Raw genomic sequence first — 288,358 nt, 5'->3', positions numbered from 1 at the left:
GAGACATTAATATGTAGTTCCCAGTGCTGTCATACTGTTACTTTATATGTTGGTGTCAAAACAGTAGTTCCATGTAGTGTGGATGGAGAGAGTTTCTGATCTTTCTTTAATCTTTAACAGAAACTGAAGTATGGTTTGAAATCCGTGCCGAGCGCAGCTTTGTTGTCGCTGTACTACTATCTAACGCTGGTATCTGCACTAAGAGATGCGGTTTTGACTACTGTGAACAACTCGTCATGCAATGGTAAGAAATTTACTCAATGACAGAGATCTGTTCTCTGCCCTTTATACTGCCAGATATCTTCTGTAGATACAGAACTTCGTTCCTTTTCGTTTTTCGTCATATTTGTAATGCTGTATCTAATTAATTAAAGAAAAACACAATTTTTTCTATCCATTTAAAGAGATGTAAGCATATTAGATACACATTGCATTTGTTTTTTATTATCTCATGCCTTACTGTGTATGAAATGTAGATGAGATGTCGATACATTATTTAAAATAGAAATGGGAGCAATACCTCATTTGGTAATCAAGATATTCAACTTTATATTGAGTGGGGAATGACATGACACATACACAGCCACATCTCTGTGCAACTGTAAATGTGGTCGTAAAAATCCTCAAATTTCATAACCATTACATTATTTTGAGACTACGTTCCCTGCAAATGATAACACTCACGAAGATGTGCGTATTCCATAACAAATACTCGAAACATTTCTACTCTTAAGATATGAATGTAACACGTCCACACAGTGATATGGTGCATACAAAGATGTCGACATTCAGGTCATAAGTATGAAGGTATCCGAGAAGTTGAATGCTGTCATGGTCTAAGCATTTGTATGTGGTGAATCACAACCAGTTACACACGTCCAAGGCAATTGTACAATTCATAATGTCAACCCAAATAATGTTCAGATAAAGTTTCACATTTACATTACCACCTGGGATACCTAATAATGTGTACTAAATCTGTTCACACATATGTACCATTGTTGGTATATTTACTCTTCAGTGTCAGCAAATACCTTGAGCCATAGAGAGCGGCAATAAGCACCAGACACTGCAGAGAGTAGCATCTTGAACAAACTAGTCTATATCTTGATCACAAAGTTTTATATATTTGTGTATGACTGCCACATTGCAATTGCATTGAATGCATATCAGTATAAACAGTGAATATTTCCTCTGTTATTATATACCACAACAGATTAGAAAAGAAAAATGCTTGTAGTGATAAATTAGATTAGTTTACCTTGTGTGTCTGCCCTATAATGGAGACATAAAACCATTGCCACTCTTCCACTGTAACTTACAACTTGTCTCCAAAACAAGTGATTCAAAGCCAATTCTTAGTTCTATTGTTCCAATAATTTTTTTGTGGCTTACTAGTGATAGTTATTGCACATGTAGTACTTGATTACTCTCATTCAGATGAATTATGTGTACTGGGAGACACACTATGACAACTGTGTTGGATTAAGTGGATATCCTGAGTGTGAAATAGACACAGTCATTCCTATAACGTTGTTAGGAACGGACTATGTTAAATTAACAAGCAAACTATAATACACTTACTGCAATTCCGCTTCAAGTTTTTTGCATATATTGGGAACAACTAATCTATGTTGCTGTCTCCACGACTAAAATAATAGGAAATATCCATGGTTCATACACATGCAGACTTTTTATTTCAAGTTCATGCACTGTTCTAGCGTGCCCACTGAGAACATCTTGTGTGGCATTAATCGACAGTGCTAGAGCAAACCAGGAAATAAATTGCTTGCCTCATATGTCATTTTGTGCCACCAATTTGTTTCCTGACATTTAAATTCTGCACTAACTCAAACACAATGAGTAACATCCTAACAGTGTACAAGAGTGTTAATAAACTAGCGAAGCAAATATGTCTTTAATTGTATGAAATTAGACCATTTTTAGTGCAGTACCTCTCTTATAATAGGTACATTTCAGTTATTTGCGTATTTTAATATCTCATGCCCAAATACCTTAGTTCTCATTCCAGTTACATCACTGAAATATAGGTTAGTTCCAAATTGTAGTTCCATGTAAGGTCTTTGTGAATGTACAAAATTGTCTTCAGCAATGTCATCCACATGAGTTCTGTAGGTATAATTTCACTGTTCTGGGACCACCATGGATACTTATCAGTAGTAACCCGAACCTACTTCATTTATGTATCATTGTTGGTTTATTCAATCTTCAGTGTGAAATGCAGCATTGGAACCTTTCTCACTAGTTCAAGCATTAACATGTCAAGTATTACATGTGGTAGTATAAAACTTTTTAGATTAACTGAATGTCCTGAATTTTTTTGTAGGTGCAGTCGTTTGTGTAATGTTGTTAGGAATGAGGTATGCTATATTCACAAACATTCTGAGGTACTGTTACTACATTCCCTCTTCACAGTTGTTTCATATACTGTGTACTGTCATGGTTAGTGTCTTTGGCTCTGTCTGTAATGTAACTGGAGATATCCGCAACCTTTTTCCTGTAGGTATTGTATTATTGGTCCATCCGCTGTTCACGTTTACCCACAATTATCACCATGTGTGACATCATTCGACAGTCCATGTGAAGCCAACTAATAAGCGGCTGGCGACATATATTATTTTATGAATGCTCATTTACTTCCTGAGCGTAACGTAAATAATAGCCATAGATTATGAAGGTCACATAACACCAAATATTTATTAAAATGCCATTCTTAGGTACAGCAGCTTTTTTATGCTTCTAGAATCTAATTTCAGCTTACACTTTAATGCTTGAGACATTAATATGTAGTTCCCAGTGCTGTCATACTGTTACTTTATATGTTGGTGTCAAAACAGTAGTTCCATGTAGTGTGGATGGAGAGAGTTTCTGATCTTTCTTTAATCTTTAACAGAAACTGAAGTATGGTTTGAAATCCGTGCCGAGCGCAGCTTTGTTGTCGCTGTACTACTATCTAACGCTGGTATCTGCACTAAGAGATGCGGTTTTGACTACTGTGAACAACTCGTCATGCAATGGTAAGAAATTTACTCAATGACAGAGATCTGTTCTCTGCCCTTTATACTGCCAGATATCTTCTGTAGATACAGAACTTCGTTCCTTTTCGTTTTTCGTCATATTTGTAATGCTGTATCTAATTAATTAAAGAAAAACACAATTTTTTCTATCCATTTAAAGAGATGTAAGCATATTAGATACACATTGCATTTGTTTTTTATTATCTCATGCCTTACTGTGTATGAAATGTAGATGAGATGTCGATACATTATTTAAAATAGAAATGGGAGCAATACCTCATTTGGTAATCAAGATATTCAACTTTATATTGAGTGGGGAATGACATGACACATACACAGCCACATCTCTGTGCAACTGTAAATGTGGTCGTAAAAATCCTCAAATTTCATAACCATTACATTATTTTGAGACTACGTTCCCTGCAAATGATAACACTCACGAAGATGTGCGTATTCCATAACAAATACTCGAAACATTTCTACTCTTAAGATATGAATGTAACACGTCCACACAGTGATATGGTGCATACAAAGATGTCGACATTCAGGTCATAAGTATGAAGGTATCCGAGAAGTTGAATGCTGTCATGGTCTAAGCATTTGTATGTGGTGAATCACAACCAGTTACACACGTCCAAGGCAATTGTACAATTCATAATGTCAACCCAAATAATGTTCAGATAAAGTTTCACATTTACATTACCACCTGGGATACCTAATAATGTGTACTAAATCTGTTCACACATATGTACCATTGTTGGTATATTTACTCTTCAGTGTCAGCAAATACCTTGAGCCATAGAGAGCGGCAATAAGCACCAGACACTGCAGAGAGTAGCATCTTGAACAAACTAGTCTATATCTTGATCACAAAGTTTTATATATTTGTGTATGACTGCCACATTGCAATTGCATTGAATGCATATCAGTATAAACAGTGAATATTTCCTCTGTTATTATATACCACAACAGATTAGAAAAGAAAAATGCTTGTAGTGATAAATTAGATTAGTTTACCTTGTGTGTCTGCCCTATAATGGAGACATAAAACCATTGCCACTCTTCCACTGTAACTTACAACTTGTCTCCAAAACAAGTGATTCAAAGCCAATTCTTAGTTCTATTGTTCCAATAATTTTTTTGTGGCTTACTAGTGATAGTTATTGCACATGTAGTACTTGATTACTCTCATTCAGATGAATTATGTGTACTGGGAGACACACTATGACAACTGTGTTGGATTAAGTGGATATCCTGAGTGTGAAATAGACACAGTCATTCCTATAACATTGTTAGGAACGGACTATGTTAAATTAACAAGCAAACTATAATACACTTACTGCAATTCCGCTTCAAGTTTTTTGCATATATTCGGAACAACTAATCTATGTTGCTGTCTCCACGACTAAAATAATAGGAAATATCCATGGTTCATACACATGCAGACTTTTTATTTCAAGTTCATGCACTGTTCTAGCGTGCCCACTGAGAACATCTTGTGTGGCATTAATCGACAGTGCTAGAGCAAACCAGGAAATAAATTGCTTGCCTCATATGTCATTTTGTGCCACCAATTTGTTTCCTGACATTTAAATTCTGCACTAACTCAAACACAATGAGTAACATCCTAACAGTGTACAAGAGTGTTAATAAACTAGCGAAGCAAATATGTCTTTAATTGTATGAAATTAGACCATTTTTAGTGCAGTACCTCTCTTATAATAGGTACATTTCAGTTATTTGCGTATTTTAATATCTCATGCCCAAATACCTTAGTTCTCATTCCAGTTACATCACTGAAATATAGGTTAGTTCCAAATTGTAGTTCCATGTAAGGTCTTTGTGAATGTACAAAATTGTCTTCAGCAATGTCATCCACATGAATTGTGTAGGTATAATTTCACTGTTCTGGGACCACCATGGATACTTATCAGTAGTAACCCGAACCTACTTCATTTATGTATCATTGTTGGTTTATTCAATCTTCAGTGTGAAATGCAGCATTGGAACCTTTCTCACTAGTTCAAGCATTAACATGTCAAGTATTATATGTGGTAGTATAAAACTTTAGATTAACTGAATGTCCTGAATTTTTTTGTAGGTGCAGTCGTTTGTGTAATGTTGTTAGGAATGAGGTATGCTATATTCACAAACATTCTGAGGTACTGTTACTACATTCCCTCTTCACAGTTGTTTCATATACTGTGTACTGTCATGGTTAGTGTCTTTGGCTCTGTCTGTAATGTAATTGGAGATATCCGCAATTCTGTTTCCTGTAGGTATTGTATTTTTGGTCGATCCCCTGTTCACGTTTACCCACAATTATCACCATGTGTGACATCATTCGACAGTCAATGCGAAGCCAACTAATAAGCGGCTGGCGACATATATTATTTTATGAATGCTCATTTACTTCCTGAGCGTAACTTAAATAATAGCCATAGATTATGAAGGTCACATAACACCAAATATTTATTTAAATGCCATTCTTAGGTACAGCAGCTTTTTTATGCTTCTAGAATCTAATTTCAGCTTACACTTTAATGCTTGAGACATTAATATGTAGTTCCCAGTGCTGTCATACTGTTACTTTATATGTTGGTGTCAAAACAGTAGTTCCATGTAGTGTGGATGGAGATAGTTTCTGATCTTTCTTTAATCTTTAACAGAAACTGAAATATGGTTTGAAATCCGTGCCGAGCGTAGCTTTGTTGTCGCTGCACTACTATCTAACGCTGGTATCTGCACTAAGAGATGCGGTTTTGACTACTGTGAACAACTCGTCATGCAATGGTAAGAAATTTACTCAATGAGAAAGATCTGTTCTCTGCCCTTTATGCTGCCAGATATCTTCTGTAGATAAAGAACTTCGTTCCTTTTCGTTTTTCCTCATATTTGTAATGCTGTATCTAATTAATTAAAGAAAAACACAATTTTTTCTATCCGTTTAAAGAGATGTAAGCATATTAGATACACATTGCATTTGTTTTTTATTATCTCATGCCTTACTGTGTATGAAATGTAGATGAGATGTCGATACATTATTTAAAATAGAAATGGGAGCAATACCTCATTTGGTAATCAAGATATTCAACTTTATATTGAGTGGGGAATGACATGACACATACACAGCCTCATCTCTGTGCAACTGTAAATGTGGTCGTAAAAATCCTCAAATTTCATAACCATTACAATATTTTGAGACTACGTTTCCTGCAAATGATAACACTCACGAAGATGTGCGTATTCATAGCAAATACTCGAAACATTTCTACTCTTAAGAAATGAATGTAACACGTCCACACAGTGATATGGTGCATACAAAGATGTCGACAGACAGGTCATAAGTATGAAGGTATCCGAGAAGTTGAATGCTGTCATAGTCTAAGCATTTGTATGTGGTGAATCACAACCAGTTACACACGTCCAAGGCAATTGTGCAATTCATAATGTCAACCCAAATAATGTTCAGATAAAGTTTCACATTTACATTACCACCTGGGATACCTAATAATGTGTACTAAATCTGTTCACACATATGTACCATTGTTGGTATATTTACTCTTCAGTGCCAGCAAATACCTTGAGCCATCGAGAGCGGCAATAAGCACCAGACACTGCAGAGAGTAGCATCTTGAACAAACTAGTCTATATCTTGATCACAAAGTTTTATATATTTATGTATGACTGCCACATTGCAATTGCATTGAATGCATATCAGTATAAACAGTGAATATTTCCTCTGTTATTATCTACCACAACAGATTAGAAAAGAAAAATGCTTGTAGTGATAAATTAGATTAGTTTACCTTGTGTGTCTGCCCTATAATGGAGACATAAAACCATTGCCACTCTTCCACTGTAACTTACAACTTGTCTCCAAAACAAGTGATTCAAAGCCAATTCTTAGTTCTATTGTTCCAATAATATTTTTGTGGCTTACTAGTGATAGTTATTGCACATGTAGTACTTGATTACTCTCATTCAGATGAATTATGTGTACTGGGAGACACACTATGACAACTGTGTTGGATTAAGTGGATATCCTGAGTGTGAAATAGACACAGTCATTCCTATAACGTTGTTAGGAACGGACTATGTTAAATTAACAAGCAAACTATAATACACTTACTGCATTTCCGCTTCAACTTTTTTGCATATATTGGGAACAACTAATCTATGTTGCTGTCTCCACGACTAAAATAATAGGAAATATCCATGGTTCATACACATGTAGACTTTTTATTTCAAGTTCATGCACTGTTCTAGCGTGCCCACTGAGAACATCTTGTGTGGCATTAATCGACAGTGCTAGAGCAAACCAGGAAATAAATTGCTTGCCTCATATGTCATTTTGTGCCACCAATTTGTTTCCTGACATTTAAATTCTGCGCTAACTCAAACACAATGAGTGACATCCTAACAGTGTACAAGAGTGTTAATGAACTAGCGAAGCAAATATGTCTTTAATTGTATGAAATTAGACCATTTTTAGTGCAGTACCTCTCTTATAATAGGTACATTTCAGTTATTTGCGTATTTTAATATCTCATTCCCAAATACCTTAGTTCTCATTCCAGTTACATCACTGAAATATAGGTTAGTTCCAAATTGTAGTTCCATGTAAGGTCTTTGTGAATGTACAAAATTGTCTTCAGCAATGTCATCCACATGAGTTCTGTAGGTATAATTTCACTGTTCTGGGACCACCATGGATACTTATCACTAGTAACCCGAACCTACTTCATTTATGTATCATTGTTGGTTTATTCAATCTTCAGTGTGAAATGCAGCATTGGAACCTTTCTCACTAGTTCAAGCATTAACATGTCAAGTATTACATGTGGTAGTATAAAACGTTTTAGATTAACTGAATGTCCTGAATTTTTTTGTAGGTGCATCGTTTGTGTAATGTTGTTAGGAATGAGGTATGCTATATTCACAAACATTCTGAGGTACTGTTACTACATTCCCTCTTCACAGTTGTTTCATATACTGTGTACTGTCATGGTTAGTGTCTTTGGCTCTGTCTGTAATGTAATTGGAGATATCCGCAATTCTGTTTCCTGTAGGTATTGTATTTTTGGTTGATCCCCTGTTCACGTTTACCCACAATTATCACCATGTGTGACATCATTCGACAGTCCATGTGAAGCCAACTAATAAGCGGCTGGCGACATATATTATTTTATGAATGCTCATTTACTTCCTGAGCGTAACGTAAATAATAGCCATAGATTATGAAGGTCACATAACACCAAATATTTATTAAAATGCCATTCTTAGGTACAGCAGCTTTTTTATGCTTCTAGAATCTAATTTCAGCTTACACTTTAATGCTTGAGACATTAATATGTAGTTCCCAGTGCTGTCATACTGTTACTTTATATGTTGGTGTCAAAACAGTAGTTCCATGTAGTGTGGATGGAGAGAGTTTCTGATCTTTCTTTAATCTTTAACAGAAACTGAAGTATGGTTTGAAATCCGTGCCGAGCGCAGCTTTGTTGTCGCTGTACTACTATCTAACGCTGGTATCTGCACTAAGAGATGCGGTTTTGACTACTGTGAACAACTCGTCATGCAATGGTAAGAAATTTACTCAATGACAGAGATCTGTTCTCTGCCCTTTATACTGCCAGATATCTTCTGTAGATACAGAACTTCGTTCCTTTTCGTTTTTCGTCATATTTGTAATGCTGTATCTAATTAATTAAAGAAAAACACAATTTTTTCTATCCATTTAAAGAGATGTAAGCATATTAGATACACATTGCATTTGTTTTTTATTATCTCATGCCTTACTGTGTATGAAATGTAGATGAGATGTCGATACATTATTTAAAATAGAAATGGGAGCAATACCTCATTTGGTAATCAAGATATTCAACTTTATATTGAGTGGGGAATGACATGACACATACACAGCCACATCTCTGTGCAACTGTAAATGTGGTCGTAAAAATCCTCAAATTTCATAACCATTACATTATTTTGAGACTACGTTCCCTGCAAATGATAACACTCACGAAGATGTGCGTATTCCATAACAAATACTCGAAACATTTCTACTCTTAAGATATGAATGTAACACGTCCACACAGTGATATGGTGCATACAAAGATGTCGACATTCAGGTCATAAGTATGAAGGTATCCGAGAAGTTGAATGCTGTCATGGTCTAAGCATTTGTATGTGGTGAATCACAACCAGTTACACACGTCCAAGGCAATTGTACAATTCATAATGTCAACCCAAATAATGTTCAGATAAAGTTTCACATTTACATTACCACCTGGGATACCTAATAATGTGTACTAAATCTGTTCACACATATGTACCATTGTTGGTATATTTACTCTTCAGTGTCAGCAAATACCTTGAGCCATAGAGAGCGGCAATAAGCACCAGACACTGCAGAGAGTAGCATCTTGAACAAACTAGTCTATATCTTGATCACAAAGTTTTATATATTTGTGTATGACTGCCACATTGCAATTGCATTGAATGCATATCAGTATAAACAGTGAATATTTCCTCTGTTATTATATACCACAACAGATTAGAAAAGAAAAATGCTTGTAGTGATAAATTAGATTAGTTTACCTTGTGTGTCTGCCCTATAATGGAGACATAAAACCATTGCCACTCTTCCACTGTAACTTACAACTTGTCTCCAAAACAAGTGATTCAAAGCCAATTCTTAGTTCTATTGTTCCAATAATTTTTTTGTGGCTTACTAGTGATAGTTATTGCACATGTAGTACTTGATTACTCTCATTCAGATGAATTATGTGTACTGGGAGACACACTATGACAACTGTGTTGGATTAAGTGGATATCCTGAGTGTGAAATAGACACAGTCATTCCTATAACGTTGTTAGGAACGGACTATGTTAAATTAACAAGCAAACTATAATACACTTACTGCAATTCCGCTTCAAGTTTTTTGCATATATTGGGAACAACTAATCTATGTTGCTGTCTCCACGACTAAAATAATAGGAAATATCCATGGTTCATACACATGCAGACTTTTTATTTCAAGTTCATGCACTGTTCTAGCGTGCCCACTGAGAACATCTTGTGTGGCATTAATCGACAGTGCTAGAGCAAACCAGGAAATAAATTGCTTGCCTCATATGTCATTTTGTGCCACCAATTTGTTTCCTGACATTTAAATTCTGCACTAACTCAAACACAATGAGTAACATCCTAACAGTGTACAAGAGTGTTAATAAACTAGCGAAGCAAATATGTCTTTAATTGTATGAAATTAGACCATTTTTAGTGCAGTACCTCTCTTATAATAGGTACATTTCAGTTATTTGCGTATTTTAATATCTCATGCCCAAATACCTTAGTTCTCATTCCAGTTACATCACTGAAATATAGGTTAGTTCCAAATTGTAGTTCCATGTAAGGTCTTTGTGAATGTACAAAATTGTCTTCAGCAATGTCATCCACATGAGTTCTGTAGGTATAATTTCACTGTTCTGGGACCACCATGGATACTTATCAGTAGTAACCCGAACCTACTTCATTTATGTATCATTGTTGGTTTATTCAATCTTCAGTGTGAAATGCAGCATTGGAACCTTTCTCACTAGTTCAAGCATTAACATGTCAAGTATTACATGTGGTAGTATAAAACTTTTTAGATTAACTGAATGTCCTGAATTTTTTTGTAGGTGCAGTCGGTTGTGTAATGTTGTTAGGAATGAGGTATGCTATATTCACAAACATTCTGAGGTACTGTTACTACATTCCCTCTTCACAGTTGTTTCATATACTGTGTACTGTCATGGTTAGTGTCTTTGGCTCTGTCTGTAATGTAACTGGAGATATCCGCAACCTTTTTCCTGTAGGTATTGTATTATTGGTCCATCCGCTGTTCACGTTTACCCACAATTATCACCATGTGTGACATCATTCGACAGTCCATGTGAAGCCAACTAATAAGCGGCTGGCGACATATATTATTTTATGAATGCTCATTTACTTCCTGAGCGTAACGTAAATAATAGCCATAGATTATGAAGGTCACATAACACCAAATATTTATTAAAATGCCATTCTTAGGTACAGCAGCTTTTTTATGCTTCTAGAATCTAATTTCAGCTTACACTTTAATGCTTGAGACATTAATATGTAGTTCCCAGTGCTGTCATACTGTTACTTTATATGTTGGTGTCAAAACAGTAGTTCCATGTAGTGTGGATGGAGAGAGTTTCTGATCTTTCTTTAATCTTTAACAGAAACTGAAGTATGGTTTGAAATCCGTGCCGAGCGCAGCTTTGTTGTCGCTGTACTACTATCTAACGCTGGTATCTGCACTAAGAGATGCGGTTTTGACTACTGTGAACAACTCGTCATGCAATGGTAAGAAATTTACTCAATGAGAAAGATCTGTTCTCTGCCCTTTATACTGCCAGATATCTTCTGTAGATAAAGAACTTCGTTCCTTTTCGTTTTTCCTCATATTTGTAATGCTGTATCTAATTAATTAAAGAAAAACACAATTTTTTCTATCCGTTTAAAGAGATGTAAGCATATTAGATACACATTGCATTTGTTTTTTATTATCTCATGCCTTACTGTGTATGAAATGTAGATGAGATGTCGATACATTATTTAAAATAGAAATGGGAGCAATACCTCATTTGGTAATCAAGATATTCAACTTTATATTGAGTGGGGAATGACATGACACGTACACAGCCTTATCTCTGTGCAACTGTAAATGTGGTCGTAAAAATCCTCAAATTTCATAACCATTACATTATTTTGAGACTACGTTTCCTGCAAATGATAACACTCACGAAGATGTGCGTATTCCATAACAAATACTCGAAACATTTCTACTCTTAAGAAATGAATGTAACACGTCCACACAGTGATATGGTGCATACAAAGATGTCGACAGACAGGTCATAAGTATGAAGGTATCCGAGAAGTTGAATGCTGTCATAGTCTAAGCATTTGTATGTGGTGAATCACAACCAGTTACACACGTCCAAGGCAATTGTACAATTCATAATGTCAACCCAAATAATGTTCAGATAAAGTTTCACATTTACATTACCACCTGGGATACCTAATAATGTGTACTAAATCTGTTCACACATATGTACCATTGTTGGTATATTTAATCTTCGGTGTCAGCAAATACCTTGAGCCATCGACAGCGCCAATTAGCACCAGACACTGCAGAGAGTAGCATCTTGAACAAACTAGTCTATATCTTGATCACAAAGTTTTATATATTTATGTATAACTGCCACATTGCAATTGCATTGAATGCATATGAGTATAAACAGTGAATATTTCCTCTGTTGTTATCTACCACGACAGATTAGAAAAGAAAAATGCTTGTAGTGATAAATTAGATTAGTTTACCTTGTGTGTCTGCCCTATAATGGAGACATAAAACCATTGCCACTCTTCCACTGTAACTTACAACTTGTCTCCAAAACAAGTGATTCAAAGCCAATTCTTAGATCTATTGTTCCAATAATTTTTTTGTGGCTTACTAGTGATAGTTATTGCACATGTAGTACTTGATTACTCTCATTCAGATGAATTATGTGTACTGGGTGACACACTATGACAACTGTGTTGGATTAAGTGGATATCCTGAGTGTGAAATAGACACAGTCATTCCTATAACGTTGTTAGGAACGGACTATGTTAAATTAACAAGCAAACTATAATACACTTACTGCAATTCCGCTTCAAGTTTTTTGCATATATTCGGAACAACTAATCTATGTTGCTGTCTCCACGACTAAAATAATAGGAAATATCCATGGTTCATACACATGTAGACTTTTTATTTCAAGTTCATGCACTGTTCTAGCGTGCCCACTGAGAACATCTTGTGTGGCATTAATCGATAGTGCTAGAGCAAACCAGGAAATAAATTGCTTGCCTCATATGTCATTTTGTGCCACCTATTTGTTTCCTGACATTTAAATTCTGCACTAACTCAACCACAATGAGTGACATCCTAACAGTGTACAAGATTGTTAATAAACTAGCGAAGCAAATATGTCTTTAATTGTATGAAATTAGACCATTTTTAGTGCAGTACCTCTCTTATAATAGGTACATTTCAGTTATTTGCGTATTTTAATATCTCATGCCCAAATACCTTAGTTCTCATTCCAGTTACATCACTGAAATATAGGTTAGTTCCAAATTGTAGTTCCATGTAAGGTCTTTGTGAATGTACGAAATTGTCTTCAGCAATGTCATCCACATGAATTGTGTAGGTATAATTTCACTGTTCTGGGACCACCATGGATACTTATCACTAGTAACCCGAACCTACTTCATTTATGTATCATTGTTGGTTTATTCAATCTTCAGTGTGAAATGCAGCATTGGAACCTTTCTCACTAGTTCAAGCATTAACATGTCAAGTATTATATGTGGTAGTATAAAACTTTGGATTAACTGAATGTCCTGAATTTTTTTGTAGGTGCAGTCGTTTGTGTAATGTTGTTAGGAATGAGGTATGCTATATTCACAAACATTCTGAGGTACTGTTACTACATTCCCTCTTCACAGTTGTTTCATATACTGTGTACTGTCATGGTTAGTGTCTTTGGCTCTGTCTGTAATGTAATTGGAGATATCCGCAATTCTGTTTCCTGTAGGTATTGTATTTTTGGTCGATCCGCTGTTCACGTTTACCCACAATTATCACCATGTGTGACATCATTCGACAGTCCATGTGAAGCCAACTAATAAGCAGCTGGCGACATATATTATTTTATGAATGCTCATTTACTTCCTGAGCGTAACTTAATAATAGCCATAGATTATGAAGGTCACATAACACCAAATATTTATTAAAATGCCATTCTTAGGTACAGCAGCTTTTTTATCCTTCTAGAATCTAATTTCAGCTTACACTTTAATGCTTGAGACATTAATATGTAGTTCCCAGTGCTGTCATACTGTTACTTTATATGTTGGTGTCAAAACAGTAGTTCCATGTAGTGTGGATGGAGAGAGTTTCTGATCTTTCTTTAATCTTTAACAGAAACTGAAGTATGGTTTGAAATCCGTGCCGAGCGCAGCTTTGTTGTCGCTGTACTACTATCTAACGCTGGTATCTGCACTAAGAGATGCGGTTTTGACTACTGTGAACAACTCGTCATGCAATGGTAAGAAATTTACTCAATGAGAAAGATCTGTTCTCTGCCCTTTATACTGCCAGATATCTTCTGTAGATACAGAACTTCGTTCCTTTTCGTTTTTCCTCATATTTGTAATGCTGTATCTAATTAATTAAAGAAAAACACAATTTTTTCTATCCGTTTAAAGAGATGTAAGCATATTAGATACACATTGCATTTGTTTTTTATTATCTCATGCCTTACTGTGTATGAAATGTAGATGAGATGTCGATACATTATTTAAAATAGAAATGGGAGCAATACCTCATTTGGTAATCAAGATATTCAACTTTATATTGAGTGGGGAATGACATGACACATACACAGCCTCATCTCTGTGCAACTGTAAATGTGGTCGTAAAAATCCTCAAATTTCATAACCATTACATTATTTTGAGACTACGTTTCCTGCAAATGATAACACTCACGAAGATGTGCGTATTCCATAACAAATACTCGAAACATTTCTACTCTTAAGAAATGAATGTAACACGTCCACACAGTGATATGGTGCATACAAAGATGTCGACAGACAGGTCATAAGTATGAAGGTATCCGAGAAGTTGAATGCTGTCATAGTCTAAGCATTTGTATGTGGTGAATCACAACCAGTTACACACGTCCAAGGCAATTGTACAATTCATAATGTCAACCCAAATAATGTTCAGATAAAGTTTCACATTTACATTACCACCTGGGATACCTAATAATGTGTACTAAATCTGTTCACACATATGTACCATTGTTGGTATATTTAATCTTCGGTGCCAGCAAATACCTTGAGCCATCGACAGCGGCAATTAGCACCAGACACTGCAGAGAGTAGCATCTTGAACAAACTAGTCTATATCTTGATCACAAAGTTTTATATATTTATGTATAACTGCCACATTGCAATTGCATTGAATGCATATGAGTATAAACAGTGAATATTTCCTCTGTTGTTATCTACCACAACAGATTAGAAAAGAAAAATGCTTGTAGTGATAAATTAGATTAGTTTACCTTGTGTGTCTGCCCTATAATGGAGACATAAAACCATTGCCACTCTTCCACTGTAACTTACAACTTGTCTCCAAAACAAGTGATTCAAAGCCAATTCTTAGATCTATTGTTCCAATAATTTTTTTGTGGCTTACTAGTGATAGTTATTGCACATGTAGTACTTGATTACTCTCATTCAGATGAATTATGTGTACTGGGTGACACACTATGACAACTGTGTTGGATTAAGTGGATATCCTGAGTGTGAAATAGACACAGTCATTCCTATAACGTTGTTAGGAACGGACTATGTTAAATTAACAAGCAAACTATAATACACTTACTGCAATTCCGCTTCAACTTTTTTGCATATATTGGGAACAACTAATCTATGTTCCTGTCTCCACGACTAAAATAATAGGAAATATCCATGGTTCATACACATGTAGACTTTTTATTTCAAGTTCATGCACTGTTCTAGCGTGCCCACTGAGAACATCTTGTGTGGCATTAATCGATAGTGCTAGAGCAAACCAGGAAATAAATTGCTTGCCTCATATGTCATTTTGTGCCACCTATTTGTTTCCTGACATTTAAATTCTGCACTAACTCAAACACAATGAGTGACATCCTAACAGTGTACAAGATTGTTAATAAACTAGCGAAGCAAATATGTCTTTAATTGTATGAAATTAGACCATTTTTAGTGCAGTACCTCTCTTATAATAGGTACATTTCAGTTATTTGCGTATTTTAATATCTCATGCCCAAATACCTTAGTTCTCATTCCAGTTACATCACTGAAATATAGGTTAGTTCCAAATTGTAGTTCCATGTAAGGTCTTTGTGAATGTACAAAATTGTCTTCAGCAATGTCATCCACATGAGTTCTGTAGGTATAATTTCACTGTTCTGGGACCACCATGGATACTTATCACTAGTAACCTGAACCTACTTCATTTATGTATCATTGTTGGTTTATTCAATCTTCAGTGTGAAATGCAGCATTGGAACCTTTCTCACTAGTTCAAGCATTAACATGTCAAGTATTATATGTGGTAGTATAAAACTTTAGATTAACTGAATGTCTTGAATTTTTTTGTAGGTGCATCGTTTGTGTAATGTTGTTAGGAATGAGGTATGCTATATTCACAAACATTCTGAGGTACTGTTACTACATTCCCTCTTCACTGTTGTTTCATATACTGTGTACTGACATGGTTAGTGTCTTTGGCTCTGTCTGTAATGTAATTGGAGATATCCGCAATTCTGTTTCCTGTAGGTATTGTATTTTTGGTCGATCCGCTGTTCACGTTTACCCACAATTATCACCATGTGTGACATCATTCGACAGTCCATGTGAAGCCAACTAATAAGCAGCTGGCGACATATATTATTTTATGAATGCTCATTTACTTCCTGAGCGTAACGTAAATAATAGCCATAGATTATGAAGGTCACATAACACCAAATATTTATTAAAATGCCATTCTTAGGTACAGCAGCTTTTTTATGCTTCTAGAATCTAATTTCAGCTTACACTTTAATGCTTGAGACATTAATATGTAGTTCCCAGTGCTGTCATACTGTTACTTTATATGTTGGTGTCAAAACAGTAGTTCCATGTAGTGTGGATGGAGAGAGTTTCTGATCTTTCTTTAATCTTTAACAGAAACTGAAGTATGGTTTGAAATCCGTTCCGAGCGCAGCATTGTTGTCGCTGTACTACTATCTAACGCTGGTATCTGCACTAAGAGATGCGGTTTTGACTACTGTGAACAACTCGTCATGCAATGGTAAGAAATTTACTCAATGAGAAAGATCTGTTCTCTGCCCTTTATACTGCCAGATATCTTCTGTAGATACAGAACTTCGTTCCTTTTCGTTTTTCCTCATATTTGTAATGCTGTATCGAATTAATTAAAGAAAAACACAATTTTTTCTATCCGTTTAAAGAGATGTAAGCATATTAGATACACATTGCATTTGTTTTTTATTATCTCATGCCTTACTGTGTATGAAATGTAGATGAGATGTCGATACATTATTTAAAATAGAAATGGGAGCAATACCTCATTTGGTAATCAAGATATTCAACTTTATATTGAGTGGGGAATGAATTGACACATACACAGCCTCATCTCTGTGCAACTGTAAATGTGGTCGTAAAAATCCTCAAATTTCATAACCATTACATTATTTTGAGACTACGTTTCCTGCAAATGATAACACTCACGAAGATGTGCGTATTCCATAACAAATACTCGAAACATTTCTACTCTTAAGAAATGAATGTAACACGTCCACACAGTGATATGGTGCATACAAAGATGTCGACAGACAGGTCATAAGTATGAAGGTATCCGAGAAGTTGAATGCTGTCATAGTCTAAGCATTTGTATGTGGTGAATCACAACCAGTTACACACGTCCAAGGCAATTGTACAATTCATAATGTCAACCCAAATAATGTTCAGATAAAGTTTCACATTTACATTACCACCTGGGATACCTAATAATGTGTACTAAATCTGTTCACACATATGTACCATTGTTGGTATATTTAATCTTCGGTGCCAGCAAATACCTTGAGCCATCGACAGCGGCAATTAGCACCAGACACTGCAGAGAGTAGCATCTTGAACAAACTAGTCTATATCTTGATCACAAAGTTTTATATATTTATGTATAACTGCCACATTGCAATTGCATTGAATGCATATGAGTATAAACAGTGAATATTTCCTCTGTTGTTATCTACCACGACAGATTAGAAAAGAAAAATGCTTGTAGTGATAAATTAGATTAGTTTACCTTGTGTGTCTGCCCTATAATGGAGACATAAAACCATTGCCACTCTTCCACTGTAACTTACAACTTGTCTCCAAAACAAGTGATTCAAAGCCAATTCTTAGATCTATTGTTCCAATAATTTTTTTGTGGCTTACTAGTGATAGTTATTGCACATGTAGTACTTGATTACTCTCATTCAGATGAATTATGTGTACTGGGTGACACACTATGACAACTGTGTTGGATTAAGTGGATATCCTGAGTGTGAAATAGACACAGTCATTCCTATAACGTTGTTAGGAACGGACTATGTTAAATTAACAAGCAAACTATAACACACTTACTGCAATTCCGCTTCAACTTTTTTGCATATATTGGGAACAACTAATCTATGTTGCTGTCTCCACGACTAAAATAATAGGAAATATCCATGGTTCATACACATGTAGACTTTTTATTTCAAGTTCATGCACTGTTCTAGCGTGCCCACTGAGAACATCTTGTGTGGCATTAATCGATAGTGCTAGAGCAAACCAGGAAATAAATTGCTTGCCTCATATGTCATTTTGTGCCACCTATTTGTTTCCTGACATTTAAATTCTGCACTAACTCAAACACAATGAGTGACATCCTAACAGTGTACAAGATTGTTAATAAACTAGCGAAGCAAATATGTCTTTAATTGTATGAAATTAGACCATTTTTAGTGCAGTACCTCTCTTATAATAGGTACATTTCAGTTATTTGCGTATTTTAATATCTCATGCCCAAATACCTTAGTTCTCATTCCAGTTACATCACTGAAATATAGGTTAGTTCCAAATTGTAGTTCCATGTAAGGTCTTTGTGAATGTACAAAATTGTCTTCAGCAATGTCATCCACATGAATTGTGTAGATATAATTTCACTGTTCTGGGACCACCATGGATACTTATCACTAGTAACCCGAACCTACTTCATTTATGTATCATTGTTGGTTTATTCAATCTTCAGTGTGAAATGCAGCATTGGAACCTTTCTCACTAGTTCAAGCATTAACATGTCAAGTATTATATGTGGTAGTATAAAACTTTAGATTAACTGAATGTCTTGAATTTTTTTGTAGGTGCATCGTTTGTGTAATGTTGTTAGGAATGAGGTATGCTATATTCACAAACATTCTGAGGTACTGTTACTACATTCCCTCTTCACTGTTGTTTCATATACTGTGTACTGACATGGTTAGTGTCTTTGGCTCTGTCTGTAATGTAATTGGAGATATCCGCAATTCTGTTTCCTGTAGGTATTGTATTTTTGGTCGATCCGCTGTTCACGTTTACCCACAATTATCACCATGTGTGACATCATTCGACAGTCCATGTGAAGCCAACTAATAAGCGGCTGGCGACATATATTATTTTATGAATGCTCATTTACTTCCTGAGCGTAACGTAAATAATAGCCATAGATTATGAAGGTCACATAACACCAAATATTTATTAAAATGCCATTCTTAGGTACAGCAGCTTTTTTATGCTTCTAGAATCTAATTTCAGCTTACACTTTAATGCTTGAGACATTAATATGTAGTTCCCAGTGCTGTCATACTGTTACTTTATATGTTGGTGTCAAAACAGTAGTTCCATGTAGTGTGGATGGAGAGAGTTTCTGATCTTTCTTTAATCTTTAACAGAAACTGAAGTATGGTTTGAAATCCGTGCCGAGCGCAGCTTTGTTGTCGCTGTACTACTATCTAACGCTGGTATCTGCACTAAGAGATGCGGTTTTGACTACTGTGAACAACTCGTCATGCAATGGTAAGAAATTTACTCAATGAGAAAGATCTGTTCTCTGCCCTTTATACTGCCAGATATCTTCTGTAGATACAGAACTTCGTTCCTTTTCGTTTTTCCTCATATTTGTAATGCTGTATCTAATTAATTAAAGAAAAACACAATTTTTTCTATCCGTTTAAAGAGATGTAAGCATATTAGATACACATTGCATTTGTTTTTTATTATCTCATGCCTTACTGTGTATGAAATGTAGATGAGATGTCGATACATTATTTAAAATAGAAATGGGAGCAATACCTCATTTGGTAATCAAGATATTCAACTTTATATTGAGTGGGGAATGACATGACACATACACAGCCTCATCTCTGTGCAACTGTAAATGTGGTCGTAAAAATCCTCAAATTTCATAACCATTACATTATTTTGAGACTACGTTTCCTGCAAATGATAACACTCACGAAGATGTGCGTATTCCATAACAAATACTCGAAACATTTCTACTCTTAAGAAATAAATGTAACACGTCCACACAGTGATATGGTGCATACAAAGATGTCGACAGACAGGTCATAAGTATGAAGGTATCCGAGAAGTTGAATGCTGTCATAGTCTAAGCATTTGTATGTGGTGAATCACAACCAGTTACACACGTCCAAGGCAATTGTACAATTCATAATGTCAACCCAAATAATGTTCAGATAAAGTTTCACATTTACATTACCACCTGGGATACCTAATAATGTGTACTAAATCTGTTCACACATATGTACCATTGTTGGTATATTTACTCTTCAGTGCCAGCAAATACCTTGAGCCATCGAGAGCGGCAATAAGCACCAGACACTGCAGAGAGTAGCATCTTGAACAAACTAGTCTATATCTTGATCACAAAGTTTTATATATTTATGTATGACTGCCACATTGCAATTGCATTGAATGCATATGAGTATAAACAGTGAATATTTCCTCTGTTATTATCTACCACAACAGATTAGAAAAGAAAAATGCTTGTAGTGATAAATTAGATTAGTTTACCTTGTGTGTCTGCCCTATAATGGAGACATAAAACCTTTGCCACTCTTCCACTGTAACTTACAACTTGTCTCCAAAACAAGTGATTCAAAGCCAATTCTTAGATCTATTGTTCCAATAATTCTTTTGTGGCTTACTAGTGATAGTTATTGCACATGTAGTACTTGATTACTGTCATTCAGATGAATTATGTGTACTGGGTGACACACTATGACAACTGTGTTGGATTAAGTGGATATCCTGAGTGTGAAATAGACACAGTCATTCCTATAACGTTGTTAGGAACAGACTATGTTAAATTAACAAGCAAACTATAATACACTTACTGCAATTCCGCTTCAAGTTTTTTGCATATATTCGGAACAACTAATCTATGTTGCTGTCTCCACGACTAAAATAATAGGAAATATCCATGGTTCATACACATGTAGACTTTTTATTTCAAGTTCATGCACTGTTCTAGCGTGCCCACTGAGAACATCTTGTGTGGCATTAATCGACAGTGCTAGAGCAAACCAGGAAATAAATTGCTTGCCTCATATGTCATTTTGTGCCACCAATTTGTTTCCTGGCATTTAAATTCTGCACTAACTCAAACACAATGAGTGACATCCTAACAATGTACAAGAGTGTTAATAAACTAGCGAAGCAAATATGTCTTTAATTGTATGAAATTAGACCATTTTTAGTGCAGTACCTCTCTTATAATAGGTACATTTCAGTTATTTGCGTATTTTAATATCTCATGCCCAAATACTTTAGTTCTCATTCCAGTTACATCACTGAAATATAGGTTAGTTCCAAATTGTAGTTCCATGTAAGGTCTTTGTGAATGTACAAAATTGTCTTCAGCAATGTCATCCACATGAATTGTGTAGGTATAATTTCACTGTTCTGGGACCACCATGGATACTTATCACTAGTAACCCGAACCTACTTCATTTATGTATCATTGTTGGTTTATTCAATCTTCAGTGTGAAATGCAGCATTGGAACCTTTCTCAGTAGTTCAAGCATTAACATGTCAAGTATTACATGTGGTAGTATAAAACTTTTTAGATTAACTGAATGTCCTGAATTTTTTTGTAGGTGCAGTCGTTTGTGTAATGTTGTTAGGAATGAGGTATGCTATATTCACAAACATTCTGAGGTACTGTTACTACATTCCCTCTTCACAGTTGTTTCATATACTGTGTACTGTCATGGTTAGTGTCTTTGGCTCTGTCTGTAATGTAATTGGAGATATCCGCAATTCTGTTTCCTGTAGGTATTGTATTTTTGGTCGATCCGCTGTTCACGTTTACCCACAATTATCACCATGTGTGACATCATTCGACAGTCCATGTGAAGCCAACTAATAAACAGCTGGCGACATATATTATTTTATGGATGCTCATTTACTACCTGAGCCTAACGTAAATAATAGCCATAGATTATGAAGGTCACATAACACCAAATATTTACTAAAATGCCATTCTTAGGTAGAGCAGCTTTTTTATGCTAAAAGAATCTAATTTCAGCTTACACTTTAATGCTTGAGACATTAATATGTAGTTCCCAGTGCTGTCATACTGTTACTTTATATGTTGGTGTCAAAACAGTAGTTCCATGTAGTGTGGATGGAGAGAGTTTCTGATCTTTCTTTAATCTTTTGACAGCTTTGTTTTCGCTGTACTACTGTCTAACGCTGGTAGCTGCACTAAGAGATGCGGTTTTGACTACTGTGAAAAACTCGTCATGCAATGGTTAGAAATTTACTCAATGACAAAGATCTGTTCTCTGCCCTTTATACTGCCAGATATCTTCTGTAGATAGAGAACTTCGTTCCTTTTCGTTTTTCCTCATATTTGTAATGCTGTATCTAATTAATTAAAGAAAAACACAATTTTTTCTATCCGTTTAAAGAGATGTAAGCATATTAGATACACATTGCATTGGTTTTTTTATTATCTCATGCCTTACTGTGTATGAAATGTAGATGAGATGTCGATACATTATTTAAAATAGAAATGGGAGCAATACCTCATTTGGTAATCAAGATATTCAACTTTATATTGAGTGGGGAATGACATGACACATACACAGCCTCATCTCTGTGCAACTGTAAATGTGGTCGTAAAAATCCTCAAACTTCATAACCATTACATTATTTCGAGACTACGTTTCCTGCAAATGATAACACTCACGAAGATGTGCGTATTCCATAACAAATACTCGAAACACTTCTACCCTTAATAAATGAATGTAACACGTCCACACAGTGATAGGTGCATACAAAGATGTCGGCAGACAGATCATAAGTATGAAGGTATCCGAGAAGTTGAATGCTGTCATAGTCTAAGCATTTGTATGTGGTGAATCACAACCAGTTACACACGTCCACGGCAATTGTACAATTCATAATGTCAACCCAAATAATGTTCAGATAAAGTTTCACATTTACATTACCACCTGGGATACCTGATAATGTGTACTCAATCTGTTCACACATATGTACCATTGTTGGTATATTTAATCTTCAGTGCCTGCTAATACCTTGAGCCATCGACAGCGGCAATTAGCACCAGACACTGCAGAGAATACCATCTTGAACAAACTAGTCTATATCTTGATCACAAAGTTTTATATATTTATGTATGACTGCCACATTGCAATTCCATTGAATGCATATCAGTATAAACAGTGAATGTTTCCTCTGTTATTATCTACCAGAACAGATTAGAAAAGAAAAATGCTTGTAGTAGTAAATTAGATTAGTTTACCTTGTGTGTGTGTGCCCTGTAATGGAGACATAAACCCATTGCCTCTCTTCCACTGTAACTTACAACTTGTCTCCAAAACAAGTGATTCAAAGCCAATTCTTAGTTCTATTGTTCCAATAATTCTTTTGTGGCATACTAGTGATAGTTATTGCACATGTAGTTCCTGATTCCTTTTATTCAGAAGAATTATGTGTACTGAGTTGATACACTATGACAACTGTGTTGGAGAAAGTGGATATCCTGAGTGTGAAATAGACACAGTCATTCCTATAACGTTGTTAAGAACGCACTATATTAAATGAACAAGCAAACTGTAATCCAGTTACTGCAATCCAGCTTCAAGCTTTTTGCATATATTGTTAACAACTAATATATGTTGCTGTCTCCAGGACTAAAATAATAGGAAATATCCATGGTTCATAAACTTGTCGACTTTTTATTTCAAGTTCATGCACTGTTCTAGCGTGCCCACTGAGAACATCTTGTGTGGCATTAATCGACAGTGCTAGAGCAAACCAGGAAATAAATTGCTTGCCTTATATGTCATTTTGTGGCACCTATTTGTTTCCTGACATTTAAACTCTGCGCTAACTCAACCACAATGACCGACATCCTAACAGTGTACAAGATTGTTAATGAACTAGCGAAGCCAATACGTCTTTAATTGTATGAAATTGGACTATTTTTAGGGCAGCACTACTATTACAATAGGTACAGTTCAGTTATTTGCATATTTTAATATCTCATGCCCAAATTCCTTAGTTCTCATTCCAGTTACATCACTAAAATATATGTTAGTTCCAAATTCTAGGTCCATGTAAGGTCTTTGTAAATGTACAAAATTGTGGTCAGCAATGTCACCCACATGAGTTGTGTAGGTATAATTTCACTGTTCTGGGACCACCACGGATACTGAACACTAGTAAACCGAACCTACTTCATTTAAGTATCATTGATGGTTTATTTAATCTTCAGTGTGAAATGCAGCATTGTAAGCTTTCTCACTAGTTCAAGCATTAACATGTCAAGTATTACATGTGGTAGTATACAACTTTTTAGATTAACTGAATGTCCTGAATTTTTTTGTAGGTGCATCGTTTGTGTAATGTTGTTAGGAATGAGCTATGCTATATTCACAAACATTCTGAGGTACTGTTTCTACATTCCCTCTTCACAGTTGTTTCATTTACTGTGTACTGTCATGGTTAGCGTCTTTGGCTCTGTCTGTAAGGTAATTGGAGATATCCGAAATTCTGTTTCCTGTAGATATTTTATTTTTGGTAGATACGCTGTTCACGTTTGCCCACATTAATCACCATGTGTGACATCATTCGACAGTGCATGTGAAGCCAACTAATAAACAGTTGGCGACATAAATTATTTTATGTCTGCTCATTTGCTTCCTCAGCCTAACATTGATAGTAGGCTTAGATAATGAAGCTCATATTACACTAACTATTTATTTAAATGCTATTTTTAGGTACAGCAGCTTCCTGATGCTACGTTAATCTAATTTCAGTGCCTATTTTAATTAGTGAGACAGTTGCATGTAGTGCTGACAGAAAAGTTTATGACCTGTGTTTAACCTTTTTAATTGCAACAGGTGTGCACTTTGAAACCTATACTGCGAGTGGCTATGTTGTGGCTACACTGCTTGTCCATTGCTGGATTCCATGCTGCGAGATGGCGATGTGACTACTGTGAAAATCTCATCATGTGATGGTAAGAAATCTGTTCCCTCAAAAACGACTGTTCTTTGCCCTTTATATTACCTCATATTTTCTCTCGATAAAGGACATAAATTCTTTTTATTGTCCTTAATACTTACTGTGCTGCATAAATGTAACTGAACGATAAACAAATGTTTACAGATATAAGAGCACTTTCCAGACACTTTTCTTGTAGCTGATTTTATCATGTACATTACTGTGTATTAAATGAAGATAAATATGGAAATTTTAACTTAAAATTAAAAGAAGATTAATACCTCATTTCATACTCAAATTATTCATGTTGATATAGAGCGGGCAAATGTATCAAGATACACAATGTCACCCCTGTGCTATACTAAATGTGGGTATAACAATCCTCACATTTCTTATACTGATCAGTATATGGCATGAGATTCTATTTTAAATAAACTCACACAAGGAAGCATGTACAATCTATTACAATTACTCGGAACCTTTTCATTCATGAGACATAGAGGTAACTCGTCCATACAGCCATACATTGTGCTGGAGAAATTCCATAGACATGTCATATGTGTCAAGGAATCCCAGGAGCCGCTTTTAAACACGTCCTCAGCATCTGGAAGCGGTGAAGCACGACATATTACCTTATCAATAGCAGTTCTGGAATTCATAATGTCAGCCCAACAAAATCTGCAAATAACGCTTGATATTCGCATTACCTCCTGTGATAGCAGATAAAATGTACTAAATCTAAATCAACTATATACTATTTCTAGCTTTAGTTAGTCTTTAGTAGCTGCTCCAACCTTGTAACATGGGCAGCGGCAATTACCTGCAGTTCTAATAGAGAAAGTTTAGTGTATTTCACCAAAATATAAGAGCTATTAGAGGTAAAGATAGTGCATTATGGCGACATTTGCCGTCATATGCCATTTTGTGGCATCTCATTTGTTTCTTAACATTTAATCTCTGTGGAAAAGTATCCACAATGAGTGTAATGTTAACGATGTACAACATTAATAGTAGGCTTCAATAATGAAAGTCGTACTAGACAAATTATTTTCAATAATACCATTCTTTGGTACAACAGCTTTTTTATGGTACAAGAATCTAATTTCAGTTTACACTTTAACGCTTGAGACATTAATATGTAGTTCCCAGTGCTGTCATACTGTTACTTTATATGTTGGTGTCAAAACAGTAGTTCCATGTAGTGTTGTTGGAGACAATTTCTGATCTTTCTTTCATCCTTTGACAGCAACTGAAGTATGGTTTGAATTCAGTACAGAGCGTGATTTTGTTGTCGCTGTACTAGTATCTAACGCTGGTAGCTGCACTAAGAGATGCGGTTTTGACTACTGTGATAAACTCGTCATGCAATGGTAAGAAATTTACTCAACGAGAAAGTTCTGTTCTATGCCCTTTATACGGCCAGATATCTTCTGTAGATAAAGTACTTCGTTCCTTTACGTTTTTCCACATATTTCTAATGCTGTATTTAATTTATTAAAGAAAAACACAATTTTTTCTATCTGTTTATAGAGATGTAAACATATTAGATACACATTGCCTTTGTTTTTTATTATCTCATACCTTACTGTGAATGAAATGTAGATGAGATGTCGATCCATTATTTAAAAAAATAATGGGAGCAAAACCTCATTTGGTAATCAAGATATTCAACTTTATATAGAGTGGGGAATGACATGACACATACACAGTCTCATGCCTGTGCAACTGTAAATGTGCTCGTAAAAATCCTAAAATTTCATAACCCATACATTCTTTTGAGACTGTGTTTCCTGCAAATGATAAGACTCATGAAGATGTGCGTATTTTATAACAAATACTCGAAACGTTTATACTCTCAAGAAATGAATGTAACACGACCACACAGTGATATGGTGCATATAACGATATCTACAGACAGGTCATAAATCAGAAGGTATCCGAGAAGTTGAATGCTGTCATAGTCTAAGTATTTGTAAGTGGTGAATCACAACCAGTTACACACGTCCAAGGCAATTCTACAATTCATAATGTTAACCCAAATTATGTTCATATGAAATTTCACATTTACATTACCACCTAGGATGCGTGATAATGTGTACTAAATCTGTTTACTCATATGTACCATATGTTGGTATGATTAATCTTCAGTGCCACCAGATACCTTGTACCATCGACAGCGGCAATTAGCACCAGACACTAGTCTATATCTTGATCACAAAGTTTTATACATTTATGTATGACTGCCACATTGCAATTCCATTGAATGCATATCAGTATAAACAGTGAATGTTTCCTCTGTTATTATCTACCAGAACAGATTAGAAAAGAAAAATGCTTGTAGTAGTAAATTAGATTAGTTTACCTTGTGTGTGTGTGCCCTGTAATGGAGACATAAACCCATTGCCTCTCTTCCACTGTAACTTACAACTTGTCTCCAAAACAAGTGATTCAAAGCCAATTCTTAGTTCTATTGTTCCAATAATTCTTTTGTGGCATACTAGTGATAGTTATTGCACATGTAGTTCCTGATTCCTTTTATTCAGAAGAATTATGTGTACTGAGTTGATACACTATGACAACTGTGTTGGAGAAAGTGGATATCCTGAGTGTGAAATAGACACAGTCATTCCTATAACGTTGTTAAGAACGCACTATATTAAATGAACAAGCAAACTGTAATCCAGTTACTGCAATCCAGCTTCAAACTTTTTGCATATATTGTTAACAACTAATATATGTTGCTGTCTCCAGGACTAAAATAATAGGAAATATCCATGGTTCATAAACTTGTAGACTTTTTATTTCAAGTTCATGCACTGTTCTAGCGTGCCCACTGAGAACATCTTGTGTGGCATTAATCGACAGTGCTAGAGCAAACCAGGAAATAAATTGCTTGCCTTATATGTCATTTTGTGGCACCTATTTGTTTCCTGACATTTAAACTCTGCGCTAACTCAACCACAATGACCGACATCCTAACAGTGTACAAGATTGTTAATGAACTAGCGAAGCCAATACGTCTTTAATTGTATGAAATTGGACTATTTTTAGGGCAGCACTACTATTACAATAGGTACAGTTCAGTTATTTGCATATTTTAATATCTCATGCCCAAATTCCTTAGTTCTCATTCCAGTTACATCACTAAAATATATGTTAGTTCCAAATTCTAGGTCCATGTAAGGTCTTTGTAAATGTACAAAATTGTGGTCAGCAATGTCACCCACATGAGTTGTGTAGGTATAATTTCACTGTTCTGGGACCACCACGGATACTGAACACTAGTAAACCGAACCTACTTCATTTAAGTATCATTGATGGTTTATTTAATCTTCAGTGTGAAATGCAGCATTGTAAGCTTTCTCACTAGTTCAAGCATTAACATGTCAAGTATTACATGTGGTAGTATACAACTTTTTAGATTAATTGAATGTCCTGAATTTTTTTGTAGGTGCATCGTTTGTGTAATGTTGTTAGGAATGAGCTATGCTATATTCACAAACATTCTGAGGTACTGTTTCTACATTCCCTCTTCACAGTTGTTTCATTTACTGTGTACTGTCATGGTTAGCGTCTTTGGCTCTGTCTGTAAGGTAATTGGAGATATCCGAAATTCTGTTTCCTGTAGATATTTTATTTTTGGTAGATACGCTGTTCACGTTTGCCCACATTAATCACCATGTGTGACATCATTCGACAGTGCATGTGAAGCCAACTAATAAACAGTTGGCGACATAAATTATTTTATGTCTGCTCATTTGCTTCCTCAGCCTAACATTGATAGTAGGCTTAGATAATGAAGCTCATATTACACTAACTATTTATTTAAATGCTATTTTTAGGTACAGCAGCTTCCTGATGCTACGTTAATCTAATTTCAGTGCCTATTTTAATTAGTGAGACAGTTGCATGTAGTGCTGACAGAAAAGTTTATGACCTGTGTTTAACCCTTTTAATTGCAACAGGTGTGCACTTTGAAACCTATACTGCGAGTGGCTATGTTGTGGCTACACTGCTTGTCCATTGCTGGATTCCATGCTGCGAGATGGCGATGTGACTACTGTGAAAATCTCATCATGTGATGGTAAGAAATCTGTTCCCTCAAAAACGACTGTTCTTTGCCCTTTATATTACCTCATATCTTCTCTCGATAAAGGACATAAATTCTTTTTATTGTCCTTAATACTTACTGTGCTGCATAAATGTAACTGAACGATAAACAAATGTTTACAGATATAAGAGCACTTTCCAGACACTTTTCTTGTAGCTGATTTTATCATGTACATTACTGTGTATTAAATGAAGATAAATATGGAAATTTTAACTTAAAATTAAAAGAAGATTAATACCTCATTTCATACTCAAATTATTCATGTTGATATAGAGCGGGCAAATGTATCAAGATACACAATGTCACCCCTGTGCTATACTAAATGTGGGTATAACAATCCTCACATTTCTTATACTGATCAGTATATGGCATGAGATTCTATTTTAAATAAACTCACACAAGGAAGCATGTACAATCTATTACAATTACTCGGAACCTTTTCATTCATGAGACATAGAGGTAACTCGTCCATACAGCCATACATTGTGCTGGAGAAATTCCATAGACATGTCATATGTGTCAAGGAATCCCAGGAGCCGCTTTTAAACACGTCCTCAGCATCTGGAAGCGGTGAAGCACGACATATTACCTTATCAATAGCAGTTCTGGAATTCATAATGTCAGCCCAACAAAATCTGCAAATAACGCTTGATATTCGCATTACCTCCTGTGATAGCAGATAAAATGTACTAAATCTAAATCAACTATATACTATTTCTAGCTTTAGTTAGTCTTTAGTAGCTGCTCCAACCTTGTAACATGGGCAGCGGCAATTACCTGCAGTTCTAATAGAGAAAGTTTAGTGTATTTCACCAAAATATAAGAGCTATTAGAGGTAAAGATAGTGCATTATGGCGACATTTGCCGTCATATGCCATTTTGTGGCATCTCATTTGTTTCTTAACATTTAATCTCTGTGGAAAAGTATCCACATGAGTGTAATGTTAACGATGTACAACATTAATAGTAGGCTTCAATAATGAAAGTCGTACTAGACAAATTATTTTCAATAATACCATTCTTTGGTACAACAGCTTTTTTATGGTACAAGAATCTAATTTCAGTTTACACTTTAACGCTTGAGACATTAATATGTAGTTCCCAGTGCTGTCATACTGTTACTTTATATGTTGGTGTCAAAACAGTAGTTCCATGTAGTGTTGTTGGAGACAATTTCTGATCTTTCTTTCATCCTTTGACAGCAACTGAAGTATGGTTTGAATTCAGTACAGAGCGTGATTTTGTTGTCGCTGTACTAGTATCTAACGCTTGTAGCTGCACTAAGAGATGCGGTTTTGACTACTGTGATAAACTCGTCATGCAATGGTAAGAAATTTACTCAACGAGAAAGTTCTGTTCTATGCCCTTTATACGGCCAGATATCTTCTGTAGATAAAGTACTTCGTTCCTTTACGTTTTTCCACATATTTCTAATGCTGTATTTAATTTATTAAAGAAAAACACAATTTTTTCTATCTGTTTATAGAGATGTAAACATATTAGATACACATTGCCTTTATTTTTTATTATCTCATACCTTACTGTGAATGAAATGTAGATGAGATGTCGATCCATTATTTAAAAAAATAATGGGAGCAAAACCTCATTTGATAATCAAGATATTCAACTTTATATAGAGTGGGGAATGACATGACACATACACAGTCTCATGCCTGTGCAACTGTAAATGTGCTCGTAAAAATCCTAAAATTTCATAACCCATACATTCTTTTGAGACTGTGTTTCCTGCAAATGATAAGACTCATGAAGATGTGCGTATTCTATAACAAATACTCGAAACGTTTATACTCTCAAGAAATGAATGTAACACGACCACACAGTGATATGGTGCATATAACGATATCTACAGACAGGTCATAAATCAGAAGGTATCCGAGAAGTTAAATGCTGTCATAGTCTAAGTATTTGTAAGTGGTGAATCACAACCAGTTACACACGTCCAAGGCAATTCTACAATTCATAATGTTAACCCAAATTATGTTCATATAAAATTTCACATTTACATTACCACCTAGGATGCGTGATAATGTGTACTAAATCTGTTTACTCATATGTACCATATGTTGGTATATTTAATCTTCAGTGCCAGCAAATACCTTTTGCCATCGACAGTGGCAATTGCCACGAGACACTGCAGAGAATACCATCTGGAACAAACTAGTCTATATCTTGATCACAAAGTTTTATATATTTATGTATGACTGCCACATTGCAATTCCATTGAATGCATATCAGTATAAGCAGTGAATATTTCCTCTGTTATTATCTACCACAACAGATTAGAAAAGAAAAATGCTTGTAGTGGTAAATTAGATTAGTTTACCTTGTGTGTGTGCCGTATAATGGAGACATAAACCCATTGCCTCTCTTCCACTGTAACTTACAACTTGTCTCCAAAACAAGTGATTCAAAGCCAATTCCTAGTTCTATTGTTCCAATAATTCTTTTGTTGCATACTAGTGATAGTTATTGCATATGTAGTACTTGATTCCTCTTATTCAGGTGAATTATTTGTACTGGGTGACACACTGTGGCAACTGTGTTGTATTAAGTGGATATCTTTAGTGTGGAATAGACCCAGTCATTCCTTTAACGTTGTTAGGAACGGACTATATTAAATTAAGAAGTAAACTGTAATCCAGTTGCTGCAATCCCGCTCCAAATTTTTATATATATTGGGAACAACTAATCTATGTTGCTGTCTAAATGACTAAAATAATAGGAAATATCCATCGTTCATACACATGTAGACTTTTTATTTCAAGTTCATGCACTGTTAAAGTGTGCTAACTGAGACCATCTTGCATAGCCTTAATCGACAGTGCTAGAGCAAACTATTAAATAAACTGCTTGCCTCATATGTCATTTTGTAGCACCTGTTTCCTGACATTTAAACTCTGCAGCTAACTCAACCACAATGAGTGACATCCTAACCGTGTACGAGATTGTTAATAAGCTAGCGAAGCAAATATGTCTTTAATTGATTGAAATAAGACAATTTTTAGTGCAGCAGCTCTTGTATTATAGGTACATTTCTGTTATTTGCATAGTTTAATATCTGATGCGGAAATACCTTAGTGCTCATTCCTGTTAAATCACTAAAACGTAGGTTGGTACAAAAATTGTAGGTCCACATAAAGTCTTTGTGAATATACAGAATTGTCTTCAGCAGTGTCATCCAGACGAATTGTATAGGTATAATTTCATTGTTATGGGACCACCACAGATACTTAACACCAGTAAACTAAATTTTCTTTATTTAAATATCATTGATTGGTTTATTTAATCTTCAGTGTGAAATGCAGCATTGTAACCTTTCTCATTAGGTCAAGCATAACCATGTCGACTAGTACGCGTGAGTGTAATCAACTGTGCACATCAACTGAATGGCCTGAATATGATATAGATACTGTCATTCGTGTAATGTTGTTACTAATGTTCTGTATATTAATAACAATCGTTCTAAAGTACTGTTACTACATTCCCCCTCAAAATAGTTACATGTATTGTGTGCAGTCGTGTTTTGTGCGTTTCTCTCGGATTGTAATCTGATTCTAAATATCCATATTTCACATGCTTGTAGATGTTCTGTTTTATATAGAAGCACTGCACACGTGTGCCCACAGAGATCGCTGTGTGTGGCATTATTTGACAGTGCAAATGCAGACCAAGTAGTAAACAGTTTCATTAATTCCATTTTATTTTGTGACATCTCGTTTCATTCTTGACATTTAGACACTGTGCTAAACTACCCACAATGAGTAACATGTTAATTGTGTACAATACAAATAGTAGGATTAGCTAATATGGGTCATATTGCACCAATTATCAGAGATAATGCCATTCTTTGGTACAGCATGTTTCTGATGGCAGGTGAGTTTCTTTATGTATACTTTAATACCTAAGTAAAAGTAATTAGTTTATTTGCTGTCATCCTATTAAATTATATTTAAGATTCTTAAACTGTAGTTCTATATAGTGTTTTTGAAATAAGTTTCTGACCTGACTTTTACACATTGACTGCAACAGATGTGCACTTTTAATTCCATGCTGAGAGCGGCCACATTGCCACTGTACTGACTGTCCTTATCATGCTACAAACGCTGAGAGATGTTGTTCTGACTAATGTGATTAACTTATCATGTGCTGAGAAATACATTCATTGAAAAAATCTGTTCTTTTAGCTTTATAGGGTCATATCTTCTCTAGATGAGGGACTTGATTTCTTTTCGTTTTTCCTCATAGTTACTGAGCTGCGTCAAATTAAATAAACCAAAACACAAATGTTTAATCTATTTACAAAGATGGAAACACATTTCATACTCTTTGCATATGACTGGTTTTATCTCAATCATTGCTGTGTATGAAATGTAGGTGAGATGTTGACTTTAATTTAAAACTAGAAGGAGAACATAACTTCGATTGTAACTCAGGTTATTCTTGTTGATATCGAGTGGGGAATTGCTTGCAACATGTACAAACTCATCCCTGTAAAATGTGGAATATTTTCTTAAGAATCCTTAAAGTTCATAAACGTTTCAGTATATCGAAAACAGTTTTCGCTGCAACTATGTGTATGAAATTATGAAATGTAAATGAGAATTCGATACTTTATTTGAAATTAAATGGAGAACAGTACTTCATTTATTAATTAAGTTATTCAACTTTATATCAAGCTTGGAGTCACAAGATGTGCACAATCTCATCTGTGTGCAATTGGAAATGAATGTAACTGGTCCTCACGGTCTACTGAGCAAAGTTGATAGAGGTGTCATAAGTGTCATCGAAGGCCAGAAGCGCCAACCCAACAAAATGTACAGATAAAATTTCATATTTGCATTACCACATGGCACACCTGACGAAACTGAACTAAATCTGCTTCAACTAGGTACCATTTGTTGATTTAGTTAATCTTCAGTGTCAGCTACAACACTGTAACATTGACAATAACAATTAGCACAACACACAGCAGATAACACCATCTTCTACAAAATAGTCTATTCTTTTGATAAAAAAAAAAGCTATAGCATTCAGAATGTGTGCCACATCTCATTTCTGTTCCATGCATATCTATGTACACACTGAACTTTTCCTGTGTTATTAACTGCCACAACAGTTTCAAACAGTGAAATTTGATGTTCTTGATATATTTTAACATTAGTTTGGTTTACTGTGTAGGAATTTGCCAAATCATGGAGACATTAACACACTTCCTGTGTTCCTCTGAACCCATATTTAATATACATACAGCTCTTTTCTCTAAAGCAAATACTTCACCAGCAGTTGTTGGCTTTGATGTTACAATAGTCCTTTAGTGGCATTTTGTTATAGTTATTACAAATGTAGCACTTGATTTCTCTTATTCAGCTGAATGATGCTTTTTTTCTGAGACAAGTTGACCATTAGAATTGGTAGTAATCAATCATGTAGGATTAAGTGGATAACTTGAGTTTGATAAAGACACAGTCATTCCTATAATGTTGTTAAGAATGTTCTATATCAAATTAAGAAGCAATCTGAACTACTATTATTACGTGCCCTTTCAGATTTGTTGTATACATTGAGTACGATTATGTTATGTGCCTTTCTCCCAGACTGTCAGCTAGTTGGAAATATCTGTGGCTCATATATTTGTAGATTTTGTAGTTTATATACATGCACTGTTCGTGTGTACTCATTGCTACCATCTTGTGTGGCATTAATCAACAGTGCAAGAGCAAACCAGGAAAGGAAGATCTTGCTTATACGTTTTCTTCTGGCACCCCATTTGTTTACTGACACTTAAAAACTGTACTAAATCACACATGCAAACAGTATTAGAGACTGTTAATAATCTAGTGAAGGAAATTTTACTTTAATTGTTGTACATACAGTCATTTTTAGCCTAGCACCTCTCTTATGATAGTTGCATTCAAATTAAATGTATACCTTAATATCTGATTAGATTAGATTAGTTATTCACTCCATAGACCAATAAAAGAGGGAATCCTCCTGGATGTGGAACATGTCAGATAAACACATTACAAAAATGTAGTTAGAAAAACTTGAGTTTCATTAATTTTAATGACCCTCAGTCAATAAACGGTAAAGTTATGTACATGAATTAAATTTAAACTTCTAATACTTAAAGTTTTAATACTTATATCTGCTTTCATTAAAACCATCACTTAGACCTTTGCTAGTTTCTTGGCTATTACAACCAAGTATTGTCAAAAATTAAAGTAAATTATTCATTACAGTGATCCTCAGGTAAGAACAGTCAGATTATGTACAAGATTTAAAATTAACTTCCACTATTTACAGACTTAAGACTTGCATCTGCTTTTCATACATCCATCATTCACACAGTAGGTAGTTACTTGGCTCTTACAACAAAGTATTGTCAAAAATGAAAAGTATAATAAATTTTCATTAAAATGGTCTATTGCACTTGTTGAGTAACTCATGGATGGAATAGAAGAAGTTGGCCACCAAAAAGTATTTTAAATTGAGTTTAAATTGTGCCTTGTCTGCAACCTAACTCTTAATGGTTGCTGGTAATTTATTAAAAATGTGTATTGCTGAATACTGGACTCCTTTCTTGGCAAGAGTAAGAGATTTTAAATCTTTATGTGTATTGTTCTTATTGCTAGTATTGACACTGTGTACTAAGCAGTTAGTTGGAAAAAGAGATGTATTATTTACAAAAAACTTCATTAAGGAATAAATACACTGAAAAGCTGTGGTTAATATGCCCAATTCTTTGAATAGGTTTCGACATGATGTTCTTGGATTTACACTACTCATTACTCTTATTATACCCTTATGCACTCTAAAAATTTAGTCTCTGTTTGTGGAGTTACCACAAAATATGATACCATATGACATAATGAAGTGAAAATAAGCAAAATATGCCAGTTTTTTTATATTTGTATCTCCTATGTCTGACATTTGCATTGCAAACACAGACTTGTTTAGTTAGCAGTTCGTTAGTATGTTGCTCCCAACTGAATTTATTATCAAGTTGTAATCTTAAGAATTATACACTCTCAACTTCACCTTTTTCCATGTCATCATATTTTATACACACACAAGAAAAAATCACTTGGAAGTTCTGAGGCGGAAAAACCTTAACTCACATTCCTGTTACATCATTAAAACTTCTGGTGGTTCAAAATTATAGCTCCATGTAACGTATTTTTGAAATTTTACAGGATTGTCTTCAGCAATGTCATCCAAACATAAGTGAACTAAATATACTTCAGTTAAATGATATTGGTATATTATTTAGTCTTCAGTGCGAAATAGAGTCTTAAACCTTTCTAAGTTGTTCAAGCATATCCATGTTAACTATTGCAACGCGCCCAGGGTAGCCGTACAGTCTGAGGTGTTTTGTCACGGCCATGCAGCTCCCTCGGCCGGAGGATCGAATCCTCACTCGGGCATTGATGTGTGTGTCGTCCTTAGCGTAAGTTAGTTTAAGTAGTGTGTAAGCTTAGAGACTGATGACCTCAGTTCTTTGGTCCCACAAGACCTTACCAGAAACTTTTTCCAGCTATTGCTCGTAGTAGCAGTCAACTGTGCAGATTACCTGAGCGACCTGAATATGATATAGACACATTCGTTCATGTAATTTTGTTATGAATGTGCTACATTATGTTAACAATCACACCAATGCTTATTTACTATATATCCCCTTCTGAATTGTTGCATATACTGTGTAAAATCGTATTTTCTGTCTTTCTCTCGGACTGTAAATTAATTGTAAATGACCAAAGTTCATGTATGTGTAGATATTTTATTTTATATAGATGCACTGTTCACGTGTGCCCACAGAAATCATCATGTGTGGCATCAGTGGACAGTTCAAGTGCAAACGAAGAAATAGATTGCCTCTTATTATATTTTGTAGCTCGTCATTTTTTTCCTGACGTATAAACACGGTTGTAACTCATAAACAATGTGTGACATGTCAATGATGTACAACATTAATAATAGAATCAGATAATGAAGGTTATATTAAACAAATTATTTCAGATAATGCTATTCTTCCGTACATCATCCTCATTATACTAGGTGAATTGAATTTCAATGTATACTTTAATGTATGAGGCAATAATATCTACTGTAGATCCCTTTGGTGTCATGCTATTGCATCATAAATTTATCTCGCACACTACTGTGTCTGAAATTTAGATGAGATCTCGATATTTTATTTAAGTTCGAAATGAGAAAAATATCTCTTTTGGTATTTGAGTTATTCTTGTTCATATCAAGTGGGGAGATATGTGCAACATATCCAATATCATCCCTGTGCTACAGGAAACATGTGGACATAACAGTCCTTGTATTTCATATCTATATTTCATAAATCATAAACAATCTTTTGTATGCCACCTAGTTACCTGATAGAGTTAACTAAATCTACTTCAACTAGGTACCATTAGTTGGTTTAGTTAAGCTTGTATCTAAAACAAATAATTCACCAACAGTGTTTGGCTCCGTTTTTGCAATAGTTCTGTAGTGGCATTTTAGTAGTACTTAATGTGCATGTAACACATGATTTCACTTATTCAGCTGAGTGATTTGTATTGGATGACACATTATTAGACAACTGTGCTTTTGTCTAACCAAGCTGAGCATTACATATGGTAGCAATCAGTTGTGCAGGATAGTGTGGATATCCTGACTGTGATACAGACATTAAATTAAAAAGCATTCTGTAGCACTATCACTACATTCTCCATTCAAATTTTTTTCATATATTGTGTACGATCATGGCATGTGGCATTACCGCAGACTGTAAATTAACTGGAAATATTCAAAGTTCATTTATTGGTAGACTTTTTATTTAATGTACACACACTGTTCACATGTGAACACATAGATTATCATGTGTTACATAATCGACAGTGCAAGTGCAAACTAGGCAAATAAACAGTTTGGTCATATGTTATTTTGTGGTACCTCACTTGATTCCTAACATTTAAACTCTGTGCTAAATTATCCACAATGAGTGGCATATTAACAGTGTACAACATTAAAACTAGGCTCAGATAATAAAGGCCATATTACGCTATTTCTTTGAGATGATGCCATTCTTTGGTACAGAATATTCCTTATGCGAGCCACTAATATGTAGTCACCATTGCTGTCATGCTATTTCATTATATTTTAGCATCAAAACTGTAGTTCCACATAGTGTTGTTGAAAAAAGTTTCTGACCTTCCTTTAATCCTTTCACTACAACAGATGTGGGCTTTGAATTCCATGCTGAACACTTCTATGGTGTCACTGTACTGCTTGCCTAATACTGGTACCCATGCTGAGAGATGTGAAAAACTCATCATGCGATGGTAAGAAAACTCTCCAGTGAAGAAAATCTTTTCTTTGCACTTTATACTTCATTATGTCTACTCACGATAAAGGACTTAATTTCTTTTCTTTTTTCCTTATAGTTACTGTGCTGCATCAAAGTAAGTAAACCAAAATACAAATGTTTAATCAGTTCACAAAGCAAGAAGAACATTGTATACGATTTGCATGTGGTTGGTTTTATATCGTACAGTAATGTACGAGAAAAATTACTGCATTTGAAATATAGATGAGATATCGATATATTACTTAAAACTGAGAGGAGAGGAATACCTCTTTTGATACTCAAGATATTCACGTTTATATTGATCAGGGACTCGAGTGCAACATGTATAATCTCATCCCTCTGCGATGAAAAACATGTGGTCATAACAATCCTCCTATTTCATAAATGTTACAGTATATCACAACGAGGTTTTTTTTATAATTGCACTCAAGGAGGCATGGCTATTTTACAACACATACTCGAAACTTTTTTATTCGTGAGAAATAGAGGTAACTCGTCCACATAGTGATGTGCAGAAGAGAATCCATAGACATGTAATATGTGTCAAGAATCCCAGAAGCACTTTTAAACATGTCTTCAACATCTGGAAGCTATGGAGCATGACGAGTTACCTTATCCACAGCAGTTGTAGAATTCATAATGTCAGCCCAACAAAACCTGCAGATAAAGTCTGGTAATAGCGTTACCACCTCGGACAGCAGATAAAGTGAACTACATCTACATGAGCTAGGAATTTTTGTAGGTTTAATTAATCTTTAGTGGCAGCTACAATTTTGTGACATTGGCAACAGCAACTATCAGCAGACACAGCGGAGAACACTGGCTTTAAAAAAATCTGTGTTTCGATTAAATATACTATAGCTTAATAAATGAGTGCCACATTTCATTTCTGTCCATTACATATCAATGTATGCAGTGAGAATTTCCTTTGTTATTAACAGCCACAGAAGTTTCGTACAGTAATTTGATATGCTTGAGTTGAGAAATTAGTTTGATTTACTTTCCAAATGAGTTTGCCCTGTCACAGAGATAATAGCACACCACATGTTTTTCACAGTAACTTAAATTTAATGTATTTTGATAGATTAATCTTTTCTATAAAGCAAATAATTCACAAGCAGTTGTTGGTTCTGATCTTGCAACAACCCTTTAGTTCATTTTAGTGATAGTTGAGTCGACTTAATCAGCTGGATGATATGTATTAGGTGAATCATTATTAGACAACAGTGCTCAATTTGGCCAGTTTCACCATGAGATGTGGTAGTAATAAATAATGAAGCATTAAGTGGATATACTAGTGTGATGTATACACAGTCATTCCTATTTGTTGTTGGGAATGCACTATATTAAATTAAAAAGTAATCTGAAGTACTGTTACTGTGATCCCCATTCAAATTTGTTGCAGATATTGAGTATGATTCTGCTAAGTGCCTTTCTCCCAGACTATCGACTAGTTGGAAATATCCATGGTTCACATAGGTGTAGACATTTTATTTTATTTACACTCAATGCTCACGTGTGCCCACTGAGACTATCTTGTGTGGGATTAATCGACAGTGCAAGAGCAAACCAGGAAACGAACAGCATACCTCATACGTTATTTTGTGGCACCTCATTTGCTTCTAGACATGTGAACATTGCGCTAACTCACTCACAATAAGTGACATGCTAACACTGCACAAGATTGTTCATAATCTAGTGAAGGACATACAACTTTAATTGTCTGAGATAATGCTGTTTATCTACAGCACCTGTCTTATGATACTTGCGTTCAAGTTATTTGTTTACTTTAATATCTGAGGCAGACATACCTTAGTTCTTGTAGTGTCTAAGAAGCGTGCACACTAGGTTCGCTAGAAAAACATACAATCAAGTCGTATTAATGAGTTTTATTACATAAATAAAATTACATTACTTAACTTTAGCAATTACACAGATGTGTCGCAAGCAAAATTCGACAAACAAAATAAACAATCGTCTTCAGTATAGACAATCCCAAATCTGTGGTACATAGCGAGTGTAAGCGTAGTGGAGCATTAACGCTGCTATAGAAGTAGCTAATCTGAAAGTTGCTATTGAACTGTGCTCTCCCCAGTCGTTTGCGTCGCTTTTGCCCTCTTCACATGCTGTCATGTTATCGTCCTGGAGGGAGGAGTGATCAGTGTGTGATTGTCTGACCTCTTCTCATAGCATACTCTTCTTTTCCATTCCCAACAGCATGCTGCTGCTTCATTTCACGCAGTAGCTGTTCTCATTCTGCTACATCATTAAAACATTGGTTCCAAGTTCTAGATCCATGGACAATTGTCATCAGCAATGTCGTCCAAACGAAGTGTGTGGGTATAATTTCACTGTTCTGATACAACCAGGGATACTTCACAAAGGCGAACGAAAGCTACTTCATTTCAGTAGCACTGGGGCTTTATTTAATCTTCACTGTTGATGATAGTCTCATATTGTATCTCACTACTTGAAGCACAACCATGTCGACTACAACATCTGGTAGCACTCAACTCAACAGAATTAACTGGATGTCCTGCAAATGATGTAGACACAGGTTTTCATGTAATGTTTTTAGGAATGCACAATACTATTTAAACAATAATTCTGAAGTAAAGTTAGTATGTTCCCGCTTCAAAACTGTTACATACACTGTGTACGATAATCTACATGTAGATAATGCTATGTGTCTTTATCTAGGACTGTAAACTAACTGGAAATATCTATGGTACATATACTTGTAGACTTTTCATTTTACATACATGCACTGTTCACGTGTGCCCACAGAGATCAACATGTGTGGTATCACTCGACAGGGCAAGAGCAATGCAGGAAATGAACAGTTTGCTTTATATGTTATTTTGTGGCATCTTATTTGTTTCCTGACATCTAAACGCTGCGGTAATTTATCCATAATAAGTGGCTTGTTAACGGTGTAGAACATTAATAGTAGGCTAGGATAATTAATGTCAAATTAGACTAATGATTTGAGATGATGCTGTTCTTTGGTACAGCAGCTTTTCTATGCTAGGTGAATTGAAATTCAGTGTAAAATTTAATGTCTGAGACATTAACACGTAGTTCCCATTTCTGTCATACTATTACTTTATATTATGGTATAAAAACATATAGTATTATTGAAGATATTTTCTGAAATTTCTTTAACCTTTTAACAGCAACAGAAGTACTCTTTGAATTCTCTGGTGAGTGCAATTGTGTTGTCGCTGTACTATTTGCCTAATGCTGGTACCTATGCTGAGAGCTATATCTCAGACGTCGATCTGTTGTAGAATTTTAGAACATGTTTTTTCGCGAGTATCATGTCGTTTTTGGAAACCCAGAATCTACTCTGTAGGAATCAACATGGATTGTGGAAACAGCGATCGTGTGACACCCAACTCGCTTTATTTGTTCATGAGTCCCAGAAAATATTAGATACAGGCTCCCAGGTAGATGCTATTTTCCTTGACTTCCGGAAGGCGTTCGATAGAGTTCCGCACTGTCGCCTGATAAACAAAGTAAGAGCCTACGGAATATCAGACCAGCTGTGTGGCTGAATTGAAGAATTTTTAGCAAACAGAACACAGCATGTTGTTATCAATGGAGAGACGTCTACAGACGTTAAAGTAACCTCTGGCGTGCCATAGGGGAGTGTTATAGGACCATCGTTTTTCACAATATATATAAATGACCTAGTAGATAGTGGCGGAAGTTCCATGCGGCTTTTCGCGGATGATGCTGTAGTATACAGAAAAGTTGCAGCATTAGAAAATTGTAGCGAAATGCAGGAAGATCTGCAGTGGATAGGCACTTGGTGCAGGGACTGGCAACTGACCCTTAACATAGACAAATGTAATGTATTGCGAATACATAGAAAGAAGGATCCTTTATTGTATGATTATATGATAGCGGAACAAACACTGGTAGCAGTTACTTCTGTAAAATATCTGGGAGTATGCGTGCGGAACGATTTGAAATGGAATGATCATATAAAATTAATTGTTGGTAAGGCGGGTACCAGGTTGAGATTCATTGGGAGAGTCCTTAGAAAATGTAGTCCATCAACAAAGGAGGTGGCTTATAAAACACTCGTTCGACCTATACTTGTGTATTGCTCATCAGTGTGGGATCCGTACCAGTTCGGGTTGACGGAGGAGATAGAGAAGAGCCAAAGAAGAGCGGAACGTGTCGTCACAGGGTTATTTGGTAACCGTGATAGCGTTACGGAGATGTTTAGCAAACTCAAGTGGCAGACTCTGCAAGAGAGGCGCTCTGCATCGAGGTGTAGCTTGCTCGCCAGGTTTCGAGAGGGTGCGTTTCTGGATGAGGTATCGAATATATTGCTTCCCCCTACTTATACCTCCCGAGGAGATCAGGAATGTAAAATTAGAGAGATTTGAGCACGCACAGAGGCTTTCAGACAGTCGTTCTTCCCGCGAACCATACGCGACTGGAACAGAAAAGGGAGGTAATGACAGTGGCACGTAAGGTTCCCTCGGCCACACACCGTTGTGTGGCTTGCGGAGTATAAATGTAGACGTAGATGTGGTTTTCACTGCTGTGAAAAACTCATCATGCAATGGTAAGAAATTTATTCAGTGAGAAAGATCTATTCTTTGCGCATTATACTGCCAGATATCTTCTGTAGATAAAGAATTTTGTTCCTTTTCGTTTTTCCTCATAGTTGCTATGCTGTCTCTAATTAAGTGAAGAAGGACACAAAAGTTTAATAGGTTTAAAGACATAGATACACATTACATACACTTTCCATGTGATTTTTTTTTAAATCTCAGACATTACTGTATCTGAAATGTAGATGATATATCGATACTTTATTTAAAAGTGAAAGGATAACAGTAAATCTTTGATAATCTAGTTATTCATCTTTATATTGAGCGTGGAATCGCATGACAGGTGCACAATCTCACCCCTGGGTAACTTGAAATTTGTTCCTAACAGTCCTAAAATTGCATTTATATTTCATTACATCAATGTGAGATTTCTTGTAAATGATAACACTCACAGTGAAATGTATATTCTACAAGAAATACTCGAAGGTTTTTTATTGTAATTAATGGATGTAACTCATCCCCACAGTTATATGTTGTGCCTAACGAAAGCGATAGACATGGCATAAGTATGAAGGAATCAGGGAAGCAGCATGTAGTCGTGGAATAAGCATCTGAATGTGGAGAAGCACGGGCCGATAACTCATCGACAGCAGTTATAGAATTCATTATGTCAACCCAAGTAACATGCAGATAAAGTTTCGTATTGAAATTAGCAACTGGATAACTGGTAATGTGAACTAAATCTGCTTCAAGTATCTACCATTTAATGGTGTAGCTAACCTTCAGTGCCAGCTACCACCTTGTGCGATTGGGAGCGCCAATAGCATTAGACACTGCAGATACAACGATCTTCAACGAAGCAGTCTATTTTTTTAACAAAAAATGTTATATCTTAGCGAATGAGTGCCACTTTGCTATTTCGTTGATTGCATAATCAGATAAACAGCGAACATTTCTGCTGTTATTAAGTACCACAGCAGTTTAGAAAGAAATTGATATGCATGTAATTATAAATTAGTTTGGTTTACTTTGTGAATTAATTTGCCCTGTAATGAAGACACTAGCTCATTGTCTGTCTTCCACTGTAACTTACAACTTTTCTCCAAAGCAAGTATGTCACAACCAGTTGTTGGTTCTGTTGTCGCAATAATACATTTGTGGCATATTAGTGATAGTTACTGCATGTGTAGCACATCATTTCCATTTCCTTTATTCAGCTGAATGATGTTGGTTGGTTTTAGGGGGGGGGAGGGGTTGAAAGGACCAGACTGCAATTGCCATTGCGCCCTCATTCCACGACCACGAAACACCCATAAGGAATAAAAACAAAGAACAAAGATGATACGGGAGGACACAGCACAAGAAAGACAAAAGGAATTAAAAGCACACAGAGTGTTACAGTGGTTGGCCAACCAAGTAAACAAAAAAAAAGAAAACCCAACGATCAAGAGACACACTAAAAATCCCAATCTAAAACAGTAGGCCAACAGCCAGACACAATGCACAAAAGAGGCAAACCCTCAGATCGAGCGATGAAAGCCCCCAGCTCGAATAAAACTGAAAACTAAGCCTGCCATTCAGCGTCATCTGTTAAAAGTGCACAGAGCGTATCATGCCTTGTAAACGTCTGTCTGAGCGCAGTTAAAAGCGGACAGTCCAACAAAATGTGGACCACTCAACGCTGAACCACAGTGACAGAGAGGTGGGTACTCGCTGCGCAATAAATAACCGTGTGTTAGCCAGCTATGGCCAATGCCTAGTCGGCAGTGTACAATGGAGTCCTTGCAAGAGGCCCATAAAAAGCAGCGCCACACACCGGTAGTCTCCTTGACGACACGAAGTTTGTTGAGTGAAGGCAGTGTGTACCATTCACCACCACAGGTACCAAGGACCTTCTACTACAAAACTGACTGGAGATCACTCTCAGAAAGGCCAATCTCCAGAGCCAGTGCACCAGTAGCCTGTTTGAGCAGCCTGTTAACCTGTTGATTAACTGGGATGCCGACATGACCCGGGGTCCACACAAAAAGTACAGAGCGTCCGAAATGGGCAAGAGTATGAAGGGACTCCTGGATAGTCATTACCAGACGAGAGAGAGGAAAACACTGGTCGATAGCTCGTAAACTGCTCAGGGAGTCACTACAGATGACAAAGGACTCACCTGAGCAGGAGCAGATAAACTCTAGGGCGCGAGAGATGGCTACCAGCTCCGCAGTGAAAACACTGCCTTCTTCCAGCAACGACCGTTGTTCAGAGTGATCCCCAAGAGTAAAAGCATAACCAACGCGACCAACAACCATCGTACGTCGGCATAGACGACGGCAGAGCCGTGAAACGCGGTAAGGATGGAAAGAAATCGTAGGCAGAGGGCCTCAGGAGGGATAGAGTCTTTCGGGCCTCCATTCTAGAGGATGGATGACCAAGTTGGTGAACAGGAGACGGTAATTGGGATGCTACAAACATGTTCATCATAAGTGGCCAGTAGTGGTTGGGGCCGTATCCTCAAGGGAAGGACACCAACATCCACAAGTATGCTGTTGACAGGGCTTGTGCAGAAAGCCCCAGTTGCGAGTCGGATCCCGCAGTGAAGTATGGGGTCAAGCAACCACAACATGGAAGGCGATGCCAAACCGTAAGCCAGGCTCCCATAATCAAAACATGACTGAATCAACACCTGATACAGGCATAAAAGGGTAGACCGACGGCACCCTAGCTGGTGTGACTCAAGCAATGAAGAGCGTTAAGTTGCCACCAGCATGTTTGTTTAAGCTGCCGAATATGAGGGAGCCAAGTCAACCAGGAATCCAAAAGCAATCCCAAAAACAGATGCTTCTCCACCACAGCAAGAGGTTTGTCGTCAAGATAAAGCCAAGGCTCAGGGTGAACAGTGCGTTGCCGGCAGAAATGCATGACACAAGTCTTGGTGGCTGAAAACTGGAAGCCGTGCATTACGGCCCAAGGCTGCACCTTGCAGATAACGCCCTGCAGCTTCTGTTCAGCAGCTGCAATTACAGTGGAGCTGCAGTACAGGCAAAAGTCAACAGCATACAAATGGTCAAATGTATCTGAAATCGTATGGGACTTAACTGCTAAGGTCATTCGTCCCTAAGCTTACACACTACTTAACCTAAATTATCCTAAGGACAAAGACACACCCATGCCTGAGGGAGGACTCCAACCTTCGCCGGGACCAGCAACACAAACAGCATACAAAGAAGTTGATATGGACGTTACCACAGCTGCAGGGAGCCCATTGATAGCACCTAAAAAGAGGAAGACACTCAAGACAGAGCCTTGTGGGACCCCATTTTCCTGGAGTCGGGAGGAAACAACTTGCATGCGGAAGGAATGAAGCGACAGAAAATTTTGAATAAAAATTGGGAATCCGGCCCCTAAGCACGTTGAGGATGTGATGTCACCATGTTGTATTGTATGCCTTCAGCATGTCAAAAAAGATGGCAACCAGATGCTGACATCGGGCAAATGCTTTACGGATGACATACTCTTGGCTGACCAGATTATCGGTGGCAGAGAAGCCCTTACAGAGCCCACCCTGAGATGGAGCCAGAAGGCCCCGAGACTCAAGTAGCCAACTCAACCTCCAGCTCACCATGTGGTCGACCAACTTGCACTGGACGTTGGTAAGGCTAATGGGGTGGTAGCTGTCAACCTCCAGTGAGTTCTTGCTATATTTCAACACTGGTAGGATAATGATTTCCCGCCACCTTCAACCCAGAAAAGGTTGAGGAGTTGTCGCTTCAGTCCATCGACAGGTGTTTGAGCATCTGGCAGTGGATGTGATCCGGCCTGGGAGCCATATCAGGGCAAGCGGCTAGGGCACTTCGGAATTCCCACTGACTGAATGGAGCATTGTACAATTCGGGGTGGCACATATGGAATGAAAGGCTCCGATGTTCCAATGGCTTTTTGAGCGAGTCGAAGGCCAGCGGGTAATTCGTAGATGCAGAACTCTGAGCATAAGGCTCTGCTAAGAGTTCTACAATCAGGTCTGATTCAGTGCAGACTGCTCCATCCAGGGAAGGCCCAGATATGCTTACGGGGTCTGATATCCATAGAGTCGCCTAATCTTGGTCCAAACCTGCGATGGAGAGGTACGGATGCCAATGGTGGAGACATACCATGCCCAGCACTTATGCTTCTGTCGGCGAATAAGGCGCTGAGCTAGAGTACGCAGCCGCTTAAAGGTAATGAGGTGTTCCAGTGACAGGTGCCTCTTATGAGATTGGAGGGCCCGGCTGCGATCTCTAGTCGCCGCAGTGATCTCTGGTGAGCACCAAGGCACAGTTCTCCGCCGGGGAGTCCCAGAAGTACAGGGAATTGCAGATTCTGCTGCAGAAACAATGCTGGTGGAGATCGTGTGAACCACCTCATCAATAGCGTAATGAGAAAGATGCTCAATTGAGGCAATGGAGGTGAACGAATCCCAGTCAGCCTTATTCAAAGCCCATCTGGGGAGGTGCCCAGAAAAGTGACGCTGTGGCAGTGACAGAAAGATCGGAAAGTGGTCACTACCGCACAAGTCGTCATGGGCACTCCATTGGACAGATGGTAGAAGGCTATGGCTGCAGATCGAAAGGTCGATGGCTGAGTATATGCCATGCGCCACACTGAAATTTGTGGAGGCACCATTATTTAAGAGGGAAAGGTCGAGGTGTGCCAACACTTGCTCAACGACAGTGCCTCAGCATGTTGCCACCAATCCAACCCACAAAGGGGCGTTAAAATCGCCAAGTAACAGAAAAGGCGGCGGTGGTTGGGCTGTCAGCGCAGCCAGTACAAAATATGGTTCAAATGGCTCTGAGCACTATGGGACTTAACATCTGAGGTCATCAGTCCCCTAGAACTTAGAACTACTTAAACCTAACTAACCTAAGGACATCACACACATCCATGCCCGAGGCAGGATTCGAACCTGTGACCGTAGCGGTCGCGTGGTTCCGACTGAAGCGCCTAGAACTGCTCAGCCACACCAGCCGGCCGCAGCCAGTACATGCTGTGGGACATCACCATCTGGTGGAAGATAGATACTGTAGACAGTAACAGCCTGAGGCGTCCACATCCGAACAGCAACAGCCTCTAAAGGTGTTTTACGAGGTACACACTTACTGTAAAGAGAGTTAAGGACGTAGACGCAGACTCCACCTGATATCCTCGGATAAGCTGCCGATTCTTATAATGACCCCAATAGCCACGGAGGGCACCTGAAACCAAGATTCCTGGAGAGCAATGCAGAAGAAAGGGTGGAGGCTGACAAGTTGTCCGAGCTCAGCATGGTGGTAGAAAAAATCGCTGCAATTCCACTGAAGAATGACATTGTCCGCGACCAAAAAACTCATGAACTGACCAAGGAGGCAGATTACAACACCGGGTCATCTAGAGCCTGAATGAAGAACCATTGCGTCTCAGGTAGAGGAGAGATTGAGGTCGTTAGGGTGCGCAAAATCAATAAATCGTCCTCAGACACAGAGTTGGTAAGGACAGGTGGCACAGAGGCAACCGGAACCTCTTCCTTTTTACCCAGCTTTGTCTTCTTTTTCTTCTTCTTCTCTGCCCTCTGCTGCTCCTTAGGACAACCTCGGAGGGAGTCGCAGAAGGAGGATCAAAGACAGACGAAAAGCAGGAAACTCTTCGATCCACCGCTCATGGCTCCTTGAGCCACTGACTGACGTCAGCTGTCACCCTGGAGGGTACCTGAGAAGGTGGATTCCGAGGGACCTTTTCCGTGTGAGAGAAGCCGGAGGAGGCTTGTGTATCTCTGGGGGAGGGGACAGGTTTCGAATAGCCCCAACAATTTGGGGTGTTGGTCTCCCAAGTGAGGTACTGTGGGAGCACCAGAAGAAGCTGTGCCCACATCGTGGACATGGGGGAAGAGTCGGGGCGGCACTGAGGGCCCACTGGAGGTTAAACAAACGCAGGGACAGCTGTCACCAACGGGGGCAACGAAGTCGCAGTCACAGCATGGGATGCAGTCATTGTAACAGGATGAAGGCGTTTGTATTTCCTCTTTGCATCTTGATAGGTACTCCTGTCCAGTGTTTTGATTTCCATTATTTGCCGCTCCTTATGGAGAACAGGGCAGTCAGGCAAGCAGGGGCAGTGGCACGTCCCTCAGTTGACACAAGTGGGAGGAAGCACACACAGAGCTCCCAGGTGCAGAGGACGACCACAATCCCTGCAGGTGGCGCTGGAGTTGCAGCGAGATGACATGTGGCCAAACCTCCAGCACTTGAAGCACCGCATAGGAGGAGGGACGTAAGGTTTCACATTGCAACAGTAAACCATCAACTTGACCTTCTCAGGTAACGAGTCGCCCTCAAAAGTCAAGATGAAGGCACCGGTAGCAACCCTGTTGTCTTTGGGTAATCTATGCACACGCCGGACGACGTGGACATCCCGTCGCTCCAAGATGGTGTGGAGCTCCTCAACCGACTGCCAAATGAGGTCACAATGGAAAATAACACCCTGGACCCTGTTAAGGCTTCTATGGGGTGTAATCGAGACAGGGATGTCACCCAACTTGTCACAGGCGAGCAGCGCCAACGACTGGGATGGGGAGGCCGCCTGGATCAAAATCGACCTGCTACGCATTTTGGACCACACTGCCACTTCCCAAAACGTATCTTCAAGGCGGTCGGCAAAAAACTGGGTCTTCGTTGCTTGAAAGGTCCCTTCGTCAGTCCTGCTAAAAAAACGAGGTACTGAGAGGAAAGCAGCTCTCAAGACCTGGCCACCCGACCATCCTCCCAAGGTGTAGCCAGGGAGAGGAATGATTGGAAATCATAGGTCGGAGCATTGAAATCATTCCTGACACTCTTTGAGACTGCTGGGGCCGAGCGACCACCAGCTTGATTCGATTTAACCTGTAGCATTGGGTGTCATCCCCCCTGATGCCACCCACTCCAATCAGGGTCTCTCCCTACAGGCGCCACCCAGCCTCAGCATGGGCGACTTGGCAGGATGGCCATTGCCGGGTGTCCTGGTGCCCCAGAAGGATGGGCACCTACTCCTTATCATATGCGGGGAGGTCTCAGCTATGGCATCAGCAATACAATCCCTGTGTTGTCAGGGGGCTACCACCAAGAGGGTACATGACAACCCCACCACAACGGGATGGTTACCGCGCTGGATTTCGGATGTCGAAATGGTCCAGAATCGTCGTGGGCCAGGAGGATGGTACAACACAGGAGACGAGGAGTAGGCAACCCAGAAGACGTTGGGTGCAAAGCCCGCCACACGATAATAAGTAGCATGTAGATCTTGGTGCATGATGGACAAACAAAAAACACCACATAAGGCGTCCTTCCGCAAATGGCACGCACTAGCAGCAGAAATTTGGAAAAGATGGAGGTGTAACCCGAAAGTGGACCAACACATAAAGGCCGAAACGCTGGACACTCCTTTTAGTCGCCTCTTACGACAGGAAGGAATACCACGGGCCAATTCTAACACCCAAACCCACAGGGGGGAGTTGAAACATGTGTACTGAGTGATACATTATTAGAGAACTGTCCTCATGTTTTACCAAGTTGACCATAACATTTGGCAGTAGTCAATTGTGTAGGAGTAAGTGGATCTCCTGAGTGTCATATAGACACAGTCAATCCTATAGTGTTGTTAACCCTTTCACGTACTTTGGACACATTTGTCCCACATATAAATCACCTTACTAATTGGACTGTAATCATAGTTGCTGTGCGCAGATGCTCTACTTGAAGCAGAGATATTTGTTTTCTTTAATATCGTACATCTTTGGTGGCAGCATCTACTATAACTACCGTTAGTTGACGCTTATTGTTGGTGGTTCTCACTTCGAGCAGACACATAATTTATTCACTTATTGTGAGCGTACTGTGTTCTCTGCCGTACTGTCAAAGCTTGAAAGTATATTCAAGTAAGTTTCTCTTTGACTTTAGACCATTCATTCAGAAAATAACTGTATTTCATCAGTGGAAATCTTTATTTTCATTCTTTGGGACATAGTTGTCTCAATGTACCACCATGGTAATTTGTGTATTTGTTTTTGAATGTCATGAAATCGTTACTATTACGTAAAAAAACGAGCAGAATGGTACTTACAATTCGGTTGAAAATATATTATCTTTCATTTTATTAAATAAGCGGAAAAAAATTTGTACTGGTGTAATTTCAAATCTGCTTTTAGGTCTGTGCTCCAGAAAAAGAGAATTTTTCATCACTGATGAAAGTGTTATGCAGATTTTGGAGGCTTGCAGTAGTGATGACGAAGATAATCTGTTACTGGATGAAGAAGTTAAAATTTTTCTTGAAGGAGATATGGAAGATAAAAGTTAACTTGTTATTATATAAGATCCTGAATAAAGAAATACGTATCCCACCTAGCAAAAGAACGCATACAGACGAAATATCCGAACCAAATGCTGAGGTACCTGATTCCATTCCAGATTTACCAGAATTTAAATGGTCCATAACTTAACAACCAAGAAAGTTCAGTGATAACACGAATCATGAATTTGGGAAAGTGCTTTTGTTTAGTGTCATTGAAAATCAGGAAATGCGACAGACATTTGAAATTTTTTCTTACACTATTGGTCTAAAAGATTTGCTGCATGATATATTAACTCCTGAAAGAATTCGGTACGTAGAACAAACAGGCAACGCATACAGCACAAATGAAAATGAAATCAAGGTATTTATTGGTATGAACCTGGTATTGGGGTACCATATTTTGCCTACATTTAGAAGCTACTGGGCAACTGAACCCGATTTAGGCGTTCCTTATATAGCTCAAATTATGCCACTACATCGATTTGAAGAGATTCGAAAGTACTTACATTTTTCCAACAATGCAGATCAGTCAATAAAGGAAGACCGCACATACAAAGTGAGACCTGTCACTACCCATTTGAACAAAACCTTTCAGGAATCTCTTAGTGCAACTAGGGCTCAATCTGTAGATGAGCATATGATCAGATTCAAAGGACATAATATTATGCTACAGTATGTCAAAAATAAGCCAGTCAAATAGGGTTTCAAAATATGGTGCAGATGTGATTCAAAACTGGCTACCTATTTGAGTGTGATTTATACACTAACAAAAAAAACTCATGTCCTGAAGTAGGGCTTGGTGAGACAGTAGTTCTGCAGTAGACAAAATCACTATCCGGACTGGGATGTGAAATTTACATAGATAACTTTTTTAACTCTCCAGCTTTGCAGCATTACCTTGATTTACGAAATATCAGATCATGTGGAACAGTGTGCACCAATCGTAAGAACATCCCAAAGACATTCCCTCCAGACAATGAAATTAAAAGAGGTGAGTCATACAGTCTGCGTGGCAATGGTCTGACAATCCTCAAATGGATGGATAACAAGCCAGTTTTTCTAATGACTAATTTTATTTCCCCAGTACCATGTACGACAGTGAAGAGGCGTCAGTCTGCTTCTTCTGAAAAGATCAGTGTTCAGTGTCCTCTTATGATAAGAAAGTACAGCAAGTGGATGGGAGAGGTGGACCTTATGGACCAGAAGAAAGTGACTTATGAGATCGACAGGAAGGCAAAGATTAGGTATTACCTGAGAATTTTCTTTGATGTTGTTGATATTGGTGTAAACAATGCGCATGTAGGATATTCAAAATTGGCAGAACAATCAGGATTCAAATCAAAACTATCATCCCTAGAGTTCAGACAATGGATTGCGAGAAATCTAAATGGAAATTCTTCAAGTCGGCAAAGGAACTTATCAACAGCAGTGAAAACATCAAAAAGGTTGCAGACCAGTTGAAATCCCAAGAGTCCAGAGCACCCGAATGATAAAATCAGACGTAAGGAAGAGATGTGTTCATTGTGCTTCAAAGTGTGTTGAAAATCACACTTACAATATCTGTGAAAGTGTGGTGTTAATTTATGCTTTACTTCAAGCAGAAACTGTTGTGCAGAATTTCACATCAAATAGACAACACATACACAGCCTCTGTAATTTTTTGATGTATTAAGTGTAATGTGTTCTGTAACTGCCCTTTAAGGACCACAGGGACAAATATGTCCCAGCTTTTTTAGCAGTACAAATAAAAATGTTTGAAATAATAACATATTTTGTTTATAAAAACTCCAGTTCCCACAGAGGTCCAAAAATTTTAATCACCAGCACTCTAGTTTTCGTATGTACCTGAAGGGGTTAAGAATGTACTATGTCAAGTTAACAAGTGATCTAAAATCTGTTACTACGATCTCCCTTCAGATTTGCACGTATATTGAGTACGATTATGGTATGTGCCTTTTTTCAAAGCCCGTACACTAGTTAGAAATATCCGTGGTTGATATACTTTTAGACTTTTTATTTTATGTACACACACAGTTCACGCATGCCCATTGAGACCATCTTGTATGGCATTAATCGACAGTGTAAGAGCAAACCAGGAAATAAACTGCTTGCCTCATATGTTATTTTGTGGCACCTGATTTGCTTCCACCACAATGAGTGACATCCTGAGAGTTTATAAGACAGTTAATAAACTAGCCAAGGAAATATTACTGTAATTACCTGAGATAATGCTGTTTTTAATACAGTATCTCTCTTATAATAGGTGCATTCGTGTTATTTGTGTACTCTTATATCTGATGCAGAAATACCTTAGTCCTCATTCATGTTACATCATCCAAACATAGGTTGGTTCAAAATTGTAGTTCTATTCATGCATTTGTTTAATTTTAAAGAATTGTATTCAACAATGTCATCTGAACGAAGTGTATCGGTATATTTTCATTCTTCTGGGAGTACCAGGGGTACTCAACAAAAGTGAACTAGACCTACTTCATTTAAGGATCATTGGTCTTTTATTTAAGCTTCAGTGCGAACGGCAGTTTCGTAGCGTATGTCATTTGTTGAGGCATATTCATGTCGACTATTAAATGTGTTAGCAATCAACTGTGCAGCATAACTGAATGTCCTGAATATCGTATAGACACTGTCGTTCATGTAATGTTGTTAGAAATGAGCTATATTATATTAACAATCATTCTGAAGTACCATTACTCCACTCCCCCTTAAAAATTGTTGTTTATATTGTGTACAATCGTGTTTTCTGCCATTCTCTCGGAGTGCAAAGTAACTGGAAATATCTCAAGTTCACATGATTGTGGATATTTTACTTTATATAGACGCACTGTTCACATGTACCCACAGTGATCATCATATGCGGAATCATTGTACAGTGCAGTTGAAGCTATAATAAACAGTTTACATAATATATTATTTTATGGCTCCTTAATTGCTTCCTGACATTTAAACACTGTTATATCTCATATACATTAAGTGACATGTTTATGGTGTGCAGCATTAATAGTCAGCTTAGATAAAGAAGGTCATTTACACTAATAATTTGTGAAAATGCCATTCTTTGGCACAGCAGCTGTCTGATGCTAGGTGAACTGAAGTCACTGTATAAATTAATGCCTGAGGCAGTAATACGTAGCTCCCTTCTCTTCCAGACCATCACATCATATTTTTGTCAAAACTGTAGTTCCATATAGAATTTTTGAAAAAAGTTTCTGACCTGTCTTCAACCCTTTAACTACACGCGATGTGGGCATTGAGATCGATATAAAACGTGGCTATGTTATGGCTGTACTGCTTGTCTAATGCTTGAATCCTGCTCAGAGACGCAGTTCTACCTACTTTGAAAAACTCATCATGCAATGGCAACAAATCTGTTCGCTGAAAACCATCTGTTCTTTGCGCTTTATACTACCTGATATCTTCTCTCCATGGAGGGCTTCATTTCTTTTGGTTTTTCCTCATAGTTACTGTGCTGCATAAATTTAAGTAAACCATAAACAAAAGTTTAATCAGTTTACAGAATTTTTTCTTAAACGTTTCGTTATATCAAAATAAGGTTATTTTTGCAAGTGATAGCACTGAAGGAGGCCTGTATGTTCTATTACAAGTACTTGCAACTCGTTTATTCATAAGAAATAGAGGTAAATCGTCCAGTCAGTGATATGATGTGCTGAACAGAATCCATAGACATGTCACATATGTCAAGGAATCCCAGAAGCCACTTTTAAACATTTCTCCAGCATCTGAAAGCGGTGAAGCATGACATTTTCCTCATCCACAGCAGTTGTAGAATTTATAATGTCAGACCAACAAAATCTGCAACTGGGGTTTAATATTTACATTACCACCTGGGATAGCAGATAAAATGAACTAAATCTTCATCAGTTAGGTACTATTTCTACGATTAGCTAAAATTCAATGACTGCTACAACCTTGTGACATTGGCAGTGGTAATTATCATCAGACATAGCAGAACACACTCTCTACAAAAAGTAAGTCTAGTTTTTGATAAAAAAAATACTGTACTAATACTAATACTAAATGAGTGCCACATTTCATTTCTGTTCATTGCATTCTTATTAACAGCCACAAAAGTTTTTCACTGTATATTTAATAAGCTACTTTAGAAGTAGGCTTAGATAATGAGGGACAAATTACACTAATTATTTGAGATAATGCCATTCTTTAGTACAACAGCTTTCTTATGCTAGCTGAAGTGAATTTCAGTGTATACTTTAATGCCTGAGGCTTAATATGTAGTTCCCATTCCTGTCATACTATTTCATCGTACTTTGGTAGCAAAACTGTAGTGACATATAGTCTTGCTGAAAATAGTTTCTGACCTGTCTTTAACCCTTTGACTCTAACATATCTGCTGAGCACAGCTATGTTGTTGCTGCACTGCTTGCCTAATGCTGGTACCCATGCCGAGAGGTGGAGTTCTGACTACTGTGAAAAACTTAACGAACGACTCTAAGAAATCTATTCAGTTAAGAAAATATGTTCTTTGCACGTTTCACTGCCTTTTATATTCTTTTGGTAAAGTACTTAACTTCTTTCCTTTTTCGCTTATAGTTACTGTGCTGCATCAAATTAAATAAACTAAAAGACAAATGTTTAACCAGTTTTCAGAGATAGAGACACATTGCATACACCTTGCATGTGGTTAACTTTATCTCGTAGATTACTGAGTGTGAAATGTAGATAAGATATCGATATTTGATTTGTAATTGAAAGGAGAATAATACCGCGTTTGATACTCGATTTATTGACGTTTGTATCGACGGGGGAGTCGCTTGCAACATGTAGAATCTCACCCTGTGCAACTGCAAATGTGGTCATAACAATCCACAACTTTCATAAACGTTTAAGTATCTCGAAATGATGTCTTCTTGCAAATTATTGCACACAAGGAGGCATGTATAATCTAGAACAAGTACTCAAAACTTTTCTTATTAATGAGAAACGATGATAACAATTCTGCTCAGTGATAGGGTGAGCTGAACACAATCGACAGGCATAAATGTCAAGGATACCCAGAAGCCACATTTAAACATGTCCTTAGCATCTGGAAGCGGTGAAGCACGTTGAGTTACCTCATACACAGCAGGTGAAGAATTCATAATGTCAATCAAACAAAATGTGCAGATGTAGTTTCATACTTACGTTACACCTGGGATAACTGACATAAGTGAACTAAATCTACAACTAGGAACCATTTGTTGGTTTACTTCATCTTCAGTGGCAGCTACAACTATGTGACACTGGCAATGGTAATTAGCAACAGATACAGCAGAGAACACTATTTTTAACAAATCAGTCTATTTCTTGATCAAGAAATGCTATAACTTAGTGAATGAGTGTCACACTTCATTTGTGTTCATTGTATATCAATATAGACAGTGAACATTGCCTGTATTATTAATTGCCACAACAGTTTCAGACATTAAAATTTGATATGCTTGAGATTTGGTTTACTTTGTGGTTGAGAGTGCCCTATCATGGAGACATCAGCACTTTGTCTATCTTTGCCTGTAATATATATATTCATTGGTTGGTTTATTTCATCCCCAGTGCAAACTGCAGCCTTGTAACCTTTCTCACATGTTCAAGCAAAATTACGTCGACCATTACATGTGTTGGCAATCAACTATGCAGATTAACTGACTGTCCTGAATATGACATAGACACTGTCTTTCACGTAATTTTGAAAGAAATGTGGTGTATTATATTAACAATCATTCTGAAGTAATGTATTCTTCCCTCAATATTGTTGCATACATTGTGTACAATCGTGTTTTGTGTCTTTCTGTCGGACTGTACAGTAAATGGAAATATCCAGAGCTCACATACTTGTAGATATTTCATTTTGTATAGATTCACTGTGCACATGTGCCCACAGAGGTCATCATGTGTGACATCATTTGACAGTGCAAAGGTCAACCAGGAAATAAACAATTTGGCACATCATTTGTTTCCTGACTTTTAAACACTGTGATAGCTCATATACAATGACTGACATGTTTATGATGTACAACAATAGTAGTAGGCTTAGATTATGATGGTCATATTACACTAATTATTTGAGATATGTTACTATTTGGTACAGCTGGTTCCTTATTCTAGTTGAATGGTATTTTAATGTATACTTCAATGCCTGAGGTATTACCATGTAGTTGCCATTGCTCTGTTGCTATTAGGTCATGTTACAGTGTCAAAACTGTTGTTCCATATTGTGTTGTTGAAAAACGTTTCTGGCCTGTCTTTTAACACTATGACTGCATGAGATGTGCACTTCGAATTCCTGCTGAGGGCGACTATGTTTTCAGCATACTGCTTGCCTGATGGTGACCCTTGCTGAGAGATGAAGCTCTGACTATTGTGAAAAACTTATCATGCAGTGGTAAGAAGTCTATTCAGTGAAAAAATCTGTTGTTTGCGTTTCATACATCCTGATATCTTCTCTCTATAAAGGACGTAATTTCTTTCTGTTTTTCTCATAGTTACTGTTCTGCATCAAATGAAATAAACCAAAACAGAAATGTTTAATCAGTTTATAAAGATGGAAACACACTGTGTACACTTTGAATATGGTTGGTTTTATCTGTTATATTACTGTGTATGAAATGTAGATGAGATATCGATATATGATTTAAAATTGGAAGGAAACCAGTACCTCATTTGATACTCAAGTTATTTATGTTTATATATAGCAGGGAGATGTGTGCGATGAGCGCAATTTCATCACTGTGCAACGGGAAACATGTGATCATTAGAATCACAATTTTTATAAGAGTTTCACTATATCGAAACGAGACTGTTTTGCAAGGGATTGCACTCAACTGGACTTGGAGATTTTATAACAAATACTCGATACTTTTTTATTCACTGACGTATGGAGGTAACTCGCCCATACAGTGATAGGGTCGGCAAAACAGAATGTGTAAACATGTCAGAAGTGACAAGGAAACACAGAACCCGCGTTTGAACCTGCCCTCAGAATCTGGAAGCGGTGATGCATAACTTGTTTGTTTTCTCATTAACAGCAGTCGCAGAATGTATAATGTCAACCGAACAAAATGTATTTTCATACTTTCATCAGCACCTGGGATTTGGAATGCATCCCAACACTCTTTGGTGCAAACAAAAGTCACGTTCTTCCAGCGCAAACGATGCAATGCAGCCGCTATCTAAGCTGTGTTGCCATAAAACAGATAGAACACGTCAACTTCATGAGAAGTGACAGGAATTCCGTCACTTTCTGCGTGGTAAAGAGGTCCCATATGGACAGCAAATGTAAGTAAAGGTGATGAGCACCTTGGCTTTTAAGTACATGACTAAGTCCCGAAATTTTGTCTGAAAAAAGGCACATTTGTCCAGGCAACACTTCAAATGTGCAGCTGAAAGTACTGGGAAAAAGTCTATGGAGGTTACGGATATGCTCCTCCTGTGTGCATTGTGACACCCCAATATCGCCCAAGTAATTTGAACAGAAGAGAACTTTTGCAGTAAGCTGTTCTAAGTAGCACTGGAATTCAGCAGGCAAGGAAGCAGTGCCAAAAAGTGAGCGCAAAAAGTTCAACAATCCTAAATGCGTGCTGAACACAAACACTTTCTGAGATTCCTCATCTAGTGGAATTTGCAAATACATATCGAGGAAGTCAATTTTTGAAAAATAGCGGCCTCCACCACCCTGTCTATTAATTCCTAGGGGTGAGTCAACGGGTAAGTATCAATTATTGTTTGTGAGTTCACAGTGGATTTAAAGTCAACACAAAGATGAAGTTTCGCAGAAGACTTTAGTAAGATTACTAAGGGAGAAGCCAATTCACTAGCCTGGATAGAAGCAATAACACCATTGTTATACCATTCCTTAAGCTTACTTGCAACTTTGTCTCTAAGTGCAAGAGGGATGGGACATACCCATTGTAACGTGTGCAACAAAATGATTTACTCTGCCAAATCCTTCAGGAAATAAATCGGAATAATCCATCAATTAAGTAACGCTGTCATTTGGGTTGAAACGGAAAGTACATTGCCCTGAATACGAAGACCAAACATATCAAATGAATCTAGCCCATAAATATTATCGCAGTTTTGTGAACGCAAAATTGTAATTGTCACTGTTCTGCCGTAAGACTGGAATGTGGCAGGCAAACTACATGTACCAATCACTGTAATATCCAGACAGCTATACGCAGTAAGTTGCCTGCAAGATCTAATCAACTGTGGCTAACCGAACTGTTTATAAGTGGCATAATTAGTACTGTAATTGAAGCACAAGTGTGTAACTGAAGTCGCACACAGCGTCTGGCAATGACTCAGTTCACAAACAGTTTCGGTGACTGTCCTTACACAGCATTTGGGGGAGGGGGAGGAGGGTGTGAAGGCACATCCTGAAATTGTTCATTACTAGTACCAGTAGCCAGTTTAGAAGAAAACTACATTCACTGAGTGGGAAGGTGCGCCTTGCTTACAAGAATGAATGTGGGTAGAGTTCTTTTTCTGTTGCAAACACACAGACTGCACACTAGCATTCCACGAATGGCAATTTTGTCTCTTATGTGTGGAAAAGTAGCGGGAACGTGATTTCACAGCAGACACCCTCGTTGAAACTTGTTTACTCTGTCCATGGCGTGGCGCCCTGTTTGCGCATGGTGGTTGGTCACAAGACCATACCTGTTTATCACGTTGCATTAGACTGCAGACAGTACTTACCTCATAGTTTTCAACAGCACTATCACACGAGTCGTGATGTTCAGTAATTTGTAACACTTGGCAAACAGGATCACAATGCTTGAGAATTTGTTCGCGAATCCTATTGCCAAGCATATTGTAGATAACTGCTTCATGAATCATTGCTTCACTATAATACTGTCAACAGCTACACTGAAAACTACACTGTCATGCCAAACCTTGAAGTTCAGTGACACACTGACGGTATATCTGTTCTGGCTTTTTCTGCAATCGAAAGAACCTGTAACGAGCTGCAGCAACCAGTACCTGATTCTCGTGATACTTAGTGAGGACTGAAACTAAATCTTCATAAGCTAGCAACTCTGGCCAATTAGTCGAGAATAACGTCTGAGCAAGGAGTTTACACTCCTGTACCAGTCAGTGGCAAGAAATAAGAAAGTTTCACAGTACCTTCCACTTGATGTGAATCACAATGAGCTGCAGCAACCAGTACTTGACTCTCGTGATACTTAGTGAGGACTGAAACTAAATCTTCAAAAACTAGCAACTCCGGCCAATTAGTCGAGAATAGCTCCTGAACAAGTAGTTTACACTCCTGTGCCAGGCAGTGACAATAAAGAAGAAAGTTTCACATTATCTTGCACTTGATGTGAATCACAATGAGTGTCGAACTGAGCGTAGTACTCGTTTCATTCTTCTTGTTGCCCATTGAAAGCTCGAAACAGTGGAATGCGCGGAGACAGTGCCTTGGATGTGGGTGACTGTTGTGGTGGAGTTGATGCAGCAGTGGCTCGTCCATTAATGAGCTGCTGGACTGTCACCATCAACCCCACATTAGGTGGTTCTGAAACTAGATAAGATCAAAGCCAGCAGTCACCGGAGGTATAGGTGCAGGTGGTGTAGGAGGCGAGACAGAAGCCATTTTAATAAGAGGAGCGTCACAAAGTAATTAGAAGCAAGGCAAATACATAAAATATCGGAAGCGTTGCGGCTGGTCTGCAAGAAAGAACACAATTACTGTGGTAATCAGCACCAACACAAATAAGGAAGGAGAGAAGTTAAGATGGGCGGTGACAGGATTCCAAAATGATCTATAAATACCACTTTCAAATTCATAGAATCCTTTATTTGTAAGAAAGAAAGAAACATGAGCTATCTTCTTATTATGACGTGCTTCTTGTGCAACCTACATGCAGATACATTTATACACTAGTACTAATCACAGAATGCAGGCTAAGTATTGTCTTCATATCACTCAGTACTGATGCCCTCAAAGTCTGTGACCGAACTGGAGTCTACCAGCGATGCGTTGCTGGTTCAGTTAGAGTTAACAGGGCATACTGAACTGTGTCTTCTTGGAGGCATGGCACTGTCCGCTCTTCCAGTTGGTATGTAGGTAAGTGTCTTCTTGATGCCATTTCGCAGCACTGTGCTGGTTGATTGGCAGTCTGTGCTTTAGGACTACACACGTCTGCAAGTCACTTTGGATAACTGTTTCATCCCAATTCACTTTCTGAAATATCATTTGTAGGCATTAGAGTGCATAGTTGTTGCTCAGATGGAATGCTGCATTTTATGTCAACAGTGAATTTAGTTTCACCTTCCAACTCTTGATACTTGCCCAATACATGCAAGGCTTCTGTCAATATATCCCCAAAAAGTATAGTTAGTTGAACTACTAGACAAAAAAGATCAACAACTATAATTTCGTGAGAAGCTGGTGCTTTGGTGCATAAGTTGAATGGTGTAAGGTAGCGAAGTGAATCTTAAGGGAAGCCCTTTTTCAGTTTGTGTAATTTCCTCTGTCTTTGATTGGAGTAAATTTGGAACATACGAGTAGTCTATATTTTAACATATAAGGAAATGATCTTTAGCATGGTATTGTCTTGATCAGTTTCATTAAAAGCCACTAGCTACACGTTATTAGTAAGACAGCAGCACTTATTTCTTTCATCAAAAAGCCAGTTTCCGGATATGTGGGTAATGAGGGGACTGATCACTACTGTCACCAGTGACAAAGAATCTAACTTATTCCACTGGGATTTACATTTCAATTACTGATACTGTTTTATTTCGTATCAATTGATCAAATAGTTTGTATGTACCAAACTGCAGTGTGATTGATCTGTACTTTTGTGGGAGGTCTAGGTATTTCTCCTGTTTCAGCAGTATGGTGATTTTAGACTTCTTGACTAAAATTTTATAATGTGTGTTACTTTCTGGCACTAGTGTGTGTGGTTGTTTAGAAGGCATGAATATTACGGCCATTCCTTGTTCCATATTTATGCAAGGAGGAGTTTTATTAATAAGCATCTGATATTACAGAATATTCATTTATAAAAATTATAAATATCACGGGCTCTGAGTTTTAACTTAGGGATAGAGAAGGACATGGATTTTGTCTCTGTTGCAGACAATTCTGATGATTGATTTTTGAGTTTTCAATAAAGTTTGTTTACAGGGCATATTATTCCAGAAGAGTGCTCCATAGCTGACTGCAGACTGAAAATATGCATGATGTACTACCACTACAGTTTCTCTTTTAGAAGTGAATTCACTATTTGTCTCATGTATGAGATAATTCACAATTTTGCTGTAATACTAAGTATATATATTTCAATTTTAAATTTTTTGCAGATATTTAGGCAGGAATTTCAAATGGTCATCATTTTCTTTTTCTCCAAGGACTGATAATTCTGTTACTTGTGGTGCCATATGAGAAAGTGTATAGTTGTTTCATTGTTTATTGTGAGTTCATTTCCTGTGGAGCACAGAGTTAGAGCCACCAATGGTGTGTCTCATAATGACTGAAGCATTGCTCTGTCTAATACTGTTATAAAATGGCTGTTGTCATCACAAAATTTTTCTGAAGTTTGCTTGCCAATTACTGAGACATGATCTATGTCATTCATTTTGAACACCTCGGAGTCCTTTCCCTTGTAACTTATTTTGTTAAGCAGCATGATCAGTCTGAAAAGAATCGCTGTGGGGTTGAGATCCACCTACCTATCAGAGGTATAGTGGTGGGAGTGAAAAAGCAACATAGCCCACAATGCATGGATACCCAATGATTTAATCATCCAGTATTTGAGAATGCAAACACTTAGTGACTTGCACGAAACTTCACATATATTTTCAAACACTTATGAAACATTTTCTCACACGAAACCCCAAAAATATATGAAAGGTAAAAAATTTATTTCCTACTGCATTTTCGCTTTTCGTGCAGTAAAGTTGCCATATGAAGCACGTAATTTTATTTGATTACTTCTTTTCTACTAAAAGTATTCATGATATATGTTGCAGATAGTACTCACATATACCACTGACTGTACCAGCACAGATACATACAACTCATATTTCAGGCGATACAACATTACAAACATAGAGCTGCATGAACATGAATCTGCCAGGTGAAACTCCCTACAGGTGAAATACATTTACAGATACGAATGAAACATGTTGAATACAGGGCGGGGAAAAATTGTGTCACGAAATTTTACCCCTGGATAGCTGTTGCCAGTAGGAACCAAAATTACTAATGTTGTTTAGGTCGACAATGCACAATTTTTAAACTATGAAAACTTAGTGCTATGCGCTCCGATTGGCCATGGGAGTGCCATGTTGCCAGATGCTCTCGACAATGAACAACTGCAAATGCTTCGCCTGCCATCGAACGTGATGTATCCACGGCACCCCACACGCTCGGCGATAGCGCGCCAGCCTTCCACTCTGGGGGTGAATCCGCCTAGGTCCTGACACATCCATTGTAGTTTCAAGATAAAATGTACTGGGAAGAAACCCATCAACAGCTGTTAGTTCACATACAGGAAGTCTTTTACAAATTGTGTCAACCCTGAAAAGAGCCTTTTTTGTAGCTACGGCATTGTTTACTTAAAGAAGGTGCTGGCATACCTCAGACAGCACAAGCTTTGTAACGTCGAATGGTGTTTTGCCAAACTCTTTTAAAGATTTCTGGCATTGCCCTGATGTGATTGGCGGCATGTTAAATGCGATCCATTAATTTCTCTTGGTTTCTAGGTGGTTTATGCCTGGGTGGGTGAACTAGAATCTTGAAGAATCCTGACAGGAAAAAGTCCATTGGCGTGGGGTCTGGTGATCGCGGGGAACCATGTCCTATGAGCACCTCTACCAATTCCCCGTCCATCAAGGAGCTAATTTAAATATCTGCGCAAAGCATGACTGTTATGTGCGAGCGCCCCATCATGCTGCAACCACATGCATAGCTTATGCATGTCCAGGGTAACATCTTCCTACAGACCGGCGAGAGTTTCTTGCAAAAAGTGAAGGTGATTTTCCCTGGTAAGTCGAGGAGGTAGATGGACTGGCCCAATCAGATGGCCACCCACAATTCCTGCCCAAATGTTGAGCTAAAATCGTTCCTGGTGTCCGTGATCGTAAATGAGGTGAGGATTTTCCCTTGCCCAGTAATGAACTTTTCGAGTGTTGTAAATGCCATCCCGATGGAAGGTGCACTCGTCGGTCAACAACACAATGGTGGGGATGTCTGGATATTGTGCAATATGTCACAGAAACCACTGGCAATACCCAAGCCTGAGATCATTGTCCACCACAGGATTTAGGTGTTGGACAGGGTGAAAACTAAATGGATGCTGGCTGTCATCCCTCAAAACCTCCCAGACTAACCAGTGAGTGACCCCATGTCATATCCAACTGCTCGAGTACTTGTCATAGGTGCTTCCTCGTAGCGCTCAAGAACAATCTCTTCAAATGCAGCATCCTGTCGTGTTCAAGGTCTTTCAGCATCACCATGATATCCTTCTAATGATCTTGTTTCGCCACGTTGCCGGTGATTGCTGTAAACGTTTCTGTCTTGCTGGGTATCGTTCCTCATATGACGGTCGAGCTTCAGGTGCATTAACATCGGCATTTCGTTGTTCTTCAAACAAATACTGTACCTCCATGCTTACTGTATGACTAAATCACAGGTGACCTGTGTGTGCTCCGAAGCAAAGCTTACAGGTGAATGGCTCTGACTTGAGGTGGAGACAAACAGCAACACCTATTCGACATTTGTGCATATCATGTTGGGACAATGATGGGCGAGGCATGTTTGTGCGCATGAACGGACAACCATAGCACTGCCTGTCAACCGACGAATGGCAACAGGGCAATCCCATGGCCAATCGGAATGAGTGGCGCCAAGTTTCCATTGTTTAAAAACTGTACACTGTCGACCTACACAACATTAGTAATTTTGGTTCCTAGTGGCATCAGCTGTCGAGGGTTGAAATTTCGTAACAATTTTTCTCCACCCTGTATATGTGACATATGCATATACAGACAAAGTCATGAGTAAAAAGCTAGTCCTTGCATTATAGGCTGCTATCCAGTCAACCGCACTTTCAAGTACGCACGCCACAAGTTACACCGGTGCGTTTCCTACAACCTCCACTGTGGGACAAGGGCACTCCCATCAACGATTATGCTGCTGCCAATGAGATGCAAGCATCCTCCCTGGAGCTTCAGCAGCTGGTGTACTTAAGTTCGAGGATCCATGCACATACTGACCCCATTTTCCTGTGTTTGCCAGGTGAATAACATTTACAGACTTTCATAGTGGCCAGGACTCCAGATCTACTGAATAGTCGTTGTACTGAAGATTGACTGGTGTGTAAATCTGCAGTATCTGTATATGTCACAGCATTCTAAGCTACTGTTAGTGACTGACACTGCAACTTCAACAACACAGTTATGTATTATTTTTAATCTTTGATATTACATGTAGAGTAAATTGATGTCTGACTTCTCTGTTCATAAACGGCACATGTTCCTCAATCCTGTATTCGCTAAAGAACCACATTGTGTGTAAAGGAAGTCATAACATTCCCAAACCCCTCGAATGATTTCAACCAAAGTTGGTACACATATTAATTAAGGTCCTCAAAGAAACACTGTGGGGGTAAGAATCACCAGCTTTCTGTTTGAATTAGGGTGATGATGTGGAAAGAGAATGGGAGAAACAGATGAACAGACAGACAGGGGAATAGTAGATAGACACAGATAGAGGGAGGAGGAGATGGAAAGAGAGAGGGGCGGAGGAAACTACAAAGAGAGGGGAAAGCAGGAGATGGGTGGAAAAAGGAAAGAGGAGGAGATGAACTGAGACAGGGGAGGGAAAGACAGGTAGAGAGAGGGGATGAAAGAAATGAACAGAGACTGGGGGGAGGAAGAGATAGACAGAGAGGAAGGGAAGGAGGAGATGTACAAAGAAAGGGGAGGAGGAAATGGATAGAGAAAGGAAAGAGGAGGAGATGGACAGGCTGAGGGGGAAGGAGATGGTCAGCGAGAGGGGGAGGAGCAGATGAACACAGGGAGGAGTAGGAAGAGATGGACATAGAAAGGGGCAGGAGGATATGGACAGAGAGTAGGTGGGGTAGAGCATGTGGACAGAGAGGGAAATGAGATGAACAGTGAGGGGGTGAAAGAGGAAATGGACAGATAGAGGGAACAGAGGAGATGGACTAATGGAACATTGAAATGAACACATATCCAGGCAATGCTGGGTACTTAGCTAGTTCAACTGTCAAGCTGGAGCACTTATTGTATACAACAGATTTGTGCCAAAAGAAATGGCAAGTCTTGACATGTTGTGCACATCGAGTTCATGATAACCTAGTGGCGCAGTCTAATGCACACAGTCATAAAACTCTATAGTGCGAAAATTGTTACCATTTAACAGCTGGAGCGACACTAGCGCTACAAGCAGTGAGAAAGCAGACAGTCACAGATTACACTAGATTAGATTAGATTTAGATTAATACTAGTTCCATGGATCATGAATACGATATTTCGTAATGATGTTGAACGAGTAAAATTTTCCAATACATGACATAATGAAGGTAATATAACAACTTTTTTATTTAATTATTTTTTATAATTTTTTGTTTCGTTTTTTTTGTTTTTTTCTTAATTTATATCTAAAAATTCGTCTGTGGGGTAGAAGGAGTTGTCATTCAGAAATTCTTTTAATTTCTCCTTAAATACTTGTTGGTTATCTGTCAGACTTTTGATACTATTTGGTAAGTGACCAAAGATTTTAGTGGCAGTATAATTTACCCCTTTCTGTGCCAAAGTTAGATTTAATCTTGAATAGTGAAGATCATCCTTTCTCCTAGTATTGTAGTTATGCCCACTGCTATTACTTTTGAATTGGGTTTGGTTGTTAATAACAAATTTCATAAGAGAGTATATATACTGAGAAGCTACTCTGAATATCCCTAGATCCTTAAATAAATGTCTGCAGGATGATCTTGGGTGGACTCCAGCTATTATTCTGATTACACGCTTTTGTGCAATACATACTTTATTCCTCAGTGATAAATTACCCCAAAATATGATGCCATATGCAAGCAATGAGTGAAAACAGGCGTAGTGAGCTAATTTACTAAGATGTTTATCACAAAAATTTGCAATGGCCCTTATTTCATAAGTAGCTGAACTCAAACGTTTCAGCAGATCATCAATGTGTTTTTCCAATTTAATCCCTCATCAATGGACACACCTAAAAATTTTGAATATTCTATCTTAGCTATATGCTCCTGATTAAGGCCTATATTTATTAATGGCGTGATTCCATTTACTGTACGGAACTGTATGTACTGTGTCTTATCAAAATTCAGTGAGAGTCCGTTTGCAAGGACTCACTTAGTAATTTTCTGAAAGACATTATTGACAATTTCATTAGTTAATTCTTGTTTGTCAGGTGTGATTACTATACTTGTATCATCGGCAAAGAGAACTAACTTTGCCTCTTCGTGAATATAGAATGGCAAGTCATTAATATATATTAAGAACAACAAAGGACCTAAGACCGACCCCTGTGGAGCCTCATTCTTGATAGTTCACAAGGACAATGCTTTCTTTTAAGTTATTTTCTACCTAACTAACGAGATAGTTGTTATATTTTTGGGTTTCATGCATTAGAAAATTCCTGAAAGACTCCAATATCGTGAAATACATATAAAGACAGTCGAATCACACTGATTCAATGACATAAGCTACAACTTCTTCATGAATGAATACTTTCAAATATGTCTATATTGGCAACTTCCTCTGCTGAAAGCAAGAGAATATTAGCACATATTTCATGTATGAGAAGCGTGTATTTCTGTTGATATTATTGTAGCCACTTTCTTTGACATTGAAGAATTTTTAAAATTTGTCAAATGGTTCAGCCGTTCTTACACGCGAATATTTTTTTCAATGTAATTACCTTTCTTCAAAAGCGAATGTGTATAAGATTGTTGCCATTTGTGGCACAGTTTTAGCAACCACTGCAGAATCGGTTTCTTTTGTGTTGAGAAACAGTACCTTTGCTTTTAATTATTTATTACGAAGTCTGTGCGGTTTTCCCATATGCTACAGGAGTTGTGTCTCATTTGATACGTTAAATGACACAGGTATTAATCCGGGTTCACACATACAACAAAAGTGTCGCCACAGCCAGTGGCATATTGGAGTTGCATTACAGTTGCATGTGTGAGCTCCCAGACTTTAGTGGTGCAACTTCAGAGACACAAATTTTGTCATCCCACAATAAGATAAGCTTGGTTGAACTTTGATGCGCCACTTTCCTAACAGCACTGCTCCCTGGTGGCATCATTTCTAGACAGGAGTATTCTCTCGCAGTTGTCGTGGTGCAATTGCTGTTGCACACCATCGATTTCAGTGTTTTTTTATTTCTAAAAAAAAAAGTGAAAACGATGGTCGGCAGGTACACTTTTGCAGCTTCTAGAACTTCCCGAATGGCAACCTATGATTTTCAGCAGCAGTGTGTTTGTGTTTGTGTGTGTGTGTGTGTGTGTCTGTGTGCAAGTAAATTACATAACCCATAGTCTTGAAAGATGAATAAAGAAACTTAATATATTTAACCATAAAAGTGTGTCGTACAAACTTCGTAATTTGTGAGACGAAGCATTGCCTAAATTTTGCATAATGCGCAGGAAATAGTTCCAGAGTGTGATGTGGTAGCTGTTATACTAAAAATTAGTTATTCGAAATGCCTATATCAATGGATATAATAAGGATCGAAAGTCTTGGAAGACTGGCGTGTCTGCCGATGATACATGCCAGCTGTTGGTTAATCTGCCATTGCAGACAGCATTTTCTTCTCTGAATATTATTTTGTTATAAATGTCTTTGTTTCCCCTGCTTTATCCCTGAGAGAAATCTATTTTCGGATCTAACATTTAGGTTTCATCTTCCTCGTATTTAACAGTCATCCTAGCTCTAAGGACCTACACTATAACATTCATACCCGCTCATTTGATTTCAGTTGACGCCACCCGCAGAATTTGTTGCGTCCCATGTGGACTGTAGCTTAAGCCGGGTTCACACAGGCAACAAAAGTATCGCCACTACTAATGGCGAACTGCAGTTGCTTTGTAGTTGCATGTGTGAACTCCTAGTTTTCGGTGGCGCCATTTAAGAAACGCAACTTTTGTCATGCCACAAAAAGTTGAACTTGGTTCTACTTTGATGCGCCATTTTGCCTTCTCCACAATCGAATAACGTCATTCGATTGCTACCTCGCGGCTGGATTCAAAACTTTCTAGTGCGTATTCGTTCGCAGATAGTGCTTTTGTTTGTGCGTTTGCTATTAATATGTCGAAAAAGTGGTCAGCAGCGACAATTATGAGATTCTTGGAGGTGTCTCAAGAACGAGAATGCCTTTGGAACCACAAAAGCGAATCATACAAAGACAGAAATTTGAGAGATGCTGCATTAATTGAAATAGTAAACAGAATGCGTGAATATGTACCTGGAATTGATGTAGCTACAACAAAATTAAAAATTAGAAGCATTTAAAATGCTTGCATGAATGAACATAAAAAAGTACTGAAATCACTTATGAGTGGTGCGTCTACAGACGGTATTTATAAACCCAGTTTTGCTTGTTTTGAAGCTGCAGACCAGTTCTCAAAACATGTAGTCGAGACAAGACAGACGAGAAACACTTTGGTAAGTAATATTTTACATTTATTATGTTTCCAAAACATCTTATTTAGTGATATGTACAGCCGTTTAATCAGCTGAGACAGGTGACGGCATTTTGCAAACTGCGCAATTACGAAGAATTTGTGGCGTCCTGTCACAGCGCCACTCCAGAATAACTTGACTTGTAGCGATACTTTCGTTGTGTGTGTTAACCATGCTTTACGATACTACTACAGCAAGCCACAAGCTGATGCGTGTGTGAACAAAGCTTTACTTTCCAACAGGTTCCCTACGTTCCATATTCACTGATTTGGTTGAACGAGTAGCAAACAAAACTCCGCTTTCTTAGGTGGCTATACGACGTCTTTATGAGAAAGGTCAAGTCTTCTGGTGTTTACTAGCATTTTTTTGTTATTAAAGGACAACGACATTAGTCATACAATATCTCTAAGTTGTAAGAGAATCGTAAATAAACTCTCCTGTAATGTACCGTTTTGTACCTCCCAGAGTTTCTTAGGAAACAAAATAATGACAAATGTAGTATCATTTATAAGTTATTGTCGATTTTCTTTTGGCACTACATACACTCCTTCTATAAACTATGTTGCAAATCAATATAAACGTTAGCATTCGCACTCATCCAGTAGAATAGTTAGAAGTGTCACTTGCTAGTCACGTGGGGCGCTGTTGTGGCAGTGGACAAAAAAACGAGACAGAGTTTCACATCGAATTTCGCGACTATTAGAGTGTGCCAGTGATCTCCATACCAGTTCGAAAGCCAAGGATGTTAGTACAGAACATTGCAGCAAAGGCAGGGTGTAGGATAACTTTGGATTAACTTCTGAGTATGTGTTTGTTATATGTTGTGTTTAAGTTTACGATAGACAGTGGGGTTAAGTTTACTATTAATACGTATGTTTGTTTGTTTACATTCCGCAGTCCTATCATCAGTTCTTTATGCTGAGTGAGTTTAGTAATTGTAACAGTTTTTAAATGTTTTCATAGAATAACGGAAGAAAACAGTTCAGCATGTTAGTTATCCTCATAAATTTAAATGGACTACAAATATTCTTTTAATGAAGAAAACTTACCTTGGTGCGGAGTAAAATATTGTTAAGGCCAATGACGTAAAGCAATTTGACATGTTCCACAATATAGCTGCTCACTACGGACATTGCGGAATGCTTTTCATTCGCCATGTGCGAGCGTTGATTTATACTTCAATATATCTGTCAGATTCGGCGCTGGCACCATTGTAGCCTTTGGGAAACCGTTACTGTTGTATCTTATTGAAATTTGTCAAGTTTCTGCCCTGCTAGTTCTGTTGGTGCTATACACAATTGAAATGTTTATGCACGTACATTTCCAGCTGCTTGTGACAGTAGTGTAAGTCTCAATTTTTTAGCAGCGTACATTTTTCGCGAAAACGTTGTCGTATGACAAGTGCTGCGAGCACTCTGAGGTATCAGATGTGGACTATTGGCAAGATGTTTAAACAGTCATGGGCCTAATAACGTTTTGCGGAAAGATCTCACTCAACTGAACTTCTCCGCCGTCTTGAATGTGTGTAACAAAAAGCTTCATTTATCATGTGATGATGATGCCAAACATTCTATTTAAACGTACACACCATCCAGGTAACGACTGAAAGTTCCAAATTTATATTATCAGACTTAATGTAGTGGGAAATTATTATTCTTCATTTGTTTTTACAACAGGTGTCTCGTGTATTGTAGAGAACATATTTTTAAATTTCTGATATGCCGTTACAGAGAACGAATCTTTATTTTATATGAAACAGTGATGCATCCAATGCGCTACAATAAAACTGCTGTGAATATCTTCTTGTATGTGATAAAGGGAACAGAACATTAAATGTTGCAATTGTAGTATCTTATAAATTCTATCACCTATGGCGGATATTGAATGAAATTTATAAAAGAATAATAGTTTATATGATATTTTATTTTGAAAAGTCCATTGAAGTAGTAGACTTTGATTCACATAAATGGAGTACCATGAATAATGCAGTATTCTAGCAGTTTTATTGCTAGTAGTAGACCATTGGACGATAACATCATAAACCATCTATAACTCATACTAACTCAACAATTTGAATGTTAAGTTTCATCAAGAATCTTTAGTTACATGTGTCATAATTGAAACAGTATGTATTAAGTTTTTGAAGTGTTACAGATTCATCTGTAACAATACAGTTATGGTTAATTTCAGTTGATGCACTCATTGCCTTGTTTATGTACAATACCACTGTTTTATCAGTAGCACAATGTTTGATACTGGGCCTTGAAACTAAATAAGAATGTTCAAGAAACTTCATTTCCTGCTAAGGACTCTTACAGTGCATGTATTCAGTCATTGTATGGTTAACATGCGTGTTTCTTTTGTATGAACAGTATGTCACCTTTCGTAACATTAATTTTGTGTTTCTGCTCTTATAATTTATGTTAATGCTGGTGTTTGAGGGGGGCGGGGGCTGGGGTAGGAATGCAGATTGAAAGTGATTCAGGATTCATGTACTATCGTCCAGAATGGTCTCTTTTCCTTGATACATGGCTTGTTCGTATCATGAAAAGGCGCAGTTTAGAGTGCAGTATATGTTGTTTACAGATTGTGTTTAGTGTCATCCACAAGGATAAAGATCCATAGTGACCAGCCTCGTATATTGCAAAATGCATGTTCACCCCACCAGCATGACAAAAGTCTCTTCTAGGGTACTCCATATTTGTTAGTTGTCAAGGGAATTCATTAACAGGTGCATGATGCAATAGATAAATATTGAATCTAAAGTCAGGATGTCAAATTCATTTCCTTATAATTGGTGAGAGCAAGGTTTTGATATTTTTTTCCCAATTGTGTAGTTATATTGTTCTGCAAGGCTGCTACTCCCAGTTGTGCTTAATTTTGAGCTTTCGGTGTTTGATATTTGTGCCTTGGTACATCTGTAGTGTAACAGATTCTGCTGCAAAATTCTTGTTTCACCTGTGTCTTAAAAACTAGCAGTAATGCTAGTGTCTTATGATATCCTGAAAGCTGTGGGTAAAGGCAGTCTGGTAAATGGAGTATATTTTGACTTCCAAAAAGCATTTTACTCAGTAGCACACCAACAGTTACTAATGAAAGAGTTATCATATGGTATACCAAACGAAAGATTTGACTGTGTTGAGGATTTCTTGATAGCGGCGACTCAGCATGTTACATGAAGATTCATAGATTTAGAAGTACTGTCGGAAGTGGCCAGGGAAATGTGTTGGGATTCGTATTGTTCATGTTGTACATTAATGGCCTGGTGGACAATATTAGTAGCAACCTCAGAATTTTCACAGCTGATGCAGTTATCTATGATCAAATACTGTCTGAAAAAAGATGCACAGCTATTCAGTCACATCTTGACAAAGTTCAGAGTGTTGCAGGGATTGTAAAATTGCTTTAAATCTTAGGAGAATTAAAATAATACACTTCACAAAACAAAAGAATACTACATGACTACAAAGGACCTGTCAATGAGTCATTGTTGGAGTTGGTCAAATCATACAAATAGCTGGTGGCTCAGTGGTGCCAGTAGCTCAGCATGTTCGGTCAGAGGGATAGCTGCCACCCCCCCCCCCCCCCCCCCCACACACAAAAAAAAAAAAAAAACAGCCTGAGTGAATGGATCAACAATGAACTTGAACAAGCATCATGGGATGTCCATCCCAATCAAATACAACGGCTGATAATGAGATTTTTTTGAAAAGTGGTAAAGTGCCAGACTACAAATCTAAAAGTCTCAGGTTTGACCCCCTGCTCAATCCTAGGATTTATATCAGTGACTTCTTTCACCCCTGGAAATCTTTGTTGATGTGAAAAATGCAATGTTTTACCATGGTTCAGGATCCAAGTTTAACTGTAGGTCCTCCTGTAACTAGCTGGGTAGATCAATTCACAGGTTGGAGGAAGGCAACAGCATACCACCATCAACAGGACCATGCCTAGTAAAGCACTGTGGTGTTCAAAACAATTTTTGGAGTGACTACTGTTTTATTTCCTTAATATTTAGTCAGGATATGGAATGAATTGTTTAATAGGCTCAGTCATAGGAAAAGCGGGTGCCAGACTTGGATCCATGGGTAGGATACTGGGAAAATGCAATCAGTCTATAAAGGAGATTGCTTACGAAATGGTTGGGCAGCCCATTCTAGGATATTGCTTAAATGTATGGTGTCCATAAAAGGAGTACTAAAAACAGAAATCAGTTTTATGTATAAAACAGTGTATGTGCAGGATCTTCCCAAAACCCTGGATTGATCTAAGTCAAATCTAGCACAGAAACAGCAAGCCTCATGAATATTGGCACTGTGCTTGGCATTTATAACCCCTTAGGCCCAATAACAGAACAGGAAAGGTCAAAAATGTGTTTTTTGCAGCCCTTCATATACCCTGCCATGCAAGACAGGCATGTGAGGGAATATCAGCCTGCCCAGTCAAGCTGGTTTGGGACAACCTATGAGATGGTTTTCTGGGACCTGGTGTGTATGATACCTTGTATGACAGACTTGTTGGTGTAGTATCAGCTTGCATTATTGATCTGCTTTGCATGGCGGTTTGTATGTTAGGGGCAAACAAATGATTTTCAAACCCTTATGTGTAGCATGCCAGGCATGTTGTGAGAATAGTATCAGCTTGCTTTATTGAACTAGATGTGCCAATGTACATGTCTGGGGACAGAGTGAGAGGGGCAAAGGATTAGGTGGGCTGAGCGAGGGGGAGGAGGAAATGGGCAAAGAGAGGGGAGGAGTATACGAAGAGCCAGATATAGTGGGGAAGAGGAAATAGATAGATGAAGGTGGGATGATGAAGTGAGCACAGAGAGAGGTTGGAGGAGATGTGTTCACAATATTTGTTAAACACATACACAGGCAAAGCTGTGAGGAAAAGGCTAATTGAATGTATACATGGAAGGGCAGCACATATTGAAATGGCATGTGATGTCTGTATATACTGTAATTTGTCATTTCCTCTTGCAAACTTTAGAAGGATGCATGTAGAAAATACAGCCTAAATGAACAAGTCTAAGCCACTTTAGAAATTTTGATAGTGTGGGGTATAAAAGATTTTGTGTTTAGATTTTCCAGTTTGGTGTTATTTTTGAACATTTCCTTCAAATTGTTATTAAAAGTATAAGGTACAGTATGTAATTGAAAAAGAAGAAGTCATAAAACATGCAACAAATGAAGCAGCTAAAAGTAGATAAAGATATCTAAGAAAATTAGATTATCAGGAATTACAAAATGACAAAGCAGATACTTCTAGAAGATGAAATCAAAAGCTGTAGAAACATTCATGACTATGGAAAAAACAGGTGTCGCATATATGCAAATTTAAAAAAAACAGCTGTAGAAAATAGAAATATTTAGTTGAAAATAAAGATTTCAGATTGCAGCCAGTAGTAACCAAAAAAAAGGAAGGCTGATCGTTTGAAGGAATATACAGGGTGAAGTGAAATTTGCACGCTCGGGCTTTGCAGCACAACTCTTCACATGCCAGCGATAAAATAAAGTCTCTCACAATATTTCATCAGCCGAGTACATCCCGGAGAAAAAGGACATTAAAGAGTATTAATCTGTCAACACTGTAACCACATGTATGGTAACTATCCTCAGCACATGTTAGTCATGCTGTACAGTTGGTGCAGTGGATAGTGTGTTGGGCTTTTGTAGTTATTCTGTCCTATGACAGATCATTTGTTTCAACTGTCTATTTCCCATTTGTCTGACCATGTATTTGTTATGTTCAGTGTTACAGAATGTAGTGAATTTAGGACACATGATCTAAGAAATGGTGTATATTACAGTATGAAATGTCAGAATGAAATTAGCAAATAAAAAGAAAATGCATCCCAACCCAGGATCGAACATTTGACCTCCTGCATGCTAACCCAAAACTCTGTCCACTTCACCAACTGTACAGCATGACTAATATGTGCCGACAGAGGTAGTTACCACACATGTTGTTACGGTGTTGCCAGATTGGCACTCTTTAACATGTTTTCTGCCAGATGTACTTGTCAGACAAAATTTTAGGAGCCACGTTGTGAAGCCAGAGTGCATGAATTTCGCTTCACCCTGTATAGAAGGGCTGTGTAATGGAATCAAGACAGTATTTTAAAAATGGAAGAAGGTTAAGATGAAAATAGAGATGTGATACTGCAGGGTTGGGGTTGAAACAAAGCATCTGGAGTAAGCAACATTCTCTTAGAATTCTTAAGCTATTAGAGAGAACTGATCATGACAAAACTATTAAACCTGATATGTAAGATTTAAGATGGTGAAATAGTGTCAGACTTCAAGAAGAGTATTATAATGTTTGTCTGCAGAAATTTGTCCAGAGAAGGGGGAGAGAGAGAGAGGGAGATATCCAAAATTGTCATTTTTTATATAAATGAGTTGCTTAGTTTCGAGACATGTCATGCTGCAAGAATTAAATTTTATAGCTGAGATAAAAAAAAAAAAAAAACTTATGGTATTCCACAGAATTGAAGTATCAGAATTATGTAAGTGATAAACACACTGTACTCTGAATTTGGGGGGAGGTGGTATGCATCATGGTCACAAAAAACTAATGCAAATTATTCACCTACTCTTGGAAAGACTGGTGGAAGTCACCTAGGGGAAGATTAATTTGGGTTTCAGGGAAATGTTCGAATGAGAGGCAATAGTGAGTCTACAAACAGTAGTCAAAGATAGACTGACAAAAGTCAAACTTATAGTTACATTTGTAAATAAAGAGAAAGCTTTGGACTATGTTGATTGGAATATACTTTTCGAAATTTTGAAGGGATAAAACATGGCGAATGAGAAGCTATTTGTATTTATAAAAAATCGACATGAAAGGGAAGCAGTAGTTGCAAAGGGAATGGGGCAGGGAGTAACTTATTGTCAAGTTACTCAGTCTGTATATTGAGCGAGCAGGAAAGGGGAATAAAGTTCAGGGAGAATAAATACAAATTTTGTGGTTTGATGATGGCATTATACTTCTGACAGACATGGCAGTAGACTTGAAAGATTATTCGAACAGAGTATGTACATCCACGTCTACATGGTTACTCGAAATTCACACTTAAGTGCCTGGCAGAGGGTTCATCGAACCATTTTCATTCTACTTCTCTACCATTCCACTCTCGAATGGCGTGTGGGGAAAAAGGAACATCTGAATCTTTCCGTTAGAGCTCTGATTTCCGTTATTTTATTATAATGATCATTTCTCCCTGCGTAGGTGGGTGCCAACAAAATATTTTTGCATTTGGAAAAGAAAGTTGGTGATTGAAAATTTGTAAACAGATCTCGCCTCAAAGATATCTCCTTTGTTTCAGTGACTGCCACCCCAACTTGCGTATCATTTCAGTGACACTCTCACACATATTGCATGATGACACAAAACGATCTGCCCTTCCTTGTACTTTTTCGATGTCCTCAATCAATCCTACTTGGTAAGGATCTCACACCACACAGCAATATTCCAGCAGAGGATGGGCAAGTGAATGTAGGCTGTCTCTTTAGTGGGTTTGTCCCATCTTGTTCAGCCAAGAAAGCGTAGTCTTTGTTTTGCCTTCCCCGCTCTTTCCAATTTAAGTGGCTCGTAATTGTAATTCCTAAGTATTTAGTCAAATTGACAGCCCTTAGATTTGTGAGATTTATCATATACCCAAAATTTATCAGATTATGCCTTGAAAAGAAATCAGGCAGTGCTGAGGGAATTAGATTAGGAAATGGGGCAGTGACAGTAATAGAAGATTCTATGTATTTTGATAACAAAATAAGTGATGATGGCAGAAGTAGACAGAATATAAAATGTAGACTTGCTTAGTGAGAAAAACTTTTCTGAAAAGAAAAGACATTACGCCTAATATAAATTTAACTGTTAGGAAATATGGCCTTATACATGACTGAAAAGAGGATTTACACAATGGACAAGGAGAAAATAGAAATTTTTGAAATGTGATGCTTCATAAAAATGCTAAAAGTTTAGATGACTTGATCAGATAAATAATGAAGAGGTACTGAATGGAATCAGAAAGTAAATGTATGGTGCTACTTTATTAAAGAAGAGACACACTGAGGCATGAAGGAATAGTTAATTTGGTAATGGAAGTAAGTGGGAGGTGGGTTGGTGGTTAAAAATTGTTGAGAGAGACTGAGGTGTGAATGTAGTGAGTAGGTACAAATGTATATACAGGGTGTTTCAAAAATGACCGGTATATTTGAAACGGCAATACAAACTAAACGAGCAGCGATAGAAATACACCGTTTGTTGCAATATGCTTGGGACAACAGTACATTTTCAGGCCGACAAACTTTCGAAATTACAGTAGCTACAATTTTCAACAACAGATGGCGCTGCGGTCTGGGAAACTCTATAGTACGATATTTTCCACATATCCACCATGCGTAGGAATAATATGGCGTAGTCTCTGAATGAAATTACCCGAAACCTTTGACAACGTGTCTGGCGGAATGGCTTCACATGCAGATGAGATGCACTGCTTCAGCTGTTCAATTGTTTCTGGATTCTGGCGGTACACCTGGTCTTTCAAGTGTCCCCACAGAAAGAAGTCACAGGGGTTCATGTCTGGCGAATAGGGAGGCCAATCCACGCCGCCTCCTGTATGTTTCGGATAGCCCAAAGCAATCTTTTTTACGTTGTTATATGAGTTGCTTAGTGAAAATAACTCGGAGAAAAAGTTGAAGAAACTAAGTTCTCTTCAAGTAATCTGTCAATTTTATTCCAGGTTTTTCTCTTGTTGTTGACACAAATTAATTTATTGAGCACTGTAGCTTTAGATATAAAATGGAGCTTGTAATACTTGAATCATAACAGATCCTGCAGTTAAAACAATATCAGCGAGGCAAATTTAAAGGTAATTGTTTTGCGTTCAGGTGAACATGGCACCATTGAGAATGCAATCCCATTGTGAACACTGTTCTTTGATGCATGTGTTCACATACGGCCCTAATTGGGGTTGCGTCCAGGGTGGTAATACTGTTTATCACTTTTCTGCATAATTTTGAAACTAGTTTCGGGCGTACTGCCATGCAAAATAATCATGCCACACAGAGGAACAATACAAACAGTGAACACAAATTACCATTGTTACATTGTCGGTCCCAAGCATTGTCTGCAACTGACTGGCAGCTGGCACCTGAGATAGCAGAGTGATACGACAATGGTGAACAGGACAGAAAGCATGAGTAAACTCATGCCCTGGTTTGTTATTGGTATGGTAACTGTCCTGTAAACAATGAGCTATCAATCACTTTGTTATTCTGATCCAGGTATAAAGATGCTGAAGGATTTACAAGTACCCTTCTGTCCAATGGATACTGTCTTCTCTGCAGGAAGTACAGGATCTATCACCACTTGGCCCTGTACAGGGGAGGCAGGTGCCAAGGAGATTACACTCATACCTCTCACCAACAAGTTTAACATGCTGTCTTCCACTGAAACTGAATCTGAGCCAGTGGGACACATCATCTGTTGAATAACTTGTTGTTTCCTGTGTCAGGAGGATGAAAACACAAAACAGTATTGGTCTGTTAATCACTGCAAGTTCAAACTTACAGCTAATAACTGCACCTCTCAGGGAAATAGCAGCAAGGGATGGAAGGAATCACCTTGTACACTGTGTGTGTGCCCGCATGTCTCATTCATTGTATTGAAGTGGCTATTCTGGCAGCCATTGAGGGAAAAAGACACAACAAACTGTAGACTGTGGTGCACGGTGGAATGAATGATGCCTACTACCCAGGTAGTTGACTGCGTTTGCTGCGCACACAAGTTTGTTTGTTTCTTTCGTTCTTTTTCATTTCTTGTTTTTTTTTTTTTTTTAAAAAAGTTTAGGCAACTCTACATCCATTACAGATAATGATAACTGCAGGAGATGCTGAAGTATTATAATAAGATTCAAAGAAATGACACCCACAGGGGAAATGCTGATAAATTGATGAAGCATTTCAAAGTTCCATAGTTCAAAACATTCCTAAAAAGCAGTGGGGCCCATATGATACTAGGTACAGAAAGCTGACTGAAGCCTGAAATGGACAGCAGTGAGATTTTTGGAGTAAAGTATATGAAAAGGATCGGCCAAAGTTGGTGTGTAAGTTGCAGTAGACAAGACACTCAAATCCATTGGGATAGAAATTGAAACTGCTTGCAAGATTAAGCAAGCCTCAGTATTTTTCTGTTGATCAGCATTACCCCCCCCCCCCCTTTCCCCTGAGCCGAGAAGACATCAGTATGGCGCTACGAATATTCCATACTTACACTGTCTCATCATTGGAGCCAGTTTTAGTCCTCCAACAATTAATTAGGGAAAATTACAGTTTTGTAAATGTTAAGTGGTGGTTGTTGGCGAGACTTGCTCTAAAATATTACAAAATGCCTTCTCTGAAAACTGTCTTAAACAGATAGTTTGGAGCCCAGTCATGATGGAAGCAAATTAGACCTAATGGCAACACACAGGCCTGAACTCTTTGATGATGCCCATGTTGAAACTAGTTTCCATGATAATAAGGCACTGGTAACGACTATGATTACTAAAGTACATTGTGCAGCTAAAACATATAGGAAGATATATATGTTCTGTAAGCTATATAAAGAAGCAGCAATGTTGTATCCCAAAGAGGAAATCAAAGCATTGGCGTCTTGGGCACGTAGAGAAACTGTGGTTCAGGTTTAAAAGATTAATTGGCCATGTGCTGGATAGATATCTACATAGTAGAACAGTTCATGATGGGAGGGAGGCAACATCCATGGTATAGAGTCAGTGTAAAGAAACTTCTGAAGAAACAGTGACTGCAGCATAATAGGTTTAAAACAAAGTGTAGGGCTAGAGACTGACTGATGATGAAGGAAAGAGATTGCGCTGATAAGAGGAGAACATGTGAAGCCTTTATTGACTGTTGTAGCAGAATATTATCAAAAGATCTCCACAAAACCAGAGAAATTCTGATTGATATAAATGTTGTTTGAGGTGCCAAACTTCATGTTTGCACACTCATGTATAATACAGGGACTGAAGTTAAGTGTGGCAAAGCAGAAATGCCAAATTCCATTTTTATATGTTCCTTTTCTTAGTAGAGTACAGAAGAACCTCAGTTAACTACCAGTACCATTGCTGAGATGACTGAGGTAGATGGTAATGTCAGTGGTTGTGACAAACAGCTAAACTTAACAAGACTCTAGGGCCCGATAAAATTATTGTCTGAATCTGTATAGAATCTGCAGCTGTGTTGGCTCCCATTTTAGCCATAATATACCAAAAATCTATTGAACAATAAACTATGCCAATGATTGTTAGGAAAACCTGACCACACCTATCTACAAGAAGGGTAGCAGAAGTGATCCACAAAACTACCATCTAATCTTGTTCATGTTCATCAGTTGTAGAATCCTAGAACACAATATTTTGAAAAGAACCTCTTCCATGCTAAACAGCATTGATTCAGAAAACATTTATCACGCGACACCAAACATGCGCTTTTCTCACATGACATTCTGGAAGCCATTAATGAAGGCATTTGGGTGGCTGCAGTATTTGTTTACTTGTGAAAAGCATTAGAGTCATTACCACAGCAACTATTATTAATAAAAGTATGGTTATATGGGGTAATGAACAAAATTTGCGACTGAATCGAGGATTTGTTGAAAGGGATGTTGCAGCATGTAACCTTGGATGGACAATTATTGACGGAAGTAGAAGTAACTTCAGGTGCACTCTGGGTAAGTGTGTGGGACCCTTGTTGTTCATGTTGTAAAATAATGCCCCAGCAGATTATGTTCATAGCAACCTCAAACTTTTTGCAGATGATGCCATAATACATAATAAACTACTATCTGAAAATGGGCTTCAGATATATATTTTGTAGTTGTAAATTGTTGTAGTTGTGCTGGGAAAGTCCCTGAGCTTCAAGCACTAATAGAAAGCACAGAAGCTGAAATCATTATAGGTACACAAAGCTGGCCAAAGCCTGAAATAAGTTCTGCAGAAATTTTTACAAAGTCTCAGATGGTGTACAGGAAAGATAGATTATGCAGAATTGGTGGTGGAGTGTTTGTGTCTCTCAGTAGTGGTTTATCTTGTAGTGAATTCGAAATAGATACTCTGTGCGAAATGGTATGGGTGGAGGTTATACTTAACAGTCAAACTAATTAATAATTGGCTCCTTCTACACCCCCAGACTCTGATGATATAGTTGCTGAACAGTTCAGAGAAAATTTGAGTCTCGTAACAAATAAATACCCCACAGATACGGTTACAGTTGGTGGGGACTTCAACCTTCCCTCGATATGTAGGCAGAAATTCTTGTTCAGAACCGGTGGTAGGCAGAAAACATCTTCCGAGTTTCTCCTAAATGCTTTCTCCGAAAATTATTTCGAGCAGTTAGCCTACGAACCCATGCGAATTATAAATGGTTGCGAAAACACACTTGACCTCTTATCCACAAACAACCCAGAGCTAATAGAAAGCATCATGACTGATACAGGGATTAGTGATCACAAGGCCTTTGTAGCTAGGCTCAATACCGTTTCTTCCAAATCCACCAGAAACAAACGCAAAATAATTTTATTTAAAAAAGTGGATAAAGTGTCACTAGAAGCCTTCCTAAAGACAATCTCCATTCCTTCCGAACTGACTGTGAAAATGTAGACAAGATATGGCTCAAATTCAAAGATACAGTAGCAACAGCAATTGAGAGGTTCATACCTCATAAATTGGTAAGAGATGGAACTGATTGCCCATGGTACACAAAACAGGTCCTAACGCTGTTGCAGAGGCAACAGAAAAAGCATGCGAAGAACGCGAAATCCCGAAGATTGGCTAAAATTTACAGCCGCGCGAAATTTGGCACGGACTTCAATGTGAGATGCCTTTAATAGGTTCCACAACCAAACATTTTCTCGAAATTTGGTAGAAAATCCGAAGAAATTCTGGTCGTATGTAAAGCACACAAGCGGCAAGACACAGTCAATACCTTCGCTGCGCAGTGCTGATGGTACTGTTACCGACGACTGTGCCGCTAAAGCTGAGTTATTGAATGCAGTTTTCCGAAATTCCTTCACCAGGGAAGACGAATGGAATATTCCAGAATTTGAAACACGAACAGCTGCTAGCATGAGTTTCTTAGAAGTAGATACGTCAGGGGTTGTGCAGCAACGCAAATCGTTTGATATGGGCAAGTCTTCAAGTCCAGATTGTATACCGATTAGGTTCCTTTCAGATTACGCTGATACAATAGCTCCCTACTTAGCAATCATATACAACCGCTCGCTCACCGATAGATCTGTACCTAAAGATTGGAAAATTGCGCAGGTCGCACCAGTGTTTAAGAAGGGTAGTAGGAGTAATCCATCAAACTACAGACCTATACCATTGACGTTGGTTTGCAGTAGGGTTTTGGAGCATATACTGTATTCAAACATTATGAATCAACTCTAAGGGAACGATCTATTGATACGTAATCAGCATGGTTTCAAAAAACACCGTTCTTGTGCAACGCAACTAGCTCTTTATTCGCACAAAATAATGGCCGCTATCAACATGGGATCTCAAGTTGATTCCGTATTTCTAGATTTCCGGAAAGCTTTTGACACCGTTCCTCACAAGCGACTTCTAATCAAGCTGCAGGCCTATGGGGTATCGTCTCAGTTGTGAGACTGGATTCATGATTTCCTCTCAGGAAGGTCGCAGTTCGTAGTAATAGACGGCAAATCATCAAGTAAAACTGAAGTGATATCAGGTGTTCTTCAGGGAAGTGTCCTGGGACCTCTGCTGTTCCTGATCTATATAAATGACCAAGGTGACAATCTGAGCAGTTCTCTTAGGTTGTTCGCAGATTATGTTGTAATTTACCGGCTAGTAAGGTCATCCGAAGACCAGTATCAGTTGCAAAGCGATTTAGAAAAGATTGATGTATGGTGTGGCAGGTGGCAGTTGATGCTAAATAACGAAAAGTGTAAGGTGATCCACATGAGTTCCAAAAGAAATCTGTTGGAATTCGATTACTCGATAAATAGTACAATTCTCAAGGCTGTCAGTTTAACTAAGTACCTGGGTGTTAAAATTATGAACAACTTCAGTTGGAAAGACCACATAGATAATATTGTGGGGAAGGCAAGCCAAAGGTTGCGTTTCATTGGCAGGACACTTAGTAGATGCAACAAGTCCACTAAAGAGACAGCTTACACTACACTCGTTCGTCCTCTGTTAGAATATTGCTGCGCGGTGTGGGATTCTTACCAGGTGGGATTGACGGAGGACATCGAAAGGGTGCAAAAAAGGGCAGCTAATTTTGTATTATCGCTTAATAGGGGAGAGTGTGTGGCAGATATGATACGCGAGTTGGGATGGAAGTCATTAAAGCAAAGACGTTTTTTGTCGCGGCGAGATCTATTTACGAAATTTCAGTCACCAACTTTCTCTTCCGAATGTGAAAATATTTTGTTGAGCCCAACCTACATAGGTAGGAATGATCATCAAAATAAAGTAAGAGAAATCGGAGCTCGAACAGGAAGGTTTAGGTGTTCGTTTTTTCCTCGCGCTGTTCGGGAGTGGAATGGTAGAGAGATAATATGATTGTGGTTCGATGAACCCTCTGCCAAACACTTAAATGTGAATTGCAGAGTAATCATGTAGATGTACCTGGTTGTAACAATTTGTAGGGTATGGAATGGAATAGAATGATCACACAGGCTCAGTTGTATGTATCAGACTTTAAGTTCATTGGCAGTATACTAGAAAAATGCAGCTAGTCTGCAATAAGAGAGACTGTTTACAACTCACTGTGTGTCCTGTTATACCCTATGGAAAGTGTTGTGACTGATAGTGATTGAATCCACACATTGGATTAAATTCAGTACGGCTTCAAAGAATGAAAGTCCCCACTCGAGTACAACCAGAATGTCCATTATGAGTGCGCAGTATGGCGAAGTCCACAATCGTTGGAAGTGATGATGAGCCGGGAGGTACCATGGATGATCAGCGGCACTGTACCATGAGGCTGTGAGCTCATGGGCTGTCGGAATGCAGGTCCAGGTGCAGGAGTGCCTGTAAGACATCTGGCGAAGGCATGAGACAGCACTGTCTGATGGGTAGCAGCAGTGCCAGGCATTGTAATCTAAAACATAGAGCTGCAGCAGCTGCTAGTTGGTCTGGAGCCCAGAGCAGAACTGGCTGTCAAGAGGTTTAGTGACAACCTAAGAACCCATGAGAGGAGGAATACAGGTGCAACATCACTTGGTCATGAGACCATGCAGGTGCAAATTGTTGCCTGTGAGTGCAGCACTGATTGCTGCTACCTGAATATCACGTATCGACATTGCTTGCTCCCGCAACCACTGTGGTGGTTGCAGGAGGCTTGGCAGTAACAGCTCAGTGAACCTTTCTGTTGACAAACTACCTCCCAAGGTAAAGCAAGAGCAGTACCTGACACACGGAGCATGTAAGTTTCGTAGTGTCTGTGAAAACAGAAGTAACTTAATTATAGCGTGCACAGAGGATTCTAAGCAGTCATTCTTCCTGTGTTCCATACTCAATTGAAATGGGAAGGAACCCTAACATTTGGTAACATGCTAAATGCTCACTGCCATGCAATTCGGTTATTTGCATAGTATATATCTCTACTCTGCTTAAGAACGGAGACCAGTGTCAAACCGATCTCTGGACTGAAGCCTGCAACAACTGTGTATAGAATTTTATATATTATTTTGATTGATGTTAATCTCTTGGTCAGACAAGTTATTCCGTTGCATGGACAGCGAAGTTCTTTCTAAACTAATGCAAGTTACATAAATTTTCAGAAGGTTATGTATAGCAAAGAAAGGAGAAATTTATAACTTCATGTTGATTGATGACAACAGCTATTAAATGATCCTTTACTGAAATGACCAGTTTCACAGCATATAGTTGCATCCTCAGGTGAACCATCTGACTAAGATGGAAAAAAGGGGGAAAATAAAATAAACAATATTGTCTGTACCACAAGTTCAAAAAGGTTTTAGTGTATAATGGGTAAGAATACTTACAATTATTTCATTCAATCTGAACAGCCCTCGTAGATTGTTTGCAGATGATGCTGTCATTTACCATCATGTAAAACCGTCAGATGATCAAAATAAATAGCAAAATTATTTAGAGAAGATATATGTATGGTGCAAAAAGTGGTAATTGACTCTAAATCATGAAAAGTGTGAGGTCACCCACATGAACACTAAATAGAATCCACTAAATTACAGTTATGCAATAAATCACAAAAATCAAAAGGCTGTAAACTCAACTAAATACTTGGGAATTATAATTACAAATAACTTACATGAGAACAGTCATATAGATAATGTTGTGGGAAAAGCAAATCAAGGACTGCAAATTGTTGACAGAACATTTAGAAAATGTAACAGGTTTATTAAAGAAACTATTTACACTATGCATGTCTGCCCTCTTCCGGAGTATTCCTGTGCTGCATGGGATCCTAATTAGTTAGGATTGACGGAGGATGGTGAAAAAGTTCAAAGAAGGGCAGCTCATTTTGTATTATCGCAAAATAAAGGAGAGAGTGCCGCATCTATGTTACGTGAATTGGGATGGCAGCTATTAAAACAAAGGTGTTTTTCACTGCGGCATGACCTTCTCATGATATTTCAATCATCAGCCTTCTCGTCCAACTGTGAAAATATTTTTGGCACCCATCTACATAGGGAGAAATGATCATCGTAATAAAATAAGAAAAATCAGAGCGAGCACGGAAAGATTTAAGTGTTTTTTTCCCACACAATGCTTGAGAGTGGAACAGTGGAGAAGTAGTTTACAGGTGGTTCGATGAACCGTCTGTCAGGCACTTAATTGTGAATTGCAGAGTAATCATATAGATGTAAGTATAAAATCCAGATTGGGTTTCAACGGACAACCCAACATTCTCACTCAAATGAAAACAAAACATCCATCAAAGGAACGGTAGTCAGGTAATAAGATCAGCAGAATGATGGAGTTGATCAACACAGACAGGGGAAGAGAAGTGATAGTGTCTAAAATTCAAAGTTTTAAAATGTGGAATTAAAATAAAGATAATTAATACACTGAAGAGCCAAAGAAACTGGTACACTAATATCGTGTAGGGCCCCCGCAAGCATGTAGAAGTGCTACAACATGATGTGACATGGACTCGACTAATGTCTGAAGTAATGCTGGAGGACACTGACACCATGAATCTTGAAAGGCTGTCCATAAATCCGTAAGAGTATGACGATGTGAAGATCTCTTCTGAGCAGCATGTTGCAATGCATCCCAGAGATGCTCAATAATGTTCATGTCTGGGGAGTTTGGTGGAAGTGTTTAAACTGAGAAGAGTGTTCCTGGAGCCACTCTGTAGCAATTCTGGACATGTGGGATGTTGCATTGTCCTGCCGGAATTGCCGAAGTCTATCAGAATGCACAATGAACATAAATGGATGCAGGTGATCAGACAGGATGCTTATGAAAATGTCACTTGTCAGAGGCGTATCAGAACGTAGCAGGGGTCCCATATCACTCCACCTGCACATTCCCGCACACCATTACAGAGCCTACACCAGCTTGAACAATCCCCTGCTGACATGCAGGGTCCATGGATTCATGAGGCTGTCTCCATAACCATACACGTCTATCCGCTCGATTCAATTTGAAATGAGACTCATCCGACTAGGCAACATGTTTCCAGTCATCCACAGTCCAATATTGGTGTTGACGGGCCCAGGCAAGGCATAAAGCTTTGTGTCGTACAGTCATCAAGGGTTCACAAGTGGGTCTTCAGCTCTGAAAGCCCATATCGATGATGTTTCGTTGAATGGTTCACACACTGACACTTGTTGATGGCCTAGCATTGAAATCTGCAGGAATTTGCAGACGTATTGCACATCTGTCACATTGAACAATTCTCTTCAGTTATTGTTGATCCCGTTATTGCAGTACCTTTTTCCGGCCGCAGCAATGTCAGAGGTCTGATATTTTACCAGATTCCTGATATTCATGATGCACTCTTGAAATGGTCATATGGGAAAATCCCAACTTCATCGCTACCTCGGAGATGCTGTGTCCCATCGCTCATGCACTGACATCACATCCAAACTCACTTAAATCTTGATCACCTGCACAGCAGTAACTGATCTAACAACTGTACCAGACACTTGTTGTCTTATAGGGGCCTTGCCGACCTTAGTGCAGTATTCTGCCTGTTTGCATATCTCTGTATTTAAATATGCATGTCTATACCAGTTTCTGTGGCGATTCAGTGTAAAATAGGATTATAATAGATATATTCACATTGGGAGAGCAATATAATGCAAAATAGACTGATGTGCCAGTAGGATGCAACAAGAAGGCAGAAGACTAGATCAGGTAAAAATCATGATAAAATATGAAACCTAAAATAAAAAAAAAAAGTTTCTCCTCAGATTTATATCTGAGGACGCAGTTATAATCTGCATAGACGGTTGTTTCAATAAAGCATCATTTAACGGATGTTTCTGGTCTTCATTTATCAAGACGTATCTCCACAGCTGTGGCTGCCTGGAATATAAAGTTAATTATTATTTTTTATCTTGGAACAGTGTATGCTTAATAATTTTTTCTGTGTGACTGTTTTGTATGTGTTATGCTAGATTTTTGTGGCTTAATACCAGTAACATAGTATGCAGTATCAGAGTGAAGAGGTCCTTCTTACCATCAATAAAACTGGCAGAACATATAACATTTACAAAGAAAAAACACATTTTCTGAATAACATCACCAGTTCATCAGATGAATATGACTATCTGCCAGTTGAAATGGCAATATGTAGGCCTACTATGAAGCACCTCATGTTATATAATCAAACAATGGGAAATCCATGATGGAATGTAACAATATTATGAAAAGGAAAGTTGCCACTCATCATATAGTGGAGATGCTGGGTTGCAGATAGGCACAACGAAAGGACCATCACAATATAAGCTTTCGGCCAACAAGGCCTATGTCATAAATAGACAACAGAGACACACACATACAGTCACACACATGACTGCAGTCTCTGGCAGCTGAAGCTCACAGACATTGCCTGGATCTGGGTGCAATATGCTCACCACTCGTTTTGATGAATCCTGTGTGAGGCAACTGATGTGTAGAAAGGCGATGCACTTGATCAGAAAGTATGTTCCTGTATCTTTGGTAGTGAGAGATATATTAGGTGGTCCATTTCATCCCATATAAACATCCTTCATAAAAGACTGACTGAACTGCTTATGGGCTCAGATGTGTTAGCAACACTGGGCAGCCTTCATACGTTTAAAACATCCAAATAAATGGTATTGAATAAGTTATAAACTGGCTTTGTACATAGTAGGGTATCAAAAGATTTTGTTTTCTAAGAAGATAAGGGTGTTCAATGGCATGTGAAGGATTGAAAGCCACAACTGAATTTAAGGTAACAGGATCAGGTTACAGGAATATTGCTAGTTTGGCCATGCAATAATAAATAAATAATAATAAATAATAAATTAAGAACAAGATAATATGTTTTTCTGAGTAAAAAAGATAGAAATTATTGGCTCTGGGCAGTTATATTAAAAGAACGTGTTTCACAGAAATTTTGCAATTCATGTGATCTTGGTCTTGACATCTGTCTCAATCCTGAAATAATAGAGATGAAAGAAGCAGTGAGTAGCAGAAAAAATTACAGGGACTGACAGAGGATTGATTATAACTACAATAATATTTACAGAGAAAATGCATTTCTATCTGTCATATAACATATATCACAACATCCAGTGCAAGTCCATTTGTTCTTCATTGTCTGAGTTCCTGCTTCTTTTTCTCCTAACCTTGTAAGACAATACTGAAATTATCTGCTTGAAATGCAGTTGATCAGATGATTGTATCATCTGTTGCCTCTGGGTGACGTCTGGCTTGCTTGTCCCTTCCTAAAGTAGGAACAGAGATAACAGGAGGGCAGCATTTGTTGGAAATCCCGAGTTATTCGCCAGTTAACCAGATTTGCTGAATATCTATAACCTAAAGGTAGGATTTCACATTCTCTTCACCATTGCTGTAAACAATGCAACCAATACATTGAAGAGTACAGTAAAGAATTATTTGTTTATAGACTATTTAATGATTCACTGCTCTTCCTCGTGCCTTGCATCCACAACTCACCAATTATAGTCGACATAAGAGACTGAATGACAGGGCACGCAACACAGGTTTCAAGTTTTTATCAGATGGGTTGTTTTGTTAATTTTAACTATATCTTTTGCAAATTGAATGAGGCAGAACTACACAAGCACATAACCAGCTTTTAGTGAAATTGCATGCTTATGGAATATTTTCGCAGTTATGTGATTAGATTCCTGATTTCATGTCAGAGGGGTCAGAGTTCATAGTAATTGACAGAAAGTCCCTGAGTAAAACAGAAGTAATGTCTTGTGTTCCTGAAGGTAGTGTTATAGGCCCTCTGCTGTTCATTATCTATTATCCATTAAATTCAACTAAATATCTAGGAATTACAATTACAAACAATTTAAATTGGAAAAAATACACAGAAAATGTTGTGTGAAAGGCAAACCAAAGACTGCACTTCATCGGCAGAACACATAGTAAATGTAACAGATCTACTAAAGAGACTTTGTACACTGTGCTTTTCCATCATCTTGTGAAATACTGCTGCATGGTCTGTGATCCTTATCAGGTAGGATTAATGGAGTACACTGAGAAAGTTCAAAGGAGAACAGCACATTTTGTATTATCGCAAAATAGGGGGGAGAGTGTCACTGACATGCTACAGGATTTGGAGTGGACATCATTAAAACAAAGGCATTTTTTGCTGTGGTGGAATCTTCTCACGAAATTGCAATCTTTCTCCTCTGAATGCGAAAATATTTTGTTGACTCTGACCTACAAAGGGAGAAACAATCATCATAATAAAATAAGGGGAATCGGAGCTTGCACAGAAGGATATAGGTGTTTGTTTTTTCCGCACATTGTTCAAGATTGGAATAATATAGAATTACTGTGAAGGTGGTTTGATACATGTGTACGTAAGTGTGATTTGCAGTGTATCCATGTAGATGTCAAAAGGCACGCGTGGGTATCATCACATTTGTGGTAGCTTAAAGTAAGAGCATTTAAAGCCATTGGCATTTTGAAGTATTTGGATGGAAAGGCCTGGGATATGTGCAGGTCTTGTCTGTAATAATTTTACATTCATCTCATCCCATCGAGACTATTACAGTATTGCTAGTTCAGCCTGATTATTGTACCTAAAGATGTTGGGTGCTGTACATTGTGTGGGCATCAGACTGGCAACAGGGGCTTACAGAACAAGTCCTATCCTCAACCTGACTGCCAAAGCTTGTGAGCCATCACTTACCATCTGAGGGCAGCTCCTGACTATGCAGCATGTTTTTAAAATCAAGTTGTCCAGAGTGTACAGTGTCCATCATCATTCCTAGCCCACCAGTGGAGCAACTATTCCTAAACTGTCTGTGAACCACAAAGCCATTAGTGATCCAGGCTTGTTTTGGAGAACAATATAATGTATACCAAGATTCCCCTGGTATGTTTGGGCAAACAGTACCTTGGTTGAAACAGGGGACATGTGCCACCCGATCATGGCATACTTCCATCCATTTATTCAGATGAAACAGTATCATTTTAGCTTGCCCTCTTATAGGGTACAACCCTTCAACCCCTGAGTTTCAGCTATGTTACAAAACAAAGAATGTGACATATGTGATGTCATTTTAATTGGGTCCCATTTTATCTAAGTGGTATTTGTTGGTGAGATCTTTAAATGATTTAGCTGGACATGTGCTTTTTTTTAAAAAAAATGAAAGACTTGTTGAATGTAGATAGGTTTTTAAATTTTGTGAGGGCTGTTCCCTTAGTTGTTAGTAAGCAGATTTTTAGTGTTTTAGTGGTAGATTCATTCCTAGTTTTTGTATTAATGACCAGCCAACTACATGTATCCATTGAAATGTTTTAGTGTTTTTATCCATCTAGTTTTTTTGAAAGCATGTACGGGCACGTGTTATCACCAGCACATAATTATGCGTATGTTTATTCATTGTTTTAATATATATATTAGTTTAGATTAATGTTGTGGTCTTCAGTCCAAAGATTAGTTTGATCCAGCTCTCTATGATAATCTATCTTCTGCGAGCCTCTTGGTGTTCGATTTTTACCCCCCACGCATTCACTCCAGCACTAAGTTGGTATTCTCTTGATGTCTCCGAATGTGTTCCATCTAACAAATCGGTTTTTATAGTCAAGTTGTGTCACAAATTAGTTCCAAGATCCATCCATCTAATCTTCAGCATTCTTCTGTAGTACCACATTCCAAAAGCTCTCGCTGGACAAAATGATTTGTTTACTGAGGTGTCATGCATCGTCACTGGCTGAGTACGTCTGCTGGTTCCCTGTTTCCTCATTACTACTGCTTCTCCCCTTCCTACCACTCCCCTCAGCTTGCAGTCAGTGCTGCCATTACTTCTTGCCACTAGCCCACTAGCCTAGCTGCTGTCAACAAGAGGCAGGGAGGTATGAGGAGTGGTTTGTTCGGATCTGATTCTGAGACTAGACGGCGATCATGTGTGCATAAGTTGTGTGTGTGTGTGTGTGTGTGTGTGTGTGTGTGTGTGTGTGGGCGCGCGAGCGCTTGCTTCCATGTGTGTGTGCGCTCTCATTCTCTGACAAAAGCTATGACTGAAGAGTGTGATTTTCTTTTCTATGTGCCTGTCTGCAGCTCAGCAATCATCTTTATGGTGAGTTGCTACCTATCCTCATTATTATTGATTCTTAGAGTATATGAACAAGTTATCTGTTGCATGAATTGATCACCGTGGTATCATTTCATCAACATGCTGCGTGTGACTTGTGAATAGCTGGCCACACAAGTGGATTTCTGCGACGGGCCAAAGTCGCAGGCCGTTCCTGTGGGTATGTGTCATGGATCAAGCCTGCCAATCTAAAGCCATTCAGTTCCCACTAATGTGCAGGCCCTGCCCATCATATCTAGTCTGGCCAATCTACCAACAGGCCAGATCAGTTTGTGTATAGTGTAATGCAGGGGATTTTCATGGTTTATCCATGAACCCACGACTGCAGTGCTCCTCAGTTGGTCAGAGGCCATGAATGATGGATTTGAGGAACCGCAACTGTCTCGCTGCAAGTAAATTGTACAGACATTTTATTTATTCTTAGTACATTTTGCCACTTAAAAAGTGGTTTATGTGTTAGAAAGTACGGACGATAAGAAGAAGAAAATTGTCAGTCATTGGCTGTCTGTATGCTATGTACTGATGATATATTTCTCGGAAGAAAAATCAAAAAATACCTCTAAAGTAATAGATATAACACAGTGGGTAATAATTGACAATAATGAACATAGTAGAACCAAATATTATTGGTGGTCACCTACACAATTCTTCCTAACCCTATACGCTTCTTTCAAGAGGCCTACTTTTTTCTTAGAGTGTTTCTGAAATCAGTGAAGGTATTTTAACTCTACCTTGTGACTCCAACCAAATGCATATTTGTGCCACCAAATGTGTTTCATTTTATTGGAATAAAATAAAATCATTTGTGTTAATGAAACACACATACCATTTGGCTTGCTTTCTCCATCTAAAACAGTTCATTACAAAAGATGCTGGTGTTAGTACTTCAGATTTTTGCTCACATCAGGGAACGCCATCTGCTTGAAAGTTTTTTTTAAAGATATTGCCTTGTTTGCACTATTGTTTCTTGTGCCATAGCTGCAAAGACAGATTGTCAGCTCACATCTTAACTTACCCTTGAGGTCTCAAAATTTGTGAGGGAAAAATGCTGACTTCCACTGCTACTTTAAATGTCTCATTTCCTATTCTAATTCCCTCAGTATTACATAATGTTTTTCAACTGTGTTCCATTATTCTATTTATGATTTTCTTGATGTTCATCCTGTATCTTCCTTTCAAGACACTGTCCATTTCATTCAGTTGCTCTCCCAAGTCCTTTGCTGTCTCTGACAGAACTACAATGTTGTAGACAAACCTCAGAGTTTATATTTCTTTTTCTTGAACTTTAATACGTCCTTCAAATTTGCCTTTATGGTGCTTTGTGGAGGGTACGCTGTTCTTTTCCTGCTCCACTCGAAAATATAGCGAGGGTAAAAGAATTGTCTGTATGCCTCTGAACAAGCCCTCATTTCTTGTATACTATCTTTGTGATCTGTACATGAAATGTATGTTGGTCGCAGTAGTATTGTTCTGCAGTCAGCTTCAGATGCTGGTTCTCTAAATTTTCTCAGTAGTGTTCCTCAGAGAGAACATCTCCTTCCCTCCAGGATTCCCATTTGAGTTCCTGAAGTATCCCTGTAATACTTGTGCGTTTTTCAAACCCATCAGTAGCAAATTTCCTTTTTCACTTGCTCAGTGTACAGATTGAATAAAATTTGGAATAGGCTACGACTTTCTCAACCACTGCTTCCCTTTCATGCCCCCTCGACTCATATAACTGTCATCTCATTTCTGTATAAGCCCTAGATAGCCTTCACTCCCTGTATTTTATCCCTGCTGCCTTCAGAATTTCAAAGAGTTGACATTATCAAAAGCATTCCCTAAGTCTACAAATGCTTTTAATGTATGTGTGCCTTTTCTTAGCCTATCTTCTAAGAGAAGTCATAGGATTGGTAATGCCTTGCCTGTTCCTACATTTCTCTTTAATCCAAATTTACCTATACCAGCTTCTCCATTCTTCTGTAAAGAAGTGTTTTGTAACTATGACTTATTAAACTGATAGTTCGATAATATTCACACCTGTTGCACCTGATATTTGGAATTGAAATTATTAAATTCTTCCCAAAGTCTGAGGGTATTTTGACTGCCTCATATGTCTTGCACACCAGATGGAAGAGTTCTATCAAGACTGGCTTTCCCAAGGATATCAGTAGTACTGACAGAATGTCATCAACTCAAGGTGCGTTTTTACGACTTAGGTCTTTCTGTGATCTGTCATATTCTTCTCGTTGTATCATATCTCCCATCTCATCTGTATATATGTCCTTTTCCCTTTCTATAATATTGCCTTCAAGCTCATCTCTCTTGTATAGCCCCTGTATACACTCCTTCCACCTTTCAGCTTTCTCTTCTATGCTTCATACTGATTTTCTATCTGAGCACTTGATATTCATTCAGCTGCTTCTCTTTTCTCCAAAGGCCACATTAATTTACGTGCTGGTCATATCTTCCCTTCCCTTAGGGCTGCATACTTCTATACCCTTACATTTGCCCTCTATCCATTCCTGTGTATCCAATTTTCACTTCCTGTCAATCTCATTTTTTACATGTATGCATGCCCTATTGCCTGCTTCATTTGCTGCATTTTTATACTTTCTCCTGTCATCAGTTAAATTTCAAATCACCTCTGATACCCAAGGATTTCTTCCAGGCCTTGTCTTTTTACCTATTTCATTCTCTGATGCCTTCACTATTTCATCTCTCAAAATTGTTTTCTACTGCATTCCTTTCCCCTGTTGCAGTTAACTGTTGCCTGCTGCTTCCTCTGAAACTCTCAACAATCTCTGGTTTTTTCAACTTATCCAGATTTCATCTCATAAATTCCCTACTTTCTTGCAATTTCTTCAGTTTTATTCTACATTTCATAACCACAATTGTGGTCAGAGTCCACATCTGCCCCTGGAAATGTCTTACAGCTTCAAATCTTGTTCCAAAATCTCTGTTTCATCATTATTTAATGTCAGAAACATTACGATGTCCCCAGGTCTCTTCCACATATACTACCTTCTTTCAGGCTTCTTAAACCGAGTGGTAAGGATGATTAAAATATGGTATCTGCATAATCCCCCCCCCAATGAACCATGGACCTTGCCGTTGGTGGGGAGGCTTGCGTGCCTCAGCGATACAGATGGCCGTACTGTAGGTGCAACCACAACGGAGGGGTATCTGTTGAGAGGCCAGACAAACGTCTGGTTCCTGAAGATGGGCAGCAGCCTTTTCAGTAGTTGCAGGGGCAACAGTCTGGATGATTGACTGATCTGGCCTTGCAACATAACCAAAACGGCCTTGCTGTGCTGGTACTGCGAACGGCTGAAAGCAAAGGGAAACTACAGCCGTAATTTTTCCCGAGGACATGCAGCTTTACTGTATGATTAAATGATGATGGCGTCCTCTTGGGTAAAATATTCCGGAGGCAAAATAGTCCCCCATTCGGATCTCCGGGCGGGGACTACTCAAGAGGATGTCGTTATCAGGAGAAAGAAAACTGGCGTTCTACGGATCGGAGCGTGGAATGTCAGATCCCTTAATCGGGCAGGTAGGTTAGAAAATTTAAAAAGGGAAATGGATAGGTTAAAGTTAGATATAGTGGGAATTAGTGAAGTTCGGTGGCAGGAGGAACAAGACTTCTGGTAAGGTGACTACAGGGTTATAAACACAAAATCAAATAGGGGTAATGCAGGAGTATGTTTAATAATGAATAGGAAAATAGGAATGCGGGTAAGCTACTACAAACAACATAGTGAACGCATTATTGTGGCCAAGATAGATACGAAGCCCACACCTACTACAGTAGTACAAGTTTATGTGCCAGCTAGCTCTGCAGATGACGAAGAAATTGAAGAAATGTACGATGAAATAAAAGAAATTATTCAGATAGTGAAGGGAGACGAAAATTTAATAGTAATGGGTGACTGGAATTCGAGTATAGGAAAAGGGAGAGAAGGAAACATAGTAGGTGAATATGGATTGGGGCTAAGAAATGAAAGAGGAAGCCGCCTGTTAGAATTTTGCACAGAGCACAACTTAATCATAGCTAACACTTGGTTTAAGAATCATGAAAGAAGGTTGTATACATGGAAGAACCCTGGAGATACTAAAAGGTATCAGATAGATTATATAATGGTAAGACAGAGATTAAGGAACCAGGTTTTAAGTTGTAAGACATTTCCAGGGGCAGATGTGGACTCTGACCACAATCTATTGGTTATGACCTGTAGATTAAAACTGAAGAAACTGCAAAAATGTGGCAATTTAAGGAGATGGGACCTGGATAAACTGAAAGAACCAGAGGTTGTACAGAGTTTCAGGGAGAGCATAAGGGAACAATTGACAGGAATAGGGGAAAGAAATAGAGTAGAAGAAGAATGAGTAGCTTTGAGGGATGTAGTAGTGAAGGCAGCAGAGGATAAAGTAGGTAAAAAGACGAGGGCTGCTAGAAATCCTTGGGTAACAGAAGAAATATTGAATTTAATTGATGAAAGGAGAAAATATAAAAAAGCAGTAAATGCAGCAGGCAAAAAGGAATACAAACGTCTCAAAAATGAGATCGACAGGAAGTGCAAAATGGCTAAGCAGGGATGGCTAGAGGACAAATGTAAGGATGTAGAAGCTTATCTCACTAGGGGTAAGATAGATACTGCCTACAGGAAAATTAAAGAGACCTTTGGAGAGAAGAGAACCACGTGTATGAATATCAAGAGCTCAGATGGCAACCCAGTTCTAAGCAAAGAAGGGAAGGCAGAAAGGTGGAAGGAGTATATAGAAGGTTTATACAAGAGCGATGTACTTGAGGACAATATTATAGAAATGGAAGAGGATGTAGATGAAGACGAAATGGGAGATACAATACTGCGTGAAGAGTTTGACAGAGCACTGAAAGACCTGAGTTGAAACAAGGCGTCTGGAGTAGACAACATTCCATTAGAACTACTGACGGCCTTGGGAGAGCCAGTCATGACAAAACTCTACCAGCTGGTGAGCAAGATGTATGAGACAGGCGAAATACCCTCAGACTTCAAGAAGAATATAATAATTCCAATCCCAAAGAAAGCAGTTGCTGACAGATGTGAAAATTACCGAACTATCAGTTTAATAAGTCACAGCTGCAAAATACTAACGCGAATTCTTTACAGACAAATGGAAAAACTGGTAGATGCGGACCTCGGGGAGGATCAGTTTGGATTCCGTAGAAACACTGGAACACGTGAGGCAATACTGACCTTACGACTTACCTTAGAAAAAAGATTAAGGAAAGGCAAACCTACGTTTCTAGCATTTGTAGACTTAGAGAAAGCTTTTGACAATGTTGACTGGAATACTCTTTTTCAAATTCTAAAGGTGGCAGGGGTAAAATACAGAGAGCGAAAGGCTATTTACAATTTGTACAGAAACCAGATGGCAGTCATAAGAGTCGAGGGGCATGAAAGGGAAGCAGTGGTTGGGATAGGAGTGAGACAGGGTTGTAGCCTCTGCCCGATGTTATTCAATCTGTATATTGAGCAAGCAGTAAAGGAAACAAAAGAAAAATTTGGAGTAGGTATTAAAATTCATGGAGGAAAAGTAAAAACTTTGAGGTTCGCCGATGACATTGTAATTCTGTCAGAGACGGCAAAGGACTTGGAAAAGCAGTTGAATGGAATGGACAGTGTCTTGAAAGGAGGATATAAGATGAACATCAACAAAAGCAAAACGAGGATAATGGAATGTAGTCAAATTAAATCGGGTGATGCTGAGGGAATTAGATTAGGAAATGAGACACTTAAAGTAGTAAAGGAGTTTTGCTATTTAGGAAGTAAAATAACTGATGATGGTCGAAGTAGAGAGGATATAAAATGTAGAGTGGCAATGGCAAGGAAAGCGTTTCTGAAGAAGAGAAATATGTTAACATCGAATATAGATTTATATATCAGGAAGTCGTTTCTGAAAGTATTTGTTTGGAGTGTAGCCATGTATGGAAGTGAAACATGGACGATAACTAGTTTGGACAAGAAGAGAATAGAAGCTTTCGAAATGTGGTGCTACAGAAGAATACTGAAGATAAGGTGGATAGATCACGTAACTAATGAGGAGGTATTGAATAGGATTGGGGAGAAGAGAAGTTTGTGGCACAACTTGACCAGAAGAAGGGATCGGTTGGTAGGACATGTTTTGAGGCATCAAGGGATCACAAATTTAGCATTGGAGGGCAGCGTGGAGGGTAAAACTCGTAGAGGGAGACTGAGAGATGAGTACACTAAGCAGATTCAGAAGGATGTAGGTTGTAGTAGGTACTGGGAGATGAAGAAGCTTGCACAGGATAGAGTAGCATGGAGAGCTGCATCAAACCAGTCTCAGGACTGAGGACAACAACAACAACAACAACATCTGCATAATTGTACCAGGCATTCCTCTTTCATTTCTTTCTCCCAATCCTTGGCTTCCTCTTCCTTCTATTGAATTCCACTCCCTCACCACAATTAAATTTTTGTCTCCCTTAAGTATGTGAATAATTTCTGTCATCTCATCATACATTTGTTCAATCTCTTCTTCGTCTGCAGAGCTAGTTGGCATATTAACTTGTACTGCTGTGGTGGGTGTGGGCTTCATGCTTATCTTAGCTAGCTATGGTAATGCATTCACTATGCTGTTCATAGTAGCTTATCTGCATTCATATCTTCTTATTCGTTATTAAACATACTTCTGCATTACCCCTATTTTATTTCGTATTTATAACCCTGTACTCACCTGTTCTTCCTGCCACCAAATTTCTCCTACATATAACTTCAGCCTATCCTTCTCCCTTTTTAATTGTTCTAAGTTACGTTGAGGAAGCTAATGTTTCGCACTCTGACACGTAGAATTTCAGTTTTGTATCTCCTGAAGATGACACCATCCTGGTTAGGCCCTGTTTGGAGATGCAAAAGTGGGATTATTTTACCTCCAGAATATTATATTGAAGAACATACCATCATCATTTAACCATACAGCAGAACGGCATCCTCATGGGAAAAATTATGACTGTAGCTTTCCCTTGCTTTCAGCTGTCCACAGTACCAGCACAGCAAGATCATGTTGGCTGAAGTTACGAGACCAGATCAGTCACTCATCTAGACTGTTGTGCCTGCAACTACTGAAAAGACTGCTGTCCCCATTCAGGAACCATATGTTTGTTTGGCCTCTCAACAGATACCCCTCCATGAATATCTGTAACGTTGCGGCATGCAAACCATCCCACTACAGCAAGATCCATGGTGCTAGTATTGTACAGCATGTCAGTAGCATTATGTGTAAGGAAAGATTTATTTCTTTAATTCGCAAAAGGTATGTGTTCATACTCAGTGAGGGCACTGAGAACCTTGCTGTTAAGTGCCTTCAAATAATAACAACAATAACAACCACCACCACCACCACCACCACCACCACCACCACCGTCACCACCACCACCACCACCACCACCACCACCACCTGGATACCTCCGTGCATATGACTGGCCAGCCCTGATTCTTCTTCCTACAAAGCCCTCGGGCTTCACTGATGGAATTACATAAGATCTGCTGCTAAAAGGCACATTTTCTTTTATTTCCAGTTTACATATACAACCGTTATTACTTCCGTCCTCTTAGGAAATACTGTGTAGTTATACAGTAGTACCAGTATTTCATTTAACTCTTGCTTATTGGCTTCAATCAAGCTGTGAACATTGATTTGAATTTCACAAAATATATCTTCTACCTCTTCTTTGACACAACTCACAAGATTAATTTGAACTGCAGCTCCCTTTTCTCTCCCATGATATACATTAAACCTATGCACACAGTTTCCAGTCCCCCTTATCCATGCATCCTCTTAAATGCAACTTCCATCTCATTCATTCCCCCCTTAATTATCATCTTGCTTGCAGTAAAATCAGCTTAACACCAATTCTCTGTCAGCCAGCATGTTCCCAAGAGAGATCCCAAAGATCATCATGGGATAATGTGGACATTCTGCTTACATTTCTTGTCAGCAATACAGAACTTTGACACCTGTTTTTTAAATGACTTCATTTTCACTGTTGACTGTACTACATATTACAATATTCACTATTGAAATTTCGACCTTTGGTCATTTTCAAGTGGTCATAGCTGCAGTTTATCTTCTATCTTCCTCTGTCTATCTTCTGTTTATATATTCTGTACATATGTATGTCCTGTGCCACCAGTTCTCTTTGTATGTTTGGGCTAATCTCAGACCCTGCTCTAGGGATTTTGATCCGGTTTTGACTACTAGGTAAACTGGTTCACAAGGAAGGTTTGTTTATATAAATTATAAATATTTCATGGGCATTGGCTGAACTATGACGAATTAATGTGCCCTGCCACTATGGAAACACTGCCGCTGCCACCTAGTGCTGCAGCCACTGCAACTCTAGAGAGCAACACAGGGTGACCAAAATCTGTGATGGCATGGTGGTGTAACAGTAAAGTATGTGTCTAGAAACTGAAAGATTGTGGCACTGTGTGTTTTTCATGCTCAATGGTGCCAAGATTCACCGGAAACAAAATGTGGTTTGGATTCTATGTCGAACTATAGGTCCCCTTTCCCTGATTGGATAACTGGTTAGAAACACACAATTGAAATGCTTGCTCCATGCCATTGAGCCACACAACATTATTATTACTACAGTCTGTGGATATTTTCTCCTTCCATATATAATTTAAATTAAAGTCCCTCACCACCTTTCTTCTGCCTGTATCTCAGGACTAATCTCAGGAACTATTGTAGGGATTTTGATACTCACTCTGGAATGCGGCTGCAGTTGGAAATTTCTCAAGAGGTATGAATTTTCTCTCTTCCTTATTTAATTGGCATTTGGAATGACATCTGATGGTAATGATGGGATCTGTGAGCTACTGTGCCACCAAAGCAGTGGGAGCAGCACTCAATGGTGATTTCAAGCTAATGGTCACCTCTTATAGCCAGTGCAGTGCACAAAGTGCTCCAGTGACTGCCCTGCCAACAAATGACTGGCTGTGGTGGCATGATGCCTTTCATGCCCAGCTTGCATTGTTAGGCTGTTTGCAGTAATCTGTAGGAAAGTGATGATATTCTGTGACCTAACATTGTTCCCTGTATTTTAATCATAATTCTATGCACTGTGTATAAACAGAATTGCCACTGTTCCTCTCAGGCCATCTGGCTGTAGATACATGGTGCTACATGTGCGAAGCCAGAATGAGTCGTCAATATGTACATCAAGGACAGACATACTGGTGTCAAAAATATGTACGTGTTCCACAGTATGTCCATGAAGAATCTGGGTTAAAAATAAAGTTACTCGTGCGCTGAAAATAGAGCATTAGTCAACAGTAATAAAAATAAAAAAATGGTGTGAGCCTCTGTGACTCACGTCAGCGTTTCTCACATACTTTCCGTGTTAAGTACACCATCACATTACAAGAATAAATTACAAAAAATAGCTGAATGCAGCACTGTTTTACTAGTTTTACTGGTATGTGATACATGGTATAAAAACTCATGAAACTGGTTTTGTACATACCAGACATGTCAGTAACGAATGCCATACTGGTCGAAACAGATGAGAATCAGCTTCACTGTATTAACATCACTTTAAAAGAGTACATTGAAGATGTATGCAGGTGTCTTGATGCTAAAGCATAAGTTGCAAGACATGTATACTCTTGAGTGCTAAGTGTAAGGTCATTAAATATTAGCAGTGATAAAACTAGAAAATACATTGAACCATACATGATCATGAAGGTATGTAAAGTATCCTGGCATAATTACAAAAGTTCTCACATAACATACCTCTCTGGATTGTATATAAAATTTAATGCATTGTGTTACTCAAAGGATTGGTGTGAAGTGTGGGGCTCATACAGGCAACACTACTCAAAGTAAACAATGCAGTACAAACACCTTCTTTTATACCAGATACAAAAGCACAAACACCATATCACACAAGATAAAATACATTCTTACATGTGAACATATGTAGAACACTTCATGACCATGCAGAGATACATAATTTTCCATGATATATCTACATAAATTCTTGTGTTTTAATTTATAAGAGGGCATAGAAATACATAAAGTATTCTACTCAAGGGAATCGGAACCATGATGAGAGGGAGGTACTGACAACATGAGTTCATCTAACAGCAGCATTCTTTTGAAAGATTGAATGTAATTTGTGCTGAGATCTTCTGTTGAATAGATCTGTTTGTTCATTTAACATGTCTTCAGAGTGAGTCTTGAGATAATCATAGATTCCCATTTCTTCCAAATTGTTGATGTTTCCACCCTTCTGTACTGTGTGAAAGATTTAGAGTGACACTTCTATACTACCAGCCATACCGTTATTGTTGTTAAGGTGTATACCAAATGGAGATATGTAGCTGTTCATTTGCATGGTGTATATCAGTGATATAGTGGTGTTGTTTGAAGGTACGCCCTGTGAAATGGATGTCATGCACATACTGACGTAAAATGATGACAGTTTAATAGTTTACACCATAAGATAAAATTTACTAAAGAAATTGAAGTTAATAAGTGTATGAAGTACCAAGATCTGAAAATTTTAAATGGTGGAGCTCAGCATAAATTCAGTATTTTTCTTAAAAGTTCAGCAGCGGACACATTGATTAAAAATTAGTTGTGCCACCTGGTTGCATACTAAAGGGCAGTGTTTTATTCTCTGGTACATTGCTTGTTAAGCTTGCCACTTGATAATGTCAAGAATCAGAGAGAAGCAACCACATTAAAAGAGCTGGCTATTAGGAATGGCTTTCTTAGTGACATATTATGAATAACAAAAGATACGGTACTAATGGAAAACAAAGTGAAATTGAGATCACAGTAGTAAAACTTGGTAAAAAAAGATGTCATTCCCGTACCTTGGGGTAGTTTTGGATAAACTTGCATCAACATTGAAGAATGCAAAAGTAGGAATTAGTTACCAAACAAACAACACTCTGCAGAGGCTAATCTGACCTAACAGTAACAAAAGGAAACCTTTCAGTAAAACAGACATGTATAATATTCCATGTGGCACATGCTCCAAGTACTTTATTATATAGGCAGAACATCTTTGTAGCATAAAGTTTAAGGAAAATGCCAGGAAAACAGATAGCGGTATTTCCACATTGGTATTCATCTTAAGGAGAGTACCGTATTGGTCTGAAGGTAAGTCATCACCACATATAAGCTGCTCCCCAAAATTTCAAGGGAAGAAAAAAGAAAAAAAGGTTTTGCACTAAAATAAGGTGCAATCTGATTGACTGGATATAAATTACCAAAACTTTATTTTTACTTACATGTAAGACATCAGTATGTATTGTAAACATTCGTTCTAAAATTTAATAGAACAGATTTGCAACATGTGTTTTGTCTTATTTACTCTCATTGCTATCAGTACCATTATTCACTTCATCACTCTCACTCCTATCACTTTCTTCATTTTCTTCCCACAATATGTCATCTTCACTTCCATCCAGCATATTTTATATGCAGCATTTCTTGAGCGTCTTGATGATGGGCTCTGATGATATTGAGGACAACGGAGTAAGAATCCACTCACACAAAAGGGTGACTGGTGGCTTCTTAATCGTACCTGATGGTGTAAGGACATGGTCCTCCTCCAGGAGCCAATCTGAATACATTTTTTGAGGGTTGTCCTTGAATGGTTTGTTTATGGCCACATCTAGTACTTGTGGTTTTGAAGCCACTCTTGTAGGGGTTACAAAATATGTTTTTTGTGCAGCAAGTTTATCTTTTACTTCAGATGTTAGATGTCCCTTATAAGCATCCAAAACTAGCATGGCTTTCATAGCAAACAGTGCCCCAGGTTCCAAACAGTAGACTGCCAGTCAACCATGAGTTGCATTGTCAGTCAGCCATTTCCTTGGCAGAAAATCACTTAGCATACAGGTTTTTTTTTTTTTTTTTTTTTTTTTTTTTTTTTTTTTTTTTGCATGATGTTCTCCTAAGAGTGACATAAGGGCGTAACTTTCTCCTACAGGCTGTAATAGGTCTACTGTCATATTGCTCAGCATGCCAAAAAATATTGGCATTTGCTCAGAATTGGCAATCTGCTAAAAAGTATATGAGTAACAGTTTTGGAACTGGATGTGATGTAACACTGGAAGTTGACCAGCTTCTCCTTGAAATCTGCCGGTATTCACTGTGTTAGTGTAGCACTTTGTTTGGAGAGCAAGGCCATTTCTCTGCATAAACTGAAGACACAAGACAGGACCCAATACTCACATGAAATTCTCATTGTGGCACATTTAAGACTTTTGCGATTTCCAAGACCTTCAGTTGGATAATTTCTCATGAGATAGGCATCCCATCTTTCCTCATATCTTGCACATAGGAAAGAAGTTTATCTTCAAGTTCTGCATACTTGCCACATTTCAGCTCCAAATGATTTTCTTGTTGAAACTGCCTTTTCCCATTTTCCTTCTGAAGCAGCTCAGTGTAGCACATCAGATTCGTCCAGATCTTCTGGTCCCTCTGTTGGTTGTGGTTTTGGCATAATGCTCTATTGTAAGTTTGAAGCTTGCATTGTAACTACTCCGAATTTCGTGGCATAATGATGCCTTTTGCTCTAAATGGTCGTTCATATGGTCATAAATCAGGCTGCTGCTGCCGTCTGCAAGGCCAATCAGCTGGAACTCAGCTGTGCTCACCCGATGCCCACCCACCGAGTGTTGCGCCTTGCACTGCATAGCTGCCCGCGATTCCAAAGACTGTTACAGTCCCTGGTCCCCACTGCCCTCTGCCCCATTTGGCCTGCTCTGTCCGACCATGGGACGAAGATGGTTGTACTGGTCACCTGTGGCCATCGGCCACTTCTGCTCCCAGGACAGGATAGGACCGGACTTGAACCCGCGCCCTCCTGGATGCCATGCTGCAACTTGCCACTAGTGGTGCTTGCCGGATGGCAACACCCGCCAGTCTCTGGTGTTGCTGCAGCACTGATGCGCCTCCTGCAGCGTACGTCTTGTCCGGACCCTGGTACGCCAGGTGGGAAGCGAATGGGGCCCGTCCTGGACCCACTGCAGACTGCTGTCACTGTCCTCCTTCAGGCCAACCGTGCAGTCTCCAGGTACCCAGCTGCCGTGCTGTCCCATCCCGGTGTTGTGTCCCCAGAGGTGGAATACAGCCCGAACAAGTACATGGAAACAAAGTACAGATTTGCATAGAATATTTACAACATCGCTGTCAGTCTGGCCCCTATAATTGTAGACCAGCACAGGTCCAACTCGACTCTCGACTGACTTGGCACACACCCCTCAAGCTAAAAGTGCCTGACTATTTATACTGCTTTTCCCCTCACTTCTGACATAGTGTCAGAGAGAGACAGAAACTATGGCAGGGTTAAATTCCCATACATCAGCCATTTACACATTGCCCTCTGGCCGACCTCATACATTGCAATAACTTCAAGGCCCCAGAATTCATTGCCCAACCAATTTTTAACAAAATTCCTCTTTCCTACAACTAAGACTAATACTAGCATAGCAATAGTGTTTTTTACTATGTCCAGTATGCACAAATCCAGTTTTATAAGTTTTTGTCCCATCTGTCACATATTGCTAAAATTAGTTAACATTGCTGCACTTATCTGTTTGTTTTATGATTGGTTCTTGTGGTGTGATGGTGTATTTTATACAGTGAGTGTATGTGACTTCATTTTTATTCTTTTTATTAATGTTGAGTAGTGCTGTATTTTCTGCTTATGAGTAATTTTTAATTTATTTTAACCCAAATTCTTCATGGTTGTACTGTAAAACATGTATTTTTGTCAGCATCCAACATTTTAAATTCCCTCACATAAATTTACTGCATTTATACATGATGCTCATAATAAGACCTGTCATAATTGGCACTTAGCAGAATTATCCATGAACCCTTAGTATGTGGATTTACCTTGAGAGAAAGTAAAAGGCCCCAAAACCAGCCCTACAAAATACGCTAGAATGAACCGCCTGGCACAGGGGTTTGGGTTCCCAGCATTTAGTTCTGCCATACTACAAATTTCAGGGGTACCCAAACATTTTTCCTTTTGCTTCACAAATGGCACCACTAGATTCAGAATAATTAAAAATGTATGTTCTAGTACAACATCCTTAAATTGGGCAGGCTGCATGATTTCTCACCTGATGGTTTTTGACAACTTCCCTGATGCTCCAAAGTTTCTTAACACTAATTACTGGCATAACTGTTAATAGTAGCATAGCTACCTTGTTTGTTTGGCTTGGCAAGGCTTCTAAATATGCTTGAGAAATCACTGAAAAGTGTGGAACCACTGTCTCTGAGTAGCTCGTATTGTAATCCATTTACTATTACCATTACAATAGGTTTAATACCATCTTAAGTCTTAACTGGATCCTCTTCAAATGTAAATCTTTACTCAATACTGTTCAGTTAAAATCTCACTTAATCAGTGAATTTTCAGGTTTTACTCTTCCTGAAAGCATACACAAAACTCTTGACTCATTTAGTCATGAAATGACAGTTCACATATGTGCTTTGCTTTGTGCTGCTCAGCCAGTGAGACTAAAGATAATGCATTTTAATTATCCAGCACGAAAAATGGTTTGTATTCACAATCCTCACTGAATATGAACTCATAGATAATGTCGCTTTCCTCCAGAGGCACTTTTGTGCTCTCTAAAAATTATTTTGCTTGTTCAAGTGCCCATGCCTGTACTTTGGAAGCATTGCCTATCTTGCTTCCTTCCAAGTTCTGCTTTGGATCGTACAACTCCCATACTTGCCAACTGCTCTGCTCTTAAGTGCTGCTCTGCTTGCGTGCTTTGCACCCATTCTTCAAGGCTAACTGCTTCTCCACTCTGACCAAGGTTCCCAGAACTCCCATCAGCTTTGTTACGTGGCCAGCCAGTGGACCATCTGTCCCCAGGTGTGCCTGCTTCACACCCTCAAGGTAAACTGTGGCATACCCGTTCCACACTTCATGTCCTTGCAAAATGGTTATATTCACTGCAAAATTTCCTCTAAATGTTGAGAGCTCAGACCTCATTTTCTCTGGTGCCCCCTCACAGTGGCTCCTATATGGTCATACATTGCACGAGTTTGACCTGTGGCTGTAACTACACATTTGCGCAACTGCCTACCACCACCTTCCCATGGCTGAGAATTGTTGTTCCTGCCGTCTTGCCCATGTAACCACTACATCTGTTCCATCTGTTGTACACCATCAGGCTCCTTCTGAGTATGCTTATATAGTAGCTCCATAATTAGCAATCATATACAGCCTCTCGGTCATAGAAAGTTCTGTACCAAGAGACTGGAAAATTGCACAAGTCATACCAATACACAAGAAAGGAAACAGGAATAATACACTGAATTGCAGACCCATACCACTAACATTGATTTGCAGTAGGATTTTGGAATATACTTGCTCGAACATCATGAGTCACCTCAGAGAAAATGAATTATTGACAAATAGCCAGCAGAGATTCAGAAAATATTGTTCTTATGAAACACAACTAGCTCTTTATTCTCAAGAAGTAATCCTATCAGTTGTGTGATTGGACTCGTGATTTGCTGTCAGAAATGTCACACTTTGTAATAACTGATAGAAATTCAACAAGTAAAACCAGAAGTAATGTTTGGCATCCCTCAAGGAAACGTTATAGGCCCTCTGTCGTTCCTGACCTACATAAACAATTTTGGAAACAGTCAGAGAGGAATCTTCTTAGGTTGTTTGCAGATGATGCTGTCATTTACTATCATGTAATGTTATCAGATGATCAGAATGAATTGCAAAATGATTTAGACAAGATATCTGTATGGTGCAAAAAGTGGCAATTGACTCTAAATCATGAGAGGTGTGAGGTTATCCACATGAGCACTAAAAAGAATCCGCTAAATTTCAGTTACACAATGAATCACAGAAGTCGAAAGGCTGTAAACTCAACTAAATACTTAGGGATTGCAGTTACATATAACTTTAGTTGGGATGATCACATAGTAATGTGGGCATAGCAAACCATAAACTTCGATTTATTGGCAGAACACTTAGAAAATGTAAATTAGAAAATGTAATTCTCGTCTACATAATGGTCTGTCACAGCTGCTTATAACTGTTACGTGTACTGTAAGGTCAGATTAACCACTTTAATAATATTTACAATTTTGAAAATATCATTACGCTTGTCCACCCTCTTCTGGAGTATTGCTGTGTAGTGTGGGATCTGCGTCAGCTAGGATTGACAGAGGACATCAAAAAAATTCAAAGAAGGGCAGCTTGTTTTGTATTATTGTGAAATATGGGAGGGAGTGCCATGGATATGATACATGAATTGGGGTGGCAATAATTAAAACAAAGGTGTTTTTCAATACAGCAGGACCTTCTTATGATATTTCAATTGCCAGCTTTCTCCTTAGTGTGTGAAAGTATTTTATTGGTGCCCACATACATAGGGAGAGGTGGTCATCATAATAAAATAAGATAAATCAGAACTTGCATGGAAAGGTTTAAGTGTTTATTTTTCATTTGTGCTGTTCAAGAGTGGAACGGTAGAGAGGTAGCTTAAAGGTAGTTTGATGAACCCTCTGCCAGGCACTTAATCATGTAGATTTAGCCGCAGATCCTTTCCAAGAATCTGATGAAATTCATTTAATCGTCATGCAGTGCCGCAATCAACTCCCTTTTAATATAGAGTTGCGAGATATATTCTCTACCCAAAATCATAATATGTTGTTGTGGCCCTATGTCCTCCAATTTTTTTGGTGTACATTAGTTACAACGAATTCATAAATCTATAGGTGACACTCATCAGAATTCGTGGAGCTTATATGACCATTGCTAATTCTGGGTCAGCCTGTCAATAAATTGCACTATATGCTCCAAATAAAAAAAAACAATCTATGTCCACAATCACCACCAGAATTTCATCAGTGACAATCTGATTACAACAATGAGAAAGTACAGAAGTAGATAATAAAATTAACATCATCTGACTTACCGACGATAGGGTGACAGATGCTGCTATGATGCACGCAACATAAGTGTTGTTCATTTACACTACCAGTGTCTGAGTCTGTATATACTGTTACCATCAAAACATAACTTCAAAACATCAATTAAAAGCACTACCTGTGTGACATTGTCAACATGAAATTGCTGTTTGACACAGATCCTGCCTCAGCCAACACCTGACATGTTCTCGTTTACATAATGGTCTGTCACAGCTGCTTATAACTGTTACGTGTACTGTAAGGTCAGATGAACCACTTTAATAATATTTACAATTTTGAAAATATCATGTCCTACATTGTGAAGATTCTTTTGGAACACTTCTTGAAAAAATTTTACAATCGTGCTAACTCAGTGGTGAAGTCTTCTCGAGTTCTCATCTAAGAAAGGCTGCATACCCATATATTAAAGTAAGTCCTTAAAAACATATTTTTCGGATTAACTATTTTTTTTTTTTTTTCATGGCTTCAAGGTATTGGACTGAGTCCACCTGCATGTTGTTAAGGGTTGTCTGCTCCACAAACTGCATTTAACATTTAGTTCATTCCCATCATATCCTTGTGCCAAGGTTCCAGAAGTTTTCCAGTGTTGTGCTCCAGACTCCCGCTGTGATGATTTGCAAGTTATTGGGCACTTAGCTGCCCTTTGTGTGTCAATGGCCACATTCAGCCATCATATGCTATAATGAATTCTGATTCTAGTGCTTAATTAAAAGGTAAATATCTCATGGTCCGAAGGTTGGATCATGATACTGTTTTACCAGTCAGTCTTAAATAAATAAATAAATAAATAAACACCTCTCTACGTTATCTTAATTGACTGCTGTGATTGTGGAACTTAAGAAATCACATCTCAAGTGGTGTCTCTAACCTTGTCATATACATTGATTGCAACAATAATCACTAGAAAAGATCTTAAGTCAAAATTTGCAATTGTGGATATTGTAATAAATGTACAGTTCATGGTGAATATGAAGTCATTAAAAAAAATCTTGGAGACTGTGATCCAACAGCAAATATAAACGGTTTTTTTTTTTTATTGTCCAGATTGTTTCCAATCAAGTTAATAATATGTATCCCATTTAAGATGAAAATTTGGGACTTGTGCAATTTCTCTCAGATACAGATATAATTTACTCTTGAACGTCAGAGCAAGGAATGTAAGATCCTTTCATCGGATAAGTAGGATAGAAATTTTAAAATGAGAAATGGATTGTTTGAATGTAGGAATTGTTAAAAGTAGTGAAGTGCGATAGCAGAAAGAATAAGACTTCTGCTCAGGTGAGTGCAAGATTTTCAATGCAGAATTAAATAGGAGTAATGCAGGAGTAAGTCTAATGATTAATAAGAAAGAAGAATGGGTGTGAGCGACTTTAAACAACATTGTGAATACATTATCATAGCCATGTTAGACACGAAGCAGATACCTTTTTGCTCTGCATATGATAATGAGAGAAACAGGTGCAGCCAACTGCAGATTGTGACACACACTAGAGCAAACGATGCCTGTCTTCTGGGCTCTGAGGGCACTCTTTTAATCATTCCAGTGACTGGCAGAGAAGGTTAAGAAGACCAGCCTCCCACATGGAGTTTCAATGAAACTCACAATTTGCAGCATTGTCCCTAGAACTGATCATGGTGTGCAGGTTCTGAATTAAGTGGAAGGACTGAACCAGTGACTTCAAAAGCTCTGTAACAACTTAGGCTGTGACATCTACATCTACACACACACTCCGCAATCCACCATACGCTGCATGGCAGACGGAACCTCGTACCACAACTAGCATCTTCTCTCCCTGTGCCACTCCCAAACAGAATGAGGGAAAAATGACTGCCTATATGCCTCTGTACGAGCCCTAATATCTCTTCTCTTATCTTTGTGGTCTTTCTGCGAAATGTAAGTTGGCGGCAATAAAATTGTACTGCAGTCGGCCTCAAATGCTGTTTCTCTAAATTTCCTCAGTAGCGATTCACGAAAAGAACGTCTCCTTTCCTCTAGAGACTACCACCCAAGTTCCTGAAGCATTTCCGTAACACTCACATGATGATCAAACCTACCAGTAACAAATCTAGCAGCCCGCCTCTGAATTGCTTCTATGTCCTCCCTCAATCCAACCTGATAGGGATCCCAAACGCTCGAGCAGTACTCAAGAATAGGTTGTATTAGTGTTTTATAGGCAGTCTCCTTTACAGATGAACCACATCTTCCCAAAATTCTACCAATGAACCTAAGACGACTATTCGCCTTCCCCACAACTGCCATTACATGCTTGTCCCACCTCCTATCGCTCTGCAGTGTTACGCCCAAATGTTTAATCGACGTGACTGTGTCAAGCGCTACACTACTAATGAAGTATTCAAACATTACAGGATACCTTTTCCTGGACATGAGCCATACGGTTGAGAAGTGTGGCGTTCACCTAAATGGGTCAGGTGTGCACTACACATGAGCGGCTGCTACCCAGGTAGCTGCTTGTGTGTAGGGTGCACACAAGGGTTTTTTTGATTAGGCGATTCCATCCAGTTCAGATAACGACAGGTGTAGGTGATGCAGAGTATAAGTGTAAAATCCAAAAGAATGCCCATCCCCCACAGGCAAGAGCATTTGATCCTAGTAGGTAACTGCCAAAGCATTTGCAACAAAGTGTCAGAGTTTGAAGCACTTCTGAAAAGCAGTGAAACTCACATAATGCTAGGTACAAAAATTGATAGCAGTGAGATTTTAGGGAAGAATTTATCTGTTTATTGAAAGTCTGGGCTAATGGGGAGTAGAGATGATGTTTCTGTGGCAGTAGACAAGAAACTCAGATTCATGTAAGCTCCTCAGTTATACTGTAATCATTGCTGGACACTTCTGTCATCCAGCCATTAGTTGCAAAAATTGCAGTTTTGTTGGTGGCGGGCATGACAAGACATCCTGTCAAACATTACAAAATGCCTCTCTGAAAACTACCTGTAAAAGACAGTTCAGAACCCCTTTCATGATAGAAATGTGTTAGATGTGATAGCAACAAATAGACCTAACCTCCTTCAGGATGTCCACATCAAAACTGATATCAGTGACCATGACACAGTTGTGCAAACAGTGATTACCAAAGTACAAAGGACAACTGAAACAAGTAGAAAGAAATGACTGTTCAGTAAATTAGATAAAAAGTAGTAGAGTCATATCTCAATGAGGAACTTGAAATTTTCAGCACGGGGAGCACATAGAGGAACTATGGCTGAAGTTTAAAGGAACAGTTGACCATAAACTGGATAGATGTGTACAGAGTCAAACAGTTCATAATGGGCAGGACCCTCCATGTTATACAGTCACCGTAAAGGAACTCCTGAAGTAACAGAGACTACTGCGAAACAGGTGTAAAACAAAGCGTAGGGCTATGTACAGAGAGATGCTGAATGAAACGCATTTCTTTGTCGAGAGCAATGTGTGAAGCCTTCTGTGATTACCATTCTGTCAAATGATCTTCCAGAAAACCCAAAGAAATTCTGATCATATGTAAAGGCTGTTGGTGCAGCAGAGTTAGTGCCTAGTCGCTCTCCGATGAGACAGGAACTGAAATTGAGACTAGCAAAGTAAAAGCTGAAATGCTTAACTGAGTTTTCAGATGCTCCTGTACAAAGGAAAACCCAGAAGAATTGCCCCAATTTAATCCTTGTTCAACTGTAAAGATGAGTAAAGTAAGTGTTAGTGTCGTGGTATTGAGAAACAACTGAAATCATTAAAACTGAACGAAGCTCCATGGCCCAATGGAATCCCTGTCAGATTCCATACTGAAGTTGTGGCTAAGTTAGCCCGTCTCCTAACTATAATCTATCATAGATATCTTGAACAAGAAACCATGCCCGATAGTTGGAAGAAAGTATGTGTTACACCCATTTACAAGAAGAGTGGTAGACACCATCCACAAAACTAACATCCAGTATCCTTGACATCAATTTGTTGTAGAATCTAAGAACATAATCTGAGCTCAAACATAATGAGGTATCTCGATCAGAGTGACGTCCTCTATTCCAACCAGGATGTATTCCAGAAATGTTGCTTATGCAAACCTATCTCACAGTTTTCTCATGTGATGTATTGAAAGCTTTGGATCAAGGCTGTCAGGTAGGTGCAGTGTTTCTAGATTTCTGACAAGCATTTGACTCTGTACCACACCTGCACCTAGTGTTAAAAGCACAGTCATATGGACTATCAAGTGAAACTTGTGACTGGTTTGAGGATTTTTGGTAAGTTATCTTGAGCAGAGAGTCATCAACAGATGCAGAAGTAACTTTGGGTATGCCCCAAAGAAGTGTGTTGGGGCCCTTGCTGTTTGTGTTGTATATTCATGATCTTGTAGACAATATTAATAATAACCTCAGATTTTTTGCAGATAATGCAGCTATCTATAATGAAGTACTGTTTCAAACAAACTGCATAAATATTCAGTCTGGTCTTGATATGATTTCAAAGTGATGCGGAGATTGGCAACTTGCATTAAATGTTCAGAAAAGTAAAATTGTGCACTTCAGAAAATGAAAAAACGTAGTATCCTATGGGTATAATGAGTCACAATTAGAATCAGTCAGCTCATACAAATACATAGGTGTAACAATGTGTAGTGATATGAAATGGAATTATCACAGAGGCTCATTTCTGTTTATTGGTAAATACTGGGGTAATGTGTTCAGTCTACAAAGGAGTTTGCTAACAAATCACTTGTATGGCCCATCCTAGAAATTGTTAAAGTGTGGAACTCATACCAAGTAGGACTAACAGGGGAGTTTGACCATATGCAGAGCGAGGGTAGCACAAATATTCAAAGGTTTGTTTGGCCCATGGGAGAGTGTCACAGAGATGCTGAAGAACCTGAACTGGCAGACTCGTGAAGACAGACACAAACTATTCTGAGAAAGCTTACTTACAAAGTCTCAAGAACCAGCTTTAAATGAAGACTCTAGGAATATACTATGACTCTGTATGTATCGCTCACATAGGGATCATGAGGATAAGATTAGATTAATTACATCACCGACAGGGGCATCTAAGCAATCATTCTTCCCATGCTCCATATTCGAATGGAATGGGAAGAAATCCAAATACCTGCACCTCCTAGTGGTCTGCAGAGTAGAGTATAGATGTAAATGTAGATGTAGCTTTACGAGGAAAGAAATTATCAGATCATTTAGTGAGATGAAGATTTGTGATGGATGACTGTAATTTTATGGAAGGAAAAGGAAGAGAATGAAAAACAGTAGAACATGGACAGGGGGAAGGAGTGAAAGGCAAAGCCACCTGGTAGAATTTTCTTCAAAGGAAAATTTAATAATTGATAATACTTAATTTAAGACTCGTGAAAGGAAGTTGAATATGTCGAAGAGACCTAGAGGCACCAAATGATTCAGATAGATTATCCAATGGTAATACAGAAATTTTGAAACATTTTAAACTGCAAACAGTTTTCAAGGTCAGACATACATTCTGCCCGTAACTCATTGCTTATTAATTACAGATTAAGGCCAAGTAATTTTCAGAAAGACAGAGAATTAAGGATACTGGGGTTTCATTGGAAGATGGTAGGGGTATACAGGGTGCTCATTTTAACTGAAGACATTGAAGTATCTCCAAAACTACACATCAGATAAAAAAAAGGTCATAACTCCAGTTTGTTTGTCTCTGAAGGGGACATCCAATGATACCACACTCTACCTGCACCCTACCCACCCGTACATGGGTGCAGGGGGAATTTTGGAATCTTGAGTGGGCACCCCCATTTTATATTAAAGATTATGATTCTATGGCAAAATCTGCATGCATTTTGTCTGAAGCATTTTCTTCATTTTGCCACAGATAGTACTGTAATCGGAGGAATAAAAATGGCTATCCAGTCATAATTTATAACATGCCTACTCAATGGTCCTTCAATATCCAATTGTACATGGGACCCCATATCCATACTGTGATGGTAGGACAGGCTAGTATTTCATAACTTGTAATTGGAAACTCTGATTTGCAGCCTTGCATTCCTCTGATGTATCGAACAGGGGACATCTCGATGTGCCGCTGTGCCCATGGCTTGAGGCAAACACTACTATACTTTTCCAATTAGAGTAAGTGTTCAAACATAGTGCTGCCAACTTCAGTACACTTAGTTATCTGCTTTCCAAATGACCATACACAGGACAGAAGCAGATCAGCACAGGCATTTCTGATGCAGTAGACCATGTCTTCATGGCCTATTGACACTTGGTGGTACACCTTATCTTTTAAATATCCCCACAGGCAGAAATCCACTGAAGTCCAATTAATAGGGACATCTCTGCTGATCCACCTACCAGTGCAAATACAGTCTAATACCTCCGTGCTTCAATGTATAATGTACTTGGCAGCCATCATGCTGAAACCACAAATGTTTTCAAACATCCAGGGCAACTTTCTCCAGTAGTACCAGTAGTTTCTGTTTCAAAAACATTCAATATTTACGTCCATTCAGTGCGTTGTTGATAAAATACATACCAATGTTTGTTCCCCATGATGCCACACAATACATTAACTGACCAAGGACATTGATGCCATAACCAGTAGGGATTGTGTACACTCCAGTAATGCATGTTATGCTGGTTAACACTGCCATGAAACGTGAATGTAAACTCGTTGGAAGATAGTACCTTGGCAAAGTATTGCGAAGGGTCATTGGCATTTGTTGACGTGACCTTTCACAAAACACAATCCTTATAGAAATCGGCACCATGAAGTTCTTGATCCAATGATACATGGTATGGATGATACTTGTGATGATGCAGTATTGTGACAATACTACCTATGGACGTACCGGAATCGCGGTGTAATTGCGGAGAACTTAACTGTGGGTTGTTGCGCACTACCTCTAGTGCAGCTGTTTCATTAGCTTCTCCTGTTATCTGTTTGCATCCTTTCCATTTTCCAGTCTGTACACCGCCATCAGACATAAAGGCATTCACAATCTTGTAAAAGAACAAATAAGAGTGAGCTTTCTCTGGAAAACACTTGGCATACAAGGCGACAACAACCTCTACACTTCTTTTACATTCCCTGTAAATCAGGATCACTCCAGTTTTTTTCTGTGGTTCCAACATTCATCATCCACTTGCACATCTAATAGGTAGGTGTGCAAGCAATAAACACTGTGCAAGTATTGTAATGTTTAAAGCCGGTGTCTGTTCTATGTCTCCACGATACGTGAGCACTGGTCACAGTGTGCTGCCTGCTATGATACGTCGTAGTTTGCAACACGATCATGGTGGTGCATTGGGTAGTCCTCTATTCAGTATGTTGAAAGAGTACAGTGTTGCGAATGGTATTTCCAAATATAAGTTATGAAATACTAGCATGTTCTACCCTCACGGCGTGAAGGTGAGGTCCCACGTGTCATTGGATATTCAAGGGCCATTGAGTAGCATGTCCAATTACAGTGCCATATGTGATGAAGTGAAGAAAATACTCGAGGCAAAATGTATGTATATTTTGCCATAGGTGGTTCCCATTGAAGATTTCAAATTTTCCACCCACACCGAAACAAACAAACTGGAATTGTAACTTTTTGTGAGCCGATATGTAGTTTTCAAGACATTTCAATGTCTTCAGTTAAAAGGAACACCCTGTATAGAAGGCGTATTCAAATAAAACGTTTTTCATGGTGATATTACATAGAGTGAAGAAGAAGTAGGTGATTAGACAGAACCATGAAATACTTTATCCGAAATAAGGGACCTGGGGTAGACAACATTCACTCAAAATTATTGTGGTACTTGGGAGAACATACCATGACAAAATTATTGCATTTCCTATCCTGCCAGCATTCAATGAAGTAGTCTCAAGAACTGTCTTAGTACTTTCTAGTAGCTTGCATGTGATCTTAAGAAGTTTGATAGTGCAAATCTTAAAATAAAAAAACATCAGAATTCATTTTTATCTTTTTTGAACCTATTTTTTTGTTTAAAGTCTAGCACTAGAATGGATAAGGAATCTTATATATTGTGTCCAGATGCAGAAGGAGTAGGCCACAGTTGGTGAACAACTGAAGATGTGGTTGCTGCGGTCTGTTGTCTGTGGCCTGCTGACTTGAAGTGTAGTGGTGATGGAGAAACTGACACGTCACATGGTCACCTCAGGTGTGTCTTGTTTTGCCCATGGGCTCTGCTGCTGAAGCACTTTCCAGTGCATTGGATGTGGGACAACTGCATTTACTGCAGAGTGATTGACAGATTGTAATATGTTCATGTTGCTCGAGGTGGAGAGTTGGTGTGTGGACTTACCATCTGGTCTCGCCCAGTCACCCTGTGAGTGGACAAGTGCCCTCTTCTTCAGTAGGGCCCAAGCTGGTACTGGAAAGGGGGGTGGGGGCATTCACCAGGTGCAATTCTTTCGATTTGATGCCACTTGGGCAACTTGCGTGTGGATGAGGATGAAATTATGATGAATAGGACAACACAACACCCAGTCCCTGAGTGGAGAAAATTTCTGACCCAGCCGGGAATTGAACCCAGGCCCTTAGGATTGACATTCTGTTGCGCTGACCACTCAGCTACTGGAGGCAGACAGAACCGCAGTGTTACACATGTTATAGAGCTTCCTGGGAAAATAGCACCCGGGGTTAGAAAGACGTCCAATGGGCGCTTGTTATGCCTGCCGGGGAACCTCATCTGAGATGTGGAGGAGGGTTTGTCTGTGGCTGCTGATGATGCAGTGTGCCTTACGGGCGGCTGGTGAAAACAGCTTACCTCACTTGTAGGATGCAAGCAGAGCTCACAATATGCAATATCATACCCAGAACTGATTGGGGTTCTTGGCTGCAAATTTTTGACCTACGTTGTGGGATGGATAATTGTAGGAATCCCCTTGATAGACCACGGGTGCGCTGTATAAAGAAAGGAGATGCTTGGGTAGCAGAGTGCTGTGGAATACATGTAGGGTTTATAGGCTAGATAATAGTTTGATGTCCTTTGTTGAATGCTGACAATGACACGCAGAGAATCACGTACAAGATAAAGTCACACTGACCACCAAAATTTTGACAGTAAATTGTTGTAGCATTCATAACACAGTTCCTGAATTTACTCCTCCCCAGGAAAGCTGTGACATTCAGATTATACTCGAAACTGAGATCTGGATGAATCCTGAAGTAGAGAGCACTGAAATATTTAGTGAGGGTGGAACATACATTGAAAAAAACAGGTTAGGTGCCATAGGAGTTGGAGTGTTCATTGCAGTCAACAAAAATATTGTGTCCATTAAGGTTGAAATTGTGTTTGACAGCAAAGCAGTATGGACACAAGTATGTGGCCTAGGTGAACTAAAGTTGATCTTTGGATGTTTTTACCAGCCACACGATCCTGCTGTAACAGTTGGAGAATCATCCAAAAGAAACTCTACGCTCATTAGCATGGAAGTACCCCAATCATGCAGTATCAGTTGGAGACGGCTTTAACCTACCATGGATAGACTGAGGCATCTATGGACTTGTTGCAGATGGTACTGACTGACAATCTTGTGAAGTAGTTCTAAATGCATTTTGTGAAAACTGCCTTGAGCATATAGTTGACAGATCACATGTAATGGAAATATTTGAACTTTGTAGCTACAAACACGCCTGACCTTATTGACAGTGTCAGTGTAGAGACGAGAATTGGTAATAATCTCATTGTCATAGCGACAACTATTACTAAATTATTTCAGTCAAGAAGGATAGGAGAATCTTTATGTTAGAAAGAGCAGATAAGCAGTTGTTAGTATCCTACTTGTACACTGAGTGGACGTCATTTAGTTCTAATATGATGAACATAGAGGAATTATGGACAAAGTTGAAACAGACTGTAGCCTGTGCTCTGGAGAAGTTTGTGTCAGGTAAGTGGATTAAGAATGGAAAAGACCCACTGTGATTTAATAACAATATTCTTGAGCATATTCTAAGTTTGAAAGTAATAGATTTCCTTGTGGCAGAAAATCTTTTGTCCACAAATCAGCATGGATTTAGAAAGCATGGCTGTTGTGAAACTCAGCGTGCCCTGTTTCCACATGTTATCCTGTGAATGATGGATACAAGGCAACAGAAAAATTCCATATTCGTAGTTTTCAGGAAAGCATTTGACACAGTGCTCCACTGCTGACCATTAACAAAAGTCTTGGAATAGGTTCCCAGTTATGTGAGTGGCTTGAAGACTTTTTAAGTAATAGAACCCAGTTCATTGTACTGGACTGTGAGTGCTCATCAGAGACAGAATCATCAGGAGTTCCTCAGGGAAGTACAATAGGACCACTCCTGGTTTTTATATACATAAACGATCTGAGAGATAGAGTGATCAACAATCTGCAACTGTGCTGATGATGCTGTAGTGTACAGCAAAATATTATTGTGTAACTCTTGGGAATGGTACAGGATGACTTAGACACAATTTCTGTTTGGTGTGATGAATAGCAGCTTGCTCTAAATGTTGAAGAATATAAGTTAATCCAGATGAGTAGGAACAACCACCCTATAATGATCATGTACAGTGTGCTGCTAAACAGTGCCATAATTAAATATTTGGGTGTAACATTCCAAAGTGACATGAAATGGAACAAGCACATAAGGTTGATAGTGTGGAAGATGAATTGTAGACTTTCAGTGTATTGAGAGCATTTTAGGAAAGTGTAGCTCATTTATAATTAAGATTGTGTATAGAAAACTAATGCGACCCATTCTTGAGTACTGTTAGAGTGTTTCGGATCCCCACTAGGTCCTATTAAAAGAAGTCATTGAAACAATTCAGGGGTAGCCGGCACTGTGGCTCAGCATGTTCAGTCAGAGGGTTAGCTGCCCTCTGTAATAAAAAAAAAGAGTTAATCGATCAACAACGAACTTAAACGGATGTCTTACGACGTCTGTGGAGCAGATGCAACCGGAGGGGGGGGATTATTGTCAGCAGGTTCAGTCGACATGTGAGTATTGCTGGGATGCTTTATGAACTCCAGTGGGAATCCCAAGAGGGAAGGCAATGACCTTGGTTTGCAAAGCACTGTTGAGAAAATTTAGAGAACTGGTATTTTTGCAGTTGGTTGCAGAAAGATTCTACTGCTACCAATGTACATTTTCCATAACAACTGTGAAGAAAAGATTGGAGAAATTAGGGCTGACATGGAGGAATACAGACAAGTAGTTTTTCCATCACTCTGTTTGTGATTTTTGTAGATATAGATGTGATATATAAGATGTACGAGAGGTGAAATACCCTCAGACATCAAGAAGAATATAATAGTTCCATTTCCAAAGAGGGCAGGTCTTGCAAAATACTGACAAGAATGGTTTAAAGAAGAATGAAAAAATTGTAGATTCAGTCTTAGGCTAAATCAGTTTGGGTTTTGGAAAAATGTAGTAATATGCAAGGCAGTGCTGATCCTGTGACTCCGATTAGAAGATAGGCTGAAGAAATGCAAACCTATGTTTATAGCACTTGTAGATTTAGAGAAAGTTTTTGAGAGTGTTTCCTGGAATACACTCTTTGAAGTTCTGGAGATAGCAGTGATAAAATGCAAGGAGTAAACGATTATCTAAGACTTGTAAAGACTCCAGTTTTAAGAGTCAAATGATATGAAAGGGAAGCAGTTGTTGCGAATGAAGTGAAACAAGGCTGTTGCCTATTCACTATGTTCTACAGTGTGGATATTGTGCAAGAGGTTAAGAAAATGAAGGAGAAATTTGACAAGGAAAATGGAGTTCAGGGAGAGGCATAAAAACTTTGACGATGTTTGTCGATGACATTGTGATTCTGACAGAGATGGCCAAGACCTGGGGATCAGCTGAATGAACGATGTTTTGGAAACAAGCTATAAAATGAATATTAACAAAAGTTAGTGTAATGAAGGTGGATTAAATCAGGGAATACAACATTTATGGCCAACTTGGTAACTCATCTCCTGTGGATACCATTGGCGGTCCATCGTCATTGAATAGAAAGGCACTATTCCACATTTATGCTGGAGAAGGGTTATTGGTTGAAATGCCTGCTGCTGCTATTGGTTGGTCGTCATCAGAGGCTAGATTCGAAACGGACAGAGCAAGAGACAGGGAATGTTTACCCAAAATATTATTGCCCGCCAAGGTGACTTGCAGTGCATTGTTTATGCTACTCACACACCGCGGCTGCGTATTTACTTCCTTGACGGTGGGGAGCCACGATGCCAGAAGCCTATAGCCATATAGGAGATGAGCTACCAACTGCAGCATAGCAGGAATATTAGCCTATGACTATGGCCCGCCAATGGTAGCCAAATGAATTTTAACCAATACTATTACTTTTCCAGCACCAACACCACAAAACCCCCCCTTTATAAGTGGACGCGACACTCGTCTCTGACAGTGTTCTAGCAGTAGTGGACACCAAAAGATCCTGAGGAAGATCCCAACAGAGGGATCAAAACGTTGAACATTTTAGAAGAAACATGACGCGGCCTAATAACCCAGAAGATTTTAACTTCAAATTTTCAATAGTTTGTAGGACTCAAAGCCATTTTTATTTAACCCTAAAGAAACTAAATCAAACTGAAGAGCGGCAAAGGTACATATTTGCACTATCTGCTTAGATAGAGCTGACATCAATCTGTACGTTGTTTTGACCAGCACAGCGATTTATTGGGCAGGGTCCTCTCAGTCTAGGTGTACCCTTGTCATCTTCAGTCCCCCAGACATACATGGACCTACAGTTTAAGGCGGGCTCCGAAACAAGTTGAACTCAGTATTTTATACATTAATAAGCATTGGCTCAGGTGAGAGTAGCAATAAGTGGGGAAAAAAAACCTTATGACTGATCTGGAATAGAACCCCAGACCATCTGATCAGTAATACAGAATGTTACCACTGAGCTACGAGGACAAAATTATGTTTAGGTATTGGCCAACTAACATGTAGTTGCTCATTGTCTTTCAAGTAATTACTGTTTTATGCAGAAATGTGTGTGCAGTTGTGATAACAATTTAAAGACATGTACAGTAGTTAAAAATGTAATTGAAATAGTTCAGTTGCTGCTGTTCGTGTCTGTAGAACATTATCGTAAGAGATGTTTGATCATTATTGACTGCTGTCTGTCTGCTACAGATAGTTCGAATTTCCCTCTCTTTATCCGATTTGAAATGTCTTTGAATTAATTACATTAATAATGAGTTATTTCCATGAACTTTTATGAGATCAATTATTACCTGCATTCATTACATAAATTGCCATTATTTTCCTCAATTGATTGAAAAAAAAAAAAAACTTTTTCGGACTTCAGCAGTATGGGAGTAACATATTCACATATTTTTACTATTTATTGTGTTCACAATAACTTATTTATTATTTACCCCTTTTCAACATGTATTTGCCCAAAACAAAATCCATTCTTTGGTAGTGTTATTAGGTTGTAAACCGAAGATTGCAGTGAACTTGACTTGGTCCACGAAATTTGGCCACTCGAAGTTTATCCTAGTTCGTGGTGACATAATTTGAGGTTAACATTTATCAACACAGATTTCTCAGTTCAGCTTGATCTGAGTGCTAATTAAAGACCAACTGCTTTATAAAATCTGCATCAAAAGTGGTAGATAACTTTTACTATTTCGGCAGCAAAATAACTGACGATAACTGAAATAGTGAGGATATGTAATGTAGATGCAATAGTGAGGGAAATATTTCAGAAAAAGAGAAATGAGCTAAAATACATTATAAATTTAGCTGCTAGGATGTCCTCTGAAGATATTTGTCTGGCACGTAGCCGTGTACAGAAATGTAATGTGGATGATAAACAGTTCGAACAGGAAGGGAATAATAGCATTTGAAAAGGCAATTGATACAAGAGAAGACTGAAGATTAAGATAACCAATGAAGAGAGATAGAATACAGTAGTGCTGGAAACAGATTATGCCACAACTCGACTAAAAGAATGGATTGCTGTATAGGACACATCCTTAGGCATCAAGGAATTGTGAGTTTGATAATGGGAGGACGTGTGGAGGAAAATTTGTGGAGGGAGATCAAGACTTGAGTACAGTAAATAGTTACAAATGGCTGTAGGTTGCAGTAGTTATACAGAGGTGACTATGCTTGCACCGCGTAAATTAGCATGGAGAGTCACATCAAACCAGCCTTCAGACTGAAATCTACAACTACTACTACAACACAGTGTCCTGTCAGTTGACAGATCATTATTTTCATTACCATTATAATAGATTTAAGCAAAATTAATGTGCTTTGTGAGAAAGGTTGAGCAGAGGCCAACTGTATTCTTATTGTTATCATTCGGAAAGAGATATGAGCTCTGTATGATTGACTGTAAATGAATTTTTTTGTTACTTTGCAGTAACATGCCTGTTATTTGCATTCTTCATATTCCAGTTTGCTGAACAAAGTACTTTCCTCCCGGGAAGGATGTTATGGCCGTCCACCTCCATTTTGTGACAGAGTAAAGGATTGACGATTTCACTACCCCGTTAATAAACGAGAGATGTAAGAAGATAATTTACTGTGTATCACCAACATGTAAGTTTCACTTTTATGTGGCATCATAGATTATGACTAATTAATATTTTTGTGCTTCCTTCTTAGTGGAATATTTCTAAGACTGACAATATTAATGAAAAAAGTTTTTGATACACTTTGTTTTGAGATTACCTATATGCAGCAGGAGTCAGATCCTGTGTCAAATCTTAAAAGAATCATAACTCTTGTAGAAAAGGCAAAATTTTTCCTCAGCAACCCATACCATCTTGCTAATTTGATTTGAGGATGTAAATTGTTGTTTGAAGTTTATCAAGCAAAGTGGCATATTTGAGAAGCAGAACCAATTTTTTCCAGACATTTTAGGTTTCCTGTGTTCAATTAAGTGATAGATTTTTTTCCACCTCGTCTGCTAATGTTTTGTACTTTGTGAGCAATTTGTTAGCAGTTATTCACTGAATATGGACCTTACCAGAGTACACCAAGTAACAGCATTTTTTGGAGGTGATAGGAAGCTGTAGAGGGTTTTGTACCTCCCAATGGTGAATTCCAGTTAAACATCACCCGTAGCGCACATTGTTTGTGTAACTGCACGGACACATTCAGGAAAATGTATCTAATCAGTCTTATAGGAAGGTGCCACAATGTGAGGACATCTGATTTTCTAGAAGTTGTTGAAAGATTCATCAGTGAACCCCAAATTATGTGCTTGTTATTGGCCATAACATGAGTACAAGTGTCAGAGGAACATAATCTGTACTGTCTTACACAAAAGCTGAGCACCCAAAATGGAAGAGAAAGCAAAATGAAACTTCACGTGTTGATAGGATATGTGATTTTATTTCTGTGATTACAAAATCGAGTCAGATGTACAAAGAACTTTGCAGTGTGAGCCCAATTATCAGTATGATGTTGCACCCCATATGGTCTGGATGCATGCACTTATTTGGTTGGTAAGAGGTCACAAAGTCTTTGAATCCTCTCCTGAGACAAGCTGGCCTACAGCTGTTATAACTGCTGCTTGATATCCTGGATGCTGCCACTGGGACAGAGAAAATGTCTGAGCTGGAGCCACAAATGTTCTGTTGGAGACATATCTGGGGATCTTGCTGGTTGCACGGGCCGTGTATGGACAAGCATTGTCTTATTGAAAAAGGGCACCACAATTCTGTTACATGAGGGGTAACACATGAGGAGACAGGATGTCCTTGACATACTGTTGTGCCATCAGAGTTCCCTCAATCACTACCACCTGTGACCCAAAGTCGTATCATGACACAAGAAGTAACATCATTGTGCCTCCCCAAACCATTGGAAGAAAGGGTCCTCTCCCTAGGTCAAATTTTTGAGAACAGAATGTATTCTTAAAGTTTAAGTAGTCTTTAAGGAATTTAGTTTCTTACATTTGAGAATGCCATAATACTCTAAAATCTTGATCATGGTGAATAAATACACTTAATAACAGTCCAGGCAGAAAGTGTTCTCCTTTTAAAATATTTCAGGACTGTGAATAAAAGTAAAATAACTGTGTCAAATATGTTCCCTACAGACAAATCTTTACAGTACTCCTCTTTGTTAGTTAGGATGAAGCTTATTTCGTTTTTGGTTAGCTCGTCTGGAGTCCAAAGTCCAGTGCTTGTGGCAACTGCAAGCATAGGGGTCAGGGAGAGTAGGTAATATGGGGATGGCCATTAGCTCACTATTGTAAATCAATGCCCAGCACAGCTTTCAGACCTAGCAGTTAATGCTTAGTTATTGAATCCATAGTAATCCCCAACTCTCCAGAACAACAATTACTTTGCTTTCTGTACCTTGACTTTGATTTTGGAACATTGTTGCAGTGTGCATTGCTGTGTCACACAATTGTGGTTTTCATTCATCAGTACTAATTTAAAAATGTATCTGTGGCACAACATGCACTTGATGTTAAGTTTTTAGCTGCACATTGTGCATCCTAGAGAATATCGTTCTCAAAAGTCAACTGATGAAACATGACATAATTATCTGCAGATTCTGTGCCGCCACCACCACCACACAATGGTGGAAGTAAGATAATTAAAAATGTAGGTATAAATTCCACCTCAACACCAGCTCAAACAAAACTGCAATATTAGTAGTAGTAGTAGTAGTAGTAGTAGTAGTAGTAGTAGTAGTATTTTGCAAAGTGTAGTGAAAATAAGGACTTTTCCTCGTGACGCCAGTTGAGGAGCTACCTGAACCAAGCAGTACCATCTCTAGAACATGAAACCTGACAACTGTCAAGAGTGCGGAGTGGTGGCCCTGCGTCCCTCCATACTGCATCCAATGACGCCATTGGCAGAGGGTGACAAGGCAGTCAACTGGTACCAGTGGATCTGCCAGGACCTGTGGAGGGAGTTAGCATTTACATTTTATGTAAACATTGTGTGTTTATGTATAGCAGTCGTCTTATTGCTTTGAAGAACCAAGTAACAGTCAGTGTTCCTACAGTAGCAGCTAACATTTTTATTCTGTATGCCTTTACCAGATTGGATTTTTAAATCCAGTATTCAGACAAAAGCAAAGAAAACACAGTGCCTTATGAGTAAAATATCAGTTTTTCAGAATTAGAAATGGTCAGCTCATACAAATACCTGAGAATATAACAAGTTGTTGTGATATGAAATGGAATGACCACATTATCTTAGATATGGCAAGTGGCAGACTTCATTTTGTTGGCAGTATAATATAGCCAGTCTACAAAAGAGACTATTTACAAATCCCTTGTGCATTCCATATTAACTCTCAAGTACTGGCTTTGGGACAAAAGACCCAAGAGATTTTTCTTTTGCCTAATTTTTTTGGCATATGACCCTCTGAAACTTGCAAGGGGCATGTATTTTCCTTTATTGTTGAGCAATTTAATGTATTTGCTCTATGTCACTGTTATGGCAAATATTTTTGTTTCAGCTTATTCTTTGGACTGTTATGCTGTTGTGGTATTTGTAGCCCAAGGCACAAATGCAGTCATCTGTTGGGAATGTAATTCATGTGCCATTAAATCTTAGCTGGCTTCCTGAAGAAGATTCACGGATGTCAGTTGACAGCTACGAAGATGACTGGTATAGGCTAAGTGATATACGAGTTAATGGCCAGGTGAGTATTTCTGCCTGTTTCAGTCTGGGGTGTGTATAGTTCCATAATTGTTTTTTAATTGTCTTAGCAACAACATAATTCAAAAATAACATTTAAAAAACCTTCTTGATGACCAAAGTTGTTTTTGTACTGTTGATATGTTGCCTTTTGAGAGTTTATTTCTTTAAGATTTTATACGAATTTGAGATACGTTTGTGAGAATAATTGCACATTCACCATGCCGAATGTATGCTGTCATGTAATAGGATACATAAAGGAAAAAGAAATAAGCCACACAGACCTCATCAGTATGAATAGTGATGTGCCGATTGGCAACATATTGATCTTTATCATCAGCCACACTACAGTGTGATTATAGTTGTAATTTTCTAAATTCAGCCGGCCGCGGTGGCCGAGCAGTTCTAGGCGCTACAGTCTGGAACCGCACGACCGCTACGGTCGCAGGTTCGAATCCTGCCTTGGGCATGGATGTGTGTGATGTCCTTAGGTTAGTTAGGTTTAAGTAGTTTCAAGTTCTAGGGGACTGATGACCTAAGATGTTAAGTCCCATAATTCTCAGAGCCATTTGAACCATTTTTTCTAAATTCATTTATTCAGGTTGTATGCAAATGCTACTCATGGTCATTATTGGATAATGTGTGCAGTCCTGACTAGTTTGAGACAGGTAATTGGATCAATGACAGCAAAATCAGGTGATTGGTAGAGTCTGATAGAATTTTATCCTCCATAAGCATTCCTAGAGATGTTTTTCACCAGATTAATGTGTGTCTATATCTTGCAAAGAATTCATGTAACATAGTATGTATTGGATATGGTTGGTATACTATGTGATCAAAAGTATCCGGATAACTGGCTGAAAATGACTTAAAAGTTCGTGGCACCCTCCATCGGTAATGCTGGAATTCAATATGGTGTTGGCCCACGCTTAGCCTTGATGACAGCTTCCACTCTCGCAGGCATATGTTCAGTCAGGTGCTGGAAGGTTTCTTGGGAAATGGCAGCCCATTTTTCATGGAGTGCTGCACTGAGGAGAAGTAGCGATGTCAGTTGGTGAGGCCTGGCATGAAGTCGGTGTTCCAAAACATCCCAAACGTGTTCTATAATATTCAGGTCAGGACTGTGTGCAGGCCAGTCCATTACAGGAATGTTATTTTCATGTAACCACTCTGCCACAGGCCGTGCATTATGAACAGGTGTGGCCTTTACTGCTATAAACAGTTACCTTTGGATCTTTTCAGTCTGCTGTATTTCAGCATTTTGTGGATCAGTTGTGTTGCATACCTTGACAATATTTTGGTTACTGGGGCACCTCCATATTTGCCTTCACATTCACAACCTTGAATTTTTTTTGAGACTGGCAACAACAAGGCTTAAATGGCATCATGTATGTATGTTCTTTCATGCAGCCTTGCTTGACTCATTTGCGGTTTGAACTTGCAGCAGATATACTGGAACCAACTATGGATTACTGTATTGGCTTGCGTGTAAGACGAGGGTTTTATTTTTAATTTTGTATTTTTTTATATATATACTGAATTCATCATTTGAAAAATGCAGAGTCATCTTACATTTGCAGATTAAACTAAGGTCAGCAGTTTTACTTAGTGTAATAAATAACATTTCCAACTGAAGTTTTTGACAGTTGAGATTGTGCATAGATTTAATTTGAAGAATTCGGAAGGGTGGGAGGTGGGACAGTAACACTAACTTAGCCGAGCACAAGGACAAATGTGAGGAAGGGGTCAGTGAGCAAGCTACAAATTTCATCATGCTTCCAACTATGAAATGTAATGCATAACTTGGCTTTTTTATGGACATTTACCAAGCTTAAACTGTAGTTTGCCTGAATACAGTTGCCGTTAGAATCGAACTAACCTTAAAACTGGACAAATACTGAGCAGTAGTGTACATATCTGTAGGAACAGTGGTAAAGCTGCTACTGCTGTATAGCACTGTTAATTTTCAGGGTTGGCAACAGTTGCTTCATGCAAATAATACAACACTAATTTTAAGTTAACAGAGCAGAGACCATGAACAACTGTGGAGCAAAAATAAAATTTGGTGTCACTGAAGCGAATGTTCATAGGTGGTGTCAAATGAAGAAGAAATTAAAGGATGCCAGTACTACATTCCAAACTTTCAGGGAACTAAAGTAGGGAAGGTTCCATGAATTGGTGCAACCAATTGTTCAGTACATTTGAGAGAAATGCAAGGAAAGTGTCCCAATTACTTGAGAAATTATCCAAATGAATGAAGAGGAAGTTTCCAACTGCATGCATTGTGTAATTCAAACCAGGTACTGGCTGGTGTGTGAGGATGAAGAAGTGTGGCTTATGTTACAGTGCAGTACAAGGCTAGCACAGCCACTTCCTGTGGTGTTTGACGAAAAACTACTTGCGTATTGGCATCCTAGAATCAATCAAAGAAAATTTCATGGCTGTTTGCTAGGCCATATGGGCAACACCAATCAGGTGCCTGTTTATTTTGGTATGCCGCCAAATGTTACTGTCTACATGAAGGGTGTTAAAAGTGTTCCTATAAGAAGTTCTGGCAATGAAAGGACCAAAAAACAGCAATGCTGGGGGTGCTAGCAGATGAAAAGAAAAGTCCTCAGATATGTGGTTCTTTCCAGGGAAACCATACCGAAAGAAAAACTGCCTGCAGAACTTATCTTTAGATGCCAAGGAAAGGGATGGACAACAAATGATCCAATGCTAGACTGGTTGAAGGTTGTTTTAAGCAGAATACAAGACTCTTTTCTTAATAGAAAGAAAATATTGGTGCAGGTTTCTTTCAGGGGACATTTCTCCCAGTAAATTAAGGATCTGATATCGAAAAACTACACAGATGTGGTAATAACTCCTAGTGGTATGACCTCACAACATCAAGTAATGGATTTTGTTGTGAACAGACCTTTTGAGGCTCACCTGCGATAGTTTTATGGTGATTGACTTTTTCAAGGAGATCAAACCCTTACTACTGGGCCAGTGGATCCATACTGCCTGGGGCAGAATCTCAACTAAGAACTCAAAAAGTTTTGCATATCCAATGCTATGGATGGCTCAGAAGATGACATAATAGGGGAAGTGTGCAAAGAGAGAAGAAATGGCAGTGGGTTTACAAATGAAGATGAAGATGATGATGATGATGATGATGATGATGATGATTTCGGCTCAAGGACCTTGCCTGGGCAGGAGTGCCAAAGTGCTCAGCTTTGCTGCACATTTCCCCTATTGCCACACCCAACTGTCTGAGTGTGAGGAGGGGGAAGAGGGGGAAAAAAGCAAATGCACTGCATGTAAATGGCAATGAAGTCGCACTGCATATGACAAGGTATTAAATTTCAAATTTCTCAACAAAATAGATCACAAACAAAACAAATTTTTGGTATTGTTTAATTATTTTTGTCACACTGAAGACATAATTTTTGTCTTGTACAAACTGTTGGCATACGGACAGATGGAGACAATTTCACAGAGTTTCGTACTCAAGTTGCCACATAAATATGACTTAATTTAGTTTCATAATTGAAAAAAACTTCTTTCAAACAAATATGTTGATTGAAATATTGTAGTACTTTTGCAATTTCATTATGGAGAGTTGGAAACTCTACCTGAGGAAAGCAAAGTAGACATCCTGAATAGTTTTAATGTAAAAAGATAAAACTGGAATTACCATACAGATAATTCGTTTACATCTGCATGTACATAAGAACAATTTCAACTGAAGTGGCAACCAGTCCAAAAACAGATTTAAGATTTACAATGTCTTCAAAACCTTTATAAAACTATTCTCATAATTCTTTCAAGGCTACAATGAATTTTTCAAACCTCGTGTTTTCTCTAACATCTGTGAGCTTTGGAAACTGGACTGTCTTTGTCAGAATATGTCCCTACTACAGTGCAATGTTCTTTTTAAATACACATCCATCAAATCAGGAAGAAGTTACCTTGCAGTGTCTTACTGTCGTCAGTGTGAAATCAAGTCCACTTACAATGTGAAGTCTGCAATCCATTCCAGATGTTCTAATTTTTGTTGCTACACTCTTTTTTCCTTTGTAGCAGGTTTTAAATAAAAAAATCATTCCAGGCATGACCCTTTAGTTGACCATTGTACTTTTCAGTAATATATGAAGTCCCCAGACTCTTCATTCAGTTCCATTGAAAACTGCTGGAACTGTCAATGGAATAATGTGTGCATCTTCAGAATTTTGTTCTATGTACCACTGATTTCTTCATGTGCTGCATGCCTGCAAATTTAGCACAAAATGATTCTTGATGTACAGAACAATAAATCCCATCTGTCAACCATTGTAATTTTTTGCTCTTTCATTGTCTACCAAATCTTTAAATTCTTTCTGCATGATATTGTAATGTTGTTTCATAGCTAATATGCAGTAACCATTGCTTACGTGAACTGAGACTTCTCAGCCCTCACTTCTGTCACAACCATTCATTTTAAAGGATTGTTACAGTACATTCCTAGACTGCCCCTTTTTATGCAGACAGCCAGTGGACCTGTGAACGTCCTTCACACCACAAACAAATAGCTAGGGTCAACAGTGCTGACACCATGATTCTGCCAAACTCACAAGAGTTGTGCTGACCAGAAACTGTCACACCACTATACTAAATGAAATGTCTCATGTTCCAGATACTTCCGAGGTGGTCTCGCCATTTGTGACTGGCACTACTGTAAACCACTTCTTTTTGTTTATTATATTCTAGTGTTTTATTATTAATATTTCTATTATCATTAAGTTTAGAGTAGGTATAATGTTAACTTTTTTGGGAACAAAACAGTTTGCAACTTTGATTAGCGAGAATATGTTAAAAATAAAAATTTCTTTTCAAAAAAACAGGATTGTCTTATACATTCAGGGTCATCTTATCATCACATAAATATGGAATGTTGTAGATATTGATAAAATGCAGCCCCCCCTCCCCCCTCCTCATGAATATCGAAGACTCACAAGCGTTTCTGGGTAAGATCAACTATTTTTGTTGATTCATTGCAAACTGTTGTATCCATGGAAACAGTTATGGTACCAAGGTACACATTTCAAGTAGTCACCTTGGTCTTAACAAATTTTCCACATTTTAAAAGATTGACTTATGCAGGTACTGTGTTTGATGACGTACACCCCTGTGTTTGCTTTTAGTAGTAGCAATGGACATGTCCCTTCATGGTATTGGTACAGTCCTATCCCATAAATAACCAGGTGATGTTGAGCACCCTATCATCTATGCTTATAAGTCCTTATCTGCTTCTCAGTAGCAGTTGTTAAATAAAGCAGGAGACCATCACCACTGTATATGCAGTTCAGAAATTCATGAACAGAAATTTCGTGTTGTCACAGACCATTAAATGTTTCTCACTGCCTTTGGCCTCAACCATCTCTTACCAGACTGGACCACTCCTTGCCTCCTGGATTTGGTACTGCATTTGTCTAATTTGTATTATTCTATCCAATATTGAGCAGCAAAGCTACATGAAAACACGGATGTGCTCTCACGATTTGCCATGGGACTTGACCCAGTCTTAGACCGATGTGAATTTGAATGTTTGCAGCTCACTTCGGATTTGGATATGGCCATTTCCATCTTTCCCTTAGTCTTGCATGACATAGGAACCATACCTGCAAGAACCAGATGCTATGACCTCTTGTTCACTTTGTGCAACATTGGTGGCTGGACACACTTCCCATGCATGAATTTGGCCCCTGTTAGCCACAGGAGCATCAGTTTCATCTAAATCAGGGAGATCTGTTGTTCATCTCAGAGGAGAACCACTGCTGTGTCCTAAATCATCCTCTCCTGTAGCTCTGATTGCTGCACCTCCTGCACACTGCCCATTGGAGCATGTCAAAGATGAAATGTGTGGTATGTCTGTTTTGTATGATGGTGCAACCAAGTGGATGCACACTCTAGAGCACTTCAAACACTAAGAAGCATTAAAACATAAGTTTATTTATTTACAGTTAAGTCAGTATAAAGCATCTGTAACTTTGTATCCTGTAGTCTCTCTGCAATCTCTCTGTCTGTTCCACTGGCCCTGGTTGTACCATATTTGCTAGCAGTTGCAGTAGCACTAGGTTTGTAAAATTTTCACTGTACTTGCCATCTGTATGCTTGGTATGATTGGAGAGTAGCCGGGTGATAAACTGAAGATAATCTGAGGTGGAGCTCAGAGTATGGTAGCTTAAAAAGATGTGCAGACTGATCACAGTTGCAGGCAGTGAGATGATGTGAACTCGGCATCATCTGGTTGCGTGTGTAATGTCACCTGACGGCATCTGGTGTGCCCTCCCTAGCAGTGGGTCACGGTGGCTGATTTAAATGTTTCTTCTGTTGAGATGAGAACAGCATGCTGAGTGTGGTCGACAAAGACACGGTTGGTACCACATTCCTCTTCCTCCCCTCAATAAATAAATAAAAAATTGTGCTCTATCATTCCATATTGTGGGCTGTGGGCAGTGATGTGGGGAAGGTCTTTGTCGTGGACTGCTAATGGAGTTGGCTGTGGCACGGTGGCAGATGGCGTCAACCAACCTGCATCCTGACATTCTTCTTGCAAACCATCGGGAATATCTGCAAAATATCCGGAGGTAGGATGTCCATCCTATTGTCCATCTAACAGGACAGTTGGGGGCAGCATTGCCACTGCCGTGGACACTTATGGCTTTACAGCTGACGCAGCAAGGGCTGCTCAGGGGCACCATTCTGGGATAAAGGCAACATTTCTGAAACATCAAAATCAAGCGCAAGATCACAAAAATCATGGAAGAAACAGTTGATTATGGTACTGTTGGTGGGTGCCTGTTTTGCCACAAACGGCATAATTAGCTCAGCCATTTGTCTGAGTGACAATGCCAGATTTTCAGTTTTTTAGGCTTTTGAAAGTCATAATAAAAAGCTGCATTTTTTGTGTAGAGCTTTGTTGCAATGTTGGTGTTTGAAGGAGGCTGTCATGGGCAAACTACAAGCCATAGAATAAGATGACAATGACAGTGTAATAATTCTGAAGCGGAATGTGCGCTGATCTGAAACTCCCTGGCAGATTAAAACTGTGTGGTGGACCCAGACTCGAACTCGGGACCTTTGCCTTTCACAGGCAAGTGCTCTACCGACTGAGCTACCCAAGCACGACTCACAACCTGTCCTCACAGCCTTAATTACGCCAGTACCTTGTCTCCTACCTCATCTCCAAAAGAGCATCTGTGAAGTTTGGAGGTAGGAGACTAGGTACTGGCGGAATTAAGGCTCTGAAGAAGGGTTGTGAGTGATGCTTGGGTAGCTCAGTCGACAGAACACTTGCCCGCAAAAGGCAAAGGACCCGAGTTTGAGTCTCGGTCCAGCACACAGTTTTAATCTGCCAGGAAGTTTCACAAAAACAAAGCATTTTCCCTAATGTGCAGAGCACAAAATTTGGACATCTGAGTCTTGAAAGTGCAAACAATATGTTTGACTTCACCACTTGATTGGGGAGAGATCAGAGCTGTGTGGATATGATGAATCCCATTTTTTTGGAAAAATTGTTGTAATTCCAGTGAATAAAACTGCGGACCATTGTCCAAAATGATAGCTCATGGCAAACATTGTAAACAAAGGGCAGGAGCAAGTGCTTTTATAATAATAATAATAATACCAGTTCTCAAATTCATTGGAATGGCAGCCGGATATCTGCTGTATGCATCAACAATAATCAGCTACCATGTGTTCCAAGAAGGATCAACAAAATCAATGTGGATGTGTTGCCAAGGATTGTCAGGTCAAGGCTAGCTGCAAAATTTCTGGTGCAGTGCTACTTGTTTGTCTGCCTATGCTTGACAGTGTGCAGTCATCTGCTCATTCTGCCTGTCAGGACCAAGCCATGTACAGTGCAGGTACACTAGCTGCATAGTTCTAACAATTCCCAAATGTCCTCTATGTAACATTTTTAAACATGTAGCTGAAATGATGCAGAAATCGTGACTCATGTTTGTTCATTTGGAGTGCGCAATAAATTTACATCATTCTGGAGAGAAATACTGTTGCATTGCGCATTGTATTTGCATATTTCTGCATATGAAATTGGTTTCAGATTATGAGGCCAACCCATCCAAATGTAATACATCACCATTTGTAGTGTCTGAACCTGTTCAATAACTTGTGAAATTCACCAACAATCAAAGAGAAAAGCTTGCAGTGCTTGCAAATCAAATTGATCAATTTGAAGACAAGAAGCTTCTGATACACCGAATTCTGAATCATCTCCTATTGGGAAGCAAGACTGTCTGTGTTTGCATGCTGTTCCATAAGGCAATAGAGAATTTCATACTGGTAATTTAAAAGAAGTACTGACCAACATTGCAGCTTCCGTGAAGTACTATCAGACACATATTTTGTTGGATGAAAATGAGCCATTATCATCTTATGACCTGTCATGAGTAAAAATTTTCTAGCACACAGATATTGATGAAATTTCATGACACTATAAAGCTAAGGCTTTCTTTTCCAACTGACTGGAGTTGATGTGGGCCTTGTTCAATGCCTGAGACATGAAAGCAATGGGGTTTTCAATGTTGCTAAAATTTGTAAGATAAAATTGCTCCTATTCCATGTGATGATGCAGCAAGTGCAAGCACTACTGAATTTTGCAGATTGAACTTAAGAAGGCATGGGTGACTAATCAGTGCATTTTTCAATTTTTGAATGGGTCGTTCACTCACTCCGATGCTTTAGAAAGAACATTTTTATGTTGGACTCAATGCAAACGAGTAGCAGTTTGTGCTGTATTTAGAATAAATTTGATATAGTAGGGCATTTTGTCCAGAACTGCCAGTAGTTCTCATATATTTTTTGAAGGTAATCTCTAAATGGCCCCTAAGTGTGTACAAGCTTGCCAGGGAAACTCTTCATTGCACCCTCCTCAGATTTAGTGGTAAGAGGGGCCAGTGGACAGCCTGTCAAAAACTGAACACAAGTCAAGCATGAAAACAGGAAGAAGGTGTGCTGAACCGTGAAAAAAAAAAGCAAAATGAACGGTCCAAGGACAAGAAGATCAGTATAGAGCAGCCTCAAACAGTAATGGCAATGTAGTTAAGTGATCACAGTGTTGGACTGCTTTTTTCTCTGCTGTTCACTTTATTCAAATTTGTGTCTGTGTAGTGGTGTAATGTCCATTTGCAACTGCGAGTTTGCAAACGTTTGATGACAAGGCATGAAGTCAATCAAATCCTCCACTGCAAAACATGCCTGGTGTGTCATACATGGCATTAGCAATAGTATGTTGTTGTATGACAGGAATTTCTTATCGACAAACCTAATTTGTACGTCTTGTGAGTGAGTGAGATGTGACTCCTTGCCCGATTTAGGTGTTTGTGTGAGTGTGATCACTCACAAGGAAATGATGAAAACCCACAGTTTCTCTGTGCTCTGTCAAAACATGTTTTTAGTGTTTTTGAAATTGTGTTACATTTTGGAAGTTTTAACTCTTGAAGTCCTTTGTTGTAACATTGTCCACACCCATGTATTTGTTGTTTTTCATTTCTGAGATATGCCTGTGTGGTATCTCGCCTGCTCTCACTATTCTTCACATTTACTAGCGACAGTAATATATTTTTGGTACATGATTCATATTCTATAACCAATGTATAGTATGGCTACTGCCAAGATTACAGAAAGGGAACAATCATTTCAGTGAATGTATGGACAATTCCAATCCCAAAGAAAGCAGGTGTTGACAAATGTGAAAATTACCGAACTATCAGTTTAATAGGTCACAGCTGCAAAATACTAACGTGGATTCTTTACAGACGAATGGAAAAACTAGTAGAAGCCGACCTCGGGGAAGATCAGTTTGGATTCCGTAGAAATGTTGGAACATGTGAGGCAATACTGACCCTACGACTTATCTTAGAAGCTAGATTAAGGAAAGGCAAACCTACGTTTCTAGCATTTGTAGATTTAGAGAAAGCTTTTGACAATGTTGACTCGAAAACGCTGTTTCAAATTCTGAAGGTGGCAGGGGTAAAATACAGGGAGCGAAAGGCTATTTACAATTTGCACGGAAACCAGATGGAGGCACATGAAAGGGAAGCAGTGGTTGGGAAGGGAGTGAGAGATGGTTGTAATCTCTCCCCGATATTTTTCAATCTGTATATTGAGCAAGCACTGAAGGAAACAAAAGAAAAATTCGGAGTAGGTATTAAAATCCACGGAGAAAAAATAAAAACTTTGTGGTTTGCCAGTGACATTGTAATTCTTTCAGAGACAGCAAATGACTTGGAAGAGCAGTTGAACGGAATGGACAGTGTCATGAAAGGAGGGTATAAGATGAACATCAACAAAAGCAAAGCGAGGATAATGGAATGTAGTCGAATTAAGTTGGGTGGTGCCGAGGGAATTCGATTAGGAAATGAGACACTTAAAGTAGTAAAGGAGTTTTGCTATTTGGGCAGCAAAATAACTGATGATGGTCGAAGTAGAGAGGATATAAAATGTAGACTGGCAATGGCAAGGAAAGCGATTATGAAGAAGAGAAATTTGTTGACATAGAGTATAGATTTAAGTGTCATGAAGTCATTTCTGAAAGTATTTGTATGGAGTGTAGCCCTGTATGGAAGTGAAACATGGACGATAAATAGTTTGGACAAGAAGAGAATAGAAGCTTTTGAAATGTGGTGCTACAGAAGAATGCTGAAGATTAGATGGGTAGATCACATAACTAATGAGAAAGTATTGAATAGGATTGGGGAGAAGAGAAGTTTGTGGCACAACTTGACTAGAAGAACGGATCGGTTGGTAGGACATGTGTTGAGGCATCAAGGGATCACCAATTTAGTATTGGAGGGCAGCCTGTGGGGTAAAAATTGAAAAGGGAGACCAAGAGATGTATACACTAAACGGATTTAGAAGGATGTAGGTTGCAGTAGATACTGGGAGATGAAGAAGCTTGCACAGTATAGAGTAGCATGGAGAGCTGCATCAAACCAGTCTCAGGACTGAAGACCACAACAACAACAACATGGACAATTCATAATATGAAAAAATAAAATAAAAGTAAATGGCACGAGGGAGTTTTGAAAATGTCTCATCCAGTTTATGGTCTAAAACTGTGACCACTTAACCACGACGGCTGTTCTATTACTCTTGATATTGCGCTTGTTAAGCTTGGACCATTCACTGTTTTTATTTTGCTTTTTTTCGCAGTTAAGCACACCTCCGGCTGTTGTCTTGCTTGATGTTCATTCAGTTTGTGATGGGCTATCCACTGGGCCATCATACTACTAAATCTGAGGGTGGTGCGATGGGGAGTTTCCCTCGTTAGAGACGGACAAGTGCGATAGGCATCAATGAGATGTCCCAGATATTCAGTTTCAATGTTGAAAAATGAGTGCTTCTGGAAATTACACTTATGCTCTGCATTGTTTAAAACTTAAGAGATTCAAAATTTTTGAGATGGTCATCTCGTGTTCGTCTGCACACCATGATGTCATGTAGATAATTTGAAGAGGGTAGAACTTTCAACATCACTTGTTCAAGAAAGCACTAAAATAATACTGGAGCAGATGTGCTTCTGAAGGGAAGGCACTGACTGGTATTGGTACAATCTGGCAAGTGTATTAACCGCCATCGTCTCCCCCCCCCCCCCTCCCCCCCTCTCTCCCCGACAAAGTTTAAGGTAAACATTGGCTAAATCAATTTTAGAAAACAATTGTCCACATGCTAGGCAATCCATAAGCTCCTCAATATGTGGTGGTGGAATGGAATCAGTAACTGTTTGAGAGCTAACTGTTGCTTTAACTTATTAAGTACCAGTGGTTTCTGCCTGAAACTGCCATTTTATTAATTTTGTTTTCAAGTACTAGGGCCTTTTGCAAGAAACCACTGATGCTGTTGCAAGACAGAGGCATTTAGTGGTATGCAGAGGTACCACTATAAATGTAGTGTATTCTAGCATTTACTTAGAGCATACTGAACAACAGTCTACATGAAGATTATGATATGTGATTATAGGAGATGGTGATGTATTTGTATAGTGACCATACTGAGGAGATCATTGCCAGTGAAACTCAGTATATTTAAAGTTATTATAATGCAAATTTGAGTTTGTACTTCTGCTCCTACAAGTGGTTTCAAAATGAAACTACTGGGGCAGTAATTACTTTTGAGGGAAGTTTCGAGATACATGGGGTTGTATTAAGGAAAACTCCAAAATTGCTCAAGGAAAACCCCGAAATTGCTTTCAAATATGTCTCATGAAATGATGGGTGGTTGAAAATTGTTTCTCCCAGTGATTCCAAACTGACCCGCCCTCTTCAAACAATTTATTGTTTTCTACTTGTCAATTTCTTCTTGTATTCATTGCTTACTTTGATGATACAGGTCAATTTTGTTGTGAATTTTAATTTGTGTGTGTGTGGGGGGAGGGGGACTCTAAGGGTTAAAGTCAGTATAAACTCTGATTTTCCCCATTCAATATTCTTGTGGTAACCATAGGAAATGCCCCTTGACTAGAGACACCAATTTGTTGTAATCTGTGGTGTTCAGAAGCAGCTTAACTGTAAACATTGGTTGAGCATTATCTTCGAGCATAATATGCACATGAAAATTATTGTATGTTCTTATGGGCCATCAAACAGATGTCCATATTTGTCACACAAGTGATGAATGATGGCAAGGGAAATGTGTATTTCAACATCATACACATTGTCCTGAATATCTAATACAAACAAATCAAATGAATCCATGCCAAAAATACTTCAAATGGCACTGACAGAGACATGTTTTGATATTTTGCTTGCAAGGTGTATAGACCACAGAGATATTTTCTCTGTTGTAGCTCTGAGACTCAAACTCATTTTTGGAGCTGAGAATGTCCCAATTGCTCATGGATATTTTGATTAATCAGTGTGAGTAAAGCACCAGACCAGTACCTAACTGACATGCCACAGATTGATGGCAAATTTGTAAAGATATGAATAGCTTGTGGTTTGTTCTCTGAATATGATGTTAGTTATGACGTTCAGAAGACTGATTTTTTTCCGTTTTCCTGTTTGTCCATTTGAGGACAGATGATTCAAATCAGCAGAGTTTTGTACTGTACACATTGCTTTGTCATTCATGCACATACGTCTACATTTTATGTATCACCTGGACTAGCGGGTAGAGAATCAGAATGTGAGATTATATGAATCTCCATTTGCTCAAACATAGATTGAAGTAGAAAAGAGATTGCTTTATGCATCTTTTGGAGGTACATTTGCTATGTATGTCCTTACATGTGACAGTGTCAGCATTCTGCTTAGTAGAAGAAGCAATATTTGTGCTCATGCATGACACAACACTTGACACAAGACTTTGAAGTGCATGAATTTGAAGTGTAAGTGGCTGAGCACCTCATGCCCTGCTTACGCCGTGTCTTGTGGCTGTTGTCAACATGAGCTACACTGAGCAGAGTCCTCTTACGAGGAGAACACAGCAAGTGTCATAACTTAGTTTCTCAGAAACTTTACTCAGTGGAAGAGGGTTGAAGAGAACTTATCTCTTGGCTTATCTATATATACTCAACCATTTCTGAGAAAACACCATGGCTTAACACTTTTGCACTCTGTGTTTGAAACCCAATATTTAATCTTCTCTGTATGTTTTGTTTTTAATGTCTGTAGAAGATTACTCCACAAATGTTTTCCATTATATACCAAAATAACATTGTCCTCATTCATCTACTAATTGTAAAGAAAAGGAAAAATAGACAAATTAATGATAAAATTATTTGAAATTGTTTTCGGTGAAATTTTGTAGTTTATCTTGATTCATAATAAATTGCAAGTTCCAGTTTTCTTTAAAGTGATCCGTTATATGTGTATTGCCATGAAATTATTACCAGTGCATGAAATTTTCAGCAGTGTTAACAGCGTTTCTTTCTCATGTAAAATTCATAAAACGAAATGTCACTGACGAACCTGCTTTCATGCGATACTCGTTGTGTTCGAAATTTTTATATTTTGAATGTTTCTATGATAAGTATCATCCAAGAGAATGCACCAAATCTTCCTGTAGAAAAAACATAAGAATAAAATCTAATAATTAATACAAGAATTGATATAAGAATGAAATATAAGACTCTGGGAGTTTAGGAAGATTATAACCCATGAACATACCATATGCACATATATTATATAATAAATGTTTGACACTTACTGTGAAGCCCAGTTGTAATTTTATAATTAATATAATGCCCTTATAGCCCCTAAGTTGATAAACATTTCTGTAGTAACCTTCTATGGACATGGGTTTATAAATGAAAATAAATAAATAAATAAAAACAATAATCAAGTTTGAAAAACAGGGCACAAAGGTAAGAGGTTGTGATGCCAGCCACTGTGCCTCCATTTTGGCTGAGATTATCACGTGCTAAAAGTCATCTAAATTACATCTAAAACTTTGACCATTGTTTTCTCAGACATGGTCGACTATCTATGGATAAGTTGAGACACATGTTTGCTTATTCTCACTCCTCTTCCACTGAGCAAAGTCTGGGAAACCAGGTTATGGCATTTGCTACATTCTCCTCATTAGAAATAGGCTCATTGAGTGCTGCAACAATGGGCAAATGAAAGTTAATTTCTGTGGAGGCTTGTACTTCGTGAGCTTTGATTACTTCAAGTACATTGTTGAGACAAGGTTCTTGTCTGCAATGTTCTTAATAATGGCATCGCAAAGCATTTTATCTTGAAAAGAAGCTTCACAAATGAAGTTAAATTTACAGTTCCTAGGCATGCCTTGGAGTTCAGCCATCCACTGTGCCCATTCCTCTTCTTTTTTCATCAAAAGAGTGGGAGGGAGGAGGCGACACCTTGCCACCTGAAATCTGTGCTTCTGTCATTGATGACTGCTTAGTTTTCACCGGTTTCACTTACACTGTTTAGCAAAGATTAAAATGTTGGCTTTGGAAATGAATAAGTACAGTAAGTGCTTATAATAATAATAATAATAATAATAATAATAATAATGCAAAAATGAAAATATCTAGATACACTCTGTTCCTGCCCGTTTCTAGAAAAGAAAAATTTTAGTTAGTTCCAGCGACGCTGAAAGGAATACTTATTAGTTATAAATGGAGAGGTGTCAAATATTTTTCCATGAATCCAAATAGTCATAAATCACAAACTCATCACAGGAATGTCTTATGTGTCCATCAGTGTAATGAGATGGATAAATACTGCAGAACACATCAAATACTATAGAAGGTTCAAAATATAAATGTATATATTTGTAATATAAAATAAAATAAAATGAAAGAAACTTCCACATGGGAAAAATATATTAAAAACAAAGATTACAAGACTTACCAAGCGGGAAAGCGCCGGTAGACAGGCACAATAAATAAAACACACAAACACACACACAAAATTTCGAGCTTTCGCAACCAGCAGTTGCTTCGTCAGGAAAGAGGGAAGGAAAAGGAAAGATGAAAGGATGTGGGTTTTAAGGGAGAGGGTAAGGAGTCGTTCCAATCCCGGGAGCGGAAAGACTTACCTTAGGGGGAAAAAAGGACAGGTGTACACTCGCGCACGCGCACACACACACACACACACACACACACACACACACACACACACACACACACATATCCATCCGCACATACACAGACACAAGCAGACATTTGTAAAGGCAAAGAGTTTGGGCAGAGATGTCAGTCGAGGCGGAAGTACAGAGGCAAAGAAGTTGTTGAAAGACAGGTGAGGTATGAGCAGCGGCAACTTGAAATTAGCGGAGGTTGAGGCCTGGCGGATATCGAGAAGAGAGGATATACTGAAGGGCAAGTTCCCATCTCCGGAGTTCGGATAGGTTGGTGTTGGTGGGAAGTATCCAGATAACCCGGACGGTGTAACACTGTGCCAAGATGTGCTGGCCGTGCACCAAGGCATGTTTAGCCACAGGGTGATCCTCATTACCAACAAACACTGTCTGCCTGTGTCCATTCATGCGAATGGACAGTTTGTTGCTGGTCCTTCCCACATAGAAAGCTTTCTATGTGGGAATGACCAGTAGCGGCGTATATTTGTAATATTGTTGATATAAAGCATACATAACAATATATCGTTTAGTCTCTGTGTCGTCTCTCTCACTATTCCTCTCCGATGACCATCACAGTGTGGTCCCTTCAATCTCACAAACCAACCAACCATCACTATTCCTCTAGTTCTGGTTATACAGTGTTCACTAGCAGTCATAGTAACACTAGTGTCATACTAGGTTCGTAATGTTTGCACTTCACTGTTGTTCATGTGCTCGGAGTAACTGAGTAGTAGTGTGATGATAATCTGAGATGGAGCAGCAAGAGAGTAGCTTAAAAAGATGTGTGAACCAATCCATCTGGCAGCATCCGACAAGCCCACACTAGCAGCAACTTGCAGTGGCCAATTTAAATGTTTCTTCTGTAGAGATGAGAGTGACATACAACCATGATGAATGTGATTCTCAAGGACACTGTCAGTACCCCAGTGACAGTATTTATTCTGGCCCAATATTGACTACGCCTGGGTCTGTCAATGTTCCACCTCTCAGGCCCATCGAGCTGCACCTCCCAGGGTCAATACATATGAAGTGGTCCAGTGATGGTTGCTTGGCCGTTTTTAAGTATTTGCCCTATATTTGAGAAGTTAAAAACACTTTTTTTAAATAATTTATCTTGCACCTTTACTGGATGGCAGCCATTTTTATTTGTAGGTGCGCAACAATTTTTCAGTCTGGAGACATTAGCGAAAATTTGAATATCTCTGCAGTGGGTTAAGTTACAACATTGCAATCAACATTGTTGTTTTTAGAAAAGTGTCCTCTACAACATTGTCTATTACACAAAATACCCTAAATTCAAAAATAACCAATCAAAATAACCTCCAAAGTTTAGTATCCAAATTTTCAAAAATCCACTTTTTAGGCCCAAAAATAACAAACAAGGAGTGATTTATGAGTGTCTATTTTTTTCCTATAGTTAGATATCATATACTACTAGCTTCATATAGAGCAAGAACACTTAACAAATGTTTCCTTAATTTATTATGAATTTTTGAAATTTGAAAATTTCCCTTTTTTTGTAAAGTTTGGGGTTAGTGATCTCGGGTGGGACTGAATATAAAAATATGATTTTTGCACAGTTTGTATATCTATTTGATAGAAACATACTGTAAAAATTTCAGCATTGGTATCTGACTGTGAACAAAGATATGAATTTTTGAAAATGATGAAATAATTCACATTAATCTACAACTGATCTTATGTCTGTTGCCTATTTAAATGGTTTATTGTTTCATTGTAATAAAATTTAATTGTGACATATATTTAGTTAACACTATCACCCAATATTCATTTAATCTTTATTGGTCCATTATGGACTGTGGGACAGTGGCTGGCATGTATTTCTTGATGCAGTAATTTACCATGGCCAGGCCATCAAGAGCTGTTGCATAGCGATTTGATTCACGGATCCAGTTATATAGCTGCTTCCGTGTATAGCGATTTCACGACTATGACGTGTGGGGCCTGAAGATGGAATCAATGTAATGCCAAAATTGGTAGTGTATAAGAAGTCCATAAAATAAATTTCTACAATACATACTTCTCTTGGTAAATTATTGCATCAAGCAATATTCATTTAGTTGATTTATTTTTAAAAATGCAAAATTAAACAATAGGAGCTTTCGCTTTTGTTCTATGGTAATAAAAATGCCCATTTACGTTTAGTTTTATCATCAGTAAAGAAGTACATTGTTGCTGGTTGTGGCATTGTTTTAATCAGTCTGTTCTGAAACCTCTTTTAGAGTGCTTTGTTCTGTGTGTAATTTATAATTAATTTTGAGAGATTAACTGGAATGCAATAACGTGGATGAACAGTGCTGTGTCGGACAGATAGCAAGTGAAGTGTGTCACAAAACAGTTTACAGTTCAGTTTCAAAAAACTTGAAAAATGTCAATGACTTTGATGAAGTTAGACAAACTCGTTTATATTTCGAGTAAGTTTTTCTGTAACATCAGTGTGTGAGTATCGTGAGAAGAAATATATTCTGAAGTACAACCACATTTTTGGAAGAAAGTGCTGTGATCCACTTGAAGTTCATAAAAAGCCTATTACTAAAGGTTTGAGGGAAATAAAATTTGAACATTTGTCTTTGTTATGTGAGTGTGAAGCAGATTCCCAAGCGAAACATGATGTGCTTCCTGGAAATTCCCTGTGCCCAAATTGTTACTCAAAAATATTTGTTGTGAATCCAGAACCAGAATCATGCAAACCTTCTTAATGACATTTATAATGACTTCGATGCGAGATGCCTTTAATAGGTTCCACAACGAAACATTGTCTCGAAATTTGGTAGAAAATCCGAAGAAATTCTGGTCGTATGTAAAGTACACAAGCGGCAAGACGCAGTCAATACCTTCGCTGCGCAGTGCCGATGGTACTGTTATCGACGACTGTGCCGCTAAAGCGGAGTTATTGAACACAGTTTTCCGAAATTCCTTCACCAGGGAAGACGAATGGAATATTCCAGAATTTGAAACACGAACATCTGCTAGCATGAGTATCTTGGAAGTAGATACCTTAGGGGTTGCGAAGCAACTCAAATCGCTTGATACGGGCAAGTCTTCAGGTCCAGATTGTATACCGATTAGGTTCCTTTCAGATTACGCTGATACTATAGCTCCCTACTTAGCACTCATATACAACCGCTCGCTCACCGATAGATCTGTACCTACATATTGGAAAATTGCGCAGGTCGCACCAGTGTTCAAGAAGGGTAGTAGGAGTAATCCATTTAACTACAGACCTATATCATTGACGTCGGTTTGCAGTAGGGTTTTGGAGCATATACTGTATTCAAACATTATGAATCACCTCGAAGGGAACGATCTATTGACACGTAATCAGCATGGCTTCAGAAAACATCGCTCTTGTGCAACGCAGCTAGCTCTTTATTCGCACGAAGTAATGGCCGCTATCGACAGGGGATCTCAAGTTGATTCCGTATTTCTAGATTTCCGGAAAGCTTTTGACACCGTTCCTCACAAGCGACTTCTAATCAAGCTGCGGAGCTATGGGGTATCGTCTCAGTTGTGCGACTGGATTCGTGATTTCCTGTCAGGAAGGTCGCAGTTCGTAGTAATAGACGGAAAATCATCGAGTAAAACTGAAGTGATATCAGGTGTTCCCCAGGGAAGCGTCCTGGGACCTCTACTGTTCCTGATCTATATAAATGACCTGGGTGACAATCTGAGCAGTTCTCTTAGGTTGTTCGCAGATGATGCTGTAATTTACCGTCTAGTAAGGTCATCCGAAGACCAGTATCAGCTGCAAAGCGATTTAGAAAAGATTGCTGTATGGTGTGTCAGGTGGCAGTTGACGCTAAATAACGAAAAGTGTGAGATGATCCACATGAGTTCGAAAAGAAATCCGTTGGAATTCGATTACTCGATAAATAGTACAATTCTCAAGGCTGTCAATTCAACTAAGTACCTGGGTGTTAAAATTACGAACAACTTCAGTTGGAAGGACCACATAGATAATATTGTCGGGAAGGCGAGCCAAAGGTTGCGTTTCATTGGCAGGACACTTAGAAGATGCAACAAGTCCACTAAAGAGACAGCTTACACTACACTCGTTCGTCCTCTGTTAGAATATTGCTGCGCGGTGTGGGATCCTTACCAGGTGGGATTGACGGAGGACATCGAGAGGATGCAAAGAAGGGCAGCTCGTTTTGTATTATCGCGTTATAGGGGAGAGAGTGTGGCAGATATGATACACGAGTTGGGATGGAAGTCATTACAGCATAGACGTTTTTCGTCGCGGCGAGAGATTTTTACGAAATTTCAGTCACCAACTCTCTCTTCCGAATGCGAAAATATTTTGTTGAGCCCAACCTACATAGGTAGGAATGATCATCAAAATAAAATAAGAGAAATCAGAGCTCGAACAGAAAGGTTTAGGTGTTCGTTTTTCCCGCTCGCTGTTCGGGAGTGGAATAGTAGAGAGATAGTATGATTGTGGTTCGATGAACCCTCTGCCAAGCACTTAAATGTGAATTGCAGAGTAGTCATGTAGATGTAGATGTAGAGCACTTGCCCGCGAAAGACAAAGATCCTGAGTTCAAGTCTCAGTCCGGCACACGGTTTTAATGTGCCAGGAAGTTTCAAGGTACAACATATTTCAGACAAAATTAGAAAAAGACTTGGAATCATGCTTTAATAATACAGATACCAACATCATTTCTAAAGAAGAACAAAACCTGCCACCAGCATCATCTGACACTGAATATTTGACATTAATGGAGAAATTAAATGTTCAGTGACACCTAAAGAGGAAAAGGTTAAAATTTTAAGTTTGCTCCCTGACTCATGGTCAAGAGAAAAAATTGTTCATGAATTCAACATTTCTCATCATTTGGTTAAACAAACCCAAAAATTTGTGAAAGAGCAAGGCATTCTTCCAGTTTTAGGAAAGAAGAAAGGAGTAGGTATAAGTGAAGAAACAATTAAAAAGATCAGCAGTTTTGTGAAGATGATGAAAACAGTAGAATGTGCCCAGATTGCAAAGATAGGAAAAGAGTTGTTTCAAATGGAGTTAAAGTAACAAAGCAGAAATGAATAGTGCTGTCAAATTTAAAAGAACTTTATGTAGCTTTCAGAAATTCTCATCCTGAATGCAAAATTGGGAGGTAAAAAATTTGTGACCTCCACCCTAAGTGGTGTATTTTGGCTGAATCCTCAGGGACACACTCCGTGCATGTTTGTTTATGTCATCAAAATGTCAAACTGATGATTGCGGATGCAAAACCTCAGTGATCTTTCTACAGAGAGTTACTAGATTTAATGGTCTGTGACACTAACAGTTATGGCTGCATGATGAGTGTGTGTAATAAATACCCTTGTAAGGAAAATGTTATTGAATTGTTTCACGAATATGATGAGGAAATGCCAGACAATATTACTTTCAAACAGTGGGTCACAACTAACAGGGCAGGAATGATAACAGCGGTTAAATCTCAGGAAGAGTACTTGGAATCTTTAATTGGTAACTTCCAAGCCTCAAAAGTCACCACTATGTTTCTAAAATCCAAAGTAAGTTTTCATACAAAATTAAGGAAACATTTGTAAGTGTTCTTGCTCTGTATGAGGCTAGTAATATATGATATCTAACTATAGGAAAAAAATAGACTCCCATAAATCACTCCTTGTTTGTTATTTTTGGGCCTAAAAAGTGGATGTTTGATAATTTGGATACCTAATTTTGGAGGTTATTTTGACTGGTTATTTTTAAATTTAGGGTATTTTGTGTAATAGACAATGTTGTAGAGGACACTTTTCTAAAAAGAACAATGTTGATTGCAATGCTGTAACTTAACCCAGTGCAGAGATATTCATATTTTTGCTAACTACTCTAAACTGAAACATCGTCGCACGCTTACAAACGAAAATGGCCGCCATTCAGTAAAGGTGAAAGGTAATTTAAAAAAAGAAAAAAAACCTGTTTTGATCTTCTCAATTATAGGGTAATCATATATAAAAAAATAAAAATATTTAAAAATAGTCAAGCACCCAACTTAATTTTTATTGGACCACTTCATTTGGATTGACCTCCCAGTGATTTTCCCCTGGCTTGGCACTGCAGAACTGTGGGAACTTATCCACTTACATTTCGCAGGCCCATTTTTGGGCTCCATGTGGGTGATTGTGATTGATCGCTTTTTGCACTTCATGTCTGTGTTGCACACATCTCAGATCACTATTACTGCTACTATTGCAGTCTTGGAAAAGGTCGTTGCCCCTGGAGCACCCTACACATTTTTGTTTCTGATAACGGGCTACTTTGTCCTCCTACGATGTCAAATGGTTTTGTGCCGTTAGTGAGATTCAACACCTTTGCACACACCTTTTCACGCAGCTATAGAAGTGGTGTAAAACACTTTATCGACACATTTAAAACCTATCCCCATAAGCAAATTATGTTAAACAGTGCATCTAATGCTTTCTTTAGCTATCTAGTATTTTACAGGGCCACCCCCATTGAGGGTCACAACCCCTCGCTGCACAATTTTAGACACACTGCACTCATCATCACCGAGGCCTCTTCCTTCCAAAGTGGGTGCCTCAATGTAGGCCCACCAGTTCAAGTACCCCAGTGTGGATCTGTGGAATGATCTCAGCCCTTTTTGGATCCATGTTGTATTTTTTGGCCTCTGCCAACTGACTTTTGCAGTGCCATCAAAACCAACTTCATGTCCACCATCCTAATCAGCAGCCACCTGCTCCTCTGCCCCTGGCAGACCCACTGGCCCCTTGACAACTCTGTCGTCTCCATTCAGCCTTGTCTTGCCACAGTTTTCTGTATCAGCACACACATATATATCAATCAGCTTGTTACCTTACCTGGTAGTGTTGCTGTTGATTGCACACAAACTTCGCCTTCTGCCCCATTGGTCACTGCTTTGGGAAGGGGGATATAGTTGCGCCACCTGATGTTACCATGGAAACTGAGCAGTTGCTACAGTGTTACTGTCTATCACTGTGGCACTATTACTCAGATGACATTGATCCACAGGCGCGTCCTCTGATAGGGTCATGCTGACTCTGGCATATAAGGCAGTCTAAGACTAGGCAAAGAAAGTATTAATGCAAACAGTAACTTCCCAATAGAGTAAAACTACATACCAGGCAGGAAACCAAACCTGAACCTTTACCTTCATTACCAGTTTACCATCGAAGCTATCTAAGTAACTCCATGGGACACTTAGATAGTTGCCAGTGCCTGTCATCTCCTCCTCCTCCTCATAATACTCAGACTAATCAAAACTCTGTCTATATTTTTAGACAAGTACTGTTGTTACAAAGGATATGATAGAAAATGGCTTGGTCACTGCCTGTGGCTATTTTAGTAATGAAACTCTCTGTCTGTTGTGGTGTGTATACTGCAATAGAACTATCACATTATTAGAGGGAAACATTCCACGTTGGAAAAATATATCTAAAAACAAAGATGATATGACTTACCAAACAAAAGCGCTGGCAGGTCGATAGACACACAAACATACACACAAAATTCTAGCTTTCGCAACCAACGGTTGCTTCTTCAGGAAAGAGAGAAGGAGAGGGAAAGCCGAAAGGCTGTGGGTTTTAAGGGAGAGTCATTCCAATCCCGGGAGCGGAAAGACTTACCTTTATATATATATATAAGAACAAAGATGATGTGACTTACCAAACAAAAGTGCTGGCAGGTCGATAGACACACAAACAAACACAAACATACACACAAAATTCGAGCTTTCACAACCGGCGGTTGCTTCGTCAGGAAAGAGGGAAGAAGAGGGAAAGATGAAAGGATGTGGGTTTTAAGGGAGAGGGTAAGGAGTCATTCCAATCCCGGTAGCGGAAAGACTTACCTTACGGGGAAAAAAGGATAGGTATACGCGCGCGCGCCCGCGCACACACACACACACACACACACACACACACACACACACACAAGCAGACATTTGTAAAGACCAAAGGCCAAATGTCTGCTTGTGTGTGTGTGTGTGTGTGTGTGTGTGTGTGTGTGTGTGTGTGTGTGTGCGTGCGCGAGTGTATACCTATCCTTTTTTCCCCTTAAGGTAAGTCTATTCACACCCGGGATTGTTGGAATGACTCCTTACCCTCTCCCTTAAAACCCACATCCTTTCATCTTTCCCTCTCCTTCCCTCTTTCCTGATGAAGCAACCGCTGGTTGTGAAAGCTCGAATTTTGTGTGTTTGTCGACCTGCCAGCGCTTTTGTTTGGTAAGTCACATCATCTTTGTTTTTAGATATATTTTTCCCACGTGGAATGTTTTGTGTCTATTTTATACATCTAATAAATGGGAATAATAGCCTGTTATTTCTTTTATAAGACAACTGCTCTAGTGCCTGCTGTTGTTCATACATTTTACACCCTTTGTTAATAAATTTTCTCACAAATCCAGTTATAATAAGTAACACTAACATAATTGTGCCTAAGGAAGTAATGTGGTGCTATGGTACAGGGTGTGTACAAAGTCCGGGAACACTTTGAATTATTTATTGCACAAGAACCAAACATTGTACAGATATCATACATATGTCATTTTGAAGAGAAACCCTGAAAATTTTGTTTCATGTATACCGCCACAGCATAGTTTGGTAATTTGCCGATGGTCAGCACTAGTCGCAAACATGGCAAGTTAAGGTGTGGAGCTAGCTTTCTGCGTGCTGTAGTTCGAAATATTTCATGAAATGGCCTCCCTGATCATCAGATTTCACTCCCTGTGACTTTTTTTCTTTGCGGACACATTAAAGATCTGGTGTATGTACCGCCTCTACCATGTAATGTAGCAGAGCTCCAGGAGAGAATACGGGAACCGGCTGCCACAGTCGACAATGCCATGCTGGGACGGGTATGGCAAGAATTCGATTACTGTATTGATGTCTCCCGGGTCATTCATTGTTCGCATATCGAATGTTTGTAAAAAAAAAAAACTTTCAGAATTTCTCTTCAAACAGTAATATATATGACGTCTGTACAGTGTTTAGTTCTTGTGCAATAAATAATTCTAAGTGTTTCCGGACTTTATTTACACCCTGTAGAAGTAGAGATTTGTTAAAATAACTATGTAATTGACAGATGGTAGGCGTGGAAGGTGTTGGTGTTGTCAGCTGGTATGAAGTGTGCCATGTGCTTGTGCATTTAATAGCTGCTGACACACTATATGTAGATTGTTACTGTCAAATTTTTCTCTTGGGGAGGCAGCAGTGGTAGTAACAATAGTGCTAGTGTTAGTTTACATTTACATAAAAAATACTCTGCAAACCATTGCAAAGTATCTGTCAGAGGATACTTACCATTGTAACAGATATCAGGGTTTCTTTCCATTCCATTCACATCTGGAGCACTGAAAGAATGGCTATTTCAGTGTCTGGATTTAGTCTAATTCCGTCTTTCCAGTCCCTACAAAAGCGATTAATTGGGGCCTCTAATATATTCCTAGGTTCCTCATTTAATATTAGTTCTTGAAACTTTGGAAGTGTGCTTTTGTATGATAGTTGATATCTGTCGTCTAGCCCTGCCTGTTTAGGTTTATCCACATTTCAGGGCTATTTCCCACTGGCCAAACAAAACCTGTGACAATTTGTGCTGCCCTTCTCTGTGTATACTGTATTCAGTATTTTTTGCTAATCCTATTTTGTATGGTCCCACTCAGGTGAGCAGTATTGCAGGGCAAGTCACATTAGTATTTTGTAAGCCTCCTTTGTAGACTGATTCCATTTTCCCAGTATGAACTGAAGTTTGCCATGTACCACTCAGCCTGCATAACCATATAATTTCTTACTCCCACAAATTGCTATACCAGGTATTTATATGAGTTGACTGTTACCAGTTGTGAATTATTTATATTGCAGCACTGTGACACTACTTTTACATATTGTGAAGTAGATGATACTTCTGAATATTTAAAGCAAGTTGCTAGCCTTTGCACCACTTTGAAAGCTTATCAAGATGATGATGTCGTTATGCAAGGACAGGTTTCATGCAGCTCTCGACGCTAGTCTACTCTTTGTGTGGAATTACTGCAACATATATCTATTTGAACAGGTTTGTTGCAGTCAAGCCGGGTCTGCCTCTACAGTTTTTATTCCCCCCACCCTACACACACACACACACACACACACACACACACACACACACACACACACACAAAATCGTTCCATTAAGAAACTGGCAGTTCCTTGATGCCTCAGGATGTGTCATATCAACTGACCCTTTCTTTTAGTCAAGTTGTATTATAAATTTCTTTTCTACCTAATTCTGTTCAGTACTTCATCATTACCTATCCCATATGATCTGTAGCATTCCTCCGTAGCACCACATTTCAAAACCTTCTGTTAGCATCTTTTTCAAAGTGTTTATCATCCAAATTTCACTCCAACACAAGCCCACATGCCAGACAAATATATTAAGAAAAGATATCTTGACATTAAATTTTGTTTTTTTTTTTAAGTTATTAAATTTTTCATTTTCAGATATACTTTCCGTGATTTTGCCAGTGTGCATTTTATGTGCCCAAATAGCAAAACTGGTCTACTACTTTTAGTGTTCATTTTTCTAATGCCTTCAGCATCACCTGATTTAATTCATTTAAATTCCATTATACTTGTTTTACTTTTGTTGATGTTTGTCTTATAACTGGTGATGGGGGGAAATCATTTTATTTTATGACCTGCTTCATTATTAACTTCTGATATTCTCATTTTAAATGTATCAGGTACTTAACATGTACTTATTGGAAAAATAGAAACATTTATGTTAAACCTACAAAATGTAATCAACTCTGCAACCATACACTTGAAAGTTTTTCAAAAGAAAACATTGTTACAGCTTCATAGTTTTATTCTGAGATGTGATTCTTACAATCTGTCAGCACTTCACTGTAGATTGAAAACAGTTGCCACGAATCTATGTTTGAGCACTGCAGAGAAATTGTCTTTAGCACAACACCAGAAATTTGACATGTCTACATTTCCTGTTGGCGTGGAAAGTATTTGTATCCCTTCATAATTTCTTTGTACCTGAGGAAGTATATACAGGGTGTCTCAGCTATCTTGTCTACCCAAAATATCTCTGGAACAACAAGAGCTATTGGAAAACGACTTTCTACGGTATCAATGTAGGGCTGGGGCACATGAATGTACACATATGGAAACAATCTAAAATGAAAGCATATACGTTTTTTAACATAAACTTATGTTTTTTTAAATGCACCTCCTATATTTTTTTTTTTTTTCAGCAATCCATAGCATGACAAAGCATATACACAATGGCGTTTATTGAGTCGCAATATTCCCATTACATCCCGAGATATTGAGACGCGAAGTTGACGCTTGAAACACCCGACATGTGCTGCTACCGCACGTCCTGAGACTCAGGCATCAACCCTATGCTGCCCATAATCGCGATGTGATTGACATGTTTAATCACACCTCCATACTTATCAAGAGGTCCGAAACAACGGTAAAACATTTAGTCCACTTCCTTGTTTCACTAAAACCATAAACATGAATTTTACTATTACGAGTGAATTATTAACTGTCACTTGAGCTAGATTCACAGTAAAGTAAAGTTTTAACGTTGAACGGCATTACTTTTTTAGTAACGGATTAACGGTAAGCGAAGTTAACTTTGTGACTAACGTTGCGGTACACAGATATGGGATAAATACCTGCTGGAATGTACGACGTTAATGAAGAATGGCAGCAGACCATATTATTCGTTTCAGACCTCTTGATAAGTGTGGAAGTGTGATTACGCACGTCAATCACATCGCGATTACAGGCAGCACGGGGTTCACGCCTGAGCCTCAGGACGTGTGCTAGCAGTGCATGTCGGGTGTTTCAAGTGTCAACTTCGCGTCTCAATATCTCGGGATGTAATGGGAATATTGCGATACAATAAACGCCATTGCGTATGTGCTTTGTCATGCTATGGATTGCTGAAGAAAAAATATAGGAGGTCCATTTAAAAAAAAAAAACATAAGTTTGTGTTAAAAAACACATATGCTTTCGTTTTAGAATGTTTCCAAATATGTACATTCATGGGCCCCAGCCCTACATTGATACCGGTGAAAGTCGTTTTCCAATAGCTGTTATTGTTCCAGAGATGGTTTGGGTGGACAAGATAGCTGGGACACCCTGTATAACAGAATCTTTGTGTGTCAGCATTAATAGAGTTCATCATTATGTCAAGCTGTGCTCACAGATGAGCATGGATATATGTTCATAAGAGTTGTTAGTGTAGTTTGAAGGTACAACACAATGTGTTTCAGGGTTTTTTTGTTTGTGAAGCATATGTCTCTTTGTTTTTCTAAAAAAGCTTGCTAATTTCATCACCAAAAGTTCCTTTTCCTACAATAATGAAACTGTTTAGGGTGGAATAGAAGTAATTCTTTTGTCTGTCAATATCACATTTGCCAATATTTTTGTACAATAAACTGTACAAAAAAATGTCATGTTTTGGAGAGGACTTTAATGCAGAGCATGTGTATTTTTGTAATCTGCAGGTATAAATAAGAAATACATCACTTGAGCTTCAGAAGTATGTAAGTCACATGGCACCTTTTCGATTTTGCTTCTATAAATTGGTCACAACACAGGATATGTGACTTCTACCGTTAATGGATTGAATGATTGGTAGAACATTCTGTGTTAAGATTTAGTGTCATGTATCTGTGTCACTTCAAAGTGTAGTGCAGCATTCAATAAAAAGTTACTTGGTCTGCCATAATAATGTGGAAGTCCTCTTTATTGCTTATCCATCAGTGAACATGTTTATGTATGTTACACTTAATCCTCTTTGCAGGTTTTGGAGTACACTGGACGGGGTAAAAGCATAATTGACGTGGGCTTGGCCCAAGCCAGAGCTCCACTGACTACAACAAATCACTATTTTGAAATTGAAATTATAGATCCCGGAGAAAATTGCTATATAGCGATTGGATTGACCAGGAGGGTATGGCCATAATTTTCATGGAGCTTTCATTGTTTCAAACATTTTTATGAGTTACAGGCTTGAAAAAGGAACTAATTTAACTCTAGATGTATAGTTCTGTAGTATTTTAATTCGAGTGATGCTTTGTCCTTTGACAGAAGTATTTTGTTCTTTGGTACAGTTTTCTGTCATATTATGTGTTTAACTGGTTGCGCTTACCAGTAACAGTTTGCAAGGAAATCTATTGAGATCCATTTCTTTAATCTGTTCTTAAAGTTTTGTGTGGGTAATGTCACTGTTCACAGAAACTAGTCGCCTTGTGAGCCTGGGAATTGATGTTTGGTTGTTGTGAATCTGATACTTGAGTTATACTCCTGCATGTTATTAACCCTTTCAGACCATAAAGTTTATCCACTAATATTTTGCTGACAAGAAATGTCAGGTGCATCCAAACTCACTGTGCACATTTGTGTATGTTTCTTTTAGCCATGCTCCAGCAGCTGCTGCTCTCTTGTGAGCAGTCTGTGAACCACATAGTAAAGTGGTGTTCTGGTGTTGTCTCTCGGTGGGAAGCCATTACCCGTTGACTTTATTGCTATAATAGTCACGTTGTGGTTTTTTTAAATGAATGTTTTGTGGTTTCTTTCTTTTGGAAACATTAGACATTCTTTCAATGGAAGTTTCAGCAATTTCATTCAGTTTATATTTGTGTTATGTATCAAGTAAGTTTAATGTACACATTAAAGGTCCTTAATGGTGTATATTAGGAAATGTAACCTTAGCTAACACTTGGTGTAAGAATCATGAAAGAAGGTTGTATACATGGAAGAACCCTGGAGATACTAAAAAGTATCAGATAGATTATATAATGGTAAGACAGAGATTTAGGAACCAGGTTTTACATTGTAAGACATTTCCAGGGGCAGATGTGGACTCTGACCACAATATATTGGTTATGAATTGTAGATTAAAACTGAAGAAACTGCAAAAAGGTGGCAATTTAAGGAGATGGGACCTGGATAAACTGAAAGAACCAGAGGTTGTACAGAGTTTCAGGGAGAGCATAAGGGAACAATTCACAGGAATGGGGGAAAGAAATACAGTAGAAGAAGAATGGGTAGCTTTGAGGGATGAAGTAGTGAAGGCAGCAGAGGATCAAGTAGGTAAAAATACGAGGGCTAGCAGAAATCCTTGGGTAACAGAAGAAATATTGAATTTAATTGATGAAAGGCGAAAATATAAAAATGCAGTGAATGAAGCAGGCAAAAAGGAATACGAACGTCTCAAAAATGAGATCGACAGGAAGTGCAAAATAGCTAAGCAGGGATGGCTGGAGGACAAATGTAAGGATGTAGAGGCTTATCTCACTAGGGGTAAGATAGATACTGCCTACAGGAAAATTAAAGAGACCTTTGGAGAGAAGAGAACCTTTGTATGAACACCAGGAGCTCAGATGGAAACCCAGTTCTAAACAAAGAAGGGAAAGCAGAAAGGGGGAAGGAGTATATAGAGGGTCTATACAAGGGCGATGTACTTGAGGACAATATTATGAAAATGGAAGAGGATGTAGATGAAGACGAAATGGGAGATACAATACTGTGTGAAGAGTTTGACAGAGCACTGAAAGACCTGAGCTGAAACAAGGCGCCTGGAGTAGACAACATTCCATTAGAACTACTGACGGCCTTGGGAGAGCCAGTCCTGGCAAAACTCTACCATCTGGTGAGCAAGATGTATGAAACAGGTAAAATACCCTCAGACTTAAAGAAGAATATAATAATTCCAATCCCAAAGAAATCAGGTGTTGACAGATGTGAAAATTACCGAACAATCAGTTTAATAAGCCGCAGCTGCAAAATACTAACACGAATTCTTTACAGACGAATAGAAAAACTAGTAGAAGCCGACCTCGGGGAGGATCAGTTTGGATTCCGTAGAAACACTGGAACACGTGAGGCAATACTGACCTTACGACTTATCTTAGAAGAAAGATTAAGGAAAGGCAAATTTACGTTTCTAGCATTTGTAGATTTAGAGAAAGCTTTTGACAATGTTGACTGGAATACTCTTTTTGAAATTCTAAAGGTGGCAGGGGTAAAATACAGGGAGCAAAAGGCTATTTACAATATGTACAGAAACCAGATGGCAGTTATAAGGGTCGAGGGACATGAAAGGGAAGCAATGGTTGGGAAGGGAGGAAGACAGGGTTGTAGCCTCTCCCCGATGTTATTCAATCGGTATATTGAGCAAGCAGTAAAGGAAACAAAAGAAGAATTCAGAGTAGGTATTAAAATCCACGGAGAATAAATAAAAACTTTGAGGTTTGCCGATGACATTGTAATTCTGTCAGAGACAGCAAAGGACCAGGAAGAGCAGCCGAACGGAATGGATAGTGTCTTGAAAGGAGGATATAAGATGAACATCTACAAAAGCAAAATGAGGATAATGGAATGTAGTCGAATTAAGTCGGGTGATGCTGAGGGAATTAGATTAGGAAATGAGACACTTAAAGTAGTAAAGGAGTTTTGCTATTTGGGCAGAAAATAACTGATGATGGTCGAAGTAGAGAGGATATAAAAAGTAGTCTGGCAATGGCAAGGAAAGTGTTTCTGAAGAAGAGAAATTTGTTAACATCGGGTATAGACTTAAGAGTCAGGAACTAGTTTCTGAAAGTATATGTATGGAGTGTAGCCATGTATGGAAGTGAAACATGGACGATAAATAGTTTGAACAAGAAGAGAATAGAAGCTTTCGAAATGTGGTGCTACAGAAGAATGCTGAAGATTAGTTGGGTAGATCACATAACTAATGAGGAAATATTGAATAGGATTGGGGAGAAGAGAAGTTTGTGGCACAACTTGACCAGAAGAAGGGATCGGTTGGTAGGACCTGTTCTGAGGCATAAAGGGATTACCTATTTAGTATTGGAGGGCAGTGTGGAGTGTAAAAATCGTAGAGGGAGACCAAGAGATGAATACACTAAGCAGAGTCAGAAGGATGTAGGTTGTAGTAGGTACTGGGAGATGAAGAAGCTTGCACAGGATAGAGTAGCATGGAGAGCTGCATCAGACCAGTCTCACGACTGAAGACCACAACAACAACAACAACAACAACCTAAAATGTGCCTCAGCTGTATTTGCATGGCTATGGTAGTTATATGTGGTATTTTTTTTTTTTTTTTTTCAATAATTTCAGTACCAGCGGCAAGGCGGAGAATAACTGACCTGTACGTATGATTTTATTTTATATTGCTTGGTTTTGACTTACAAATATAGATAAGGAATATCTTTCTGTGGAGAAAGATTGAGACTTGATTATGGACATAATTGAAAATGGTGACGTTTCTGACATTAGTTTCAGTGGAGATAAGGATGACAGTGTACCACTTATTGAAAGGCAAGCTCCACAAATAGTGAAACGTGTTGGAGCAGATAAAGTGGGCATGAGTGATGTGTGTAGAGGTGATGGACGCTGAAATGAATTTTTCTATACTATGAAAACAACCCAGAAGTGAATAGCCTGTGTGACATGATGTTGGTGACACCTAAAGAATCCATAAAATGGAAATGCAAGCCTCTAAGTACCATGGCAGAAACATACAAAGCTAAAAATTTTGAAGAATCTGTCATGTGTTCTCCAATAAAATACTTCAAAAGATGTTTTTTTTTTCACTAGCGTGGCAACACATACTAATATTTACACGTTACAAGGCAAATCCTCATTCAAGCACACAACCCCTCAAGAACTACAGGTGTTATTTGGTTTGCATATATTGACTGCCACTTTGAAATCTCCCAGATTACGAATGTATTGGGATACAAGCCCAAAGGTAAATGTGTGTTGGGAAAACGTGTCATGAGACAGATTTGTAGAATTACGATCAAATTTACACTTGGTGAACAATCTAAAGAAGCCACCTGTAAATAAAGATAAATTTTACAAAGTCAGGCCAGTTTACACAGCCATTCGAAAACGCTGTTGTAAACTTACTATAGAAGAGAATGTTTATGTGGATAAAGGAAGTATTCCTTTCACTAGGAAGTTTTCTGCAAAGCAGTATGTCAAGGGGAAACCAAGTCCATGGGGAATCAAAGTCTTCATGCTGTGTGTTCTGAAATCTCAAGGCATCAATGCAGCAGGCACTGTCCGTCAAAACAGATTTGGAAAGAACTTGTCTTTTTCAGATGATAAAACAATAATGAAACAAATCAGAGGTTACTGTGAAGAAATCACTAGTGCTGCTGACATTACCATGTGTAAATGGTTAGACAAAAGGCCAGTTATATTGTGTTCAAACTTTGTTGGTAAAGGCTCAGTGGATGAAGTTAAGCATTGCGACAAAAAGCACCATAAATATGTGAAAGTATAAAGACCTAAAATAGTGAGAAGATATAATCATGCAATGGGTGGTGTGGATCTATTTGATCAATTGATAAGGTACTGCAAAGTTTTCACCAGATCTCGAAAATGGTCTTTGCGTATGATTTGTCATGCTGTTGACTGTGCCATCGTGCAGAGTTGGTTGGAATACAGATGATATGCAGACAACCTGTTTATCCCAGAGAGGAAGCAAATGGGCCTTCTTTCCTTTCTTATCAGGGTAGCAGATGGATTGATACTGTGCCAGAAGAAAGTGACTAAAGAAGAGGGGGTGTCTGTCTGATGAAGGGCTAGGTCAGACATGAGAGTCATACCAAGAAAAAGAGGAGAATTATGACCAGCTACAGAGATACAGTTTGATTCCATTGACCATTTGCCTTTGCATGATGTAGGAACTCCAAGTAGCTGCAAATTTCCAAAATGTAAAGGGCGTTCTAGAATTCAGTGCAGAAAATGTAAAGTACGTTTGTGTCTCCAAAAGGACAGAAATTGTTTTTTGCAGTTTCATACTAAACATTAAAATCAGTGTATTGACCATTGTTGTTTAAGTAAGAACTGTAATTTGGAATTATTTTTATTATTTCTTCTATTTTAAAGTGAAATAAAGAGTGGCGTACTTGATCCATTCTGTTAACCTTCTTAATGTATGACATGAAGCTTGAGACCTGATGAACACAATTGTGTTCATTAAATATCTAGAAAACTAGAGATCATATGAAATTTTCTCTTAGAAAAATGTTGTCAGGAGACTCACCTGAATGTGAAAATCATGTCAGACTTATTTTATAAGTGAATAAAAAATCACGTCTGAAAGGGTTAATAAAACCTTAAATAGACTGACAAACTGTCCTTAAGTTTATGATCCACGAAATAATTAGTTTCATATGGTTCAGATTTCTGACCATTTGTATATCTTTTTTCTTGCTTTTTAGTACAACAATATTGCTATTAACACAGCACTCACAGTGAGTTAGCTTCCACACAAAAAGTTGAGTGCTGATATCGATATTGCACTCATGGACTTCATAACACCACCAGAAAAAGATTGTAACTAAATTTAAAAGTAAAATTTAGTATTAAGATTATTATAGATGTGTCAAATAACTTATGTCACATGAACACCACTTCCAATAATAAATTACTCTTCCTTAGTACACCAATGACATAAGACATCGATATTTTATGTGTGCAACAATATCACATTAGTCTAACAGAACAAGTTACCATTATAGGCATTGTACAGTTTGTGCAATCTGAATTATTTCACTTACTAAGCTTTAATTGATGGATGGGCAATAGATTCCCCATCATCACCTATATCAGTAGACATGTGTATGGGGAAATTTGAAAAAAAGCTTCTTATATTTGAATTTCTGTTAAAACGTATTATGTAGTGTCACAGGTGTGGTGTGTGTGTGTGTGGGGGGGGGGGGGGGGGGGGGGAATGAACACCAAGCTTTCTCAAAAAGATGAATAAATAACATTCAGTTCAATGTGGATATAGATACAATCAATAATTTCCTGGATATTCACACAGGGTATTACTAATTCAAAACCTACTTTTTCTGTCTCGTGTATACTACCTTTCTCAGAGCATCCATTCTGGAGTGAAAATGCCAGATTTCTCTTCATGATCCAGCATATCTTTGAGGTCAAAATTTGTGAGAAAATTTTTTGTCAGGAGGTGCATATTGCAAAGAGATTAGTCCAAAACTTATAATTGAATATTCTAAATTAGTTACCTAAAAGTATCAGTAAATAACTTCAAACTATTGACTGATTATTCTTTAGGGGCTCTTCAAATCTCACGATGTGTTCTCAAGTTTCAGCCATGTGGCTCCAAGATGTTGTATGTTATGCAGAAACACTGTGTGACCACAGTAGGCACAGAAGCTGGCATTTGAATATTAATTTTATCTTTTTTTCTATTAAATTTTGGAATCAGTTAATTCATTTGAACAAGGCCTGTGCTTGGTTCGCATTGGGAAGAACCTGGTTTTATGAGGACAGATACAGCGCTGATTGTCCTGTACAGGCATGTGCTGGTACTAGCCACTAAACAGGAATGACCACATATGCGTACAATACATAGAATGGGTAAGATATCTACATCTACATCTGCATCTGCATCTACATCTACATTTATACTCCTCAAGCCACCCAATGGTGTGTGGCGGAGGGCACTTTACGTGCCACTGTCATTACCTCCCTTTTCTGTTCCAGTCACGTATGGTTCGCGGGAAGAACGACTGAAAGCCTCTGTGTGCACTCGAATCTCTCTAATTTTACATTCGTGATCTCCTCGGGAGGTATAAGTAGGGGGAAGCAATATATTCGATACCTCATCCAGAAACGCACCCTCTCAAAACCTGGTGAGCAAGCTACACTGCGATGCAGAGCGCCTCTCTTGCAGAGTCTGCCACTTGAGTTTGCTAAACATCTCTGTAATGCTATCACGGTTACCAAATAACCCTGTGACAAAACGCGCAGCTCTTCTTTGGATTTTCTCTATCTCCTCTGTCAACCCGACCTGGTACGGATCCCACAATGATGAGCAATAGGTCGAACGAGTGTTTTGTAAGCCACCTCCTTTGTTGATGGACTACATTTTCTAAGGACTCTCCCAATGAATCTCAACCTGGCCCCCGCCTTACCAACAATTAATTTTATATGATCATTCCACTTCAAATCGTTTGGCACGCATACTCCCAGATATTTTACAGAAGTAATTGCTACCAGTGTTTGTTCCGCTATCATATAATCATGCAATAAAGGATCCTTCTTTCCATGTATTCGCAATACATTACATTTGTCTATGTTAAGGGTCAGTTGCCACTCCCTGCACCAAGTGCCTATCCACTGCAGATCTTCCTGCATTTCGCTACAATTTTCTAATGCTGCAACTTCTCTGTATACTACAGCATCATCCACGAAAAGCCGCATGGAACTTCCGACACTATCTACTAGGTCATTTATATATGTTGTGAAAAGCAATGGTCCCATAACACTCCCCTGTGGCATGCCAGAGGTTACTTTAATGTCTGTAGACGGCGACAGTGCGGAACTGTATCGAACGCCTTCCGGAAGTCAAGGAAAATAGCATCTACCTGGGGGCCTGTATCTAATATTTTCTGGGTCTCATGAACAAATAAAGCGAGTTGGGTCTCACACGAACCCTGTTTCCAGAATCCATGTTGATTCCTACAGAGTAGATTCTGGGTTTCCAAAAACGACATGATACGTGAGCAAAAAACATGTTCTAAATTTCTACAACAGATCGACGTCAGAGATATAGGTTTATAGTTTTGCACATCTGCTCTGCTCGACGACCCTTCTTGAAGATTGGAACTACCTATGCTCTTTTCCAATCATTTGGAACCTTCCATTCCCCTAGACACTTGCGGCAAACGGCTGTTAGAAGGGGGGCAAGTTCTTTCGAGTACTCTGTGTAGAATCGAATTGGTATCCCGTCAGGTCCAGTGGACTTTCCTCTGTTGAGTGATTCCAGTTGCTTTTCTATTCCCTGGACACTTATTTCGATGTCAGCCATTTTTTTCGTTTGTGCGAGGATTTAGAGAAGGAACTGCAGTGCGGTCTTCCTCTGGACACCTTTGGAAAAAGGTGTTTAGTATTTCAGCTTTACGTGTGTCATCCTCGGTTTCAGTGCCATCATCATCCCGGAGTGTCTAGATTTGCTGTTTCGAGCAACTTACTGGTTTAACATAAGACCAGAACTTCCTAGGATTATCTGTCTAGTCGGTACATAGAATTTTACTTTCGAATTCACTGAACGCTTCACGCATAGCCCTCCTAACGCTAACTTTGACATCATTTAGCTTCTGTTTGTCTAAGAGGTTCTGGCTGCGTTTACATTTGCAGTGAAGCTCTCTTTGCTTTCGCAGTAATTTCATAACTTTGTTGTTGAACCACGGTGGGTTTTTCCTGTCTCTCACAGGTTTACTCGGCACGTACCTGTCTAAAACGCATTTTATGATTGCCTTGAACTTTTTCCATAAACACTCAACATTGTCAGTGTCAGAAGAGAAATTTTCGTTTTGATCTGTTAGGTAGTCTGAAATCTGTCTTCCATTACTCTTGCTAAACAGATAAACCTTCCTCCCTTTTTTTATATTCCTATTAACTTCCATATTCAGGGATGCTGCAGCGGCCTTATGATCACTGATTCCCTGTTCTGCACTTACAGAGTCGAAAAGTTAGGGTCTATTTGTTATCAGTAGGTCCAAGATGTTATCTCCACAAGTTGGTTCTCTGTTTAATTGCTCGAGGTAATTTTCGGATAGTGCACTCAGTATAATGTCACTCGATGCTCTGTCCCTACCAACAACATCTGAGTGTCCCAATCTATATCTGCTAAATTGAAATCTCCACCTAAGACTATAACATGCTGAGAAAATTTATGTGAAATGTATTCCCAATTTACTCTCAGTTGTTCTGCCACTAATGCTGCTGAGTCGGGAGGTCGGTGAAAGGAGCCAACTATTAACCTAGCTCGGTTGCATGCAATTTATCCTTTCTAAACACCGTCTGTGCCTTTGTAAAAATTTCGGCAGAATTTATCTCTGGCTTCAGCCAGCTTTCTGTACCTATAACGATTTCAGCTTCGGTGCTTTCTACAAGCGCTTGAAGTTCCTGTACTTTACCAATACAGCTTCGACAATTTACAATTACAATACCGATTGCTGTTTGGCCCCCGCATGTCCTGACTTTGCCCTGCTCTCTTTGAGGCTGCTGCCCTTTCTGTACTTGCCCGAAGCCATCTAACCTAAAAAACAGCCCAGTCCACACCATACAACCCCTGCTACCCGTGTAGCTGCTTGCTGTGTGTAGTGGACTCCTGACCTATCCAGAGGAACCCGAAACCCCACCACCCTATGGCGCAAGTTGAGGAATCTGCACCCTACACAGTCGCTGAACCGTCTCAGCCTCTGATTCAGACCCTCCACTCGGCTTTGTACCAAAGGTCCGCAGTCAGTCCTGTCGACGATGGTGCAGATGGTGAGCTCTGCTTTCATCCCGCTAGCGAGACTGGCAGTCTTCACCAAATCAGTTAGCCACCGGAAGCCAGAGAGGATTTCCTCCGATCCATAGCAACACACATCATTGGTGCCGACATGAGCAACCACCTGCAGATGGGTGCACCCTGTACCCTTCATGGCCTCCGGAAGGACCCTTTCCACATCTGGAATGACTCCCCCCGGTATGCACACGGAGTGCACATTGGTTTCCTTCCCCTCTCTTGCTGCCATATCCATAAGGTGGCCCATTACGCGCCTGACATTGGAGCTCCCAACTACCAGTAAGCCCACCCTCTGCAACTGCCCGGATCTTGCAGACTGAGTGGCAGCCTCTGGAACAGGACAAGCAGCCATGTCCGGCCGAAGATCAGTATCAGCCTGAGACAGAGCCTGAAACCGGTTCGTCAGACAAACTGGAGAGGCCTTCCGTTCAGCCTTCTGGAATGTCTTTCGCCCCCTGTCACACCTCGAGATGACCTCCCACTCTACCACAGGTGAGGGATCAGCAGTATCCCAGCCAGCCACAGTCGTAGTCCGATCGGGGGATGCGTGAGACGAGCTGGCCGTCACCGACAAAATCCCATCCGTACCCCCACAGTGATGCCCATTGGCAACAGCCTCAAGCTATGTGACCGAAGCCAACACTGCCTGAAGCTGGGAGCAAAGGGATGCCAACTCAGCCTGCATTCGAACACAGCAGTTGCAGTCCCTATCCATGCTAAAAACTGTTGTGCAAAGAATGTCTGAACTAATCTACAGAGAGCACAAACAATTCAACACAAAATTTAAACGGTTATTAAAATACAAGATTGCCTAGTAAATGCAGTAATGCTGCTACTTGCGCACTGCTGACACACTGCTCTGCGGCGGAAGGAGACTACGCGATTTTATACTATTCAGGTACTAAAACGCAATGCTACAACTCTAAAATACTATAATACGCCCGAAATTTATGAATTAAACAATGCAAATACCAAAAACAGGTAAAGAAATTTAGAATTAAACTATGTAACAAATAGGTGAGCTAAGAGTATATGACTTGCTGCTGCCGCTGCTTATCCAACAGTGGCAGGGAGCACACTGGCTGTGACCAACCGACACTGGCCGTTCAAAACAAAAACAGAAGACAGACGACTATGCGAATTTACACTACTCAGCTACTAAAACGCGATGCTACATCTCTCAAATACTATAATACGTCCGAAATTTGTGAATTAAATATCCCCCATTACAAGATACCGACCAGTAGCCTTTGTAGCTATATGGTGGGGCTGCCACCTTTAGACATCCGTGCACACCTGTTTTTCTTTAGGGGTTATCAAAATGGTTCAAATGGCTCTGAGCACTATGGGACTTGATATCTGAGGTCATCAGTGCACTATGACTTAGAACTACTTAAACCTAACTAACCTAAGGACATCACACACGTCCATGCCTGACCGTAGCGGCCGCGCGGTTCCAGACTGAAGCGCCTAGAACTGGCTGGCCTAGGGGTTATCATCTCCCATTGTTGCCTTCACAGAACCATGGATCCATCTCTCCAGGTTTTGTGGGGTTCCAAAATTATAGACAAGTGATGAGGAATACATGAAAACTGTGGTTAGTGATGAGCATGTTGATCTCGTATCAATGGAAGAACTAAAGGTTGTATTAAAAACATCCAAAAATAGAAAATCCCTAGGGGAATACAACCTCAGTGTGGAATTATTTAAATACGCTTCAGAATCATTACTCATAAAACTACTGTATTTTGTAAATACTCGTTGGTAATACGGAAATGTACCAGAGGGATGGTAAATAGCAGTTGTTACCCCATTATTTAAAAATGGGAATTACAGAAATTCTGTCAATTGTCAATGTATTAGTCTTCTGAACTCTGTATACGAGATATATGCGTAACTAATAACAGACTAACGTTACTTTTGGAGACATTTCTTACTCAAGAATAGAATGTGTTTTGGAAGGTAAGCTCTTGCTTAGACAGTGTTTTCACAGTCTACCAAATTATTGAAAACCACAGAGAATACAGCCATTTGACATACATAGCCTTCATTGACTATGAAAAAGCTTTTGATAAAGTTAAAGAGTTAGATTATGGGAAATTTCAGAAAAGAATAGTATACCCCAGCATGTAATAAATGTAATTCAACATAAGTATATACACAACAAAATCAAAGTACAAAAAGGAAGCCCATTTGTGAGAAACAACTGTCAAAGAGTGAGATAAGGGTGTCTTTTATCACCCACATTATTTAATATGTACATAAATGATGTCATAAAGACATGGCAGAATAAAGTGGTGCGTCATTATAAGCTTAATAATAAAGTTATATATACACTCCTGTTTGAAGATGATCAAGTAATTTTGGTGGACTCAGAAGGTAAATTACAGAGAGCAATTTGGACCTTGCACGAAGTAACAAATGACTATAACATGACAAAATCTACAGATAAAACTAAGATAATGGCATTCCATGGCAAGGAGCATTTAAGAGCAAAACTAATACCTGATGATAAACAGCTAGAGCAGATAAAACTTTTAAATACCTGGGATAGGAGGTCTCTTATACCAAACACAATGATCAAGAAAAGAGGTTGCAAAAATTCAAGCAGAAGGTAGGTACTATAAATTAGAAAAGAGACAGCACTAAAATTTTATGTGATGGCAGTGCCAGTTCTAGTGTGTGGCTCAAACACTTGAACTCTAGCTGCCTGTCAAAGGAGGAGGATTGGGGCAGCAGACATGAGACTCCTAAGACAACTAGCTGGTTAAAAACTCATAGACCAGATAAAGAATAGAGAAATATGGAATGAACTGGGTGTCAAAAGCATATTTCAGAAAATAGAGGAGTAAAGAAAAAAATGGCATGAACACATTCAAAGAATGTCAGAATTAATACCTAAATTAACATATAAACATAAACCTCAAGGGAAAAGGAATGTTGGACACCCTAAGAAGACATGGAAATATCACTAGATTCTACTTGAAACTGGAACATGCAAAGATGCCTTAACCAAAATTGGATATTATGATGATGCTGGGCAGGCAACACTCTGGGAAAAAGGCAGGGAAAGGGGGGGGGGGTCATAAATACCTTCCAAGAGATATGCTGCCATGTGCTCTGTAAAGTAAAGTATTTATTGGACTGTATTGTGCCTAGAACAATGTGTACAGAAAACTAGCTATTGGTGGAACTGAGGATTTAACAACTCAGTTGTGTTTTTCGTCTGTTTCTGCAAACATTGAGATTTGTAGTTTGTTCTTCCACATGTAATGCAAAATCCTTGTGACATATTGTATTGAACCTGCTCACGAATCATGAAGCTTTTGTACAACAGGGAGAGAGCAATGTAGTGTGAATAACAAATATGACCAAATATTGAGTGAACTTACATGTTATTCCTGGATGTTTGCAGTAATAATTTTTGGACTGGCAACTGATGGGTTTTAAGTGAATACTGGTTGTTAGCTTGAATGTGAAATACAAAGGTAATGCTGCATGGAAAAAAAAACGTCATGTACCAAGAACTGCACAGATTAGGCCGGACTTGACAGCAGCAATTTGTGACTTTTTAAACTTAATAATGTAACACAGTTGAAATGTTAAGTTCCTGCACTCACTGTTAATAGTTACCCCGAACTTTTGAGCGGTACAAATGTTTTCTAAAAACATTTGTAGAGGGGCATGTAGGCATTGTAGGTGTCTTCTTCTTCTTCTTCTTCTTCTTCTTCTTCTTCTTCTTCTTGCCAGTTACTATCATTACAGGTTAACATCTACTGTTGCTCTATGCATGTTGAGATTCTCTTCAAAAGTTATTGAGAAAGTGCATCAATTACTAATTGGCACAGTACGCAGGCAGAAGTCCCGAAGAGAAATGCACCACCATTACATATATTACAGGGGGTGGAAAGGCAAGAGAATGGCTGCAGTGACTGTTGTTAAGAATGATGAGGTAAGCTTGGTTAGGAACTTATATATTTCAGCAGGAAGATGATGGCTGGTCATTAGTTTAAAAATGGGTAAACCAACCTCTCTTCAGCACATTTATAACTCCAATCAAAATACTGAGGCAGGAGAACACACAACATACAATATTTAAAAGATTTGCCATACTCACTTTCTTGTCAGTTAATCTTGTTCCCACTTACACTTACAACAGCTTTCTTCTCAGAATATAAAAGGTGCCCCAGCAAAATGTGACACATGGTGATTCATGTCACAATAACCAAAAACTCAGAAACCCTCTTGCTGCAGTCACAAACCAGACAGCATTAGCTGTGCGGTATCACTGCAACAAAGTGTTCCATCAGTCCATGCTAGGAAAAAGCACTAGTATCCACAATATTCTACCTATATCCATTGAGAATAGCACTGGAACACAATGTCCCTGTACTTCAAGCAGTTATCTGTCTACCTGAGAAGCCCTGTACATCACATAGATTCAGTTCTCCCTCAAGTAGAGCTTAAAATGCTAGCAACTGAGTCACTTATTTTAGATGTATGGTAACTGCTGTTCCTCTCTGTACATATAAATAAAACCATTACGTTGCAAGACTACATCTAAAGCAATGGTTTCAAACAGCAAAGTATACTAACAAGCTAGAATACTATGTTCACTCCTCTTCTAGTAGCAGTCTACTTTGTCACTTGATGAACGAAGTGTCCCTAGTGATTGGAAGAGTGTGCAGGTAGCTCGCATTTTCAAGAAGGGTTGTTGAATAGATGCAGAAGGCTATAGGCATATATTGCTGATGTCTCTCTGTCATAGAACTTTAGAAAAAATTCTAACCTCAGGTATTATAACTTTTCTGGAGACTAAATATCTCCTCTGTAGCAATCAACATGGATTCCGTAAACAATGGTTATGTGAAACCCAGCTTTAGCTGTTTGTTCACGAGACCCAGAAGGCAGTATATATTGGCACCTAGGTTGATGTCATTTCCTTGACTTCTAGTAAGCATTCAATACAGTTTCGCACTCTTGCCTAATGAAAAAAAATATGAGTATTGGGAATATCAGACGAGCTTTGTGATGGGATCAAAGAATTTCCAGCATGTCATTCTTAATTGAAAGAAATTTTCAAAAAGTAACTTCGGGTGTACACCAGAGGAGTGTTAGAGTAACATTATTACTATTATTCCATCACACATTAAAACCCACCAAGAAATGTTTTCGTATGTGAACTCAGCAAAACACAAACATGCCAGTCATGACTAAGGGATATTACCAACTATGACAGTAACGCTATCACATATAGGGTGAGTTTAAGTTAGTTACCTAAAAGTAACATCAAGTAACTGAGGAGATTTACTTACTTGAAATAATTTATTCACAGTTCTGAAATTGACTGAACATCAAGTTTCTTCCTAAAAGTGTTTGTCTTTAACATATCCCCACAGACAGCCAAACAGAAGCAGTGTGAGATAGATATACTGTGACCTCTTGTTGGTAATTTGGAGGGGTTCCATCTTGTTAGGAAATGAATATACCCATGTCCTCTTGACGTTGTGGCATCAGGTGGTTCTGCAACACATCTAGATATGTAATTCCAGTGACAGCCTGCTCGTAGAAAAAAAAAGTTGGCTCTTATGGAAGTCAACACAAAAGGCATCCACTGTTGGTGAGTCTTATGTATGTTCCCAGACCTTAGTCAGTTTCTGTGTATCCCTTATCCACACATTGGAGCACTTAACATTACCACTAAGGTGGAACATGACCTCATCAGTGAACAGTATCTTATCAAGAAAATTCATTTTCCATTCTGTTCACTATCTCCATACAGAACTCACATTGTCTGCTTATGATTGTCACTTTAACGCTGGCAATAGTTGCAACTTGTACATTTTACACTGCAGCCACTGTCGTAAAATTTTCCATACCATAGACTGAGGAACACTCAGCATAAAATTTGTTAGTATTCCAGATTTTGGACAGTTCCACCATGTACTCTTCCATTATAGTGCAATAAACACTATTACTCTCAAAGTATACATTATATTTGCACAAAGAAAAATGTAAAATACAGGTACTTTCAAATTAGACCACAGCAGAAGTTCTTCATTATAGAAAACAGTCAAAAGGACCATACTACACTGTAGAATATGTGATCTGTGCACTTTATTGAAATTTTGTGTCAACTGTTTTAAAAGGTTACATAGCTGTTAAGATTTCACAGTGAAGTGTTAATTTTTCCATAATTGACTTTCTAAGTTCATAATCAAGTCAGAGGAGACTAAATGATATTGCTGCAAATAGGATAATGTGGAATAAAGTACTGTTGTTGTTGTTTTGCTGTCTTCAGTCTGAAGACAGGTTTTATGCAACTCTCCATGTGAGTCTCTCCTGTGCGGTCCTCTTTATCTCTATATAAATGCTGCAGCCAACATACATTTGAACCTGCTTGCTGTATTCATCTCAAACTTCTCTCCTTTACCAGATTGAGTCCTTGACACTGCAGGATGTGTTCTACCAGTTGATCTCTTCTTTTGCTCAAGTTGTCCCATAACTTTCTGTTTTGTTCAGTTTGATTCAGTACTTCCTAATTAATTACTTGATCTATCCATCTAATCTTAAGCATTCTTATGTAGCACCAAATTTCTAAAGCTCTTATTCTCTTCTTGCCTGTATTGCTAATCGCCGATGTTTTACTGTCATATAAGGCTACATACCAGACATAAGCTTTCAGAAAAGAATTTGTAGCACTTAAATTTATAGACATTGTTAACAGATGCCTTCTTTTTTATGAGTAATGCTTTCCTTGCAATAACCAGTCTGCATTTTAAATTCTCTTACCTTTGGACACCATCAGTTATTTTGCTGGCCACGTTGCAAAACTCATCTACTTCTTTTATTGTCTTATTTCCTAATCTGATTTCCTCAGAATTGCCTGATTTTATTTTACTACATTCCATTACATTTGCTTTACCTTTGTTGATGATAATCTGATAAATTCTTTAGAAGATACTACCCATTCCATTCAACTGCTCTTCCAATTCCTTTTCTGTCTTTGATTATTACAATCTCATTAGCAAACCTCAAAGTTTTTAGTTTTTCACTCAGAATTTAAAAGCCCTTCCCAGGTTTTTCCTTGGTTTCCTTTAATGCCCACTCAATGTGCAGATTGAGTAACATCAGGGATAGGCTACAACCCTATCTCACTCCCTTCTCAACGTCTGCTTTTCTTTCATGTCCCTTGCCTCTTGCAGCTACAACCTGGTTTCTGTACAAGTTGTAAATAACATTTGTCACCCATCATTCAATCCTTGCTACTTTCAGAATTTCAAAGGGTGTAGTCCAGTCAACATTGTTAAAAGCTGTCTCTACATGTTGTGGTAAGTTGTAGGCTCAGTATAGGCTTGTATTTTCCTACTATTCTCTGGAAACCAAACTGATCTACCCTGAAGTTAGTTTCTACCATTTTTTTCAATTTGTCTGTCCATATTTTGCAACCTAGACTTATTAAAGTGATATAACAATGAAAATAATCAATTTTTGACAGCATAATGTAATTAGATAGATAAAAAAAAAATCTACTCACCAAGTGGCAGCAGGAGAAACACACACACACACACACACACACACACACACACACACACACACACACACACACGCACGCACACGCGTGCGCACTCGGAGAGAGACATATTGTAACTTATGCATGCTTTGGGAGCTCCAGATCTGAATGAAGATGTTCCTTCAATTCATGATTTTCCATCTGTTCATTACTCAAAATTCTGGGAAAAAATTTTGCCCTCCAGCATCTCATTTGCAAATTATCAGTTAAAATGCCTTGTGCAGACCTGTAGTAGACACTAAGTTCTTCGGTAAGCTCTCAAATAGTTATTCTCCAGTTTGAATGAACAATTTTTACCACTTTTTGCACATTTTCTTATGATTTTGATGTTAAGGAATGACCTGAACATTGTCGTCTTCTACAGACTCATTTCTGATTTTAAATCACTCATGCACTTGTAAACAGTCTTCAGAGTTACAGCATTGTTGCCATACCCCAGTTATCACATTTCACGAGTTTCTTCAACACTTTTTTGCAGCTTTAAACACAACTTAATGTTCACAAATTATTTAAAATCCATTATTTGTTACAGATTCATTTCCTGGAAATATTTTTCCTTTCTTTCTTTCATTTTTATTTCGAGGGGGGGGGGGTGCACACAGTTTCAAATTTCCACAACTCCCAGATGTTGGTTGTTCATTATAGACCAATAACCAATACTGGGTAACTACATTTCCGGACCTTTTATCATTTCAGTGTGTTTGAGATATCAGACATATTTTGATTGCAGAAAACATGTCTTAAAATAGTCAAGTGACAGATGAGAATTTATTGTCACAATAAGGGCATTAGTCTTTTAAGTTTCACCAGCTATCCATCTCATTAAACTACCTCCCACCCAACTATTACTTAAGCTGAGAGATGATCATATTCATAATAATTTTAAGAAAAGGATAGGTTGCTACTCAGCAAAACACACACACACACACACACACACACACACACACACACACACATTCGTGTAAATGCAACTCTCACAAACATGACCACTGTCTCTGTTGGTTGAGGCCAGACTGATCTACATCTACATCTACGTTATTACTCTGCTATTCACAATACAGTGTCTGGTAGAGGGTTCAAGAACCACCTTCAAGCTGTCTCTCTACCGTTCCACTCTCAAATGGTGCGCAGAAAAAACGAGCCTTCAATTTTTCTGTGCAAGCCCTGATTTCTCTTATTTTCTTGTGATGATCATTTTTCCCTGTGTAGGTGGGTGTTAACATAATGTTTTTGCAATTAGAGGAGAAAACTGGTGATTGAAATTTCATGAGAAGATCCCGACACAACGAAAAATGCCTTTGTTTTAATGGTTGCCACTCCAATTCACATATCATGTCTGTGGCACTATCTCCCCTATTTTGCGATAAGAGCTGCCCTTCTTTGAACTTTTTTGATGTCATCCATCAGTCCAACCTGATGCGGATCCCACACCACACAACAATACTCCAGAATAGGGCAGACAAGTGTTGTGTAAGCAGTCTCTTTAGTAGAGCTGTTGCACCTTCTAAGTGTTCTGCCAATGAATTGGAGTCTTTAGTTTGCTCTGCCCACAACATTATGTATGTGATCGTTCCAATTTAGGTTATTAGTAATTGTAATCTCTAAGTATTTAGTTGAATTTACAGCCTTGAGATTTGTGTGAAATATCGCGTAATCGAAATTTAGCAGATTTCTTTTAGTACTCATGTGAATAAGTTCACACTTTTATTTATTCAGGGTCAATTGTCAAACATACAGATATCTTATCTAAATCATTTTGCAATTTGTTTTCGTCATCTGATGACTTTACAAAACGGTAAATGACATCATCATCTGCAAACAATCTAAGACAGCTACTGAGGTTGTCTTCTCTGTCGTTAATATAGATCAGGAACAATAGAGGGCCTGTAACACTTCCTTGGGGAATTTTGGATATTATATTCAATGATTTTCCATCTATTACTACGAACTGCAACCTTTCTGACAGGAAATCATGAATCCAGTCACTGCGGCGATATTCCACAGGCACACAGTTGTGAGGAACGGTGTCGAAAGCCTTCTGGAAATCTAAAAATATGGAATCAATTTGAAATGCCCTGTTGATAGCACTCATTACTCCATGAGTGTAAAGAGCTAGTTGTGTTTCACAAAAATGATATTCATGTGTGTGATAGTTGAATTTGCATGTGTGTGTGTGATGTTTAATTCAGAAGAAAGCTTTTTGGCTGACTACTTACCTTTTTAGCAGTCTTTTTGTTCTGCCTGTCTGCGATTCAACATTTCCACCATATGGTGAGTAGCACTCTATCATTTTCATAATATTGTCATTATTCCATCCTGGATTTTCCATTGTTTCATAATACTTTTAACATATGTAATAGAAGTCAAGAGCATTATGAATTTTAGCTTTTACATGATAATCACTGAGAATTATAGTGTGTCCAGCTCGCCTGTGAAAACCCATCTGAATACAAAATGGAGGTAATTCTCAGTGGTTTGTAGTTTCCTTTTGATAATTACAAAAATATTTTGACACAATAGATGTGCCCTATTTCCAATTTACAATGTTTTCTTAGCAGATTCTTTATCAGGAGGGCAACCCTTCCAAGCTGTTTTCAGCAGATTGTTAGGCATTACTAATGTCCAATGGTCCATCAGAACCACAAACTGCTTAAGAGTTTATCAGTGGATTACACTGGAGTGACACAACAAGCTAGGAAAATATGTAGCATTAGAAGAAAATCTTTTGTTGTCTAGGTAAGCCTAATACAGGTGGGGTACAGTACGTGTCCACTAAAGGTGGTTTTGCCTCGGTAGCCATCCATTCCACTAGCATTCAGCATCACTTGAAGTTATAAAATACAGGCAGTGAAGCCAAGATTTGTGTTCCCCATGATACACAAGGTTCAATTATTGTACTGCAGAAAGGACACTGAGGTATGTACGAATTTTACAATTGTTTAGGACTGGCAGCACTCATCAGCACTAAGACTAGGAGCAGTTCATATTATCATGTTTAACAATAACCACATTAGAAACAGTTTGTCTCTCACTATTACCTTCTGTCCGTCATACTGTTAACCAGTACACTTGTTCTGTAATCAGATGTGTATGAAAGACACTAGTGAGGGATGATGGAGGCTAGTAAAATTGCCACAGGGATTACTAAAGGCACTTGATTGAGGGAGGGGGGGGGGGGGGGGGGGGGAGACGGCAGGTGAGGAGTAGTGTGTGTGTGTGTGTGTGTGTGTGTGTGTGTGTGTGTGTGTGTGTGTGTGTGTGTGTGTTCCTGTACTTCAGGATTGTGAGACTCTGCAGGTGAATGCTGCCTCACGTGAATTACTAGTTATGTCATAATAAGTAAATATGATCACAAACTACTTCCAGCATTATAAAAATAAAAATTACCACACACTTTACTTTTAGCATAAATCTCAAAGCATATGAAGCCAGTATGTCAAGTAGAAAAGTATTGTTTGGTAAATGAATACATTCATATGTAAGATTATTAACAGCCCAAAAACTGTTCCTTATTGAAAGCACAGTCCTGCCTCAGAACAAGATAATTATTTTCCTAACATATCAATTATTTCCCTATCAGAGTTGCTATGTTGCTAGCAAGCAGCAAGTTTCTAAAAATGTTATTGAAGTAGGTTTATCAGCCCCCTGCCCCAGTGAACCAGGAACCATAGCTATAATGTAGGTGCATCCACAATGGAGGAAATATCTGTGGAGAGGACAGACTGATCTACAGTTCCTGAAGAGCAGCCTTTTCAGTAGCTGCAGGGGCAACATTACGGATGACTGACTGATCTGGCTTTGTAACATCAGCCAACATGGCTTTGCTGTTCTGGTACTACAATGGTTGAAAATACCAGACACACATCACTCTTAGCATAAATCTCAAAGCATATGAAGCCAGTTTGTCAAATAGAAAGGTATTGTTTGGTAAATGAATACATTCATGTGCAAGATGCTAGGGGAAACAATAGCTATCATTTTTTCCGCAAGGGTACACAGATCTATCAAATGTTTAAATGCTGATATCTCTGGACATAAAAATTGTCCCCCATTCAGATATCTGGGTAAAGACTACTCAGGTGGAAGGGGGGGGGGTGTCATGCTGTGGGTAACAGTGTGGAATGTTAGATTTCTTAAATGGTTCAAATGGCTCTGAGCTAGGACTTAACATTTGATGTCATTATTCCTCTACTTAAATCTAACTATCCTAAGGACATCCACGCTCGAGGCAGGATTCGAACCTGCAATCGTAGCGGTTGCACGGTTCCAGACCGAAGCACCTAGAACCGCTCGGCTACAGCGGCCAGCTAGATTTCTTAATCGGATAGCCAGGTTTAAGGATACAGGGTACTTTTCCAGCTCAGTATTATGTAAAAATTAACACCTATTTCATTCAGGCACTGTTTATGATGTATATGTTTTACAGATTTTTTGTTCATATCAGGTAATGCAGCACACTTTCTAAACAATTTAGAAGTATTTTGAATATTTTTGAACCTGCGTAGGGTTATAAAAAGAAATTACAAAGAAATTGATGCAATTTTTTTTCTCCAAAATGCTCCCGTAAATTGAGATACCATTTAATCTAATGTTATACATTTGAAGGAGACCAGATTTTTACCAGATATGCATGACATGATGGCTGAGGTATAAGACCTATTTAATTCCACCTATTGTGTATATTACAAGGTTAAAAAGTATCACATGTTACACTTTATTTTTCATTCTTTTTTCCTAATAAAAACGTAATTTTTTTCTATAATTAAGTTGATTCTGAAATAAAGCGTAGGTCTACTACATAAGTATGGACTATTGCAAGTTACAGAAAATATTAGAGCAATGCTTTATAAACTTTGGGAAATATTTGTACCTGAATTCTGGAAAATGTAACTAGCGGGACATTGCGAATGAAGATATGAGTCCAATTAAACTGTGCCCCAGAACATTGCTGAAGCATAGTCTTCATCCTGCAGCATTTCTTCATCTTCAAGCACTCTCCTGGCATTCCTTTTCATACTTCTTGCTTCTTTGACAACTTGAAGACCAAATCTTTCAGCTTCATGCACTTGTTATCTGTCAACACAAGCAATTGATCTTCCATATTAGAGTCACATTTTATACCTAAATTTCTCAGGATCACTCAGGTCTCTAAAAATTGGTTTTATTTCATTCATAACAGGCTCAGGAAATGGATGCTTATGGTGGTATATTTGACCACTTTCTTTTGATATTTGGGAACCACACCAAGAATCTGCTCCTTTAGGGCAAAGTACATGAATAGGGTGGTCATCTGTGAACAACTTATAAAAGTAGGTGGCCCATATAACTTTTTGCATTGCTGTAACATCATTCAGAGGTGCAATTCGTCTAATGGCCATTCCATAATAACTCTGAAGAAGGTCTATTTCAATTCCTGTCAATATGCCTTGGCCAGACATAGATTTTCCATCAGATAGTGACTTTCCTTTCATTTCTCTTTGTAGCTTCCTCAATGTAGTGCCTATCCTCTTTTTCACATGTCTACAACACTCCAGTTTTGTTACCAAGGTATCACCATAAACACTAAACTCATTAATTTTATTGAAATCTGAAATATTTTTAGAGCTCCATCACACTCCATACTTCCACTATAACCATCATAATTCTTAGAACACTGATGTTCAGTATGTCCTGGCAGGTGTGGCAGTACTTAGATAAACACTCATCATCAACAACTTTTCCATTCTCCAGAGAAGTAGCACTTGCAACGGTGTTGCCATGTTACATCAAGTGCAACAGCAATGTCCCTGGTGCCACTAATATTTACAGTTTCTTCTAATGCAGGTTTAATAGATGCTTTTGATACAACTGTCAAGGCACCTAAAAGTATTTTTGTGTACTTGCTGAACCATCAAACACTTGAGCAGCCTTTTTTCCTTTTCCTATTGCACGCATTGAATACATTAACTTCAAATTCACATCATATGAATAATGCGCAATATTCGAAGTCATTTTCGAGGGAAATTTATTGCAAGATATACACAGAACAACTAATTTTCACACTAAACCTTCCTGCTACTTTGTTGTTCAGCTATTTCCAGACAGCCTATACCATCACATTATTTACATTTCGCCACTTCCTTTATCAAAGAAGATAAGATGCCCACATCAATAACAACAAATCCACTACAGACAGTGTCATTGTTAACACAGAAATTTCTATCACCAGGAGGCGTGCCATGTGGGAGTTTCTTTCCTGAAGGACTGTCAACAGTGTGGCTTGCTTTGTTTGTGAACTGGTTACCATGGAATTGTCTGTTATTGAATTTCTTGATGCGTGGCATAGCTCGTATTTATCGCGCACTAAAGGATATGTACTTCCACAAATATATGTAGCACCTGGGCAACAAACGTTCAGTAACACGTGAACAAACTGCTTCAGTGAAACAAAAGTAAATACTAGCAAAGATAATCATACACACACACAAACACACACACACACACACACACACACACACACACACACACACACACACACACACACACTCTTTAGAAACCTGCATTGTTACCAACGTATACAATGTATCATATGTATAATTACTGGAAACAGAAAGTTCACGGTTAATTTCAAAATAACACTGGTTCCTGTAACAGAAATAAAGGGGGCGTGGCGGCATACATGACTGTAACTTTAAAATTTGATGTATATAGGTCATTTTTCGTTTGAAACTCTATAATGTATATACCAATGTAATCAGAAAAGACTATAGAATTTAATAAGGTCATAAAAGTTTCGAATTTTCCACCATTTATAAGTGTCCTGTATTCTTAATGATGAAGAGATTGTAAAAGAAAGCATTTAGTTAGTTAAGGGAGATGGAAATTTAATTGTGATTGGGAAATGGAATTCAATAGTAGGAATGAAGAGAATGAAAAATAGTAGTAGAACATGGACTGGGGGAAAGGAATGAAAGAGGAAGCCAGGCACTAGAATTTTGCGAAGTATAATTTAATCATCTCTAGCACTTGGTTTCAGAATAATACGAGGAGCGTGTATACAATGAAGAGACTTGGACACATTAGAGGGTTTCAGATAGATTTTATAATTGTAAGATAGAAATTTTGAAATCTGAAATAAAATGAGGCATTTCCTGGAGCAAATGTGGACTCTGGGTGTAAGTTATTGGCCATGAACCGCAGATTAAAATAGAATGAATTGCAAAAACATGGGAAATAACTGAAATAACCAGATGTTGTTGAGAGCTTGAAAGGTAGCATAAGACAACAATTACTGTGTGTGTGTGGGGGGGGGGGGGGGGGTGCGCACACACTCACTTTTTTACTAGAGAAAGAGCAAGAGCTTAACAGCTAGTCTAAATACTGTTTTCCGCTGCATGTTGCTATGTGCCACACATCAATCAGTGATACGAAAGTGGCTGCTTTTCCTTTACTTTACATATTTCCTGTTTGCCTTTCTTTTACTTCACTTCCTGTATTATTCCATCCAGGATTTTCCATTGTTGTTACAGAAAACAGGTGGGTAATTTTGAAAGGTGATATAGTGAAGGTAGCAGAGGGTCAAACAGGTAAAAAGACAAGGCCTAGTAAAAATCCTTGGATTGCACAGGAGATATTTAATTGATAAAAGGAGAAAATATGAAAATACAGCAAATGAAACAGGTCACAGGGAGTACAGATGTCTAAAACATGAGACTGACAGAAAGTGTACTGTACCAAAGCAGGAATAGCTAGAGGGCAAATGCAAGGCTGTGGAACCACGGTTATGTTGGGGAAAGAGAGATGTCATCTGCAGGAAAATTAAAAAGACCTTTGGATAAAAGGAATTAGCTGTATGGATATCAAGTGCAAAGATGGCAAGCCACTACTAATCAAAGGCAAAGCTGAGAGGTGGAAGGTGAAAGGAATTCCCTGTACAAGGGAAATGAACTTGAGACCAAGGTTATAGAAAGGGAAGAGGAAGTAATAAAGATAAGAAGGGAAATACGGTACTGCGAGAAGAATCTGACAGAGCATGGAAACTTGTAAGTAAAAAAAAAGGCCTCTGGAGTAGAAAACATTTCCTTATATTTATTGAGCTCGATGGGAAAGCCAGCTGTGACAAAACTGTTTTCCCAGGCAAAATATCCCTCTTCTTCTTCTTCTTCGGCACTACAGCCCTTGGTGAGCCTTGCCCTCTTTAACAATTTTATATCTCTCTGTTCTCAGCTTTTTCCTTCCGTCCATGGATCCCCATCTTGGCAAGGTCAGCCAGAACATTGTCCATCCATCAAACTCTTGGTCTGCCCTTCCTTCTGGTGGAATACAGTCTGGCATTCATTATTCATTTTGGCATCCTGTCTTCCGTCATCCTCTGCACATGTCCTAACCAGCATATTCTCTGAGATTTGATAAATTTCACTATATCTTTCCCTTGTGTAAGCTCCTGTATATCACGGTTGTATCTGACTCTCCAACCTTCTGCCTCTGTCACAGGCCCATAGATTTTTCGTAAGATTTTCCTTTCAAATGCCCTTAGGCTGTTACTGTCTGCTTCTGTCACTGTCCATGTTTCTGACCCATATGTGGTAACAGGTCACACAAGGGAATAGTGTACTCTCAATTTAATTGTTCTTGCAATTAGAGTGTTCTTGAGTATCTTTAGGTTTACATAATAGGCTTTGTTTCCTGCGTGTATCCTTTCCTTAATACATTTTCTCATACTATTATCATTGGTTAGGAGCACACCTAAATAATGGAAGCATTTATCAGCTTTGAAGCACTTACCAGAGATCTTCAGGTCCTGTGGTATTCTTCTAGTTTCAGAATTGGACATAACCATATATTTTGTCTTGCTTCCATTTACAGCAAGTCCAGTTCTTGTTCCTTCTGCTTCCATTTGTCCATATATTTCTTTAAGTAATGTTACATCCTGCCACAATGGCAATATCATCTGCATATGTACATATCTGTCTGGACTTCATCATTATTGTTCCTATTTTATCTACTTTTTGTATCATACTATGCAGTGTTAAGTTAAACAGGACTGCAGAGAGGCCATCACCTTGTTTCACTCCATCCTCAACGTCAAACTGCTTGCTCATTCGGTTATTCACTTTTGCTTTTGTATCCTTCATCGTTAGCTCGATTAACCTTCTCAGTTAATCACAGATGCCCAATTCTTTCAGCCCTTTATACAATGCTGGTCTATTAATACTATCAAAAGCTTGTTTAAAGTCAATGACCAGGAAGTGGATATCTATATCATATTTATAAAAATTTTCCATTATTTGTCTAATAACAAACAACTGATCAAATGTACCTCTGTTTGTTCGGAATCCACATTAGTATTCTCTGAGTATCTTCTCGGAGCACTTTTTTACTGTATTCTGTAGGGTTATGCCTCTATAGTTTTCACAGTTCAGCTTTTCTCCTTTCATATATATTGGGCATATTATTCCAGTATTCCACTTCTTCGGCATGCATTCGTTTACCCATATGTTCTTTATTAGTTTAAATATTTCACGTCTCAGACGTTACCCATATGATTTTATTAGTTCTGACACGATTCTATCTTCACCAGGTGCACGGTTATTTTTTAGTTTATTTATCACTGTTTCCACTTCCAGCAATGTTGGATTTTGTGCCTCATCCCTTTCAATTTCTCTTGCCTCTGTGTTCTCTTCCTGTCCCTGTGTACCTCTTGGGGCCTGATCTGAGTTTTTGTTGAGCATATCTTAAAAGTATTCTGCCCATCTCTGCAATATTTCTTGTTCATCTCTTATTATCACACGGTTTCTGCTTTTGCATGCCTTTTGTTTAGCTAGAAAATTTTTTTCTCATCTTTCCCACAGTATGATAGAATTTCTTCGTTTCATTCTTTTCCTTTAATTCTTCTATCTCTTTAAACTTTGATGTCAGCCATTCCTTTTTCTTTTTCTTGCATATTCCTTGGGCATTGGATCTTAATTCTTTGTACACCTCCACATTTCTTCTTGTTTCTCTCCGTATCATTCTCAGTCTTGCTGCATTCATACTTTCTATTACTAGCCTGCATTCATCATCAAACCACTCATTTCGAGTATCTCTTCTCATCCTGACTATGTCTTCTGCTGCCTCTTTCAGTGCTTTTTGGATCTTAGTCCATCTCTCTTGAATTCCCATTGTTTCCTCCCTATGAGTCAGTGCATCTCTAACTTTTGCTTGGTATGCTTTCACAACTTCTGGGTTATTCAGTTTTTCTGTGTCCCAGTTTGTATTTTTCCCCATTCCAGGTTTAGGTATTACAGATAGTTTCTCTCTCACTACAGTGTTTACAGCATAGTGGACTGAGTCACAGCTAGGGCCCATGCAGCTCCTCACATCAATAATTGACGTGGCATGCCTTTACTAACACGTGGTCTACTTGATTGACTACTCCACTTACATTTGATTTTCGTGTTCCGAGATGTATTCTTCTATGTGGCAAATGTGCTCCTGATGATTACATTATTTCTAGCAGCAAACTGACATAGCACTTCTCCATTCTTGTCACTTTCTTCATGTAGTGTGTATCTCCCAGATACTCTTCCATATTCGCTTCGCCCAACCTGTGCATTAAAATCTCCCATAACTAAGAACAGATCATAACTTTTGTGTTTCATTGCATGCCCTTTCTAGATCTTCATAAAACTTTTCCTTTGTTTCTTCTTCTGCTTCCTGTGCTGGTACATATGCTGTATTTTCCTTTCACTCTCTATCTGCTAAGTCTTTCATTTATGGGTTCAAATTCCAAAACACTTTTACTAGCCTGCTTTGTTATTATGAATCCTGTTCCAAATTGTCCTGTTCTTCTATCTGGTCCATGATACAGCAGAGAATACTGGGGTGTATCTATATGTCCTCGTCCTTGCCATCTTATTTCTTGTAGCGCTACAGTGTTGTACTTGGAGGGGTATAGGAAAAGGAGTTTAAAGTTTTAGGAAAAGGTATACAATTCAGAGAAGTCACCCAGGATCTGAGAATGAAGAGAGACTTGCCAGACAGGATGAGAAGGAAAGACTAGTTGTTGGGGACTGTACTGGATGAGATTCGAAAACCTGAGATCTTAAAGATAGAAGATAGGGTAATATGCGAGACAGAGATTTCTGCTAAAACATCATGCACAAGTTAATAACAGTGTAAAGCTAAGTGCATTGTATGTAAGAGAGGTGAGAGGGGGGGATGTCAAAAAATAGACAGGTCAGAAAATGAAAGATGTAGAAAAATAAAACAGAATGAAGAAAGGAGTAGTTGCTGTGAAGAAATGCTGATATGGAATGAATTAATTTACATTAAGACCAGGGGGATGCCGAGGACCAAGGACACGTTTTAGTGCTAGTTCCTACCTGCGGAGTTCTGAGATGTTGGTGGCCGGGGGAAGAATCCAGATGGCACATGTGGTGAAACAGGCACCGAGTTCATGACTCTCATGTTGTAGAGCATGTTCTGCAACAGGATATTGTACATTGCAGGTATACACCCTCTGCCTATGCCCATTCCTCCTTACTGATAACTGGGTGGTACTGATGCTGATGTAAAAGGTTGAACAGTGTTTATATAACAGCTGGTATATGACATGTCTTTTTACAGGTGGCTCTCCCTTTGATAGTATATGCCAGTTACAGGGCTGGTATAGGTGGTGCTAGGAGGGTGCATATGGCAAGTCTTGCAGTAGAGACGGTCACGGGCAGGAGTCATAGGGTAGGTGCATAGACAGGTGCAGAAGGAGCACAGTGTCTGACAAGGGTATTGCACAGATTGGGAGGGCAACAAAAAGCTATTAAGCTGTTCTAGGTGTGGTGGGCAAAATCTCAGACAGAATGGATATTATTTCAGGGCATGGTTTTAGGAAGTCATGGCTTAGTTGAAGTAGCTGTATAATACGTTCAAGACCAGGATGATACTGAGTGACAAGTGGTGTGCCCTAAAGTTGTTTTTTGGAGGAATCCGCAGTACCACAATTGAATGTGATGGCCTGGGAAATCTGCTTTTGAACTATGCTGGTGAGGTAATTAATGTCCAGTGAAGGCTAAGGTGAGAATGCCCCACTGCAGGACTTGCCCTAGGCACCCTCCTACCACCAGCTGTACCAGCCCTGTAATTAGAAAAACATATTCTTTCAAAGGGAGAGCCACCTGTGAAATGACACGTCATACAGGGTGATGCGAAATTCGTGCACTCGGGCTTCGCATAGTGACTCCTTATGTGTCAGCAATAAAAAAATTTCGTCCAGCGAGTACATCCAGCAGAAAAAGGACATTAAAGAGTGGCAATCTGCCAACTCTGTAACCACATGTATAGTAACTACCTCTGTCAAGACAGCTAACTTGCGCTGTACAGTTGGTGCAGTGGTTAGTGTTTTGGGTTAGCATGCAGAAGGTCGAGGGTGCAACCCTGGGTTCAAGCATATGTTTTTTTTATTTGGTAAATGTAGTCCAGGTGGTATGGTATCTGGCATCTTAATTGTCAACAGCGATTGCAGCGGGTCCTCTGGAGAACATTTACACTTACATACTACAATCGTAGAAATGGAAGATTGATCCGCTTTGAGAGAACCCCTTTCCATGTCATGGGCTCAAATTTATTTGCACCACTTCATCTACTACATGCGATACCTGTTTTCTTTGTACCTTCCTCTAACGTTCACATAGGTTAGTACCAACTATTATTCTTGCCTCGTGCAGGTCCATTGCATTTCGTTAGGGCCTTACGTTATCAGTAGGACTTGCAACATGCCGTGCAAATAATGTCCAAACTCGGTTACTATTTCTATGTGTTGTCACCATGGTCCCATTACTTGTTTCAGCTGTCTATTTCTTATTTGTCTAACCACGTACCTATTGTGTTCATCATTACAAAATGTTGTAAATTCAGGATAAATGTGACAAAAAAAAGTGCCCCAACCCTGAGTTGAACTCTTGACCTGCACGCTAACCCAAAACTGTATCCACTGCACCAACTGCACAGCACAAGTAGAATGTGCTCTCAGAGGTGGTTACAGTGTTGCCAGTTTGCCACTATTTAATGTCCTTTTTCTGCCAGATGTACTCGCTGGACAAAATTTTGTGACAGACATTTTTTTATTGCTGACATGTGAGGAGCTGCACTGTGAAGCCCGAGTGCACGAATTTCACTTCACCCTGTATACCAGCTGTCATATACACACTGTTCGTCCTTTTACATTGACATAACTAGCACCCAGGTATAATTTAGGCTGAATGGGCATAAACAGAGGGTGTGGACTGGCAACACAGAATATCCTGTTGCAGAGCATGCTCTACAACTTAAAATTGTAACTGGAAATGAAACTTGGGTCTGTGGGTTTCCCAATGAAAAACCAGTGAATCTCCTATCCTTAAAAAGGCACCTCAGTGCAAATCTAATATCAGAGTCATGCTCATATTTTTTTTTCGATATTGAGGGCATAATGCGATCAGAGTTCATTCCGAGGGGAACAACTGTAAATGCCAAATTTTACAAGGATGTATTACAACTTTTACGAAATGATGTATGAAGAAAGAGTCCTTTTTCATCACGACAACACTCCATGGCATGGCTCTCTTTTGATTGCCAAGTTTTTGGCCGGAAAAAGTGTTCCTGTCCATCCACGTCTGCTTTACTTATCAGATTTAGTACCATGCGACTTCTGGCTCTTCCCGAAAATTTAAAGGAAAACATTTTGACACTATTCCTGGCATTTAGGGGGGCACAACAGAGCAGCTGAACACCCTTTCAAAAGAAGCCTTCCAGAAGTACTTCCAGTCGTAGATTCAACTTTGGGATAAGTGCATCGCTAGCTAAGAACAGTACTTTAGAGATTAAATAAAATTTCATGTAAGCTTATTTGTTTCTAATAAAATTAGTCACCATATATTGTGATCACATCTCATATTTATGTGTCCACCAAAGATAGAGAAGAAACGCTCATACTTTATACAAGAGGGAAAGTTCCAAGAAATCATTGTGACAAAATATGTGCACTACACAAAAGCAATTTAAGGTAATATGCCCCCCCCCCCCCTGCCGTCACACTTGATGTCCTGTTCATATGCAAAACAACTATCACTATGATACTGAAAACTGCTTTGATTAAGGTGACTGCTTCAAGCCTTAGATAAAGCAGATTTCATTTTCTCTGGAAATAGCATATATAAAAAAGTCGGACCAACAATTGAATCTAATGTCATAACCAAGGTGAAGTCTTCTGTTTGAATGGGGCAAATGCCTCCAAAAATGCACAAGCTGTAAAGTTTTGTATCCTAAGCAGTTCTAATTTGTCTTCCCCATGAAAGTAGAAAGTGTTACAACGCCAACTAAGTGCAAAATCTGTGCATTTTGCACGTTTATTTACATTTATATACTAGCTTTTGATTTTTGTTTTTTATGAGAATGCGTATGAAAGACAGTATATTTAAAAATTCTAGATTCTAATGTTTTATTGTTTGTTTTATGCTGCTCACCAAAGATCATAGTCATAGCGACAAAGAACATACAATTTCTATATTGATTATAGATTGTAACACCTATCCTAATATCATATTAAGCAAATGCTTTTTACCACAACTTTAATTAGTGTATAATGTAACAAAATGACATCTATTTGTCAGTTTCATTACAATACAATAGCCCCCCAAGACTTTTGTAAGTATGAACATGCGAACAAAATTCTGACCCCAGAATAATGGAACTGCTAAAAAATATGATTTTAAATAAATTAAAATCTTTAATAGGACAGTTTTCTTTTAATTTTGCTTACTTTCCACCCATAGCATTTGGCAAGACATTAGGTTTAACACAAATTGTGTTACACAAGGTAAAGGAAAACATACAATTGTTAATTTTAAGGTAAATGAAATACAAAGGAAGATTTACAATTTTCACTTAGATGAGTCTATAATGTCGTAGCACTTCACAGTAAACCATTGAAAGGTTGTAACTTTTGACTATTGGTTTGTTTTACTTTCTTTTGTTCACCGCTGTACTCAATACTCACAGTAATGTCCCACACTGTCCATCTGCATTCAGCTGCCCTCCCTTAATAGGTTTGATTTCTGCTTGTACTGAAGCAAGTCCATTTACACAGCTTAGCTGTTTGTATTGCTTCATCATTGATTACAATGCCATGTTATCAAAAAATCAAATTCAGAAATCACCTCTTGGTTACATAATGTTTATATGTAACTACATGGTTAGGATACGTATTTATCCTTCTGGTAATGTTTATCTAGTGGGAGAACTTTACAGGATCTGTCTGAGTGACACTACACAGATATCGACTGGTCCAAAAAGGATCCCTTAACTAACAATAAATTCAATAAACTTGTGATACAAATGCATTAACATATTGCGTGTAAAATGTCGTATCACAAACTATGACACCTAAATGAAGGATAAACAAAAATTAAATTGTTTTCAGAAGTAAAGCTACAGTCTGTCTGTTACAAGAGTTCATATTCACAGTAAAAGTGCAAGGGTAGAGTCATGGGTGTTTGAAAGTATTAGGATGATATGTATATATCAAACTTAGAAAAATATTACTGCCCATGCTGTGCAGTGGCCAAGAAACAAATATACAGTAATTCATGTTGTTTACTTAAAACGATTCTCCCTCTTGTTTGGTTGGTTATTTCAACAACTTAGGTTTGTAGTAATTAAGACTCTGCCTTTAAGATTAAAAGAATTAAAAAAAAACTGTTCATTGTTGCAAGACAGATTTAGTGCTGATTAGTGATTTACATTTTAAGTGCTGTCTCATCGAGTGTAGTGTGAGAATGTTACACAAGCTAAAATTACACACATTATCAAATATCATCCAAATTGCATAAACATATAAAAATATCATGAACTGACATGATGAGCATATTACACAAAGAAAATTCATTGCAAACACTCCATACAGCAAATACATTTTAAAGAAATAATAAACATTTTCAAGGACAATAGCTTTCTCAGAATAGTCTTTCCTCTTTTGTTTACACAATTTCAATGAAACAATATTCCTTAGTCTGAGAACTTTCCTGGATTTAGGATACACCAATTGGTATGCATTAGGGTGTGGATTCTCCACAATCTCGAATGGACCCATGTAGATATCAAAGAATTTCTTTATTTCAGAAGTTAACATTTTTGGTTACTCATGAATTTTACTAAAACATAATCTCCAATTTTAAACTTGGTTGCTTTGATCTTGCTATCATGTTGTCTTTTTCTAATTTCCCCATTTTATCATGGTTTCTTTGACTATGGCTTCATGTTCATACAGTCATCATTGTGCATGGTGGAAATTCTGCAAGTTCAGTGGTAATGTTGTCTGGTTTTTAGATGAAACATAATTTCATAAGGTGAAAATCCTGTGGGAGTATGTTGCAAGTTGTTCATGACATCTTCAAAGTCTAGTACGTGGTTTTACCATGTAGGATGTTTATGACTGTAATATTGTCGCAGAAGAAGCTGAGTAGCACTGTGGTGTGGTGGGAATGATACTAAACTGTTGTATGGAGGGTCGTGAGTTCAAAACTCACCTGGACTGCACAATTTTAATTTCTATATTCGGTTTGAGTACAGTCTACAAGTATCCACAAATGTCAAGAAACATTGTACTGGAATATTCTGTAGCTGTATATATACTGTATGTGTTCTGGCCGGAGGCAGTTTGCCCCACGCTCTTGTATGTGAGAGTACTGAATAAACCTCCGTTAAGTGAAGTTAGTGTTCATCATTCATCTTTTTCCATGTGACAATATGTACGACATAAGTGACCAATCTCACACATATACCTCTCAGCCGGGTTTGATGACATATTATATACGGATATTTGAACATGTTTGATTCCTGACTTATTAATAAAGGCTTTCCAAACTTTTGACAAAAACTGTGAACCGTTATCCAACAAAATCACTTTTGGTTTCCCGACGTTTAAGAAAGAGTCTTTTTCAACTTTTGTATGTCTTTATCTGTGGTTTTTCTGATAGGATATGACTTGATTAATTTAGAAAATACATCCACCATGACAAAAATGAAGCAGTGGCCACTCCTACTCCTTGGAAGAGGCCCATAGATATCAACACCAACTAAATCTGGAGGTTGTGCAGGAGTAATGTTTTGGATTTCATCTTGATGTTTCTTGTTACTTACTTTGACTCGTTAGCACTTATCACAAGTTGGCAGTTCTTTTCTAACTTTCTTGGCCATGTTGTAGAAGTATATATTTTCTTGTAATTTTTGCATACATTTCTGGATGCCACAATGACCATGGCTCTCATGTGTATACCTAATTAACCTTTCGGCTTCATCTTCAGGCCAGCATAGTTTCCAGTTTTCAAGTCTTCATCAGTTTTCCTAAATGCTGTACCCCTAAACACCTTATAGTACTTGTCTAATTTTTCATAGTTCTTTTTCCCTAAACAGCTCTTTTTTATTTATTTCTAATTTTTGTCATGATTCTGGCTCCTCCTGATTCTATCACACAATGATCTAACAACTTTTTCATCTGTGATCCCTTTAAAAGACCTCATTTTAAACTGTTTTTCTTCATTCTGATCAAAGGATCTGCAAATATGTTGTCAGTGCCTTTAATATACTTAATTTCAAAGTGAAATTGTAAATACAATGCCCATCTTGTAAGCCTAACATGATAGAACTTGCATTCCTGTAAATAGCTTAAGGCTTTATGATCAGAGTATACTATAGCCTTATGTCCATGTAAATAGGTCCTGAATTTTGGAAATGATCACTGTGTGGCTGATAACTCTCTTGCTGTGGCTGTATAGTTTTTTCCCATGCTTCAGTACCATTCTGCTTGCAAATGCAATTGTAGAATGAACTGTTTCCCTATTGACTTATTTTTCTTGAAATAATTCAGCACCTAACCCATAATCACTACTGTCAGTATGTAAATAGAAAGGTAAATTGAAATCTGGTCTATGTAGCAGGTTCTGGTTATTCAGTTCTTTTTTTATTTTGTTGAAAGCCTCTTGACAATCTTTACTCCATACCCAGTGTCCTCCTTTAATAAGTTACTAACACAGGGTGTGATTAAGCTTTGTTTGCTTACAAATTTTCTGTGGAACCCACATAGCCCATAAAATGATTTCAGTTGTTTTCTGTTATGGGTTATAGGAAACTCTGAAATAGCTTTAATTTTGTGGATCTGCCAAAATTCCTTTTTCTGCTATGATATGCCCCAAAAATTTTAACTCGGGTACTGCAAATTTGCACTTTTCCAGTTTTATTGTGATTCCCTCTCTTCTAAGTTTCTCACATGCCTGGCTAAAAAGCACAACATGCTCATTCCAACCTTGTTCAGTTACTAAAATATCATCTACATTAATCACTAATTAGAATACAAGTTCGTGCCCAAGCACATTGTCTAAAGCTCTAATGAATTCCGCTACCAAAGAGTTCAACTGAAAGGGGTAACACAATACAGATAGAAACGACCATTGTATAGAAAAGCGGTGTATTTCCTAGAGTTGGGAGCCAGGGGTACTCGGTGAAAGCCTGAGATTAAGTCTAGACTTGACATTAATTTTATATCCTTGAACTTGTGCAACAGCTCATCGATGTTTTCAGTGTGGTCTGTTCCCCTTGACCTGGAGTCAAGAACTGTCCTCACTCTCCCATTTCTCTTTGACACAACTACCAGGGGTTATTATAAGCAGTGATATTCCTTTCAATAATGCCACACACTTCCATCTTATGTAAATCTTTCTCAACCACTACACATTTTGCAATGGGTACACCATAAGGTTTTATGAAAAATGGATCATGGTGCCTCACTAACAAAGTACATTGGTAACCCCTAACTTCCCCTGCAATGTTGCTAAAGACATCACTGTATTCCCATAACAAAGACTCTAGTTCCTGTTTTTGCTTATCATTTAGACCACTAGCTTCTGAAATCTTAGTATTGGTACAAGTGTTTTGAAATCTTCTTCACTTAAGTCTAGCTCTGGTATGTCTTTGTCAACATATCTTTTCTCCTTTACAATTTATAGTATTAAATTTGTTGTTACACAAAACTGTATTTAATCTGACAAACTTGGTGAAGACACCCCCCGCCCTCCATTTGGTGGTGTTGTGATAGGTTTTTGTCCTCCCCAGTCAAATCTTACATCTACACTCCTAATCCATGACTCTCGAGAATACAGTCCTCACTGAGTCCTGGTATAATTAGGCATCCATGGGTAAATGTGACTGCCTCAGTTGTAAAAGATAACGAAGTTCGACTTTTCACTACTTTACTATGTTTTCCTGTAGCACCATTTATTTTCACCCCAATGACTGGCATTTCAATGTAGTCTTTCTCGCACTTCAGCTTTTTGGTTAGTATTTCAGATATTCCCTACACTTGACTCCCTGTGTCCACTAGGCATTTGCCTTCCGAGGTACCAACTTTTATTCTAATGAATGGACTACATATGTCATCACCTTTTTCAGACTGAGCATATTCATACAACAAATCATTTTCAATTTCACTAAAACAATGACTTCCTGAATTGCAGTTACCTTTATTACTGTCATCTTTATTACCTACTGTCATTACATTAACATACACGTTATTAACACTGTCACTTGCATTGATAATTTAATTAACCCAAACATTTTCAGCAGTATAACATTGTTTGTCACTAAGGTATTTATCATTCAGTTGTTCAACAATATGTTTATTATTTTGCCACCAAATTTGACACATATTGAAAATAAGTTTTCTAACTTACTATCATTTCTAATTGCATCACTATTTAACCACATATTATAAAGAAATTATTCACTTTTGTTCATTGCAAATGGTAGCTTACTTGCACAGTCAGTTTTACTGTTCAGATAATATTTATCATCTACACATGTTCCTTCATAAGATGTTGGATTACAGGACCTATTGCTTGTGACACTGACATTAACACTACTTAAATTGTTAACAACATCCTTGGGTATATCTACAACATGCACATCAGTTTCTGCCAGACACCTAATGCTCCCATTTCCTCTTTCAAATGAATGAAATATTTCTCACCATAATCATGTACCATTAAATCTTCATTTTCCCAAATTCTACAAAAAATCAACCTCTCTCTCCTGAAAACTTACAATGTTGCTTTCACACCCAAGTGTATTTAATTCTTTGCTAATGAAATCAGTGTCAGCAAGTTGCTCACCAGGTTCTCTCATCAGTGCTTCAGTTTCTAAATCGTGTAAATCATTAACCTGCTGGTCCTCTGACCAAACTACAAGTTTCTGCCCATTCATAAAATTCAACTAAGTCAATTACTTCCTCTTACTGTTTATTACAACCAGTGTGTTCATTCCTCTTACCTGCATTTTTAGTGTTAGATGAGGAACAAGTGTCATTCTTAACAGGTACTGTATTTACAGGGTAGTACACATTCATAAGATAACTACTCATTACTTCAGATGTATCTTTTGCTACAGTGTAGTCACTGTTATTGGTCCGTCTATTATCTATGATTTTTGCCCCACCTCATGGACCGACAATGGAGTGCATGCTAGTTTTTTACTTAATGATTTCCCATGCCATTTTGACTCCTGGTGTCACTATGTTTATGCCAATTCCCGTTCCTGTTTTCAAACTCCCTGTTATTATTTCTGATGCAAGTCTTCCCAGATTGTCCTCTTGAATGGAAATTATGGTTTTCCGTTAAATTGAAATTATTATTATTGTGACTATTTTGTTCCCTATGATGAAAACTATGGTTGTTAGACTTACTGTTTCCCCTTCTGTTAAAATTAGTATTTCCCCAACTATGATCCCCACATCTCTGTGTGTGATTGAAATAGTTTTTTGGTTTCCCCAGTTTGTCTATAATTCTGTCTAGTTTGTCCGCGTAGTTTAGAAATTGTTCAGTGTTGTCATATGGTCCATAAACTAGGTCCCATTGCACATTAGCTGGCAACCTTCTCTTTGAAGCATCAATCAGTGTGAGCTCATCAAAGGGTTTACTCAAATGTACAAGTTTCTACTATTGATTTTTACAAAACTGTTTCATAGCCCCCTGTGTATCCCTATAATTTGGTCCATTCAGAACTCACTCTTTATGCTGGCTTGTTTAGTTTGAGACCAGAACCATTTTAAGAACTCTATTTCAAATTCTGCATAAAACATGCCCATAGAAAAATTTTGATAGGCCCATGACAAAGATTCTCCCTCCAAATTTTTTTTTTTTGCAAACTTAATTTTCAAACTTTCACTCATATTAGGCGGAACGTTGTCCTTATAACTCTGCAGAAAGTCGACAGGATGCAAACTACACTCATTAGAAAAGTTTTTAAATGGAATATTAGATAATAAGGTACATGTGTTCATAGAAATATTTTTGTTAGATACATCATTGCTAAGTATTTCAGGTTTAACTCTGATATTGTACTTTTTAGTTAACTAACATTTGTCTTAGTTTCAACCTCGTGGAGTGTTACTATGTTACTGACTGTTTCCACTTCATCATTCATAACAGTTAGTTTTGAACCTACTCTACTTTCAAGACCTAGAGCCATAGCTTTTACATTTACACAAACTGTACCTTTTTGTCTGTTAACATTAACAAAACACTTTGCATTTTTCTCTCTGCCTGTGATCAGTCCATTTTTACAGACTGAATTTTGTTACTCAGGCTAGATTTTACTTCTCCCACTTTAGATTCAACTGCCAAAATCTTTGTTTCTGTCCTGCTAAACTTCCTGTCTATCTTGGATATGCCATTGCGAAGTTTATTACCCCAAAGTAAGACTTACCAATTTTTTTGTTCATCACTCCCTCGAGATGTGATACTTTCTGATTTATGACCTGAAAACTGTCTGTGACCATCTGATTCATGTTTTGTAACTGTTCCTCATTAGCTTGTAAGCGTGCTGCAACTGTTTGATTTAAAGCTAACGGTTGTTCCATCATTTGTAACACTGATTTTATGTTGATCCGCTTCTTTGAATGACTCCTCTTCCATTTTTATTGGCATGTCCAAGTCCCCAGAGAGTAACAAATTTTCACACTCAGCACCACTTTCCTCTTTTGCAACAGTCATTTTTGTAAAATTTCACAAACAAAATAGTAAAAGGAATAAAAAGCACTACACAAATGTACTTATCGTTTCAGTCTGGGTCTTCACTCGTGTGTTCAGTCCACTATACCGCTTTGTTTCATCTCCCTTGACTTCCATGTATTGCACTTCTTTGCACCATGTGCTTATTAGATGGCACAGTGGCCCCATTTATCATAGACCCACTCTATTATGATGCAACGTTATCTCCATAAGGACACCGTTACGGTGTGGCTAGTGGCTGTAAAGTACTTTGTTTAGCTGGCCATGTGTGTCCTTTGTTGATTAGATTAGATTAGATTAGATTAGATTAATACTTGTTCCATAGATCATGAATACGACACTTCGTAATGATGTGGAACGTGTCAGGTTAATGAAAGATGTCTGTACAAGATATTACATTACACAAAATATTGCATGACTCTAATGCTTAAGTTAGTTTTTTTTCCCTCCCTTAATTTATATCTAAAAATTCAGCCAATGAGTAGAAGGAGTTGTCATCTAGAAATTCTTTTAATTTATTTTTAAATGTTGGTTGACTATCTGTCAGGCTTTTGATGCTGTTTGGTAAGTGACCAAAGACTTTTGTGGCAGCATAATTTACCCCCTTCTGTGCCAAAGTCAGATTTAACCCTGCATAGTGAAGATCATCTTTTCTACTGGTGTTATAGCTATGCACACTGCTATTACTTTTGAACTGGTCTGGATTATTAACAACAAATTTCATAAGTGAATATATATACTGTGAGGTTGCTGTGAGGATCCCTAGATCCTTAAATAGATGTCTGCAAGATGACCGTGGGTGGGCTCCAGCAATTATTCTGATTACACGTTTTTGAGCAATGAATACTTTTCTACTCAACGATGAATTACCCCAGAATATGATACCATACGAAAGCAGTGAATGAAAGTAGGCATAGTAAGCTAATTTACTGAGATTCTTATTACCAAAATTTGCAATAACCCTAATAGCATACGTAGCCGAACTCAGATGTTTCAGCAGACCATCAATGTGTTGCTTCCAGTTTAACCTCTCATCAATGGACACACCTAAAAATTTTGAAAATTCTACCTTAGCTACAGACTTCTGTTCAAAGTCTATATTTATTACTGGAGTTGTGCCATTTACTGTACGGAACTGTATATACTGTGTTTTATCAAAATTTAAAGAGAGTCCGTTTGCTGAGAACCACTTAATAATTTTGTGAAAAACATCATTTACAATTACATCACTTAGTTCATGGTTTTTGGGTGTTATTACTATACTTGTATCATCAGCAAAAGAACTAACTTTGCATCTTCATCAATATGGAATGGTAAGTCATTAATGTATATCAAGAACAGTAAAGGACTTAAGACCGAACCCTGTGGGACCCCGTGCTTGATAGCCCCCCCAGTTTGAGGAATCAGCTGTTGTATTAACATTACATGAACCACTTATTTCAACTTTCTGCATTCTTCCAGTTAAGTATGAATTAAACCATTTGTGCACTGCCCCCCTCAAACCATAATGATTTAGCTTATCTAAAAGAATTCCATGATTTACACAGTCAAAGGCCTTTGAGAGATCACAAAAAATACCAATGGGTGATGTCCGGTTATTCAGAGCATTTAATATTTGATCAGTGAAAGCGTATATAGCATTTTCTGTTGAAAAGCCTTTCTGAAAACCAAACTGACATTTTGTTAGTACTTTATTTTTACATATATGGGAGGCTACTCTTGAATACATTACTTTCTCAAAAATTTTGGTAGAGCTGTCAGAAGAGAGATTTGGCGATAGTTGTTGACATCCGACATATCCCCCTTTTTATGCAATGGTTTTACAATGGCATATTTCAGTCTATCGGGGAAAACACCCTGCTCCAAAGAGGTATTACATACGTAGCTGAGAATCCTACTTATCTGTGGGGAACAAGCTTTAAGTATCTTGCTGGAAATGCCATCAATTCCGTAAGAGCTTTTACTTTTCAGTGAGTTTATTATTTTACTGATTTCAGAGGGAGAGGTTCGTGGAAATACAGTTGTTTCAAACTGCACAGGTATGGCCTCCTCTATTAGAAGCCTTGCCTCTTCTAGTGAAGATCTAGATCCTACTTTCTCCACAACATTAAAAAAAAAAAAAGATTATTGAAAATATTTCCAATTTCAGATTGTTTGTTAGTACACTTGTCATTCAGTTTTATGGCACTAAAGTCTTCCTGTGCTCTTGGTTGCCCTGTTTCCCTTTCAATAATATTCCAAATTGCTTTAATTTTATTATCAGAGTTACTGATCTCAGACATGATACACATGCTTCTGGATTTTTTAATAACTTTTCTTAGTACCGCACAATAGTTTTTATAATATTGAACAATTTTGGGGTCAGTACTCCCTCTTGCTGTTAGATACAGTTCTCTTTTACGGTTGCAAGATATTCTTATTCCTTTAGTTAGCCTAGGTTTTTTTATATGTTTTCTTGGAATTATGTTTCACTGTTTTCTTGGGAAAACAATTTTCAAATACCCTTAAAAATGTATCGTGAAATAAGTTATATTTTAAGTTTGCATCGGGTTCCATATACACTTCATCCCAGTCTAGCTCCTTTAGTCTTTCCCTAAAGTTTGCAGTATTTATATTGTTAATTGAACGCACTGCTTTGAAATTCTGATTTGATATACTGCATGGAGCTATGCCATGTACTGCAACTAGCTGTGCACCATGATCTGAAAGACCATTCTCAACAGGATAAGCATTTATGTCCTTAAACTTATCTTGGTCTGTAAAAAAGTTATCTATCAATGTCCTGCTGTTCTTTGTTATCCGAGTAGGAAAATCAATGACGGAGCTCAAATTGAAAGAACTGAGTAATACTACAAGGTCATTCTTCCTATCACACTCTTTCAGGGAATCAACATTGAAATCCCCACAAATGATAATTTGCTTCCCCCTGTCTGACAGATAGCACAACAAAGCATCCAAGTTTTCTAGAAATAGCTGGAAATTCCCTGAGGGGGACATATACACTGTTACAATTATGAAAGTTCCATCATTTAGTTTTAGTTCAGTGGCACATGCTTCCATATGTTGCTCTACACAAAATTTTTTAGTTTCTAAATGTTTTGCGCTGTGGAAGCTTTTGACATTTATGGCAACTCCTCCTCTCATCATATTATCTCTACTTACATGTGCAGCTAATTTGTACCCATTGATGCTAACCTTTTGCGTATCAGTGACAAAGTGATGCTCAGACAGGCATAGTACATCTATTACATTCTCAGTTTCTATATCTTCTAAACAAAGCAGAAGCTTATCAATTTTATTCTTCAATCCCCCAATATTTTGATGAAATATACTAACATTTTTCATTTTACTTTTGTGAGTATCTTGAACTTTTTTAACATCTTCAGTACTTGCCTGGCTGAGTTTCCCACTGGACACTGATCTTACACTAAAAAAGAGTTACCACCATGAGATTGTAGTTCCTCCCCCCTTTAAATTTCCTGCTATCAGCCCAGCCAGTTTACCTTTCCCCTTCTTGTTGAGGTGTAGGCCATGTCTAGTATAGTCCCATCTACAGAGTGAATCAACAGGAACCACACCAATGTGTGACCCCGCATCAGATCCAAGTAGCCGTTCCAACTCCAAATTAACTCTCCTGACAGAAGAGCTCAAATGAGGCCGGTCGTGGCACTCCAGAACCGACACAAACCCAACACTGGTATGACTCGATGCCGATGCAATATTTGCCAGGTCACACTCTATGCTGTACCCCGGATCTCTGTCAATACTGTTGCCCGGCCCATCCACAATAACCACGGTATCTTCCTTAGCAAAGCCTCTACACAGTGAAACCAAATCCTTTGTAACCTGCCCCAGTCCAGCACTAGGTTTGAAAAAACTTGCGACCTGGTATTCTGACCCTAATTCATCCTGCAGAAGTTGGCCCACACCCCTACCATGCGAACTACCTAGCAACAAGACTTTCTTTCTCTTTGCACACTTCCCTACCTTCTTATTCAATTTGCTGCTGAAAGCTTGTTGAGCCCTGTCTACATCTACTTCTGTGAGAGGCTCATCAGTTTCCGACTGAGGCAACAGGTCAAACCTATTTTGTACATTAATAAGCTGTCAGAAGAATTTCTTGGCCTGTTCCTTATGCCTGTTGCCACTTCCCACCCGTTTACCCTTCTCCCCCCCTTAACCTGCACAGTTCTCGTCTAGCCCCATCTAACTCAGCCTGAAGGGCAGCAATTTTCCCCTCCTGTTCCACAATCTTTCTATCTCTAGTGCATAGCCTACAGAACCACTGATGAGTCTCGCTCATTTTCCCAATTCCCACGCCACTACAATCTCCCCAATGAAAAAAGTTACTACATCCATCACACCAGACCCCGGAGCTAACGATTCTACGGCACGTCAGGCACTTTACACTCGTGGTACAAATCGATTTTAGTGACAGAAAGACAATTAAGTTACCGGAAAACAATGAAAATACGTGTATAAAAAATTAGGCCTACTCGCGACAATGTAAACAATGGTTCAGAAGTTTCTTACTGGAAATTACTTAAGAGATGACGATACTCTACAGATATAAAGGGGCAGCAAACGTATTTGGCACACTAAACTATCAGTAAATGCACTTAAAATTGCGGTATGAAGTTTAATCTGAAAGCTCAAAAGTTCGGCCAGGCCCCGATATGTAAACAAAATGAACTTTGCTTGATTACTTTTTAATGGTACACTTGAAGAGCACTATAATTAACGTAATAAATTAGTTTAAAGTGTTAGAACAGTTTATTACTACTAAAATTACTTATCTTGTACGGGAGCTGTGACTCAAACGTCCGTATAGCAGGCGCAGAGCTACCAACTTCTGCTGCTGAGTGCCCATTGTCCATGCAGTCTTGTTGTCTAGGCGATGGTTCCTTTGCTGCTCTGGGTGCAAAGTAGGTGCAGGTTTTGATTATCACTAGACTATCAAAATCATGATGCAGGAGTCCATGGTTTGTTTAAAAAAGCACATATTTATTGCCAGAACTTGAAAACAACTACTCTCGACCACGGCCAAAACTCAAGTGGCCGAAATCCCGTTTGCTCACCAAAGATCACAGTCACAGCGACAAGAAACATACAGTTTCTATATCGATTGTTGATTGCAACACCTATCCTAATGTCATATTAAGCAAATGCTTTTTAACACAATTTTAGTTAGTGTATAATATAACAAAATGAGGTCTATTTGTCATTTCCATTACAGATCCTAGTCACCTAGTGGTGTTTCAGAAGGTTTTGGCTTTGTTTTGTGCTTGAAAATGATCATTGGATTAAGTTTAGTACCATCAGCACAACACAGGAGGACAACAGTGTAGTGCATTTTTTCATCTTCACTTGTTTTTTATAGTTACAGTTTTAGCACCTTTCATGGTGACAGTTCTGTTACTCTCCTCATTAAATGTCAGAGGAGTTGTATCCATATTCACTATTTGTCTTAGTTCCACACTGGTTTTCTTTCGATGTTGAATAATAAAGTGATGGAAAGATAATACTTTCTTTTCACATGCTTGTGGCATTTTCTGAGATATTTTGGTTTTGGTTTGCATGCTAAGTCTGTGATACTTCATAAACCTGTAGCACCCGCAAACTTCACCCTTAAAGCCTGGTAAGTTCCATTGTAGTGCTAGCTTACGAGCATTATTTGATTCATTTTGTATTAATTCCAGTGCCATTTTGACGGTATCCTTGAATCAATTTCCATACGTGATATTGCAGTTGTGGGGATTTTGCATTCAGCCCTTAATTTGCACATTTAAGTCTTCCCCTTCAAATAATACTGTGTATAGATAACTGTCTGAAACCCAGGACTGACAACAGTGAACGTTTGGGGTTTAGATTAAATAATGTTCAAATGAATAGAAGGTGTAGATTGTATATTCATCACAACAGAGATTTTTCTACCGACAGTCACTTTCACATAATGGGGCAAAATACCTGAGCATTTATAATGCAAATGCTCAAAATTCATAAATGGCCAGGCATTTATGCATTTTAAAGTTAAATTGATAAGTGACAATTATAAAAAATTTCAAGCTGACTTTTTCATTGGAAAATGTGTTTTGTAAAACTGCTTCTTTAGTGTTTGGGTAACCAAGTTGAAAAAGCGTGCTTGAGAGTAAGGGGGGAGAATTATAAGCGGAAATAAATTAGACTGTAAACATAGCTTTTTCATCGTTAATGAGGTCAGTTTTATCTTCACAGCAGTGCAGCTGTACAAAAATAGATAAAGAAAGGAGCAGTACAGAAAACTATAGTCTGTCTCAAATGTCCCTACATCTGAAAATAATGCTTTTTTCCCCCACTGAAAACAGAATACATTCATCATCAAGAAACACAGGCCAGCTGTTTAATACATACAGTAATAATTTTTCTATCAATAATTGCCCTTCAATAGTATTCAGACTTGACACGGATTATAAAGTGTATTACATTACGTAGCGAATCAACCACTTCACAGCTGTTCAACATGGGAAGTCCCCCCCCCCCCCCCTCTCTCTCTCTCTCTCTAGAAGAGTAGAATAACTACATTATAAATGATAAGCAGCTGCCAGCAACACACACCATTCCTTGGTACCACAAGTTGGAGTGCCAGTAAAAAAAAAACATGCTCCTCTCTTCTTTCCTTTCATTCTTAGCAATAAAGGCAATGAGTGACAAAGGTTCAGGTGTAAACATTTACCAACTTTTAATATTGGGAGTACTATCTTGTCCCTTGTTTTAATTCATAAATCGTACTTTCTACCAGTAGAAACTTCCACAAATACTTTTTTTTATGAGTTCCCAAAATCTGGCAGAATTTGGGGATTTAAAACTGGTTTGGGCAACTTCCTGGCAAATATCCATTTATAAATTTCCTGCCCACTGGGCATTTGGCCTATTCACATCACTACTCTCACCCTCAGGTATAATTGGAAATTATACCTGAGCTCATTGACGCAGTTGTGCCCCAGTTATACTGTTATCATTGGAGAAGACTTCAATGATCCCACAATTGACTGGGGTAATTACTGCTTTAAGTGGTGGGCGTGATGAAGCATCATGTAAAATGGTTGTCAGTGCTTTCTCTGAAAACTACAATGGGTAGGTATAGGATTTTGGTTATCACCTCAAAAAAGTAAAGATATGTGATTGATTTTTTTGTATGTCTATATGGATAAATCTCTGCAGTTCTGGGTGCGAGTTGATGTCTCTGAGCCACGGTTCCAGGGCATACTGCTGGATCGTCTAAAGAAGAGTGACACAACCCATCTCTGCTTTATTAATGGGCTGCGACATTTTGTTTTGGCTGTGGTTTTGTGCTGTGGTTTGAAGATTTCAATGTGTATCAGGACTGGGGATGTGTGCCCATGGGCAAACAAAATGTTAATTGAATCTCTTTCTCGTCCCCCCCCCCCCCCCTCCCTCCTCCACTGAGTTATTAATTGGAACAATGTGACTGTCCCTTGTACTTAGGACAGATAGCCCACTTTACAACAGAAATACATCGATAAGCCAAAATATTAAGATCATTGCGCACTGTCAGTTTCAGTGTCCCATGGTGGTGTTACGGTCATATGATGCTGTATGGAAAGTATGTAAGTAGAACAGAGACAAATGGGGGAATCATTCTAGCAGTGATACAGGCCCCAAATCAACACCTACGTCTATACTGTGCAAACCACTGTGAAGTGCATGGAAGAGAGTATGTCCCACTATACCAATTATTAGGGCTTTTTCTCTTTCATTCATCTAAGGAGCCTGGGAAGAATGACTGTTTAAATGCCTCCTTGCATGCTGTAATTAATCTGGCCTTGTCCTCACAATCCCTATGGGAGCAATACATAGGGGATTGTAGTATACTTCTAGAGTCACCATTTGAAGCTGATTTCTTGACCTTTGTAAGCAAGCTTTTACAGGATAGTGTATGTCTAATTTCAAGAGTCTGCCAATTCAGTTTCTTCACTGTCCTATGCATCAGAGAAACCTGTGACTATTTGTACAGCCCTGTCTGTATATGTCCAACACGGGAAATCCACTAATTTGGTGAATGGTAATGAACATCTCCTCGGAAATAACAAAGCTGTTTGCATGTCACTGCCTTAAGAATCGTGGCAAGCAGTGTAAGGAGAGCGAAACCTACAAGGTGTTAGACATCCACTTATCACACAACATGGAGGTTTGAGGCTGAGCTCCACAGCAGATGACCTCTACATTTCCAATGTTGACCCAGCAATGATATCAGTTGTGGTGGACACAGGATCATTGAGCATGGACTGTGACTCAATGGAAATGTGTTGCGTGCTTGGGTAACTCAAATTTCTTGTTACACTAGGTTGATGGTTAGTTCTGGACACATCGTCATCATCATCCACATGAACATTTGCTAAAAGCATGCACTTTACCATGATTGCAAACCAGAGGGTGGAATATCATGTTCTGTGGTACATTCATCTATGCTTCCATGCAATTGTGTGACATTATTGCAGACCAGCTGCATCCTTCCATGCTAGAAATCATCCCCAAAGGCAACAGCATCCTCCAGCAGGATAACTGTCCATGTCATAAGGTCAGAATTACGCTAGAGTGGTTTGGGAACTGTGATAGTGAACTCATGTTGTCTGTCCATGAAATGCACCTGATCTGAAACTGATGGAACTCATTAGGGATGATATTTGGTGCCAGCTCTGTGCCCAAAAGCCACTGGCCTGTAGCATATAGGAATTGCATAACATATGCAAAACCAACTCAAGCCACCTATGTCAGGTACTTTTCAAATGCATGCCACATACAATCATTGCTGTATTGTGTTCCAAATGTAGAGGAACATGGTGTTGAACAAGTGGTGATAATGCTTTGACTGATCAGTGTATATTCATTCCAACGCCAACAAATAGACATACACTCTTTGATGATGTCCATGTTGAAACTGGTATCAGCAATTACGAAGCAGTCATAACAATAATCTGCACATATTATAAATTAAAGTTTGGTGCTGCATTTTTCTGTCTCTTAGTGAAGGTTTGTCTCAGAAACTATTTTAGGGATATTTCTATGGTTTTCACTAATAGATAGATTGATTCATGAGGAATGTTTGTGTGTTGTGAGAGCGTGGAAGGAGAGCATACGAAAATTCACCCTCCAGGTCTGTACACACATTCTTGTGTCTGCTGAATCAACATGCCTGGTTGTGGACCAGGGTGGCTGTCAACCACGAATAGAACTAGCCCTGCACAATAAAAGGGGAACCCTTCTACCAGCTGAATGTTATGCCATCACCAGTCACAGCTGGTTCATGTCGTGTGGACAGTGGGACATTGACTGCTAGAGTGTATGTATGTCATGTTATGAATTAAGTTAAGTAAAAGTAACTGGAGCCTTGCTATGAGAAGAAAACCTACAATTTTCCATAGGCTGTAGCAGTGATCGATGTGATCGATATTATTGGGGAATTCACGTGTAGTATCTGTACATGGAACTAGTGCAAGAATGTTAAAGGCACCATTCTTCCTTATAGAACTTCTCTCCAGTGATGCAGCAGAGTGAGGTCCAGCACTAAAGGTACTAACTTTGCTTGGCATTCATGCAAATGGCATTGATTACAAATTTTTAATAACTGGAGTAACTGGGCAATCAGTCATGATGGGCACACAGTAAGGTGTGGATTTGCAGACTGTTATAGTGCAGTTATGCTCAGCAATACATCAGTTAAAAGCAGATGCAGAAACTGGGAGGAATTGGGTCAAGTAAATAGTAGCCAATCCAAGATGATGCACTCGATTTTGTCACATGTGATACCATGTGCAGTTGTGCAGCTACTTAACAACAAATTTAAACATACACTTGTGTAATGGTAAAAAGAGGATAAACATTGCAAGGCCATCATTGAGCATCTCCACAGCATGCCTGTTTTGGATGGGGAATGAATCTAGCATTTTTAGAAATGAATTAGGAACATTAATGCTTATATGTATGAGCTCAGTGAAAATGATTTGCACAGTGGGGCAAAATTGTTCGGACAGTCAGCATTAGATGTGTTCCTGAATGAGCTATAGGGTGAAGTTGGTCAAGCAGTAAGATTGGCACTTCTATTCTACTTGTTATTCATGTCAACCAAGTCCTTGTTAGGTAAGGTTCCAAATACCTCTAAGTAAGTTACCACCAAAGTCAAACATGCCCACTTATGTCTAATGAGATTGTTGTGGGATCAAAGATCTAAAAAGCAATCAGTTACCCTTTCATAGGCCATAAATGCTACTGGTTCAGTAGCTGACCTGCTCGAGTATGGCTTTATGTGGTTCACATGCGCCATGACAGAGTAAAACAACTATTGAACGTTCCGTATAACTGGGGAAATGATTTTAAAAACTTTATACAGTCCTTTCTAGCAAAATCTTAAATTCCAGATGTCACCCTTCTTTAATACTGGACTGCTCAAATAAACTAAATCTCCAATGCAATATTTAGGTATAACAGCTACGCGGTCATGTTGAACAGCCATCTGCAGAAATGACTGATGATTTCGACCCTTTACACTCTTTTATACTTCATTTATTTAACTGGCGAAGTCCATGACATGTTCATTGCTCCTGACTCTTGCTGATGTTGTTAAGTCAAATAGCAATGTCATTCACCTGCCAGAGACAATTTCCTAAGAGCTGAATTGCGTGCTCACGTGGCCCTTCATGTTGTACACACTGAGTGCATATCGTATGTAGGTGTTCCACGAAACCTGCTTACTAGCAACATAGTGACTTATCATTTTCATGAGGGCTTGATGAACTCTTTCCACTTGGCTATTCCTCTCTGGATGAGCTGGCATTATCCTCCGCTTGCCAACCTTCAGTAACCTGCATATTTGCTGTAGTAAGTCGGAAGTAGAACTGGAACATTACTTGCTAATTATAGAAGAAAGTGAGTCATATTTCAAAATCCAGTCTTTGATAAACACACATCCAGCACAGTATCAACACTTAGGTCTGGGATTGGTGTCATTAACAGGTCTTGAGGAATGAGCCAGAATAGTTTCAGTCTTTTGTTTTTGGCAAGGGACCTACAATATCAGTACCTACCATTCTAAAGGTGTGCTTTGGTTTTGCCCACATCTTTCTGCTTATTGCATGAGTCATAATATGAAATGTAACTGTAGACATTGGAATTTCCATTCGGCCACCAGTAGATTTGCACTATTTATAGGTTAGTTGCTCACCTTTGTCCTGCCAATCTTGACATTCTTTTAACACTTGTTCTTGTAAGACTTGAGGTATGACAATATGGTTACCTTCAGCAGTCCTCCTGTACAGTATCCCATCACCAACTTAGAATTTAGGATTTTGTTTCCAGGACTGACACTGCACGTCACCTCCTTGTTTATTAATTCCTCTTCCCTGCTTTCTACTCAATCCATCCACATGGCTTTGCAGTTTTTAGGGTCAGTGAACTACCTCGAAATGGCACTCACTTCAACGTAAGACCCATCTGGTTAATGTACTGCTGGGGTCCTTGATGTTCAGCAGTTGGCCAACTGAGATACATCAGCTGTAGTTTATTCCATGCATAAGTGCACATAATTCCTTTTCAGTTTCTGAGTAATTGCATTCTGCTCTGTTCAGAGGACAGAAAGCAAATGAAGCTGGTTGCTCATCTCCATCTACTTCCTGTCATAAAACTGCCCAATGGCAAAACTGCTAGTGTTAGTTGCTAGGATGAAGAGTTTTGAGAAGTCCTGGCTAAGCCAACATGGGAGCCATTGTCAAACTGTTTTCAATGTTTCCATCACTTGCGAACGTTTGGAATGCCAAGTAAAAACTATTCCTTTTTTCAGTAAATGAGTCTTTGGTCATGCTGTGTCAGCACACCCCTGGATGTAGAAATTCACAGTGCTTAGGAATGTCTGCAGTTCTTTTGCATTCATCACTTCTGGATAGTTCTTCAAGGCTCCAACCAGTTTTAAGTTAGACTGGTCTCTGTCTGTGTTCTAGGAGAATATCAGACAAGTTAAATAGCACTGGTGAAATTATTTCCTTGTCCTCCAATGATACATGTTTTAATTTAGGAAGCAGCTCTTGTTCAGTTGGTTCAAGTGATTTGTCGGTTAGTTTCTTCACTCTGTCATTAGGTGGACAATAATTTACTACCTGAACATCATGCTCCTTAGTAAGTACTTCTATCACTTCTATCACATCTCCGTGGATCTATGTTTGGCACTGATGCTACAGTAGTTCCTTGCAGTGGCTCCACTTCTGCATTACTCACATTAGCAATGCTTACTTCAAAGTGCAATTTTCCCACTTGGTGCTTCTTTAATGACGCTGACTGGTTCTTGCTACATATCAATGCCTCTGGTCTATCAAGTCATCATTTACTGAAGGCTGTCAACAACAAACTACTTCTCTTGCACTTTGGCATCTTCATGTCGATATACAGAGTTTTTCCTGTTCCTGGGGGTATGCACTCACATTTAATCAAATGTACATTGTCTATAGCACATTACCTCAGCAGCACTAACATTCCTCCAAGTCTGAGACCATTAGGGTTCCCACTGCAGCTATAATTGTTTTGACCAAATCAGATTCTGTTTCTGTTACACTGTTCCGAGCATGGTTAGCTCCCAGGAAATCTAACCCCAACATACCTTCATAGTGTTTCTCTCTGCTCCTTAGCACTTGCATTTCGGTCACATATTCATATTGGCCTATCATGAAGTTAATCACAGTTTCTCCATAACTGTGCACCCTGTTATCATTTAACACTTTAATTATATGGTAGATGTATACTTTGAAACAGACTGCCTTTAGTTTGGTTATTGCTTTGTTTTTATTCCAGACAAAAGTATATAATACGGTTTCAGTAGTATTATTATTTCAGTTCCTGCATCCCTTGAATCTAGGTCACACAGATATTAAAGTGGTGCAATTTTATGTGCAGTTTATTTCAGAAGATGTTAGTATCCTATGAAAGAACTTCCAGTAGAGGTTTTATTGAGTTAATCACAGCAATTAATGCTAATTTTAGTGTGAAATCTGTTGAAATGAAGACATGTCTTTCAGGTCCCTGTTGCAACACTGACAGTGTCTTGCATGTTAGTGTTATTAATGTCACCTATTATAGTGATTTTATTAAGTATAGCAGTGTAGCCACACATCATAATTATCAGTAATGTGTTCAGTGCGGTTTCATTTGTAATCATGTGGAATAAAATAGGCTATATAGTCTGATGGACTGCTCTATTTGGATGTGTGAACAAACACGAGACTTTATTACCACAACATATTATTCATATGGTCTAATAAACTTCTACATGGCCACATTACAAATATTCATAGATGTTTATGATCCAAAAGTTAAATATTTCTTACATTGTTTTATGTTATGGGAACATAAGACTTTGCACTTTGCATTCAGCTGCTGAAATGGAACAGAAAAACGTTTGCTGATATATCATTGTAACTATTTGGCAGTTACACTTGTCATCACTAAGGGATTGAAAAGGCTGCACACACACACACACACACACACACACACACACACACACACACACACACACACTCTTTAGCAATGACTATTATTGTTTTTGTCACTGCAGATGATTATATCTAGTGCTGTTGTTTCATAATTATGTATGTATTTTGTTTTACAATTAATATCAGTATTTTACATTTTTTTCAGAATTATCCTAAACATAGACATCCAGGCTGGAACAAAGGCTCCATTGGCTATCACGCAGATGATGGAAAAATCTTTGTTGGTAGTGGACTAGGTGACCCATTTGGTCCTAGATGCTACAAAGGTGATCATATGGGCTGTGGAATAATATTTCCTCGTGATTACGTCTGTGATTATGACAGGTTTGATCTCTTACTGTCACTTATCCATGCTGTAACTTTAGCAAAAAAGTTTTCTTTCTACATCTACCAAAGTGTTGTAGGAGGAATGGTCAATACTCAGGAATATGACAGGAATGATAATTCAAAGCAAAAAAAGTGTAGTACAGATGGGCCTTAAAATGAATACATTAAGACATGTTTTGGTCCATACTATCACCTTTTGAAATATGGAAAGTAAAGAGCTTGCAGTAGAAGACATTTGTTACACTGTATCAAAGATGAAGTGCTCATAGTTCTTATGGTGTTTATTTTAGAGCTCATGTTTACTAGACCTTTTTGCTTTGAATGAACGTTACCGTCATATCCCTAAATATTGACCAGTCATGGGACACCTTGTATAAAATGCTTGTTGTTATTGCAGAAAAGCATTAGGTGACCAAGTTTTGAGTGAGAGAGAGAGAGAGAGAGAGAGAGAGAGAGAGAGAGAATTAACATTTGCATACAGTAACCTACAAGAAGTAGTCATAATGTTTTAACTACCTTCTCTATGATATAAAGTTACCCAATTAATTTTTTATTTGTTTGCAGATGCACATCTAAAGTCCATATAATACTGAAATCCTCATGCCACAATACTGTAGCACATTGCTAGAAGAGCCCAAAGTAAATGGCACAGCTCATTGATAAAGTGGAGATGGGCTGCACCATTTTGTTTTGGCTTCTCTTGTGGTGTTCTGTGGTACTGTAATGTGAGGATTTAAATGTGTATCAGGACTGTAGATATGCACCTCCAAACAAATAAAATATAAATTATTTAACTTAACTTTTTTTTCCGAGAGGGCTGTTAAAACTTTATACCACTCCTTGTACTTATGTTCAATTTCCCTCTTGTGGTGCATTATATAAGTCTAAACATTATTTGTATTTGTGTTGTCTTGACTGTTCAACAATATTATTTGGCATTAATTTATGTCACATTTTCAATACTTGCAAACTCATTCTTCAAAATCTGCATGGTACTTGCCAGTGACCTACAATCATTAAATTTGACAAGAAGCAAGGTTTCACAGTTAAAGTAAAAGGACAAAGTCTGAAAATGTTAATTTGTAACTATATCATATTAAAAATATTTTTTTACCATATGTTGTCTGTCTGTCCATCTGTTAAGACCTCTTTTTCCCAGGAAAGGATAGAGGTATCAAGTTGAATTTAACATCAAATATTGAGGTCTACTGTCCCTTGGTGGTGTAAAAAATATAAGCATCGTAGACAATGCAGTCAAAAGATATGGAAATACATGTCTCATATTTTGATATTTGCAACCTCACTCAAAACGTAGAGGTGAGCAGATGAACTGTCTATATAAAGATTTATGTAGTTCTCGCATTTTCTTGGAAAAGGACAAGCAATTTAGATTTGATAATTCTTTATTCAAAATATCTGTTACAGTTTTGTTTATATTATGCTGGTGGCTAGTTTCAAACTCAGTCGTGCATTTTCAAACAAGAGTTACAGTACATTGCAGTATCAGGAAAATGTTTAATGAAATAACACTAACATGACACAACTGAACTGTTCTTAATAACACAATTAACACTTTTAGATTTTAACTTATCTGCACTTGAAGTGCTTATCGAAACAATCCTCACCGACATATTTGGGTCACATAACACATTCTTATAACAAATCAAGTGATAATCGTATTACAGTGTGATATGTTCAACAGGTGAAACAGTACTGACTGCATGTACTACAAACAGGTTCACATCAAACTTCCTGGCAGATTAAAATTGTGCGCCCAGCCGAGACTCGAACTCGGGACCTTTGCCTTTCGCGGGCAAGTGCTCTACCATCTGAGCTACCGAAGCACGACTCGCACGCGGTCCTTACAGCTTTACTTCTGCCAGTATCTCATCTCCTACCTTCCAAACTTTACAGAAGCTCTCCTGTGAACCTTGCAGAACTAGCACTCCTGAAAGAAAGGATACATGGCTTAGCCACAGCCTGGGGGATGTTTCCAGAATGAGATTTTCACTCTGCAGCGGAGTGTGCACTGATATGAAAATTCCTGGCAGATTAAAACTTTATCTGCCAGGAAGTTTCATATCAGCACACACTCCACTGCAGAGTGAAAATCTCATTCAGGTTCACATCAAGTCAACAGGTGTCTCTAGTTTCCTGCCGTGTATCCATGCACATTGTCCATGGCCAGTGGAATGTCACAGTCACTGTGTAATGTATTTGTGTCAACTACCACTAGTCAGTACATCATAGTTCTTTAATTGCTAGGTAAAAGCAGAAAACTTTTGCTCTTACATATTCCATCACAGTGCTTTGACCTACATCATTTGCATTCATAATGTGACCATGTGATATGTGTTGAGAAAAGTGTGGGAAACAGTATCAAAGTTACCCCTTATTTTAGTCCCCTGCCATGGGCATTGTTTATTTTAACATTAACCAAATTAATGTAATCCTGTTTCGATATCTTCTGTGAGAAGATGGCTGTGTAAGTAAATATTGTCTTGAGAATTGTGAGATGAGCAGCTACTAGCATAACATAATGGAATCATTATTTTATTTGAACTATATTGGGGTGTGTATAGCATTATGATTTAATGTTTTGAATGTAGAATTGTAATGTCACTTGATGTGTAGTACTTTTGATGCTTTGTGTTGCAGTGTGACAGCCTTGAATGGGTGTGTATTCTGCCATTGCATGTGCCAGTGTCACAGGTTTCTGTATTAATGAAACAGATTTAAGTACACAGTTAATTTCAATAATTATTCAAAAAGACAGATGTAGCAGAAATAAGCTAAAAATTTTAGGATGACAGTACATATAGCAGGAGCTACCATGATGAGATGACTTTGGTACAGTCTCCCATGTTTTTCTTAACCATATCACATGGTTTCATGCAAATTTTGTAGATCAAAGTGTTGTAATGGAATATATAAGAACAAAAGTTTGTTGCTTTTACTTAGCTGTTAAAGAACTGTAATGTACTGTTATGTTGTGGTGGATGTGAACAAATTACATTGTGACTGTGACATGCATTGGCCACATATCGTGTGCATGGATACATGACAGGAAACTAGTGACAGCTGTTGACTTGTGAACTTCTTTGTAGTATGTGCAGTCAATATTGTTTCACCTGTCAAAAGTATCACACTGTTGTATGATTACCACCATATCTGTTATAAGACTGTGTTATGTTACCACAGTATGTTGGTGAGGTTTTGCTTTGATAAACACTTCAGTGCAACTTTGTTAAAAACAAAAAAAAATGTTAATTGCACTATTAAGAACAGTTCGAAATACATCATATTAATGTTATTTCATTACATGTTTTCCTAATGCTGCAATGTTCTGTAGTTCTGGTCTGAAAATGAACAGCTGTGTTGGAAACTAGAACAGTATAAAATACATGTAACTGTGACAGAAATCTTGAATAAAGAAATATCTATAAGCATGGTGGTCCTAGTGGTTTAGTGGTGAAGCGTGTGCATGGAAATTTTGAGGTCACGGGAGTGAAGCTTGGTCAGGCCACAGATTTTTCAGTTTTTGTTTTAGTCTAACCTTCACCTCTCAGTGAGGTGTGGAGTTGCCAGAGGCAACAAGTGGTTTGGATTCCCATCTAAACAGTAGGACCTCTTCCCCAGTCACATAACTGCGGTATGTTAGGGGGACACAAGTCGTCAAAATGGTATCCAATAGAAAGACTTGCACCAGGCCAATGAGCCACATTAAATTATTATTATTATTATTATTATTATTATTATTATTATTATTATTATTATTATTGTGGTCTTCAGTCCTGAGACTGGTTTGATGCAGCTCTCCATGCTAATCTATCTTGTGCAAGCTTCTTCATCTCCCAGTACCTACTGCAACCTACATCCTTCTGAATCTGCTTAGTGTATTCATCTCTTGGTCTCCCTCTTACGATTTTTATCCTCCACGCTGCCCTCCAATGCTAAATTTGTGATCCCTTGATGCCACAGGACATGTCCTACCAACCGATCCTTTCTTCTAGTCAAGTTGTGCCACAAACTTCTCTTCTCCCCATTCCTATTCAATACCTCCTCATTAGTTACGTGATCTACCCACCTAATCTTCAACATTCTTCTGTAGCACCACATTTTGAAAGCTTCAATTGTCTTCTTGTCCAAACTATTTATTGTCCATTTTTCACTTCCATACATGGCTACACTCCATACAAATACTTTCAGAAACGACTTCCTGACACTTAAATCTATACTCGATGTTAACAAGTTTCTCTTCTTCAGAAACGCTTTCCTTGCCATTGCCACTCTACATTTTATATCCTCTGTACTTCGACTATCATCAGTTATTTTGCTCCCCAAATATCAAAACTCCTTTACTACTTTAAGTGTCTCATTTCCTAATCTAATTCCCTCAGCATCACCCGATTTAATTTGACTACATTCCATTATCCTCGTTTTGCTTTTGTTGATGTTCATCTTATATCCTCCTTTCAAGACACTGTCCATTCCATTCAACTGCTTTTCCAAGTCCTTTGCCGTCTCTGACAGAATTACAATGTCATCGGCGAACCTCAAAGTTTTTACTTCTCCTCCATGAATTTTAATACCTACTCCAAATTTTTCTTTTGTTTCCTTTACTGCTTGCTCAATATACAGATTGAATAACATCGGGGAGAGGCAACAACCCTGTCTCACTCCCTTCCCAACCACTGCTTCCCTTTCATGCCCTCCGACCCTTATAAGTGCCATCTGGTTTCTGTACAAATTGTAAATAGCCTTTTGCTCCCTGTATTTTACCCCTGCCACCTTTAGAATTTGAAAAAGAGTATTCCAATCAACATTGTCAAAAGCTTTTTCTAAGTCTACAAATGCTAGAAACGTAGGTTTGCCTTTTCTTAATCTTTCTTCTAAGATAAGTTGTAAGGTCAGTATTGCCTCACGTGTTCCAACATTTCTACGGAATCCAAACTGATCCTCCCCGAGGTCCGCATCTACCAGTTTTTCCATTTGTCTGTAAAGAATTCGCATTAGTATTTTGCAGCTGTGACTTATTAAGCTGATAGTTTGGTAATTTTCACATCTGTCAGCACCTGCTTTCTTTGGGATTGGAATTATTATATTCTTCTTGAAGTCTGAGGGTATTTCGCCTGTCTCGTACATCTTGCTCACCAGATGGTAGAGTTTTGTCAGGACTAGCTTTCCCAAGGCCGTCAGTAGTTCTAGTGGAATGTTGTCTACTCCCGGGACCTTGGTTTGACTCAGGTGTTTCAGTGTGCTGTCAAACTCTTCACGCAGTATCGTATCTCCCATTTCATCTTCATCGACATCCTCTTCCATTTCCATAATATTGTCCTCATGTACATCGCCCTTGTATAAACCTCTATATACTCCTTCCACCTTTCTGGTTTCCCTTCTTTGCGTAGAACTGGGCTTCCATCTGACCTCTTGATATTCATACAAGTGGCTCTCTTTTCTCAAAATGTCTCTTTAATTTTCCTGCAGGCAGTATCTATCTTACCCCTAGTGAGATAAGCCTCTGCATCCTTGCATTTGTCCTCTAGCCATCCCTGCTTAGCCATTTTGCACTTCCTGTCAATCTCATTTTTAAAACATTTGTATTCCTTTTTGTGTGCTTCATTTACTGCATTTTTATATTTTCTCCTTTCATCAATCATCAATTAAATTCAATATTTCTTCTGTTATCCAAGGATTTCTACTAGCCCTCGTCTTTTTAACTACTTGATCCTCTGCTGCCTTCGCTACTTCAGCCCTCAGAGCCACCCATTCTTCTTCTACTATATTTCTTTCCCCCATTTGTGACAATTGTTCCCTTATGCTCCCCTGAAACTCTGTACAACCTCTGGTTTAATAAGTTTTTCCAGGTCCCATCTCCTTAAATTCCCACCTTTCTGCAGTTTCTTCAGTTTTAATCTACAGTTCATAACCAATAGATTGTGGTCAGAGTCCACATCTGCCTCTGGAAATATCTTACAATTTAATACCTGGTTCCTAAATCTCTATCTTACCTTTATATAATCTATCTGATACCTTTTAGTATCTCCAGGGTTCTTCCATGTGTAAAACCGCCTTTTATGATTCTTGAACCAAGTGTTAGCTATGATTAAGTTATGCTCTGTGCAAAATTCCTCTTTCATTTCTTTCCCCCAAACCATATTCACCTACTATGTTTCCTTCTCTCCCTTTTCCTATTCACGAATTCCAGTCACCCATGACTATTAAATTTTTGTCTCCCTTCACTATCTGAATAATTTCTTTTATTTCATCATACATTTCTTCAATTTCTTCGTCATCTGCAGAGCTAGTTGGCATGTGAACTTGTACTACTGTAGTAGGTGTGGGCTTCGTATCTATCTTGGCCACAGTAATGCATTCACTATGCTGTTTGTAGTAGCTTACCCGCATTCCTATTTTCCTATTCATTATTAAACCTACTCCTGCATTACCCCTATTTGATTTTGTGTTTATAACCCTGTAATCACCTGACCAGAAGTCTTGTTCCTCCTGCCACCGAACTTCACTAATTCCCACTATATATAACTTTAAGCTATCCATTTCCCTTTTTAAATTTTCTAACCTACCTGCCCGATTAAGGGATCTGACATTCCACGCTCCGATCTGTAGAACGCCAGTTTTCTTTCTCCTGATAACGACATCCTCTTGAGTAGTCCCTGCCCAGAGATCTGAATGGGGGACTATTTTACCTCCAGAATATTTTACCCAAGAGGATGCCATCATTATTTAACCATACAGTAAAGCTGCATGCCCTCCGGAAAAATTACGGCTGTAGTTTCCCCTTGCTTTCAGCCGTTCACAATACCACAACAGCAAGGCCGTTTTGCTTAATGTTACAAGGCCAGATCAGTCAATCATCCAGACTGTTGCCCCTGCAACTACTGAAAAGGCTGCTGCCCCTCTTCAGGAACCACACGTTTGGCCTCTCAACAGATACCCCTTTCGTTGTGGTTGCACCTACGGTACGGCCATCTGTATCGTTGAGGCACGCAAGCCTCCCCACCAACGGCAAGGTCCATGGTTCATGGGGGGAGGTTATTATTATTACTATTATTATTATTATTATTATTATTATTATTCTGCAATAAATTGTTCACACAGGAGAATCGTGCAAATATACCTGGACAGGCTGTCTTATGGACGGCAGAGTAATAAACATCCCTGGCATAGAGAAACAACCGAAGAATATGAAAGTAAATAAATCACCAGGTCCAGGTGGAATCCCAGTTCAGTTTTACACAGAGTACTCTAAGGTATTGGCCCCGTACTTAGCTTGCATTTATCATAAATCTCCCACCCAGCACAAAGTCCCAAGTGACTGGAATAAAAGCATAGATGACTCCAGTGTATAAGAAGGGTAAAAGAATGGACCCAGAAAATTACAGACCAATGTCCCTAACTTTGTTTCACTGCAGAATGCTTGAACATATTTTCAGTTTGAATATAATAAACTTTCTTGAGACTGAGAAGCTTGTGTCCACAAATCGGCATGGTTTCAGAAAGCATTGCTCATGTGAAACTTGACTTGCCCTTTTCTCACGTGATATACTGTGAACTATGGGTGAAGGGCAACAGGCAGATTCCGGATTTCTAGATTTCTGACACGGTACTCCATTACAGGCTGCTAACAAAGGTATGAGCAAATGGTTCACAGATAATGTGAGTGCCTCAAAGACTTCTTAAGTAATAGATCCCAGTACGTTGTCCTCGATGGCAAATGTTCATCAGAGATGAGGATATCTTTATGAGTGCCCCAGGGAAGTATGATAGGACCGCTGTTGTTGTCAGTACACATAAATGATGTGGCGGGCAGGGTGGGCAGAAATCTGCGGTTGTTTGCTGATGATGCTGTGGTGTATGAGAAGGTGTCAAAGTTGAGTGACTGTAGGAAGATAAAAGACAGTTGGTGTGATGAATGGCAGCTGGGTTTAGATGTTGAAAAATGTAAGTTAATGTGGATGAGTAGGAAGGAAAAACCTGTAACATTCGGTTACAGTATTACTAGCATCCTTCTTGACACAGTCAAGTCATTTAAATATCTGGGCCTAACATTGCAAAGCAAAATTAAATGGAATGAGCATGTGAGAACTGTGGTAGGGAAGGCAAATAGTTGACTTCAGTTGGAGATCACATATTGGAGACTGGTGCCATCTATTCTTGAGTGCTGCTTACATTTTTGCATGTGTATCAGCTCAAATGGAAGGAAAACATCAAAACAATTCAGAGTCACGCTGCTACATTTGTTACTGGTAAGTTCAAACAACACGAAGATGCTTCGGGAACTCTAATGGGAATCCCTGGAGGGAAAGAGACACTATTGTGAAAATTTAGAGAACTGGCATCTGAACCTGACTACAGAAAGATCCTACACTCGCCAACATACATTGTGCGTAAGGACCATGACAGCCGTTCTTCTCTCATTCTATCTATGAATGGAAATGGCTAGTAGTGGTGCGGGGTATCCTCCACCACACACCATACAGTGGCTTGCAGAGTATCTGTAGATTATTATTATCTCCACCACCACCACCACCACCACCACCACCATTATCATCTATAGGCTTTAAAAAGTTTGTACAAAACCCCAAGAGCACGAGTCCTACTCACACTTCACCAGTTATTCTTACATTCACATTTGATGTGACTGACATAGTGAAAACCAGAATCTAGCAAACTTTAAAGTACTAATGTTAGTGAATTGAGAAACTTAACTGCAAGAATATGTTGCTTGTTTTGATGTGGAGGCAATGTGTGAGTTAAGAGAGCTAGGTAGTAGGAGCTACAGGTGATGGACATTTACATGGGGAAGATGGATGACTGTGTGTCACCAATGGGCTGTACAATCAATATTAGTTGCTGTTCAGTGTTGTTGTAATTGGTTTATTGATGTAGGTGTGTTGTTTAAAGCCATCTGACTCTTCCCAATGTTGGTTAGTGTTCAGGACACTATGTTTACTTCATCTGCACTTATGCTATGCCTGTCCCTGTAGTAAATAACACATTTGCTACACATCAGAATGATGAACAACACACATTTGCCACACATCAATATGATGAACGTAGCTCCCTAAACAAAAATCAGCTATTAGGTGGTAATAAGCAAAATATTAATAACCGGCCCATACAGTGAAAAACATTCATATCAATCACTGTGACAGCTTTGAAGAGTTGTCATAGGTCAGTTGGATGTCATCTTCAAAAACAAAACTGGCATTCTATTGATCAGAGCATGGAATGTCAGATCCCTTAATTGGGAACTTAGGTTAGAGATCTGAAGAGAGACAGAAATAGCTATGAATTTAGATTTAGTGTGAATTAGTAGAATGTGTTGGTAGGAACAACAGGACTTCTAGAAAGGTTATTACAGGATTATCAACACAGAATTAAACAGGAGTAATGCAAGAGTAGCTCTAATAGTGAATATAAAATAGGAATGCTACCTATGAACAGCATAGCAGCTATATTGTCATAACCAAGATAGATGGAAAGTCAACATCCACAACAGTAGTACAAGTTTATATCCGTAATAGCTCTACAGATGATGATCTACATCTACATGATTACTCTGCAATTCACATACTATCTCTCTACCATTCCACTCCCAAACCGTGCGCGGGAAAAACGAACACCTAAACCTTTCTGTTTGAGCTCTGATTTCTCTTATTTTATTTTGATGATCATTCCTACCTATGTAGGTTGGGCTCAACAAAATTTTTTCGCATTCGGAAGAGAAAGTTGGTGACTGAAATTTCGTAAATAGATCTCGCCGCGATGAAAAACATCTTTGCTTTAATGACTTCCCTCCCAACTCACGTATCATATCTGCCACACTCTTTCCCCTATTAAGTGATAATACAAAATGAGCTACCCTTTTTTGCACCCTTTTGATGTCCTCCGTCAATCCCACCTGGTAAGGATCCCACACCGCGCAGCAATATTCTAACAGAGGACGAACGAGTGTAGTGTAAGCTGTCTCTTTAGTGGACTTGTTGCATCTTCTAAATGTCCTGCCAATGAAACGCAACCTTTGGCTCGCCTTTCCCACAATGTTACCTATGTGGTCTTTCCAGCTAAAGTTGTTCGTAACTTTTACACCCAGGTACTTAGTTGAATTGACAGCCTTGAGAATTGTACTATTTATCGAGTAATCGAATTCCAACAGATTTCTTTTGGAACTCATGTGGGTCACCTCACACATTTCGTTATTTAGCATCAACTGCCACCTGCCACACCATGCAGCACTCTTTTCTAAATCGCTTTGCAACTGATACTGGTCTTCAGATGACCTTACTAGACAGTAAATTACAGCATCATCTGTGAACAACCTAAGAGAACTGCTCAGATTGTCACCTTGGTCATTTATATAGATCAGGAACAGCAGAGGTCCCAGGACACTTCCCTGGGGAACACCTGATATCATTTCTGTTTTACTCGATGATTTGCAGTCTGTTATTATGAATTGCGACCTTCCTGACAGGAAATCACAAATCCACAACTGAGACGATACCCCATAGGCCCGCAGCCTGATTAGAAGTTGTTTGTGAGGAACGGTGTCAAAAGCTTTCCGGAAATCTAGAAATACGGAATCAACTTGAGATCCCCTGTCGATAGCGGCCATTATTTTGTGCGAATAAAGAGCTAGCTGCATTGCACAAGAACGATGTTTTCTGAAACCATGCTGATTACGTATCAATAGATCGTTCCTTTCGAGGTGATTCATAATGTTTGAATACAGTATATGCTCCAAAACCCTACTGCAAACCGACGTCAATGATATAGGTCTGTAGTTCGATGGATTACTCCTACTACCCTTCTTAAACACTGGTGCGACCTGCGCAATTTTCCAATCTTTAGGTACAGATCTATCGGTGAGCGAGCAGTTGTATATGATTGCTAAGTAGTGAGCTATTGTATCAGCGTAATCTGAACGGAACCTAATCGGTATACAATCTGGACCTGAAGACTTGCCCGTATCAAGTGATTTGAGTTGCTTCACAACCCCTAAGGTATCTACTTCTAAGAAACTCATGCTAGCAGCCGTTTCGTGTTTCAAATTCTAGAACATTACATTCGTCTTCCCTGGTGAAGGAATTTTGGAAAACTGCGTTCAGTAACTCCGCTTTAGCAGCACAGTCATCGGTAACAGTACCATCGGCACTGCACAGCGAAGGTATTGACTTCAACTTGCCATTTGTGTATTTTACATACGACCACAATTTCTTCGGATTTCCTACCAGATTTCGAGACAATGTTTCATTGTGGAACCTATTAAAGGCATCTCGCATTGAAGTCCGTGTAAAATTTCGTGCGTCTAAATTTTAGCCAGTCTTCGGGATTTCGCGTTCTTCTGAACTTCGCATGCTTTTTCCGTTGCCTCTGCAACAGCGTTCGGATCTGTTTTGTGTACCATGGAGGATCAGTTCCATCTCTTACCAATCTATGAGGTATGAATCTCTCAATTGCTGTTACTACTATATCTTTGAATTTGAGCCACACCTCAGCTACATTTTCATATTCAGTTCGGAAGGAATGGAGATCGTCTCTTAGGAAGGCTTCTAGTGACACTTTATCCACTTTTTTAAATAAAATTATTTTGCGTTTGTTTCTGGTGGATTTGGAAGAAACGGTATTGAGCCTAGCTACAACGACCTTGTGATCACTAATCCCTGTATCAGTCATGATGCTCTCTATTAGCTCTGGGTTGTTTGTGGCTAAGAGGTCAAGTGTGTTTTTGCAACCATTTACAATTCGCATGGGTTCTTGGGCTAACTGCTCAAAATAATTTTCGGAGAAAGCATTTAGGAGAATCTCGGAAGATGTTTCTGCCTACCACCAGTTTTGAACAAGAATTTTTGCCAACATATTGAGGAAAGGTTGAAGTCCCCACCAACTGTAACCGTATCTGTGGGGTATTTATTTGTTACGAGACTCAAATTTTCTCTGAACTGTTCAGCAACTATATCATCAGAGTCTGGGGTTCAGTAGAAGGAACCAATTATTAATTAGTTCGACTGTTAAGTATAACCTCCACCCATGCCATTTCGCACAGAGTATCTATTTCGACTTCACTACAAGATAAACCACTACTGACAGACACAAACACTCCACCACCAATTCTGCATAATCTATCTTTCCTGAACACTGTCTGAGACTTTGTAAAGATTTCCACAGAACTTATTTCAGGCTTTAGCCAGCTTTCTGTACCTATAACGATTCTAGCTTCTGTGCTTTCTATTAGCGCTTGAAGCTCAGGGACTTTCCCAGCACAACTACAACAATTTACAACTACAATTCCGACTGTTCCTTGATCCAAGCACGTCCTGTATTTGCCATGCACCCTTTGAGATTGCAGCCCTCCCCGTACTTTCCCGAGGCCTTCTATTCTAAAAAACCGCCCAGTCCACAGCACACAGCCTCCTCTACCCATGTAGCCGCCAGCTGAGTGTAGTGAACTCATGACCTATTCAGTGGAACCTGAAACCCCACCACCCTATGGTGCAAGTCGAGGAATCTGCAGCCAAAACGGTCGCAAAACCATCTGAGCATCTGATTCAGACCCTCCACCCAGCTCTGCACCAAAGATCTGCAGTTGGTTCTGTCAACGATGCTGCAGATGGTGAGCTCTGCCTTCATCTCATAAGCAAGAGCTTCAGCTTTCACCAAATCAGATAGCCGCTGGAATGCAGAGAGAATTTCCTGAGATCCAAAGCGACACACATCGTTAGTGCCGACATGTGCCACCTCCTGCAGCTGTCTCACCCTCTGCTATTCATGGCATCCGGAAGGACCCTTTCCACATCAGGAATGAGTCCACCCGGAATGCACACGGAGTGCACACTGGATTTCTTCCCCTCCTATCACTAAGGGGCCCTATTACCTGCCTGACATTGGAGCTCCCAACTACCAATAAGCCCACCCTCTGCAATTGCCCAGACCTTGAAGGCTGAGAATCATCCTCTGAAACAGGGCAGGCTGCTGCATCTGGCTCAGCCAGAGACAGCACCTGAAACCTGTTTGTCAGACGCACCGGGGAGGCTATCTGATCAGCCTCCGGGGACGTCTTTAGCTGCCTGCCATGCCTTGGAACGACCTCCCAATCACCCACAGGCGAGGGCTCAGCCCCACTGTGGGCAACAGACGGGGCAACCACAGCGGCAGACCGATCTGGGCACAGACGGGACGAGGTTGACAGCCCCTTAATACCCAAGTCCGGCTTCCCACAATGCTGCCCATTGGCAACAGCCTCAAGCTGCACGACCGAAGTCAGCGCCGCCTGCAGCTGTGAGCGAAGGGATGCCAACTCAGCCCTCATCCGAACACAGCAATCACAGTCCCTGTCCATTCTAATCGCTGTTGAACAACAGTTACTGAAACACGAGTCCACGCTTAGATAACGCAAGGGAAACACGCAAACAATGTACGAACTAACGTGTACAAATGCCTACTGACTGCTCTACAGTCTGTCTGAATTTACGATTACAGTAACTAAAACTCGAAATTACACTTCCTATATGAAAATATGTAACAAATAAGTGAGTAGGAGTATACGACTTGCTGATGGCAGCTGCTTATCAAACAGCAGCAGGAAGCACACTGGCTGTGACCAACTGACACTGGCCGTTCAAAACGAAAACAGAAGACAAACGACTACGCGAATTTACACTATTCAGGTACTAAAGCGCAATGCTACAACTCTCAAATACTATAATATGCCCGAAATTTATGAATTAAACAATGCAAGTACCCAAAAACACGCAAAGAAATTAATAATTAAACTATGTAACAAATAAGTGAGCTAGAAGTATACGACTTGCTGCCGGCAGCTGCTTATCCAACAGCGGCAGGAAGCATAAGGATGATAAGTGAAAAAATTCATTATAAGATAAAAGAAATTATTCATGTAGTTAAGGGGGGTGAAAATTTTAAGTGTGATGATGGACTGGAATTTGATAGAGAAAAAGGAAGAGAAGATAGAATTGTAGGAAAACATGGACTGAGTGAAAGGGATAGCCACTTGGTAGAATTTAGTAAAGAGCACAGTTTAATCATTACTATGATTGGGCTTAAGTATCATGAAAGGAGGATTACATAATGGTAGAATGGAGATTTCAAGACCAGAATTTCCACTGTAAGATGTTTCCATGGGTACATGTAGAATATGACTGTAATTTCTTGGTTATGAACTGCAGATTGAAACTGAAGAAAGTGCAGAAAGGTAGGACATTGAGAGGATGGGACCTGGATGCGTTTAAAGAACCAGATATTGCTAACAATTTCAGAGGGAACCTTAGGCAATGATTGATATCAGGAGAACGGAAAAAAATAGAAGATGAATGGGTAGCTTTGAGATATTAAATGATGTTAGCAGCAGAGCATGAATCAGGCAAGAAGACACTGCCCAATAAAATTCCTTGGTTAATTTAATTGATGAAAAGAGAAAATATGAAAATGCAGTGAATGTAGCAGACAGAAGAGATGTCCAAATATGAGATAGACAAAGTGAAAATGGCAAACCAAATATGGCTAGAGAAGAAATGCAAAGCTGTAGGAGAATGCATGACTATGGGAAAGATAGGTGTCACCTGTAAGAAAATTGGAGACACCCTCAGAGAAAAGAAAAGCAACTGTATAAATATCAACAGCTGAGATGACAAGCCAGTACTAATCAAAGAAGGGAAGGATCCAAGGTGGAAGTCATTTATAAAAAAGGGTTATCTAAAGGAAAGAAACTTGAGAGCAGTATTTTAGGAAATAGATGAAGATGAGAAGGGAGATGTGATACTGCAAGAATAATTTGACAGTGCACTGGAAGACCTATGTGAAAATCAGGCACCTGAAGTAGATGACATCCTTCAGACCTATTACAATATTTGGGAGCACCAACCTCATTGTTGTTGTTGTTCTTCTTCTTCTTCCTCTTCTTCTTCTTCTTCTTCTTCTTCTTCTTCTTCTGCTGCTGCTTTTACGGCCTCATTGGATGACTTCAGTCATTCTCTGGTCATCATTTTCAATAGGTTTTATTTCTAAATTTTCTGTATCTTTTCATTCATTCTGACCTTTTTTGCCATTCCTCATCTGTAAATAACCTTTTTATTGTTTGTTATTTCCCTGTTTTTGGTTTAAATTTAGTTTTTATGGTTTCAGTTTGTTTAAATTTTCTTTTTTGTTTTGCAAATTGCTCAGGGTTAATTCTAGCTCTTTCAAATCGTCCCTGATTTCCTTTATCCATCATAATTGTTTCTTCATGTTCCAAAGTTTCTTTACAATTTTTATCGATAATCTGGTTTGTGGTTTACTAATAATATGAGTAAAAAAGAGAGATCCTTATTTCCATATAGTATTTCTAATGGGCTCCAGTTCGCTGAACACCACTTCATTTGGCACTATACACCATTGCCTATGTTTGTGATATTTCTTGTTTATACATCTTCTAGCTATTCTTCTCTCTACCTTTACGATTTTGTCAGTTCCATTTTTCTGGGTGACTTTGAAAAGAATTTCACTTTTGTGTGTCACTCTGGTTGAACCACTACCTTGTAATGTTTTACTTTAGTTTTGATCGACATACTTTTTTATTGTATGTAGACCATGTTGCTTTTTGAACTCTTACCATGTTGTTAGTTCTTACTTGCACATGCAGGTTTCTTGTCCAAGTTTTATGCTAAAATTTCTCCTATGCATTTAAATTATTTCAATATTTTTACTGTTGTGTGGTTTTACTAGTGGATCTGCCATGAGTATCTCAGTCTTTTCGATTGATATCTGGAGTCCTATTTTTGAGCTATATTTTGTAGACTTATTTGATTTTTGGCTTCTTGAATGTTATTATCTAGTAATGCTTAGTCATTTGTGAATCCCAAGCAGTTTAGGTTCATTTGATCTTTTTTATTTCCAATTCTTATGTTTCTAGAATTTTTGTTGTGCCATTCTCTCATCATGTACTGAAGTGCACAGTTGAAAAGTAACAATGATAAATCATCTACCTGTCTTAAACCCATTTTAATCGTAAATGGCTCAGATATTTCCCCTCTGAACTTTACTTTAGATCTGGCGTTTATTAGAGTTTATCATTTTTATACATTTGCGATGGAAACTGAAATTCCTAAGTGTATTCATCATAGAAGATATGTGGATACAATCATAAGCGTTTTTGAAGTGCAGTTGCAAAGTGGTTATATTTTCTGGGCAGCTTCTCCAGGGTCTGAATCTTTCTTGGCATTCTTCTAATGCCTGTTCAAGTTGTTCTTTACATTGATTGCACAGAATTCTTGACATGGCTCTGTATGTGATATCCAAAAGGAAAATTCCTTTATACTTATCAAGATTTGATTTGTCTCCTTTCATGTGTAATGGGTGGATTATAGCTGTAGTCCAGTGTTCTGGTAGTTTTTCTTTGTTCCAGATTTTCACCATGCATTGGTGTAATGATATCTTCACTGGTTCTGCTGGTTGTTTCCAAAGTTCCACAAATGTTTGACCTCCTCCACTTGTTTTGTAGTTTTTGAGCTGTTTCAAAGCTTTCTAGACTTTATTGACTGTGGGTGGGTTTATATTTTCTGCTGATATTTTAATAGGGATATCTGTTTTTGTTTGTAGTAGTTTGATGGATCTTCACAGTTCAGTGCTTTGTTAAATGTTTCTGCTAAAATTTCTGTATTTTTTTTACTGCTATGAGGCATCTTATTATTTTTATCCTTTAACATTAACGTTTGAGTGTCACAGCTTGGTAGTTTTCTGTTAAATATTTTGTAATAATCTCTTGAGTTTATTTTATTGCTATTTGCTTCTGTCTTCAGAAGTATATCTTTTTGATATTGGCTTTTAACTCTTATTATTTGAGTTCCAAATGTGATTCATCTATTTTATGACTTTGATAGCTTATCCAGGCTTGGTGTCTATCTGCCACTGTTTTATCACAGTCATTGTTCCATAATTGGTGTTTTCTCCATGGATTTACGGGGCTACCTGCTCAGCTATTTGTTTCAACTGGGGAGCTATTTCCTCTAGCTCATACAATATTTTTAGATTCCTTGCTTGTTCTTCGTATTACTTGTTACTTATCACTTTACGAGGGTCTTAGGTTCTCTTCTTTTTTGGATGGGATTGTTTTCTTTGTCATTGGGGTGTATTAAATTTTTATTTTCATCATGTAATGATCTGATCCAATATCTGTTCCTCTCAAAAATTTCACATTGTAGATTTCCCTGCGGCAATTTTTATGCATACAGATATGATCCAATTGCCATTCTCTTTTTTTCCAGTCTGTGTGGTCTTTTCTCTATTATGTCTCTATATCTCTTTTTCTTCTTTTGCATTAAAATCTCGATGTTTGGCGTGATTTTTATTTATGTTCGTTGTTGTCTGATCTAAAATCTTCCAGAATTCATCCACATATTTTCTGTGTTCTTTCTTGTTATATTATTTTTATCATTAGTTGGGGCATGAGCATTTATTATTGTGTATATTTTATTTGCAGCTTGTGTAGTTAGTGTTGATAGCCTGGGAGATTATGATTTAATTTCCATTACAGATTCAGTTATGTTGATACTGACCACAAATCCTGTTCTGAATTGTGGACATTGCTTCATTACTCTTTTTCCTAGTATTCCGTTATAAACTCTATATCCTGATTATTCTATTAGTTCCTGATCAGTGTTTCTCATTTCTTGAAGCCCAGTTGTTAGAACCCCTTCGTGATCCTTTTCGTCTGTCAAAATTTTGAATTTCCTGGTTGTATGACAGAATTTATATTGTGTGTTGCTATGTAGTTTATCTGCCCTGTCTTGAGTCTAAATTTTGATCTTTTGTCAGCCTTGAGTATTTTCAGATGCTCCAACTCATCAAAGATATCTTTCAACTGACTACCTACCGTATCTGTGTGCAGTCTTCCTTGATAGTTGCCAAGCAGTGTATTTTTCCTCAAAAGATCTCTTTCCACATTTGACTTTCAAAGGTAGTCATCCTTGTATGGAGCAGGCTCTGAATTACAACTATGGTTGTTAACCTTAGAAGTTGTTTTGTGTTTAGTCCGTGAGATGTCTTTTATTTCGCTGAAGTTTGGCAACGAACCAGTGACAACCCCCTACCCACTAACTGGGGCATGCCACATCGGGGTATCACCTCTCCCCCTGCTACGAGAGTGTAGTGAGTTGGTGGGGGAGAACCAGCAACAACAATGCTATTTCATTTTGTATGCAGGATGTGAGATATGCAGGATACCCTCAGTCTTCAAAATAATGTAATAAGTCCTATTCCAAAGAAGGTAGGTGTTTTCATCTGTGAATATTACTATGTTGTCTGTTTAATAAGTTGTGATTATAAGAAACTGACATGAATTATTTATAGAAGAAGGGAAAGACTGTTGGAAGCTTATGTGTTAAGATCAGTTTGGGCTCCATAGAAATATAGGAACAAGAGGCAATATTACTATAACACCTAGAAGACTGAAGAAAGACAAATCTACTTCTATACCATTCGTAGATTCAGTGAAAGCTTTTGAGAATGTTGACCAGAATAAGAATATATTCTGAAATTATGATGATAGCAGGGATAAAATACAGTGAGCAAGTTTAAGAGAAAATGAAAAGGAGGTTATAGTTGAGAAAAGACTAAGACAAGGCTTTAGCTTATTCCCAAGTTGTTTGAGTTAGCAGTAAAGGAAACCAACGAGGAATTTCGAAAGGGAACTTGGTTCAGGGAGACAAAATAAGAATTTTGAGGTTTCTTATGACATTGTAATTCTCTGTGAGGCAGCAGAGGCACTTGGAAAAGCAATTGAATGGAATAGCTAATATCTTCTATAGAGGATCAAGACGAACATCAACAAAAGTAAAACAAAGGTAAAAGAATGTAACTGAATCAATATGGGCAATGCTTAGGGAATTAGATTAGAAAGTGAGGCGCATAAAACAGTAGACGAGTTTTGCTCTTTGGGTAAAAAAATAACTGACAATAACAGGAATAGAGAGGATGTAAAATGCAGACTTGCAGTAGCAAGAAAAAAATTTCTTTAAAAGGTAAATGTCTTTTAACACTGAATATATCTTGAAGATACTTGAGAGGACACTGTCTGAGGCATTAAGAAAATTTATAAGTCATCAGGCAGATAATGGAAGAAAGTGTGGGGGGTAAACATTGTTGAAGGGCACCAAGGCTGGTCTACAGTTGGCAGGTTCAAATGGATATAGGCTGCAGCAGATATGCAGAGATGAAGTACACTGCACAGGTTAGACTAGGATGGTGAGCTACATCAAACCAATCTTTGGACTGAAGATGACGACGACAATGTAGTGCCACCACTATTTTTTTGGGTGTTATTGTGGAAGCATATCTGTGAAGCATTTGCAGAAACCATAGGCAGTCAGTCAGCACAAGATGTTGGTATGCCAGTTAAAGTTAACAGGGACATTTATGCATTGCAAGACATTCAAGGCATCACACTACAATCCCACCAGAACAGCGGTAAGACGGAGTTGTTATGAGATGAGTCAAGCAGTTTCACTACTGACAGGCGGCAGATCTGCTGTCAGGAATGTGAATGGAAGTGATACATAGACACACAAAATGAGCCGCTATCACCTATAAATAACTAGCTTTTAGCAGAGACATACACAGCGCACCACCACCTTCTAACAAGGGAGGCTATACCAGGCATCATTGCATCATGGTTCAGGAAGCAGCCACCATGAGCCCAGTAAGCCACCACCTCTGTCTTTTAGCACCAAGCTCTCCTCCTTGGACTTTATGCTTCTCCACGGCTGGGCCTCTTCCAGGTCCATGCCAGCAACAGCTCGACATCTTCCCAGGGGGCAGTGGGTCATGATGGGGGCAGTACATAATTCAACCATTCTATGCTGGCATGGGTGCTGTGGGATCTCATACTGCCACTTGTAGTGGCAGGATTTCCTCACTGCAAGACTGACATCCTCTGCAAGTGTTCCAGTCACCTTCCGCACTGGTGAGGCTACATGGAAGCAACCACACCACTTCTGACTGTGTTGCATGGTGCTAGCTGGCCAGTGGTGTGAGCCTTTTTGGTTTACAGCTCATGGCCAACCAGCTGGATGCCAGCTGAAACCATGCAGCAATTGCCTATTGTGCCATGTGCTGACAGGGGCATGGCTAATAACTAAAAATGGAGCATCGTCCCAATACACATGACAACTTCCTATGTGGATGGGGGAATCTGTTAGTTTGTGGTGCTTGCTATGTACCAGATTTAAGGTACCAGTTTTAAGGTACCATATTTCGGTGTATGGCATTTTATACTCTGGAAAGGGGCAAGTACTGAAGACCCTTTACTAAATTTTGGGGATTTGCTTTCAAAGAAGGTAACAATAATGTGTGTGTTCCTTGGATTTAAGATTAAGCTGTTCAGAAGAAACTTGGTATCACGCCACATTATCATTTTATTTTTCAATTGGATTTTCTTTAATATCATATCTGTTGTTTTTTTCCTTACTGATTTAGGAAATATGATTGGCATGCCTTCAATATTTTGTCTGTTAGTTGAGTCTGCATCAGGTTAATTTCAGCATTGACTGTTCTGTTTCTTTCATAAGTGCATGGCTACCATTTTCTTAGACCTAAATTTACCTTTTTATTATGCTATTAATGCATTGATTTACAGAAGTCATTACTAAATTTTCTTGGAGAAAAGAAATACTATCATATATTGAAGGACTTCTGGTCAACTATAGTCTCTTTGTAAATTTTACTTTCACATTGCCTCTTTACTCATGAACATCTTGTATGTAATTTTTGGTCAAGTGTTCTCTTAAATTGGGGAATAAATAAGCTATGGCTGGTTTTTTTAGAGACCATCTTTCTCTTAGAATCTGCGTTTGTTTACGTGTGAATTACATGTCAAAATTTGTCAAGGAGCTATGATTTCGGAATGAAATTTTCATGCTGTAGTGGAGTGGGCAGTGGTGTGAAACTTCCTGGCGGCAGATTAAAACTGTGTGCCAGACCAAGACTCAAACTTGGGACCTTTGCCTTCCACGGGCAAGTCCTATGAGCTGTCCAAGCATGACTCACAAACCGTCCTCACAGCTTTACTTCCGCCAATACCTTATCTCCTACCTTCCAAACTACACAGAAGCTCTCCTGTGAAATGTGCAAGACTAGCACTTGTGAAAAGAAGGCTATTGTAAAGGCATGATGTAGCCAAAGCCTGGGTGATGTTTCCCGAATGAAATTTTCACTCTGAAGTAGAGTGTACGCCAATGTGAGCCAGGAAGTTTCATATCAGCATCTCAACCCACACTCCACTGCAGAGTGAGAATTTCAAACATTGCCCATGTTGCAGATAAGCCATGTCTTGGCAATAGCCTTTCTCCCAGGAATGCTAGTTTCACTGGAGAGCTTCAGTAAAGTTTGGAAGTACTGGTGAAAGTAAAGCTGTGAGAGCAGCTCGTGAGTTATGGTAGAGCACTTGCTCACAAAAGGCAAAGCTCCAGAGTTCAAATCTTGGTCTGACACACAGTTTTGATCTGCCAGGAAGTTTCACATATAATTTCCATGGTCTCACAAAATCAAGATATTTTTATGTATCAGTTCAGGTATATTCCATTAATCAGCACTGAATATTTAGTCTTTGTTTTTTCTAATTTTGATATAAACTATCACTCCACTAATTTTATCGCAATATCACATTTTAGGTAACCAGTGGCCTATTTCTAAACATGCTTCATTGTTGTCATCAAAGTCTATTACTATTGCATATAATGACAGCAGTTCATATATATATATTCCTTCAGTGATTTGTCGTACAATTAAGGTCATGATTCTCTAACCCAGTTGAGACGATACATTGAAAGGCCAGAGTAAGATTGGCTTAGTCAAGGGTAGTACGGGGGCCAAAATCTTGTACTTAACAAAATTTTTGATGAAGCTATAAATTATTATTTTGTATTCATTGATTGGCATCTATCTAATGATACAAAGACAGAATGTTTCTATCAGTCTGCCCAAAAATGTTCCCCTAATATATGTTTTTAGTCCGTCTGTGTAATGTAAAGTATTTCGCCAGTCAAAATGAAGGTAAAAAGAGCTAAAGTAGAATTACAAGCAGCCTGTATGTTATTTAGAGAAATTGTTATTGCACAGTGGTCTTGCTAGTTGATGAAGGGTGTTTCCAAGTGCAGTCTCGTGCTTAAGTACTCTACAGAGTCAGTTCAAAAATACACAAGCATGAAGAACTCTCCACTGTCAATGTTCCAGCTGTGGTAATTTTACTTTCAAATATTATTCTGTGAGGTGGTTGTGTGGTTTTAATATTGTGCAAATAGCAATGATGTTCACATTATAAGAATGTAATCAGATTTGGGGGGGATACAGCCTGAGCCTAAGTGCAGGATATGAAAAGTAAGTCATAAAGTTGACCTCAGATGCTACATTATTCCTTTTTCTCCACATTGATTTTGAAAAGTTCAATAGAATGATCTATGAACTGGAAATTTTAAGGAATGCTGCATTGGAAGCACTTCAAGATGTTTTAAGTTTACCCTCTTGAAAACATGTGTTTATGAAATTTGATACTCATAAGGATATGAAGGTGGACAGAAGCAGTCAGATAGCTGAATTGCTTCAGTCCCAAAATAGTGTGAAGCATCCCCTGAAAAGTTCACTCGCAAAATATTTATCCAATCTGCATTGTCATATATGTAGATAACAGCTGTAAATTGTCTTGATCCCAGCCTGGTTGGAACTGATAATGATTTAAGCCAGAAACAGTGGGATAAACACATCTCAGTACTAGTAGGAAGGAAATTAATTTATGGTGCCATAGCTGATACTTTAATGCAAGATTTCTGTAAATTTGTAACTGCTTATTAATAGTTCATACATTGAGAAGCCACACTAAAATGGTTTGTTCATTTCTGGAGAGACATTCTAGATCAAAAATGTTCAGAGCTAAAAGTCTTTCCTATTTATTCCACAGTTTTGCAAATGTAGTGTGCGGTCTCTCTGTAAACATAGTGTGTTTCTCCAAAAATACGAAATAGAAAACTGTCATTGCTCATCACTTTTTTGTGGTGTCACATCTGCTTTTAGTTTTCTCTGTGGAAATGATACTTGCAATAAAAAATTTTCAACTCCTTGCAATAAGTTTGGCACATTTTTTCATGATGGAATGTTATTTATCTGACAATAAAAAATCTTCAGCATAGTGTAGATTTTGTTTTCAGCGCAAGCTGAGCTAAGCGTAGTCACTGTTCGTTTTTTTTTTTTTTTTTTCCCAGGCATGGCATGGGGTGGGGTGGGGTGGGGTGGGGTGGTATCTAGTTTGTTTCTAGTGTGTTCAAGAAAGTGTGTTCTTCTGCTTCTTCTGAAGTCCAATATTCGTGCTGGAATGCAACATATAAGGATTTCTTATTCTTTGTTTGTAAATTCTTGGTATCTCAAGTCTGGATAACACTTTTGCAAGTTTTACACTACTTATCATTCACACATGACATAATCAAATAAGCAAACCACAAAATAATAATCAGCTTCTGAGAATCTAGAATTGTGTGGAACTGAGTAACAAGTGACCATTCTCGAGAAAGCCACCCATCATATACTCCTGAGTCACCATCTCATTGCTTCATCCTACCATATTAATGTAATCAGGCAAGGATAGAATTGGTGGTGGAAGTAGAGATAGGTTTTCTGAGACTGTGCATGCTGTTGTTATATGCTGAGAAATCGCATCACTAGGAAATTGTTGCGTTTTGCAAAGACTTACAGATAATAGCATAGACTTATATTTATGCTTGTAAAGAGGCAAAAACACCATGCATTGTTTTATTACACTGTTGTTGAGTGATCTCTCTAACCAGTCACAACAACCAAATTTCTGAGATTATCAACCTACAGAGATGTACCATTAAACAATATCCAGTAACAAAAACTGTAATTGTCTAACCCCCCTTTAAGAAATTCCCCCTATTAAACAATATTTCCTTCTGTCCCACAACAAACAGCCATAAGAACAATGTTCTTGAATTTTTTTTTCATGAATCACACTTTAGCCAAAAGATTACTTTTATGCAATAAATATTAAACAATTTACAAATTAAAGCTATTTTTTGCAAACTTCCTAAAATCTCTTTAAGGTTTTTTTATGTTCAGACAGGTTAACACTAAACTTGAATAGAATGATCTATCAATGGACTCGATAGAGTCATACAATCACATTTAGCAGCTACCGCATCATCAGGATGTGTAATACGCACATTTGTTACATCTGTATATCGTCCATGCTTCTGAATTTGGGGATCAGTTTGTATAACATGCATGACATCTTGAGTAAGCGTTCCAAATTTGTCAAAATTTTTTATCTGTGCAAGCATCTTAATATGGAAAGATAAGTCTGAGTGAAAGTGGTGATAAATGATTTTTTTACATGGTTGGAAGGTAAAAGGATATATAAAATATCCACCCAACTTTGTGTGTAGTGACAGTCGTATGATGTGAAGACACAGACATTATCTTGAAATGTAATCATGTGAACACAACACACTGTGTTAATGGTTTTCATTATAAAGTGGTTGGCAAAACGTGCAGCTAGAAACAATGGCTTGGTTTTGGCATATTTGTCACTTGCTATGCATTTGGGGAAATAATTATAATTTAAGTATGTTTTCATTAAATTATGATGAACTGTGTGCAATTCTTGCTGTGTGTGAACTGCAGAATCATTCTGGGAAGTTCACTTTATTGAAAAAAGGCCCTTCATGATTACTTCTTAGTCCACAGTAGTATAATATAACATTTTTTTGACTTCCCAACATTTGTAAGAAATGAAGTGTTGTTACTGCAAATTTAAACAAGTTTCTACATTGTAATGATGCAATGGCTCACACAGTAACCACAACATTTAACTCGTTGTTGTGTAATAAAAATGCTTTAGACAATAGTAAATATTTCCCAAAATGTTTTGCGCATAACACAAATTGAGCAAAAACCATGCCTTGATGAGCCACTTGGGTCAAACTGATCGCTGTGCTGTCCTCTGCCACGGGGTCATTGGATACAGTATGGAGAGGCCTGTGGTCAGTACACCACTCTCCAGGTCATTGTCAAGCTTCTTGACATTGGAACTTCTACTAGTCAGTTGAGTAGCTCCTCAGTTAGCATCAGGAGGCTGAGGCACCCCATACCAGTCCTCCCACTAAGGAAGAATCCCTATAAGTACTGGGAATTGAACCCAGATCCCCAACATGACAATCAGCTGCACTGACTGCTCAACTCTGGAGGCAGACTATTATTCAACACAAGTGGACTGTTATTCACAATGTTGCAGTCATCATGTTAAAATGTTCAGCTCTACATCTTTACAAAGAAATACAATTTGACACCATCTTCTTTGTGCGGTATATTAAAAAGCCTTTCTAAGTACAGAAGGTGAAGGTTTGTCTGCACTAAAAATAAAAAGTGTTCACGCATCATCATTCAGAGATTATATCCAAGTAAAATGGTTCTATGAAATAAGAACTGTAGACTGGCGAGAATGCATTGCGAGAGAAGGCAAGAGAAATTGTGCTGCAAATTGGAACTGAAGATTGAGTGCATCAAATTTCTGACTTGATCAATTCCAAAAACATGATAAATTTAAGTGGAGGAAATGAGGCTAATGTTTTGTGAATGGTAATGTTATGTTTTTCCCCCTACCATAACATACAAGTCACCTGCACCTCTGGACCTGGGCATAATTCGATCTGTTAAAGCAAAATAAAAAACGGCTGTTGTGCAGTGTGAATTTAGTGCCTTGAGAGAAAGACAGTAATGAAGATGAATATTTTGTGGCGATTAAACTGTTACTCTGCAGGCAGCATTTATATATTTTGCAAATTCTGTCTTTGGTACCACATCATCTCCAGCTGAAGCCATTTTCCATAAGGGGGAAAGGAAAATCATTGCAGTTGTTTTTGCAAGTGAGACATTTCAGTACTGTTTCTCATTACAGCAGCTTGACCTTCATACCCTAGATGGATGTAAGTTAGATTTCCGATTCTCTTGTGAAGGATCATGTTAAAATAAATTGTTGCAGCAGTGGAGACAGCGAGGAAGATGATAGAAAGATGGATTTACCTGCAAGAAGTTTTTCTGTAGCTGTGCAAGGACTTGACACCATAAGGAGTTATTCTTCATCAGTTCAGTCATTTCATGCAGTATAAACCAGCTGGAGTGAAAGTATCTGTCAGTACATTATATTTGAAGAAGGAAGCAAAGTGGTTTTACGTGTACTGTAACTTAAGCAAAAACCCAACAGGTTCATCCGAAGTAGCACATAATGTATGAATACTTATATCATTGAAAACATTGAAATTACTGTGTGTCATCTCTTTGGTGTAAGGAAGAAAACTGATATTTAAAGGGAAAAAAACCCGTAGTCCCCAGAGGTTTGTTAAAAAGGGTTTTACTGTAATCTAATTGTCGAGGCAAAAGATACCAGATTAATATTCCACAAAAGAGGTCGCTTATAAACAGTTCCAGTGAATTTAGGTGTCATTAATCAATGTAAGATTGTTACAACAATCTTAAAAATAAATAAATGAAAGAGGGAAAACCTGTCCAGAAATGCACAAGTTCAGTGCTGCAATGTGCTGAAGTTTTGAGAACAACATCAAAGCTTATTCAGTTTGTGTTTGGTATCCTAGTTAGTTTTCCAACCAATTAGCCATCATTGTAAAGTGGATGCATATCACTATTGAATACTTAGTATGTTGAACAGGACAAAAACTGGTAGTTTTTAAAGATATGGTAAAAGTTCAGTGTTCCGCAATTTCTTAAGAAACCGGATGAGAGTGTCATACTGTGCAGTAATTACAAAATGGGTTCAAAATTTTGACCTCCAGCTTGGTTGCAGAGTATACATCAGCAGCGAGAAGTCTGACTCACATGGTGAAATAAGTGTGGCTGTGCGTTCAATATTTCAGTTGCGGTACAGATTTGTGTGATGAGGTCCTGCATTGTTGGTACAGGATTAGTATACACTACCATTTTCATAATACTGAAAGAGAATAGTCGAGGTGTTGCCATGAGACATGTCTCTCTTTACCAATTCACAGATTTGAGTGTATGGCACCTATATGGTACCATGCATTTGAATCAAAATGGCTGGCACTCCATCATTTTGCAACCACATTAATTGATGAAAATGTAGTGACACCTCAGTGAATAGGATCAGTACAACATCTCAGAGGAAATGAGGTAGATTTGTCCTAGTAATATGGGAGACATTAGATATGACCCAGTTATCTGATCACAAGTTATCCCAGCCCATAGATTCACAAGTAACCTTTGTTAGTTATTTCTAACCATCTGTACATGTGAATTTTCAAGTGTCCAAATATGTTTGCTGTACAGACTCACAAAGCTGTCTTTAGTGAATGTGCATTAATTGGTAAATATCACCAAAGTGGGAAAATATGGCAGATGTGTGTAGCACTGTAAAGGCTATTGCACAAATTGTATCAGTCACAGGGTCTTCTCCACTACTGTTGCCTGGACTTTCTACAGTTGGTATTGATAACTCTTGCTCACAGGCAACTCTCCACATTATCATGTGATGCACCAATGTCCTGCAACTTGGGGAGTGCTGGTGGGCATCTTATCTTCAGTTTTCTCAACATCCTATTTAAAGACAACCTCTCAGATCAAGGGTGGAAGACTGCATTTGTATTAAAACCTAATAATGGACCAAAGTAGAGATTAACTTATGGAGTGTTTAGGTCTACCGCATATCCCGTAAATTCCTCAGTGATACTCAATACTACTGTTCCTAAAGAAACACGTTTTTGGAGTATGCAGTATAATTTTGGAAAATCTGTTGTCAGAAAACTGTTTGGTCCCTCATAATCTTGCTGTAAAGATCAAATGATACAAATTATTTGTATCAGGAAACCTTTCCACATACAGTTGTGCAACAGTTCTGCCATTGGCATCAGTTTCACCATTTGCAAGCAGCACATCGGTGATTTAGTTACTGGTTTATTGTTGTGTGTTGGCATGTTGAATAGTAGGATTTGTGTCATGTAGATGCCATTGCTGTTGTGCATGTGTAAAATAAGTATGCTTGCGCTGCATTGAGGAAGGACATTTATTTTTAATTATGGCCTTATGGAGATCACGTTGTTGACCATTCATTGTTCAGGCTTATTTGAAAAACAACTTATCTCCTCTCACATTTCAGTGACTCTTTCATCACCATTTTGAGTTGAAGCAACATGGAAATATCCCAGATCAATGGACGATTGTACAGTGGGTGCAACAGTTCAGAACTCTCGTTCAACGAAAGGAAGTCCATGGCAATGAAGGACACAATGGACTGCGGCTTAGTTGGAGGAAGCACATCAAGCATTCAACCGAAATCCTCACTGTTCTGCTACCAGACAAGCCTTGGCACTAACAGTGTCAGATTGTTTTTTGTGTAGCATCATCTGTGATAACCTGCACTTTCACTTCCAGGTTGTACAGAAACTAAACAAACAAGATAAAGTTGCCTGACAAACCTTCTCCTTGTGCTTCCTGGAAATTTCAGCAGCCAACCAGCAGATGTGAAACCAAATACTGATGTTGGATGAGTCCCGTTTTCATGTAGACAGTGGCCTTTATAAACTGAGGTAATCCTCATGTGACTGCTTTGTGAACGTTTGACTGTGTTGTGTTACATGGCTTTTTTTGGCATCATCAGTCCTTTTTTAAAGGATTTCCTCCTCCCAAGGCTGAATGACAACATACAGTTCCAGCAGGATGTGGCAACAGCTAATACGGCCCACTGGTCTATGAATGTCTTGCAGCTTCATTTTCCTCATTGATACATTTCTAGAACTGGAGACACTCATTGGCCAGCATCATTGCCAGATCTGACTGCCTCTTACTACTCCTGGGGACATTCGAAGAGTCAGGGGTGTGCTACATGTCTTCATATCGAGGCTGAACTGAAGGAAAGTATACAAACAGCTGTTGAGGAGATCTCATTGAACGTACTGAATCACATGACAGAAGCTTTCATTCACCACCTGCAGGATTGCATGGAACTTGATAATGACTAATCTGTATTTTGTGATATACAAAACCAAGTAAGGATGTACGTGATATGTAATGACACACATTTTTCTTTATTTTCAGTGTGTTTCATGTCAGTTTGTTTTGAAGTTATGTCATTTTTATACTCCACTATTTATTGTGCTGGAAACTACTACAAACCTTTTATGGTGTTGACATGGAAGTCTGAGTAATTTGTTAATGACCATCCTTTCTTTGTTCGACCATAGATGCATTTTCACTGAATTCATTTCTTTGGAAATGGTGAAGGCTTAACACCCCCATTAATTGTCCCAAACTCTACTAGATTAACCATGTTATTACATTTAGTATACTATTTTGACTGCGTCTTTAATTAGACTAACTCGAGATGGTTGAAACAAGTTGGTTTTGTTTTTCTTCACACCCTACTGCTTATGTAGGTATTAGCAGCAGTAGAATTTTCTGGCTGATCATGTCTTGTGTTATATCACTGTTCATTTAATCTGTCTTCAAACATCTGACATATGAGCTGAGTACACAATTTTCTACACCACCATGAAGTCTCAAACTTTTTGATCCTTGGGTGAAGATTATTCTTTATAGAATCTAGTAATGTTTATACTTTTACTGTGGGACAAAATATTTATTTAATCTAGTGTGCCTTGAAAAGCATGCCAATTTAGAAAAATTAACTGCAAATGAACACATACAGAATTGTATGGATAACTACCAACTGCAGTTATGCATCTTAATGCAGCGGTGTACAAACACTTATTAATAGACCTTGAGCTATGTCAGCTAGTCAGTAGAACTAAGCCACCTTCACTTCATGTTTGTCCAGAATGGGTAGTCCAATAAGTAGACTCCATGTTCATCCTGACTCACACCACAATCTGAATACCCATGAGTCATGTTTAATATGGCAATGATGAAATGCTGGTAAAAGTGCTTTTACAATATTGTCACGAGAGAGGGCGTAGGTGAGAGCGTGAAAAATAGAGAAGATACGAAAGGAATCATGAAGCAAGAGGCAAGGAATTCTTGTAACAGGTCTACACAAGTGTGGGTAGGACAGAATGTAGAATTTATGTTAAAGAATGATTTCCATGTGTCTAGTAATTTTGACCAACTGGGCATCAGGCACTAAACTTCCTTAGTACAGTTAAAATTTTTCCAAAGCATTATGTAGAGTTTCTGTTTAATTACAGTATTTGTTGTCTGCATATCCATGGCCAAAACCTATAAATATTTCCTATGTCTAAAAGGTTGAGCAGAATTTAACATGCAGTAAACATCTGGAGAGCGATCATATGCTCTACACAATTTTTTATTTGATTGTTTTGATCACAAAGTTTTTCATTCAAGATTGGTTTTGGCTATGCAACAGCTCTACCACTGTGCTGCAGTGCAACATGTCAAACATTTAAAACATAATACGAGATGGATTCTGAAGATGGCTGTTGCATAGCCGAAATTGCTGATATTTTACAAAAAACTTTGCCATCAAGACAAATAAAAAATTAATTAGAACGTTGTACTGGCAACTTATCTATGAAAAGGAAAGTGATGCAAATTTCACCTGTATTTATAACATATTTTCTTTGTGTACGTGAGCCTCTTCTATATTCTTTCATAGTAAAAGCAGTTTCCTGTGCTTTCCATAAAGATTTTGTTGGCCATACAGTTTCTTTGAATTTATTTGATGTAAATGAAGATTATCATCAAACTTCCATTTGTATTCATTTTTATGATGTATTTTAATGGCATGGAATTTTTTCAGGATAATAAATTCAGATGCATTCATTAAGGTTTGTAGCATTTTAATCATTTGGTGGCTTACAGATGTGCTAAATAAGTTTGGCTTTGAAAAAAGACCTGACAACCAACTAGTATAACTCAGTTTGTATGTACAATGAATAGATAGTGTATCCCATGTGGATAATATGGAACCAATACAAGATTAAATGATGTTATATAAACCTTTAGCTTATTTTTTGTCTGTCCAATACATACTAGTGTGTTAATGAGGCTTTTGCGTTGTTGCAGTGATGGTGGTTCTGTCGATATGAGCCCATCGTCTCCCACAGAAGTTGATGACTTACTACTTCTACTTGACACAAGTGATAGTGAAGATGAAGACTGGTGGAACGGACGTTATGAAATGGAATGTGATAGTAAAGTGAAGGTTACTGAACATTTTTTTTTAAATATCTAGATATGTTATTATGCCTGTGTATGAAACCATCAAGTGAGATAGCACAGTGGTTAATACATTGGGCCACATCCAGAAAGTTTTATATTTTAGAATAATAATTTTCACTCAAGACTGTGGCAATCAGTTGAGGGGGAAGGTGTTTGTAACATCAGACATGCAGGTTGATATTGAATTCAGGGTGTATGAGATCCGGGAAAAACCCAGGAATTGTTTACAATTCTGGGAGTTTTTCATTGTTTTAGTTTTCAGTTAAATTTTTGTGATTGAGAGGTGAGAACCAATACTCTAACAAAGAATATTACTGTACCCCGCTACTGCAGCAACGAAACATGAACGAACGAGGGGGGGGGGGGGGAGGGGGAGAGGAGGAGGAGGAGGAGGAGGAGGAGGACGACGACCAAACTTAAGTTGCATAGGAAATGCACCGTATACAACAACAAAGCACAGTGCTCATACAAGCGTCTGCCAACAGCAAAGTGTGTCAAAGGCTTTAGGAAGACTGTGCAATGCTTCATAACAACAAATTGCCTCCAATGAGTGTGACATAACAACTGTTTAAATTAGATTCCTTTGAGCAGTTGGGCGCGGGCTCTTGTGCATGCGTAGTTGAGTCGCGTATGAGTAGTACCTTCTCCTGCTTCTTGTTACAGAAGTGTGGCTTGGCGCCACTACCTAATATTGCCCCAGTTTGGAAATATAGTAAATCCGAGCCTGATGCACAGAGCAGTCTGAGTTATGGTGGGGAGGTGGGTCATCTCCACGTGACCTGTGTTTTAAGTTCAGGGATTTTGTTGTTTCCTCTTCGTTTATTGCTCTCACGTTAAATGATAAAACGGATTTTTTTGACCGGGAGGTATCAAATTAGTTAAAACACATTCCCATAATTACAGATGGCTAAAATATGCCATTAGTTTCAGATTTTATGTCCACCTTTCTGACAGTCAAGCATTAATCGCCTTGCAGAACAATGGAGTTATCTTTGTTGGTTTGCTAAAGACATTTGGCTTTTATTAATCGTTTCTGCTGAGGCAGTCAGTTTATTTGAAACGAACCGTTTAGTTTCACACTGTTGGCTGGTTTCAACTGTTAGCTGATTTCAAGTGCACATATGACATTATGCCATAATAAAGAACCAAACATGAGAGAATACAATACTGGTACTCCTAGAAAATTTACATCCGAATCTCGACATATGAATGTGCACTTTAAGCCGAATTATGCATTTTAGTATGGTTCACGAAATTCCGATGCTATTGAAGTATCCTTTGATGTCTTGTTTCTTTTATGATCTAATGTAAGATCTTTTAATGTTTTACATGTACGAATATATGGCCTTCCTGCATCATCGTGTGGTGATGATTGTTATCTGGCGCTCTCTTGCCATTGCTGAAACGAACCTATTTGTAACAGGTAGCGGGAAAATATTGCCAATGGTGGTTTGAAAATCGTTACACACATTAAAAGCAAATTTCCTTTTACGCAAGATGAACTATGTGCGAGAATGTACGATGAATTTGGTAAATAACAAAGCATTTGACTCTCATTTAAAAATCAACTCTTTGAGGACAGCCATTTAGAAGAATTTCGAGCTCAGGTCACACATTTACGTCGTTACTAAAAATTTTACTGGCACATTTGTGTGATACACTTTAAGATGCATCACGCGCAGGAAAGATCAACATTATAAGTGGAAGCTTAGCTTCTCTTCCACCTTATTAATCTTGGAGACCAGTATTATACACTCCTGGAAATTGAAATAAGAACACCGTGAATTCATTGTCCCAGGAAGGGGAAACTTTATTGACACATTCCTGGGGTCAGATACATCACATGATCATATTGACAGAACCACAGGCACATAGACACAGGCAACAGAGCATGCATAACGTCGGTACTAGTACAGTGTATATCCACCTTTCGCAGCAATGCAGGCTGCTATTCTCCCATGGAGACGATCGTAGAGATGCTGGATGTAGTCCTGTGGAACGGCTTGCCATGCCATTTCCACCTGGCACCTCAGTTGGACCAGCGTTCTTGCTGGACGTGCAGACCGCGTGAGATCTTGCTGGCCAGGGTAGTTGACTTATACCTTCTAGAGCACGTTGGGTGGCACGGGATATATGCGGACGTGCATTGTCCTGTTGGAACAGCAAGTTCCCTTGCCGGTCTAGGAATGGTAGAACGATGGGTTCGATGACGGTTTGGATGTACCGTGCACTATTCAGTGTCCCCTCGACGATCACCAGAGGTGTACGGCCAGTGTAGGAGATCGCTCCCCACACCATGATGCCGGGTGTTGGCCCTGTGTGCCTCGGTCGTATGCAGTCCAAATTGTGGCGCTCACCTGCACGGCGCCAAACACGCATACGACCATCATTGGCACCAAGGCAGAAGCGACTCTCATCGCTGAAGACGACACGTCTCCATTCGTCCCTCCATTCACGCCTGTCGCGACACCAGTGGAGGCGGGCTGCACGATGTTGGGGCGTGAGCGGAAGACGGCCTAATGGTGTGCGGGACCGTAGCCCAGCTTCATGGAGACGGTTGCGAATGGTCCTCGCCGATACCCCAGGAGCAACAGTGTCCCTAATTTGCGGGAAGTGGCGGTGCGGTCCCCTACGGCACGGCGTAGGATCCTACGGTCTTGGCGTGCATCCGTGCGTCACTCCGGTCCGGTCCCAGGTCGACGGGCACGTGCACCTTCCGCCGACCACTGGCGACAACATCGATGTACTGTGGAGACCTCACGCCCCACGTGTTGAGCAATTCGGCGGTACGTCCACCCGGCCTCCCGCATGCCCACTATACGCCCTCGCTCAAAGTCCGTCAACTGCACATACGGTTCACGTCCACGCTGTCGCGGCATGCTACCAGTGTTAAAGACTGCGATGGAGCTCTGTATGCCACGGCAAACTGGCTGACACTGACGGCGGCGGTGCACAAATGCTGCGCAGCTAGCGCCATTCGACGGCCAACACCGCGGTTCCTGGTGTGTCCGCTGTGCCGTGCGTGTGATCATTGCTTGTACAGCCCTCTCGCAGTGTCCGGAGCAAGTATGGTGGGTCTGACACACTGGTGTCAATGTGTTCTTTTTTTTTTTCCATTTCCAGGAGTGTATGTGAATGCTATGTATATTAATTTAAACCATTAACATTTCTTATTTGTGCTTTCACACTACTTACGAGTGATTTTGCTATTGGCTGACTACATCACATGTCCTATGCTGTCATCAGCTGTGGAGATCACGTGACATGAGTGATGAATAGGCTTACAAATGCGCATCACAAACTCGATTTCAATGCTTCGGAAAGTAACATGTATTTGGTGGAATTCAAATTTATACCTTCGTAATACGAAAATATGCAGCGTGTTTCAAAACATGTAACCCCCCCCCCCCCTCCCCTTCGTGTTTTGTTTTCTAAAGTCATAGGAAATTCTATGTCTGTACATAAAACCGTAAACATTCAAAGGATTGACAAGTTTTACAGTGTCAAGGAATAGTATACGGTCACTTAACATGGAGAAAGTGTATTTTTAACTGGGAAAAATCCGGGAAATTTTTGTTCCTTGTCCATGTAGACACCCTGTGAATTGAAGCATCTGCTAAGGCAGCTTGTGTACTGCATCTTCTACCTACAGACAACTTTATTTAATGACTATTCTGAAATGATAAAAGTCACTCATTATAAACACACTTTTTTAAAGTCAGTTTCTTTCATGTTGTTTGTCCAAAGAACGTTTCAATTATGTCATCTGAAATAGATCAAGACTACATCCAGTATCCAACTCTTGTGGGTGGTCACCCATAAAGAAATTATACTTTGCCATGCACTATTAATAGTGACCATACAATATCACTCAGCCATCTTCAAACTGCTCAGAACTCACGATTCTTCATAATTAATTCTATAAAGTTATTACCCGTCAATATTCAATCTGTGTCACACCTTTCATATGTCTTAGCATCACTTCCAAAATCTATATTTGTCAGAAACAATCTTTTATGTGCACTTCTGGAACACAGCCTGACTCTCACCCTGTACCAGTGGCCACTAACTTCATTGTCTCAAACCACACACAGTCTACTTGAGATCTCTGACCATTGGCACAAAACTTTAACATCCAGAAACCTCTAGCATGTCAGTGATCTCACAACCACCAGACGCTAATATCGGTCTTTACTAAGGGTGTCGATAATTGTACTGTTATAAGGTGTGTGACTCCAATACCTGTTCAACCAGTTAGGCTTTGTTAATTTCCTTAATCAAACTAGGCAAATAATGGGATGGTTCCTTTAAAAGGATACAATACATCATCTTCCCCATTGTACTCAGGATAATGACCTTTTCATCAGTGGAGTTATAACACTTTGAGTACCACATATATCTGTGCCATGAGCATCAAAGGAAAATTCAAAGGCCATTGTCTTGTGCTGTGGACGAGAGAGATCGATTTTTTTTATAGCTTTCAGACATCTCTGTTGTCTTTAGCTTTGGAAGTTATTACAGTCTTGTGAAGTAGTAAGTTTCATTTCGTCACTTATTATTATGGTCATGTGAAAAAATGTTTTTAGTCAGCACGCATTTGCTGCCTTTGTGATTGCAGTTTTGATATATCTTGTGTCATTGATGACTGATCCTTTTGTTCTCCAAGAAGCAATGATGCACCAAGAACTGATGAAATGCAAAATGGAGTTTCAAGTAGTGATACATTTTATGAATTACAAGTTCATTTAGAAACCTGTATCTAAGATAAACCAACATTTTCTGGCAGTGTAAATGAGTTTATATATATATATATATATATATATATATATATATATATATATATTTTTTTTTTACAAGTGATGCTGTGTAATGGTGAAACACTGAGCTGAGCATAACAGTTGGAATTTTTTCGAGGAGTTATTTACAGTTAGTATATTTTCCAAAATATGACTAGAATCTGATTATCATTTGGTGTTTTATGTGAAGTAATATGCAGTTTTCAAATATGTGTTTAAGTTGGTAAATATCTTCTTTTTGTGTTGTAAAGTTATGTAGGTTGGCTGTTCAGCCTCACTGTTCTCTTACATTTGTAGCCTTGTCACATCATCCTTCCACCATTCAAGACTTTCATTGATACATGCATGACAAGCATAGTGCTCCAAGCCATTGCAATAACCCTTCTTTTCTGTACTGCAGTTCCTGCCTAATGGTATTCCATGGCCCACTCTTAAGCTTTGCTGCTTTTTTTTTCTGACAACTTGGTTCTCATCTGGCTCTTCTCTTGGCTTATTCTGTTGACCCTTTACACAACATTCTACCTTTCTTAGCTTCTTCACAACATAGTATGTGGGTATATACTTGAGTACAATCATCATGATGTCCATTTCTGGGAAGACTGTCTACCAGATGCATAACCTAAAAGTGACCAGTCTGTTCTAGGAAGGGTCAGCACCCCATGGAGGTGACAAAGATTAAGATGTAACATTCTGTTGATGATGTTATATATGGAACAGAAGAAGAAGAAGGGAGAAGGAAATTGGCTGTGCTCTTTTCAAGGAACCGTGACTTTTTTTTTTTTCCTTTTTTAAATGGGGGGGGGGGGGGGGGCGGCGCAACTCTAAACAAAACTAAGTTAGGATTGCTGGGTGAGTATGTTGTCATTATTCCTCTTGTATGTTAGTTCAGTGTATTCACAAGTGCTGGCTGCTGTGATCGAGCAGTTCTAGGTGCTTCAATCCGGAATCGCACTACTGCTACTGCTGCTTCTCATGTAACTTGGTAAGAGAACGGGCATGAGTGTGATGAGAAGTAGTAATTAGAAATAAAATGCAAACAAAATGCCTCCGAGGGTTTTCCTTCGTTGCATTCCACTTTGTTTATGTTATTTTACCCTATATCATATGCACACCTTGTGATCCTATGGGAATATTCTCAGTAAGGCTCTGTTCATACCTTATGTGAAGGTGGGTCAGTCAGTAAAAACTGGAAATGACATTTTATTCACAAAGCAATTTGAATAAGATACATATCACCATAGTGTTCTCTGTCTATCATTTTGCTGCATAAGGATATGCCTTATAGAAATGTAAGTGTCAAGTATACAGAGACAGAACACTGTTTTTGTTGAATACATTTCTGTTGGATAGTGTTAAGTAATTAACTCCAATGACCAGTGCAGGGCATTCCACAGCACCCAAAGAATAACCTAACAACCTTGATCCTCTCATGTGATTTCCAGGCTTACCTGGCATACTTGCTGTTTAAAATGTATTGATTGAGCTGCTTGTTATCAATGGCCATGGGAGATGGGGAATGAAATGAGACCGGCTCTCCCATACTGAAGCATGTGCCAAGAATTGCTGCATTTGCAGGCTATCATACAACATAGTGAATGGACTACCATAGGAAAGGTTTAAGATTCTTGCTAGATTTATTCAGTGGTATTTCCTTTTAGTGGTGACAGTATTGTTGATTGCGATCAGCAGTTCTGTATAGCATCTGTAGAACCCATTTGTTTATATGTACTGTGACAGTACTTCATGATCTATCCTGGCTAGAATAAAAATGTGAATAAATAAAAGCATGAAAATAGATAATAAATTGAAACACTAAAAAGTGATTTGTTGTAGAAAAACCTCTTCAAAGTCAGTTGTTTCATTGTACAAGGTGCACAAGTATGAAATGCAGTTTTTTTTTCATAAAAAAAAAAACATGTTAAACTCAGAGGAATAATAAAAAATCATTTATTCATATTATGCTCCATCACTTGTTATGCATTTTCCCCATCTTTTGGGCAGTTTGTGAATACCACACCAGTAAAAATTTCCTGCTTTTGCTGCGAACCATTCATCAAGCCATTTTTTCACATATTCGTACAAGCCAAAGTGCTGCTCAGCAAATGCATGACCCATCAATGCAAACAAGTAGTAATCAGGAGCCAAGTCTGGTGAGTAAGCCACATGGGCTGGAACTTGCCATATGTGAAGGAGCACTGTCATGAAGGAAAATGACAGGGTGTTGCCTCTTTCGGTATTGTGACCTTTTTTCAAGCAGCGGACAGTTCCCATCAGTCGTTGTTGTTGGTAACATGTAGTATGAACCATTTCCCTAGATTTTAAGAGCTCATAATAAACCGTACCCCTCTGGTTCCACCAGACACAGAGCATCATCTGTTTGCCAAAGCGATTGATCTTGCGCTCGATGTAATTGGGGGGCCTGGGTCTACCCATGATTCTTTGTGCATGGCATTCTCAAAATAAATCCACAATTCACCCCCTGTAACTGTAAAATGCAAAAATGACTTCCTTTTGTACCGAGCGAGCAAAATCTCAGGTGTTTTTGCTCTTTTCTGTTTGCCTGTTGTTCAACTCATGTGGTATGCACCTACCGGTCTTCTGAATTTTTTCCCCTCTTTTCACCAATTGGAAGCAGCTTTTTTGACTAACACCCAATTGCTTGGTGAGTTGTTTTTGTGTTTGCAAATCATCATCTTTCAGCAATGCTTCCAATTCCACATTGTCATATTTTTTTGGCAGTTTTTCCATGTTCCCTCTCTGCAACATCAAAGTCACCACTTTTGAAATACCGAAACCATTGTTCACACGTATCTTGCGAGTGAGCATGTTCACCATAAGCTTCATGAAGTAATTGGTATGATTCAGCAGCAGTTTTCTTCAAGTGAAAACAAAAAAATTAATGCTGTCTATGAATGCTCTTTGTTCGGTATAGATTTCGACATATTGAACTCAATAACAGAACACTATGCACACACGTTTCCAATTTATCACTGTACGTCTGACGGTTGTTGTTGACACAACAAAATGGTGCTGTGTCAAATTTAACTGCAGTGGTGCGACATCTGTTGTCTGAAATACACATTTCATACTTGTACACCTGGCACACTAACTCATTTTTTGTAGTCAATTTTTCCCCATAACACATAGTGGCAACATTTGTTAAGTGTATTTCATGTTTCGTATTTCACCATTTGACCCCACTCATCTCACAAAGTATTTCACCACTTTAGTTATACTGCCTGAGTTAGTCTTATTGTTTATCGACTTGCCCTACTTCTTTACCTTTTTCCAATTCTTACTCTAGTTCGGGGGGGGGGGGGGGGGGGGGGTTAGTACTGCAAACTTCTGTTACAGTGAACAAAGAATGCTCTACCTGCAAATACACAGCCACGCTTAGACTCAATGACATCTGCTTATGTAGTACAATCTCTTATGGAACTGGTGAAAATGTCAGAACAGCATACATTACTCGATATTCTACAATCATATGTATCATAAAATTTACATTTTTGTCTATTACAATTATTTGATTTTTGAACCATACCTGTATTAACTCTTAGAATATTTCAAGAGGTCCATAATTTTTTGTATCTTTTTATGACTCTACAAGAAGTAATCGTAGTTGTACAAAATGGCTCTAACAGTTACCTCATTGCTTAAGTGTCATAATGGAGGACAGGAAAGTGCATTTTCCCATATGCTGTCATTTAAGGTAGCATCATGAGTGATTCACAGTAGAGCATGATGTTGATACTACCCAATGCTAACAATAATATAAGTAGATAGATTCTAAAGCAAGACAGCGAAATCACTGTCACAAAATTCATTACTCTGTTAAATTCTTCATTTGTGTGGCAATATTTTCCGCAGTTGCTTTACAATTCCTGAGGTATTTTCATGCCATCATCACAACTACAACTGGTGGGGGAAAAAACCATGCATTTTCTTGTAGCTGTAACGATGCCATCGTCAGTTATGATTACAGAGGGCATGTGGATCACTGAGACTGGACAGTTGATCAGTGGAAACATTTCCCCTGGTCGGATGAAACATTTCTTTTTACATCAGATAGATGGTTTGTGTCTGGATACACCATCATCCAGATGGATGGCTGCTAAAAACATGCACTACAACACAGATCCAGCAGGATAATTGTTCCTCTATCTAGGCGAGAATCACGTCACAGTGTTCTGAGGAGCATGCTAGGGAACTCACATTGATGTCTTGGCCACCAGTCTTGCGTCATCTGAACCTGGTGGTACATATCCGGGGCTATTGGGCCCCAGCTCTACACCCACACACCACAAGCCCCTAATTTATGGGTATTGCATGACCTGTGCAAAGACATCTGGTGCTGCTTACCTCTGGAAACCTACTAAGAACTTCTTGAATCAGTGCCATGCAGAATTACTGCTGCATTGAACTCCATAGGTGGACCAATATGCTTTTAATCAGGTGGTCATAATGTTTTGGCTCATAAGTGTTTATAAAATTTTTGTATTACTTCATCAGTTAACAGAAATATGCTTTTGGCAGCTGAGGATTTTTAATTAAAAAAAATAACCAGTGCATGTATTACCACTAGGAATTTGTTACCCACACAGAATTATTTATATTTTTTTAATTGCCAGCTCCTGCTTCCCCCTCCCTCCTACCCTCGTATTCCACCCCCTGCCATTCCCAACAGATTATATTTCAAACTCTTCAGTATTGCTAACTGTGAAAAGTCATTTATACATTGCAGACTCTTTAGTACCAATAACTGTGAAAAGTCATCTTTGGCTAAATTATGTTACTTTTCTGCTTTAAATGCATGAACCCCACCCCTAAAAGAAGCCATAAAAGAAGAGCTCATTCTACTGCATGAGGATAACACATGTTGCAGTTCTGTATCTCAACAATAGTGTTCTACAATGCAAACAACTGTGCTTTTAAAGACCAAAGGTCAGCTTCAAATTATTGTACTTTGTTTTTTGGTGGTTGGTTGTTTTGATGAAGAATTAATTCATGCCCAGGCTTGATGCCAAAACAGCTCAACAAAGTGCACATAGGCACTCCTAGTCAATGCTGCCTTGTCCAGGTCACCACTTGTGCCCAAATGTTTTGCTGACATCCTCACTATTCCTACCTTGTCCTCTTTTGTGAAATCCTTATATGAAGGTCCACTGCCTTCTACCACTTGATCAACACTTCATTTGAAGTAATGCTGATGACATGGTACTCTGTCCCTACAATTTCCTGAAAGCAAGGATATTTATCTCAACTCTGTTTACGACCCATCAACAGTACTTTCTTCTTTCCACAATTCTAGTTTCAGATATCACAGCTGGAGTCTGCTGTATATTTCCTAATACTTCTCCAGCTCCTGCTACCACCCTGGGCTCCTCTCTAGTGAACACATACAGCAGATGTAATGTAAAATTCTCACAGTGTCTCCTTTCACCTGGCCTTTCTACCAGCTGCCAGTGCCTACCCAACCTCCTCCAACCATCCTTGAGTGTCAGTGTGTTTCATTGCTTTCTCCAATTCTGTCTGAAAGACATAAATGTTCTTTTACTTTTCCTTAATTGGATTTTGCCTATTGTATGCACATGCTTTCCAATTTCACCAGTTCCAGGAGTGAGGAATGGTGATTCACAATGATTTCTCCATTGCGCTCCAACAGTGAAAGTGTTCCTTACATACAGTTTATTCTGATGCTGCACAGAGAAGGGAGGGATTACAGTTTACCATAAATTTAACAACAATGTCATTAGGGAAGGAGAGCACAAGAATAGTGTAGGAAATAGACCATGTCTTGATGAGTCCAAAGGAGAATGATTGTAAGAGCCCTTTAAATTGGTCACTCCCCAAGACATTTCATAGCGTTTACTTATTACTGTGTCCACTGTTAGGAAAGTTACTGTGAAACAGACTTTCAAGAGTAGTATTAAGCTCTTTTTTTTTTATTATTTGTTTGGCAAAATAAATCAACTGATGGGGACCATCAAACTTCAAAATGTACTGCACAAATCAATTATCAGACACCCTTGTCAGTTACTGTAGAGGACTATCATTACAGCTCAGGTACAGCGATTGGTGACACGACAATCTGTCATCAGGTGGTTTACTTGATTTACATGGCCGTGTTTGGTCAGTAGCTCAACAGTTGCATATCTATTTGTCCATGTACATGTCTGCTTGCTTTGGCATGATGGGTTTTTATAGCACCATTTTGCCATGCAGGATATACTTTAACCACAGTGGAATGTGAATAGTTCACAAAGACAGCTGTTTTGAAAATGATAGAGAGAGAGAGAGAGAGAGAGAGAGAGAGAGAGAGAGAGAGAGAGAGAGATTATGATAGTTGTAAGTAGTTTATATCAATTTAAAAAAGAAATTCTGATCTCAAAATACTCAGTTTAGGATCCTGTACTATCTCTAAAACTTCACCCTAGTGGTTTGGTATGCCCTTAACTTGTCGCGTCCCAAGCGTGGGTTTTGCGAGGGATTGAGCGACACGGTTCGTAAACGGGAATTAGCCGGTTGACCTAATTGAGAGGGAGACTTTTGATCTGGCTAAGATGTTAAATTCCCTGGTGTGAAGGTACAAGGCTAGGATGTTGGTAGAAGTAAACTCGTATGGACGTTATAAAAGTTCTAATTTATTCATAAAGAATACAGATCACCCTAACTGCGTAGTGATTGTACCTACAGAATAGCCAAGCCCATTACAGAGACGGTGACTGGCTTCCACCGTTCTGGCTGCCTGATAGAACTTTCCAGCACTTTGCTGCCCACACTAGCACCCTACGTCAGAGTCCCGCAGTCGCTGCCTAAACGCTCATCGGCGACTATCTCCAACTGTCTGCCTGCAGCCCGCCCTCAGCCCAAGTCGGCTGCTACTCATGCTGACTACCGTCGCTGCCTAAACCCGAGAGAGAGAGAGACCCCCGGAGCGGCGTGCCTCCGAGTTTTGTTAGCTCTTCCCCTTCGACCCCGCCAGCGCTTGGCATGACGTAGCGTCGAGTGCAACTTTTCCTTATTAGGGATTGTTTTAGTATTAACTTCAGTACTTTTCTTCAGAAGCTGGGTGGAGGGGTAGAGGGGCCTCTCCCTATATGGTCACGCACTGCGTCCTGAGCCCTTCATTGGCTCCTCATGACGTAGTGCGGTCCCCACCTAGGGCCCTCTTTCTTTCTCTCTCCGCTCCCAGACTTCTCCCTCTAGCCAAGAGTGTTGATACTATAAGTTATTGCTTATTAAGGGACCTGCCCAGAGCGCCCTTTTTATCTTAATAGCTGAGTCTGCTTCCTTGCTTATCACGCGCAGCTGCCTGGCCGCTTGGACCGCCGCCTCGGCTATCTGGCTGCGTCGTTATCTTTTGTGACACCTCTGACACGCCTGGCGTCCCCTGTTAACTATCTCCCCGTATGATTTCTGGTGTATCGTCTGAGAACAACTGCATTTAGACTTGGCTTTTCTGCGGTTACAACAAACTGTTGGGTATTACATAAAAAAAAAAAACACGAAAGGAAATAAATTATGCATGAGGCAGAAATATCAAATAGAGCCTTATGCATGCTGCATGTGAAGGCTGCCTGTGGGCCAAGGCTTGGCCTGTCTCGGCTTTGCTTAATCCTCCTCCAAAGTATCCGCTGCATTGTGACATTTTTCGGTCGGCACAACTCTCTTGAATTCAGCAGAATTGTGGTGCAAGTGCTGTTTACCCTTCACTCTTTGTTCTGCGTATGAAGGACATTCACAGGCCCAGTGGCTGTGCGGATGATAAGAAGCAGTGCAGCAATCTATCGTCACAAGCCTTTAAAACTGAATGGGAATGTCTGAAGAGAGAGACAAGAATTCTCAGATTATGTAGTTGCTTTATCAACAGATACTGCAAATTTGCTGCGAAACAACCTTACAATACCATAAAGAAACGAACTAAAGCTTTATTTGGCAGCAAAAGAGCAAAAAATTACAATGATTGACACGAGATTCATTGTTCTGTTCATGAAGAACACTATGCTAAATTTGCAGGTAGGGAGCACATAAAAAAATTGGTGGTATGAATAGTAAAATGTCTCTTACATTATTCCACTTGCAGTTCCAACAGATTTTGTGGAACTGAATGGAGAGTACATGGAGTTTAAGTATTACTGCAGAGTATGTTGGTTGAGTAAAGCAACATGCCTGTAATGATTCTTCAATTTAAAACCCACAAACGCTGAACTTATGAAGGAGAAAAGGAGTGCAATAATAAAAATTAGAGTATCTGGAATGGATTACAGACCTTGCATTTGAAGTGGACTTGATTGCACAATGCCCACAGTAAGATATTGCTAGGTTGGAAACAACTTATTTCTGACCTGATGATGAGGTATTAAAAAATAAAATGACATTGTAGAAGAGACAAATTCTGACAAACATATTCCAGTTCTCTAAGCGGACTGGTGTTAAAGAAAATATGAGGTTTGAAAAGTTCATTGTGGCCAAGAAAGAATTACAAGGATAATTTTCTAAACATTGTGAGGACATTGCCAATCTTACATCTGTTTGCGAGCTGTGTTTGAGACACTTTGCCATTTCAGCTGAAAATGCCCCCTTGCGTGTGAAATCTAACTAATTGATGTGCAGTGTTATTCCTGTTTTGAAGACAAATCCTTTTATGTTAAAACTGTCTATGATGTGTACATTGTTTTCCTCAAGTAGTCTCCATAATGAGGTTGCTAAAGTGCTACAATATTTTAATCAACATGTGTGTGTGAAAGACCTTTTTTATTACAGAACTAAGACTGTGTGTGTGTGTGTGTGTGTGTGTGTGTGTGTGTGTGTGTGTGTGTGTGTGTGTGTGTGTGTGTGTGTGTGTAGGATAAGTACTGTGGTACTCGTTTGATGGCACAGCTCGCAAGCCAAATTCCCAGCCACTCCTTAAATAGAGTGATATCATTAAGTGATGAATAACGTAGGTTTCCAGAGCAGGAAGGAGACACGATACAAACAAATTTGTTGTTTATTTTCAAGTGTGTTTATGTTGAAAATAAAGTTTTTCCTTCTCTGTTACTAAAAATATGTTTTTGTGTGTTATACCATTTTTAATGAACGCTGTCTTTATCAACATGTTTGCAGTGAAACCAATCCATTTTAATCAATAAGGTCGAGAGCCGTTAATGGTCAAGTAATGACAAACGTGTTAGGCCCAAATTATAGTGCTCAGTTGTAAATGATACATTGCCTTGATAATTTGTGGGCTTCTAAATACATTGTTAGAGTTAATTTAATGATTAAAAATGAATGTTAAAGAAATTATTTGTGTTCACTGACATTCTAATTGGACCTTTTCTCTCTTAGGTCTTCTTCACACGCAATGGCAAAACAATTGGCATTAGGCAAGTCAGAATTCCTAAAGGAGGATTTTTCCCTACAGTTGGTATGCTGAGTGTTGACGAGAAGGTACGAGTTGACCTAAGGCCTCTAACTGGCTGATTTTGGTGCCTACTAATGGAAAAATGTAATTCTGGAATAAATAAAAATGTTACTGGCTGCAGAATTTATTAAGAACTCCATGAATGATCATGTGTTTATATTTGCAGTTATAGTGTGAAATACTCTTTCCAGTGTGGCTGAATGCCATTGTGTTATAAGACGGGCTAATTGTATATGTATTTTCCTGCCTTTACATATATTTTATAACTATCTTCCAGATGGAGACAAATAAATACATTTTACTAAAACACTTCAATTATAATTTTGTTTCCTTCTTCACTTTCTGTTGTGATCTTTCTGTTAAGATAGTTGCAAAGCAAATAATCTTAATAGCAAACCACTGCACACTATCCAGTATCTAATATAACTGAAAAACAGAACATTCACTGCAAGGTTTGTTGACAGTATTTTAGTCTTATAATCAGATTTTTCACATGAAAAACTCTTCAGGTGAGTATCCACAGGAACCATATTTGTCAGACTAGTTGACCATGTGTGGCTGTCCAACTAATCTCAAGACATTTAGTGTCACTGAGACATGTCCACTGTAGATGACCATGTTGGCCACAATGACCATACACAGCCAACTGATGGAGTGATCATAGTGAAATGGGATGGGTCAGATGTAATTGGTGCAAGCAAACACCAGTTCCTTCTTGCATCTGGGTGTGTTTTGTACTTAATTACCAACTATGGATGTAGAGAAGCTTGTAAGTAGCATGAATGAGAACCAGACACTGTGGAATATGAAACACCAGGTGTTACTAATGGCATTCTCGACTTACTGTCAGTTGGAACAGCAACCAGTGCTCTTTAGGAATAATGTACATTTCAGTTTATAGTTACAGTTTTTTATTTTCCCTACTGGCTACTGGTTTATGTACACAGTATCATCCTCAGGCCATCCTGTGACACACAGTCATCATGCTTGCTTCCCAAATAGGTGTGTCAAGAAGTCAATATTTGTCAGACCTTGGGAAGCAGGTGTGACTACTGTGTGCCAGTGATTTGGCCTGAGGACAGCACTGTTTACCAAAACCGGAAGCAAATAGGCAAAATAAACAGCAATTATAGACTAAAACATGTACTATATCTTATTGAGGAACCTACAATTGAAAGATGCAGAGGACACGAGTATGGATAGCAAGTGGAAATAATAAAAAAAAAAAATAATAAAAAAATAATAAAATAAAAAATTGATTAAAAAAACCTAAAATATTGTGGTCAGATTTATTGAATACATGACATCTTAACTAAAACTATTACAGGTACATGTGGTGGGTATTCTGTAAAGCCACTCAAACTGCTTTCGTTTATGCCCTTACCCTGAAGAAAAGAACATCATAAATTTATCTCAGATAGAATACACTCTACTGACACCACAAGTATCACTATGCAAAGTGTATCTTGATGCAGATTGTGTTAGCTGTCAACTGAATGCAGCTGTTGGTATGCCGAATAGCCAGAAGGTTATGATGAAATGTTCCTGTAGGTGAAATTTCTCCCCGTGCCCCTCCTCTGTTCTTCATGTACGTCATGAAATTCTCCTAATCTGCTTCACTTGCTTAGTATAGGGGTGGCCAAGAACTACCTTTGCTTTAGGTTGGTTCTTTGTGTTGTTAGGTGGCAGTATTTCTGACATTACTCGGCTGCCATGCACGAGCTTCAGTTGGCCATAGCCGTACAACCACATGCACAACCCATTAGTCATATGAATACAGCTCCAGTAGACATCGAGGTTTACTTCGAGTTATTTAATTCACAGGATTTTAAAAGGCATATAAATTGACCTCACTCCCTATTGTGACACTCCAGTGTATGGCAATTCCTTTTGTCATTGTCAGGTTATAAACATGAACCTCCAAGAACAGATTTGAGACAGATTTTCTCGTCCTAAAGCTTGTCTCCAACCTAGTTTCCTCTGGAAATTAACTGAATAAATGCTGTTTGAGAATTCTATCCACAGCTCCGTAGTATTTATTTACTGTCGTAGAATGCATTAAATCTAAAGTATCCTGTAACATGTAATCGCAGACCATGAATGTACAGGTCAACTGTTTCAAAAATTGGGAAATATTCTATTCCCAAATGAAACCCACCTGTAATAATAGTAAACAGGTACATTTGAATGAATGAATGAATGAATTGTGTGTGCTGGGGGGAGTCCTAGCTTCTACCAGTGGTCTGTTCCCTCTTTCTGCTTTGGGTACATTGTTCAGAAAAGTTAGAATATGAGTGCACTCATAATAGAATTACAAAACATATTCCGCAACAGATTCCTAACATACAAGACTGTTTGGTGGGGCATAATCTCTTCTGCAGTAGCTACACATTTAGCAAAAATACAGTCATAGTTAACCAAAAAACTTAACTGAGGAGGATACTGTTGATAAATTGCTAAAAACATTTTGGATTAGCTGCATACTCCCTGAGGTATGTCGACTTAGTCAAAGGGAGCAAGGAACGAAAGAGCAAGTTTGTGATGATGAAACTCTACAGTGAAATAAAAACAAAATAAAACAATAATCAAAATAAATGCAGTCTATTCAGAAGTGCACATCTGTGAAACAAACTATGTTGATCCATCTCCTTCAATGGAATAAACTAGGAACCTCTGTGGCATCCTGTCCATAAGGTGACAGAGATTTTACTTGTCAAGCATGTCCACTCTTACAAGTGCCCTCCCAATGTTACCCAGTGTATGAGGATGGTTACTGTGAAGGCACACTGGAATTTTAACTGGTCCCAAACATGTTTTATCGAGTTCATTTTGGCAGACACAGCACACTATTCATGTATTTCTGCACTATCATTTTTGAGGTATGAATGTGTCGTGGGCTTGTGGCCCTGTTTATGGGCTGGCAGAGTGTTAAGATTTGGCACCAACTCTGTCTTTGACCTGCTATTTAGGTCCATATGCTGTGATATTAAATTCCTCTCACCATTAATCAGCACACACAAATGAATCTCCCGGGCAAGGGGGAATTGCTCGGCAATCCACCAATGGATCCAGTACTGTATTGACACCAAGATCTACCAGAAGTGATATCATTGCACATGGTTTTGGTCAGTCTGCCAGCTGCGGACAGAGCTCAGGGCTTGGCTTACATATAGTGGGTAGCAGGAATGGCTTGATATCTACATCTACATCCACACTCCGCAAGCCACCTGACGGTGTGTGGCGGAGGGTACGTTGAGTACCCTTATTGGTTCTCCCTTCTGTTCCAGTCTTGTATTGTTCGTGGAAAGAAGGATTGTCAGTATGCCTCTGTGTGGGCTCTAATCTCTCTGATTTTATCCTCATGGTCTCTTTGTGAGATATAAGTAGGAGGGAGCAATATATTACTTGACTCCTCGGTGAAGGTATGTTCTCGAAACTTCAACAAAAGCCCGTATCGAGCTACTGAGCATCTCTCCTGCAGAGAGTCTTCCACTGGAGTTTATCTATCATCTCCATAACGCTTTCGCGATTACTAAATGATCCTGTAACGAAGTGCGCTGCTCTCCGTTGGATCTTCTCTATGTCTTCTATCAACCCTATCTGGTATGGATCCCACACTGCTGAGCAGTATTCAAGCAGTGGGTGAACAAGCGTACTGTAACCTACTTCCTTTGTTTTCGGATTGCATTTCCTTAGGATTCTTCCAATGAATCTCAGTCTGGCATCTGCTTTACCGACGATCAACTTTATATGATCATTCCATTTTAAATCACTCCTAATGCGTACTCCCAGATAATTTATGGAATTAACCACTTCCAGTTGCTGACCTGCTATATTGTAGCTACATGATAAGGGATCTTTCTTTCTATGTATTCGCAGCACATTACACTTGTCTACATTGAGATTCAATTGCCATTCCCTGCACCATACATCAATTTGCTGCAGATCCTCCTGCATTTCAGTACAATTCTCCATTGTTACAACCTCTCGATATACCACAGCACTGCCCTGTGGCACACCTGAAATCACTCTTACTTTGGAAGACTTCTGTCCATTGAGAATGGCATGCTGCATTCTTTTATCTAGGAACTCTTCAATCCAATCACACAATTGGTCTGATAGTCCATATGCTCTTACTTTATTCATTAAATGACTGTGGGAAACTGTATCTAACGCCTTGCAGAAGTCAAGAAACACGGCATCTACCTGAGAACCCGTGTCTACGGCCCTCCGAGTCTCGTGGACGAATAGCGCGAGCTGGGTTTCACACGATCGTCTTTTTCGAAACCCATGCTGATTCCTATAGAGTAGATTTCTAGTCTCCAGAAAAGTCACTATACTCAAACATAATACGTGTTCCAAAATTCTACATGTGATAGATGTTAGAGATATAGGTCTATAGTTAAAGGCTTTATCTCTGAGGACATCCCCATCTGTGTGAATGACTATAGGCTTTTGTGTCTAGTGGGAGGGCCTGAGGTCATACTGGAGCTGAAACCAGGACATGAGCAAAGGTGTAGCATGCCTGTAGGTGATGATGGTGGTGTAGTAGTTAGTAGTAGTAGTAGTAGTAGTAGTAGTAGTAGTAGTAGTGGTGGTGGTGGTGGTGGTGGTGGTGGTGGTGGTAGGTCTCTGGTTCAGACCATTGCATAGGCCTATAGTTGTGGTTGCTAAGGGCTGTGTGAGGGCTGAATTCAGCCACAGGTTATGTGTGTTATTGTATCCAAAACGGAGTCCCATTACTGAACATATGCCCATGTCTGGCCACAAATCAAAAAGCTGGTGCCCCATGTGACCAATGCTAATACCTTGCATCTGCCCTGCGATCTGACCCAAGGTACAAGTCCACAGTAACAGATACTTGAACACTCACTGTGGGCTTACAGGGACAGGTGCAGAAGGTCAAACAGTTTGTGAGATCTGTGCACATGCAAAATTTTAGCTGACCTGTGACCATAGATAGGAGCAGTTGTGTACATTACATGGAAGTCCTCTGCCTGTTTGAAGATTCTCAACAACCCTTCTTTTGTGTAATCAGCAACAGCAGGTATCAATAGCAATGCAGAAATGATGCGACACACCACGGCAACTGCTGCCAATGGTGGAACTGGAACGTCACATGGGCTGCTACTATCATAAGGAGCTAAGGCAGCCAGTTGGCCAGTCTTCTATTGTGGTGTGTATGAAGTACTTAGTTGTCTTGCCACTGTTACTATAACAAACCGGCTTAGTTTATGGACTGTATTGGTTTCACTGTTGGTTCACATTCAGTGTGCAACTTACGATGACTATGGTTCCATTTAGAGTTTAAACTTTACACTTTCAAAATGAATGATAGTGAAAATGCTCCACCTCAGAAATAGATGCTGATTGAAAAGTGGTGATGGTCAGATGTACAATACTATTTGGCTGGCAGAACAGTTGGAACACAGATGAAGTTAACAGGGGGGGGGGGGGGGGGGGGTGGTATCATCTGTAAAAGCAGTTAAGGGGAATGCTCTCTATTGCAAACAGTTGTAAGGGCACATATGGTAGTATCTGCTGTTCTTTTAGACATCCATGGCTTGTAGGAAAAATTTGAGGGTACAACTACTACCAAACAATCTTTGGTTGACGGAGTCGTGTACATTCAGAGCTCTTGTAAATATGTGTTTAATTGAGTAATAACAATTAAGGCACTATTATATTGTAAGTAAATTAGTACCTATTGTAAGGTGTCAATTGAAAGTTTCACATTTAATTACATATTTTTTGGATAAAGAAAACATTTTATAGGCACAAATTTTGGACTAGGTTTTGTTTATGTTATTGTATAGTATAAGTTACATGATTATTTCAATAAAGTACAGTTTCTGTCGGTAGTGTAGCCTTACACACTACCCATTTGATTCTCTTGTAAGTAGTCAAACAGAAAAGTGCATATAATGTATGCTCAGTTCTTTGTTTACGTTTCTTTCATCATGTAAAGATTGCAAGTTTAATCATTTCTATTTATCTGGAAGTTTTTAATATTAATTGAGTAGTCTAGTAAGCTATTCTTGTTTAATTTAGACTAAAGCTAAAGTTTGTTTGGCATGAGTGAGCAGTGTATGACTTGCTGAAGGATTATTTCAGTGGCATGGTGTGAGGGTTGTTGCAGTGTCTTTCATGGGGTGAATATAGCATGGGAATCGGGGACATAAATAAGGCTCATTGGCTGTGTAGTATTTGCTGCAGATATAGGAAGATAGTGGAACAAGGAGAAGATTGCTGCCCTTCTGGTGGAACTAGGTAAGACAAAACAAGATCCGGAAAGGGTAGGGGGGGGGGGGGGGGGGAAGAGAGGCAGGAAGTGACAACAGGTTTGGCCTATTGTCACAGTTGAAAACTGATGCATCACAAGTAGATGTAGGAGTAGGCAGGACAATATAAACTTTCAAGAAGTGTTTGCAAAGAAAGAATTCAGAAAAAGCTGTGAATGAGAAGAATAGGAAGAGGAGGAAGTAGTAGTAGTCTTTGTTCTTAGGTAGTTTAAATGGTAAAGGTTTTGGCCAACTGTTGCATGATGAACTGGTGGTCAGGTTACCAGGTCACAAGTTTTTTAAACCTAATGCAACTCTGGGTCTGGTGATAGAGGCTGGAGCAGGCAACAGCATAGACAGTGACCCTAATTATTCAATTGAGGGTGACCTGGTAAAGATGCCTCCAGCAACCAGGCATACTGGTGTTGAGCTTGTATCTGTTCTGAGGCACCATGACTGGCCCCATTTAATCACTGTTAGCAAAGTTAATTTATAGGTGGAATGGCTTCTTGGATCAGGTATGGGGTCTCATATCACTATGGTTCTTGTTGACTATCAGTAGATGAGACTATACTAGGCATGGCCTTCAACACAATGGGACAGGCAAGGGAAAACTGTCTACTTACAGCAAATAACTTTAGGGGGTACTATCACAAGTGGTGAAGTACCAAAACACAAGTTTTTTTTAAAAAAAAAGATAGGAAGGGCAGAAACAAAAGATTTTCAGAGACAGGCTGAAAATGACATTCAAATTCATAAAACAGGCAGCCAGAAAGCAAATATAATGCACAAAGTCCATACAGACAGCCTCTGATTGAAACTGGAAATACTCAAAAATCGACAGAAAAATTAGGTTCATCTAGTTGTAATTCAGCCAGTGCACAAAATCAGTTAACTTTATTGCATCAGAATATCTGATGACTGGGATAAGCATATTTGTGTTGAAGACAGAGTTGACCAAACCAGTTGATATAATCTGCTCTTCTGATCATCATGTGACACTGGTAGAGATGTGTTAAATGTTACAGGATTCAAGTTGTTCTTACTTCTGTAGAGAAAATATGAAAAGAGTAGTCGTTTCCACATTTTTCAGAAATTGTTTTGATTTGAAGAACATTTATGTCAATAAATTTTGCTCAGAGCAGCACTTAGAGTCTTGTGCAACAGAAGTAGCATTTCATAATAAGTCCTTTATAATAGTAAGAATGTACAGAGTACCGTCAGGGAACTTTAACCTCTTCATTAAAAAAATCTGGAAGATCTGTTGCCCCATCCCACAGAGAGAAAAAAAGAAGGAAATATTGGTTGCTGTTGATTTTGATTTATTGAAAAGCCCTGACAGTAAAAAATCATTGCAATCAGTAACGCAGTAATTCAATTTGATTCCTACTGTGAACTTTGCAACTAGGATATGTAAATGCTCTGAGGCTGCTATTGATAATACCTTTGTAGACAAATCTAGGAAAATAAGTCAAATCTCAAAACTAACAGTAAATGGGCTATCTGACCATGACATGCAGCATCTTGGGTTAAACATTGAAACTTGTCAGGATTGTAGAGGCACCACCATTTAGGAGAGGGAAAGTTAGTTTTGTGCAATATTCTGAACACAAGTTACAGCCACATGTGAGCTGGATTGCAGTGAGTTGCAAGCTACAGGCAGGAGGGGCCTAATGGTGCAACTGGGGTGTGGTGCGTACGTGACTCGAAGTGATGCGTTAGAGAAACAGAGGCGTGCAGCTGAGTATAAATAGGTGGTGATTTCTAACGAGATTGATTCAAGTGTGGCAGCTCTCCTGGACAGCGGAGCATGTCACACTACTGGCGACACACAGCAGCAGATGGGGCACCAGCGTCCCACCCCATGGCGAGTCATTGTTTCGACCCTCAGAGGCCAAAGTGGGGCATTCCAGTGTGGTAGCTCTCCTGAATGGCAGGGCATGTCACTCTGCCGGGCTACATGCAGCAACAAAGGGTCCGCAGCCAGCCAGGGCAGGCCACTCTTTGGCTCACTACCGCAGGCAGTTGTCTCTGCTCCTGACACACGCTGGAGACTTCCATGGCGAGGGCCACAGGTTCAGACGCCGGATCAGGGGTAGTCGTTGCCGCCACATTCTCAGCTACGCTAGTGAGGGAGAAGCAGCAGCAGGGCTAACCTACAGCTCCCAGTAGAGCACAGTGCATAGTCAACGGGGCGGAGGCCGCTAAGTCAGCTGCTGGCGCAGCCTTCCTGACGTAATCGGAACTCTACAGCTGGCGAACAAGGCCAGCACGACACAGCGTTGCGTTGCACAGGTTGCTGTGGCAGTGGCCTCAGCATTGCGGGGCCTGTGACGTGGACCAACGTCAACAAAGCACTGTAGTGGAAACAAATCATTTGGAAAGCTTGGCCGAGTTTTAATATGGCACCTCCTGGCACACACCCACTACATGTGGTGTCAATACGCCACATTCGGCATCTGATGCCACAACATGATTAAAAAAATTTTAATTCTGAGTATAGGAATGTAATAAATCACTCAAAAATTGAGAATGTCAGGAGATTGCTCAGATGTGAACTGGATACATGTTTACAGTACTTCTGACTAAAATGGAAAATACAAAGCATTCATTTATGAAGTTAGTTCCTCTTTTGAACTTTTCCCCCCTAAAGAGAAATTAAACAGAAGTCTAAAAATAAACCATGGATTACACAAGGAATGAAGATATCGTGGGACAAAAAGGAGACTGTATCTACTATCTAGAAACAGCTATTATATTAGCATTGTAAGGCATTACAAAGAACACTGCAAAACATTGAAGCAAGGAATCCAGAAATCTAAGCAGTTTTATCAAGAAAAAAGAGGTTATTACGCCAGGCAACAAAGTAAAAACTATACGTGATAGTGAAACAAGAGACAGGTGGGGTCAAAAAGGAAGAGGAACAGGTAGCTCTAAAAATAAAAGACCTTGGTAACAAGAACATGTAGTGTTACATACCTCCTAAATAGTTTGTTTCTGTAACTGACAAACTGCAGTTATCAGGTTTGTCAAACAGTGCAACGGAATATTATGGGACGAGTCTTTACAAATAACTTCAGTAGAATGGAAATGACACTCGTCTCTCCCAACGAAGTAGCATCCCTCATAAAATCCCTAAAAATCTAAGAACTAGGTGTTTATGATGGCATACCAATGAAGTTAGAGTGTGCCCATGCAAGTTGAGTTCTATCTTAAGTTATTTGTATAATCAGTCTCGTATCAGCAAACATTTTCAGACTGGCTAAAATATGTTGAAGTTAAGCCTCTTTACAAGATGAGGGATAAAGTGATACCATCAACCAATTTCACATTGCTAGCTTTTTCAAAATTATTTGTAAAGGTTATGTTCAAGCACCTCCTTAAGCATCTGACTGCAAATAATGTATTGCCCAAGTCACAGTTTGAGTTTAAGAGTTTAGATGTAAAGAAAGTTATTTAAACGTACAGTGAGAATATACTTAATTCATTAGATAACTAATTAGAGGCTACTGGCATTATCTGTGACTTGTCGAAAGCCTTTGTGCGAATCTCAGCATTCCTTTAAGTATATTAGAATTTAATGGTGTCACCAACAGTGCTGCGAAATGGTTTGAGTCTTATCAGACTAATAGGAAATAAAGTGTGTCATTGCACAATACCTGTGTAGTAAGCAGTCAGTCATCATCATCTGATTGGGAAATGATTACATTTGGTGTTCCTCAAGGTCCCATCTTGGGTCCACTGCTTTTTCTTGTGTGCAATAATGACCTGTCATCTGGCAGATGACAAGTTTGTTTTGTTTGCAGATGATACAAACATTGCAATAAGTAGCAAGCCAAGTACATATTTAGAAATAGCTGCTAATCAAATGTTCAGAGACATTAGTAAATGGTTTAAAGCGAACTCACTGTCATTAAACGTTGAAAGACCCACTATATGCAGTTCAGAACCTGTAAGATTTCCTTCTTGCATGTTTATAATATATGAGGACATGCAGCTCAAAGAAATCGACAGTGTTAAATTTCTGGGATTACAACTTAATAATAAATTCATTTGGTAAGTGCACACCACAGAATTGCCGAAGCGCCTAAACAAGCCTGTATTTGCAATTAGAATGTTGCCAGATGGAGGCGATATAAATATAAAAACTAGCATACTTTGCTTGCTTTCGTTCTGTTATGTCATATGGGATCATATTCTGGCATAACTCATCAAACCAAGCAAAAGCAAGTAGTAATACTCATTTGTGGTGTAAATTCAAGGACATCATGTAGATACCTGTTCAAGGAACATTGTACTTTAACCACTGCTTCTTAGTGTATTTATTCCTTTATGAAATTTGTTACAAGTAATATATCTATTTCCATCCAATAGCTCAACATATAGTACCAATACTAGGAATAAGATTAAGCTACATAAAGACCTAAAATCACTTACCTTGGTCCAGACAGGTGTCCAGTATTCATGAACACACATTTTCAATAAATTGCCAGAAACCATTAAGAACTTGGTTTCAGATAAAGCACGGTTTATACAGAGTTTGAAAGACATTTTTATAGGCAACTTCTTGCACTCTATTCATCTCTTAGACCAGCTTAAGCAAAACTGTTAGATATCTGTTTTGACAGTACTTGGTCACAACAGTCAAGACTTGGTTTTTCGTATATTATAAATTTATTAAAAGTGCGTAACTGTTTCATTCTGACATTACATTAATTCTGTAAATATTAACAATTCCAGTTTGCTCTAATGTATTTACTGATACGACAGTCTCCTGTGACAAATGCTCGGGGTAGTGGGTTTTATATTCAAATTTCTTATCTTATACTTTCAGACTTACTCCATACTCACGAGCGTCATCTCAGTTTTAGATCTATGGAATGAAACCTTTATCCAATCCAATCACCACCATTACTGCATGAAATGGTTTGGCAACAGCAACCCAGATCAGCCATGGGACTGAGCATATGTTGGTCACAGGGAAAGATCGTTGGTCTGGGGCTACCTGAGCTTCACACAGGCATAGCTTGCTTGGACCACCAGTTCAATATCTTTGTCCAGTCAGGGACAGTAAACATAATGGACCACATGAGATTTCATACTAGGCACCTACCAGTGTGTTACTTGACGCATTTGGAAGATGTGAGGCAGAGCGTGGATGGGATGACAGCCCGGCTTTCTTCTTCCTTAGTAGCCAGCAGTGGAATGCCTTTGGTGGCATTCAATTGGTGGCACGTGCCATGACATTGACACTTGTTTGGGAAGAGATAAGAAAGGTTTCTGTCAGCCTGTTACAGGAAAAATGCTTGGCATTTCAGTGCAGGCAGTGACACCACACTTGTTCATTGTGCTACTCAGGATATGACTTACATAGATGTGATGCATTAGGGCACATCAGCTTTATTGTGAATCTCCGTTACGGGCTGATGCTTGCTCTGGGTGCCAATGTGGCCTCATAGATTGTGGTCAGAAGCACACACTGGGGAAGTGGAGAAAGCATCCAGAGCTGATGTATATTACAGAATATCATGTGACAGTTGGTTCTTAGAAGATTTTGTATTTTGATCATCTCTGGACTGTTTATCACAATGTCAACTACTAGGCCTGATAGTTACCGCACTGCCTTTCTGAAAAACTTGCTGTGCATTAGAAGCAATGTCAAATGATCTAGTGAAGTACAATACCGCTCAGAGAAAGATCTGATGATGGAAGTGCTGTCGATTGTACTTCCTGATCACTAGTTAAGCGAAGAACCAAGTTGTTATTTGGCATAGGATTTACTACTCTGTTTATTTGTGAAATTACAGTGATGTAGTAAGTCTGTGATGGAGGCCACTTACAGCTGCCCAGACTTTATTACATCAGTTAAATTTTAGCCTTGCAGCTGCTCTGTGATTTTGCTGGCCATAATGGTTAGACAGTAAATCACAGAAACGTGCCATGTAGCTGAAACAATTGCAGAAAATTTTCTCATGATTTGTCCAAAATGTTCTCCATTGTGAAGCAAAAAGCCTATGGCAATCCAGGCTTGGTATACAGCCCAAAGTTCACTGAAAACTCAGCATTTTAGTAAACGAAATTCAAATGAAGGTGATATGTCTTTGCCTTCCTTCAACTAGAGAACCAGCTGACAGTTATTTAGAGATACACAGATTAACTACAATTTAATTTAGCATTTTTCACATACTTGGTACCATTTACAATCACTAGTTATTTCCCTTCCTATTCCACTTTCAAACAGTGCAAAGGAAAAAAAATGACTGTCTCTATGCCTCTGTATGATCCCTAATTTCTCTAATCTTGCCTTCACAATCCTTACTTTAAATGTACATTGACTGACTACAGTAGAATCATTCTGCAGTTCTCTAAATTTTCTCAGTATTTCGTGAAAAGGAGGCTACCTTCCCTCCAAGTATTCCCATTTGATTTCACAAGGCATTTCTGTAACACTCCTATGTTGATGGAATCTAGCAGCATATCAGCCTTGATGTCTTCTTGAATCTGACCTGGTGGGGTCCCAACACGCAAGTACTAAAGAATGGATTGCACAAGCATTCTTTACACAGTTTCCTTTATAGATATGCAACAATTTCCTAAAACTCTCCCAGTAAGTCAAAATCTAACCTTCCCCCAAATCCCCACCCCACCTCCCACCGCCCCTCCACTGCCATCCATAAGTGCTCATTTCCTATTGCTTTGCAATGTTATGCCTAGATATTTAATCAATATGACTGTGTCAAGCAGCACACCACAAATGCTGTATTTGAACATTAAAGAGCTGTTTTTCCTACTCATCTGCATTAATTTACATGTTTCTACATATAGAGCAAGCTGCCATTTATTACACCAAATAAAACTGTCTAAGTCATCCAGTATCCTTCTACAGTCACTCAACAATGATATTTCCCTTTATGCTACAGCGTCATCAGCAAAGAGTCAGACTGCTGCACTCACACTACCTTTCAGGTCATTTATGAACATAGAGAACAAAGGTAATTCCATCACACTTCCTTGGGGCACTCCTCATCTTACAGTTATGTCTGATCAACACGTGCCATCGAGAAGGTACTGGCTTCTGTCACTTAAGAAGTGTTGAAGGCACTCACTCATATCTATGAATCTATTCTGTACGCTCCAACTTTCACTAACATCTGCAGTAGGGCACTAGCTTTCACCAGTGACAAGGGTGCAAGTGTGAGACAAAATGAAGGAGAGGGGGGTGGAGAGGAAGAAAAAAAACATTGGAAATAGTAACCAAACACTAATTTTAGGATCACCTGTTTAAATACTGCCAAAAATTGTATCCCCATTAATTATCTGATAGCATCACTGGTCACTTAAAACTCCATGTTGATAATACATTGACAGAAAAGGAAAATTGTGACACCGAGGAGGAGTTGTGCGACAAATAAAAAGCTGATTGGTGTTTTATACATCTGAAAGATGACTTATTCAAATTTCACGCGAGTCACATTGGAGTGGTGCTAGTAGTGCCATTACAAGGATGCAAATTAGGTATGCTTTTAAGTATATGCTGTGAGATTCGTGAGCATTAGTTATCTTCAAGATTGGACGTGGTGAGTTGATGTTGGTCAAGAATGTATTTGAGATGACAAAGACACCAATATTAACATCTCACTGAATTTGAACGTGTTGTGTAATAGGGCTACGAGAAGCTGGATGTTGCTTATGTGATATTGCAGAGAGATTTGGCAGGAATGTAGCCACTGTACACGATTGCTGGCAGCAGTGGTCATGAGAATGTCCAGTTGCTAGATGACCAGGCTCAATATGGCCCCATAGCATTACCAAGAGGGAAGACCACCATGTGGCTCTGTCACATTGGTACCACCTATTGCTCAAATTGCTGCTGCAAATGCAGTATGATGTACCAAACTTAAAAATCTGTTGCTTTAAAAACAGCTATAACTACAGGCCCTGTAGTGTGTATTCCACTGACCCCCAAACGACTTGCATTTGTTACTTCAGTGATGTCAAGTGAGACCTCATTGGAGGACAAGGTGGTGGTCTCATGTTTTCTGATGAAAGCTGGTTGTGCCTCACTACCAGTAATGGCTGTTTGATTGTCAGACAGAAGCCACTTGAGGGCCTGCAAGCAGCCGGTCTGCATGCTAGTCACATTGGACCTACACCTGGAGTTATGGTCTTATTTTGTATGACAGCAATGGTTATGATTTTGTGGGGCACAGTTGTCAGCACCCATACAAAGTCCCAACCTCAGCTCAGTCCAATCTCACCACTTTCATGAATGATGATGAAATGACGAGGACCACACAAACACCCAGTCATCTCTAGGCAGGTGAAAATCCCTGACCCCGCCGGGAATCAAACCCAGGACCCCGTGCTCAGGAAGTGAGAATGCGAACACGAGACCATGAGCAGCGGACATTGTATGACAGAAAGAGCACTCTTGTGGTTACGCCACACACCCTGACTGCAAAATTGTATGTCACTGGTGATTTGACCTGTTGTGCTCCCATTCATGAACAGCATTTTATGATGTGTTTTCCAACTGGATAACTCGCCCACATACTGCTGTTGTAACCCAATATGCTATACAGACTGTTGACATGTTTCTTTGGCCTGTTCAGTCAAGATTTGTATCTTATCAGTCACATGTGGGACACCATCAGATGACAATTTCAGCATTGTCCATGACCAGAAGTAGCCATCCCTGTACTGACTGATCAAATGCAATAGGCATGGAACTCCCTCTCACACACACTGACCTCCTGCATCTGCACAACAAAATGTTTACATGCTTGTACTCACCATTCTGGTGGTTGCACCAGTTATTAATGTACCAGGATTTCACATTTGAAATTATCTAACACTAAAGTTAATCTGAGATCTAGCAACATTAATCACTTAAATGTGTTATGTAGACAAATGTATCCCCAAAATTTCATTACTGTTTATTAATTATTTTCAGTGCTTCTTTCCATCTTTTAGTTGCAATTGTATTACTGAAAAGTATGTCCTTGTGATCCTAATTAAATGTCTATATTGAAAGAGTTTCTAGAATATTTGATTAGTTTCATTGGTGACAATCTTGTCCAGTGCTTTTTAATCAAACAGAATCTGATGTGAGATAGATGTAAATTCAACACTTTAACCTTGAACTCATGGTCAGGTGCATACTGAAGACAAAAATTAGCTTTCAAATTATGATGATACACACCACCTACAAAAAAGCTAAGCACCCAGATGACATGGTTTGATGTCAGTGTCCCTTCATATCAGTACACAAGTATGTTTATGATTAGACTTCAATTCTGTGACAGGCAGAATAGCCTCCAGGGTGCATTAAAATTTTTTACATTTAGTGCTGTTAGCAGGCCTAGTAGGGTACATATGGGGAGTGAACCACCTCAGATGTTGAGTGATCATTATGGAGGATGCAGGGCTGTCACATACTGGTGTGTGACAGTGTTAGCTGCACCCGTCAGTTTTAAAGGGCCTTGCTTATGGGTCTGCATTCAGCCATGTGGTCTAATTGTGCAATATCTCGATTTGTGGGACATTCAGATGTGACTGAACTGCATAGGGCCTTGTGAGGTTCCTCACTCATTAGTAAGGTTCCAGCTGACCGTGTCGGACCACCACAAGGTTGAATTAGTTTGTTGTGCATCAAGCACATTGTAACCTCTTCACATATGCACCTGACATCTGAGACCACATAATGGACCCCCTGCACTGGGTCAACCCTCACAATTGGTCTGATACTAGCAGCACCTGGATTAGGGAAATGCCATTCCATGTGTTGGCTGCCATTAATACAACACAAATGGCTGCATCTGCAGTGCTGCTGTGACCACAAAATTTGGACTACTGATGAATCTTGGTTCTACCATAGCCCATATGACCATTGTCAGTGAATATGGCAATGACCTGGGAAGAGGTCGATTCTTCTAATATTCAAAAGGTACAGCAGTGTTATTCATTGTCATAATATGGGGAGCCAGTATGTATGACTTCAGGTCACAGCTGGTAATGATTGAAGCAGCTCTGACAGCACAGTAATACATCATAGATATCCTGTGTTCTCATATGTTACCTCTCATGCAAAAGTGTCTTGGTGTCATTATTTCAACACTACAATGCTCATTCACACGTGGCACACCTGTCTGATGATGTACTCCCATGGTCAGCAAGATCTCTAGACACATGTCTGGAACCAGCTTTTTATCTAAACTTGAAGTACCAGTATCAAGGACTATTTACAACAGTTGTGGCCAGCTTGCCTCATATTTCCGTCTCCCTTTCTCAGTGCCTCACTTTTGCCAGCAATGTATTGTGAGCAGCTGTTGCTCTGTAAGAGTTATTTGTCTGTTTTTAAGGATAGATAATATTTAAAAACAAACTTTTGGTATAGTATTGTAATTTTCATTGGAGCTGTCACATCAGTTTCAAGATGGAAGCATGGTACAATTCTACTTTCCACCTCTAATAATTCATAAATTTCCATATACAACACTTCTTAATGAAGTACTTTAGTTTAAAATTGGGTATTTAATGTAGGATTTATTCTCAGAACTCAGAGAAAAACGTGTAGGGAATCAGATGAGATGTATCTTAAAGCTCTATCGTGTAATCAGAATAATTGCTGGAGCCCACCCACGGTCATCCTGCAGACATCTATTTAAGGATCTAGGGATCCTCACAGTAACCTCACAGTATATATATTCCCTTATGAAATTTGTTGATAATAATCCAACCCAATTCAAAAGTAATAGCAGTGTGCATACCTATAACACCAGGAGAAAGGATGATCTTCACTATGCAGGGTTAAATCTGACTTTGGCACAGAAAGGGGTAAATTATGCTGCCACAAAAGTCTTTGGGCACCTACCAAACAGCATCAAAAGCCTGACAGATAGCCAACTAACATTTAAAAATAAATTAAAATAATTTCTAGATGACAACTCCTTCTACTCATTGGCTGAATTTTTAGATATAAAGTAAGTAAGTAAAAAAAAAAAAAAAAACTTAATCATTAGTGTCATGCAATATTTTGTGTAATGTAATTTCTTGTACAGACATCTTTTATTAACCTGACACGTTCCACATCATTACGAAGTGTCGTATTCATGATCTATGGAACAAGTATTAATCTAATCTAATCTAATCTAATTGAGACATAACAGTTGGCACTATCTAACAGATTTGCATTGCAATCATGAAATATTTAGATGGTGAAGTGTGTGCCTCCTACTGAGTTGTGGAAGTGTTGTATTGCAGCATACATAACGTAAAACTCCATGTCTGTTGCACTCGGTTCCTGCTTTGCTGTCATAAGCATTTGCAAGAAAAATGCTATGGGCTGCCAGACTATATACAAGTTGCTGCAAGGTGGCTCTGACCTATAGCTGGACTGCATTCACCATTAACACTGTCAGTGCACTATGCCGTAGGTGCACGAGAAGCATCGCTTGAGCTGCATGTAACTTTATTTAGTTTAACGCCACCAGTTCCTTAACACAATTCACTTTCCTCCTGCAAGCCAGATATTTTTCCTTTCAACAACTCTGCGAGGGATGTCTGCAGTTTGCAAAATCCCCTCGTTCTAAACTGATACTGTTATTACTCATCTTAGCCACGAGTCCGTAGAAGGTGGTATATGTGATGTACAGCATAACTGGTCAGCATTTCCACCTGGAATTTGTGAGTGTAAGTCGGACCTTCCTTGATCCACCTTAGTAGGTCGCGTCGTCCGATTTCCTCCTACCTGTGCATGGTGCAGCTCTCTTAAATGTCGTCCCATCCAGATTCTTCATTGGCGCATTGGATATTTTTGTCAGTTGAAGCTAATTATTAGAAACTGCTGTCAATCAACTTTGGGGTATCTATTTACTTTAACATTTAGAATGCCGTAATATCACTTTTATTCGTATTAGATCAATAATGAAAAACTCATGTCACAAACTACTCATAACCAAGAGCATGGCTACCATCAAATAAGACAGGAAGAGCTCTTAACACCGACTGCTGACTCTGGCGCACAGTCCGTATCTCTTACTAGTTTCGTCACAGGTCGTGGATTTCCGATCAAGTTCGTACTTACTAACATATGCATTTGTTAATTAACAGGTGTAAATTTTAACAAGGCAAAATTATGATAAATTGTTTTAAACATCCAGAGGCTCCTAGTATTCATGTTGTCATAAATGACAAACTATTAAATATAAAAAAAAAAAAAAATTGGTGACTGGCGCCAAGATGGCGGTACTTCCCGTCATGTATATTTCCCAGGCTGACGCTTGTTGCTACAGTCCAGTGCCGAGACCCACCCCACTACACGCAACATATGGTCACTTTGCCACCTAGCCAGCCAGTGTGGGAAATGCTCTCTGACCGGCTATTGACTACAGCACTTCCTAACTATCGTGAATACATCAATAAGAGAGAATAATTTATTGAAACTGGTAAAAAATGTCTTCCTCACATAAGAGGCACCTTACAAGTTCCATTTCTTTCAGTAGGTACCTACTGTAATAATTAAGCATTCTGACGAAGTGCTACAGATCTTGATGTCTGTGGTATAAGCACTTGGTGAAATTTTTCCATCCTCTCAAACATTGGAGCTATGCCCCTTGCCAACACATTAAAACCGAGAAGTTCACATTACTTTCTTCCCAAGATGCATTTTTCTTTGTTGATAAAAACCCCATATTAGCATAGGCATTGGAAAAGCTATGTTAAATGGTTTGCATGCTACTCTAGTGGCTCTGAAAATACTAGAATATCATCCACATAACAAAACACAAAATCAATGTCTCTGAGAAGCTAGTGAATGAAATGGTGCCATGTTTGTGCCACTTTTTTTTTCAGGCAGTGCATCATGAAATGGTTCTCAAACAGGCCAAATTTGTTAGTGATCGCCATCTTTTATACCTGTGGATGCAACCAGCATTTGTCAGTGGGTCTTTTCAAAATGAATTATACTGAATATTTGAGCTTTTGCAGTAGCATTTTTGAAATCCCTTATGTGGTGAATGGGGTTGGCACAATTCTGATATTCAGAGCTCTGGTCTCAACACAAATGCCATATATCATTCAGCTTTAACACTACATGCAGTGGCGAGGACCACTGACTGACCGAAGGTACCATCACACCTTCTTGGACCTGCTTACTAATGTTTTCTTGCACAGCTGCAAATTTTTCTGGTGTTAGGTAGTGCAGCTTTTGGCCACCACTGGTGGCTCAAGCAATGTCCAAATGAAACATATAGTAATATAGTATTGTGTTTGCTGAAGTGCCTTGCCTCTTCAACTGACTTCATGTCTGAAAATTATTCTATTATGCTATCCAAGTTCCAGCTGCACTGTGTTGATTCTACTGTTACCAGTGATAGTAGTTTCCCACTGTGGAGATGTGCCATTAGTAGAAAGTGGTGTTGGAAATCTGTCCCTATTATAGGTTTGACAAAGTTCATGACTATGAAGGCCAATGCAACTGCCTATCCACACTGAGTTCAAAATTCAACTGCTTCCTTCCATGTGCCTGAACAACATACTTATTAGCTGCTGTCAAAATCTGTGACCTTTCAGAATCATCTGCATTTAAGCTGTGATGGGAGAGCATACAGAGATCAGATCCTGTTTAGTCCAAGTAAAGTCGTTTGGAGTCATTTCAAGCCAACTACACAAAAGCAGTTATCTGGAATTGTTGAGGCAACTCTTTGTGGAAGGCTCCCAAATACTTCTGATATTCGAAGTGCACTTCTTGAAAGCTTAAATACTAGAAACATGCCACAAAGGTTAAGCAATGGCATTTTGTGTCTATTAGTTTTGGAACTCTGACTTTTGTGTCATAACCCAGAATGGGAGTGAAATTTGTCTTGTGAATATTAACAGTATCCTGCCCTGAGGGCAAGTCTGGGCACTTGCCTCCACTTTGTTTGAAATAGACTTGAGCTAACCATTTGTGAGCAACAGTGGGCTGCTTCTGTCACATTTGTTCATCAGTTTCCATGTTGTACCACCAGATCCGTAAAGACAGCAGTGCTGTTTAAAATTTTCTGTAATGAGCTGTTAGCTGACATCATCATGTGTGGTGCAACTGACTACACTCTCCTGGTGGCAATGGAAGTGTACATCTTCATAGCTCCTAATGTAACTGAAGGAGAATAGTGATTAGTGCAACAAGAAGAAAGCAACAGCCACTGGCACCTTTCAGTTGGTATCAGGAGCATTTGGGTGACTGCAGGGTACTACAAACTTGAGCTTTACTTCTGAAACCTTGGTGATACTGAGACCAATAGCATTTCGCAACATGGCATGTCACCCTGATCATGCAGAAAGACTATATTACACCATTTAGTCTGCCTCATGTCATCAGTGCATTGTGCTGCAATTTCTGTGTAGACAGCTCTTAATTGTGATTGTCAAGTGTGCACTGCTTGGGATGTGTGACCAGGGTCACTAGGTGGCTCTGTCCCTAGTAGCATGTATTTTGTTTCCATAATGCCAATGTTGTACTGCAAAAGACTTGGAATGGCTTACAATTTATCCACTAGCGACAACTGTGTCTCGCACAAAAATAATGCGAATGTTTGTAGGTAGCAGTTTGAGCCACATCATCCATAAGGAATATTCTGGTAAGAAATCCATCCCTGACAGTGTTTGCAATAGCTGTTTAGGTAATTGTTTCCCTAACTGCTGGTCTGTAAGTAATCTCTAAAGCTGTACTTCATGTGTAGTCATTAAACACTTGATGAGGCAGTTTTGTTTTTATAATCAATGTAACTATGCCTTAGCAACATTTCCTCATATCCACAACTAAAATCAAAGGAAATGGGGGAGTAAGTATCTGTTTCTCTAGCCAAATAGTCAGCCAGTCCATCTCTGGGGACCCAGAGAAAGATAATTGAACAGCCGACACAGCCAAGGGGCAGAGAGGACGTCATGGATAGTAGAGACCAAAGGCTGATGGGAGTATTATCAGTCAATAGCCTGCAGGTTGCTTATTGAGGCAGTGCAAATTAAAACACTGTGTAGGGAGGTCTGAGGAACAAAATGGAGGGTTCTGAATGGCTAGGAGCTCTTCTGTGTACACACTACATGATCCCGGCAATAAATAATGATGTAAGTCAGTAGGAGATGTGAAAGTGTATCCCACACTAACTATTGCCTTAGAACCATCAGTGAAGATGGTGGCACCATGGAACTCTGCAAGAATGGCATGTACAAGACGCTGGAAAACCATATGTGGAACAGGTTGGTCCTAATCAGTGTTCTAAGCACAATCCCAGGGGGGAGAGGAAATACAGGGAGCACATTCCAGTGAGTGGAGAAGGAAATCCCGATAGGGAGAAGTGAGACACATGCCAGCTGGCAATCACACCCATGGGCAATTGTCAGGAAGGAGATGGTCATGGAATTGGCAAGTGGCAATTGCATAAGAAACCACGAATTGGCTCCGTCATATTTGTAGAGGGGGAATCCCCACTTCTACAAGGAGACCGTCCAAGGGACTAGTGCAAAAAGCACCAACAGCCAATGCACCCCACAATGGTGAAAAGGGTCTAGTATTTGCAGAGTGGAAGGAGCCACTGAGCCATAAACCTGACTACCATATTCAAGTCTGGACAAGAGCAAAGCACAGTAAAGACAGAAAAAGTGAAAAGGTCTGCACCCAAAGATGTGTGGGCCAGGAGGCCGATAGCATTAAGCTTCCACATACATGTAGTCATGCCATGTCAGATTTTTATCAAAAGTTAGGCCCAAGAAACTTGACTGTGCTACAACATCATGGAGCTGGTAGACTAAATAAGGTTGTGGATTGGGGTAGACTTTGGGTCGATGGCAAACATCCATAACCGCTGTTTAGGGGAGATAACTGGAAGCCATGGGAGATGGCTCATGCAGAGGCCTGTTTGATGGCACTTTGGAGCTGGCACTCAGTGGGAGCTATACCAGATGCATGGCTTGTCTACATACAGCATTGGGGTAACCAGAAGCCCAGAGGGATGGCACCAAGTCATGTTGGATGCATCACGTAGGTCAAAGAAGACCGCGACAAGCCCAGAGATTCGAGTACCGAACATAATCTGAAGCTAACCACCTTGTCGAGCAGTTTAGAAAGTACAGACATCAGTCTAATTGGGCAGTAGCTGTCGAGAGACATTCAGTTCTTCCCAGGCTTAAGGACAGTGAAAACTATACTGTCTCACCATTGCAATGAGTAAGCACCTGTGAGCCAAATGCAGTTCAAGACCCTGAGGTGATGTTGCCACTAGGTAACATCCAAGTGTTGGATCATCTGGTTATTGCTAGAATCCGGGTCTGTGGCCGTGTCACACGAAGAGGTAAGCCATTCAGTGAATGGTTCATTAGAGGGTTCAGCATGGTGTGGGTTGAAACAGGGGGGAGTATGTTCAATTCAGCCAATCTGCCAGAGAAATGTGGCAGGATAGGAAGAGTATGCCGATGTGGTCACTAAGTCGGTCACGAGGTGCTCAGTAAGGACCAATGGATGGGTACACAGAGCACCTTGGAGGTTAAGACCCAGGACAGTTGACCATCGCTGGTGGCCCAGAAGGCCATGGAGCTTGGACCAAACCTGTGGTGAAGAGGCATAGGTCCCTGGGAAAGAAACATAGCACTCCCAGCATTCCTTTTTGCTCTGCTTAATACAATGACAAGCCTTAGCATGGAGACACTTAAAAGCGAGGAGGTTGGTCTGTAAAAGGTGTCATTTAAATCACTGCAGCACCCATTGGCAGTCGTGGATAGTGACTGCTACATCCTTGGTCCACAATGGTACCAATTGATGATGATGATGATGATGATGATGATGATGATGATGATGATGATGATGATGATGATGATGATGATGATGATGATGATGATGATGATGATGATGATGATGATGATGATGATGATGATGATGATGATGATGATGATGATGATGATGATGATGATGATGATGATGATGATGATGATGATGATGATGATGATGATGATGATGATGATGATGATGATGATGATGATGATGGGGGGGGGGGGGAGTGGAGATGTGGATATGGGGCAGCAGTACCAGCAATATGAATAGTGGCAGAGACGCCTTGCAGAACTGCAACAATACAGTTTGAGATAGAGGTGTAAGTGCTCAGGAGACATATAAAGACCAATTAGCTCTGCAGAATGCCCAACATGGGGGCCTGTCTGCCTGGCAGCACCAGGGGAACGATAGAATCATTGGAAAGTGGTCACTGTCACCAAGGCCTCCATGGGATGATTAATGTAGGGAAGCTACGAGAGTAGGTGAGGAGATCTTGAGATCAATAGCAGTAGAGGTGCCATGAGTGGCACTGAAGTGGGTAGGGAAACCATCATTGAGGAGACAGAAATTGAAGTCTCTGGTAAGTTTATCAATTAGAAGACCCCTACACATTGAAGTGGCACTCCCAACAGTGGGTGGTGGGCATTGAAGTCCCTGAGGAGGAGAAACAGGGGGAGGGGTAGTGAGGAGTTACTGTATTAAGGTAGACAGTTCAGCATAAGGAAGTCTCCTATGTGGCCAGAAGTAGACATTGCAAATGGTGATTGCCAGAGTCATTAGCACTCAGGTTGAAAAATTTATAAGATACCCTTTGACCACAGATACTTGTACTGATGAAAATTAACACACACAGTTTGAGTCCAGGTTGGTACGAAGGGAGATCCAGACACTAATGACCTCAGAGCAAACCAAAGTGCAAACCCCACCAGATGCTACCCTGGGGCCAGCATGGTTCTGACAGGACACCCGATAACCATGGAATGTTGGAGAGTGGTCATCACGGAAATTCATTTCTTGAAGAGCAAGACAGAATGCAAAGTAGGAGGAAACAAGACAACGCATTTCTGGTAGGTTATGATAGTATCCATTGCAATTCCATTGGATGATTGTGGGGTGAGAGTTCAGGTTGCACATAAAGAATCAGATAGGATGTCATATCACTGTCAGTGGGCATCAATGACAAGGATGGGATGACATCCACATATAAGATGTCAGATTCAGTGTGCGAGGGGGAGAACACCTCCAGGGGCATGGAGAGGGGGGGGGGGTGAGCTCGTCTTGGGACCTAGTCCTCTTCCTCCTCCTCCTCAGGAAAGAGCAGGTGCCCTTGGGATGCACAGATGGTGCATCTCGTGGCAGAGTTGTGGTAGGAGGCTTCCGGCCTGAGAGATGCCATGGTGTGGTGTCCTGGGGGGAGGGGGGGGGGGGGGGGGAACCCCATCACCAGCAGGTTCTGAAGAAGGGGAGCACCTCTTTGGCTGGGGAGGTGGAGTGGCACCCAGTTGGGAAGGGGCAGGAAGAGTTAAGAGCAGGGATGTAACAGTGGCAGAAGTTGAAGAAAGTGACACTGGATGGAGTGTGTCATATTTTTGGCGAATCTCTGTATAAGACAGATGATCCAGGGATTTCGTACTCTTTGATCTTCTTGCCTCTCTTTTAAGTTGGGCAATCTGGTGAGAGGTCATCATACAGAGGGTCCGCTGTACAGTGGCAAGACATATGCCCAAAACACAAGCACTGAAAGCACCCGATGGGTGGTGGAACGCCTGTAGTGCACAACGCGCCTGTAGCGCACATCCTTGACCTTCTCTGGAATGGTATATCCCTAAAAAGCAAGAATGAAAGTATCAGTACAGTTGTCTTTGTGACCCTTCTGCATATGTCGAACAAAATGAACCCCACATTAATCCAGATTCGCCTGGAATTTCTCATCAGTTTTCAAGCTGATGTCCCTACTAAAAATCACTCCATGGGCCATATTCAGAGATTGATGAGGGGTTATAGACACTGGGACAATTCCAAGATAATCAGAAGCACAAAGTGCTGCAGATTGAGCAGCAGAAGCAGCTTTGATCAAAAGGGAGCCTGACTGCACCTTATTGAGAGGGACCACTTTACCAAATTTGTCCTCTATTCTCCAGAAGAAACCATGGCTTTGTGGTAGTGACTGCATCCCCATCTGTCTTAGTACAGACAAGGTAGTGGAGAAAGTGTTTCATCCCAAGAAAGTGAGTCTGGTACTCCTCCCACGATGTAGCCAGGGAAGGGAAGGTTTGCCAGGTCATGGAATGCAGCATTAAATGATCCTTCACCATTTGAGAGATGGCCGTTTGAGAGTAGCCAGATTTCTGTAGCTTGATATGCTTCATTCTCAAAGCTTCCACACAGATACAATCCTCTCTGATCAGGGGATCTCCTCATGGGTGTCAACCAGCAACTGCAATGACCACCTGGCACAGGTGTTGCCGGGAGTTCTGGTGTTCCAGGAAGACAATACATGAGGAGGGAACAGCTCAGGCATCAGTAGTGTGATCCCAAGTGGTCAGAGAGCTCAACCAGATGGGTACATAACAGCCCCACCACATGGACTGGCTACATGCACTGGTGACCTAGCAAGGTTTGTTCATTTGTGTTTTTGTTTTGTTTTAGGGTGCAAAAACAACTGGGGTCAAATGCACCAAAGTTAAAAATATAGAACCCGAAGACAGGAGTTATAAAACGCCTATACCCCAATTGGCATATGAGAAGAAAGCTAAAAACAGGGACATGGAGAAAGCACTATGAAAGACACCATACAGAAATGGAGATCCAGATCTCAAAATTAAATGGCCATCATATTGCTTTGACAGACAAAAAGTAAAACACTGTCAACTGCCCATGCTTCATATGCTAAAATGGTCAATAACTCTGACGGCAAACCCAAGCAGGAATGTAAACAGTTAAAAATGGGTATTCCATCAGGAAGCAGTGGACAGTTAAAACCTGGGCCCAATGTGTACAAAGTGGTGGGGTAGCGCTACTTATCAAGTGACGATGGCTAGACAGGCAGTGCCCAATACACAACCTAGTTAATGAACTACTCCCGATGGGAGAGCTGAGAGGAGGTTGTCCAAACCAGTGGGAGGGGCTTAATAATACTGAGCTTATTTCCATGAAGGGATAAACAATGGCAATGCCAAAGGAACAGCATTTTCTGACAGACGTCAACACAGAGATCATTGGAGGGAATATAGGAACTAGTGGGCTGAGGTATGAGGACTACAGGTTTGGCAGCAGCATAAGCAGCCTTGTTTCCTGGCAGACCGACATGACCAGGAACCCATATAAACATCAGAGTGGCTCCACCACAAGTAAGTGACAGTTTTCGTGGACCTTTTGCACCAAGAGATGTGTGGTGTACAGCGCACATAAACTTTGAAGGGTGCTGGGAGAGTCCAAGCAGAGGACACAATTGAAAAGTGTGTCACCAGATGTAATCTGTGGCCTGATAAATGGCAAAGAGCCCAGTTGTTAATACTGAGTAGTGTGCTGGGAGCCGATATCAAAAGATATGGGTGTCAAAGACAAAGGCACACCCAATATCACAGTCAGACTGAGAACCATCAATGTTTACAAATGTACTATCGGGAAGTTCCATGCAAAGGCCATGAAACAAAGCGGTAGAGTGGGGCTGTAATAGTGTCCTTAGGAAATGAATGAAGGCCAAGGTTAACATGGGCCCTTAACACAGCCAAGGTGGGGAAGGGTTCACTCCCACTGGGAAAGTTGCAGTTAGTGTGAAGTTAAGCCACTGTAGCAAGTGCCAAAAGCAGACTCCAGGAGTTAACAGAGAAGAGTGTCATGCCCCATACTGGTGATCAAAGGAGTCATCAAATGAGTCAGCTTAGGATGGGTGGCCATGCATGGTAGACAAACGACAAGCATACCTGCTGACGAGAATGTCACAGTGGTAGGACAGTGGTAGTTCAGCAGCTTCAGCATACTGAAGCAAATGGGCTAGTGTAAAAGGCACCAATGATCAAACAGATACCACAATGGTTGATAGTGTTGAGACTGCATTAGAGGGATGGATGTGCAGATGCATAAACATAGCACCCATAGCCTAGTTTCAAACAGACAAGGGACCAGTAAAAATGGAGGAGCATGTTTTAATCTGCACCCCAGGAAGTACCATTGAGGACACGTAGGACACAGTGACTGTACAGCATGCTGCCAGGTGAGACATGGGAGGACCAAGATATTTTCCTATAAAGCATGAACCCAGGGATTTCATAGTTTCAATGAACAGAAGAGCAACAGGCCGAAGATGTAAAGATGGTGGGATAAACTAATTGTAGCACCAGAAATTCATACAGATGGTTTTGTCAGTAGATAAAAGCCACTATTGATGCTCCAGGAGAAAAGATGACAGACATTGCTCAGTGAGACAGGTACATGGAGAACTGCAATAGATGCCAAAAATCAACAAAGAGGGAGCAGGAGATGCCCGGCAGGAGACAGACCATTACAGGGTTAATGGTGACAGCAAAGAGGATGATGCTCAGGGTGGAACAATGAGGCACATCAATTTCCTGGGTAAAGGTGTCAGACAAGGCAGAATCCACATGAACCTTGAAAACTGTCTTAAAAATTCCTGAAGGAAACAGGCCAGGCCATCACAGAAGCCCCATGTGTAAAGAGCATGGAGGACACCAGTTTTCCAATAGCCGTTGCAGGCCTTCTCCATGGCCATCATCATCCAGATGGTGCAAACTCTGATGGTGGTCTGTAATTAAAAAGCTGAAACTGGTCAGAAGTTAACATCAGGTGCAATCAAGACTGCTTTTGAATAATTTCATTTTGTCTCTGGTAAAGCACCATATGCCTTCAGAGGAATGTAATTATATTGAAGTGGAGTGCCATTTGAAACAGGCAACAGAGAAAGACACACCTGAAGACTGGAAAAAGGTAGTAAAACATGTGATCAACTTACAGAAAACAGGGAATGATTAAGGTATATTACAAAAGTGTGTGTAGGACTATTTTATCTGTCCATACGAGCAGTGACACCAACATTTTCAGTCCGACCAAAGTAAGTGGCATTTTCTCATCATCTGTGTACTGTATTTTAATGAACATTGTGTTACTGTTTAAATTCTGTATTTGTCAAATTATTTTGACTAATTTCTCTTTCCTATTGTGAGACGGAGGAATACTGTTGACCCAGCTGATATCTTCTTATAGGAAGTTAGACTCCATGCTAAATATATTTCATTGCATGTAGACACCAGGATGTTATTTCAGTGCATACAATAGTTACTGAGAGATGAAATAACAAGTAGGAAACTTTTCCAGATGCAAAAATTTCTGTGATTTCCATAAACAAAACACCGGCCATAATTATAAATTAAGATTTTGGCAATTAGGGCCAACATTAAAATACCTTTTTTTAAAGTTTATAGGAAATGCAATGTAATACACAACTTCAGTAAGATTTCTTGCCAAGTGAGATGCTGTGGTAATCAATGAAGTGTAAGTATTTCAGTGAGCTCAATAGTTTTAGATATGACATGCAAGTTGGAAGCTGCTTACTACTGGGGAAAATTTCATCCATTTCAAAAATAGTTAACAGAACCATAGCACTACTTAAAACTCAGAAAAGATTTTTGGCATGCTACACCATACCTGAAATTTAGTACATTTTGTTGGAGATTGATGCTTTAAAGCCTTTATCACCCAAGTCAGTTATGTGCTGTGGCAGCTACCAGTACTTGATGTGACATCACAGTGGACCTTAAATGTCAGGTTCCATCTAATCTAACACAGTGGCAGTTGAGGGGTAACTGTGCAAACTTCCAGCTAAGTACAGCAAAGAAAAAAATACCCATAAGAAATTATGGAGGTAAAAAGAGGTGGGAGAGGTACACCAATTGGAAACAGTCTTAGGACCTGTGGGGCTTATTCAACATGAGGTCAGCTTCCACTTCTGCTGTGCCGCTGCCACACCCTCCCCCATTTGACATCTCAAATAGGTATTAAAAAAATTGCATTGAATGATTAATCGCTTGTTTGTTCTCAAAATAGACCTTTCCCCAGTCTCTTTTGCTAACATTTGAACAAAAATAACCTTGGGTTAGATAGAACAGCAATCAGTCGTAGAATTAAGTTGCTTTAATATGACATTGATAGTCACAACGCAGATCAGATTTCGATCTGTGTCAGGTCATTATCAATGCAGTGCGGAATTTTAGCAGTTGTTCATGCTCAAGTGAATGCTTACACAGTTCACAGTCACTGCGTGCACCCACCCTATGGAGGGCAACCTGATGAAAAATAACCTCATTTCTTTGTAGAAGTGTGTTCTGTATTCTCACCCATTTTGTTAATACCATGGGTATAATAGAATTTAAACATGGTACTATTCGGTTGTGCTCTGATAGATTTAAATTTACAGTATATCTAAAGCAGGGCGGGCCAGAAATTCTGCACGCGTGCGGTGCTCCTGCACATGTGCAACTTCCGGATCACAGCGTGCACGCCGCAGCCATCAGCGTTCATGTAGTGCATGTTTCTAATGCACAGATGTCACTTTGTCCACTTTCTGGGATACTCTGGCTTGCAAGCTGTGGAAAGAGTGCCGGTACAACCATGGGAAGGTATTTAGCGTATTTAACATTTAAAATACTGTCACAGTCTACTCATTGAGACATCTATTTTTATGTTAATAGTTTAACCCAGTAAGACAAGTAATACAGTTAAAAACCTTGTGTTTTTATTAAGACAGCTTGACTGACGGCACATAAATATGCACAATGTTAATGATTTAGTATTTAAGAAAGCCCCCCCCCCCCCCCCCATGAACCATGGACCTTGCCGTTGGTGGGGAGGCTTGCGTGCCTCAGCGATACAGATAGCCGTACAGTAGGTACAACCACAACAGAGGGGTATCTGTTGAGAGGCCAGACAAACATGTGGTTCCTGAAGAGAGGCAGCAGCCTTTTCAGTAGTTGCAAGGGCAACAGTCTGGATGATTGACTTATCTGGCCTTGTAACAATAACCAAAACGGCCTTGCTGTGCTGGTACTGCAAACGGCTGAAAGCAAGGGGAAACTACGGCCGTAATTTTTCCCGAGGGCATGCAGCTTTACTGTATGATTAAATGATGATGGCATCCTCTTGGGTAAAATATACTGGAGATAAAATAGTCCCCCATTTGGATCTCCGGGCGGGGACTACTCAAGAGGATGTTGTTATCAGGAGAAAGAAAACTGGCGTTCTACGGATTGGAGCGTGGAATGTCAGATCCCTTAATCGGGCAGGTAGGTTAGAAAATTTAGAAAGGGAAATGGATAGGTTAAAGTTAGATATAGTGGGAATTAGTGAAGTTCGGTGGCAGGAGGAACAAGACGTTTGGTCAGGCGAATACAGGGTTATAAACACAAAAGCAAATAGGGGTAATGCAGGAGTAGGTTTAATAATGAATAGGAAAATAGGAATGCGGGTAAGCTACTACAAACAGCATGGTGAACGCATTATTGTGGCCAAGATAGATACGAAGCCCAGTACAAGTTTATATGCCAACTAGCTCTGCAGTTGACGAAGAAATTGAAGAAATGTATGATGAAATAAAAGACATTATTCAGATAATGAAGGGAGACGAAAATTTAATAGTCGTGGGTGACTGGAATTCGAGTATAGGGAAAGGGAGAGAAGGAAACTTAGTAGGTGAATATGGATTGGGGCTAAGAAATGAAAGAGGAAGCCGCCTGGTAGAATTTTGCACAGAGCACAACTTAATCATAGCTAACACTTGGTTTAAGAATCATAAAAGAAGGTTGTATACATGGAAGAACCCTGGAGATACTAAAAGGTATCAGATAGATTATATAATGGTATGACAGATTTAGGAACCAGGTTTCAAGTTATAAGACATTTCCAGGGGCAGATGTGGACTCTGACCACAATCTATTGGTTATGACCTGTAGATTAAAACTGAAGAAACTGCAAAAAGGTGGGAAATTAAGGAAATGGGACCTGGATAAACTGAAAGAACCAGTGGTTGTACAGAGTTTCAAGGAGAGCATAAGGGAGCAATTGACAGGAATGGGGGAACGAAATACAGTAGAAGAAGAATTGGTAGCTTTGAGGGACGAAGTAGTGAAGGCAGCAGAAGATGAAGTAGGTAAAAAGACGAGGGCTAGTAGAAATCCTTGGGTAACAGAAGAAATATTGAATTTAATTGATGAAAGGAGAAAATATAAAAATGAAGCAGGCAAAAAGGAATACAAACTTCTCAAAAATGAGATCGACAGGAAGTGCAAAATGGCTAAGCAGGGATGGCTAGAGGACAAATTTAAGGATGTAGAGGCTTATCTCATGAGGGGTAAGATAGATACTGCCTACAGGAAAACTGAATAGACCTTTTGAGAAAAGAGAGCCACTTGTATGAATATCAAGAACTCAGATGGAAGCCCAGTTATAAGCAAAGAAGAGAAAGCAGAAAGGTGGAAGGAGTATATAGAGGGTCTATACAGGGGCAATGTTCTTAAGGACAATATTATGGAAATGGAAGAGGATATAGATGAAGACGAAATGGGAGATAAGATACTGCGTGAAGAGTTTGACAGAGCACTGAAAGACCTGAGTTGAAACAAGGCCCCGGGAGTAGACAACATTCCATTAGAACTACTGACGGCCTTGGGAGATCCAGTCCTGACAAAACTCTACAATCTGGTGAGCAAGATGTACGAGACAGGCGAAATACCCTCAGACTTCAAGAAGAATATAATAATTCCAATCCCAAAGAAAGCAGGTGCTGACAGATGTGAAAATTACCGAACTATCAGTTTAATAAGTCACAGCTGCAAAATACTAACGCGAATTCTTTACAGACAAATGGAAAAACTGGTAGATGCGGACCTCGGGGAGGATCAGTTTGGATTCCGTAGAAATACAGGAACACGTGATGCAATACTGACCTTACGATTTATCTTAGAAGCTAGACTAAGGAAGGGCAAACCTATGTTTCTAGCATTTGTAGACTTAGAGAAAGCTTTTGACAATGTTGACTGGAATACTCTCTTTCAAATTCTGAAGGTAGCAGGGGTAACATACAGGGAGCAAAAGGCTATTTACAATTTGTACAGAAACCAGATGGCAGTTATAAGGGTCGAGGGACATGAAAGGGAAGCAATGGTTGGGAAGGGAGTAAGACAGGGTTGTAGCCTCTCCCCGATGTTATTCAATCGGTATATTGAGCAAGGAGTAAAGGAAATAAAAGAAAAATTCAGAGTAGGTATTAAAATCCACGGAGAAGAAATAAAAACTTTGAGGTTCGCCGATCACATTGTAATTCTGTCAGAGACAGCAAAGGATTTGGTATCCATTCCATTCAACTGCTCTTCCATCTTGAAAGGAGGATGTAAGATGAACATCAACAAAAGCAAAACGAGGATAATGGAATGTAGTCGAATTAAGTCGGGTGATGCTGAGGGAATTAGATTAGGAAATGAGACACTTCAAGTAGTGAAGGAGTTTTGTAATTGGGGAGCAAAATAACTGATGATGGTCGAAGTAGAGAGTATATAAAATGTAGAGTGGTAATGGCAAGGAAAGTGTTTCTGAAGAAGAGAAAATTGTTAACATCGAGTATAGATTTAAGTGTCAGGAAGTCGTTTCTGAAAGTATTTGTATGGAGTGTAGCCATGTATGGAAGTGAAACATGGACAATAAATAGTTTGGACAAGAAGAGAATAGAAGCTTTCGAAATATGGTGCTACAGAAGAATGCTGAAGATTAGATGGGTAGATCACATAACTGAAGAGGAGGTATTGAATAGGATTGGGGAGAAGAGAAGTTTGTGGCACAACTTGACCAGAAGAAGGGATCAGTTGGTAGGACATGTTCTGAGGCATCAATGGATCACCAATTTAGTATTGGAAGGCAGTGTGGAGAGTAAAAATCGTAGAGGGAGACCAGGAGATGACTACACTAAGCAGATTGAGAAGGATGTAGGTTGCAATAGGTACTGGGAGATAATGAAGCTTGCACAGGATAGAGTAGCATGGAGAGCTGCATCAAACCAGTCTCAGGACTGAAGACCACAACAACAACATTCAAGAAAGAGAGCACTTAGCGACTCCCAACGAACCTTATTCATGATTTCAAACATCATTAAACTAATTCAAGGTTTCCTAAAACTAATTCATGGTGTCCTCAGTTACACGCACATAATTTCTGTATTACTGACCTCTGAACAAAATGATCACCTGTTATTTCAATACCATTATTGCTATGTCTTTCATCAGTTCTGTTTGAAATCTGCATAGTAACCCACAATTAGATGAATGTTGTCTTTTATCAACTTCAGCTGAGTGTAGCCTTTCACACATTAAAAAAACCCTCAGTGTAGGTACACATTGGAACAATCTGTTTAATGACCAATTTTCCTGATAATGTAACATGGAGCAGAATGATGCAACAATGCACAGTTAGTAAACAATTTTTATTATGAAAGGAATAAATCCAAACACTTATCACTGGTCATGAGAAATGATATAGTTAATAGCGGGCACAAAAGCATGGCTCATTGACAAATGCAAGCAGTTGCAAAGATTTTCCATCACTTATACTTGATTGAAACCTTGATTTAGTCGTTCTCATCACCGAGAAAAATCTTTC

At 38.9% G+C, this 288,358-nt stretch overlaps 1 protein-coding gene across 3 annotated transcripts; it reads left to right on the top strand.

The window, feature by feature from the left end:
- The first annotated feature begins 71,101 nt into the window (after window positions 1-71,101).
- LOC126317526 (SPRY domain-containing protein 3-like) lies at window positions 71,102-254,926 on the top strand. 3 transcript variants are annotated; one of them, XM_049993198.1, is made up of 7 exons: window positions 71,102-71,203; window positions 124,547-124,690; window positions 127,577-127,762; window positions 156,143-156,292; window positions 208,989-209,167; window positions 240,254-240,392; window positions 254,536-254,926. In XM_049993198.1, the coding sequence occupies exons 3-7, from the start codon at window positions 127,628-127,630 to the stop codon at window positions 254,668-254,670; spliced, it is 738 nt and encodes a 245-aa protein (XP_049849155.1). In that variant the 5' UTR covers window positions 71,102-71,203; window positions 124,547-124,690; window positions 127,577-127,627; the 3' UTR covers window positions 254,671-254,926. The 3 variants fall into 3 exon arrangements, with proteins under 3 accessions (XP_049849155.1, XP_049849157.1, XP_049849156.1); XM_049993200.1 differs by having other exon boundaries at window positions 71,192-71,995; XM_049993199.1 differs by having other exon boundaries at window positions 71,198-71,322.
- The last annotated feature ends 33,432 nt before the right edge of the window (window positions 254,927-288,358 follow it).

Source organism: Schistocerca gregaria, unplaced genomic scaffold (genome assembly GCF_023897955.1).
Source record: "Schistocerca gregaria isolate iqSchGreg1 unplaced genomic scaffold, iqSchGreg1.2 ptg000634l, whole genome shotgun sequence".
NCBI lineage: Eukaryota > Metazoa > Arthropoda > Insecta > Orthoptera > Acrididae > Schistocerca > Schistocerca gregaria.
Note: the sequence above shows the minus strand (reverse complement) of the source record. Positions and strands in the feature narration are given on the sequence as shown.

What these genes read in the sequence shown, in the direction of transcription:
- LOC126317526 (XM_049993198.1), top strand. Translation starts at nt 127,628, where the DNA reads ATGCAGTCATCTGTTGGGAATGTAATTCATGTGCCATTAAATCTTAGC. An exon ending in CGATTGGATTGACCAGGAGG is followed by an intron (nt 156,293 to 208,988) that starts GTATGGCCATAA and finishes CATTTTTTTCAG; the next exon opens with AATTATCCTAAACATAGACA. An exon ending in TACGTCTGTGATTATGACAG is followed by an intron (nt 209,168 to 240,253) that starts GTTTGATCTCTT and finishes GCGTTGTTGCAG; the next exon opens with TGATGGTGGTTCTGTCGATA.